The sequence below is a fragment of the Eptesicus fuscus genome, chromosome 2, assembly GCF_027574615.1.
Source record: "Eptesicus fuscus isolate TK198812 chromosome 2, DD_ASM_mEF_20220401, whole genome shotgun sequence".
In the NCBI taxonomy this organism is placed as follows: domain Eukaryota; kingdom Metazoa; phylum Chordata; class Mammalia; order Chiroptera; family Vespertilionidae; genus Eptesicus; species Eptesicus fuscus.
Window position 1 is genome coordinate 108,469,347 of NC_072474.1, and position 262,372 is coordinate 108,731,718.

The 262,372-nt window shown below is 38.8% G+C and overlaps 4 protein-coding genes, 1 long non-coding RNA gene and 1 pseudogene across 16 annotated transcripts; 4 read left to right on the forward strand and 2 right to left on the reverse strand.

Annotated features, from left to right (window-relative positions):
* Window positions 1–6,130: 6,130 nt before the first annotated feature.
* LOC103285003 (eukaryotic translation initiation factor 4E type 2-like) lies at window positions 6,131–13,282 on the reverse strand (annotated as a pseudogene).
* A 14,338-nt stretch (window positions 13,283–27,620) lies between these two features.
* Window positions 27,621–155,390, forward strand: LOC103285001 (ligand-dependent nuclear receptor corepressor-like protein). Of its 11 annotated transcripts, none has more exons than XM_054729893.1 (8): window positions 27,621–28,079; window positions 65,591–65,656; window positions 75,995–76,074; window positions 76,980–77,109; window positions 125,304–125,555; window positions 127,346–127,436; window positions 135,357–136,060; window positions 155,132–155,223. In XM_054729893.1, exons 1-8 carry the CDS (start codon window positions 27,929–27,931, stop codon window positions 155,143–155,145), a joined length of 1,488 nt encoding a protein of 495 aa, XP_054585868.1. In that variant the 5' UTR covers window positions 27,621–27,928; the 3' UTR covers window positions 155,146–155,223. The 11 variants fall into 11 exon arrangements, with proteins under 11 accessions (XP_054585868.1, XP_054585850.1, XP_054585907.1 ...); XM_054729902.1 differs by lacking the exon at window positions 135,357–136,060 and adding an exon at window positions 148,794–148,820 and having other exon boundaries at window positions 27,638–28,079; window positions 155,132–155,390; XM_054729875.1 differs by lacking the exons at window positions 135,357–136,060; window positions 155,132–155,223 and adding an exon at window positions 128,771–129,803.
* Window positions 155,391–156,844: 1,454 nt separating this feature from the next.
* On the reverse strand, window positions 156,845–184,783 carry NCAPG (non-SMC condensin I complex subunit G). Of its 2 annotated transcripts, XM_054729867.1 has the most exons (22): window positions 184,673–184,783; window positions 183,559–183,759; window positions 182,546–182,774; window positions 179,952–180,097; window positions 179,581–179,665; window positions 177,642–177,834; window positions 176,869–177,018; window positions 173,055–173,195; window positions 172,168–172,291; window positions 170,859–170,948; window positions 169,549–169,728; window positions 169,080–169,190; window positions 166,102–166,221; window positions 163,368–163,595; window positions 162,191–162,372; window positions 161,331–161,505; window positions 160,893–161,054; window positions 160,519–160,657; window positions 160,062–160,148; window positions 158,434–158,503; window positions 157,370–157,510; window positions 156,845–157,264 (listed from the first exon to the last, which is right to left on the reverse strand). In XM_054729867.1, exons 1-21 carry the CDS (start codon window positions 184,781–184,783, stop codon window positions 157,387–157,389), a joined length of 3,048 nt encoding a protein of 1,015 aa, XP_054585842.1. In that variant the 3' UTR covers window positions 156,845–157,264; window positions 157,370–157,386. The 2 variants fall into 2 exon arrangements, with proteins under 2 accessions (XP_054585842.1, XP_008138396.2); XM_008140174.3 differs by lacking the exon at window positions 156,845–157,264 and having other exon boundaries at window positions 157,282–157,510.
* Window positions 184,784–185,110: 327 nt separating this feature from the next.
* Window positions 185,111–199,569, forward strand: LOC129152174 (uncharacterized). Its single transcript, XR_008558914.1, has 3 exons — window positions 185,111–185,205; window positions 189,489–189,580; window positions 198,582–199,569. It is a non-coding gene; the product is annotated as an uncharacterized LOC129152174 (long non-coding RNA).
* Window positions 199,570–204,588: 5,019 nt separating this feature from the next.
* On the forward strand, window positions 204,589–234,519 carry LOC129150569 (ligand-dependent nuclear receptor corepressor-like protein). Its single transcript, XM_054722383.1, has 7 exons — window positions 204,589–204,875; window positions 219,049–219,114; window positions 225,102–225,181; window positions 225,898–225,999; window positions 228,170–228,299; window positions 231,972–232,119; window positions 234,384–234,519. The coding sequence occupies exons 1-7, from the start codon at window positions 204,761–204,763 to the stop codon at window positions 234,517–234,519; spliced, it is 777 nt and encodes a 258-aa protein (XP_054578358.1). The 5' UTR covers window positions 204,589–204,760.
* Window positions 234,520–243,006: 8,487 nt separating this feature from the next.
* DCAF16 (DDB1 and CUL4 associated factor 16) lies at window positions 243,007–252,103 on the forward strand. Its single transcript, XM_054729939.1, has 3 exons — window positions 243,007–243,246; window positions 244,730–244,825; window positions 249,137–252,103. The coding sequence occupies exon 3, from the start codon at window positions 249,740–249,742 to the stop codon at window positions 250,388–250,390; it is 651 nt and encodes a 216-aa protein (XP_054585914.1). The 5' UTR covers window positions 243,007–243,246; window positions 244,730–244,825; window positions 249,137–249,739; the 3' UTR covers window positions 250,391–252,103.
* The last annotated feature ends 10,269 nt before the right edge of the window (window positions 252,104–262,372 follow it).

Here is a 262,372-nt window from a genome sequence, read left to right on the forward strand (position 1 = left end):
TATAGATCCCTAAAAGAAGAAAGGAAGAAAGGGCTTCTCTCCTTCCTTTTCATATATTTCCAGGAAGTGATTCATACGTCCAGACTGTCTGAGGGGAAGGTCCATGTGCAGAAGGAAGTCCCTCCCTGGACCCCATCAGAGCATCCCTAGGGTGGGTGCTCTATTTCTAGAAGAACCTGTGTTCTCTTTTTCCTTCAGGGAGGGCCCTTGCATCTCACCTTGCAAAGACACCCATCCAGCAGACCTGTGTCCTCCAGAAATGATTCAAGCTCTGGTGGGAACCTTATCATTTTTAGGATAAACTGAAAACAATACATGCAAAAGCACTTAGCACAGAGATAAGCATGTTGTTAAGTTGTTTTCTTAAGTTCTCTGTTATTATCATGAAATACCTACTATGTGCCAGGCAGAGCAAGAGATACTGAGACTTTGAGGACTATAAAATCCAGTGGAAATGTCAGACATATAAACAATTTCAATACAATGTGGGAATGCAACAGGAGAGCGGGCAGCAGAGAGAGGACTAAGTCCTGCAGCCTACGGGTCAGAAAGCCTATACAGTGGAAACTCTACATGAGCAGGGCTTCCAAGGACCAGCAGTGCCTTCCTGAGCACAAAAGCAGGGAAGGGCACTGCCAACCTAAGGGGCAGAGGCATAGAAGAGCGCAGTGTGCCTAGAGGAGAGCAAAAGGTCCAGAGTGAGTGAAGCATGGGGTATGCGGTGGGCGGAGGAGACGTGGGGGAAGGTAGAGGAGGTGGAGAAGTGGGAGGATGGCAAGAAATGAAGCCATCTGATGGAGACTGATATGGCATGCTAAGGAGTTTGGCCTCTATCCTGGAGGCAGTTGGAGGCAGACTTCCAACTCTGCTTTTGGCCACGGAGCGATTGTACTGTAAATTGATAAAGCAGCATTTGTATTTACTTGTCTACACGCCAGGCATAGCAAATGCACACATCCCCATGGAAATGTTCCTCGCCAGGATCATCAGTAATCAAGGCAGAAGAGGGACAGGGGGATTACACATACCAAAAACAAGTCAACCATGGCGCCCAACCCAGCCCATCACCTTACATCACCACATGGCTGAACTTACAGAGGATTTGGGGAGGAAGAAAACGTTCTGAGCTGAAACAAAGGGACAAATCCCCAAATAGTTCTCTCTCCCCTCTCCCCGCTGTGCACACCAGTTCTGGATTATTTTACGCAGTTGACTCTTCTTCTCTTTTCAACACTTCATTCTCTTGGCTCCTGGGACACTGCATTGTCCTGGTCATCTTCCTACCTCAGATACTCCTCAGGCTCCTTTGTGGGTTTCTCTTCACGCTGGAGCCCCACGTTTTCATCTTTCGACCTCTTCCTCATGTCTGCTCATTCTCGAGGGCTTTCATGCAAACGTATTACTTTAAATACCATCTATGTGCTGACAATTTCCAAATTTATATCTCCAGCTCAGACCTCTCCCTTGGACTCCAGACTCTATATCCAATTTGCCTGCTCAATATTTCTACTGGAGATGTCAGGCATCTCAAACTTAAGATGGATAAAATGAAACTTTTGGCCTTCCAAGCCAGACCTGTTCAGTAAACATAAATCACATGAATCCTTTTAAAACATAAATCATATCACTTCACTCTTCTGCTTGAAATTGCCTAATAGCTCCTCATTTCATTCTCGAAAGAAGTGTAATATTTGTACACTGAGAACTGCAAAATATTGAGGAAGGCATTTAAAGAAGATCCAAACACACAGAAAGACATCTCAGGTTGATGGACTTGAACTTGGTATTGGAATTGGTATTGTTAACATTGTTATATGCCCCATGTTGATCTACAGATTCAGTAAAATCCCTATCAAAATCCCAGCTGCAGTTTTTACAGAATCTGACAAGTTGATTCTAAAGCTCCTTAGGAAATGCAAGGGATACAGAAAAGCCAAATCATCTTGGGGGGAAAAAAAAACACAAAGTTAGAAGTCTTATTTATTTTAAAACTTAATACAAAGCTACAGTAATCAAGACAGTGTGATACTGCCCGGCCGGTGTGGCTCAGTGGTTGAGCATTGACCTATGAACCAGGAGGTCACAGTTCAATCCCTAGTCAGAGCATATGCCCGAGTTGTGGGCTAGATTCCCAGTGTAGGGTGTGCAGGAGGCAGCCGATCAATGATTCTCTCTCAGCATTGATGTTTCTATCTCGCTCTCCCTCTCCTTTCCTCTCTGAAATAAATATATATATATATATAAAAAGACAATGTGATACTGATATAAGAATAGACATATATATCAATGATATAGGATTGAGAGTCCAGAAAGTAACCTTTGCATTTATGGTCCACTAATTTTTAACAAGCGTACAGGATGATTCTATGAGAAAGAATAATCATTTAAACAAATGGTGCTGGAACAACTGGATATTCACATGCAGAAAAAGTGAGGTTGTACCTTATCCCTTTTATGATAAATAAAAGTTAACTCAAAAAAATATACATGCAATTTTCAAAAAAACAACTCAACACATTAACTGAGGAGAATAATGGATGAGACTGAAGACAAATATGTGAGTTGTACATTTAAGCCAATGTGTGCTTCCAGAACGCAGTAAGAAAGGACACGGAGGGAATGTATAAAAGAAACTTAGTTATTTTGACTAGATTCATGAGTTTTGAACTCATTTAACTGGATTTCTGTAAATAATAGCAGAGAGAATAGAGGAAAAGAGATAACAAATGAAATAAAAGCAGAAAATTTGCCAGAACCAAAGAAAGATAGAGATGTTCCAATTCAAAGAATTTAAATACATATGAATTTTCAGTATTCCAAGGAAAATTTTAAAATCCTAACAGCTTCCAACTGGGGGCTGTGGGGAGAGAAAATTACCAGATACATTACAAAGGAATGAAATTTAGATTGGCATCAGAATTGTCATTAATTTTAGATGCCAGAGATAAGGGAGCAGTATCTCTAAGTCCCAAGGGGCAAAGACTGTGAGCCTAACAAACAGGCATTCATATTCTTCTAAAATGTTCACCTTTACAAAGTTAGCATACCACAAACTCCTTAAGAGCATAAAGCAGACTAGGACAATACAATTAGGATTTAAAAATTAAGGGACACTATTTCCATTTATGTAGCATGTATGGATTGAGCAATTACCAGTGACAGAAAGATGACACAAAGGTGAATATGTTGTAGTCGATTCTCCTTACTCATGGATTCTGTATTTACAAATTTGCCTCCTCAGTACAGTTTGTTTGCAACCCTCAAATCCAGTCACAGGGCTTTCATGGTCATCTGTAGGCATGCACCGGTTAGAAACATTTAGTGCACGTTCCCACTGAGGTCAAAAAGGAAGACAGCTCTCATAGTAAACAAATGTCTGTTTCATGATGTAGTTTCCTCATTTTTGTGCTCTTTTTCTTGGGGTGGGGGGTGGGGAAACCGGGCAGGTGATTTCGCTGTTAAAATGGTCCCCACGCATAGTGCTGTAGTGCTGTCTAGTGTTCTTAAGCACAAGAAGTCTGTGATATGTCTTAGGTAAGCTTTGTTCAGGCATGGGTTACAGTGCTGATGACCATGAGGTCAATGTTAATGAATCAACAATATATGTCAAATGAGGTGGCTTTAAACAGAGACTCACATTAAAAACAAGGTTATGTATTGATCAATGCTGGAAATGTGATCAGAGCTTCCAAGGGACCCTAACCCTGCATTTTCCCCAGGAGCAGATAGCTCAGTGTTCATGGTGACTTTACAGAAATAACCACCATAAATCATGAAAAGCAACTGAATATTGTTTTCTCTCAAACACAGCACAATTTTTTTAATATAGAATTTTGCATGAATAAAATATAAACTATCTAAAAGCCTGAAACAAAATCCAGCTAGGTATATTCTTTCAGCTTTACCAGCTGCTTCCTCTCTTCTCTTAATATCAAACAGGTTCTAATCAGAATGTTCTGGCCTCCTTAAATTCCTGAAAAGATGTCAGAGTATTTATGTGATTGCATCAGCCATCTTTCCTGGGTATGAAAGCACATTGTGTTTTCTCTTTATTTAAAAATTATTATAAATAATTTTTTGGATACTTTTGTAATTTCTGTAGGAGTCTCGGTACATCTTCCACTTTCCAGAGGGAACTCTCTGTTATCTTTAGAATAGTCAACCATTTCCATCATTTTCTTATAAATTAGCCAATAACCAGCAACAAGTGGCAACGAACAAACAAATGAAATTAATGGAACAAAAAGTGGAATGCAAAAAGCAGTGAGCTTAATGAAGGAAAACTGGGGAAAGACCTTAACCACTTTGAAACTTTATATTCATATTAATTCTTGCAACAAATTTTAAATTAATTTTTTGCTTCCTTAGAAAATAGAAGACATTTTTAATGGAAATAACCTTTTACTGTAATTATTCTCCTTCATTTGCATGTTTGGCAAGATTTGCTTCTTTCAGCCTCTTATCTGTAGTACTAAAACTTATAAAAGAACAGAGAAGGATAAATAGTGGTATCACTCTAACCTATTTTGAAGGCATTTCTAATCTGAGCATCTCTGAACAATAAAGCAACTAAGCTTGCATACCATTTTGCTATTACAGGGACTCAAAGTTCAAGTATGAGAGAGTGGAAAAGGAATTCTAAAATTTTTCAACTGTTTTAAAATGTACCTTCCAGAAGCCAATTCCTAATTGTTTGTGTCTGTGGTGATAAGCAAGAAGACCATGGTTCCAAGTTTGCTAGGGGGATACTGTCCAGGATATACCAGCATAATTCTTAATAGTGCTTCTTTTCATCTGCAAAGTGTCCTCGCAATGAGGGCCATGTGGCAAATGGGAGTAGAGAGGGGGCTGGTATGATTCTCTTTCCTACTTCACCATTTTTCGGTGTGGTTTTCTTCCCTGTAGTCTGCCATTGTTTTTTTTCTGGCCCCAGATAAGACATATTTTTTAAAACCCCAATTAAAAGCTGCGCCTTTTTTATTGAGGATTTAAATGGAAATATTTTATCATTTTATGTAACAGTAGCAGAACCAGTTATTTGTTTAATCTGATATAACATTATAAGGTGATTTTTGTTGTTGTTGTTTTCTGGATCATCTATTTATAGATACTTACTATCTCACAAGAGCAATTGCAAAGAGAAAGGTAGAAACAGAATTCTGTATCCTGTCTCATCAACAGCTTAGTCAAAAGGAAAATTTGGTCATCTGGGTCAATATGAGAATTCCAGACCTTGGGGTGCAGACTAAAAATAGCGCATTAGACTACAAAGAAACCACAGGCTTCCAAAGCATTAACCAGCTGGAAGTTTCTTTTAAAAATAAAAAATAATAGAAAGAAAGAAAGAAAGAAAGAAAGAAAGAAAGAAAGAAAGAAAGGAAGGAAGGAAGGAAGGAAGGAAGGAAGGAAGGAAGGAAGGAAGGAAGGAAGGAGAAAGAAGAGAGAGAGAGAGAAAGAGAGAGAAAGGAAGAAATAAAGAGAAGAAGCAAACTAGCTTTCTTTGTAGTGTTTTCAGTGGATTGATTTTCATTTTACTTAAAATAATTGATAATTTCCCTTCTGAAGGAGTAGGCAGCAAGGATTCCTTTTCCAATTTAGAAATAATAACAACAATGCCAGGCCGGCGTGGCTCAGTGATTGAGTGTCGACCTATGAACCAGGAGGTCACAGTTCGATTCCCCATCAGGGCATATGCCCAGGTTTTGGACTCGATTCCCAGTGTGGGATGTGCAGGAGGCAGCTGATCAATGATTCTCTCTCATCATTGATGTTTCTATCTCTCTCTCCCTTTCCCTTCCTCTTTGAAATCAATAAGAATATATTTTTTAAAAAAGAAACATTAACAATACTAATAGACTTTCCATATAATGGTTGAAGAAAATGCATAATGACAATGTATGAGTTAATTGCCTTCTTAAAGGAGATTACATATTTATCATAATAGCATCTTCTTTTTTTTTTCTTTTTTTTTTAGTTTAGCACCATTTATTAAGTGATCTCAGCTGTTGTCGTAGCTGCTGTGTGTCAGCCTGTTCTTAAAACATAAAATGCTCTTCCAATTCCTCTTGTCCAGGACAGAACAAGAGAGTCCGATGATGCCAGCTTCAGTGGCGGTGCCATCCAGAGAGGGAGAGGGTCATGGCACATTCAACCGCAGCTTCCAGAGGTTTTGAAAAAGGAGCCTTTGGGGGCCCAGCCTGCCTGGCATTTTGATGCCGTCGGTGTGGGGTTTGTATTCCATAATGGTGTAGGGAGGGAGGTTAAGCACTTGCCGAAGCGTATCCCAGATTCGGGCTGTGGTTGCTTGGTCACTGGCAGCCTTATTCCATATTGAAATAATGTCCTCCTGAAACCGGACAGAGACCCCAGCCCCACAGATCTCCTCCCCAACCATGAACTGTTCCCCCCACATGGTTAGGATGAGATTCTCCCAGCAACGCGATGCCAAGCCCTTCCGCAGCCCATAATCCACTTGCCACCATTTTTATTGGCATCATCCTCCCACATGGGTTTAATTCCTTCTTTGAAGAGATGGAAGTCACTGTGGCCTGTCAGGTCCCCAGGACATACCACGTGGCTGTAAAACCTCAGAATTGCTCCACAGAAGCAAAGGTGCCAATGTGTTGGATATTCTGTTCATAGCTCTGTGAGCTGGTGGGTCGGCCGGGGGTTCTCCTGGAGTACCAGAAAGTGTAGTTGTACTGCAGGGGATGCTCTGCTGGTCCCGGGACAGCAGCCTTCCTCTTGCTGCTGCTCTGACTTTCGTCCCGTTCCGTTTTTTCCTTCTCGCCATCTTTCTGGGTGCTGTTTTCTTCATTCTGATCATGGTCACCACTGTCATCATCTTTCAATTCCTCGAACTTGTTGTTTATCCTCTCACCATCCCAACTGCCTCACGGAGTCTCACAATAGCATCTTAATTGCATGGAGAAATAATAATGAATATATGTGTGAGAATGTATTTCTTTAGACTACCATTCATTTTTAATGTATGTTTGGATTCACTAAACTCTTGCAATAAATTTGTAGCTTTTCTGAGATTCTGAAGCCCAAAAGCTGGGAAACCACAGTCTGGAAGAAAATACACAGGAATTGGAACCAGTAAATTTTGGTTTTATTACCTCAGTAGAGGCCTAGTGCATGAATTCGTGCACAAGTGGGGTCTCTGGGCCTGGCCTGTGGGATCAGGCCAAAACTGGCTCTCTGACATCCCCTGAGGGGTCCTGGATTGAAAGAGGGCACAGGCCAGATTGAGGGACCCCACCAGTGCACATTCTGAGCTGGGGAGAGACGCTGGAGGTTGGCCAGCCAGGGAAGGACCATGGGAGGGCTCCAGGGCATGTCTGGCCCATCCCGCTCAGTCCCGATCAGCTGGACCCCAGCAGCAAGCTAACCTACTGGTCAGAATGTCTGCCCCCTGGTGGTCAGTGCACGTCATAGTGAGCAGTTGAGCAGCCTTAGCATATCATTAGCATATTATGCTTTGATTGGTTGAATGGCCAACCAGTCGACCGGACACTTAGCATATTCGGCTTTTATTATATAGGATTTGCTGAACTTAGGTAAGTCACCCAACGACTTTGTGCTTCACTTTCCTCATCTGTCAAATAGGAGTGCCACATCTTTCTTACCACATCGAACTGTTAGAAGGAATAAATGAGAAAATAGATATGAAAGCAGGTTGAAAGTTAGAAAGTACTATACATTATTCAAATTATTTATTAGTAGAACTAAAATTAACTGTTTAACTAATGACTAATTTTAACAAATAAAAGCAAAACTTGCTAGAAATGCAACCAAAGTGGAGGTAGATAGATGTGATTTTGATATGTTTGACAACAAAATACTTTTTTCTTAAGAAATTGGATTCACAGTGATACAATATTCAGATGCTAGAAAGGCCCTTATTATTTCAAACAATGAAATTTAAATGGAAAACATAGGGTTCAAAGGCCTTATCTCCCATTCAAATCATAAGCTCTTCGAGGACAAAGTTCCTGTTTGTTCCATCTTTGTAACTTCTTCACAGGGCTTTTGCACATAGTTGAGGGCATAATAATTATAAGTCACAGGTACCCAATAAAAAAATTAAGCAGCTTAGTTTCAAATCCAGGTCTATCTAACATTGAAAACATTTCTTTCCTGATGCCACCCTATTACCATAAACTAGTCACTCATTTTGTAAAGCAGTGGTCAGGGTTCTATGGACAGCAGGTCTACAGTTTTATGTAAGATTTAAGTTAGTTGGCCTCAGGTTGGAAGTAATATCAGTTCCCCAACCTCTTGCATCACTGACTCATGTCCTTCTCCTATCCAACCACATTGCTCTCACCATCTCAAACCCTTGCCTCCTTGGTTCTTCTTCACAAAGAAAAGATAACCGGAGTCCTTTAACCCTATGAGCACAGAGTAGTCTACTGGTGGCACCTTCCTACCCCCAGGCAGGAAAAAAGATACTGCACCCCCAGAATCACTGATTAGAATTCAAATTGGTAATCGATATTTTGAAAACTTCCAAATATAAGTATCGTCCATCAGCATCTCTGTTGACATTAAACCATTGAAAGGTTTCACTGCTTCAAGTACTTGTTTCCCATCTTGTCCCTATGCTCCCAGTGCCGGTCTCACCATGGCTTGGTGCACTCAGAGAAGACTAAAGTCTTCAGTTGAATCTGCCTCATTGCTTGCTCATCCTGGCTTTGTTCTCTAGCATCTGGACTTCTAGAGAAATCACTGAGAAAAGTAATATCCAGGGAGTCAATTAATAACTGTAGTCCTGCATTTCCCAAAGCACATTCCTCAGAAAAATAGTCTCCAGAGATGCTACGCTCACACACACACACACACACACACACACACACACACAAAGAAGAAGAAGAAGAAGAAGAAGAAGAAGAAGAAGAAGAAGAAGAAGAAGAAGAAGAAGAAGAAGAAAGGAAGAAAGGAAGAGAGAGAGAGAGAGAGAGAGAGAGAGAGAGAGAGAGAGAGAGAGAGGAGAAAGAAGAAAGGAATGATGGAAGGAAGAGAAAAAGAAAATATTCTTATGGCCAAAAATAAGTATAAGAACTGAATACCAGCCCTTACTTTCCTAAGAGCAGAAATGATGCATCTACTATACCCTAAAGGCCAGTAGTACAGTGTCTAGTCCATAGAAAGTGTTCAAAAAATATTTGTTGATCAAAATTTATATGTATTTTTAATACTAAATACTCTAAGAAAAAGTACAATTTAAACTTTTTTTTCGGTTTTGCTTCCCCCAGAATTACTCAAATATATCTAAACACAGAATTTTTTTCAAAGAAATAGTGTTTGGTGGATAACATTCTGGAAAATGCTGATGGGCAGAGTAAATCAAGCTAAAGAAAACCCAGTTTGCTCTAAAGGTTAAGGAACATTTTGCTTGAATTCTCTAGAATCTTGACTAGCACTGGCAGGCAATCATATTCTTATTCAGTGGTCTGAATAATTCCTATTAGAGAGGAGCATTCAAGAAGGATGAAGAGGCCTTAAAATCTCTTAAATTTTACTTAGTTTCCTGACATTATGGGAAAATTAACCAGCTTGATTGTAGAATATAGCCCAGCTCTGGGTTCTCTAATGGTCTATTTTTCTCAGACTGTGTAAACACCAATTTACCATCTTTATCATATTTTTTGAGATAAAAATACAACTCTTTATCCCAAAGTCAACATAATTTCTTAAAGGTTAACAACCAAAAAAAAATCTGAACATTACTGAGTGACCTAGTTCTACACGCATAAAAAGAACTAAAAATCTCCAACGAATTTTGAATTCAAAAGTCTAAGTTTTATATTTTTTTAAATCTTTTTGAAACCAACGGTTAAAAAGGTGAGTTGCATTCTTTCAAAAATGTTGGTAATGCTCTTCCACCTATATCAGGGGTGTGTGTGTGTGTGTGTGTGTGTGTGTGTTAACTTGACCAAAATTTGGTTAGCTTCAGTTCCTCAAAGTAGACCTAAATACTTTTAGTTTTCAAGTGGATGGGTAGGTAATCAAGATACTTGGTTCCCTGATTTATACAAAAATTATATTTTTTAAAAATACAAAGAAAAGAACAAACAAAATATCAGTCTAATGCCAAGAAATTTATTACTTTCTAGGATGATCATAAATATAAAAGTACAAACTCAAATGTTAAATAAATCTGGCTCAGCTAAAGCAAACTAGTTAGCAGTCTGAGCCTCAGTTGTATCATTGTAAGATGGTCATAATTATACATTTTACTTTATAGATTATTGTAAAACTGTTGGAACAGTGTCTGGCTTACAGAAATCAGTCAATGTTAGCTTTTATTCTTAGCCCAATCCCTATTTTCCTGAAGTTAAAAATGAGACCCAGGCAGCCTAAAGGATTTGTCCAAAGCAACACCACTAGTGAGTATCAGATGAGGCATTATCACTTAAGTTCTCACAACACTAGTCCAGCTATCTTTCCAACCCATCATAACAACAAAAAATAGAAGTGGGAAAAAATAACTTGAGTACACATAAAACTTGATGTACAAAGGAACTATAAGCTGTGAGAAACAATTGACTTAGGAGTTGAGAAAACTCCTGAGTGAATGATATGGTTATATTCATAAGGTTAGTCAGGATTGCCACACAAGAATACTTTTAAATCTTATTGTGAGGAAATGGGAAACATGGAAAGATGGAAAGGAGAAAGCAGCAGGTGGGAGAGAGAGGTGGCTGCAGACATTTGAAGGCTCTAAATAAACTACATACCAAGATTAACAAACAAGTTTTCCTGCAAAGGAGATTGAAGCAACCTGGAATAATGATAACATTGAATGAGGACTCAGTATGTATCAGGCACTATTCTTAGTTCTACCCAACATATCTCTTTAAGTTCTCACAGGAACTCAATAAAGTACAATTATAATCTTCACTCCAGAGAGAAAATGGAGGCTCAAAGTAGTTGAATATTTTGCCCTTAGGCAAACAGTAAGTTATACAGCCAAGAATGTTAAACCCAAGAGGTCTAATATTAGGTCTAAAACTAATTATTATGGAGAGGGGAAATGATGACTTCTGAATGGTTTTTTCTTTTTTTGTAGACTTAAAATGTTGTATTAAAGATAAAGATGTATTTTGCATATATGTAAACATATGTACAGCCACATAAATCATTGCATACATGATTTTTATCAATTTTCTGGTCTATTTTCTGGAAATTGTTGAAAGCAGTGTACAAGTTTGTTTGTTTAAATTGAAACAACCGAATTATGAGGGGAGAGGTTTCCATATTTTACAAAAGTTCTATAAGCTTTCCGGTACTAAGAATCATTCTATTCCAAAGATTCTAAGCATAATCACAGTCCAAACATAAACAGAGCCCTATCTGACTGCATTTGTAAGTGGCAGAGATCCAGTAGCATGAAACTGTAAAATGGTGCAAGGTGCAAATGAATCAATAGCAAAGGGGATGAGAGATTAGTGTGTTATATCAATGGCAAGCTCAGCTTTGAGGTCACCATTCAAACACAGTCATGTTGCCACTCCATTTAGTGGCATGATTAAGGACATGACCTCTGGAATCATACAAACCTGTTTCTATCCTAGATGTGAAACTTGGTCATGGGAACACAGGTATATTACTTCATTTCACTTAGTTTCAGTTTCTTTATACACACAAGGCAGATAATATTATCTATTTCACATACAATAATATACATAGAGTGTTTATCACAGGGCCCACCATATAACATTCAAATAAATGGTAGCACCACATAGGTTATATTTTGCTTTGATATGGATAATTTTTTAAATGCTCCAAATGACTGATGGACTACATTATACATGTTTATCATTCTATTTGAACACTTCATGACCCACTTGACCCTTCAACTTCTCCTTGAACTTCTCTCCTTCCTAAATATATATGATTGAACTGTATTGTCTTTCCACCCACCTCACTGATTACTCTTTTTTATTCCTTTCTTCTATTTTTTCACTGTGGGGTACCTAAAGATTAGCCCTTGGTATTCTTTTTTCTCTTCATACTCGCTTTCTCTCTCTCTCCAGCAAACTCATCCACTGTCATAATTGCCTTAATCACACCTCGGTAGATAACAACCAACTCCACCTCCACCACAGATTCCATGCACGCACTCCTTGCACATATCCAGCTGAGTCCGGATATTTCTATGTGACTATTATGCTATTTGCTTTCACTTGTCATGACTAAAATGACAATCACTGTCAACCCTATTATGGCCTCTGTACATCATCATCCATCTTTCCAAACCAAAGGAACAAACTCTTGGCTTAAGTAGAAAATGAATTGATTGGAAGTCTATGTGGACTAGCTCACAGGATCCATGGAAGGGCTGGAGAACCAGCCTCAGAAAATAGGCAGAAACTAAGGAGATCCAAGTCACAGCCACAGACCCAGAGAGCTAGAGATGCTGTCCCTGCATCATCACCACCAAACACTCTCATCCTTCTGGACTCACAGCTCTGCCACAAAATAATAATCTTTAACCATTCCCTACCCCAATCCATCATTCTTGCAAGAACCAAAGCTCCAGATGGAAGCATCTGATGAGCCCAGCCTAGGTGACATACCTTCGCTTTAGCTACTGTATGTAGAAGTTTGGAGAGAGAGTCTTTAAGTCTCATCACTGCTTGTCTCTCTGGGCTTTATTCTCTGCCACCACAGATAGCTTTTCTCCAAATGGTAGGGCACATGACTTCCTGCACACACTTCTGACTCCCATGGTGGAAGGTGGGATTCCTATTTGGGGTTCTTCCAAAATATAAAGAACGTTTGGGTGCTGGGAAACCAAAAACAACATACATTTCTACACCTTCCTATAAAACCAGTTTACTGCTGGCCATGTCACCACCCTCAAATCACTACGTGCATCCCCCGAATCATCAATCCGTGTATGTTTCCTTATAGTAAGTATCTCCTTCATCCTACTCTAATATCTCTTCGCCCCATATGGTACTTTTGAAATAATCTCCTCACTGGATCCCTTCTCTAGGTTCTCCCCTTACACGTTTGTTGTGGACATTTTCTCTTTTAGTAACAGTGCCCCAATTTTCTTGTACATAATTACCTCTTCTTTGTTGTGTCTGGAACTGTTAATCAAGGTGATCTGAACTCCAACTCCCAATAGCATATCCATGACCCAAGATACACCATCACATGCTTCCTCTTGGAATACAAATATTGACCAAATATAATACGAAGACTGAACATGTTTACTTTTTTCCAAAAAGTTAATATGTTGGTTTTCTATTGCAGCATAATACATTACCGCAAACTTAGCAGCCTAAAACAGTACCCATTTATTAGCTGACTAGAGGCCCGGTGCACAAAATTTGGGCACAGTGCGGGGTCCCTCAGCCCAGCGTGCACCCTCTCACAATCTGGGATCCCTTGGTGGATGTCCAACTGCCAGTTTAGGCCCAATCCCGCAGGGGAGATCATGATGTGATTGAGTTCTTTGCTCAGGATCTGGAATAGCTGAAATCAGGGTATTAGAAGTGCAGCCTTTCTTTCAGGTGGTTCTAGAAAAGAATCTGCTTCCAAGCTCATTCAGATTGTTGGCAGAATTTAGGTCCTTTTGGTAGTAGAACTGAAGTCTACATTTACTGTCAGCTGAGGGCTACTCTTAGCTCCCAGAGGCTGCCCATATTTCTGCAAAATCAGCAAAGGAGAATCTCCCTCAGATAGAATAATCCCTTTCATACTTCAAATCTTCTAGATATTCAATAAATGTTTCAAAATATTTTTTACAAGATTTAAGGATTTCCTGGAAGGTTACTAAAGTAGTCACAGAAATAAATAAATAATAAAATAAGGATTAAAGTAGCTCTGGGGAGCTCAGAGACTAGAACCAGGGGGCTGACGCCTCCAGGACATTGCTGACTTTAAGTCTCATCACTGCTTGTCTCTCTGGGCTTTATTCTCTGCTACCACAGATAGATTTTCTCCAAATGGTAGGGCACATGACTTCCAGAAGACCCAGATTTATTCTTTCAGTTCCAAGACCTAATAGCCAGTAGAATATCTCTCTTGCTTTAATTTTTAGAAATGTCAAGATGGTATCTGAAAGCCCCGGTTTAGTTTGAGCAGTTGACTTTTAGACTAGCTACTCTAACAAGAGAAATGAAATACTACATTTGGCCCAGGCTTGGATATATGCAATCATCTGCATGCCTTCCAAATTTGTATCTACTCTACCCATCCTCTACATGAACATGGTATCTCTATTTATTTAAGTCTTCTTTTTATTATCTCTCAGCAAAGTTTCATAGTTTTCTGGATATTACACTTTCTTGTTAACATTACTCTTAGGTCTATTTCTTATTCTATTTTTCCTTCTCCTTATTTCAGTAATTGTATGGAAAATAAATTGGTTAATTTGAAATTTTTATTGGTTACCTTTCTGAACTCTCTTATTTGGAATGTGATAATGAAAATTCTCCTGTTTCCAATATTACAAAATGATGAATCTGTACCTACTGTTATGATTTTGTAAGGTTTCATCTTCATATACTTAATTTATCCTACCCTCTTACACTCAACTATGAATTATTTGCACATTAACGCTGCCAGAATTCCACAAATTGTAAAGACAAGGTGACTATAAAGAAATTAAACTGGCTTTCTAAAGCAAATACTTAAGAATGTATCATTTTAAATGACCATCTCCCCTAAGATTGTCACCTTGAAAGTCATAGTAAACACGTCTGGTACATATGCCCAGTTCCTGTTCCCCTTCTCTGAGGACATCTCCCATACCCACTTCACCTAATTTATTGGGCCTTTTTACTGAGTCCATTCTGTGGCCTAACCATAATCAATTAGACAAGGGTTAACACTAAACCCAGGTGGACTACTGAACTCTCTCTACTGGGAATGTGTCATTGAGAACCTGGGATAAGGAGCACACATCAGTTATCTGCAGGTGCTGAGCTTGTATACTGAGAACTGGGACTCCATTTTTGGATTAGCCATCTGCTCCCTTATTCTCCCTTGCCTTGTACACAGAGAAGCTGAGCAACTATAGAAGGAGGGGGAATGAGAAATAATGATGCAGATATACAAACTATAATTGACTTTGCAGTTCCAGGGAGAGAAGAGAGAGATAAAGAGTAGATTTGGATCACCGGTCAAATCCTGTTATATTTACAAAACACAATTCTACTTCTGATAGTTGGATTTCCCCAAGATAGCCTTGATTACTTAAAATAAATTGCCCCTTCTGTTAAGCTATTTTGTGTAGGTTTCTGTTACTTGAAAATAAAGAAACTCTGACTAAGAAAAAATTAAAGCCCAGTATAATCATTTTTTCATTACTGCAAGAAGACATTTTTGAGACATAATTAGTCTAGAATTGCCTTCCAAGCTTTGGTCATGGTCCTTCATTGATGACATATCTTAATCCTTTAAAAAAACTTTTAGTAGCCAAAGTCTTTCAAAGATGTACAACTTTAAAAACTGGGGATTTGAAGAACACTCACTGAGTACTTATTATATGTTAAGTAATTGGCTTCATTGTTTTATAGGAGCAACTGGTTGCCTGAACATATATTCCTGGAGTTAATATAGGATTGAGATTAAGGGGATAAATTCAGGAATTAAATTTACTTGGTTCAAATTCTGGCTCTATCACTTATCACCTGAGTAAAATGTAAGCAAATTGTAGTTATTGTGAGATATACATTAAGATGATCTATTTTAAAAATACTTAAAACAGAGTCTATCTATTCTCATTTTATGTCCTCTCCAAACTAACCCTTCATCATGCTATATTTGCCTTTAGTCTCATATTATCTGGCTGGAATGCTCTTTCCTCTTCTAAACTCTATCCCCCTTCCCCTCAACTCATTGCCTTTCATTTGTTTTACTCTCTTATTATCCTTTAGTCCAAGGTTATTGGCTTTAGACAGAGCTCTTTATAGAACTTGGTTTCTCTCTCTCCTTTTGTGAGCTCTGCTTCATAGCATTGGCCTCATTATCAAACCCCATGTAGTTGTCAAATACTTATTTACTGTGAGTTATGTTCTCAGTGCTGTGTGTGGATAAACCTATGAAGAAGACAGACAAGGTCCTGCCTGCATGTACCTTGAGTTTTACTTTATGGAATCAGGCCTTAAACAAATAAATAATTTAACAATTTTAGATACTGTAACAACACCAAAGACCCTGCACTTGGAGCAGTATCTGACTAAAGTTAGGTGCCCAAAATGTTCACTGAATTTTTATGTGTGGGGTATTGTTTTCTGACTAAAAGATATATTTTATGATATGGTAAATATCTTAAATATTGACATTTGAAAATTAAATCACTCAGTTTATACAAATGCAAGTTAAGGTATTTCCATAAAAATGAACAGTATTTTTATAACTGTATATAAATTCTAATGATACTGAATTTGCAAAACAAAATTCTGTCACATTTTTATATATACTGCAGTTTTGTTTAAGTTGAAAATATAATTAAAAATTCACCCCAAAGTAGTTGACATTTTGGAGGGCTTTTTATTCTATTTTATATTTAATCTTTCTTAAAAAGTGCTTGGAAACCAATGCTTTAACAGAAAATGCTGCTTCGGCAATAAATTTTACATAATCCTCAAGGTGCCAAAATAAACTTTTGGATCAAGGGATTCATAACAGAAAAAGAGCCTACTTTTTTAACATACAAGGAAATACATCTGAAGATTTATTCTCTAAAGTGAGTACTGTATGTGCAAAAAAGAACTCTTTTAGGAATGAATGTGTGCTAACAGACATTCTATCTTAGCAATTGAGATTCCCCCAACAGCATGATGCAACTATTTCATTAGCTGCATGTGGGTAACTTGATTCTTCTCACTCTCCCTATTCCTTGTAGAACCTATTTGGGCAGCTATTTAATGCTACCAGGCCAAATTCTTTCTTCACTTTTTTCCTGCCAAATAGTACCATAATTGTCATCAAGATGTGATCATCTGTTTCATATGGCTTTAACTCATGCTGAATGATAGCACCAGTGTGATTTGCCATTTCATTTCAGCTCTTACTCTTGAAAAATAAAAAATATGTGACTTATTCTTATTCCCTTTTCCAAATCATAAGACTGTGAATAAATTAACATTGTCCTGTTTGATGCATTATACTATTTGATTGAAGGAAGAAAGATGACTAGAATGAAAAGAAGGTTTTTAAGACAGGAAATTGGTTGGGAGACTAAACGCTACTTAATCCTCTTATATAATAAAGCGGCAATATGCAAATTGACTGTCACACCCTCACACAAGATGGCCGCCACAAGATGGCTGGCAGGGGAGGGCAGTTAGGGGTGACCAGGCCAACAGGGGAGGGCCACTGGGGGCGACCAGGCCTGCAGGGGAGGGAGGGCAGTTGTGTGGGACCAGGCCTGGAGGGGAGAGCAGTTAGGGGCAACCAGGTTGGCAGGGGAGGGCAGTTGGGGGAGACCAGGCCTGCAGGAGAGGGCAGTTGGGAGCAACCAGGCCTGCAGGGGTGGGCAGTTGGGGGCGATTGAGCTGGCAGGGAGGGCAGTTGGGAGCAATCGGGCCAGCAGGGGAGCAGTTAGGCGTTGATCAGGCTAGCAGGGGAGTGGTTAGGGGGTGATCAGGCTGGCAGGCAGACGTGGTTAGGGGCAATCAGGCAGGCAGGCAGGCGAGCGGTTGGGAGCTAGGAGTCCCAGATTATGAGAGGGATGTTCGACTGCCAATTTAGGCCCATTCTCTGTAGGATCGGGCCTAAACCGGCTGTTGGACATCCCCCAAGGGGTCCCAGATTGGAAAGGGTGCAGGCTGGGCTGAGGGACACCCCCTCCAGTGCACAAATTTTGTGCACCGGGCCTCTAGTAGCATATAAAAGCTTTCATAGTCCAGAAATATTCTGCCAAATTTGTAGCCTCTGTTCACTTGTGACTATGAAATGTGGGTAATCCGAATTGAAATGTGCTGGAAGTGTAAAATACACTTCAAATTTCAAAGATGGTAATGGAAAAAACAATGTAAAATATCTCATTAATAACTTTTATATTGATTATATGTTGATAATGTTTTGGATGTGTAAAAGTATAAAATATATTCTTAAAATTCATTTCACTTTTACGTTTTAAATGCAACTACTAGAAAATTTTAAATGATATAGATAGTTTGTATTTGTGCCTCACATTATATTTCCATTAAACAGAGCTGGTCCACAAGTAACACATCAGAAAGTAAGAATGGTCAGAGATGAGATATATAAGATGTAAAGTTTATGTGACCAGCATTCTCAAATGTTATTTTCTGTTTTGAAAGGCTTATTTGGAGGAATATTCTTCTCTCAAAAAGAGGTCAGGGTAAAGCAGATGATTTTTTTTTTTTTTTTTTCAATAAACGGCTCTTTATTTTGGCCTGTCTGCATATCTATATTCCCTTTTCTGATAATAGTGGCCTGGTGTTCCTTTGAGAAATCATCTCTCTCTCTGATCATCTCTTTCTGTGTGGATAAGAATGACCCATGATTCATGCTCGAGTTGGTCACGTGATCCAGGCTTAACCAATCAAAATATTCCATTCTCCTGGCCAAAATAATTGCCTTAGAAATTGATGAAAGATCTGCTTGAGAAGGATCTCAATATCCTGCTAAAAGGTATAAATCTGGTTATAGGTGTCCTATGAGCAAAGTAAGATAGATTTAGCAAACTCAGTCTGCAAGTTTGGCTCCTCCCTCTACTGTGTTTAGTGTGCTCAAATCCACAATATCTCCAGCCCAATTTCTCTAGAAAATAAACTTCTGCCGATGTGTTGCAAAAGTTGGGATAAACATAAACTGAGGAACAAAAATAGATCCAGAGACTAAGAAACACTGAACAGACAGTCCAACCTCAGAGAGAAGGCAGGGGAGGTGGGGGGTGGGGAGGGAAAGAGGCCAACCAAGGACTTGTATGCATGCATATTAGCATAACCAATGGACAGGGACACTGGGGCAGTAGGGGCTTGTCCTGGAGGGAGGGAGTGACAGGGAGGGTCAATTGGTGAAAAGGGAGACATATGTAATACTTTAAACAATTAAAAAAAAATGTTGGGATAAAAATGCCTGGCTGGAGAGGGAGTCTAGAGGAGAAGGTGGATGGTTCTCACAGCTTCTTACACAATCTTTCAACCAAGCCCTAGGCTTTCAGCCATGCTCTCACCTCTAACTTTTGTCTTGAAATTCTAATTTCTGTGAACAATGGAGAAACAGGGATTGGAGACCAATGATATTCAAAATAGTTGCTGAGTTTTATATTTAGATTTCTTTTTCTTTCAAGTGTTCAATTTAGAGATTAATGACTTTAGTTTATAAGAATATATCAGGTAATTTTGCTTATTAAATTTGAAAGCCTATAATAGGATAATATTAAACTTTTCTTTACCTTTCACTGTTGCATAAGTGATTATTAATTATAATTTAAATTGTATTATTAGTATAAGATTATTATTGTAATTTAAATCTTCAAATATTATATGACCTTGACATATTGACCACTAAGTTAAAAGGTACTAACACTATACCAACGTCATACTAGTAGTTAATTTCTATCTCTTCTATTTTATAAGGCTAAATCATAGTATAATTGAATTGCTTCATTCTTTTCTATCTTTATTTCACCTCTATTCTCTAGGTTGGTATTAATATAGATCCTTATCATACTTCATTGTTTTAATAAACCTTCTTTATGATAATAATTTTAAATGAAGGTATTCAATTCACTGGATTTCACTTCAGAGCTTTATTATTGGGTTTCTTTACCAAATATTGGTATTTTGTACTATTTTCATATCAAAATAAACATTTTCTATATGTTGTAACTGAAGACCAAACCCAAAGATTATCAATAGCATGGAAAACCATTTTAAAATTCATGAATTGTTTATATTTCTTTTCCCTAAAATGTTTTAGTAAGTAAAATGATATGCTTTATTTATATAAGACATTGTGGTTTGTTTTATATTAGGAGTTTCAACAAGTAGAAAGGTCAAATGATGTTAATTTCTGGTTTGGAACATAATTCCTGTAAATTATAAACATGCCATCTATTTTTGTCATTGTCTTAACATCAGGGATGAAAAATAAGTTTAGATTTATGAATAGAATGATGGTGGGTATGTGGGTGAGAGACCTATATCTTTCATATTTTATTGTAAAAATCCCTTTCATTTTAATCCAACAAAAGTGTCTTTGCTACCACATAACTGTAGAATGCAGGCATACAGAAATGATGAATACTCAGGTCTTGACTTCACAATCTTCAAGGTGGGAGAGTGAAACAATAAAATACTTTCACAAATACAGCAATTATAATACATAGAAGACTGTAAGAGCAATGGGGAAATACATAAATAAAATGTTTTAAGAGCACAGAAAGGAGTAATTATCATATAGTTGGGAATTATTGAACAATTTCCATGAGAGTAGAATAGCATGGAAGTATCAGATGGGGAGCAGCAAAAACCCCAGTTTGGCTGGGTGATAGATTGAATACTGTGGGACCATGCTTTTGTGTTTGTGTCATTGTCTTCCCCCCAAATATCACTGTCCCTCAGGAAAATCAGATAAAATCCAAGTTCCTTCATTTCTGATTCCTTTCAAGACAGCTTTGTCACCTTGAAATATGCTTTCTAGTGTACAGAAATAGTTACATTTGGAAAGACAGAAATTTAAAATACAGTTCTACCACAAATTAGCTGCGAGATGTTGGACAAGTTAACTTCTCTGGGCCAATTTGTTAATTCCTTCCCTGTGATATGGGGATACCAATAGTAGTACTTATTGTATATAGTTATGATAAAGATTAAATGAATTAATAATGTATGTCAGTGTTTAACAATGATGGCTTAATTACAGCAAAAAGAGCCAAGATTAGGAATCAGGAAATGTGATCTTTAGTTTGGGTACTACTGGTTATAAACTGTGTAGCCTACATAAATTGCTTATCATGTCTGGGCCTCAATTTCCCTATCTGCAAAAATAGGGCGTTGACCTAGATCAGTGGTCGGCAAACTGCGGCTCGCAAGCCACATGGGGCTCTTTGGCCCCTTGAGTGTGGCTCTTCCACAAAATACCACGGCTTGGGCGAGTCTATTTTGAAGAAGTAGCGTTAGAAGAAGTTTAAGTTTAGAAAATTCAATCGTTGTACTGTTGATATTTGGCTCTGTTGACTAATGAGTTTGCCGACCACTGACCTAGATGATCTGTACTCTCTCTAAAATGTGGTGGTGTGAGTGCTACAGACAACATTTATATTTGACTTTGATACTGAACTATGCAATTGGATTAAATGGAAAAAACCACCAATGTAAGCATATAATACATTGAAATTTTATTAAAAGACTGAAAATGATAATGAGTTAGGCTGGGAGAGTGATTTCAAGTGGACACAAAACAGTAGTGATAGATCAGGTTCTATTATCATCTGCCTGAATGTAAGAGAAAATAGATGGTGAATGGTATTTTTTAAAAAGTCAGATGCCAAGTTCAAAGATGTATAATATTATTTTTAAAAATGCTCACCCTATTAATTGGCTATCTTGACAGTTTAGGACCTGAGTATTCCTAATGCAGTGAAAACTGTAACCAAAACTGTATATCTTTATTGATTTCAGAGAGAAATACAGTGGGAGAGAAAGATAGAAACATCAATGATGAAAGAGTATCATTGATCAGCTGCTTCCTGCAAGCCCACAACTGGGGATTGAACACAGAAACCTGGCATGTGCCCTGATCAGGAATAGAACCATGACCTCCTGGTTCATAAGGTGAGGCTCAACCACCGAGCTGCCCTGGCTGGACTAAAAATATGTTTTTATTGATATTTTTTAAGAGAGAGAGAGAAATATTAATCAGCTGCCTCTTGCACACACCCTGATGGGGGATGGAACCCAGAACCTGGACATGTGCCCTGACTCAGAATCGAACCGGTGACCCTTTGGTGCAAAGAATGACAACCAACTGAGCCACACCAGCCAGAGCCAACTAGAATATATTTAATATGAAGACAGTAATAGGGTGTAATAGTAAGGTTCTAAAAATACCCAATGATTAAAATAAACAAAGGACATAAAAAACAAAAATCTGAGATACCACCCTGAGATGAGGGTCAGTATTAGATCAACTATCTTGCCCATTTTTTGTACTGTAAGGGCAGTCTTGGAATAGAAAATCAGTGGACATTACAGTTTAAGAAATGAAATATATCACCATTACATTTCTGTTTCTTCAATTTTTATTCCCTCCTATGAAACTTTATTTTTGTTCCCTACCAAATGTACAAAAAAGATGATGATGATATTTGGAAATGTATCAAGAAGACAAAATCATTCATATATTTTAGGTATCTCTAAAATTTGACTGCACTGTTGAAATGAAATGCATCAGCATGTACATCTGAGATGATGATGATGTCCTTAGAGTCCCAACTCCCATAAGAAAAATAATACTGAGAAATCTCTGGCTCATAAACATGGAGGAATCTAAGATTTTTGCTATAATTTAACATAATGATAATGTAACTAATCAGAAATTTTCTGGAAGGGGGCTATGTTTCATGTCCTAAATAACTGGTTGATCAAATTTATCTGATTTTTAGAACTGTAGTGCATTACAGTTCAGGACTAAAGAAAATATAGTAAAGTGTGATATTTTTAAAGCAGGTAATAAATTTACTCAAAAATGGCTTTTCAGCATTATGTATCATTTTATAGTTAATTAAGGCATCTAATCATTATGACTTCAATTACAAATATCTAATTCATACAAAATTATTTAGAATATTAAATTAGAAAATGTATATTACTTTTGTTATATGTTGATAATTTGTAATTGAATCGGTATTTTACAACCCTACTAGTATATTGGATTGCTTATTTTTGTTGTAAAGTAAAAGAATAGCTTTTTGACTTCCAAATGGTCAAATAAATTATGAAACTGTTAATTTGCCCAGCAATGTATATCTATACTTAGTACTGTATAAGAGCTCTATAGGTGTGTTTATCGATTTTAGGTAAATAATAGTGAACTTGATGGATATTATTGTGGTGTCTTTGAAGTAATGACCCCAATTTGCTCACACCTTTCTGTATCCATGCCATTGGTTAGTGTCCTCCAGACTCTGGATTTGGTCATCTGATTTGCTTTGGTCAATGGGACAGCAGCAATCACATATAAGGAGGCAAAGACTTGAAAAGCACTTGCACATTAGTGCTTATGCTCTTGCTGTGTTTGACATGTTCCACTATGTAAATAAGCTCTAGCTAGCCTCTGAGTGATGAGACACATGGCTCAGTCATTCCCATTATTTCAGCACATAGGAACCAAACCCCAGACCAGAGTGAAGCCTTCCTAGATCATGCAGTTTCCAGCATTAACAATCCCAGCCAAGATCAGCAGGACCTTGCCAGATCAGCAGAACTGCCCATCTGACCCATAGACTTTCTAGCAATAATCTTTTAAGCCGCTAGGTTATGGATTGGCTTGTTACACAGCAATCCTATATAATAAAAGGATAATATGCAAATAGACCGAACAGCAGAACGACTGGTTGCTGTGACACGCACTGACCACCAGGGGGCAGACACTCAATGCAGGAGCTGCCCCCTCGTGGTCAGTGTGCTCCCACAGGGGAGTGCCGCTCAGCCAGAAGCCCTGAGCTGGGCTCATGCTGGCAAGTGCAGCGGCGGTGGTGGGAACCTCTCCTGCCTCCGCAGCAGCACTAAGGATGTCCGACTGGCTTAGGGGGAGCAGGCCTAAGCCATCAGTTGGACATCCCCCAAGGGCTCCCGAGCTGCGAGAAGGTGCAGGCCCAGCTGAGGGACCCCTCCCGCCCCCGCCCCCCCCCACCCAGTGCACAAATGTCATGCACCAGGCCTCTAGTAAACAAATGATATACTATATATAGGAAATACATTGCAGAACAAAAACATCTTTCCAAAGAACATTAACATTTCCTTTGAGAGTAACTAGGTTTCCAGAGTAGGAGACAATCTTGAATATGACTCTCTTCTATCCTTAGATTTGTGGATATCTGGCCTAGAAATTCTAGAGATACTATATTCATTAATTTTGTTCATTAATATTTCTATTCCCCCTTCTTTTAGGGAACATGGTAATATTACACTTTCCCATCTGCAGTTGATTACAAAAGTGGCCACAGATTATTTTTTTCCCCTCTATCCACACCCTTCTGCAATGTGACTTGCAACTCTTCTTGTTAAAAGGTACTTACCTTCATTAACTCTGGGCTTGGCCATATGATTGCTTTAGCCATTTGGACTGGAGCAAATGTGACCCAAGCCAAAGCTTTAAAAGTGCCTGTGCATTAGGGCTTGCTCTTTTACTGACCTTGAAATCCACGTGAACAAGCCAAGGCTAGCCTCTTGATGATAAGGGACTATTGGCCTGCTTGGTCTGTTGTTCCAGATGACACTCAACTCACCCTCAGAAACAGAGTTGCCTCTCTAACAGGAAGCTAATCACAAACATCTGAGTGAGCACAGCCCAGGTAAGTTGAACTATCCAGCTGAGACCAAACAAATTGCCATTCCATGGAATCATAAGCTAAATCAATTGTTGAAATTTTAAGCTATTAAGTTTGGGGGTGGTTGCTTATACCTGCAAAGCTATCCTATATAATAAAGAGCTAATATGCTAATTAGACTGAACAGCAGAACAACCGTCTGGACGACCTTCCAGATGCAGATGAAGCCGGGGCTGCGAGGGCTGAGGCAGCCAGGACAGCCGGGGCTGCGAGGGCCGAGCCCCTTGCACAAATTTCATGCCTCGGGCCTTTAGTCTATATATATAAAAGCCAAGTGACCAGAACAACCAGAATGACCTAAACGATCAGTCACTATGACACATACTGTGGCAGCCAACCAGCCCAATCAGGGCCCCAATCGCCCCCCCAACCACCTGTGGCCCCTCCCCCCAGCCTGTCCCACCTCTGATCAGCTCCCCCCGACCCCGATCGGGGGTGAGGCTGGCCAACCTCCTGCATCCCTTTCCCCGCACCGGCCCGGCCTGATTGGCCCCCATCGGGGTGGGCCAGCCAGACCCCACCTGTACACAAATTTGTGCACTGGGCTTCTAGTCTGATATATTACTCTCTTAAAGTTAGGCATGACCATATAATTTGCTTTACCCAGTGAAATATGTCACTTCTGGCAGAAGCCTTTAAGAGCTGGACAGTGATTTAACATGTTTTTCTTGTCATGGTGACTGGGGAGGTTCCAGGTGGTGGTGCTCCAGAAACCTGGGTCCCTGAATGGACATGGAACAGTTCTCCCCACCCTCCTTCACACTGATTTTTGGAGGACACAGAGTTTAAGTTAAAACGAAATCTTTGTTCTAAGCTACTGAGGTTTTGAGTCTCTATTACTAGAGAATTAGATAATCTAGCCCATTCTGGCTATGTAGAAAGGAATAGAGTTATGACAATGGAAAACCTAAAATATGTGGCTGTGACTTTAGAGGCTCGATGAGTGGTAGCAAGGAAACTGTTAGAGGCTGGAAAATTAGTAATCCGTGTTAGCTGTGGTAAAATATGTGAGTCTTCCACTCTTCACCTTTACTGTGGTTATCCTGACTCTGTCCCACCACTGTACATTGAGTGTGTGTGTGTGTGTGTGTGTGTGTGTGTGTGTGTGTAAGCAGAGAGGGATGATTCTTTGTCTTTTGAGGTCCCTCTAACAATAGAAGCTTATTCCTGTTCTAATATAGGGACCATCAGCCATCACGCAGAGATGCTAGACTGATAAATGCCATTACTGAATAGAACTTTTGGATTGTCTCACTTGTGATAGGGGTGAATATATTTTGTAGTGTAAAGAGAGTGAACTGTAAATTGGTGACTAGAAAGATGGGTTGCAGTAATCATTGGTGCTCTTCACCAGTAAATTCTGGTTATCTTCCTTCTGGAAAAATAGGAGGATTGCCCTTCTGAGCTCCCTTGAAAAATAGGCATGCCTGTATAATTGGCTTTTATCAAAGAAACGTGAGTGGAATTGACTTGTATCACTTTCAGGAAGAACCAATTTGTCATTCATCTTCCTTGGACCTATCATGCAAGTGGGGAAGTTACAATGATTGGGGCTCTCCTAAATGAGCAGGTTGCTTGGTGACAAAGACTTGCTCTGAAGCTCCACCCCCAACACCCCCAAAATTTTGGACCCTTTGTTAGGGCTTATTGCTGCACCATAAACTAGACCATCCTAACTAATGTCAATTACTGTAAAAGTGATCAGAAAGCTACAAATGCTGATCGCTGGCAATTATAAGTGGGATCAGTAATTGAAACTATCCACTGATAATTCCTAAAGCACCTTCACAAGAGATTTTCTTTACTTCTCCAATCGTGACCATTCTAGAAAGGTGATTTTGAGATTTCAAACTTCGTTTTCTTAATCTGTGAAAATGTAGAACTATATCTTCACTGTTGAGAGGTAGTGATGAGCAATGAAATACTTCCTTGTAGGAAATAAAAAAAGCAAGGAAAGATGAATAAGGATAAACTACAAAACAGGGAGGGTAGTACTGAACTCAGAATTCATAGGAGTTTTCAGGAAGAATTAACACATATTTCCCACATACTTGTGCATAAATTTTCAGTAATACACAGAACTTCTTAGTAAATTTTGGGTTTGGCCCCCTGCACAGATACAGAAACACATGCATAATTGCTGTGATGCAAAAGTCGAAAGTGTCACTGAAGTTTATTTTAAATGAAAAGCTCATTCTGAAGAAGAAAAAATATTTTCTCTACCATAGGGTAGAATTCATTCCATAACATTTGTAAAGTGCTAAATACCATGCCACTCGCTGTAGTAGGGTCAGGCAAGTGAAAGATGTCACGATACAGAAGTCTCAATGGGTCGCTGTCCTCCAGGAGTTTACATTTTGCAGAGGATAAAAAGTTTCCTCTTTTGGGGTTTTTCATCCAGTCACACTCAATGCCCTCCGTAAATAAATTTCGGTGAAAAGCCCTGCATTTTTTCCTTAAGCCTTACACATATTTACAGTTTCCGAAATCTCTTCGCCCTGGAAACGTATGTTAGGGCGGGATCTCTCTGGATATTTCACAGTTATTTGGGATGCGGCCCAATGTCCAGCCTGCTTTTTCCCTGCAATGATGGGATGACAGCGACCCCCCAAAATTTCCAGCACTTAAAGCACTAAGTGTAGCTTGAACCATCAAGGAGCGGTCAACTCTTGCGGTTTTCACCGCCCTTCTATAGTAGAACCTAAAGAAGTTGAGGCTCGATCAGACCGAGCAATGCGAGTAGAGCAGTCCTGGGCGCAGGGCGTTGGAGGCCAAGTCCACCGGAGGCGCAGCGCAAAGAAGTCCAAGGACTAATTTCAAGTGTGCCCGGAGGAGTGAAGAGTGGTCATCCCTGCTGGACTACAAGGACCAGCATGCATGGCGCCGCGGCGTCCAGCTCCGCTCTGGGACTCCGGCGCAACGGAGGCTGGGAAGTGAAGTCTGCGTGCAGCCCAAGTCGCTTTGGGAAGGCTGAAGGGAGGAGTTGTTAGTCCGCTCCATCGCACGCGGGTTCCTGGCCGGGCTCGGAGCCTCTCGCTTTCGCTCAGGGATTTCGCGGGCGGCGGGAGCAGTATGGCTCGCTTGAGTAAACTCCGGGGGGAGGCGGCGTCGGCGAGTGGATGGGGAGGCGGGGTCAGCGGAAGCGGCAGGTTGCTTCCTTCTCCTCGCGCTCCCTCCCTCCCTCCCCACCCCCCCGCCTCTCCCGGAGGGAGCGGTGGGAGGGGGAAGGCAGGGCCGAGGGAAGGTAGTGACACGTGTCAATCAACCCCCCTCCGGGGGGCGCGCGCTGCGGGGCTCGCGCCGAGGGCTCGCGCCCCTGCCTCGTGCCTGCGCCGCTCGTATGTAAATGAGGGCGCGTGACGCGGGACGCAGATGGACAAGGGAAGAGAGAGAATGGCCGCTGCCGCCGCCGCTGCTGCCGCCGCCGCCGCCGCTCAGTGCCGGAGCCCTCGGTGCGCGGCGGAGAGGAGAGGATTCCGGCGGGAACTCGACTCCTGGCGCCACCGCCTCATGCACTGTGTAGGTAAGAGAGACACGGGCTGGGGCCGCGGCTCCGCGCGGCGCCGTCCGCCGCGACCCGAGGAGTTTGGGGCTGAGGGGCTGAGTTGAATCTCCCGTTCGGGTCAGTTCAATGGGGGAGCGAGCTGGGAGCGGCGGCGGCGCGGCGGCCCGGGCTCGCCTTTTGTCTGGGGGCTCCTGGCCCGGCGCGGTCCGCGCCCCTTTCCCCTTCGGAGCTGTTGGGCTCCCCGTGAACTGTTAGTTCGGACCCGCTCGCCCAGCCCCGGGGGGAACCGCTCGCTCGCGCTGTCCCCCAAACTCCTCGGCGCCTCTCGCCGCCCGGCGTCCGCCCTGTCAAGAGGGAGGAAGCGGCCCAGCGGTCGGCGTGCGGGCGGAGGGGAGCCGGCGGGAGAAAGGCGGGCTGGTCCGCGCCCCCACCGGGCGCACACACACCCCCTTCTCGCCGCCGGGGGCCGGGCCGGCCGCCGCCACCGAGTTCCAGAGGAGGGCATCCCGGGCGACCCCCCGCCCGCCTCCTCCAGGCGCTCGCGGGCCGGGGCCTCGGGTGGGCCGGCGGGGGGCTCGGGGCAGCGGGGGCGGCGACCGAGGGGCGGGGGCGCCCTACTCTGCCCTCTCGCGCTCGGCGGCGGCGCTGTGTGTACCCCTTTAAGAAGGAGCCGCTGGAGCGCTGACGGTTGGGATTTGAAGTTCTTCCTCCCTCTTTGGAAGTCTGGACGGCGGGGAGGTGGGGATGGGGCGGGGGGGGGGGGCTGTTGCCATAGAGATGACACCCTCGCCCCCCTTCTCTGTGCGGACGCCCCGGCGACTCTGGTCCTCTTTCACTGTCATGTGACGGACCCGTCCCTGCACTTACCCGCACATCTCCCTCCCCACCTCCCATTCCCGTCCTCCTGACAGCCCGTTGGTGGGGTCGGCTGCGTTCGTGCTTTTCAAACTTCTGGGCTCGGAGCTGTCATTCTGCGGGTTGCCCGGGGCGGCGGGAGGTGGTGGGACCTCCGGACCTTCGCCGCTGTCGCTCGCTTTCTTGTCTGAGTGGGACGTGTGCAGGGAGCTGTTACCCCGCAGGTTGGTTTAGCGGGCAGGAAGGGGGCGACGCGGGTAACGGGAGGAGGTGTGCTGTGCGTGTTTGCCTCGGAAGGGGATTTGGGGTGAGAGAGAGAGAGTAAGGGAAGAAGAGTGGATCGTGGGAGCAGCTGGCTCGGCGGGCGATTAAATCTTGGCACCGGGAGTCGAGGCACTAACCTTCTCTTACCTTGTTTCCATCTGTTCTTGCGCCACCTCGAGCCCACCCCCCCCTCCCCTCCCCTTCCCCCAGGTTTTTTCGTTTCGCGCCTGGATGAAGATCCTTGTTTTTCGCTAGTGAACAGGAGATCCTAGTAGGATGAACTAGTACGACTTCAACTCCGAAGCGTGCACTGCAGAATACGGTGGACATAGGAACTAGGGGCATTTTTATGTTTAAGCAATTGACTGTTTACCCTTATAAAATATTTTTGGTCTTATCTAAGGAGACATTCTGGAAAATAGCTTGAATCGAGTTCTCATAAGTGATTTTAGTTCTTTTAAAAAAAAGTGTAGAAAACCCACACGGCATTCTTTATATAAAATTTTAAAGCTAAGTGTTATTAGTGCTTCCAGAATACAAAATGGACCCGTTTTTATTGTAAAGATCTCTTCTACTGACAACCTGTTTCGAAATTGGGTTCCTTGAATTAGGATCAGGATAAAGGCATTGTAACACTGGCTGGAGACATGATTCTGTCAAGTTTTCCCCGAGGCACGCAGTGATTTTACGATGTTTTTGGTCAATTTTAAGTTTTTGAATCCTTTATGGTTTTTATCCCCTCATCTTTTCGCTTATTTGGGTACATTAAGTAAGCTCTGTATCTAAAAAATATATGTGATTTTGAAAAAAAGTCAAATTTTAGTTAAATACAAAATTAATTGGATTTCATGGGAAAAAGGACTTTCTGCCTTACCTACTTGGATACTGAAGTAGGATTGGGAAACATTGAAAATTGAGTTCATGCTGTTATGTCTAATATGCAATCTCTATATTACATTTTAATTAATATCGTATTTGAAAGGAAATTTTTAACTGCGCTCTAACTATATTGTGAATTTTTCCCCACAGTCCCAGTCCTAGTCAGGAAACCTAGTAAGACCCATCTCATACTTTTGTTTTTGTCCTTGTTATTTTTAAATAAACAATGAAACTCTTTTAAACCGGATATACACTTGTTGATTGGGTTTTGTTTTTTTCCAGTACCCTGTATGTGAAGCATCTATTCATAGTGTGAATTGGGATTACATGTAGTTTGTGTACTTATTTTAATTTATCTTTTGCTATTAATGTGCTTACATTCAATATTTCACTTTGTAAACATTTGCAAACCGACATTCTTTTTCCTTTGCATGTTTGTTTGTGTGTGAATATACTATATGTGTACATATAAATTTTTGTATTGCATATCCAGTGCTCTTACGACTTGAAATCCTTTTTATAAAATATTATCCTTTCTGCCTTTGGGGAAGAATATTATTCAAAAGCATTATTTTTAAATAAGGAAATTTTAAGCAATGTCTTAGGGTTGTGCCACAAGTTAGTATTAACCCAATAGTAATGTTTTAAATCTCAATTCCTAAAGTCTTTAATTTGATTCACTTTTTTATAACATATATAATATTCTACTTTTATGGGGAGAAAGTTCATCATCCTTGTAGTTAGCTAAGATGTATAACTCTTGATAAGAAAAATGATGTTTACTTTTCTCTATTTGTGGAACTCATCTCTTTAGATTTATGATTATGATTTATTCTTTTTTTATAATTTAAGAGTTGTCCTATATATCCTATGTCTCAATACCTCTATTTGCAATGTGGTACTTTTTATAATTTAATTATTTTTCTGTAATCATCATATGCTGTGCTATAATTTTGAGTATGCTCATCTAACAAATGTTTTAGTGCTAATTGGATACAGTAAACAGTATCTTAGTGCTCGGTATAATATTGAGGTATAACATACAGTCCTGAATCTTGTGGCATATATAATATCATTAGTAACTGATAAGTTACAAAATTTAAAACAAATTAAAGTCCAGGAGAAAAGAAATATATTAATATAATTTTAAATATTATCAAAACTTGTATAGTCTGTTAGGATATTTGATCTGGGAGATAGGCCAAGTTTTTTTTGTTTTTGTTGTTTTTATTTTTTTACTTTTAATATTGATATAATTTCAAACTTACACAAAAAGTTGGAAGAATAGTACAAGGAACTCATATATGCTTATCCACATCCACTAATTGTATTATACTTTGCTGCATTTGCTTTATCATTCTTGCTTTATATCCATATCATTCTATCTCTCTACCTCTCTATCCATCCATTCATCCTTCTATCTTCTTTTGAAATAATTCGAGGGTAGTTGGCAGCTATTGTACCTCTTTACTCCTAAATTCTTCAGTGTATATTTTCTAAAATCAAAGGCATTATACTTACCTAACCACAGTGTAGTTATTAAAACCGGGAGATTTAATATTGACATAATACTGTTATCTCAATCATAACCAGATTCAAATTTTATCTATTTCTCTATTTTATCTGTAAACTCTCCTTTCCTTAGTCCGGGATCATGCATTGCATTTTGTTGTCACATCCCTTTGGTCTCTTTTAATCTGCAACACTTTCTCAGCTTCTCTTGTATTTTTTGACCTTGACATTTTTGAAAAGTACAGGATAGTTATTTTGAAGAATGTCTCCCCATTTGAATTTGTCTGTTATTTTCTTATGATGAGATTGGTTATGCTTTTTTTTTTTTTTTTTTTTTGCCAGTAATACCTCTGAAGAGATGTTCTGTGCTTCTTAATACTAGTACATCATATCTTGAGCTTCATGTTGTTTGCTTTGAAAATTTGGTTAAAGCATTATTCCCCATATTTCTCCTTGAAAGTCATCACTTACCCTTTGTAATCAATATGTAATTTGGGGGAAATATATAAGTTAATATGTGTCTGCACATAGCATTCCATAAATTTTGCTATTATTATTATTGATTTACACAGGATATTAGCAGGTTTGAGCTTTACAGTTTTGCCAGTAGATTCTTTCTGGTGGGAATGCTGATGAACAATAAAAAGATTATCAGGCATGTTAGAGGAAAAGATGGTAAGGGCTTGAATGATCTGTTTTCTATGGTGTCAGAGTCATAGTTTAAGAATCACAGTGTTTCACTTAGCCGAACCCTAGCTTTTGGTATATGAGACCAAAAGACATTTGATGCCTTACATTCTAAGTAATTTTCCTGGTAACCTCATAACTGTCTTAGAGATCTGCACTCCACAAGTGTTTGTAGAATGGACTTTCTTCCAAACTACCTGGCCCATCTTTAATCAGCAATATCAATGTCAGAGAATGTTCATTTACCCCCTTTTTTTTTAACCTCTGAAGAAGTTATATAAGAGTACTTCCTAGAGCTGTATACTTAACCATTGAATAGGCCATAAATAAAATTCTAGATAATCAACCTAATACCTCTTTCTGACTGCTTCTGGCTTTCTCCTCTTTTGACTTTCCACTAATGTCTAGCTCATCTGTCACTGTTGCAATATAAATCCCAGAAGCGTGGATTCACTTAGAAATCTGGATTTGGTAAGGACTGGTATGGTGGGCCAACTACCCTAAAACCTTGGCTATACAACTATTTTTTCAAGCACTAGCAAGTTTTTTATCCACTTAAAAAGATGTAATATATGACACTGCCTAATAGCATGCATTAGACAAATGGACTTAGAAGTAGTTGGATGGTTAAGATATATATCCAAATATCTCTGTAAAATAAGTTATCAATGAATTTTGCATGCAAGATTTAAAATTCTGAGTACTCCTGAATTATTTTATACTTGGAAGTGTAAAATTCTGCCACCTGTGTGAATTTTGTGTTTTTGAAGATATTAGATTCGGGCTACAGGCTGGTTGGAGCATAGTATAGCGTGGAGCTGTCTCTTCATGCTCATGCTGCTTTCCTTGGCTGTCTACACGCATGCACACCTTCCTGTTCGGCTTTGCACAGTGACAAGTTGGTGTTTATTGTGTCCTGTATGTTCCCCTGACTTGTATGACTTTGAACCCTGGTGGTTCTATCACAGTGCTGTCCTGGGAGGAGCAACAAAGACATGCTGATATTTGGATATTAATTTCTTTTTCCTTATTATAATAACCTACATTTTTTTATGTGTGGAGTTTCTTTTTTGATAATAATCCTTATCAAATGGCCAGCATTCATGGGTGATAGATAACAGTTGGTTTGAGCACCAAATTCATAGATTCAACATTTTGGAGACCATTTAACTTTTGTATTATGAGAGTCCATACTGGGTTTGAATGTACCGTATTATCAAGTAATTCATTCAAAAGGTTGTTGTTTTTTTCCCACCACAGAATATAGATAGGAGAATGTGAATAGGCTCAGACCAATCTACTGCTTCCATTAGGAAACTAAGGTAACAATATCATATTTGTATTTGAATAATGGCACTTTGTTTTCAATTAAAGCTAAATAAAAATGTTGCTTTCAGATTTTTTGTGTTTTCTAGAAAATAAATACTATGAGAAATCACTTTTTTTAAAAAAAATGTTTTCTTATTGACTTCAGCGAGAGGAAGGGAGAAGGAGAGAGAGAGAGAGAAACATCAGTGATGACAGAGAATCATCAATCAGCTGTCTCCTGCATGTGCCCTGCCCAGGAATGGAACCATAACCTCCTGGTTCATAGGTTGACGCTCAACCACTGAGTCACACTGTCCAGACTGGAATCACTTTTCTAAACATCTCATTTCCTTTCCTTTCCATTCATAGTTTTTCCTAATTGGCAACAACCCTATCCTGCTTACTTATATTTGCTTCTTTTTTTTTTCTTTACCCTAATATTGTTGCCACATTATTTTAAAGAAAGTATTGTTACAAATACAAATATTATTACTTTCTTTAAAATATCTCTTGGATTCAGTTTTTCTAATAGAGTAAGTGCACTTGAGCAGATTCAGGTAAGATTCTGGTGTATATCAGTATCTGCATTGCTGGTTTTACTGTCTTTCAGTCTAGCTTATAACCCTACATTTAATCATTATTTGAAATAGCTGCTTTGATTTTATAGTTTACAAAGCAGTACTATCTCCCATTTGTTCTTTTTCATCAAGTAAGGCTCCTAACCATTTTCAATTAGTTGATCATAGTCTACTCTTCCCTGTTTGTTTTTCTAGTTTTTTCTTTAGACAGCTCAACCATTTGCATCTACTTTTACTTGTCTATTATACCCATGGCCCCAAAATTTGGGTATCTTTTTAGTCATATCTCCTACCCTACATACTCACTTTATAATTCAGTTGTAATCTGGAGTCTTTTCTTAAGTATTTATTAAAAAACAAGTTTGAGATTTTTTTCTCCATTAATTCAAATCCAATTCTTTTCTGATGGATATGTGTATGGTGTGTGTAGATAAGTAACTTTGTCCAATAGACTTCATCCTATATAATAAAAGGCTAATATGCAAATCGACTGAACGTTGGAACGACCAGTTGCTATGACATGCACTGACCACCAGAGGGCAACGCTCAATGCAGGAACTGCCCCCTGGTGGTCAGTGCGTTCCCACAGGGGGAGCACTGCTCAGCCAGAAGCCCTGAGCCGGGCTTACAGCTAGTGAGTGTAGCGGTGGTGGCAGGAGCCTTTCCCACCTCTGCAGCAGCACTAAGGATGTCCGACTGTCGACTTAGGCCTGCCCCCACCTAAGACCGCAGTTGGACATCCCCCAGGGGCTCCCAGGTTGGGCTAAGGGACCCCCCCAACTGCACGAATTTCGTGCACTGGGCCTCTAGTATTTAAATAAACAAGGGGCTAAATTATAGAAAGAAAGAAGAATTGAAAGAGCACAGTTCCTTTCTTAACCTCCGTCATCATAACCTTAGGCACAAGTCATTTCACCTTCCACAGATGGAAATTTGAAACTAGGATAGTATTGGTCCTCATGTGTTCACTACATTATGTTTTTAATGAAAGGAGCTGTAATACTTACATAGTTGTGGTTTCTCTGCTGAACATATAAGTTAGGGAATTATCAACATAAAGATGATGTTTAAATCCATGGAAATAGATGAGATCACACAGGGGTAAAAGACAGTATAATGACAGAAGTAAAGTTCCATGCTTTAAGTAATCTTAACATTTTGGGGGCAAAGGATGAGTAAGGCTGCTGAACTTTTACACTGGAAAATATGCCTGTTGGCTAAGTAGAAAACTACTCAGTAAGGCCGCTGAATTTTTACACTGGAAAATAAGTCTATTGGCTAAATAGAAGAACAGGGGAGAGTAGTATCACCAAATCTAAGAAGAGAGAAGTATCCTATGTAATAAAAGGCTAATATGCAAATAGACAGAACGGCGGAACAACCAAACAACCGGTTGCTATGACGTGCGCTGACCACCAGGGGGCATGCTCTGGGATGGTGGAGCAGGTGAGCAGGAGCGCCAGACCAAGGCAGGGCGCTGGTCACTGTCATCGGGGCGAGCCTCTGGTGGTTCCTGAAAATTCTTTGCTCCCGCGTACCATGATCCCACCCAGTGCTCGCACCCACTGCTGGTACTGTCCCCGCTTGTACCCCCTGTCGGTGCCCAGCGCCAGCCCCAATCGCTCAGTGCCATCAGCAGGTGTGAGCAGTGGCTACTGGCCCTAATGGCCCCTCAGGGCTTTTCCACCTCCCCTTGCTCCTGAGGGGCGATCGGGGCCCGCAGCTGCCTTTCGCACCTGCTGCTGGCGATGGCCCCACTCGCACCCTCTGCCAGCACTGGAGCTGCTGCTCGCACCCACTGCCAGCGCCGGCCCTGCTCACACCCACAGCCGACACTGGAGCCACCACTTGCATCTGCTGCCAGCGCCCGGCACCGGTCCCAATAGCTTGGCGCCATCATGTTGTTGCTGTCAGCGGGTGCGAGTGGCGGCTGCCGGCCCAAATCGCCCCTGCGGACTTCTCCACCTCCCTCTGCTCCTGAAGGGTGATCAGGGCAGCAGCCGCCGCATGCACCCACTGCAGCCACCGGCCCCAATCGCTTCGCGCTGTCAGCCCATCAGTGGGTGCAAGCAGTACTGGTGCCGTCAGCATGTGGGAGCAGCAGCGGTAGGAGCGGGGCTGATAGCAGACAGGGGACGGGAGGGCTGGGGGGAAGCGGGAGGGCCTGAAGATGGGCCAAGACCCGCCCATGTGCCCCCACAGCCTCGCAACCCACAGTTCCTTTCAAGGTGCACGAATTCGTGCACTTAGCCCCTGGTGTTATAATAAGGAGGGATTGTTATATGTTGATGAGATGTCACTTACCATGAAACAGGGAAGTGTATAGCTTTTTTGGCAACATGGAGATTCTAGGTGATCTTGACTACATAAATTTCAGCAGAGTGGTGGGATTATGGAAGCCTTATTGTAATAGGTTAGAAAGTAACTAAGTGTATAAGTAAAGATGACATTTGTAGTAGATTACTCATTTGAGAAGCTACATTTTGAGGAAGACTAGATCAATGGAGTAGTAATTGAAAGGATCTGAGGTCTAGGAATGTTTGTGGGGTTTTTTTTTAGATGCGAGATACCATTTACAATACTACATAATATGAGGAATAGTTTTTTGAGTCAATACTATTCATGATATTTCATGTTTACTTAAGCTGAGACTTGATAGTAACAAAATAATGAGTCAAAAAAATTAGATGCTCCCTGACTGGTTTGGCTCAGTGGATAGAAAGTCGGCCTGCGGACTGAAAGGTCCCAGGTTCGATTCCAGTCAAGGGCATGTACCTTGGTTGCGGGCACATCCCCAGTAGGAGATGTGCAGGAGGCAGCTGATCAATGTTTCTTTCTCATCGATGTTTCTAACTCTCTATCCCTCTCCCTTCCTCTCTGTAAAAAATCAATAAAATATACTTTTTAAGAAAAGAAAAATTAGATGAATAATAGGATGGGGTTAGTTTGAATCACTGAATGTGGACTCTAAGTGTATCTCTTCTTTTTCTTCAAAGAACATTTTCCCAATTAAGTTTATCACTAAGATATGGTGTTTGTGGCATTAGTGGGTTATACATTTTAAAGGAGTGATTTTTTTCAAATAATTTACAGTTGTCAATCATCAGACATTTTGAGTTTACTGTGTTAGCTGATTGGGTGTTTTTCATGAGGACTTTTAATATTTACTCTCTTAGCAACTTTCACTTATGCAATCCAGTATTATTCACTATAGTTACCACACTATACATTACATCCCTGTGACTTATTTATTTTATAATTAGACATTTGTACCTTTTGAACCATTTCACCTGCCCCCCAATTCCCTACATCTGGCAACCACCAATATGTTCTCTGTGTCTGTGAGCTTGATTAAAAAATACTAGTTTTCTAAATGACAAGTTTGTATTGAAGAACTTGACTTGGACTGAGACCAAAATTAGACATTGGACTTTTTTGCTTCCTATCCTCCTGGATTGAATTTACCAGTCTATCAAAGACAGAGCAGCTGAAGCTGTGGGCCTCTTCTGAAATACAGGTAAAATAAGTTCTACCCTGGTGAATTTACCATGTGATTTACTTATTGGTAGGTATAACTAGACAAAGTGAGCAGGAGGTCATGCATGAAAAATGACCTTTAACCCTTTGCACTCGCTTGATTTTTTTCTCGATTCCTTTATTCTACTCGGGATTTAATTTTTTAAATACCCCAGATTTTACAAAGCGCGGCAGTAGAATAAAAAACTGGAGTTTCTTTTCATACAAACTTATTTATTTGGATTTTTTTATATTTCAAATTATTGATACATTCAAAGAGTAATTTTAATCTCTATAATTTTTCATGGTGTGATATTTTTTGAAACATTCACCCACATGAAGACCTGGTTTACATTCACATGTTTCGCAAATATAAATCGTCTCTCTTCTTCCTCCTTTGATGTTTCTGTTAGAACAAACAACACAATCTTTGTGTTTTTTATTAGGGTGAGGTGTGATTATATGGAGCTTTCCATCCAAACGTTGCTCTAAGTTAGTGGATAATAATCTACCCCTGGAAGTTAGTGTTCCATCTCTGAATTCTCCAACAAGATCATGTACTAGTTTCCTAATAAATTTCACATGCGTTATCAGTTTTTCATTTTTTCTTTTTTGGCATCAGTTGAGACGGCATTTACATTTTACTTGTCCTTTCATGCTAATGAAAACAAGAAAAGGTACTGGAAAAATAGACAAAAATTCCCCTTCCCCCCACGGTGAAACTATGTGTCGAGTGTGGCTCGACATACGAGCTGCTACCGATGATAACCGTGTCGAGTCACACTCGACATCCGAGTGCAAAAGGTTAAAACATTAATCTATCCCACTATCAGGATGTTGCCAGTATTAGTCATTCATTTTTCCTTTGGGAGGACTGAATAAGGGGTAGAGAAAAAGGACAGACGTTTCTTCTAAAATACTTATCCCAAGAATGTGGTAAGTGTTGAGAAAGGTGGGAACTGCGGATTGGACAAAAAAAAAAAATTATTGTCTACATTAGGAATAGGGTTTAGACTTTGCTTTTAAAGAGCTTACAATTATTGGGAATGTTAAGCATTAGAGTTGGTATAATATAATGGAAAGGCAGAGGAGGGAGCATTTAATTTTGATTGGAAGGATCTGAAATTACTAGGCTACAAAATCCTGTGTGAAGGTAGGGCTTGGCAAACTTTTTTTGTAAGGGCTGGATAATAAATATTTTAGACTTGAAGGCCACATGGTCTCTATTGTAGCATGTAAGCATTACATAAATGAATGAGCATGGTTGTGTTCCAGTAAAAAACAAAAAATAAAAAATAGGTGGATTTGGCCTACAGTCCACAGTTTGCTGATCCCTAAGTTAATTAAATGATCCAGTAGGAGAGGAGCTTGGAGGGGACAGGCAAAGGGATAGAATAAGCAAAGGTATAGAAGTCTAAATGATGATATATTCTGAATCTATGTGGAGGGGCTGGTGGTGTGAGGGTGTAGAAAGGCATCCACATGCAGGAGGGTAGACTGGTGTGGATATACTGAGGTTCAACTGGGGTGAGGATGGAATCCATGCATGGAAGCATTCTAATACAAGAGCCCAAGGGTGGGAAGAAGAAGGTATCCATTGAAGGGTCAGCTCAGTATGGGATGTTAGAGCTTGAGCAGGATGAGAAGAGTATTTTTGTAGGAGGGGTGCCAAGCATGAGGAATAAAGGCCTGAACAAAGTGAGAGGGTTATACTCATGGAAGAGGTGTGAAAGTGTTGGGCCAGTTAGGGAGGGATAAAGAGAGCATCTCTGTGGGGAGGGGAAGGCAGCCACATGGGAGATTGGTTACAACAGGGAGACTGGTCAAATTAACAAATATTAAGAATAATGGGAACCATGCTTCCACTGTCTGAGAAGTGATATAAATATGGTAATGGAGAAAATTTAAATGCTCTCTATAGTGTTGGGTTAGAAATTGGAGATATTAGTGTGAAATCCTGATTTTCATTTTATCTGTAGAGAAAGATACAGAAATATAGAAGTAAATGTGTGTGCCTATATACAGTTAACCTTTTAATAATTTGGGGGTTAGGAGTGCTGACCCTTTGTGCAGTCAAAAATCCACATAAATTTTGACTCCCCAGAAAGCTAACTACAAATAGCCTGTTGTTGTTCAGAGCCTTACCAATAACAATTAAAACACATTTTCTATGGCCCGGCCTGTGTGGCTCAGTGGTCGAGCGTCTTCCCTTACACCAAGAGGTCACTGGTTTCATTTCGGTCAGGGCATGTGCTGGGGGACATGCAGAAGGCAGCCTATCAGTGTTGATGTTTCTCATCAATGTTTCTGTTTCTCCCATTCCCTTCCTCTTTGTCTAAAATTAATAAAAACATTAAAAAAACACATTTGTATACCTTGGCGGGCGGGGGGAGGGGGGGAGGGAAGGCGGTGGTTAGGGTTAGGGTTAGGTTTTAGATCCCCATAGATTTGACATATGATTCTGTCTTTAAACAAAAACCCAAACACTTCCTTGACCTTTATTTTTTTCTATCTCCTTCCAGTCACTAGCCTATCTCAATATTTGATTTACTTGATCTCTCTCCACTTACTTGTATGTCTTTCAGATATCCTAAATATTAATATATCTAAGAATGAACTCTTGATTTCCTTCTATCAAATAAGTCTGTTCCTATGGTGTTCTTCGTCTCAATACATCTAGTTTCACAAGTCAGAGAACTAGAAGTTACTTTTCATTTACCTTCCTTCTCATCTCTTACACCCAGCCACCAATTATTATTGGTTATGCTTCCACATATATCTTAAGTCCATTCTTTTCCTCCATTTCCACTCCAGTCTGGCTGTCTTTTTTTTTTTTTTTTTTTTTTGCCAGGACGACTGCAAAAATTCTTTATGATTTCCCCTTTTATGCTCTGATTTTTCTTTAGTTTAGTCTTCTGTGCTACAAACAAAAATATGATGACATATTTGCTCCACTCTCAATCCAGCAATGACTTCCTTTTGCATCAGAGACAAAAGCATGAAAATATAACATTGTTTGTGGGGGTTTTTTTTTAATTATTGGCTTAAGGCCAAGTTGTGAAATTTAAAAAAAAAAAATACTGTCCTAAGGAATTAGTCCTTATTCTGGTATTTATTTATTATTTACTTAATTTTTTCTCCATCATCATTTATCCCCCTATACCTTCTTGCACCTCCACCACCCTCCAACAATCACCAGACTGTTTATGTCCATGAGGTCTTTGTGTGTGTTTTTTTGCTCAATCCCACCACCATCACTCTCCACCCACCCCCAGTATCCCCACCAGAGCTGTCTGCCTGCTCTCTACGAATCTGTCTCTATTTTGCTTGTTTGTTCAGTTTTCTCTTTGGCATATTTTACTTAGCATAGTGTTCTTCAGGTCCATCTATGCCATTGAAAAGGGTAAAATTTTCTTCCTTTTCATAGCTGAATAATATTACATTATATAAATGTACTATAGCTGTCTTATTCGCTCATTTACTGATGGATGCTTGGGCTGCTTCCAAATCTTGGCTATCCTATATAATAAAAGGCTAATATGCAAATAGACTGAATGGTGGAATGACCGGTCACTATGACACGCACTGACCACCAGGGGGCAGACGCTCAACACAGGAGCAGCGCTCAGGATGTCTGACTGCCAGCTTAGGCCTGCATCCCCCAAGGGCTCGCGAACTGCGAGAGGGCGCTGCCAGACTGAGGGACCCTCCACCCCCCAGTTTTAAATAATGCTGCAACGAACGTAGGGGTGCATAATATTCTTTTGAATTAGTGTTTTGGGTTTCTTCAGATATCTTCCTCGAAGTGGAATCCCTGGGTCAGATGGGAGTTCTGTTTTTAATTTTTTGAGATAACTCTATACTGCTTCCCACAGTCGCTGCACCAATCTGCATTCCCACCAACATTGCACAAGGGTTCCCTTTTCTTTGCATCCTTGCCAACATTTGTTTGCTGATTTATTGATGATAGCCATTCTAATAGGTGTGAGGTGATATCCCCTTGTGATTTTTAATTTGCATTTCTCTGATGATTAGTGACTTTGAGCATCTTTTTATATACTATGTCCTCTTTGGAGAAGTGTCTTTTCGCGTCCTTTGTCCATTTTTTAATTGGATTGGTTGTTTATTTGGTGTTGAGTTTTATAAGTTCTTTATAAATGTTGGATATTAACCCTTATCAGATGTATCGTTGGCAAATATGTACTCCCATTCAGTGGATTGTCTTTTCATTCCGTTGATGATTTCTTTTGCTGTGCAAAAACTCTTTAGTTTGATGTAGTCCCATTTGTTTATTTTTTTCTTTTGTTTCCCTTGCCCGAGGAGATATATCAGAAAAAAACTTGCTATGAGAAATGTCTGAGATTTTACTGCTTATGTTTTCTTCTAGGATTTTTATGGTTTTAAGTCTACCATTTAAGTCTTTAATCCATTTTGAATTTATTCTTGTGTACATGTAAGAAGATGGACTAGTGTGTTTTTTTATATGTATTTGTCCAGTTTCCCCAACACAATTTATGGAATAGACTGTCTTTAGCTAACAAGAATAAATAAAATGCATCCAAATTGTAAAGGAAGAAGTAAAACTGTCATTATTGTAGATAACATGATGCTATCTATTAGAGAACCCTGAAGATTCCATCAAAAACTACTAGAACTGATAAATGCATTCAGTAAAGTAGCAGGATTCAAAATAAATATCCAGAAACTAGTTGCATTTTTATATACCAGTAATGAACTATCAGAAAGGGAAACTAAAAAATGATCCCATTCACAATTGCTGCAACAAGAATAACATACATACCTAGGAATAAACTTAACCAAGGATGTAAGAGACCTGTACTCTGAAAATTATAAGACATTGAGGAAGGAAACTGAAGAAGATACAAATAAGTTGAAAGCATATTCTGTGTTCATGGACAGGAAGAATTAACATCATTAAAATGTCCATACTACCCAAAGCAATCTATAGATTCAGCACAATTCCTATCAAAATACCAGGGACGTATTTCACAGAACTAGAACACATATTCCAAAATTTTATATGGAACCCTGAATAGCAACAGTGATCTTGAAAAAGAACAAAGTTGGAGGAATTACGCTTACTCTGATGTTTAATTGGGATTCAAGTGACATTTTTGTTCGCTTATTTTTAAGTGGGGAGGTTCATAGGAATGCCTCTTTACACAATGTATCCAGTGAATTTAGTGTTTCAGTTTTCTTCTTTATACCAACCCTATTCAAACCCTGATTACTCTTTGGGGAAATCAAAAGTAGCTTTCCTGAGAGACTGTTTGAAAAACTGGGCGCAATTTGTAAAATCCATTATGGGAAATTTCAAATATGTACAAATGTGGAAGAAAGCATAATGAATCTCCATATTCATGTGATCCAGCTTTAACAGTATTACAAGTTCTGACCTAGTGTTTGATATTAAAGTTTTCAATCGGAACAAAAATTTTATGTTGGTTGTCTGAATGCTATAATCCATTCTATGATCTAGTAACGTGAATGAACCCAGATTACACATTTTGTTGCAGTAGTTGTGGATTTATGCCAGAGTTGTGAAAAATATTATGATGATTGCCCTAGCCGGGTTGGCTCAGTGGATAGAGCATCAGCCTGTGGACCCACGAGTCCCGGGTTCAATTCAAATCAAGGGCACTTACCTTGGTTGCAGGCTCCTCCCTGGTCGGGCGCGTGCAGGAGGCAACCAGTCAATGTGTTTCTCTCACATCGATTTTTCTCTGTCTTTCCCTCTCTCTCCCACTCTCCCTAAAGGGGGAGAAAAAAAAAATATATATATATATATATAATGATCATGATATTTTACTGCTTGCATTTAGGTTTAATATAAGCAATTTTGGGTTGCATATGGTATGGTTTTAAGCCAAAAAAGTTGAGCTCTAGTCTCCAGAAGCCTATTCTTTCTCTCTTTGTTTTTTCGTTTCTTCTCTTCTCCCCCTCTATTCCTCTTTCTCTCCCTTCCCGCCACTCTTATCTTCCTCTCTCCCTTCTTATAACTAATGTGTCAAAATCCCTTAGATCATTCATCTTATTTGATTGCTGTTCATATAACACTAATTTACTAAAAATATTTTCACATTAATCTTATACTGGACAGCACTTATGATAATTTGGTAGTACTTAATGTCTTGGGTGTTTATTAAAAACGCATACCAAATAAATTTATGCCTTGGAAAATCTGAATTTTAGAAAATATAGAATGATAGATATATCTTTATAGATATCTAGATTATATGCAGATACACACACATATGTAAGTTGCCTTTAGTAATAACAATCTTGATAATTCCAGGAGACTTTTAATAAAATAAGTACTTTTAGTTTAATTTTAGTGAAGTTGAAGAGAATGTACTGTTGCCATTTGTGTGCTTAAAGTTACAATTATATAAAATATATTAAATTGAGATTTTATAGTAGATTGTGAATTTTGAGTACCTTATATTCTAGTTTGTCACTTATTAACTGTATAATCTTGAGAAAATTACAAGCTATTCCCTCAAAAGTTGTTACATATTGAATTTTTAAAATTTTGTTTTTCAATTATATTTGACAGTGCAGTGTTATATTAATTTCAGGTATACAACATACTGATTAGACATTTATATGCCTTAACAAAGTAATCACCCTGATAAGTCTAGTACCCATCTGGCATTATACATAGTTATTACAGTACTAGAGGCCCGGTGCACGAAATTCGTGCACGGTTGTCCCTCAGCCCAGCCTGTACCCTCTCCAATCTGGGATCCCTCGAGGGATGTCCGACTTCCCGTTTACGCCCGATCCTGGTAGGAATTAGATAGAATAGAGGCCTGGTAGGATCGGGCCTAAATGGGCAGTCAGACATCCCTCTCAGAATCCAGGACTGCTGGCTCCCAACTGCTTACCTGCCTGCCTTCCTGATTGCCCCTAACCGCTTCTGCCTGCCAGCCTGATCACCACCTAACTACTCCCCTGCCAGCCTGATTGATGCCTAACTGCTCCCTTGCCAGCCTGTTTGCCCCTAACTGCCCTCCCCTGCAGGCCTGGTCACCCCTAACTGCCCTCCCCTGCAGGCCTGGTCACCCCTAACTGCCCTCCCCTGCAGATCTGGTCCCCCCAACTGCTCTCCCCTGCAGGCCTGGGTCCACTCCAACTGCCCTTCCCTGCAGGCCTGGTCACCCCCAACTTCTCTCCTCTGCCGGCCTGGTCCCTCCCAACTGCCCTCCCCTGCTGGCCATCTTGTGATGGCCATCTTGCGTCCACAGGGGGGCAGCCATCTTGTGTGTTGGAGTGATGGTCAATTTGCATATTACTTTTTATTAGATAGAATAGAGGCCTGGTGCACAGGTGGGGGCCAGCTGGTTTGCCCTGAAGGATGTCCTGGATCAGGGTGGGGGTTCCCTTGGGGCATGGGGTGGCCTGGGCGATGGGCCTGTCGTGGTTTGAAGGTGAGCCACACCCCCGGCAACCCAAGCAGACGCGCTGGTATGTGGGATTTATTTATCTTCTATAATTGAAACTTTGTAGCCTTGAGCGGAGCCAAGCCTCCTGCTTGCTCCATGGCCACAGCCATTTTTGTTGGGATTTATTTATCTTCTATAATTGAAACTTTGTAGCCTTGAGTGGAGGCCTGGGCCTGCCAGGGTATGTGGAAAGCTTGGCTTCCTCCATCGCCGGGGAAACCCAAGCCTCCTGCTCACTCTGTGCCTGCAGCCATCTTGGTTGGGTTAATTTGCATACTCGCTCCTGATTGGCTGGTGGGCGTGGCTTGTGGGTGTAGCAGAGTGATGATTAACTTGCATATTACTCTTTTATTAGATAGGATCATTGACTATATTCCCTGTTCTGTACTTTATCCCTGTGACTATTTTTATAACTGATGATTTGTACTTAATCCCTTTCACCTTTTTCACTCAGTCCCCCTCCCCGCCTCCCATCTAACAGCCATCAATTACTTTTCTGTATCTATGAGTTTTTCTGTTTTGTTTATTTGTTTATTTTGATTTTTAGAGTCCACATATGAGTGAAATTATATGGTATTGGTCTTTCTGTGTCTTACTTATTCACTTACCATAATACCCTTGAGGTCTGTCCATGTTGTCATAAATGGCAAGTAGATCAATAAATCCTCCATTATATATATATATATATATATATATATATATGTATCATACACATCTCCTTTATCCATTCTTCTGTTGATGGACACTTAGGTTACTTCTAAATCTTGGCTGTTATAAATAATGCTGCAGTGAATGTAGGAGTACATATATCTTATTTAATTAGTGTTCTGGATTTTTTCAGATAAATACTCAGAAATGGAATTGCTGGGTCATATGCTAGTTCTGTTTTTAAATTTTCAAGGAACCTCCACACTGTTTTCCATAGTGGTTGTACCAGTTTACAATCCCACCAACAGTGTGGTAGGGTTTCTTTTTCTCTACATCCTCGAAACACTGATGTTTGTTTATTGATGATAGCCATTCTGACAGGTCTGAGGTAATATCTCATTGTGGTTTTAATTTACATTGTCCTGATAATTAGTAGGAATTAACATTATTAAAATAGTCGTACTACCCAAAGCAGTCTACAGATTCAGTTTAATCCCTATCAAAATATCAATGGCATTTTTCACAGAACTTGAACAATTCTAAAATTTATGTGGAACCACAAAAGACACTGATTTTCCAAAGCAATTATGAAAAGGAAGAGAAATGTTGGAGGTATCATGCTACCTGATATCAAACTATACTGCAAGGCTGTATTAATCAAAACATCATGGTACTAGCATGAAAACAGATAAAAAGAAAATAGAACAGAATAGAGAGCTCATAAATAAACCCACACCTGTACGGTCAGTTAATCCATGACAAAGGAGGCAAGAATGTACAGTGGGATAAAGACAGTTTCTTCATTAAATGGTATTAGGAAAACTGGACAGATACCTGCAAAAAAAAAAAAAATGAAACTAGACCACTTTCTTATACAATACTTAAGAATAAAGTCAAAAGGGAATAAAGACTTAAATGTAAGACGTGAAACCATAAAACACCTAGAAGAAAATATAGGCAGTAAACTCTTTGACATCATGCATAGCAGTATTTTTTCTTTTGGATATGTCTCCTCAGGCAAGGGGAAACAAAAGAAAAAATGAAATATGACTGTATCAAACTAAAAAGTTTGCACAGTTTACTTTGCAAACTAAATGAAAGACAACTCAGTGGGAGAAGATAGGGGTTAATTGATATCCAAAATATATAAGGAGTTCATATAACTTAACCCCCCCCCCCCAAAAAAAAAAAGAAAAGAAAATACAATCCAATTTAAAAAATGGACAGAGGACCTGAATAGACATTTCCCCAAGGAGCACATACAGATGGCCAACAGATATTTGAAAAGTTGCTCAACATCACTAATCATCTAGATTTTCAAATCAGTGTGTGTGTTTTTCATTCTTCCTTTCTCTATATTGGACTTCTTTATAAGATTTGTTGACAGTTTCTTCTTGACATCTTTCAAAAAAAGCTTTACATTTTTCTTATCTACAATTTTTCTAAACTCAAATGTGATCATATTGTTCTCTGTGTAAAAATCTTCTTTGGTTCCCCACTGATATTAGCATAAAGTCTTAATTCATAATATGGCTTTATCATTCTACCTTGGGCACTACCATCAAGCACCTGCATCAGTGTCACAGTAATAGTAGTATGGTGATAATAGCAGCTAACATTTGCTGAGCATCTATTAGTACTTGTGCTAGGTATGTGCTTTACATGTAGTCTACCTTTTAATCCTCAAAATAATCTTGAGCATAGGTATTGTAGTTAGTATTTTACAGAGGAGTCACAATTAACCCTTTTGGATCCTCAAGCACTGTACCTCTGGGCTTTTCCATATTTGTTTTCTTTTTCTGGATTACCAATAACTGTTCTTTGTTACTTCTTTTTGTAAATATTTTTTAAAAGCATTACTACATAGAAAAAAAGTATGCAGATCATAAACTTCATCCAACAAAATTAACCTGTTCTTATAACCACCACAGATTAAGAAGTCCTCTCTTACCTCTGCCTAGTCAATAAATTCTCCCTCCTCCCCAAATGTGAATAGTATTCTGACTTCTTAATACCTTGGATTATTTTTGCCTATTTTGGGAAAGTTTATTTCAATTGCATTATGTAGCATTTATTCTTTTGTGTCTAGCTTCTTTAACTCAGTATTATATTTGTGAAAATCATTCATGTTGTTGCCTATAGGTATAATTTATTCATTTTCATTGCTTTATAATATTCTAATATGTAAATATGTAATAGCTTTTTTATCTATTATTGTTTTGAAAGATATATGGGTTATTTCCAGTTTACATTATTACAAATAATACAGTTGACATTCTTATACATTATACATTTTTTCTTTTAATTTAACTACTATAATATTTTTCAGCCTTATTTTAGCTAACTAAATTTCACTTTTTGCAGGAAAACTTTCCTAATCTCTCCAGGTTTGGGTTTGGATTCTGTATGCACTGATGTCACTCTCTTCTTCTGTCATAAACTTTTATCCTATATTTTCCACAAAGTTCAGTGTGTGTCTGTGTGTGTGTGTGTGTGTGTGTGTGTAAAGATAAAATCATGTTTTCTCCTTCCTTGTCACCTTGGCACACACTGTGTATTTAAATGTTGAGTGAATGAGTTTTGTAATACATTTACTCTTTCATTGCTAAAAAAAAAAATTATAATTATAGGGGTAGACAAGAGTTAGGTGTATAGTTTTTTGTATGGAAAATAGTACAATAAATAATAATATGAGAGTAAACTCTGTCTCATGTACTCATAACTATAAACCTACTTTTGTCCACCCATGTATAATGGGAATTGGCTAATATACTTAATTGCTCTCTGCCTTTATTTTATTCTCTTTAGTTAGATGTGCAGAGTTAGTTACTTTAAAATGGATTACTGCCCTGTTCAGGTGGCTCAATTGTTTGGACCATTGTCCCATACACCAAAAGGTTGTGGGTTCGATTTCTGATCAGGACACATACCTAGGTTGCAGGTTCCATCCCCTATTAGGGCGCATAAGGAAACCAATCTGTTTCTCTCTCTCATTGATGTTGTTTTCTCTCTCTCTCTCGCTCTCTCTCACTCTCTCTCACTCTCTCTCGCTCTCTCTCTCTCTAAAAATCAATGAACATATCCTCGGGCAAGGATAAAAAAGAGGATTATTATCAAGTTATGTTAACATTTTTAAATATGTCAGGCATCTCTGTTGTCCCTTTTGTAATTTTATTCTACCATGCAGCTATTGTATTAAGTATTTTTGGAATTTTAAAAAATAATTTGTGACACATTTAATACATAACTTTTTTTGTAGCAAAAAATGTTATTTGTCCTTTGAGAGTGGTCTTGAATTTTTGGAAATAGCCAAAAGATTTGGAGCCCAAAAGGGAATTTTATCAATGATAAACTATCAAAAGTGAGATTTCAAGATACATAGATTCTCCTCCTTGCCCCATGCCCTTGTGGCTTTAAAAACTTTCCTTTTATAGAATTAAGTCACTGAATTCAGGTAGAGTTAAGCCACTGAAATAAGCCAGAGTTTATAGTATGCTGTGCTTTAAAAAAAAATTTTATTGATTGATTTTAGAGAGAAGAGAGGGAGGGGAAGGACATCAGTTTGTTATTCTACTTATTTATGTATCCATTGGTTGATTCTTGTATGTGCCCTGACCAAGAATTGAACCCACAACCTTGGTGTATCAGGACAGCCAACTGAGATACCAGGCCAAAGCTTATAGTATATTGTGCTTTTGAGTTTCTTGTGCTTTCCAAACTGGTCACTTTTACAAGTTATTTATGTCATACTTAATTTATACTTGAGATAATTTAATTTATAAGAGTGTTTCCTTTTTTATTATTAGCCTTTTTTATTATGAATTTGTCTTCTCTGAAATTAACATATTCATCTTTGCTTTAACAATATGCCTGTTATTAACATTCATGCCTGCCCCTACCCTCCAATTAAATAATAATAGTGTACCTTCTACCATCTTATTTCTCCCACTGTATCTTAGGCTTGATCTCTCCATTCTTGCTCATCTCAGGCATTCTATATAATATTTCTTGAGCTTGTCTTTCTTCCTCACTAAACTATGACGATCAGGCAGGTGTTTATTAGGAGTTTAACAAAAATGTTTTTGATCGTATAAAGACTTTGTCACCTATTTTAGTCTTTTCTAAAGTATTCTCATTTCCCACAAACGCTCATTTTTACATTAGTCATCTTTCTTATTACTTAAAAATTCTTCTGCCTCTTTATTGGGAAAAGATGGTCCCTCTCTCCCTTTAGCCAAATCCACTGTCAGGCCATGAAATTCAACCACATTTATTAGGAGAATCACTATGACAAGACTTAGGGATAATACAGAAGCAATAATATTCTGTTGTTGAGTACCTTAACATTCTAGCTCCCTTTCCTCAATCAAAAGGGAACAAGAGAAGAGGGGGGGTGGGGGGGAAGGAAGAAAGAAAATGTCTTAAATTAGGATGTAAACATATTTGGAGAATGTGATGCTGATAATAATGAATACTGTCAAATAAGATTGGAAAAGTCTTTTTGATGCCATTCAAATAGTACTTGTTGTATACCAGATCTGTGTATTTTACACATGAACAAACTGCTACTTAATATAGTTAATTACTCAGCTAGTTGGAAAGCTGAAAGAAAATGTTTTAGGTTAGTTTGGAAGATGTGACACTTGACTGTGAACAAAGAAAGCTCAGATGTGTAAACAGTGTAATGAGTTAATTGTTCTTATAAGTGGCTTGCAATTTACTTATGAAGTGATGCAAAATGAGGTTGGAGAATAGGCAGGGGCTAGTTCAGAAAAGGCTGTGTATGCTATCTTAGAACCTCCTATAAGCAGTGGAGACCCATTGGAGAATTTTAAGCAGAATTAATATATTTTTATGCTATTTTAGATAGTGAAAGTTGATTAGAACAATAATTCCAGCCCTAGCTGGTTTGGCTTAGTGGATAGAGCGTTGGCTTATGGGTCAAAGGGCCCCGGGTTTGATTCCCATCAAGGCCATGTACCTTGGTTGCGGGCTCCTCCCCCACCCTGTCCTGGTAAGGGCTCAGGCAGGAGGCATCCAATTAATGTGTTTTCTCTCACATCTGTGTTTCTCTCTGTCTTTCCCTCTCTCTTCCATTTTCCCTAAATATCAATGAAAAAATATCCTCGGGTGAGGATTAACAAATAAGTAAATAAAAATAAATAAAACTTTTAAAAAAAAGAACAATGATTCCAATATCCATTATAAGAGCCTTGGTAATCAGAGAGGTATTCCAGTAAACTTCATATTTTCTGTACTGCTGAAAATAATGTTCAATACAGGTGAATCTTTAAGGTAACAAATTTACAGTTTGGAATTATAAAACTTTTTTTCATTTATGAACTGATTAAATCAAACTTCCAACAAATTTACCAAGTAATATAATGTGCATCTTAACGGAGTAAATCATGACAGATGGAATTGAAATTCTCATCTATCATTTGCCAGTCCCATTCTATAAGTTATTTCAGTGTTAGAGTCAGATATACTTTGTGTACTAGGTGTCTTTCGAAGAAATTGAATATTGCCTTTTTCCGTTTAATTTTAAATGCTTAACAAAGCTTATATTAATACTAGTATGTTTTCTCCCTAAAACATATTAATTACTCCTTCTTTTGTCTTTTTATCCTATATAATAAAAGCGTAGTATGCAAATTGTCCCCTCGACCGGAGTTCTTCCTAGAGTTCGACCAGGAGGTGGGTTGGCTGGGGGAATAGACGGAGGCCCTGGCCAGTGGCAGCGGCAGGCGGCCAGGGAAAGGGAGGGAGTACCCAGCCAGCAGCCGCTAGGGGCCCTATCAGTGCAGGGCCTCTAGTTTGTATATAAATCTAGTTGGTTTATTTATTAGGTTTGCTTAAAAATTAATGCTATAAAATATGAACATTTTCATATTATAACCTTGTAAGAGTAACTTACAAACTTAGTAAAAGATAAAGGGAAATAATGTAAACACAGCCTGGTCATACTCTATTTCCTGAATTTGTGCCTGTGGACTCAGGAGTAAAATCTGATTCAGACACCAGAATTATATATATCTAGTTTCCTGCAGTTACCGAGAAGCATTCAAATACAGTGAAATAATTATCCTACTATCAAATCTATTGTGTTTAGGTTTTGAACAGGGTAACCATTTATCTTACACATGTGCTTTTCCTCAGTAATTCTTTATGACCAATTTGGTTTCCACTTGTTATATAAGTATATATATAGAGAGAAAGGTGTATAATTAAGGTATTCTTTGTGTTTCCTTTTATTTAACACCTATTCAGACATTTGATCTAGTTCCTTAATACTGACTTTTGAACTAATCTGGGCACTATTGACATTTTAGGCTCAGCAGTTCCTTGTTGTGAGGAGTTGTCCTATGCATTATAGGGTGTTTAGCAGCATCCATGATGCCAGTAGATAACCGATAGTTCCATATGTATGCTCATGTGTAGAGATTATGGAGATTACAAAAGCTTGTAGCAGAGACACCTTTCTTAATTGAGGTACTACAACCCTTCAGTCAAAATGGAAAATATATTTGACATATGCTCACAGAAAAGACAGAATAGTAGAAAACACTTAAGAAAGAGACAGTTGTGAGGAGAAACCAAGATGGCGGCATAGGTAAACACCTAAACTGTTGCCTTGCACAACAAATTACAAAACTACAACTAAAAGACAAAACAGACATCATCCAGAACCACAGGAAGGCTGGCTTAGTGGAAATTCTACAACTAGAAGGAAAGAGAAAAGCACACTAAGACTCAGAGGAGCTGCAGAAGGCAGAGGTACGGAGGAGCACGTGCGGAGAGGGCTGGCAACTGAGTACATAGCTGGCTTTCTCAATTGGGAGGAAGGCAAAAGCTCCCAACTGCTCTGAACTCCAGTTCCAGGCAAGACTCTGGGGACCCAGACTCATTCGGGGAGAAACTGGACTGTCTGGCAGCGGGCGAAACTCGAGGGCGGCTTTCTTTCAGAGGTGCTTGCAGCGATTACCGCGGGACACTGAGACCCAAGGGCCTCTTAGGGCAGGGCTGAAGGGAAGACATTGCAGTCTGCTCTTCCTTGAGATGCCGCCCCATCCAAGCTGAGCCCAGAGGCTTTTGCAAGTCTTGTCTCATAAGAGTGTCTCCAGCACAGAAGTTCTCTGTGTAGACACAGATGATCCTCACAGCCAATTGGCCTGAAGGTCAATTCCTCCCAGTGATACATACCAACAACAACAAGACTGTGCACACAGCCCACAAAGAAGTGCACCAAGATTGTCCACCTCAGGTAAATGGAGAGGCTGAGCCACTGGGCCCTATAGGACACCTAGCACACAAAGCCACTCTATCAACTCAGGGAAGCAGCCAAAATGCGAGACAAAGAAACAGGTCACAAATGAAAGAAATGGAGGAAAACAAACGACTGGATATAGAGTTCAAAACCACGGTTATAAGGTTTTTTAAGAATTTTCCAGAAAAGGCCGATAAATTTAGCGAGATTCTCGAGAATATGAAAAAGGACCAACTAGAAATTAAGCATACACTGACTGAAATGAAAAATAATATACAGAGATCCAACAGCAGACTAGAGGAACGCAAGAATCAAGTCAAGGATTTGAAATACAAAGAAGCAAAAAACACCCAACCGGAAAAGCAAAAAGAAAAAAGAATCCAAAAATATGAAAATAGTGTAAGGAGCCTCTGGGACAACTTCAAGAGTACCAACATCTGAATTATGGGGGTGCCAGAAGAAGAGAGAGAGCAAGATACTGAAAACCTATTTAAAGAAATAATGACTGAAAATTTCCCCCGCCTGGTGAATGAAATAGACTTACAAGTCCAGGAAGCGCACAGAACCCCAAATAAAAGGAATCCAAAGAGGACCACACCAAGACACATCATAATTAAAATGCCAAGGGTAAAAGACAAAGAATATTAAAAGCAGCAAGAGAAAAACAGTTAATTACCTACAAGGGAGCACCCATACGATTGTCAGCTGATTTCTCAACAGAAACTATGCAGGCCAGAAGGGAGTGGCAAGAAATATTCAAAGTGATGAATAGCAAGAACCTACAACCAAGATTACCCAGCAAAGCTAGCTTTCAGAATTGAAGGTCAGATAAAGAGCTTCACAGGTAAGAAAAAGCTAAAGGAGTTCATCACTGCTAAGTCACTATTATGTGAAATGCTGAAAGGTATTCTTTAAGAATAGGAAGAAGAAGAAAAAGGTAAAGATAAAAATTATGAACAACAAATACATACCAACAAGTGAATCTAAAAATCAAGTGAATAAAAAATCTGATGAACAGAATAAACTGGTGAATATAATAGAGTCAGGGGCATAGAAAGGGAGTGGACTGACAATTCTCGGGAGGAAATGGGTGTGGGGTGCAGGAAGAGACTGAACAAAAATCGTACACGTATGGATGAGGACAGTGGGGGGAGGTAAGGGCAGAGGGTGGGGTGGGAACCAGGTGGAGGGGAGCTATGGGGGGAGAAAAGAGGAACAATTGTAATAATCGGAACAATAAAGATTTATTTAAAAAAAGAGAAAGAGGCAGTTGTTAGACTAAAACTGAAGTGTTTTAGATTTTAAGAAATAGAAAAAGCACTAAACCAAGCAAGATACTAATGTGGCTTGTTCTTAGAACAAGGTAGGCTGTAAGTGAAGAAATGGCTGTGAATTTCAGAATGATACTCAATGTGAAGAAAGATAATCTATATATATAAAAGGCTAATATGCATATTGTCTGCTCAGGAGTTCGATTTCTAGCTATGACATGCGCTGACCACTAGGGGGCGGCGTGGAAAATGTTGGGCAACCATCGGTGGCAGCAGGGTGCTGAGGGAGTGAGGGAAGGGGGAGGAGGGGAGGCCAGGCCTAGGGACCCTACTTTGCACGAATTTCATGCACCAGGCTTCTAGTTATTAACAGTTTTTAACTTACAAATTGGGATGTACTCTAAAAGTTATTTTGAGAATGAATGTCTTTGCTTTCAAAGTGATATTTTTCCCTCAAACAAATATTTGAGTGCCTAATATGGGCCAGTACTGGGGCTACCATAGTAAGCAAGATGACAGGAAAATGTGGTGGCATTTATTAAGTGAAAATATCAAATAAAAACTTACTTGATTTTTTCCCCCTTATCACTCCTTTTCCCCAGTTTGAGTTGGTGGAAAATTTTTGACTCTTTTTAATCACCAATGTATCCCAGCTTCAAGAACATCTGGTAGACATAAAAATATTTGTTAAATGAATAATTGATTACTTGGGAAGAGAAATTTTACAAATTGCATATGATTAAATGGAACTTTGATAAGTGCTTCAAAGGGAATAATGCAAGGTATTATATAATATACAACATGTAACAATAGGTCTATTCTAGTCTAAATTAAATTAGATGAAACTTTAAGGCAGTGATTCTTTTTCCCACGTTTTATTGATGCATAATTGACAAATAACAGCATGTATATTTAAAGTGTACAGCGTGGTTTGACATATCTATATGTTGTGCAATGATTACAACAAGTTAACACATCTGTCACCTCATAGTTGAGAGAGAGAGAGAGAGAGAGAGAGAGAGAGGAAAGCTAAAAATCTCCCTTAGCAAATTTCAAGTACACAGCACAGTATTACTAACTATAATTTCTAAGCTGTACATTAGATCACCAGAGCTTGTTCATCCTATAATGCAAGGCTTGTATTCTTTTACTAGCATCTCGCCATCTTCTCCAACCCTTAGCCCCTGGTAGCTACCATTCTACTCTTTGTTTCTATGAGTTTGACTCCCCCCGCACCCCCAGATTCCACATACAAGTGAGATCATATGGTATTTGTCTCTGTCTGGCTAATTTCATTTAGCATAGTATCCTCTAGATCAGTGATGGGCAACCTTTTGAGCTTGGCGTGTCAAACTTCGCCAAAAAACTGAGCATAACTCGGGTAGTGTGTCACTTTGAGGAAAAAACATTATTTCGCAAATGTTTCATCCTCAGCATGCGGCCGCGTGTCATCAGAAATGGCTACGTGTGTCGGTGCTGACACGCATGTCATAGGTTCGCCATCACTGCTCTAGATTCATTTATGTTGTTGTAAATAGCAGAATTTCCTTCTTTCTTGTGTCTGAGTACATTGCCTGTACATACCATTGTCTGTACATACCACATCTTTATCCATTCATCCATCAATGGATACTTTAGTAATTTCTATGCCTTGGTTATCGTATATAATAAAGAGGTAATATGCACAATTGACCCTCACACCCTTGCACAAGATGGCTGCCTCCATGTGGTCAAAGATGGCCGCCACAAGATGGCCAGGAGGGGAGGGTAGTTGTGTGTGATCAGGCCAGCAAGGGAGGGCAGTTAGGGGCGACCAGGCCAGCAGGGGAGGACAGTTGGGGGCAACCAGGCCTGCAGGGTAGGGCAGTTGGGGGTGATCAGGACAGCAGAGAGGGCAGTTAGGGGTGACCAGGCCAGAAGAGGAGGGCAGTTGGGGGAGACCAGGCTAGCAAGGGAGGGCAGTTGGGGGGGAACCCAGGCCTGCAGGGGAGGGCAGTTGGGGGGGAACCCAGGCCTGCAGGGGAGGGCAGTTGGGAGCAACCAGGCCTGCAGGGGAGGGCAGTTGGGGGGCGACCGAGCCTGCAGGGGAGGGCAGTTGGGAGCAATTGGGCCATTAGGGGAGCAGTTAGGTGCCAATCAGGCTGGCAGGGGAGTGGTTAGGGAGTGATCATGCAGGAAAGCAGGCAAACGGTTGGAAGCCAGCAGTCCTGGATTGTGAGAGGGATCAGGCCTAAACCAGCAGTTGGACAATCCCCAAGGGGTCCCAGATTGGAGAGGGTGCAGGTTGGGCTGAGGGACACCCCCCCCCCCCCTGCAAGAATTTCGTGCACCGGGCCTCTGGTTGTAAATAATGCTGAAGTGAACATAGGGTTATATCTTTTTGAGATGGTTTTGTTCCTTCAGATGTATACCCACAAGTGGAATTACTGGATTATATGGTAGTTTATGTTTAATTTTTTGAGGAACCTCCACAATGTTTTCCATAGTGGCTACACCAATTTACATTCTCACCTACAGTGCACAAGGGTTCCTTTTTTCTCTACATCCTCACCAACACTTACTCTTTGCTTTTTTATGACAGCTATCCTAATAGGTGTGATATCTCATTGTGATTTTTTATTTGTTTGTTTAATATATTTTTATTGATTTCAGAGAGGAAGGGAGAGGGGGAGAGAGATAAAAACATCAGAAACATCAGTGTTGCGAGAGAATCATTGATTGACTACCTCCTGCAAGTCTCACACTGGGAATCGAGCCCACAATCCGGGCATGTGCCCTGACCAGGAATTGAACCGTGACCTTCTGATTCATAGGTCGACGCTGAACCACTGAGCCACGCTGGCTGAGCTCATTGTGGTTTTTATTTGATTGCCCTGGGCACCTTGTTCAGGAACCTGTTGGCCATTTCTATTTCTTCTTTGTAAAAATGTCTATACAGTTGCTCTGCCATTTTTTAAATCAGATTGTTTGCTTTTTGCTGTATGAGTTCTTTATATATTTTGGATATTAACCTCTTATCAAGTTCAAGGCTGCAAATATTTTCTGTAGGTTGCCTATTTATTTTGTTGCTAGTTTATTTTGCTGTGGAGAAGCTTGTTAGTTTGATGTTGTCCCACATGTTTCTTTTTACTATGTTGCCTGTGCTTTTGATATATACAAAAAAAGCATTGCCAAGACCAGTGTGAATAATCTTTTTTCCTGTACTTTTTCTAGGAATGTTACAGTTTCAGTGATTCTTAAAACCATAATTTTTTTTAAGACTGAGTAGGATTTATCCAGGTATATTTGGGGGTGGGAATAGGGGTTGGAATGTGTGTAGTAGGCTGACAGAACAGCTTTGTGTGGATGCCTGAGGTGGGATACGGTGTGGCGTTTTTTAGGGTCTGAGTATTGGCAAGAGTGGGGGGTAGGAGGTAGCCTGGTGTCTGATGACATAACGAGTTTTCTTCTATACTGCACTACTTAATATTGTAGTTAATGTATGCAATTATCATTTAAGTAGAAAATCTGATAACTTTGACTTACATAACTGGCTGTCTTTCCCTAGAGTCACAATTATTTACTGAAGTGCTTCTTCAGTTAGTATTCAAATGATAAAGTCCATTTAAGTGTGTCTTTACTTCTACGGTGGTGAAGTATTTACTTCTCGCATGCCCACCTTACAATAATGAAACTGTGGTATCATTATTATTCCATTTAATTATATTATATCACTAAAAGTTATCCTATTTCTCTTAAGTAAACTTCTGTCTAAATTTATGTTCTGTTTCTTTTGCTGTATTTCTTCAAGAGTTCTAACCATTCTGTCTTTATTCTTTTCCCATTTTAGTCTGTTTGCACTGCTGCTTGAGTGATCTTTTCTGAATGCAAAACTAATCCTGTCTCTTGGCTTCTTAAAGGCCTACCATTGCTCTGAGGTTAAAAATTAACTGCTTGGCAAAACATACTAGCCCTTTCAAGATCCATATTGTGCACATCTCTTCAGCCTTTTATGCTGCCCTTCCTTCACATCACATTCTTTATTTTCGCCATACTTTTTTATTTTCTTGACATGGCTGTTCAAATTTAAATTGACAAAACTAAATAAAATGTAAAAATAAGTTTTTCAACTCAAAATAGGGAGGGGCAAAAGTAGGTTTACAGTTGTATGTGAAACACTGTTTATTCTTGTATTATTATTTACTAATTATTGTATTATTTTCCATAGAAACAACTATAAACTTACTTTTGCCCCACCCTGTATTGGAGAGCACAGATTCAGATAAATTCCATCATTACACAAAGTTATATTGTGAAGTGCTGTTCTTGAATATATTGAGCTCTCTTTTCCCTATGACTTTATACATGATGTTCTCCTTTTCTAAATGTGTAATGTGATCTTCCATGTTTTGTCTAGCTGACTCTCATTCTTTCACTAAGACTCAGTTTGGATAAAATTATTTCTGGAAAACCTTCCCTGACACTATCTTTTCCTGTCGCCCATCCCAAAAATCTGAACTCTTGCCTTTTGCCTCTGTTGTATTTAAATACAAGAATCAGTTTTTTAATAACAAGATTATAGAAGATACAAAGTATTGAAATTTGTGTACTAATTTTAGTTTCAGTCTGTAAAGTTTTTTATTAAGTACTAGAGGCCCAGTGCACGAATTTTGTGCACTGGGAGGGTGTGTCCCTCAGCCCAGCCTGTACCCTCTCCAATCGGGGACCCCACGAGGGATGTCCAACTGCCCTCTCACAATCCAGGACTGCTGACACCCAACCACTCGCCTGCCTGCCTGCCTGATTGCCCCTAACCGCTTCTGCCTGCCAGCCTGATCACCCCCTAACCACTCCCCTGCCAGCCTGATCGACGCCTAACTGCTCCCCTGCCGGCCCGATTGCCCCTAACTTCCCTCCCTTGCCGGCCTGATTGCCCCTAACTGCCCTCCCCTGCTGGCCTGCTCACCCCCAACTGCCCTCCCTTGCAGGCCTGATCGCCCCCAACTGCCCTCCTGCTGGCCTGGGTCCCCCCAACTGCCCTTCCCTGCAGGACTGGTCATCCCCAACTTCCCTCCTCTGCCGGCCTGGTCACCCCCAACTGCGCTCCCCTGGAGGCTTGATCGCCCCCAACTGCCCTCCCTTGCAGGCCTGGTCTCTCCCAACTGCCCTCCCTTGCAGGCCTGATTGCCCCCAACTGCCCTCCTTTGCAGGCCTGGTCCTCCCAACTGCCCTCCTCTGCCGGCCATCTTGTGGTGGCCATCTTATGGCGGCCATATTGTGTCCACATGGGGGAAGCCATCTTTGGCCACATGGGGGTGGCCATCTTGTGTGTTTAAGTGATGGTCAATTTGCATATTATTCTTTTATTCGATAGGATAGTGCATAGATTCACCACCATAGAAGTAAAGACACATTTAAATGAATTTATCATTTGAATACTAACTGAAGAAGCACTTTAGTAAGTAATTGTGACTGTAGGAAAAGACAGCCAGTTATGTAGGTTAAAGTTACCAGATTTGCTACTTGAATGATAATTGCATACATTTAATCAGATTTTAAAACATAGAATTGAATCTAGCAACTCAAGAATCTATCTGAAGGTAAATTTATACGTAGAAAAGCATTGCATCAGATGTATTTTCATTACAGAAATTTAGCATTTAATTTGTAGCCATCAGTTCAACTTTAATCATTAGCATTATGATAAGCAAAGTGGGGAATGCAGAAAGTATCAGTATGGAAAACTACTCTGGAGTTTATAATATGGATACTTATTATCAACAAGTTTTACCACTGCTTTACTTTATAGTAGTTACCCACTACTGCCTGTATCTCACCATTACCTGGTTTGACCAGGAAAAGGAGAGATTCGATTCAGCATAAGTTTAGGCCTTCAGAAGTTGTATTATTAGTGGGCCAAAGAGAAGATAAAGAAAAAGATGATTTTTTGGTGGTTGTTGGAGAAGACCAAATTTTTGCATAGGGTTGGTCTTTTGTCCTAGGAAAGGGATAAAAGACATTCTTCTTGTTTGGTTGGGGGTTTGTTAATCTACCCAGCTAAATGAGGCTATCATGGGATAGACTTAGATGCCAAATATTAGAATGGCACTTTATGGCTTATGAAAACAATCGATTTCCCAATATATTTCTGATTTCAAATATTCAAATTTGAAATGTATAACTACCAAAACACCACATTTCTGAATTCACTTGAGTTAGCCACACTTGTAGTTGGAAAGGCTTCAGTGATAGAGCTTAAGATACTTCACTTGTGTGGTACAGTACCCCAGGCATTTAAAAACAAATAGATATTAATGCGGAATGGTATTATTACGGGTGCTTTCTTAGAAAACCTAGAATTTTTGAGCCAGGCAAAAGAAGGAATGGAGAAGGACAAGAAGTAGAGGCCTATAGAGGCAAAGAAAAAGGAATGAACAGAGTGTTTTGGGAATAGGGTTGAGACAGGATAAGAACACCTTACTGGAGTAGAGGGTTGACTAGTGGTAAAAGAGGTTTGGCTATGTAAAGTGGAATAACCTCAAAAATTATTTTTTTAGTCTCTCATTTTTACAAATAGCATTTCTTCTGATTTTCTTCTAATTTCTACCTGTACATATAGAAGTTGATTTCCCCTATCAGGGAGGGGATTAAGATCATCTGATAGACTCTTCTATAAATCTCTCTCTCACACACACACACACACACACACACATATATATATATCACATTTTCCTTATATTTGTCTTTTTATCCTTTTAGTCTCAAAAGCTTTTTTTCCCCAAATATAGTTTTTCTGTGTAGTCTGATTTGATTTTCCTTTCAATTCATTTTTCTATCTGATACAAAAAGCTCTTTATTTTTGAGGATCATGGAATTTTTAGTATGCTGTGAGCATGTAGACAGCTAATGACCTTTCTTTTTTTTAAAAAAAAAGAGCTAAATGGTTTTATTTCTTTACTTTTTCTTTATTGATTAAGGTATTACATATTTGTCCTTATCCCCCCATTGTCCCCCTATACCCTACCCCACTCATGCCTTCACCCCCCTGGTGTCTGTGTCTATTGGTTAGGCCCGTGGTCGGCAAACTACAGTTCGCGAGCCACAGGCGGCTTTTTGGCCCCTTGAGTGTGGCTCTTCCACAAAATACCACGGCCTGGGCGAGTCTATTTTGAAGAAGTGTCCTTAGAAGAAGTTTAAGTTTAAAAAATTTGGCTCTCAAATGAAATTTCAATCGTTGTACTGTTGATATTTGACTCTGTTGACTAATGAGTTTGCGGACCACTGGGTTAGGCTTATATGCATGCATACAAGTCCTTTGGTTAATCTCTCCCCCTCTCCGCCCTCCCCTACCTTCCCTCTGAGGTTTGACGGTCTGATCAATGCTTCTCTGTCTCTGATCTGTTTTTGTTCATCAGTTTATGTTGTTCATTATATTCCCCAAACGAGTGAGATCATGTGATATTTATCTTTCTCTGACTGGCTTATTTCGCTTAGCATAATGCTCTTCAGTTCTATCCATGCTGTTGCAAATGGTAAGAATTCCTTCTTTTTTTTTTTACCACAGCATAGTATTCCATTGTGTAGATGTACCACAGTTTTTTAATCCATTCATCTGCTGATGGGCACTTAGGCTGTTTCCAAATCTTAGCTATGGTAAATTGTGCTGCTATGAACATAGGGGTGCATATATCCTTTCTGATCGGTGCTTCTAGTTTCTTGGGATATATTCCTTGAAGTGGGATCACTGAGTCAAATGGGAGTTCCATTTTTAGTTTTTTGAGGAAACTCCATACTGTTCTCCAAGTGGCTGCACCAGCCTGCATTCCCACCAGCAGTGCATGAGGGTTCCTTTTTCTCCACATCCTCACCAGCACTTGTTGTTTGTTGATTTGTTGTTGATAGCCATTCTGACAGGTGTGAGGTGGTGCCGCATTGTCGTTTTGATTTGCATCTCTCGGATGATCAGTGACTTTGAGCATGTTTTCATATGTCTCTAATTACCTTTCCCTATTACATTTACTGATGACTTTGACACCTAAATTTTAGTCTTCCATCTTTACTCTAAACCCTGACCATTATTCATGATTGACTTTAGTTTGCTTGTTTGTTTCTTAAGGATAACCCATCAAGTCATCTACTGACCTTCACCTTTCTCTGCTGCAGAAACCATCTCTTCTGCCTTTCTTTAAAAAAAAAATTATTTTTAGCAAGGTTTATTAAGATATAATTTACAGAATACAGTTCCTTGAGTTTTGACACACAAACAATTGGATAACCAACTCCTCAATATACAAGATATAAAACAGTTCCATTGTCCCTAAAAGTTGTTTTGTGATTCTTCATAGTTATTTCCTTACATAGGTAACCTGGTACTAGCAACCATTGTTCTGCTCTGACACTGTAGTTTTGCTTTTCCTAGAGAATAAGTGAAATCATAAAGTATATGCTTTTGAGTAGGGCTCTTTTTATTTAACAATATGCTTTTGAGATATATTCATGTTGGTGCATGTATCAGTAGTTTGTTCCGTTTGCTATGTAGTATTCTATTGTACCAGTTTGTTTTTTAATTCAGTGGTTGAAGGACATTGGATTGTTTCCAGTTTGGGGTAAATGTGAATGAAACTCTATGAATACTTGTATATTTGTGTAAATGTAGTTTTCATTTCTGTTTGGTAAATATTTAGGAGTGGGATTGTTTGATCATGTGGTAGTGCCTGTTTAAATTAGTAGAGCTTGTCAAACTTTTCTAAAATAGTTGTGCCATTTTGCTTCCCACCAGCAATTTATGAGAAATCTAGTTTAGTAAACTTATATAGGGAGAGGCTATATATTTTGTTCAGTAGAATGACATCCTAAAATAGTTTGTTTGCATGGTTAATTTTTGGAGTCCATTGATCACAGCAAAATAGAATTAGATTATCTTAGTAATAGAAAGAGATTTGGGGCTTGTTCGGTCTGAGGTTTTACCCAGTAGGAAAGTCTTTTCGATAGTGTTCTTGAAAGCACTCTCAGGTTCTAGTTCATTCACTTTTCTGCCTGAAATGTCCACTCATGGGAACTAGTACTGAATCATTTCACAAAGATTTTATTAAGTGCATATTTTCTAAGTTCCATGATAACTACTTTGTCCAATCCAAGACATCATAAGTTACTAGGGGCCCAGTGCACGAATTCGTGCACCTTGAAAGGAACTGTGGGCCTTGAGGCTGTGGTAGGCACAGGGTCAGGTCTCAGCCCATCCTCCACACCCCCACCCGGCCCCTCCCGCCACGGCCCCAGTCACCTGTCTGCCCGCAGCCCCGATCCCACACGCTGAAGGCGCCAGCCCTGCTCACACTTGCTGAAGGTGTGAAGCAATTAGGGCTGGCGCCAGCAGGGGTGTGATTGGCAGCTGCTGCCCCGATCACCCCTCAGGAGCAGGGGGAGGTGGAGAAGCCCTCAGGGGCTTTCAGGGCCAGCAGCCGCCCGTCACACCCACTGATGGCGCCGAGTGATCAGGATTGGCGCCAACTATAGGTACAAGCAGCAGCTCCAGCTGTGGGTGTGAGCGAGGCTGACACTGGCACTGGGTGTGAGCGGGGCCATCGCTGGCAGTGGGTGCGAGAGGTGGCTGCCAACCCTGATCTCCCCTCAGAAGCAGGGGGAGGTGGAGAAGCCCTGAGGGGCGATTGGTGCTGGCAGCTGCTGCTTCCTTCCGCTGATGGCGCCGAGTGATTGGGGCCAGTGCTGGGCGTCGGCAGTGGGTATGAGCGGTAGCTCTGGCGCCAGCAGCAGGTGCAAGTGCCAGGCGGGACCATGGAGGACAGTAGTAAAGAATTTTCAGTAACCACCAGAGGTTCGCCCTGATGACAGCGACCGGTGCCCCACCTTGGTCTGGCACCCCTGCTCACCTGCTCCACCATCCCGCCACGCCCAACACCCGCCATGTTCCACACACGCCCCCTGGTGGTCAGCGCATGTCATAGGGACCAGTTGTTCGGTTGTTCGGTTGTACCAGTTGTTCCACCATTCGGTCTATTTGCATATTAGCCTTTTATTATATAGGAAAAGATGCATCGTTTCTTCATGTTCTATGTGAAAAAATGTTACTTTTTTTTTTAACTATGACACATCATTGACTTGAATATGCATCTTGATTATAGAGATGTTAACATGTCTTTTTAAAGCATGATTTATGGAACATTTCTAGAGTAGTGTTTCTGCGTTTTTGCAATTTAGGAATATCACTGAGAAACTATCCTTTACCTTTCATTTTTCAGATCTACCATTCTACCTTTAATATTTCCCTCGCTTATGTAAGCATTCGTTAAATAGTTCCTCTTCTTAATTTCCCAGTTATTTTGCCATCCTGATCATTTTCCTTTGGATGCCTTGTAGTGTATCATAAAACTGCTTAAAATTTAATATAATACAGATTTCAAAAAGAAAATTGCAAAATGTTAAAATTAGTATATCCAGAAAGTAGAACACTATGTAAGTTTGTGAACGAGGTTTTTAACTTGACAAGGTTTTTAATAATTTTTAAAACAGTCCATACCCATGAATAAATTATTATGTCATGATTTTTACAAGTAGATTAACATTTTATACCTCATATATTTTTTAATCCTCACCCGAGGATATGTTTGTTGATTTTAGAAAGAGAGAGGAAAGGGGAGCGGGGGGAGACAGATGGGGGAACATGGGTGTGAAAGAGAAACATCACTTGATTGCCTCCCGTAGGTGCCACCACAGGGATCAAACCCGCAACCTAGTTATGTGTCCCAACCTGGAATTGAACTGCAGCCTTTTTTGGTGCCCTGGACGGTGCTCCAACCAACTGAGCCACCTGGCCGGGGCCATCATACTTTTCATAGCAAGAATTTCTCCCCATTGACACTCATTTACTCATTCTGGTAATTGAGGTTAAAGATGCTACTTTTTGTAAGCTAACATATGTTGTTACAGATATAAACAGAATTATACATCTTTTCTAGTTATTCTCCTCTCTACAAAATTATTACAAAAGAAATCTGCCTGTAATAATTTAACCTGGGAATATTTCTAAATGACAAAAATGTTTATCTGTTTTAGTAGTGAATATTTACATTTGAATATTTCTTTATAATCATATAATTTCTGATAATTATTTTATGACTGTTATGTTATGTTTTGCCTAGTTCAAATTAATTTAACTATAGGAGAAATTACACCTTATAGTGTTAAATTTGCTGATTCCTGTAGAGTTTATGTTTTTTTTTTGTTGTAAAATTAAGCTTTCTTTCATAGTTAATATTCTTTTCTTTCTTTAATAACACAGGTTTTGAGAGTATTTTAGAAGGGCTTTATGGACCACGGCTACGAAGAGACCTCAGTTTATTTGAAGGTAATGTTTTATTTCAAAATTTTAACCTTCTGTCCCATTTAACAAATGAGAAATGGTTGTTCTGCACTAACTTTATACTAAACGTGAATTTGTGTTATTGTTTAATTAGAAAATATTTTAAATGAATACATAAAGTGTTCCAAATATTCCTATTACTAAATGATGTTATAATCTTTAAAAAATTTAGTACACTGATCAAAATTGAAAATGAAGTTTGTTTTGGCTCAGTGGTAAAATTTAGTTTTTGTCATTTTATACATTACATTCCCTGACTTATTCTTAAAGAGGACTTAAATGGGTTCAGGTTGCCTGTTGCTTATGATACAGGCAGTCTAAAACTCAGATTGTCACTGAGAAATCCTGCCATATGTGTTCAGAGTTTTCTCTTTATGTATAGCCCCCTCTATTTATTATAGCCCTCCCTTCCAAATGTTGTTGCATAAATGCTGCTGTAAGATTCTGATCTGTGATATAATTGCTGTGGTAGCATAGTTTAGCTGTTTTACTGCTTGCTTGGAAACATAGAGCACTAGGAGAGAGCATTTTTGTAGGCATGTGAAATTTTATAGTACAGTTCATTTACAAAATGGGTAGTGCTAGAATAGATTTTCTACTTTGATTTTGATTGAATTATTTCTGTATCTTGTCACTTTTTAATGCTGACTCTTTTACCTTCTGCCCTACTCTGGTACCTTCCATTCTACTAAGACCAAAGTCCTATCTAATAGACTTAAAGGCCCTTCTCTCTGTGTATGTAAGTCTTTTGAGTTGAGGTAGTTACAGTGATAGTTGGAGTAGTCAGAAGTTTTCTGCTCATTCTTTGTTAATGTTGAGGAGGATTATTGAGCTATGAATCATAGAGCTGACAGTATCTATGCAAGATCATTTGTCCCAACCACCCATCTTCAATCAGATGAATGATATCCATGCAGAATATGACAATAAGGACCAAGACTACAAAATATACCCATTCCAATGTTTTATCATTCTTATGGCTAAGATCTTTATCTTCTAGCTTTTAAACTTTCAACATCTCTCACTATGTCACAGCTTAACACTAAATTAAATATTTTTACCTGTTATACTTATAAGCAAAACTGACTAATTATAGTTTCAGCTTTTTTTCTGAGCTTATAAATAAAGGAAAAATCTAAAGAAATAAGAGTTTAACCTATGCTTGGTATTTCTTCAGCCTGCTGTTTTTCATTCATGTCAGAAGGCAGCATTATACCTAATTGCTTTCTGATAACCCAAAGTCCAGCTTGTGATTTTTAGCCTCTTGCTTTCAATTATTTACATATATAGTTATGAATATATGTATTTATGCTCCTTCAGAAATTAGTTATTATGCAAAGAGCAGAATGTTCTAAGGAAATAAATACCCGTATTTTATTTTTTGACTATTATTTCTTTTGTGTACAAGTAACACATGTTTATTTTAGGAAATTATAAAATATAAATGAGCCCAAAAGTAAAAAATTAGTCCATGCCCCACTGATAACCTTTAACATTTTTATATATAAGTTTAAAATATGTTTGTATGTATTTATTGATTTATTAAAGTAGTATATACTGTACATATAGTATATAGTTTTTGTACCTACTGTGTTTGTTCACTAGTATATCATTTGGGTATATAAAGTTCTTGATCATTATTCTAAATGGCTGCACAGTATTACATTGTGGATCAATTATAACAGATTTAACTAATTAGTTAATTTCATACCCCACTGCTGTATATCTTATTCCACTTATTTTTTAATTCCAATAGATTTTTTACTTTATCTCCACTTTTGTACTTTTTTTTTTTTGGTAGGATATTTATAAAATTAGCTAAGCTTTGGAACTCAATCTTTTTCTCTTACATAGGCACATAATTTCATTGCCCTTTCTCATCCCTAATGTTCTAGCTTTTTTCCAAATTTCATAGGAAAATTCTTTTTTCTTTTTTTAATTAAAAAGACTTCTAATTAAAGTTGCTTAAGTATGATTGCACTAATCCCATGTAATAAAAGCCTAACATGCAAATTGTCCCCTCCCTCAGTTGGTCATTCGATCACTCGCTTGCTCGCTATGACATGCGCTGAACCACCAGAGGGCGGGGCAAAACATGGTGGGCATTGGCGATGCACCGTTGGCAGTGGGCACTCAGGTGCCAGTTGCTGGGCGCCTGTGAGGAACCTGCCCCGCACCCGCACAGCCTCCTCTGGGTGAGCTGGGCCGGGACTGCAGGGGCCTGTCAGGCTCCCTGTGGGTTGGCGCAGGAGCTGGTCTGCGAGGCTGGCCAGGAGAGAGCCCGCTGTCCTGGCTTCTGTATAGAAGCCCTGGGCGGCCCCAAGACCCACACTGCGCCCCGGCCCACGGCCTTTTGCCACGCTCACCGCATCTCCACATGGGGACTTGGGCACAGTGACTCAGGCAGAGGGGAGGCACACGAGGCTCAGGGATTGCCCAGGGCCCAGAGGTCAGCTGGGACATGCCCTTCCACGCCACACACTCGCGCTTCGATCACCGGCCAGGCCTAGTGATGACTCACACCCGTGCATGAATTTCATTATTGTAATAAATCTGTATCTTGTAAGGATGAAGACAGCTATGTTTTTAAGGAAAATTAAACCAGTGTTATCAAAGTGTAGAGCCTTTTGAAAAGCCATGTAGATGCTATCTATTATAGCTCCAACTTCTTACCCTCTTTTAAATAAGTGTGCTTTCTTTGTTGTTACCATTGTTGAAAATGGTTTCATATTTAGATGCTAGGACTACAAGTATAGGTATTTCTCACTATACATATCTGTTTGCAGGAATCAAATAGATTAGTGTATGTTTTTAAATCATTGGACATCTGAGCCCGTTTACTTCCAAACTCAGGAACCAAGTAAACTGGATAGCAAAGGATTCTTCTATATTACTCTAAATTTTTTATAAAATTAAATGCATATTATTTAAGTTTTATAATACATTTAAGTTAAATGAACCACATCACAAACCTGCTTCTATTTTCTATGCAAAAAATACTCTAAATTTCATACTGCTACCTTAAAAACCAACTTTGGCAAACAGTGTGTTAATACTTTTGTATCATATATTGGTGTTTTGAGAGATCTATATTTTAATTTGATTCAGATCTACCTTCAGATTAAGTGGTTTTGAAAAAAGCTTTTGAGTACTGCTAATTTTTATTTTTGTTGGAAACAAAATAGCTTTCTCTGTTCTTTGATTTGTTGTCATGACTTTTTGTCCTTTTGAGGAAAACATACCTTTTTTCTTTTTGAAGTAAAGTCTCCAAAGAAAATTTGAATGTCATAAACTTCCCAATTTTATGTACTCCTAGAAAAGTTCTCTGTATTCTGCCTTTCTTTCTCCTCCATCTCCTCAAAACTCACTTTTCCTGCTGTCACTGGAATTTTAGTCAATTCTTTTTCTTATCTTATTGATGGGCCAGCTTATTTCATCCATGGATCATCTCATTTAATTGCCTGACTACGGATATTTTACAAAAATATTAAGACTGCAATAGGCCTATGTAAACTGGCTGTTAAGATCCTTACTGTGTTTTGTTTTGGTGTGTTTTTTTTCTGTGTGTCCACATTTCAAAGGGTGATTATATCAGCTGTCTGCAAGCTATAGCATGTGGGTCAAATCAAGCTCTTTGACTGTTTTTGGAAGACCTCTGAGCTAAGAATGGGTTTTACATTTTTAAATAGTTGAAAAAAATCTAAAGATTAATATTTCACAAGGTGAAAATTATAAAATGTTCAAATTTAATTATCCAGTTAATACTGCTTTATCTGTTGACTGCTTTTGTACTACAGCAGTAGGGTTGAATGGTTGTGACTGCATGGCCTGCAAAATCTAAGATATTTTTATCACGTGCTTTATAGAAAAGGTTTGCTGACTCCTGGCTTATACCACTGACTAAATTTAATCTTTTTGGCTTAATTTTTTTCTAAGTGTTAACACTATGATGATGGAGACATCAAAACTAACTTTTAATAAAATTTATTGTGTGGCCTATTTGAAATGCTTAGTTTGTGTTAGGAACTGTGATAAGCAATGAGGAAAGAAGAATAAATAGGATCTCTTCCTACTAGGAACTCATGGCCTAGTATTGTCAAAATTTGGTAGTTTTCCAATATGAATTGAGAATCTAATACTATTTTAAAGTTATTTATATAAATTATATTATTAGCTCCTGTCAATGTATACAAAAACATGTCTCCAAATGTATTCATCATGATGTTTATAATGCCAAGATTAGAGAAGCAAGCTTAATTAGCCAACAATAGGATGTTGATTAAATAAGTTAAATGCATCTCTTCGATGGACTATATTTATCTTTTAAAAATGATATAGAAGTATATTTGAGATGGAAAGTATTTGTGATAAATAAGCATGCGCATAATATGATTCTCATTTTTAAAATAAATAGTATTTTTGAGAGCAGTTTTAAATTTACAGAAAAATCTAGTAGAAAGTATGAAGAGTTCCCATCTACTCCCTCTTCCCCTTGTCTTAGGTACCCCCATATTAACATCTTTCATTAGTGGTACATTTGTTATAATTGATGAACTAATATTGATGCATTAAATAAAGCCTCCATAATTTTTACTAGGTTACTCTATGTGTGTTGTACATTTGTGTAGGTTTTGCCAAATATACAATGTCATGTATCACCATTAGAGTATCATACACAATAGTTTGACTGCCCTAAAAATCACCTGTATTCACCTTTTCAGTCCTCTCCCTTGTTTCTATACCATGTCAAACACTGATCTTTTCACTGTCTCTATAGCTTTTTCTTTTCCACAATATCATGTACTTGGAATCATACAGTGTGTAGCCTTTTTATACTTCTTTCACTGAGCAATATGCATTTAAGTTTCCTCGCTGTATTTTCATGGCTTCATGGCTCATTTTTTTTTATTGCTAAACAAGAGGCCTGGTGCATGAAAATTCATGCACTAGAGGGGGCGTCCTTCAGCCTGGCCTGCCCCCTCTCACAGTCCAGGAGCCCTCAGGGGCGGGAGGCCACCCGGCAATCAGGGGAAGGCGACACCCCCATCACACCTCTGCTGCTGCCACTGCCGGCAGCACAAGCCTTGGCTGGACCTGGTTACCTGTGCCTCAGGCCAGCCCTGGGTGGCTGGGCAGCCATGATTGGTGGCTTGCCTGCGCCTCAGGCTGGCCCTGGCGGCTGGGCAGTCGCCATCTGAGGCTTGACTGTGCCTTGGGCCGGCCCTGGGCAGCTGGGCAGCCGACATCCAAGGCTTGCCTGTGCCTCCGCTGGCCCTGGGAGGCGGCAGGTGGGGGGGATGAGGGGATTGTGGGACTCTGGAGGCAGGCGCACTGGCGGGGCTGAGGGGACTCGGCACCACCCTCTTGTGGCTGTGGGCACCGCCATCTTTGATGGCATGGCAGTCAATTAGCATATTCCCTCCTTATTGGCTGTGGGCGCTGCCATCTTTGTGAGGGCATGATGGTCAATTAGCATATTCCCTCTTTATTAGATAGGATAATACTGCCTTATATAGATGTCCCGCAATTTGCTTAAATCATTTATCCTTTTGAAAGACATCTTAGTCACTTTCAAGTTTTGGCAATTATGAATAAAGCAGCTATAAAAATTTGTGTTCAGGTTTCTATGTGGACATGTTTTCACCTCATTTGAGAAAATACTAAGGAGCACCATGGCATTGGGAAGACTATGGTTAGCTTTGGAAGAAACTGCCAGACTATCTTCGAAAGTGGTCATAGTATTTTCTGTTCCCACCATTTCTTTTAGTTCTACATCCTCACCAGCATTTTATGTTGTCAGTGTATTGGACTTAAACCATACTGTTAGGTGTGTAGTGGTTTCTTGTCCTAATTTGCAATTCTCTAATGGAATATGATGTTGAGTGCCTTTTCATTTGCTTAATTTGTTCTCTGCATATCTTCTTGGTTGAGGTATCTATTTAGACAGGTTTTGCTATTTGGGTAATGATGGAATCAGAGTAAGTGGAGAAATACTTTTTTTTTCTGGAGCAGATTGTAGAGTAACCATCTGGGCTGGTGCTTTCTGTTTTGGGAGGTTAGTAATTATTGATTTTAAATTTTTAATAGAAATGGCCTGTTGAGCTTCTTTATTTTTTCTTGTGTGCAATTTGGTAGATTGTGTCTCTTAAGTAATTCATCCATTTCATCTAAAGTTATGAAATTTGTGGGCAACTAATGTTGTTCACAATATTCTTTTAATATGCATAGGACCAATAGTGATGGCTCATCATTTATTTTCCATTGTTTTCTCTCTTTTTTTTTTCTTGATTATTCTGGCTAGAGATTTATCCCCAATTTTATTGATCTTCTCAAATAATCAGCTGATTCTAATTTTTAAAAAGGCATAGATAAATTGGAAGGACATATTGTAAGCATTAATCATTATCTCTGGCTGATGGGATTAAGAATAGTTTTTCTTTGAACTTTTCAATATAGTTAATATGTAGTTCCATAATGGAAAATTATTTTATCTTACTATTTTTTACAGGCTAAATTATGTAAATTCTTTTTTTAATTTTTTTATTAATGATAGTATTACAGATATCTCCTATTTACCCCCTTTACAGCCCCCTCCTCCTAACTCCTTGGAAAATTATTTTAAAATTGCCCACTCTTCAGTATCTGACCTTAAAATCAGCATAGTGATAATCACTTTTTCATGACCTTCATGAAAATCTAGTTCAGTATTATTTTTTCACTTTTCATTGGGTTTTGTCTTTGGGAACTCCAGATTTATTTCTTATGGTTAAAGGCTACTGAATAGAATAAAAACATTAAAAATAAGTGTTATTATTTAAAATAAAGTAAAAGTAATATCTTATTAGGGCTTATTAGGTGTTTTGCATATTTTTATTTAATTTTTACTACAGCCTTAAGCTGCAGTTATTTTCATCATTTTACAGAGAGGGAAACTGAAGCACAGAGAAAGTAATTTGCCCAATGCAACATCTGGAATGTGGAAAACCCATGGTTCAGTACCAAGGTTTTCTAATTTCCAAGTCTGTTACCTTTCCAAGATAGATTAGGTTAAATCAGTGGTCGGCAAACTCATTAGTCAACAGAGCCAAATATCAACAGTACAACGCTTGAAATTTCTTTTGAGAGCCAATTTTTTTAAACTTAAACTTCTTCTAACGCCACTTCTTCAAAATAGACTCGCCCAGGCCGTGGTATTTTGTGGAAGAGCCACACTCAAAGGGCCAAAGAGCCGCATATGGCTCATGAGCTGCAGTTTGCCGACCACGGGGTTAAATGATTGGAGGGAAACTGACTACAAGAGTACTTGCCCACAGTGGAAAGGATGGTCATTCATTTAGTATCAGTTTTCATTATGACATTGCCCTTTTTAAAAAATATATATTTTTATTGATTTCCAAGAAAGGAGAAATGAGAGAGAGGTAGAAACATCAATGATGAGAAAGAATCATTGATTGGCTGCCTCCTGCACGCCCCCTACTGGGGATAGAACCCACCCATGTGCCCTTGACTGGAATCCAACCTGGGACCCTTCAGTCCGCAGGCCAACCCTATATCCACTGAGCAAACCGGCTAGGGCATGACATTAATAAGGTTGTTCCTGAAAAGTACACAATTTGACCCTTTTGAACTTATACAATCATGTATTAAAATTTTCAAAATGAGAGACAACTTATTTTAAAGAAGGTATCTGATTCATTGTCAAAGTGTATTTGAGAGAGAAAATGATTATGTTCTGTTTTTATTTAGTTATTTAATTTTTATGACATAAAAAGACAACCTGTACAGAGGGAGAAATTGGGCCTACAGTTGATTTTTCAAAATCTGTTTACACACACACACACACACACACACACACACACGTGTGTGTGTGTGTGTGTGTGTGTGTGTGTGTATAAAATCCTACCATCATTTATTTGGACTCAAAAATCAAAAGTTGCTGGAGAAAGAGTAATTTTTAAATATTTGTAAAGTCATAGATTTTTTGAACCCAGCAAAATTTACTGGCCTTTATGTAATCGTTGATTATTCATTGCTCTTTATTTAACTATGTAGACATTTATTTTAATTAACATTTCCTTGAAGAACTTCTGAAGTAAATGAAGATAATCTCAGCATGCCCAATTTTTTTTACAACTGGTAATGGTTTTAATTAATCCAAAGTTATCCTTAGAATCAACATATTTATCACTGAAACTTCATGAAATTTTACAATGATTTTTCAGATATACCCCTTCCCTAGCCTACCACCTATTTTTCAAAAATCACAATGCTGATTGCTTTCATATTCCCTATTCATGCAGTTATAATAAAAAAGCAGTTTAGATTTCATTGATCTATCAAAATTATCTTCTGGTTAGCACATGAGTCAAGTTTTTGCTACACTAAAGTTGCATAACAAACAGCTCCAAAATCTGTTTCATGCTTATGCGTGATCAGATTCACTGAACTCCAGGCTGTGGATGGGGATCACATCACCTCATGACTACAGGTCATAGACTAAAGGAGTAATGATTATATGAAGCAAGTTCTTCACATGTTGGATGGTGGAAGCTCAGGAGAACTGGGGGAACTCTCCATGCATTTTTATTCTTCTGTTTGGAATGGTAAACTGTCACTTCTCCATATTCATCCCATTGGTCAGAGAGCTCTGGCCCCCTAGTAAGACACCACATGATCCTGCATTCAGGAGTGTGAATGAATGTGTGATTCTGTTCCAGTGACAGAGTGAAAGGTTAAAAAAATTATAAATATATATAACTACACTTCTGGATTTTTAATTGTATAGATTGCATAAACTTTTTGATTTGTCAGGTTGTTTACAAAAGCATGTTTAATATCTTAAGCAGATATTAAATTAAAATGATCTGCCTTTTGCAAACTAACCTTATTAAATATAAGTGTGATAGTACAGGAGTTAAAATAGACTGGTAATTCTACCTTGCTAATAGCTTTTGTATGATGTTTGTAGTTTATAAAGTATTTCACTTTTTTTTTATTTGATCCACAAATAAGTTAAGTGATGGTGGGATCCTTATTTTATAGGTGTAGAAATTAAAAAAAAAAAAACTTTATGGCTAGACTAGTTAGAGCTAGTAAGAGCTAGTAAGTTCAAATCCTAGATTTTCATAGAATTCAAATACAGTTATCTTTCCTTTATTCTGTACTGGATCTTATGTTCCTATTTGCTGCCTTTTCCAAGTCCAGATAAATAGCAGGAATATTTCTGGGCCACTGCCAAAAATCAAAGGAAGCTATCACTACACTTTATATTCCAAAAATTATATTATCTTCTATGTATTATCTTCAAATGTATGTTTGGATTGATGCAAGAGTATCCTAAGGGCTGATTCTAACTAAATTTTACTCATAATCATTTCAAAAACAGATAAGGGTATTTTCTGGGTAGTTTACCAGAAACATATTCAACTTCATTATGTATTTCAAAAGTATGAGAGTAAATTACTATGGTAACCAGTGCTTTTCAAATTAGTTCTAGTGTAACTGCCTCAGATTGATAATAGTTGCTTTATGGTTTGAGGCTCTACATATGAAGTTATTTGGGAAAAGAAATTGGCGGGGATGGGGGGTAGTTCTGTTACTGGGAGTGAGTTTCAAAAATCACTATCTATACCAAGTATAGTTGGGATGACAATGTTATATCTTCAGAAAATCTTTCATTACACAAAGTTTGTTTTCCACAAATACTCTATATTACAGTAGTTGAATTATAAGGAACATTCTTCTGAAAATCATGTTGTGTATTGAATAATATAACTTGTTTACCTGGTTTTTGCTCCAACTCTTGCAACAAAGCCTTTAAACAATGTAATAAAATCTGGTCTGATTTTAAGCTGTGGATTTCTACTTTTTTATTGGACAGCATTCCATGTTCTCAAATCTGCGGGCTTTTCTGGTGTTTTACTTCATTTTTCCGTTTTATGTTGTCTTTCATAATATGCAAAATTTATTCCTTTCCCCTCATATCTCTCTGTTCTGATTAATATCATAGTGAAAATAAAAAATTAATAGGCAATGATAAATTGAGTCTTTCAGAAGGCTAGATGAACCCTATTGTTAGAAAATTAATTTATAACCAGCTCATTGTTCTTGCTACTTTGTCCCATAATAGTGCAAAAATACTCTCCTTACAGCCTTCTCTGTTTCTTTCTTTCTAGATGTCACCATTTAATTTAGGTGTTTTCCCCTTACTGTTAGTAGTTAGTTTTTTTTATTTTTTATATGAGCCATTGCTCTGGAGAGTGGTATTTTTATTTGTTTTAATAAAGTTAGTGTATTTAATGAATATTTTTCCCTCTTTTAAAGACTGTGAACCAGAAGAACTGACTGACTGGTCTATGGATGAAAAATGTTCATTTTGTAACCTACAAAGAGAAGCAGTCAGTGTAAGTTTTAGTGCTATGAAATTATTTCTAAACTATTTGCACAATTGTAACACAATTTTTAAACTTTGTTTTGAAATTTTGTGACTTATAGTAGAATATAAATACTTGATTTTGGTACTGAGAAGAATATTAAAGTCTCATGTTAGAAGTCTAACATTTAGCTTATCTAGTAGGTGGAAATCCCAAACCACTCATCTTTTTTGCTTATTTCACATTTCTTTGTCATAGCTCCCTGACTCATGAAATCAGTTCAGATCTGTTTTGTATTTACATAGACAAGGCTGATGATCTTGGTTTGGTCTAAGACCATCCTACAGGCTGATTTCTTAGGAATCAGTAGTTGGAGGATAATGTGGTACTACGTTTTAACTTTTTTCTTTCTCTTGAAGTCTTTTGGATATCCTAATTTTCTCCTGTGTAAATTAATAAATATTAGTGTCTACTGTAGACAGGGTATAAACTAGACAAGCAGCATCTTCTTGAATGGTGGGATCCTAATTCTTTGTGTACTGTTGTGAGAGGTCTGAGAGGAAATGAGAACTCAAGAACCTGTACCTATTTTGGTTAGATTAGTAGGTAAACATAACTGCTTTGTTGTTAAAATTTTCATTACTGGCATGTTATATAGTGAAATTATTCAGCAATATATCTTACCTGCTCTTCTCTCTTTTTTGATTATAATTTTGCTAAGGAATAAGGCTAATTCGGCCCTCTATCAGAGCTAAATTTCTTTTTTCCTGACTCCTGTTTCAAATTTAATATTCTCTATATAATTTGATATATTTAAAAGATAGAACAAATGAGCATTTAGAGAGTTAATTTTTTTTGCCATTTTTAATGGAATTCCACAGTTAGAAGGTGATTTTTTTTAATGTTGGTGTGTTTTGTTTTATATATAATTTTAGGATTGTATACCATCTCTTGATTCTTCACAGTCAACACCAACAGAGGAACTATCATCTCAGGGCCAGTCCAACACTGAAAAGATTGAATGCCAAGCAGAAAATTACCTAAATGCACTCTTTCGAAAGAAAGGTAATGTTGGTATACATTTTTTATGCTTCTGGTCTTCCTTATTTTGTTGCTGTTCTTAAGACTTCAAATGTTCTTTCATGTTTAATAAGTGATAGATATATTACATTATAAAACTATTAGAATAAGTTAATAGCATTTATCAGCTATTTCTTTGGTAGCATGAGTATGCTTACTTGACATTAAAATGTCAGTGTTCTTTTTAATTCCTATTTCTAGACTATATAAACCAAATGAGGTTTGTTTCATTTATTACTTTACTTGATATATATTATCAGGCAGAAGTAGCTTTTACATCTTTGTTACCTGGGGAAAATATAGAAATATAGGACCTTCCATTTTTTGTTCTTGGCAATTTCTACAGTAGTAGAGTGTCTTAATTTTTACCACATAGTAAGTCATGGTGTGGAGGAATACAGGATGGGAGGGGGATCCTTCTAACCTGCCAACTTCCAGAGATTGAGAACAACATTACTGTCTTCTTATCTAGGTGTTGACCCTCTTTTACTTTTACTCCAGTTTGAAATTAGGTAATATCAAATATTTTCTGTTAAATTGTTAACTTTCAAGTTTTAATCAATAATATTGAAAACAGTCCTCACCTTTAAGAAAGCAGGCTTTTGTTTAATCTTAAATGTAATGAGCTCTTTTATGTGTTGAAATATGAGAATTTTCTGATTAGAAGAATCACTAGTATATTTAAAGGCCTAACATAAGAAATTTTTTTTTTTTTAATGCAGGGGACTGAAAATCTTTTCTGTGTTACTGACATACTGTGTTGAGAAATTGGCATTGTTTTTATTTTTTTTTAATTTAATAAATCTTTATTGTTCAGATTATTACAATTGTTTCTCCTTTTTCCCCCCATAGTTCCCCTCCACCTGGTTCCCACCCCACCCTCTGCCCTTACCTCCCCCCGACTGTCCTCATCCATAGGTGTACGATTTTTGTCCAGTCTCTTCCCGTACCCACCATACCCCTTTCCCCCTGAGAATTATCAATCCACTCCCATTCTATGCCCTGATTCTATTATATTCACCAGTTTATTCTGTTCATCAGATTTTTTATTCACTTGATTTTTAGATTCACTTGTTGATAGATATGTATTTGTTGTTCATACTTTTTATCTTTACTTTTTTCTTCTTCTTCCTCTTCTTAAAGAATACCTTTCAGCATTTCATATAATACTGGTATGGTGGTGATGAACTCCTTTAGCTTTTCTTGTCTGTGAAGCTCTTTATCTGACCTTCAATTCTGAATGATAGCTTTGCTGGGTAGAGTAATCTATGGTTGTAGGTTCTTGCTATTCATCACTTTGAATATTTCTTGCCACTCCCTTCTGGCCTGCATAGTTTCTTTTGATAAATCAGCTGACAATCATATGGGTGCTCCCTTGTAGGTAATTAACTGTTTTTCTCTTGCTGCTTTTAATATTCTCTCTTTGTCTTTTACCCTTGGCATTTTAATTATGATGTGTCTTAGTGTGGTCCTCTTTGGATTCCTTTTGTTTGGGGTTCTGTGCGCTTCCTGGACTTGTAAGTCTATTTCTTTCACCAGGTGGGGGAAGTTTTCAGTCATTATTTCTTCCAGTAGGTTTTCAGTGTCTTGCTCTCTCTCTTCTTCTGGCACTCCCATAATTCTGATGTTGGTACGCTTGAAATTGTCCCAGAGGCTTCTTACACTATCTTCAAATTTTTGGATTCTTTTTTCTTTTTGCTTTCCGGTTGAGTGTTTTTTGCTTCTTTGTATTTCAAATCTTTGACTTGATTCTTGCGTTCCTCTAGTCTGCTGTTGGGTCTCTGTATAATATTTTTTATTTCAGTCAGTGTATGTTTAATTTCTAGTTGGTTCTTTTTCATATCCTCAAGGGTCTCGTTGAATTTATTGGCCTTTTCTAGGAAATTCTTGAAAAACCTTATAACCATGGTTTTGAACTCTATATTCAGTCATTTATTTTCCTCCATTTCTTTCGTTTGTGATCTGTTTCTTTGTCTACGCATTCTCGCTGCTTCCCTGAGTTGTTAGGGTGGCTTTGTATGCTAGGTGTCCTGTATGGGCCAGTGGGTCGGCCTCCCAGTTACCTGAGGTGGACACTCTTGGTGCACCCATTTGTGGGCTGTGTGTACAGCCTTGTTGTAGTTAAGTCTTGATTGTCGTTGGTGTCACTGGGAGGAATTGACCTCCAGGCCAATTGGCTGTGAGGACCCGCTGTGTCTATAATGGAATAACTGCTGTGCTGGAGACACGCTTATGGGGCAGGACTTGCTTCAGTGGGGCTTTGGAGCTCACTGAGTCTGCCTCTTGAATGTGTCACTTATGGATGTGAGTAGTTGAGATCTGGTGTTGTCTCACACTGACCACTAGATACACTAGCTTCCGGATCTCCAATCGAGTGCAGGTCAGCTACTGTCTGAGGCCACCCAGCAGGACCAACCGCGAGAACTACAGTTTTCTCCTCTTTGCTTGGTGTTTGGAGGTTTTGGAGCTGTCTGACCAGAGCTGCAGTTTGTTTGGTTAAGCTGCGATAGGGCAGGCCATTTATATGCAAAAGCTGCTGCGTGGGAGCTTGGGTGGGTTTGTAGATTGTGCGGGCCAGGGTCTCAGGGAGTCACTAGGCTAGGGCGTGGCAAATAGCGATGGCTGCCAGTCATCCGTCTCTTTGTCTCCGCATTTCCAACTCCCTGGGTCCCGCCCCCCAGTGCAGTAAACAATGATTGCTGGGCGCACCTATGCAAGAAAGCCACCCTCACTTTCCAACCCGATGGCAGACAGTCTAGCTTCTCCCCGTAGGAGTTTGGGTCCCCAGCGTCTCCCCAGAAACTGGAGTTCAGAGTAATCGGGAGCTTGTCTCCCTTCAGGTTGAAAGAAGCAGCGCACCCAGACACCCGCCGCCAGCCTGATTCACACGCCTCCGTACCTCAGCTTTTCAGTGCTTGTGCACATCTCAATGCTCTTTTCTCTTCCCTTCTAGTTGTAGAACTTCCACTCAGTCAGCTTTCCCGTGGTTCTGGGTGATATACGTTTTGTCTTTTAGTTTTAGTTTTGAAATTGTTGTGCGAGGCAGCAGTTTAGGTGTTTACCTATGCCGCCCTCTTGGTTTCTCCAGGCATTGTCTTTAAACAACAAATTCTTTTCTCAAATTTCTATCTGAACCAATATGAAAAATAGTTTACATGCTTTCTTAAAAATTTTAAAGCATTAGTTTTAAAAATTTTATTCTGCCAATATATTTACATTTACAAGAATTATATTTTCAGATTTATATCACTAAGAGAACTGGAGGAAATGCACATATTTACACACATGCACACAGTAAGTTTCACTCACCTTGGAACTCATTATTCAGTCTCCTTTTTCTTTGAGTAATTTGTAATTGTAGCTGGAGTTATCAGTAATAATAACCTTTAATTTGGGATAGTATGGAGTTAACTTGTGCTCCATTGCACTATTATAGTAATCAGTAAAAACTTGTTACTATTTTGGTGGATTCAAGCATCTGGATCTAGTGGGTGAGTAGTCACAGATATTTAGTGACCTCTCCATTTGGGAATTTTTGGCTTTCTTCATGGTTTTTGAAGGATCATAGATTTTTTAAATGATTCTTATTAGTATTTATGCTTTACCTTTGGTCTTATATTTGTTAATCTTTTTATTTGTAATCCATCATAACTTTCCAGATTTAATTAAACATAACAGTTTTTCTATTTGTTTACTTGCGTTTTTTGTTGTTTTTGTTTTGTGTTGTTTTTTTAAATATGTTTTTACTAGTATTCATTTCAGAGATAGGAAGGGAGAGGGAGATAGAAATATCAAAGATGAGAGAGAATCATTGATCGGCTGCCTCCTACATGCCCCCTAGTGGGTATTGAGCCCACAGCCCGGGGAATGTGCCCTGGTTGGGAAGCAAACCATGACCTCCTGGTTCATGGGTTGATGCTCAACAACTGAGCCACATGAGCCAGGCAATTGTTTGTTTTTTAATTTTCTTTGAATAAAATCATTTTAGAGATTTCCAGTATGTTCAGAGTAGGATTAGGCTAGAATAATAATATCTTGTAAATAGTCTCAGCATTTTCATTTGTTTAGTTAGTTTGTTCTATTAACTCTACTTTGAAATAAAAGGCCAAAAAATGTGTTTAAAAGACAGTAAGTACTTCTGAGTCTTTGGAGTAGCAAATAATATGTTGATAGCACATCTTACTGGTTAACTTTTTATTTGATTCCTGAAAATTTCCAAAACTTGAACATTTTAGTTACTGGGTATTAATAACATTAGTGTTACTGACGCTTTAAATCTGTTACTTGTTTGAGGAACATATGCATGTTGATCATCTTGCCAAAATATAAGAAATCAGTTAATATCCTATTGTAGCTTGCTTATTATCTTTTCTAACAGTGGTTTTGTGGATGATGATAATGATGATGATAATTATATGCTATTATTATTAAGAACTCACAACTCAGGATAATGATGATTGATGTCATCAATTATGATTGAGCACTAAGCCCATTTTGTACCTTATCTCATTTAGTTAAACAATGTTAAGAGGTAGGTACTGTTATCTTTATTAACAGGCAGAGACAATGAAGTACAGAGAAGTTAAGTGTCTTTTAGTTCTGTATTATGAATATGTGAGTCCTCAAGAATAAATTTTAACAGGTATAAGATGTCCTCTGTGAGGAGCATCTAGATCCTTTTAAGCACTAAGTAGAGAAACCCTATTCTCTGCTACTTAGCAGCCTAGGACTAGAATTCTTTTAATTGAATTAGACTAGAGAGAGGACCTGTGAGAAATACTCTATATTTCTCATGGGTTTCTATTTTTCTTTTATATGAACTGAACAGGTTTAGTGATTAGTTCCCTTAATAGTAATGATTTTCAACCTTTTTCATCTCATAGCACACATAAACTAATGACTAAAATCCTGCAACAAACATTTATATAAAATAAAATATATTTTTGTCAATCTGACAAAAAAAAAATAGGTGTAATTTTGATTCACACCAGACAGCTGTTGTGCTGGCTGTTGTCATTTTATTTTTTTTATAATCTAAGAGAAAAGAGGTCAATGCTGCTGACTAGTCAGGTATTACATATTTTAAAAATTCTTGCAGTAAACAGTTGAAAATCACTACCTTACAGTGTTTAGAGATAAAACTGAGGAAACTTATTTAAGCTACATACAATTTGGATGATCCCTTGTAATTGGGAGCTATTCAAAAATAATCTTACAGGTTGATAAATAGAATCAGGGAGGAAAGGAAAATTTTAGTACAGCAGTAAACTTAACTAGTTTTGCTTCTTCTTTATTTTAGAAATTATTCACAATTGAATTTTCTTCTAGAAGTTAATCCTAAAATTGTCTAGAATGCTAGAGTAGAGTGAAAGTGTCTTGATAGCAAGAACTTTGTTTTATTAATTGCAGAATCCTCAGTATCTAGAACAGTACTTGTCATAATCCTGGATTTCAGTAACTTTCTTGAATGAATAAATGAATGAATGCATGAATGAGTGAGTGAATACTAAGATAAACTGTCTATATATTTTCCAGTTTCTCTACATACTCCAGTTTTATTTGTTCTGTTTAAAGAAGAAAATTATTTATCATGTATATATAGTTTACCTTTCTCTACTTTGTACTTAATTACTGTATATAGTTTAAATATCAGTCATCTTATTTGTTTTATAATGTGATAAACATAAGCATATAGATAGGTCTTTTACAAAGCCATCCCCATGAGGTGTGCACTAAATTATTTTTATTTTAACTTCACATTCTCTGATCAACTGAAGCAGTGTAAGTCACTGGTTTGTTATTCAGGAAAATGTCTCCTCTTGATTTGAAGGCTACTTGATTTGACTAAATTGGACAGACAGTATGCACATAGTAGCTGAATGCATTGTACTGCTAAATATGCAATAAAATGAAACCATCCTTAATCAAAATATAATGTTTTTCCTGCTTTATCTTTTACCCCCAACATATTAGCATTCATGTAACTACTATTCTGGCCTTTTATTTTCTAACCAGTGGCCTGTTGCACGAATTTGTGCACATTGAAAGTAAATTAATTAGAAGAAATATTTTAACATCGCTGTTCGCCCTTTCTCTACAGTAGAAGTGTCAACCAAATTCACAATCGACAATGACAGATGGAAACACACATGTACAATTGGCGCCAGTGAGAGCTTTATATGTATCATGCATGCACGAGTCAACTTAGCCTTTTATAGATATAGAATAAACTTGCTTAATTAGACCTGCTTTCTGGTTTAGCTAAACTTTTTCCAGCCCAGTGAAGCACACCAACTTCTCTTTCAGGTAATTGTCAGCAACACAGCATTAAATATCAACATGAAGCAGATTATTATTGTAGATCACGCAGAGAGAACAAAGGGTAGAACATTTAACTGCAGCAGTGTTTGACTATATTCTGCACAGTGAGAAAACCTGAAATCATTTTCAAGGTCCACCATTTCTTCTTTTCAGTCGAGTCAAGTTTCTAAGCTTTGTAAATCTCTGTTTTCCAGCTAATGAAAACAGGATTCCACTTCTGTGACGATCAAAGAGATGAGGCATGGAAAATGCTTCACAGACATTTGGTTAAAGTGTGAAATGTTTGCACCTGGCTATAAAGCAAGTTGTATTCCTGGGCTGAAGAAACTGCAAGATCGCTAGGCTGGGCTGTGGGCTGCATTTTTGCACCATGGGGTCTCGGCAACGTCAGCTGTGATTTGGTGGGCTGTCGTTCTGGGGTGGTAGCAGGGCCTGTGTCCCATTTGGGGGAAGCCGAGTGTTGCTTTGTGGGCACCAGGTCTGCGGTGCCGTTTCTCTGTGCGTGTCATGGCAGTTCCTGCATTGAACGTCTGCCCCCTGGTGGTCAGTGTACGTCTTAGTGACCAGTCGAATGGAGGGAGGGACACTTAGCATATTATCCTTTTATATATATAGACTAGTGGCCCAGTGCACAGATTCATGCACATTGAAAGGAAATTAATTAGAAGAAATAATTTAATATCACTGGCAGATCGAAACACATGCATGCGATTGGCACCAGCGAGAGCTTTAGATGTATCACGCATGTGTGAGTCAATGTTTATTTTTAAGTTACCAGTGCGCGTCATATGTACCGGTTGGTCGGTCGGACGTACAGTCGGTCACTTAGCCTTTTATATATACTAGTATAGATACTATTTTTTCCAGTTATGTTTTTATTGATTTCAGAGAGAGGAAGGGAGAAGGAGATGGACAAAAATATCAGTGATGAGAGAGAGAATCATTGATCAGCTGCCTGCCACACACCCTGCACTGGGAATTGCCCTGACCAGTAATTAAACGTGACCTCCTGGTTCAATGTTCAACCACTGAGCCATGCTGGCCGGGCCTGGCCTTCTATTTCCAAAGGCTTAATTTTTTTTATTTTTTTTAATGATTTCAGAGAGGAAGGGAGAGGGAGAGATAGAAAAATCGATGATGAGAGAGAATCATCGATTGGCTGCCTCCTGCACGCCCTGCACTGGGGTTCGAGCCCGCAACCCGGGCATGTGCCCCTGACCAGAATCAAACCCAGGACCCTTCAGTTTGCAGGCCAACGCTCTATCCACTGAGCCAAACTGGCCAGGGCTCCAAATGCTTTCTTGTTGCATTTGATGCATTTAGTTGAAAGCTGCTATTAATCCACTCTTCCCCCTTAAATTAATTGATAGCCAGGTTTTATATAGTTTTCCAAGCCTTTTCTGAACACAGACCTTTTGTCTGCTAAACTCTTAATTTTTAAGCTTTATACTATAGCATTGTAATAGATATTAATACTGCTCACCAATCCCTTATGACTGATGATAAAGCATTGTACTTCTTAGAAACAGGAGTATTAATTTTTTAGATTACCTTTCTCTAAATGCAGGCATCCTTGAGTAACTGTAAATTTGACCTGATTCATTCAGGTCCTAAGTGTTTAATGTGCCTTTGTGATACAGTTGTGGTCATATATTGAATTTCTTTTACTGCTTGCCTTTTTGGAACGCTCAGGGAACTGTATGTTAGTGCCATAAAATAATTTACAAAACATTAGGAACTACATTCAGAGGTGTTCATAAAAAGATTTTTCTTCTTTTACCATGTACTTTGAAGACATGAATGAAATTATAAGAACACACCTATAATTAGAACTGAATTTAAGGTTTTTGCATTTTGGGGAAAATCACCTTTCTACTTGCAACACCATCCATAGCAGGAGTTAAAGGCCAACTACCAGGTCATTCATTATCACCTAGATCAGTGATGGCGAACCTATGACACGCGTGTCAGCACTGACACGCGTAGCCATTTCTGATGACACGCGGCCACATGCCGAGGATGAAACATTTGCGACTAGAGTCTTGGAGTTAGTTTTTTCCTCAAAGTGACACACTACCCGAGTTATGCTCAGTTTTTTGGCGAAGTTTGACACACCAAGCTCAAAAGGTTGCTCATCACTAACCTAGATTCTTACCTCCTTTTGTCTTTTTTATTCTTTAATGTGACCCAGTCATCTACCCTTTACAAGCATCCAAATTCTTTTTGTGTCTTCTGGAATTTGTGGTCTTTGATCAGCAAAACCCCCTATGTCCTCAGTCTTTTCTCTTAATTTTCCCTTTGTTTTATTGCTGAACTAAAACCTCTGTATTCATAAAAGATGCTTTTGTAGCCCTCTCTTTTTCTTTCCCTGAGTATGACTGTCCTGAATCAACACTAGTATGTTGGGCTTTATAAAACATATTTTTGGTCCATGATTAAAGAAGTTCATTCAGCCGAAACCGGTTTGGCTCAGTGGATAGAGCATCGGCTTGTGGACTCAAGGGTCCCAGGTTCGATTCCGGTCAAGGGCATGTACCTTGGTTGCGGGCACATCGCCAGTAGGGGGTGTGTAGGAGGCAGCTGACCGATGTTTCTCTCTCATCGATGTTTCTAACTCTCTCTCTCTTCCTCTCTGTAAAAAATCAATAAAATATATTTTTTTTAAAAAAAACAAAAAAAAAAAAGAAGTTCATTCATTCTACAAAGATCCACTAATGGATCTACATGTCAGGAACTATTCCAGGAACAAAAGGTAAAAAACATCCCTGTCCTCATAGGCCTTTATGTTCTAGTGAGGGGAGGCAGACAGTAAACAAGTAAGTTATATTTGTGGTTATATATATGTACACACACCTCTCACACTCTTGCTGGATATTTATGAATACAGGGTGAGGCAGAAGTAGGTTTACATTTGTCAGTATGCAAAACACAGACTTTATTCTTATACTAGAGGCCCGGTGCACGAAATTCGTGCATGGAGGGGGGTTGTCCCTCAGTCTAGCCTGTACCCTCTCCAATCTGGGACCCCTCTCACAATCCAGGACTGCTGGCTCCCAACTGCTTGCCTGCCTGCCTTCCTGATTGCCCCTAACCGCTTCTGCCTGCCAGCCTGATCACCCCTTAACCACTCCACTGCCAGCCTGTTTGCCCCAACTTCCCTCCTCTGCCGGCCTGGTCACCCCTAACTGCCCTCTCCTGCTGGGCCATCTTGTGGTGGCCATATTGTGTCCACATGGGGGCAGGATCTTTGACCACATTGGGGGCAGCTATATTGTGTGTTGCAGTGATGAGCAATCCGCATATTACTCTTTTATTAGATAGGATAGAGGCCTGGTACAGTGGTGGGGGCCAGCTGGTTTGCCCTGAAGGGTGTCCCTGATCAGGGTGGGGTTCCCTTGGAGCGTGGGGTGGCCTGAGCGAGGGGCCTGTGGTGGTTTGCAGGCTGGCCACGCCCCCTGACAACCCAAGCGGATGCCCTGGTATCTGGAATTTATTTTCCTTCTACAATTGAAACTTTGTAGCCTGGAGCGGAGCCAAGCCTGGGGCTCCCTCCGCGGCCGGCAGCCATTTCTGTTGGGGTTATAATTGAAACTTTGTAGCCTTAAGCGGGTGAGCCCAGCCAGGGTGTGCGGAAAGCTTTGCTTCCCCTGTTGCCGGGGACAACTCTGGCCTGCTCTCTCAAGCTCCATTCTGCCGCCATTTCTGTTTGAATTTGTTTACCTTCTATAATTGAAACTTTGTAGCTTGAGTGGAGGCTTAGGCCTGGCAAGGGCAGGCGTAAAGCTTGGCTTCCTCTGTTACCTAGGAAACCTTGCTCTCTGTGGCTGCAGCCATCTTGGTTGGGTTAATTTGCATACTTGCTCTGATTGGATGGTGGGCATGGCTTGTGGGTGTGTCAGAGGTGTGGTCAATTTGCATATTTGTCTATTATTAGGTAGGATTGGTGGCCCGGTGCATGAAATTCGTGCATGGGGGTGAGGGGTGTCCCTCAGCCTGGCCTGCACCCTCTCCAATCTGGGACCAGGATCGGGCCTAAACCAGCAGTCGGACATCCCTCTCACAATCCGGGACCGCTAGCACCTAATCGTTCACCTGCCTGCCTGCCTAATCACCCCTAACCACTCTGCTGCTGGCCTGATCGCCCCCAACTGCCCCCTCCTGCAGGCCTCTCACCCCCAACTGCCCCGCTTTGCTGGCCTGATTGTTCTCAACTGCCCCCGCTGCTGGCCTGCTCGCCCCCAACTGGCCCCCTGCTGGCCTGATTGCCCCCACACTGCCTACCTGCTCACCCCCAACTATCCTCTTTGCCGGCCTGCTTGCCCCCAACTGCCGCCCCCCCCCCCCCGCTGACCTGATCGCTCCCAATTGCCCTCCACTGCCGGCCTTCTGGCCCCCAACTGCCCCCCTCTGCCGGCCTGCTCACCCCCAACTGGCCCCCCCTGCCAGCCTTCTTGCCCCCCAACTGCCCCTCTCACTGGCCTGATTACCCCCAACTGCCCTCTTCTCCTGGCCTGGTCGCCCCTAACCGCCTCTGCCTCGGCCCCACCACCATGGCTTTGTCCAGAACAACGTCTGGAAGGTCTCCTGGTCTAATTAGCATATTACCCTTTTATTAGTATAGATTATTATTTGCTATACTAGAGGCCCGGTGCATGAAATTCGTGCACAGGGGGCGGCGAGGAGGGTGTCCCTCAGCCTGGCCTGCACCCTTTCCAAACTGGGACCCCTCGTGGGATAACCGGCAGTCGGACATTCCTCTCACAATCCAGAACTGCTGGCTCCTAACTCCTTGCCTGCCTGCCTGATTGCCTTTAACTGCTTCTGCTTGCCAGCCTGATCGTCTCTAACTGCTCCCCTGCTGGCTTGATTGCCCCTAACCACCTCTGCCTTGGCCCTGCACCTGGAACCCAGGATTTCCTCCTCCAGCCGACCACAGGCACCCAGGATCTGGGCTTCCCTCCCTCTGGTCAGCCATAGGTGCCCAGGCCAGCTGCAGCCACAGGGGATGGTGGGCAGGTGGCTTCGCCTGTGCTGCAGCCGCAAGTGCTGGCGCCCGGGACCGCGGGGTGGGCGGCTTCTCTGTCTCCCAGGCCACAGCCAGCCGCAGGTGCTGGCGCCCGGGACCGCGGGGTGGGCGGCTTCTCCGTCTACCAGGCTGTAGCCAGCTGCAGGTGCTGGCGCCTGGACCGCAGGCGGGCTGCTTCCCTCAGATGCAGTGGGGGCGGCTTCTCCGGCTGGCTGCGGCCTGGGATCACAGGGCAGGCGGCTTCTTCATCTCCCAGGCTGCAGCCAGCCTCAGGCACTGGCACCCGGTTTCTTGTCTCCCTCAGGACGTGGGGTGGGCAGCTTCTCCAGCTGGCTGAGGCCTGAGGTCACGGGGCAGGCAGCTTCTTCGTCTCCCAGGTCGCATCCAGCTGCAGGCGCTGGGGCCAGGTTTCTTAGTCTCCCCCAGGACGTGGGGCAGGCGGACTTGAGGTTTCTGCTGCTGGCTGCAGCCTGGGATCACAGGGCAGGCGGCTTCTTGGTCTCCCTGGCTGCAGCCAGCCTCAGGCACTGGCACCTGACTTCTCTGACTCCCACAGGCCCTGAGTGGCTGGGGGGCGGGGCTGCCGCCATGTTTTTGTTTAATTTGCATACTCACTCTGATTGGCTGTTGGGTTTAGCGGAGTGATGGTAATTTGCATGTTTCTCTACTATTAGTGTAGATTGTTTTCCATATGAACAACTGTAAAACTACTTTTGCCCCACCTTTATATAAATGCTATGAAAACAAATGGAGAGAGGAGCCTGGGGACTGCCAGAAAAGAGGTGGTGATTGAAATTTTATAAAAATTTATAATAGTGAGATACATTTAAGCAAAGATATATTTTTAAAAAATTAAGATAGCAAACTACAGAAATCCTATGGGAAATACGTTTTAAGAGTTAAAAATATCAGTTTTAAAAAATTATAGATGAGGCATGTGGTAGATGATTGCCACTCTTATTCCTCAGTTTTATAGGTTACTTATATTCCTTTTAAGACCAATCTAAAATTATAAAATTTTAAAGCAGGTAGGGGATTATTTGTCTGTTTCTTTACATACAAAGAAATATTAGTTAAATATAATTTGACCAATGAACATATACTATAATGCAATAAATAATGAAAAAATGTAAGAAAATTAATGATTGCCAGTAGCATATAGTAAAAAAAATTTTTAAAAGGCATTTAAAATTTTTTAATTATGTATAACCCACAGACAAACAGTGTGGTAATGGCCATATGGAAGGGGGGGTGAGGCTGGGTGGAGGTTGGCAAAGCAGGTGGGAAATGGGGACATCTGTAATAGTGTAAACAATAAAAATAAAGTTTAAAAAATGTTTAATAGGTTATAGAGTTGCCCACCTCAAGAATGATGTTAAGAGATGGAGGCTTTAGTTTCTGTTGCTCTTTGGTGGTTAGTAATGCTAAACCAAAGGAGGGTCATAAAATAGTGAATGGGAGTCTTAAATATTTAAGGTTCATCCATGTTACTAGTTCTGAACCATCAGCTAAAGTTATAAAAAAGACAGTGGGATTTAAAAAATAATAAAATGAAACTAGCAAATGGATGAACTATTTAAGTTCCTTTTACTTGCAGTTTTTCAGCTCCTGGTCACCCATATTTTGCTTGCAGCTTCATTTTTTTAATGTGAGGAGACTTCTCATTCCATAACCAAACTTACTTGTAACAACATATTCAGACACATGTTCTGAAATTTCCTTTAAAGATATGATATCAAGTACTTGTGAATCATCACTATGTGATGTTAGCAGTTCTTTAATTTTTTCAACTTTCACTTCATTAAATCCTTAGCAAGGCTCCCTTAGCAAGTTGTAAGACTTTTTACTTTACAGTCAACATTTCCTTCATACTCTATTCATTGTTTTTTTGTGATCCTTTTACCCAAGCCTGAGTGAATTACAATATCCTCCTATATAATAAAGAGTTAATATGCAAATTAACCCTCACGCTCTCACAAGATGGCTGCCTACAACCAGGCCGGCAGGGGGGTTAGTGAGGTACAACCGAACGACTGAACAAGCAGGCTGCGTGGGCCGACCAGGCTGGCAGGGGGGTTAGTGAGGAACGACCAAACGACTGAACAAGCTGGCTGTGTGGGGTGACCAGGCCAGCAGGGGAGGCAGTTGGGGACGACCAGGCCAGCGGGGGTTGGGGGCAGTTGGGGACAACCAGGCCGGCAGGGGGGTAGTAAGAGGCTACCAGGCCAGTGGGGGGGGGGGGGCAGTTAGGGGTGATCAGGCCGGCATGCAGAGGCAGTGAGGGGCAGCCAGGCCAGCGGGGGGGGTGGGGGCGGGCAGTTAGGAATGACCAAGCAGTCATGCAGGTGAGCAGTTAGGACCCAGTGGTCCCGGATTGTGAGAGGTTAGCAGCCAGCAGTCCCGGATTGGTTAGGAGCCAGCAGTCCCTGATATTGGGCCTAAACCAGCAGTCAGACATCACTCAAGGGGTCCTGGATTGGAGAGGGTGCAGGCCGGGCTGAGGGGATTCCACCAACCGTGCACGAATTTTGTGTAGCGGTCCTCTAGTCTTTTTATAAAAATGATTTCATAAATCCTACATCTACAAGTGTCAAATGCATAAGCATACCATAGCAGAAGATATTTCACATTGAGTGTGAAAAATAATCTGAATCATGTGGGTATATCTATCCAATCTTCTACTTAGTCAAAATACACCCCCTAGGGACCATAAGATGGGAAATAAATGAATTTACTATCTTTCCAGTAGCTCTTAGTTTCTACATGCCTCCTGTGCTTTAAAGCAGCTCTGCAAATAGAGTGTGATTCTCTTGTTTAAATGTTGTTTTATAATAAACTAGGGGCCCAGTGCACGAATTTGTGCATCTTGAAAGGAACTATGGACTGTAAGGCTTGGTTGGGCACAGGGGCAGGTCTCGGCCCATCCTCCGTGCCCCTACCTGGCCCTTCTGGCTGCAGCCCCCCTGGTCCGCTCTCTGCTGGTAGCCCTGCTCCCACCACCGCTACTCCCATGCACTGATAGCACTGGCCTTGCTTGCATCTGCTGACAGTGCAGAGCGATTGGGGCCAGCGCCAGCAGCGGGTTTGAGCGGTGCCAGTGCCATCAGAGGGTGCAAGTGGTGGCTGCTTCCCCGATTGCCCCTCAGGAGCAGGTGTGGTGGAGAAGCCCTCAGGGGCGATTGGGGCTGGCAGCTGCTGCTCGCACCCACTGACGGTGCTGAGCGATTGGGACTGGCACTGGGAATTGGCAGTGTGTGTAAGCAGCGGCTCCAGCTGTGGGTGCGAGCGCCAGGTGGGACCGCAGCACGCAGGAGCAAAGAATTTTCAGTAGCCACCAGAGGCTCACCTCCATGACAGTGACTGGCACCCTTCCTTGGTCTGGCGCCCTCACTCACCTGCTCTACCATCCCGCCGTGGCCGACGCCCATCATGTTCCGCGCACACCCCTGGTGGTCATAGCGACCAGTTGTTCGGTTGTTTTGCCATTCGGTCTATTTGCATACTAGGGTTTTATATATACACTAATAAAAGAGAAAGATGCAAATTGACCATCCCTTCGTGATTCCCACCAGCCAATCAGGAGTGAGTATGCAAATTAACCCAACAAATATGGGGGGTTAATTTGCATACACAGGCGCCAAGCGGCTGGGGACTGGACGCAGGCGTTCCGCACCGCCCCAGCCGCTCCAGGCCTCTGGGCAGCATGGGAAGGTGAAAAGGCAGCTCCAGGCCGGAGCGAAGGCAGAAAGGCGACTCCAGGCTGGAGCAAAGGCGGTGCCAACAGTCAAGGGAAGAAGGCCTATTCTTGCACGAATCTTCGTGCATCGGGCCTCTAGTATATAAATAATAATAATAATATGGTCTGCAGACCATAACTGATGTATATACTGCACTTATGGGTTATTTAACACATTTTTAAGAATAATTTTGATTCTACAAAATGATTTTACCTTTATCTGTTTTAAATAAAATTTTATCATATGCCCTCAGGAGTATTGATTTTAGTAGATTTTGGACTCCTCGGAGACAAAGAATATCTTAACTTTTATCTTTTCAGTTCCTTGAATAGAGTTTTGGTCAAAGATGTAAAACAAAACAAAACATAGAAGACATTCTTCAACATATGGTTGATATTTGACACTCAGTTTAGGAAATATTCATTTTAGATATAAAGTAATGAAAAATGGAATCTTTAAAAAATGCATGTTCATGCACACTGCATGCATGTGTGGTGGAATAATATGTCTCAGTTGCCTAACACGTTTTAGGATGTCATACAGCAATGTGGTTCAGGAGTTTTGCCAAGAGGCTAAGCAATTACACGAAGAGCCTACTCCAAAATGAACAAATAAACTGACGAACAAAATAGATCCAGAGAAAATGGAAGCATGAAACAGACTGACAAATCTCAGAGGAAAGGGGGGCGGAGGGGAGCAGGGGTGGGAAGAGATTAATCAAAGAATTTAAATGCACATATGCACAACCCATGGACACAGACAGTAGTGTGGTGAAGACCTGGGGTGGGAAGCTGGGTGGAGAGCTGGTCAATGGGGGAAATAATGAGACATCTATAATCCTTTCAACAATAAAGAGAGAAAAAAATTGATGCAAAAGCAGTTTTCTGGTAAGCATTCACCTTCTCGGTTGCAATATATTCAGGTGTCCTAAAATTTTGTTCTATAAAATAATGTTTTAAGATGGGTTAAAGGACCTAAATATTTGATGCTTCCCCAATGTGGATATACAGATGGCCAAGAGACATGAAAAAATGCTCAAAGTAACTAATCAGAGAGATGCAAATTAAAATGACAAGGAGGTATCACATCACACCTGTCAGCTATCATGCACAAATCAACAAATGACAAGTGCTGGCGAGGATGTGGAGCGGAGGGAACCCTAGTAGACTGCTGTTGAAAATGCAGACTGATATAGCCACTATGGAAAACAGTATGGAGTTTCCTCAAAAAATTAAATATGAAACTGCCATTTGACCCAGTGATTCCACTTCTAGGAATGTATCCTAAGAAACCCGAAACATCAGTCAGAAATAATATATGCACTCCTATGCTCATAGCAGTGCAATTTGCAATAGCTAAGATCTGGAAATAGCCCAAGTGCCCTTAGGTAGATAAGTGGGTAAAGTAAAAGCTGTGGTACATTTACACCATGGAATACTATACTGCAGTGAAAAAGAAGGCTCTCTTACCCTTTGAGACAGCATGGAGGAACCTGGAGAGTATTATGCTAAGTGAAATAAGCCAGTCAGAGAAAGACAAGTATCACATGATATCAGTCATATGTGGAATCTAATGCACAAAATAAACTGATGAGACAGAAGCATGTAACAGACTGGGAAATCTCAGAAGGAAGGCTGGGGTGGGTGACTGGGAAGATATCAAAGAATTTGTATACATCTATGCATAACCCATCAACACAGCCAATAGTGTGGTGAAGGCAGGGGGCAGGAGTGGGCTAGAAAGGGTCAGTGGTGGGTGGTGGGGGGAGAAGTGGGACATATGTAATACTTTCAACAATATTTTTTTAAACTATGGGTTTTGTTTTTATTTTTATGAGAACTGGTGTTTACACATTCATTCAGTTCCCCTGCCACAGATTTTGTGTTCATTAGATGCTGTGAAAATAAGGCTTTGGTGTTTTTAAAACTTCTTGGAAAACCTACATGCCTTAGAGGAGATTTTCTCTGATTTTTTTTTTTCTTTTTAAATTCTGCATCAGGTTTTCAAATTCATGGTATTTTAAATTTTTAAAATTAAACCACAACATTTATTAGTTTGTAAACTTTAAAAACAGTGTTATCTGTTATTCTGTACCTAAAAGATCAGGTTGTTAGATGACTTTAGACAATTAATTTGCCTACTTTTCCCAAAGATTTACTAGTTTACTATTTGCTATTGGCTAATTGTACATTATAAAGCATAAATACACAAAACTTTCATTGCCCTTGTAAGTAATACATGTGCAACTCTTAACCTATTTTTTATGTTTTCTGTCACTATCTCTGTGCCCTCTTCCATCTACACCCATCCCCCACAAGTCTAATTTAGAATTCTTAAAAGTATTTCTTCTTAGTTTTCAGCTATAAAACTTTAAACCTGATTGTAGTCTGCCTGCAAAATTAAGACAGCCTAACATATTAAATTGGATAATATTAATACTCTGGTTTCTCTTCAGATCGCATAAATCTTTCACCTTTTAAATTGGGTAATATTAGAATCTCAGGATCAAGGCCTTATAAGGAAAAAAAGAGAACTTTTAATGGTCAAGGATGGAAGTATTTCATGTGTAATAAAATAAAAAGGGAGAGGGAGAGATGTTTCTGGTCACCTATTTTTCCCCAGATAATTTTTTTCATATATTTTAGTTTTATGAATGATAAATTACAGTGTAAAAACAAAACAAAAAAGCACCTGAGTTATAAACCAGCTACGTCTCAACTCTTTTATAAAAGGTTTTGTCTTACAATTTTATTTCTTGTTCTCACAAAAAAAGATCATTTTTAAAAATCCACTTTTTATAGAAATAGCTGTTTGTTAAATATACTCTAACACACATGCTTTCCTTTTTGATTTAATATGATATAGTTAAAGTTGTTTTAAAGAATTACCTATTCTCTGTTACTTTGGAACCCCAGTGGCTGATGAATTCTTAATGTCACTTACTGAGATATAAGACTCTAGCAGAGGATGTAAAATGTGATAAATTAGTTTTATAAATTATCATCTCACTATTTTTAGTTTACGTATAATTATGAACTGTCAGCTACAGTTGACTATTTGCTATTAGTTAATTACATTATATCCAAGCCTGTACAGATGATTTTATAAAGTTTATTTATTGATTAGAATTCATTGATTTGTTAGTACTAAGTAGCAACCATGCCTTTCTCCATAGGAACTTACATTTTTATGTGTCTTTTTCTCCTTAAAGTGTTTTGAGTGAAGTCTTATAAAATGTTTATATTCTCTGTAGAACGGGCAAAGCATAAGCTTTGCCATTGAACAAATGTGGACTCAAATCGTGCTCCACCATATATTAGATGTGATTCTGACAAACTGTTTACCCTTTTTGTGACTTAGTTTTCTCAGATAGAGAAGAGGCATTATACTCTGTTGTCTATAGTTACCCACCAAAAAAAATAGTTTTATTAAAACAAGATATTAGTTAGATTTCAGTGTTTTAATCATTGATAGGTATACCGTGTTCTATAGTAGCTTCTGGTGGAAAAAAGAATATAGGCTACTAGAGTCAAAACTAGATGTGTTGCTAGCTTTTTTTTTTTTTTTAATTAAATAGCTGTTATGTTGATCAGGTTACTGAGTGATATATCACTGTGAAGATTAATGTAAATGAAACATTAGCTTAGTGCCATATTTCTAATAGGCTCATTCTTTGGTTTGTGTTCTGAGTGTTGTGATATATTGTAATTTACATGGCGAAAGTAACATGGATATACATATTCTACTTTGTAGTTACTGAATTAAGTCTGAAAAATAGGGTTTAGAAGGTACTATCAATGACAAACCTCGTCCAAGTATATGCTGTGCCTTGAAATATGTTCATAATAAGAATGTCTATGTAATCTATACTAATAATAGCCTAGGTGGTGTCATGCCCTCATGTCATCACAAGATGGCTGCATGCACAGTGGAGGTGGGGCCTGGTGGCCACTCCGCAGGGTGAGGCTTGGGGGTCCCACAGCCTTGCGCAGTGCGGAGGAGGCTGGTCCTGGTGGAGGAGGTGGGTTGCAGCAGGGGAGGGCATTTGTGGGCAATCATGCCGGCAGAGGAGGGCAGTTGGGGGCAATCAGGACGGCAAGGGAGCTGTTAGGTGTCAGTCAGGCCGTCAGGGGAGTGTTAGGGGGCGATCAGGCTGGCAGGCAGAAGCGGTTAGGGGCAATCAGGCAGGTGAGCGGTTAGGAGCCAGCGGTCCCGGATTGTGAGAGGGATGGCCAAAGGGTCCCAGATTGGAGTGGGTGCAGGCCGGGCTGAGGTATACCACCTCCCCCTGCCCCCTGCACGAATGTTGTGCACTGGGCCTCTAGTTTATATATAATATACATATTTTAAGGTACATTATCAATTTTGTTAATTGATGAGATGAATGTTCAACAAAATTTGAAGAACTACTCTGAAGATTTTAGAGACTGACTGATTCTTCAGAGTTCAGAATCGGTGAGCTGATTTACAAAGAATATTTAATTGCTAAAGGTCTAATAGGAAAAGTTGTAGTCACAGGAGTTGACTAATACAGTGGTTGATCATGGCTTTACAGAGACAAAAAGCATAGGGAGCATGAAGGGTGAGGAGGGGCAAAATGATTTAGGTCTAAAAGAGAATATCATGTTCATATTCTTTTTTTTTTTTTTTTAAGGAAAACCATATAGATAGTTACATTAAGCTTTTATTAAAACCTCAAGTAGGCTGTAAGAAATGAAACATGGAAGTATAACTGGGGTGCAGCAAGAGTTTTCTTTTATAATAATTGTATGAATTCTTATGATAATGTGGTTCTATCTCCCTAACCATCAGCCCTTTCCCCCCCAAAAAAAACCACAATTCTAAAATGTTATAAAGGCAGAGATCCTATGGTTCTGTGTTCTCTTTGTTTCTCTCACCTGGTCAGTTGAGTATTAAGCCTCATTCCTCAGTTTATCTTTCTGCCCATTACTGTGGCAATTAGAGATTCTAAATGATTTTGTCATGCCCAGAGAATAGTACATTTAAATCCTATAGTAGTTCATGGTAGTTTTTATCAAACTTAACTTGTTTAGAATAGATTTTTTAACATTATTTGGGTTTTACTCTATTGTATTAGATTTTCTTTGGTAGGGAGTCTCCTTTTAACACTTCTACTTTGTTTTCCAATTATTCCCAGGAATGCCCCAGCTTTAGCAGATCTAAATGCTTGTCTGGAGATACTAGTATCTATCTTAGTGCCACATTGGTTACAGTGGGTATGTTCTACAAGTGGGTGTGTTCTACAAACACTTGTGTCCCTGCCAGCCATAATTCCCCACAATATCCTCTGACCGATACTTCTAAGCTCTGTTGAAGATGGCTGTGGTATAAGAAAGGCTTTATCTAAACAACTACTTTGTTGGGTCAGAGATTGATCCTACTTAATAGCAAGTGTCATAGCCACTGAGGAGGCAGAAAGAAAGCCTGTCATGGGAAATGTCTCAGCATTCCAAATTCTAGTCAAATTTTTACTATAACACAGACTATCGTATAGAGAAATAAATATGAGCATACAGATAGTGTATCTAGAGTAACTTGCCTGACTGCATCCCTGTAAGAGGAAAATGGTTCACCCCTCCTATTCAGTATCCTGTTAGATTGTTTCCTATCTCTAGGGTGGCAGTTAGGCCAAATGAAAGACTTGTGCCATTATTATTCATCTGTTCTGACCCTGGCTTGCATGGCAGAATATAAAAGTAGATTGTATAAAAAACAGAAGGTGGATGAAGCAGATTGGAAGTAGAATGTCTGGTACATAGAATGATCATTGTATTGACAGTCTGTGGTGGTGATTCCTAATGGGGATACATTTTTATAAGTCTAAATACAATTGTGATTTATTTTTCTGAAAATATTCAGAAACTTGCTTAACGTGCTATTCTCTGACTTCTCATTCTATTTCACAGTGGTAAGAAATGAAGCAGTGGGTATAGTATTTTATCATGGCTGTTTAAAAATAGCATTCCATTTTGCTGCCATAATTTCCAAGATACTGTTTTGTCAAGTTTTTCTTTCTCTTTAATTTTACTTCCTCGCTCAGGGGTTCTAACCTAGAATACTTCCCAACAAGTTCATATGTAGGCTTTTCTTGGGTCCATGAAATTAAATGGGGAAAAAAATAATACCTTTATTTTCATTAACACTTAGCTGAAATTTAACATTTTCTTCAAATATAAATATTGACAACAAGCAGTAGTAACATTAGTAATACCTGGTCTAGCAGTAAATAATCAGATATTTTCATGCCATATTATATCTTAAGTTATTACTTACATTCTCACTGCTTTGAAATTATGGTACATAGTAAACTTAAACTCTACTAGATTTTATATTTTAATTATTAAGAAAATTAAAGCACATAAGAAAAAAGCACATATCCCTGTATCTCAATTAAAAAAATATTTTTACAATTATATTTTAATATACTTGGGGTTTTTTCCTAATCCTATATATTTGAGCATTGAAAACATAAGTCATGGTTTTCTCCATACTATCAAAGGAGCCATTTCACAAAAAGGGGTAAGAATCCTATCCACCTCCTTTACTGTTTGGTCGTTATGCTGTCCCCAGAATGTTATACCTTAAGGACTGTGTCCTTAGAATTTATGTACACATATATATGTATATTTATGTACATATATGCATTCTCCACTCCCATCTCATTCCCTCTTTTGGCTTCAACATTTAACCTCTCTCCAAGTTCCATGCTATTTTCTAGACATCTCCATATATATGTTGGGGGAGGAACTTTAAATAAGTTCAATGAGTCTACGCTAAACCTATTTTACTTTTAAAGATATTCTTTTTCCTCCTGCATTTCTTATTAATCAGTGCCATTGACACCTTTGCACTCACAGAGGATTAAAGTGCAAGAATCATTTTTTTATCTGGAAGGGGTTATTAATAAGTCACCAGAGGTTATTAATAAGTCACCAGAAATTATTAATAAGGCTGCTATGAACATTCTGATACTTTTTTGGATACTGTTTTTTTATTTTTAGGAAAATCCATAGGACATAGTGTTAATGTATATTTAAAATATATTAGAAACTGCCAAAACTCATTAGAAATGCATGAGAGTTCTAGTTGCTCCAGATTCCTGTCAGCAACTACTGTTACCAGTTTTTGTTACTAGCTAATTCTATTATGTTTGAAATGCTATCTCATTTTGCTTTAAATAGCATTTCCCTGGTAACATATATTGAGCACTTTTTCACGTTCTTATAGGTGATTTCTATATTTTTTTAAAGAATCTGTTCAGGCCCTGGCTGGTTTGGCTCAGTGGATAGAGTGTCAGCCTGCGGACTGGGGGGTCGCGGGTTCACTTCCAGTCAAGGGCACATGCCTTGGTTGTGGGCTCAATCCCCAGTGGGGGGCATGCAGGAGGCAGCCGATCCATGATTCTCTCTTATCGTTAATGTTTCTGTCCCTCTCTCCCTCTCCCTTCCTCTGTGAAATCAATAAAAACATTTTTTAAAAGAATCTGTTCAAGTCATTTGCCCATTTTAAATCATTTATTGCTTTTCACTTACAGTTGACATACAATATTATATTAGTTTATGATGTACACCCCAATGATTAGACATTATATAACTTGCTATGTGATCATCTTTATAAATCTTATACCCATCTGACACCATACATAGTTATTCGAGTACTAGAGGCCCGGTGCATGAATTCATGCATGAGTGGGGTCCCTTGGCCTGGCTGGCAATCGGGGTGATGGGGCCCATCAGGGCCAGCCAGCCTTGGGGAGGGACCGCGGGAGGTTGGCCAGTCACAGGAGGATGACTGTGGGAGTGCACTGACCACCAGGGGGCAGCTCCTGCATTGAGCATCTGCCCCCTGGTGGTCAGTACATCATCATAGTACCGGTAATTCAGGGTCGGTCGTTCAGGGTCGTTCAGTTGACTGGTCTTAAAGGTCACTTAGGCTTTTATATATATAGACATTATTGATACATTTTTAATTGGGTTGTTTGCCTTCAATTATTGATATGTATGTAATTTTTGTAAATTTTGTATGCACGTACTTTATTAGATCATTAGTAATGTTTTGTATTTTTGTTGAATAGTGCTTTAATCTTGTTGAAGTGCTTTGTGAAGTTGAAAATAAAGTTCCAATATCCTCCATGTGGTAGCTAAAGAAACTAGACACATGGACGAAACTAAGCTAATACCTAAGAAAATAAAAAGGGGATCTCTGAAAAGTTGAGAATCTTGGCAAGTTTATATTTTTTAAGATGGGCTTTAAAACTGATGTATATTTTAAATGTTTTCTATAACAAATTAACTTTAAACACATTTACAAATTGAAATAAAATTGTATTTACGAGATCATTATTAGATCTATCCAGGTAGTCCAGTAGGTGGCTGTAAATTTGAAATTGTAAGGTTATAGCCTTTTCTCAATCCTGCATAAAATATAATATTATTCTAAATATGTGGCATATTTTTAAATGTGAGGCCCAGATCAAAGGATTCCTGGCTACTTTTATGCTAGATATAAAACTAGACCAGATTTGTTCCTCTTTATTGTTCTTGAGTTCTTTTTATTTGAGAAACTAGAGGCCCAGCACAGGAAATTTATGTGTGGGTATGGTCGCTAGGCCTGGCCTGTGATCAGGGCCACCTTTCCAGGCTGCCGACAGCCAGCCCCACCCCCTGCCACCACCCACCCTCGGTTCCCCATCTGCCATCAGGAGATCGGAGCCTGCCGGCTTGCGGGAGGGACCAGGAGGTAGTCAGTGTGCCTCATAGCGACTGGTCAAGCGGTCATTCCACCATTCTGTTGATTTGCATATTACTCTTTTATATATATAGATATGTAGGTAGGCTTTTCAGTGGATAAATTGATAATTAATATGATGTAAGAACTTCCTTTTGCCCTAGCCGGCTTGGCTAAGTGGATAGAGCATGGGCCTGTGGACTCAGGGGTCCTGGGTTCAATTCAGGTCAAGGGCACATGCCTGGGTTGTGGGCTTGATCCCCAGTAGCGGGGGTATGTGGGAGGCAGCCAATCAATGATTCTCTCTCATCATTGATATTTCTATCTCTTCTTCTCCCTTCCTGTCTGAAATCAATAAAAATATATTTGAGAAAAAATAAAGAAGAACCTCCTTTTATATGGCTTAGCTATACCTCTTAATTTTGGGGGCAAGAGTATTCCTGCTGGGACACTGAAAAAAGAGATAGAGGAAGACATAAACAGATGGAAGAACATACCGTGTTCATGGATTGATAGAATCAACATCATCAAATTGTCCATACTACCCAAAGCAATCTATAGATTCAATGCACTCCCCATTAAAATACCAACAGCATATTTCACAGAGCTAGAATAAACTCTCCAAAAATTCATCTGGAATAAAAATGACCCTGAATAGCTGTAGCAATCCTGAGAAAGAAGAACAAAGTAGGTGGGATCTCAATAACAGATATCAAGCTGTATTACAAAGCCACTGTTCCCAAACAGCCTGGTACTGGCATAAGAACAGACATATAGATCAATGGAATAGAATAGAGAACCCAGAAATCGACCCAAACCACTATGCTCAATATTTGACAAAGGAAGCATGAACATACAATGGAGTCAAGACAGCCTCTTCAATAAATGGTGTAGGGAAAATTGGACTGATACATGGAAAAAAATGAAACTAGATCACCAACTTACACCATACAGAAAAATAAACGCAAAATGGATAAAGGACTTAAACATAAGACAGGAAAACATAAAAATACCAGAGCAGTGGTCGGCAAACTCATTAGTCAACAGAGCCAAATATCAACAGTAAAACGATTGATATTTCTTTTGAGAGCCAAATTTTTTAAACTTAAACTTCTTCTAACACCATTTCAAAATAGACTTGCCCAGGCCGTGGTATTTTGTGGAAGAGCCACACTCAAGGGGCCAAAGAGCCGCATGTGCCTCTCGAGCCGCAGTTTGCCAACCACGGTACTAGAATCCACAGGTAGCAAAATGTCAGACATATGCCGAAGCAGTTTCTTCACCGATACTGCTCCTAGGACAATGGAAACTAAAGAGAAAATAAACAAATGGGACTACATCAAAATAAAAAGCTTTTTGCACAGCAAAAGAACCCATCAACAAAACAAGAAAGCCCATCAACAAAACATGGGAGAACATATTAGCCAGTGTTATCACCGATAAGGGTTTAATCTCCAACATTTACAGGGAACTCCTACAACTTAACAAAAGGAAGATAACCCAATCAAAAAATGGGCAATGGACCTAAATAGATACTTGAACCCTCATGCACTGCTGGTGGGAATGCAGACTGGTGCAGCCACTATGGAGAACAGTATGGAGTTTCCTCAAAAAACTAAAAATGGAACTCCCATTTGACCCAGTGATCCCATTTCTAGGAATATATCCCAATAAACTAGAAACACCAATTAGAAAGGATATATGCACCCCTATGTTCATAGCAGCACAATTCACCATAGCTAAGATATGGAAACAGCCTAAGTGCCCATCAGCAGATGAGTGGATTAAAAAACAGTGGTACATCTACACAATAGAATACTATGCTGCGGTAAAAAAGGAGTTCTTACCATTTGCAACAGCATAGATGGAACTGGAGAGCATTATGCTAAGTGAAATAAGCCAGTCAGAGAAAGATAAGTATCACATGATCTCACTCATTTGTGGAATATAATGAACAACATAAACTGGTGAACAAAAACAGATCCATAGACAGAGAAACATCGATCAGACAGTCAAATCTCAGAGGGAAGGTGGGGGGGGGGGCGCGGGTAAGAGGGAGAGATCAACCAAAGGACTTGTATGCATGCATATAGGCCAAACCAATGGACACAGACAACGGGGGGTGAGGGCATGAGTGGGGGTGATGGGGGAGTAATGGGATAAGGACACATATGTAATAACTTAATCAATAAAGAAATTTTTTTGAAAAGAATATTCCTGGTGTAATTTATTTCATTTCTATTGTTCTACAACTACAGTTTAACTATGTTCCAAAAATTTATTAATTTGTTTGGAACTCTAAGTAGTATTTTTTTCGAGGAAATAAATGGAATAGTAATTCACGAGTATACAGAAGTCTATAATGGTAATCAAAGGTTAATGTACTTGTTTATATTACTAACTTAGATAATTTGTTTTTTGAGAATTGAAGTATAAACTTGGAAAAGTAAAAATACATTTTACTTTTTCCCCCAAATACTTCTTTGATTCCTTCTTTCTTCTACCTTTTTCTCTTCTATCCCCACCAAAGTGGCAGTTTATAGTGTTTGGTTTCCATTAATGGATAACGTACAGAAAATCTGGATACCTGTATAATAGTATCACTTTATTATTTTTTTGTAACTTCTTTTTTCTTTTTGTTAAAATTTAATAAATCCTTATTGTTCAGATTATTACAATTGTTTCTCCTTTTTCCCCCCATAACTCCCCTCCACCCAGTTCCCACCCTACCCTCTGCCCTTACCTCCCCACCACTGTCCTCATCCATAGGTGTACGATTTTTGTCCAGTCTCTTCCTGCACCCCCACACCCCTTTATCCCCTGAGAATTATCAATCCACTCCCTTTCTATGCCCCTGACTCTATTATATTCACCAGTTTATTCTGTTCATCAGATTTTTTATTCACTTGATTTTTAGATTCACTTGTTGATAGATATGTATTTGTTGTTCATAATTTTTATCTTTACTTTTTTCTTCTTCCTCTTCTTAAAGAATACCTTTCAGCATTTTATATAATACTGGTTTGGTGGTGATGAACTCCTTTAGCTTTTTCTTATCTGTGAAGCTCTTTATCTGACCTTCAATTCTGAGTGGTAATAACTTTGCTGGGTAGAGTAATCTATGGTTGTAGGTTCTTGCTATTCATCACTTTGAATATTTCTTGCCACTCCCATCTGGCCTGCATAGTTTCTTTTGAGAAATCAGCTGAAAATTGTATGGGTGCTCCTTGTAGGTAATTAACTGTTTTTCTCTTGCTGATTTTAAAATTCTCTCTTTGTCTTTTGCCCTTGACATTTTAATTATTATGTGTCTTGGTGTGGTCCTCTTTGAATTCCTTTTGTTTTGGGGTTCTGTGTGCTTCCTGGACTTGTAAGTCTATTTCTCTCACCGGGTGGGGGAAGTTTTCAGTCATTATTTCTTCAAATAGGTTTTCAGTATCTTGCTCTCTCTCTTCTTCTGGCACCCCCATAATTTGGATGTTGGTACCCTTGAAGTTGTCCCACAGGTTTCTTACACTATCTTCAAATTTTTGGATTCTTTTTTCTTTTTGCTTTCTGGTTGAGTGTTTTTTGCTTCTTTGTATTTCACATCTTTGACTTGATTTTTGCATTCCTCTAGTCAGTTGTTGGGTCTCTGTATAATATTTTTTATTTCAGTCAGTGTATGTTTAATTTCTAATTGGTCCTTTTTCATATTCTCGAGGGTCTCATTAAATTTATCGGCCTTTTCTAGGAAATTCTTGAAAAACCTTATAACCATGGTTTTGAACTCTATATCCAGTCGTTTGTTTTCCTCCATTTCTTTCGTTTGTGATCTGTTTCTTTGTCTCCACATTTTCGCTGCTTCCCTGAGTTGTTAGGGTGGCTTTGTGTGCTAGGTGTCCTATATGGGCCAGTGGGTCAGCCTCCCAGTTACCTGAGGTGGACACTCTTGGTGCACCCCTTTGTAGACTATGTGTATAGCCTTGTTGTCGTTAAGTCTGTTGTTGGTGTAACTCGGAGGAATTGACCTCCAGGCCAATTGGCTGTGAGGACCTGCTGTGTCTATAATGGAATAACTGCTGTGCTGGAGACACACTTATGGGGCAGGACTTGCTTCAGTGGGGCTTTGGAGCACACTGAGTCTGTCTCTTGAATGTGTCACTTATGGATGTGAGTAGTTGAGATCTGGTGTTGTCTCACAGTGACCACTAGGTACACTAGCTTCTGGATCTCCAATGGGGTGCAGGTCAGCTACTGTCTGAGGCCACCCAGCAGGAGCTACAACGAGAACTACAGTTTTCCCCTCTTTGCTTAGGGTTTGGAGGTTATGGAACTGTCTTACCAGAGCTGCACTTTGTTACGTTAAGCTGCAATAGGGTAGGCCATTTATATGTAAAAGCCACTGCATGGAGCTTGGGTGGGTTTGTAGATTATGTGGAGCAGGGTCTCAGGGAGTCGCTAGGCTAGGGCGCGGCAAACAGCAATGGCTGCCAGTCAGCCGTCTCTGTGTCTCCGCGTTTCCAACTCCCCGCATCCCACGCCCCAGTGCAGTAAACAATGATTGCTGCACGCACCTCTGCAAGAAAGTCACCCTCACTTTTCGACCCGATGGCAGACAGTCCAGCTTCTCTCCGTAGGAGTTTGGGTCCTCAGCGTCTCCCCAGAAACTGGAGTTCAGAGTAATTGGGAGCTTGTCTCCCTTCGGGTTGAAAAAAGCAACTCAGCCAGTCGCCCACCGCCAGCTCAATTCACGCGCCTCCGTACCTCAGCTTTCAGTGCTTGTGCACGTCTCAATGCTTCTTTCTCTTTCCTTCTAGTTGTAGAACTTCCACTCAGCCAGCTTTCCCGTGGTGATAGACGTTTTGTCTGTTAGTTGTAGTTTTGAAATTGTGCAAGGCAGCAGTTTAGGTGTTTATCTATGCCGCCATTTTGGTTTCTCAGTAGTATCACTTTAAAGGGAAATAAATTAAAGATATGGGGAAAGAAATAATTTTTGTAAGTCAAGGCTACCTCATTTGTTCTCTATAAAACTGTATATTTGCTTTGTCAGTCTAAAAGTTAGTGGGTGGATAAGCAGTGGTTGCTTGGTGGGTATGTTTTTACCCTCTGCTTTTTAGAAAGATAATACTTTTTCTATCCTAGCCTGAATATAAAAAGAATTTTTAAATTCCCTGATGCCACATTTAGTGAATGCTTTTAGCCTGTGAAGAAAGACAATTTACTAATAAGATACTTGCTCACTAGTAGTCAAGAAGTGTCAGATGGATATGTTATGTAGTTGTCAAAATGTGAGTTAGGATTTGGTTTTTAAATAGCTTCATAGTGTACCTTTTTTATTTACTAGAGGCCTGGTGCACGAATTGGGTCCCTCAGCCTGGTCGGTAATCAAGGCCTATTTGGGGGCTGGCCAGCTGGGGGGAGGAGCCCCAGGAGGTTGGCTAGCCAGCCCCTGATCAGGGCCTATCGGGGGGGCCGGCCAGCAGGGGGGAGTGGCCACGGGAGGTTGGCCGGCTGACTCCCCTGATTGGGGCTGATTCTGGGGGCGACCAGCCAGTGGGGCTGTGGGAGGTTGGTCAGCTGCGCCCCTCCCCCCCCCCGATTGGGGCTGAATGGGGTGGGCTGGCTGGCTGCGGGGGAAGGCCACAGGAGGTTGGCCAGCTGCAGGAGATTGGCTGTGGGAGTGCACTGACCATCAGGGGGCAGCACCTGCATTGAGCGTCTGCCCCCTGGTGGTCAGTGCACGTCATAGTGACTGGTCTACCAGTCATTCCCATCATGCCAGTTATTCAGTCACAATGGTCACTTAGGCTTTTATATATATATATATATTAGAGGCCTGGTGCACAAAATTCATGCACAGGGGGGGGTGTCCCTCAGCCCAGCCTGCACCCTCTCCAATATGGGACCCCTCGAGGGATGTCCGACTGCCCATTTAGGCCCGATCCCTCCTTATCGGACTGTCGGACATCCCTCTCACAATCCATAACTGCTGGCTCCCAACTGCTCGCCTGCCTGCCTTCCTGATTGCCCCTAACCACTTCTGCCTGCCAGCCTGATCACTCCCTAACTACTCCCCTGCCAGCCTGATTGATGCCTAACTGCTCCCCTGCCAGGCTGATCGCCCCTAATTGCCCTCCCTTGCAGACCTGGTCCCTCTCACCTGCCCTCCCCTGCTGGCCATCTTGTGGTGGCCATCTTGTGTCCACATGGGGGCAGTCATATTTGACCACATGGGGGAAGCCAGCTTGTTGGTTGGAGTGATGGTCAATTTGCATATTATCCTTTTATTAGATAGGATTATATAGGATAGTGGCCTGGTGCACGGGTGGGGGCCAGCTGGTTTGCCCTGAAGGGTGTCCTGGATTAGGGTAGGGGTTCCCTTGGGGCGTGGGGCGGCCTGGGCGAGGGTTATGTGGTGGTTTGCAGGCCGGCCACTCCCCCTCATGACCCAACCAGAGGCCCTGGGATCTGGGATTTATTTATCTTCTATAATTGAAACTTAGTAGCCTTGAGCAGAGCCAAGCCACCTGCTTGCTCTGTGGCCACAGCCATTTTTGTTGGGATTTATTTATCTTCTGTAATTGAAACTTTGAAGCCTTGAGCAGAGGCCTGGGCCCGGCAGGGCAGGCGGAAAGCTTGGCTTCCTCCATTGCCGGGCGCAACTTAAGCCTCTTGCTCTCTCCGTGACTGCAGCCATCTTGATTGGGTTAATTTGCATACTTGCTCCTGATTGGCTGGTGGGCATGGCTTGTGGATGTACAGTCAATTTGCATATTACTCTTTTATTAGATAGGATTGATAATGTACAGTCACTCTTGCGATGTAATTCTTCAGATCTGCTTTCCTAGAGTTCCATGATTATTTACCATCTTCTGGAATTATATAATTGACATCTAAATTTAGTCTGTAACACATCATTTTTTTTTTTCAAAAGTGGTGACTATAATATTTTTAATGACTCAATACAGTCTCAAAGCATGTATCAACATCAAAACTAGTCTTTATGAATTGTGCAATGCTATCTTGTAATTTCTTATTCTAAAGGTTCTCTGGTGCCATCTACTGAATAGTTTTCAAAGGAAGAAAAGTATCTGAAATCAGATGAATTTTTCACTTAATCCAGTTTTATGTTTTGTTTTTTAGATTAATAGAGATTATTTTTTAGAGCACTTTTAGATGTACAGAAAAATGGAGCAGAAAGTGTGGAAAATTCATCTTCCCCCCTCAGTGTTCCCTGTTATTAACAATCTTTCATTAGTGTGTTGCATTTCTTTTTTAAAAATAAATTTATTGGGGTGACATTGGTTAACATGAACATACAGGTTTCAGTATAATATACAGATCCTGACTATGTTACTGGATCTGTATACTGTGTGCCCACCACCTAAAGTCAAATCTCCCATTACCATATATTCGAGTTCCCTCCTACCCCCTACATTTCTTACAGTTGATTAATTACTATTGATACATTATTATTAAATGGAGCTTGTACTTTACCTTAGGTTCACCCTGTGTCTTGTACAGTTGTGTGAGTTTTGCCAGATGTACAATTTCATGTATCCACCATTACAGCGTCATACACAATAGTTTCACTGCCTTAAAAATTTCCTCTACTCCACCTATTTGTCCCTCCACCTCTTGCCCCCAACCTGTGTCAAACACTGATATTACTGTCTCCATGGTTTTGCTTTTTTCCAAAATGTTATATAATTGGTATGCTATAGTATGTAGCCTTTTTAGGTTCCTTTTTTTTTGCTTGGTGTGGCTTGATAGCTTATTTCTTTTCATTACTGAATAATATTCCATGCTATGCATATACCACAGTTTACTTATCCATTCACCTATTAAAGGACATTTTGGCTTTTTCTAAATTTAGCAATTATAAATATTTACTAGTCTATGTGTAGCTATATTTTCAGTTCATTTGCATAAATATCTTTAGGGTACAATTCCTGTGTCCTATGATAAGACTATTGGGCTTTGTAAGAAACTGCCATATTATCTTCCACTGTGGCTGTACCATTTTGCATTCCCACCAGCAATGAAAGAGAATTCTTATAGCTCCCCATCCTTGTCAGAATTTGTTGTTGTCAATGTTTTGGATTTTAGACATTCTAATAGGTGTATCTCAGTATTGTTTTAATTTTCAATTTCTTTATGACATATGATATTGAGCACCTTTTCATATGCTTATTTGCTATATGCATGTCTTTTTGGGTGAGTTACTTATTCAGATCTTTTGCACATTTATAACCCATTTGCATTGGGTTATTCATTTTCTCATTGTTGATTTTAAGAGTTCTTTGTGTATTTTGGACATAAGACCCCTTTATCAGATTATGCAAATATTTTCTTTCAGTCTTTGGCTTGCATTTTCATTCTCTTAACAGTCTTTCACAAACCAGAAATTCTTAAATTTTAATGTAGTCTTAATATTTTTAATGCATTATGTTTTGTTTTCTAAAAAGTCATTGTCGCCCTGACCGGTGTGGCTCAGTGGATAGAGCATTGGCCTGCAGACTGAAGGGTCCCAGGTTCGATTCCGGTCAAGGGCATGTACCTTGGTTGCGGGCACATCCCCAGTAGGGGGTGTGCAGGAGGCAGCTGATCAATGTTTCTCTCTCATTGGTGTTTCTAACTCTCTCTTCCTCTCCCTTCCTCTCTGTAAAAAAATCAATAAAATATATTTAAAAAATATTTCCATAAAAAAATAATAATAGAATAAAAATAAAAAGTCATTGTCAAACTCACGTCACCAAGATTTTCTCCTGTGTTATCTTCTATTGACTTTATAGTTGTACTTTACATTTAGGTGTATTACCTATTTTGAGTTAATTTTTGTGAAAGATGTATTATCATATTGATAATACAGCACATGGGAAAAAAGTGTGTGTGGCATTTATAAGATTTGCCTGCCATAAGATTCTATAAGCAGTGACACTAAAGTAACAAGGACCACACTTAACGCCTAAATAGAATCCCTACCAAATGAAGGAAAAGTTGGATATTTGAAATACTGGTGATTCTAACTACATTAGGGACAGGAAAGTAGAAAGTGGATATAGAATATTTTTATATGTCCCAAAATAAGGAAGTTTTCAAAAACAAGACACTGGCTGATTGGTTTTTATTTGTTGAACTAACCTTGTATTCTTTATGTTGCTGGATTCTGTTTGATAGTATTTTGTTTAGACTTTTTTTATTCATAAAGGATATTTTTTATTTGGTTGGGTAATTTTCTTTTCATGCACTTTTTTTGGTGTTTTTCTTGTGGTTTTTTGTTGTTGTTTTTTTTGTCTATTTTTAATATCAGGCTACTTATTGGCCTCATAGAATGAGTTGGAAAGTGTTTCTTCGAATTTTTGAAGGATCAGTGTCAATTCTTCATTAAGTCTAACAGTGTACACCAGTTAATCTGTCTGTCCCTGGGCTTTTCGTTGCGGCAAGTTTTTGGTTATTGATTCAAGCTCTTGTTACGGAGGGGGCGGGGGGGGGGAGAGAAACATCAATGATGAGAGAGAATCATTGATCAGCTGCATCCTGCACACCCCCTACTGGGGATTGAGCATGAAACCTGGACATGTACCCTGATTAGAAATCAAGCCATGACCTCCTGGTTCATAGGTCGACGCTCAACCATTGAGCAGTGCTGGCCGGGCTACATTTTATATTACTTCTTGAATCAGTTTGGTTTGTCTTTCTAGAAATTTTTCCATTTCATCTAGAAGATCTAATTAGTTAATGTATTTTTAATGGTATTTATCTTTTGTGTTTCTTTAATGATAATGGTGATGTGTTTTCCATCATTCATGATTTTCACAATTTAAATCTTCTCTAGTGTTTTTTTTCTGATAGTCTAAAGTTTTATAAATTTTCAATCTTTTCAAAGAATCATCTTTTGGTTTCATTGATCTTCTCTGTTGTTTTTCCATTCTCTATTTTTTCTTTTCTAATTTTTTATTTCTTTATACTTGCTTTGGGTTTAGTTTTTAATTCATTTTCTCATAAGTTGAAAGGTTAGATTATTGGGTCATTAAATGTGAAAAAAATTTTAACTATACGTGTTTACAGCTATCAATTGTCCTCTAAGCACTGCTTTATTAGCTGTATCTAATATGTAGTGTTAGTATGTAGTGTTTTCCTGTTCATTCAACTTTTAGTGTATTCTAATAACTCTTGTGACTCCATGTTTTATCTATTAGATATTTAGGTATGTTTTTCTATTTTCACATTTGTTATTTTCCCAAATTTCATTTTGTTACTGATTTTTCTCATTTCTTTAATTTTGAAAAACATTTTGTATTTTTTTTAATTTTTTTTAATTTGATCGAGACTTATTTTGTGATATAACATGGTCTGTCTTGGAGAATTTTCATGTGTACTTTACAAAATAATATATTCTATTGTTTGGTGTAGAGTGCTATATATATGTCTGTTAGGTATAGTTGGTTTATATATATGGTCTTCTGCTTGTTGATCTTTTGTCTACTTTTTTATTCATTATTAGAAGTAGTTTACTGAAGTGTCCAACTATTACTATTGAATATTCTGTTTCTTCCTTTAAATCTGTTAGTTTCTTCTTCTATTTTGGATTTTTCATTATAAAATGACCTTTTTCTAATGGCAGTTTTGTCTTAGAATAGATTTTGTCTGATATTGTATAACCACCCTAGCATTCTTTTTTAATTCTTTATTGTTTAAAGTATTACATATAGTATTACATATATTTCCTCCCCCCGCCCATTGACCTCTCCCAGGCCACCCCCGCCCCCCAGCACATACCCTCACTCTCCCTAATGTCTTTGTGCATTGATTATGCTTATATGCATGCATACAAGTCCTTTGATTGATCTCTCCCCACACACACACACTCCACCCCCTCCCCACCTTCCCTCTGAAGTTTGATGGTCTGATCTATGCTTCTCTATCTCTGGATCTATTTTTGTTCATCAGTTTATGTTGTTCATTATATTCCACAAATGAGTGAGATCATGTGATATTTATCTTTCTCCGACTGGTTTATTTCGCTTAGCATAATGCTCTCCATGTCCATCCATGCTGTTGCAAATGGTAAGAGTTCTTTCTTTTTTACAGAAGCATAGTATTCCATTGTGTAGATACACCAATGTTTTTTAATCCACTCATCTGCCAATGGGCACTTAGGCTGTTTCCAAATCTTAGCTATTGTAAATTGTGCTGCTATGAACATAGGGGTGCATATGTCCTTTCTGATTTCTTGGGATATATTCCTAGAAATGGGATCACTGGGTCAAATGGGAGTTCCATTTTTAATTTTTTGAGGAAACTCCATATTGTTTTCCACAATGGGTGCACCAGTCTACATTCCCACCAGCAGTCACGAGGGTTCCTTTTTCTCAGCATCCTCATCAGCACTTGTCATTTGTTGACGATAGCCATTCTGACAGGTGTGAGATGGTATCTCATTGTAGTTTTGATTTGCATCTCTCAGGTGATTAGTGACTTTGAGCATGTTTTCATATGTCTCTTGATCTTCTGTATGTCCACTTTCAAAAAGTGTATCTTTAAGTCCTTTAACCATTTTTGATTGGATTGTTTATCTCCCTTTTAAGATGTTTGAGTTCCCTATAAATTTTAGAGATTAGGCCCTTATTAGATATAACATCGGCAAATATGTTCTCCCATGCAGTGGGCTTTCTTGTTTTGTTGATGGTTTCTTTTGCTGTGAAGAAGCTTTTTATTTTTGATGTAGTCCCATTTGTTTATTTTCTCCTTAGTTTCCATTGCCCTAGGAGTTGTAGTGGTAAAGATATTGATATGACATATGTCTGATATTTTGCTGCCTATGGATTCTTCTTCGATTTTTATGGTTTCCCATCTTACGTTTAAGTCCTTTATCCATTTTGAGTTTATTTTTGTGTATGGTGTGAGTTGGTGGTCTAGTTTCATTTTTTTGCATGTATCTGTTCACTTTTCCCAGCACCATTTATTGAAGAGACTGTCTTGACTCCATTGTATGCTCTTGCCTCCTTTGTCAAATATTAATTGAGCATAATGGCTTGGGTCAATTTCTGGGTTTTCTGTTCTGTTCCATTCGTCTATATGTCTGTTCTTGTGCCAGTACCAGGCAGTTTTGAGAACAGTGGCTTTGTAATACAGCTTGATATCTGGTATTGTGATCCCTCCAACTTTGTTCTTCTTTCTTAAGATAGCTGCAGGTATTCAGGTTCTTTTTTTATTCCATATGAATTTTTGGAGAGTTTGTTCTAGGTCTGTGAAATATGCCGTTGGTGTTTTAATGGAGATTGCATTGAATCTATAGATTGTTTTGGGTAGTATGGACATTTTAATGATGTTGATTCTACCAATCCATGACCACGGTATATTCTTCCATTTGTTTATGTCTTCCTCTATCTCTTTTTTCAATGTCCTGTAGTTTTTCGAGTACAGGTCTTTTACCTCCTTAGTTAAGTTTATTCCTAGGTATCTTAATTTTTTTGTTGTAATGGTAAATGGGATTGTTTGTTTGTTTGTTTCTCTTTCTGTGAGTTCATTATTGGTTTATAAAAAACCCATAGATTTCTGAGTGTTAATTTTGTATCCTGCTACATTGCCAAATTCATGTAATAAATCTAGTAGTTTTTTGATGGAGTCTTTAGGGTTTTCTATGTACAATATCATGGCATCTACGAATAATGACATCTTTACTACTTCTTTTCCAATTAGGATGCCTTTTATTTCTTCTTGTCTGATCACTATGGCTAGCACCTCCAGTACTGTGTCAAACAGGAGTGGTGAAAGTGGGTATCCCTGTCTTGTTCTTGTTCTTAGGGGAAATGGTTTTAGTTTTTGCCCATTAAGTATGAAGTTGGCTGTAGGTTTGTCATATAAGGCTTTTATTATGTTGAGGTATGATCCCTCTATTTCCACTTTGCTGAGAGTTTTTATCAAGAGAGAATGTTGGATTTTGTCAGATGCTTTTTCTGCATCAATTAATATGATTGTGATTTTTACCTCTCAATTTGTTTATGTGATGTATCACGTTTATTGATATGTAGATATTATACCATTTTTGCATCCCTGGAATAAATCCCACTTGGTCATGGTGTATGATCTTTCTAATGTAATGATGGCTCTGATTTCCTAGGATTTTGTTGAGGATTTTAGCATCTTTGTTCATCAGAGATATTGGCCTGTAATTCTCTTCGTAGTGTCTTTATCTGGTTTTGGGATTAGGGTAATGCTGGCTTCAGAAAAAGCTTGGAAGTGTTCCTCCCTATTGAATTTTGTGGAATAGTCTGAGGAAGATAGGTTTTAGTTCTTCTTTGAATGTTTGGCAAAACTCCCCTATGAAGCCGTCTGGCCCCGGGCTTTTCTTTGCTGGAAGTTTTTTAATTACTGCTTCAATTTCACCCATAGTTATTGGCCTATTCAGATTTTTTTATTCTTCCTGATTGAGTTTTGGAAGGTCGTATTTTTCTAGGAATGTGTCCATGTCTTCTAGGTTGACCAGTTTGTTGGAATAGAGTTGTTTATAGTATTTTTTTTACAATCCTTTGTATTTCTGTCACCCTAGCATTCTTTTGGTTACTATTTACATGCTACATCTGGACAATGCAATATTATTCAGCATTAAAAAGAAATGAGTAATCAAGACATGAAAAGACACGGACGAACCTTAAATGCATATTAGTAACTGAAAGAAGTCAATCTGAGAAGGCTATTACTAAGTGATTACCATTAGAAATAATGTAAATTTAATCTGTTCCAGACCCCCCACATACACTAAATGATTCCCTGTTAACCTTTCTTATATACAGTGCATCTCTAATATATACTGTTTAACCTATAAATAAACACTTTTTTTCTTAAATTTATCAAACTACCTCCTACTAGCCTTAAAGGAACCACTTTTGGCAATCGTTCCAGGGGAGTCTTTCAGGTTAGCATGCATAACTACATACATCACTACCTCCGAAATGCTGTCACTGGCTTACTGCTTTTTGTTTATCCAAATCAACAATTCCCTGTGATCATTGCTTCTTTCAGACCCTTAGCAACGTTAGCACTCTTGATGGCCTCTTTATGTTTTAAAATTATGCTATCATTGATTTCACTAGCAACAAAAGCATTCTCTCCTTTGGTTGTTGCCTGAGAGAAGCTTTGTGTCATGCTGAGGTATTAGCATGAAAGGGTTGTCAGCTCAAAAACCAGAGTTTGGTTCTACAACCCAGACATTTTTTCTGTGAACAACTTGGTCGAGAACCAAATCATTCTAGATGAGAGATGTTCAAGATATGAGATTTGACTGTATTTTCATCCTTTCTTTTAATATGATTGTGTCTTTAAATTTAAAGTGTCTCTTTTGGCAGCATATGGTTAGATTATTCTTTTAATCCATTTTGCCAATCTTTTCCTTTTTATTTACATTTAATGTAATTACTGATAAGGTAGGATTTCCATTTGTCATTTTGCTGTTTATTTTTAGTGTTTTATATATTTTTTGTTTTCTCTACCTCTCCATTATTACTTCCTTTTGTGTTAAATAACAATTTTCTAGTGTACCATTTTAATTGTTTGTTTCTTTTACTATATGGTTTTCAGTTACTTTCTTAGTGATTGCCTTGGAATTATAATTAACATCTTAATAAACAGCAATCTAGTTCAGCTTCATACCTACTTAATATCAGTAGTATACAAAAACCTTGATTCTCCATGTGTCCATTCCATTTCTCCTCCTTTATGTTGTATTGTCCTTTCTGTTACATCTTTAGGTATTCTTTGTCCACCAAGACAGATTCGTAATTATTGGTTTGTGCAGTTATCATCTAAATTAAATAGGGAAAACATTACAAACAAAAAATACATTTATAGCCCTAGCCCGTTTGGCTCAGTGGTTAGAGTGTTGGCCCATGGACTGAAGGGTTGTGATTCAGTTCTGGTCAAGGGCACATACCTTGGTTGCAGGCTCAACCCCTTGCCCTTGGAGGCAACCAATCGATGTGTCTCTCTCACATTGATGTTTTTCTATCTTTCCCCCTCCCTCCCACTCTCTACAAATCAATGGAAAAAATGTCCTCTGGTGAGGATTAACCAAAAAAATACATTTATAATTTACAAATACATTTATACTATATTTTACCTGTGCAGTTACTTTACTGGTGCTTATTATTTCTTTGTGTGAATTTGCTTTACTATCTAGTGTTCTTTCATGAGATCAAGTCTGCTAGCCAAAAAAAAAAATCTGTTTTGAGAATGTCTAAATTTCTCTTTTTTTAAAATGAAGGATAGTTTTTCTGAAAATAGAATTCTTGATTGACAGTCTTTTTCAATTCCTTGAATATGTCATCCCACTGTGACATCTGGACTTCATGACTTCTGATGTGATATTGGCTGTAATCTCATTGAGGGTCCCTTGTTTGTGATGAATTGATATTTTTTCTTGTTGCTTTCAAGATTGACTCTGTCTTTGTTTTTTGATCGATTAATGCATCTAAATGTGTCTAGGTACATCCAAATGTGACTTCTCTTTCATTGCTCTTGGAGTTCATTGGGCTTTTCGGATATGTTAATACATGTTTTTCATAAAATTTGGGACATTTTTTCTAATATTTTGCCTCTTTTATCTCCTTCTGGGACTACCATTTGTGTATGTTGGTATACTTTACAGATCTCTGAGGCTCTGTTTAGTTTTCTTTCTTTTTTAAAAGAGAACTTGGCTGTTGTCTTTTTTTTTTTTTTCCTCCTTCCTTCTCCTCCCTTCTTCTTTTCTACCTATCTTCCTGCCTGCCTGATTTTCTTCCTTTATTCCCTTCTTCTTTCTTCTTTCCTTTCTCCCCTGAGAGTGGGTAAACTCAGTTGGCCTGCTTTCAAGTTCACTGATTATTTTTTTGTCAATTGAAATCTGCTCTTATATCCATCTAATGAATTTTGCATTTTAGTTAGTTTACTTTTCAACTCCAGAATTTCTGTGTGGTTCTTTTCAAAAACTTGTGTTTGTTTATATTTTTTATTTAGTGAGACGTTCTTCTGATGCTTTCCTTTATTCCTTTACACATGGTTTCTTTTAGTTCTTTGGACATATTTAAAATGGCTAATTTAAACTTTTTATCCAGTAGGTCCAATATCTCCACTTCCTCAGAGACATTTTCTATTGACTTTTTTCTTCCTAGGTATAGGCCATACTTCTTACTTTGCATTTCTCATAATGTTTTGTTTCCAAAACTGGGTGTTTTAAATAATACAATGTGACAGCCATGGAAATCAGGTTATCCCCCACCTCAGAGTTTGTTGTTGTTGCTGTGTGTTATTGTCATTTATTTGTTTAGTGACTCTCTTGGACTGATTTGTGAAGTCACTTTTTTTTTTTTTTTTTTGTGGCCACTGACATTTCTTAGGTAGTTATCAACTGATTGAACAGAGATTTCCTTAGATTTCTAGAACCATGAGATTTTGTCTTTGCTTAGGAACTGTGAGTGTGTTGGGGAAGGCTACCTCAGAACTATAATGGGAGGATGGGAATAGGGCAATTGGAAATGCTATATAGCTTGTTGTTTTTACAGAGATTTAACCAGTGTTCTTGAATAGACACTTTCTCAAAAGATTTTGATTACTTCCAGAGTTCTTTGTTTAGAAGAGTGGAGTGAAATTCCTCCCATTAAAAAAAAATGAAAATGAAAAATTCAAATGATACCCACAACATTATTAAGAAGGTCAAATTTGGAGAAAACCAATCAGCTTTCTGAAGCATATTTTCCTGGTTGTTCCCCTGGTTTAGCCTTTGCGCAACCATTCTTTTTTATTAATTGTCACCTGTGGATATTTTTTCATTGATTTTTCAGAGAGTGGAGGTGGAGAGACAGAGAGAGAGAAACATCAATGTGAGAGAGACACATCGATTAATTGCCTCCTGCATGGGGATTGAGCCTGCAACCAAGGTAGATGCCCTTGACTAGAATCGAACCCAGGACCCTTCAATCTGCAGCCCGATGTTCTATCCACTGAGCCAAACCAGCTAGGGCTCTCAACCTGTCTTAATTTTAGATTCATTTAGACTATCTGCATTGACTGAAAATTTTCAAAACAATCAAGACCTGTTTTTTTGTTTGTTTAATCGGTATATCTTTCTCCTTATATTTTACTATTAGAGGCCCGGTGCACGAAATTAGTGCACGGCGGCAGGCAGGGAGGCAGTGTCCCTCATCCCGGCCTGCACCCTCTCTAATCTGGGACGCCCCGGAGGATGTCCAACTGCTGGTTTAGGCTGATCACCCCCAACTGCCCTCCCCTGCTGGCCTGATCACCCCCAACTGACCTCCCCTGACAGCCTGATCACCCCCAACTGCCCTCCCCTGACAGCCTGATCGCCCACAACTGCCCTCCCCTGGCAGCCCAATCGCCCACAACTGCCCTCCCCTGCCACAACCCGTTTCCGTTTCCTCCGCCAGGACCATGGAGACATCGGGGCTGGCCTCCTCTGCGCCACATGGAGCCACGGGACCCCTAGGCCTCACCATGTGGAATGGCCACGAGGCCCCACCTCTGCTGTGCGTACAGCCATCTTGTGGCAGCCATCTTTGTGGTGGCATTGCACGCAAGGGCGCGAGGAACACCTAGGCTTTAATCCTTTGTACTCGCTTTTTTCTCGATTCCTTTATTCTACTCGGAATTTAATTTTTTAAATACCCCAGATTTTACAAAGCGCGGCAGTAGAATAAAAACTGGAGTTTCTTTTCATACAAAGTTATTTATTTGGATTTATATTTCAAATTATTGATACATTCAATAATTTAGCTACCGATGCTAACTGTGTCGAGTCACACTCGACATCTGAGTGCAAAAGGTTAATTAGTATAGATAATTAGCAAGAGGAAATCAAAAGGCATGTCAACACTTTGCTTAGAAATTTCCCTAGACAGATGACCCAACTCATTAGGCACATGTTTTACTTTCCAACTTACTGCAAACAAGTGTTGTCTTTCTGCCACTACATAAGTATATTATTTCCTTCACTTTCTAGTAACATTTACCTCATTTTTCTACAAGTCTTCACACTCCAGCTTTATCAAAGACCAGGAGGCTTCTATTCACAATTTCTTCAATGTACGTCAGGCTTATATTTAACACTCTCCTTAAAGTCCACTGTCTAGTTTTAAAGCGACATGTACATTTTAGGTTTTAATACAGCAACATCCCACCAATGTATACCATAATATTATTATTTTTTTACTATTTAACAAATTACCTCCAAAATTTAGCAGCTTAAAATAGCAAACATCATCTCACATCTCCTTTGAGCCAGAAATCTGAGAGAGGCTCAGCTGGATGTTTCTGGTACAGCCCTTCATTTGGCAATAATCAAGGGGTCAGATAGGTTTGCAATCATATGGCATTTGATTGATATGGAGTACCTTCTTTCAGTTTCATTCATATGGCTCAAGAACATCAAACTCTTTTTTTTTAATCTTTATTGCTCAGATTATTACAGTTGTTCCTCTTTTTTCCCCACATAGCTCCCCTCCACCGGGTTCCCACCCCACTTCATGCCCTTACCCTCCCCCCCCCCACTGTCCTCATCCATAGGTGTACAATTTTTGTCCAGTCTCTTCCCGCATCCCTCACACCACTTTCCCCCCAAGGATTGTCAGTCCACTCCCTTTCTATATCCCTGATTCTATTATATTCACCAGGTTATTCTGTTCATCAGATTTTTTATTCACTTGATTTTTAGATTCACTTGTTGATATGTATTTGTTGTTCATAATTTTTATCTTTACCTTGTTCTTCTTCTTCCTTTTCTTAAAGAATACCTTTCAGCATTTCATATAATACTGTTTTGGCAGTGATGAACTCCTTTAGCTTTTTCTTATCTGTGAAGCTCTTTATCTGACTTCAGTTCTGAATGATAGCTTTGCTGCATAGTTTCTGTTGAGAAATCAGCTGACAATCGTATGACAATCAGCTCCCTTGTAGGTAACAGTTTTTCTCTTGCTGCTTTTAATATTCTTTGTCTTTTGCTCTTGGCATTTTAATTATGATGTGTCTTGGTGTGGTCCTCTTTGGATTCCTTTTGTTTGGGGTTCTCTGCACTTCCTGGACTTGGAAGTCTATTTCTTTCACCAAGTGGGAGAAGTTTTCAGTCATTATTTCTTCAAATAGGTTTTCAGTATCTTGCTCTCTCTCTTCTTCTGGCACCCCCATAATTCGGATGTTGGTACCCTTGAAGTTGTCCCAGAGGTTCCTTACTCTATCTTCATATTTTTGGATTCTTTTTGCTTTTTGCTTTTCTGGTTGGGTGTTTTTTGCTTCTTTGTATTTCAAATCTTTGACTTGATTCTTGCGATCCTCTAGTCTGCTGTTGGATCTCTGTATATTATTTTTTATTTCAGTCAGTGTATGCTTAATTTCTAGTTGGTCCTTTTTCATATTCTCGAGGGTCTCGCTAAATTTATCGGCCTCTTCTAGAAAATTCTTGAAAAACCGTATAACCGTGGTTTTGAAGTCTATATCCAGTCGTGTGTTTTCCTCCATTTCTTTCATTTGTGACCTGTTTCTTGGTCTCCGCATTTTGGCTGCTTCCCTGAGCTGATAGAGTGGCTTTGTGTGCTAGGTGTCCTATAGGGCCCAGTGACTCAGCATCTCCATTTAACTGAGGTGGACACTCTTGGTGCACTTCTTTGTGGGCTGCGTGCACAGTCTTGTTGTAGTTAAGCCTTGATTGTTGTTGGTATGTATCACTGGGAGGAATTGACCTCCAGGCCAATTGGCTGTGAGGATCAGCTGTGTCTACGATGGGAGAACTTCTGTGCTGGAGACAGCCTTATGAGGCAAGACTTGCTTCAGTGGGGCTTTGGTGCTCACTGAGTCTGCCCCCTGAGCGTGTCCCTTATGGATCTGAGGAGTTGTTATCTGGATGGTCCTACTCTGACCCCTGGGTACACTGGCTCTTGGATCTCCAAGGAGGTGCTAATTTAGCCTCCGCCTGAGGCCACCCAGTAGGAGCTATGGAGAGATCTACAGATTCCTCTTCTTTGTTTGTGTTTTGGAGGTGCCCAGAGTGGCCCAGCTGTGAAGCAATTCAAGTTGCTGTGGGGCCTTGGGCCTTCTTTTGGATGTTCTGGGTCTCTCTGACTCAGCTGCAGTTTGTTAGGTAAGTTTAGATTTCAAAGGACCAGGCCATTCATATGCAAAAGCCTCTGCACACAGCTTGGGTGGGGTGGGGTCTCAGGGCAGAGCAAACAGTAATGGCTTCCTGTCAGCCCTGCCTTTAAGAGGCCCCCGGGTCTCAGTGTCCTGCGGTAATCGTTGCAAACACCTCTGAGAGAAAGCCGCCCTCGAGTTTCGCCCGCTGCCAGACAGTCCAGTTTCTCCCCGTATGAGTCTGAGTCCCCAGAGTCTCGCCCGGAACTGGAGTTCAGAGTAGTCGGGAGCTTGTGTCTCCCTCCCGCTTGAAAAAGACAGCTGCGTACTCAGTTGCCAGCCCTCTCCGCGCACGCTCCTTCGTACCTCTGCACTTTACATCCGCAGCTCCTGTGAATCTGAGTGTGCTTTTCTCTTCCCTTCTAGTTGTAGAATTTCCACTTAGCCAGCCTTCCTGTGGTTCTGGATGATGTCCAATTTATCTTTTAGTTGTAGTTTTAAAGTGGTTGTGCGAGGCAGCAAGTTCAGGTGTTTACCTATGCCGCCATCTTGATTTCTCCAAGAACGTCAAACTCTTATGAGCCTCACTATAGGGTTGTTTACAGTATGGCTTCCTCTAGAATAGGTAGTGAAAGAGAAAGAGATGCAAGGATCAAGTAGGGGTGGGAGCATAGAAGAGGCAGCGAACATCAATATTCAGGAGTATCCAAGATAGAAACCACATACCTATATAACCTAATATCAGAAATGAGGTACATTTCTGTGCTATGCTATTAATCACACATACCACCCCTGATACAGTGTGGAAGGAACTACACAGCAGTAGGAAACCAAGATGTGGAAATCATTGAGGACGATCTTTATACTAGCTACTACAAATAGCATGTTAAACTTTGAATTAGTTAAATTTGAGAAATGAAAAGATAGGGCAAAAATAAATTTCTTCTGTCTTTTTTTTTTAAATATATTTTGTATTGATTTCAGAGAGGAAGGGAGAGAGATAGAAACATCAATGATGAGAGAGAATCATTGATCGACTGCCTCCTGCACAACCTCTCCTGGGGATTTGAGCCCATAACCCGGACATGTGCCCTGCCTGGGAATCAAATCGTGATGTCTTCTATCTTCTTAAGGCCAGACACCATTTCCAAGTGGCAACGTTTTATCTTCTAGCCAAATATTTATTATTTGCCTGATCTTTCAAAACACTTGAGTTGAATCCCTGGCATAGATCTTTAATCAGCTTATTTGCTTTTTGTAATTATAAGAACTTGTACATGTAATTCAGAAGATTCATTAGCTAATTAGCAACTGAGCAGCATTTTTATTGTCTCTCTTTTTCTCTTTTTTATCTTATTTTTTAATTTATTTTTTGCCAAGTCCTTTGGTTTCACACATAGACTTATTCCCCAATATAAAGGGACAAAATCTGAGTAGGTTAATTGAATAGAGAAGTGATACCTATTCTGCTTTAAACTTAGCTCTAAACTCAATCATAAAGTGTTTTTGCTCTTTTTGGAAAATTTAATTATCTTAAATTTATAAGGTGATATTGGTCAATAAATTACAGAACAGTTAACCAAAATACCTAGAAGTACATTCAGTATTTCCTTTTAACACATAATGTAAAGTAAAATTAGGTTTGAAAAAAGGTGAAGAAGATTGTTAACAGAAACCTTCAAAGATTCCTGGAGGTAATAATTGAGAAATGGTATAAACTGGAATCCTTATGGGCAACATGAAACTTTTTTGTTTTGATAAATCACTTTATTTAGGTTACATGTGCTAATGTGCTATACCAAAAAATGGGCTTAGATATTATGTCCTTTTCCCCCCCCCAGTTAATAATTTTATATTTGCCTTAATATTTTTACTTATTTGTGATTTAAATAAAATATAATTGATTAGCTTGCATCTTTTTATCTTGTTATTTCCACTATAATTAAGCACTAATGTTTACCACAGTGTAAACATGTCGAGTATTTGATCTGCAATCTCATATAACCTTAAAATATGCTAGGAGCAAGTCCTATTATGATTTTCAAGGTTCTGTTATCATTTCCATTTTTGTGAACAAAGAAACTATAAAATAGAGGAGATAAGCAAAGTCTATTTTTTTCCAGTACCCCCAAACCAATACTGTCTCTCTTTCCTACTGGGTCAAAGAATAAATGTAGCCGAAACTGGTTTGGCTCAGTGGATAGAGCTTCGGCCTGCGGACTCAAGGGTCCCAGGTTCGATTCCGGTCAAGGGCATGTACCTTGGTTGTGGGCACATCCCCAGTAGGGGGTGTGCAAGAGACAGCTGATCGATGTTTCTCTCTCATCGATGTTTCTAACTCCTCTTCCTGTCTGTAAAAAAATCAATAAAATATATTTTTTTAAAAAGAATAAATATAAAGGCTAAAATGTTACTTTTTAAAATAGGCCCACAGTCCCTTTTCTCAGATGTTTCTTCTGAACTTAAAATATTTTTTAAAGATTTAATATAATGAAAATGTTTATTATGTAACATCTCCAGCTGGTTCAAAACAGCACCATATGATCAAATATATTTATATTTCTGCAAGGACCATAAATAGATTCATGCTATCATAGGTCACCTTTTGCTACCAGATATGGGATTGATCATAGTGGAGGTGTTTGTTGCCTCTTCTCACCTCCAAATAGTGTGTTTTCAAGCCTTCTTGCATTTTAGAATCAGGGATCTGTAACAATAAATGCTAGTTAAAAGACTTTCCTTCACGTGTCTTAGGCAAGTTCTCCAGCTAATATTGAACCCTCAAACTAAAGAGAGTTGACCCTTCTGTCTCAAACAGCCCTGGACCAATGCAGACCTATTAACATAATACTGATCTGCCTGGGTAAGAGTTGAGGCATTTAAGGAGCATTGAACTAGTCTCTCAAGAAGTAGGACCACTTCTGTGGAGCCTAACCAAGTATGATTACTCATCCTTTCCAATTTACCAGCCATTCTACCTTCAAAGGAACAGAGTAAATTTATAAAAGCATTGGATTGAGGCCGGAAGTTATGTGAAAAGCCACCAACAACCCCCACTCCCTAATACCAAAACTTTATCACTGTTATATGCTGCGTTCATAACTGGTCTGTCCTTATTCTGTACCTCTCACTGTAAAATCATTCAAATGTTTTGACCTCTTCTACAAGTTTCAAGTAGAACTGAATATCAATTGCTGATCATTATAGTTGTAGCTGATCAATATGTTTGGGGATCAAGGATTAATTAAGGCACTTTATAATGATACTGCCATTTTTATAGGAGAATCTTAGTAGATGTTTGCTGAAACATGTAGGAGTGAAATGTCATAATTATGAAATTTACTTTTAGTAGTTCTGCAAACCAAAAAAAGTTAAAAGAAAGTGAGTGTGGCAGAATACTAACAATTCTTGAATCTTGGTCGAAGCTGTCTGTGTGATTATACTGTTCTTTATTTTATTGTTTCTGATTTAAATTTCTAAATATAAAAATTTGAAGAAAGAAAAAAAATCCAGCCCTAACCAGCTTGGCTCAGTGGATAGAGCGTTGGCCTGCAGACTGAAGGGTCCCAGGTTCGATTTCAGTCAAGCACACATGCTGCTGGGGTTGTGGGCTCGATCCCCAGAAGAGTGCATGCAGGAGGCAGCTGATTAATGATTCTCTCTCATCATTGATGTTTTTCTCTCTCCCTTCCTCTCTGAAATCAATAAAAATATATTTAAAAAGAGAAAAAAGAAAAAATCCTTGATGATGACGTTTAAACTGTTATAGGAAATGCATATTTGACATAATTGAAGAATTAAATGGTAATTAACAATCATGAAAGTTGAGATGTTTTCTTTAATAGTTAATGCATGCACTTAGTATATTAAGTTAAAATTTGTTTGGCTATATATAGTTTATATTCACATACTAAAGTGTTTTAATATCTAGTAGAACACATTTAAAACTCTAAAAATTAGACATAGTACTGAGCTTCCTATGTCTTAATTTCTTACCTATATTTTAGTTTGTGAACAAAAATGTTATTTTGAAGAAATGGTTAAATGTGCCATTTTTGAGGTTGATATCATAATACTAATTAAATCTACAGGGTTTCTATTGCAAAGTCCTAGGAACCATTGGCAATTACAGACTGACACTAAAAAGACTTCTGAAATTATTAATTTGTAATAAAAATATGATAAGTTTAAATATGGGTATTTTGCATTTCAGTTTTTAATGCTTATTATACTTATTTCTTCTCTAGATCTTCCTCAGAACTGTGATCCTAACATTCCCCTAGTTGCTCAGGAATTAATGAAAAAGATGATACGTCAGTTTGCAATTGAGTATATTTCAAAAAGTGGTAAAATTCAAGAGAATAGAAATGGTTCAATTGGACCAAGTCTAATATGTAAAAGTATCCAAATGAATCAAGCAGAAAACTCCCTTCAGGAAGAACAGGAAGGCCCCTTAGACCTCACTGTGAATCGAATGCAAGAACAAAATACTCAGCAAGGTAAGATTTTTTTTGTGTTTGTGTAATATGTAGTTTTATGTTTTAATATTCTTAAATATATGTAATGTTATATTTATAGATAAACTTTAGAAGTAATATTACTTGTGATTAGCCTATGTAATATGGACTAGCAAGAAGGGCTAAATTTGAGCTTTTGTATTGCATTGGACTTTTGTTTATAAAAAAAGAAATTTTAGTTGCTCTCAATCTCTTTTCACAATGAAGTATATGGTAAGAGAATCCTAAAAAGCAACTTAAAAGCAAAGTATACAAATAAAGAGATGTATATGATAAAAATTATTTTTTTAAATATTCAGCTGAAAACATTTAGTAAACACTTCCTGTTCAGTTTTTTACACTTAGTTGAAAAATAAAAAGAAATTGATTTATCTTCAATTGTTGATGTAACTGGGGAAAAAGAAAAGGTAATATATGTTAAAAAAAATGTGATAAATATAATGTAATCTTGTACTGTACTATATAGAAATCTGTTTTTCATAAGAGCCTGAATGATGAGAGCTATATTGGATTTATCTAATAGTTTATTGAAAGAAGAGCCATAATTTACAGAGGAAAGGGGGCAAGGGCCTTTTAAATGCTTGTAGAGGATGCCAAATAAGTGTTTGACTCAAAAAGATAGAACAAGTAGCTTTTGTTAACACAAGTTAGGGAAATTATTATCAATCCTTGAAGCCAGAACAATATCAGCTTACTCTTCTTTGTTCGTTTGTTTTTAAGGAGCCCTTATCCTCAATCTAAAATATGTTGGGTGGTGATGGTGGTGGTGTATGTATGTATGACTATCTCACTAGGTCCTAAGAACCATGAGAATAGGTACTTTGTATGCCACTTTTACAGCTGCTCTCCAAATTCTTAAAATAGTGCTTTGCACATACTAAGCACTCAATAAAATTATTGTTGAATTATGCATAGTATGTTATGGGTGGGATATGTTATTTTTTTCATCTTTGTGTCTTGCTAGGGCATGTAAGTATTAAGTAGATTTGTATGATAATAGTAAAACCCACTTGATTGTTTTTTAAAAACCCAGCAGTATTTTTGAGTATATTAAGCATGTTTTTTATAATGACTCCTTTCTTACAGTTTAAATTTTTAATTTTTAGCTGTCAGTAAAGATATAGTAATATTAACAGTATTGTTTATTGATGTGTTATAAATTCTTAGTTTATTTTTATTCTCCTTGATCCTGAAGTTGTCCTATTAACAATATGTCTGAATCGTTGAAATCTTATTTATGTAAATTCACTATTATAACAGTCATAAAAATAACTATCTTTTAATAACAAATACTTGGGCAGTGTTTTCTAAGTGCTATTTTTCCTAAAGTGTTATATTGTTATAAGTTATATCTTCATTCAATCACGTATATAACCATAGGCACTGACTCAACTGTTGTTCATTTCAGTTGTTTAAAACAGTAAAAATTTTACACTGTAATTTCTGAAAACACAATGGTTATGCAGAGTCACAGTTTACCTAAAGTATATGTTCCACATATTGTTAGTTCTAATAAATGCTAATTATTGTTCTTACTTATTATTATATTTTCTATGCTCTCTTTTGTGCAATTGACATCATTCCTACTTTCCCAAAGCATCATCTGGGCAGCCTTGAATAGAAACAGTCATGGATGAGCAGTCAGATGGCTGTGCACTGCAAACAGTGGGAAAGGTGACCAAGGGTTGATTTTAAACAGGTTTTATATCATAGCCTGTTTGTTTTATTAATCTGTTACAAATATAAAGTTTTTTCTCTTGCAAAACTTATAGGGGATGGAGTGTTAGATCTCTCTACAAAGAAAATCAGCATAAAATCTGAAGAGTCATCCATATGTGATCCTTCTGAAAATTCAATGGCTGGGTAAGCAATATCCAGGAAATATAACTTAATATTAATATAAAATTATCTCTTCAGAGAACTCGTAATGCTACTCTGAGTAGATTGACATATATAGTTTCCTCCAGAGGCTTTGTCACTCATAAGTGTTTGTCTCTCATACCTTCCATTTTGTCCTTCCTCTTTCTTTTTTATTCTTTCTGTTAAAGAAAAGTTATCAGAACAATCACCAAACTTTAGTTCATGTTACTAAAATGAACTACCAACTTAAACATAGAATACAAACTAAGAAGCAGGACAAGTAAAGAGAATTTTAATTCAGATTCAGGAGTCAAATTTAAGGGAAATATGTAATGTCACTATTTAATTTTTTAAAACAATAAATTTTAAAAGTACTGTACTTACTAATTTTTATAGTTAGTTTATAGTGTTTGTGTGTTTTTCCATTATGCTTTAGGCATGGTGGCAGACTATGTAATATATCTAGTAATCACCACAAAAAGTCCTTCTATGCTTTGATTAAAATCTGTTACTAAATTAATAGGTAATTAGCGAAATGCTGTTCTGTTGGATTTTTTTATCTTTTTTGTAACTTGCATCTTCCCATTAACAAACTACACAGAAAGCTTTTTTGTCACATTTAAATCTTAGATGTAGCGTGTAATTTGTTTAAACTAAAGCTGTAGTAGGTTTTGAATCATGAAGTAAATTAAGCTTTCTGTTTGAGAAACTTTGAAATTACAATGATACATTGGAAATAGAAAAAACATTTATAAAATCTAAAATTATTTTACCCAAATATAACTTACCTACTTGTTTCCAATTTTAAGTTTTTGTCTAGAGAAAAATGGGTCTTGTGGAAATATGAGATATTGTGTTTGGAAATATTCTTACTGCTACAAATTTCCTTTAAAGGGGTTGACTCTTTTATTACTTGTTTAGTGGTAACGTCACGTTTCTACTAACAAAAACTCCTTTAGGATTTGAGTTGGGTTTTTTTGTTTTTTTTTTTTAATAATGGAACTCTAATTGTACAAGTAAAATATCTAAGTGTTGCTCTGCAAGCATCTGTCAGGAATAGCAACATCATGAGAATATTTTTACAAATACTGAATTAGGATTTTATGTTCTTGGAAGGTCTGCCTGTTGAGGCCACCGTATGATTGACACATTGTCCTACCAGGACTGTAGCGTTTGCTTTGATAAGGAGTAACTACTACATCTCACAGACTTAAAAGTGTATAAGCAGTGATGTTACCTAAGCAAGGAGTATAATAAAGGAGTGGACCCTCCCCTTCCATAGCTGTGTGAGAGTCTCTCATGCATCAGTTTACCATCGTTTCATTCCATCCATCCAGGAGACTACACAGAAACAGAGAGGACTATGTGGAAAGAAGTGCTGAGTTTGCAGATGGTTTGCTCTCAAAAGCTTTGAAAGACATTCAGTCTGGAGCACTGGACATAAATAAAGCAGGCATACTTTATGGCATACCTCAAAAAACTTTACTTCTCCACTTAGAAGCCTTACCAGCAGGGAAGCCTGCATCTTTTAAAAACAAAACTCGAGATTTCAATGATAGTTATTCATATAAAGACAGTAAAGAAACTTGTGCAGTGCTGCAGAAAGTAGCCTTGTGGGCAAGAGCTCAAGCAGAGCGCACAGAAAAAAGTAAACTCAATCTACTTGAAACCTCAGAATTAAAATTCCCAACAGCTTCCAGTTACCTCCATCAGTTAACTCTACAGAAAATGGTTACTCAATTTAAAGAAAAAAATGAAAGCCTACAATATGAAACTTCACATCCTACTGTACAGTTAAAAATTCCTCAGCTACGAGTAAGCTCTGTTTCAAAACCACAACCTGATGGTCCTGGTCTGCTGGATGTTGTGTATCAAGTTTCCAAAACCTCTCCAGTCCTTGAAGGATCAGCTCTCCAAAAACTGAAAAATATACTCCCTAAACAGAACAAAATAGAATGTTCTGGGTCCATAACTCACTCAAGTGTTGACTCTTATTTTATACATGGGGACCTCTCTCCTTTGTGTCTTAATTCTAAAAATGGAACAGTTGATGGAACCTCTGAAAATACTGAAGATGGATTGGATCGAAAAGATAATAAGCAACCCAGGAAAAAACGTGGCCGTTATCGGCAATATGATCATGAAATAATGGAAGAGGCTATTGCAATGGTAATGAGTGGAAAAATGAGTGTTTCCAAAGCACAAGGAATTTATGGGGTACCTCACAGCACTTTAGAATACAAGGTAAAAGAAAGATCTGGAACACTGAAGACTCCTCCGAAGAAGAAACTCCGATTACCAGACACTGGGTTATATAATATGACAGATTCAGGGACTGGCAGCTGCAAAAACAGCAGCAAGCCTGTGTAGATTACTTGTTAGGAAAATGTGTGTGCGTGTGTGTGTGGGTGTGTGTGTTTGCGTGTGTGTATGTGCACAGGTGTGTATTTGTATGTCTATATACACACACGTGGGAATTACAGATGCTCACTCTGACAGGAGACATGAAATTTTACAGTTCAAAAACCACTTACATGCCTTTTGAAAAAAAGTTTTATTCAGGGTTTTCACTGTGGACAGATTATATAGTTGCTTACTTCTGATAGTTTGTATTTAATCCTTGTATAAATAGGTGAAAAAGATTCAGGTTTTCTTTAGTAGTCAATAGCATAAAGCGTTGTGGGAAAACAAGTAATTGTCAAGTGAAACATTTTTATTGGTGAAAGACCACTCCAGCCATTCAGTTGAACCATCTTATAATGGAAAGATGATACTAATCGTTTGTAAACGTTTTAATATAACATACTTACAGTTATTGTAAGTATGTCAAACAACCAATCAAAGTTTAAATAGACAGCTATCTCCATGCTAAGAAAAATTAATATATACAGTATTAGTACACTGTAGTGCATTCTATGAAATACGAAATGCACTCAAGTGCATCCACCAGGAATTGAAAAGAAAACCTTAAATTATATATATAATGAAATTCAATATTTATCATTTAATAGTTGATTTAGCAGGACGCTGGGGTTTATAAGATATATGCTTTTTTTTAAAAACTGACACATGGTTAACCCCAGCAGCTATAGAATTCTTTAATATAAGGTGGAATACTAAGAACAAAAAGTAATTTAAATTTAATTATTAAAATAATTTAATTTTGTGTTTTATTTGAAAAATAAGCTAATTTGTAAGGTTAGAAAAGAAAGTTGGAATGCAGCTTAGAGCATGTTTATAATATGCACAGAAAAAGCTTGAGAATGATAATTTTGGTTTAAATGTGCTGGTTAGTTGATGTTATGACTACTTTAAATTTTAAGGATTGTGACACACTCCTACTATTGAAAAACCTCAGTGTAACTTTAATATATTTGCTGCTGTGACATTTCAAAACATTTTCAGTTTATCAAAATGAATTACAGATTTCATTTTGGTGGGCGAAACATTATCATTTTGCTAATAACCAAATTTGCAGTTTGTTCAGGGTTTTGAGTAGATTTACAAATATTTAACACTGAAGCTGTTTTGAACTTTCAGTAATGTAAACTCTACTAATTGGGTAGTTAGAAGCTGGGCAGTGCATTTTAACTTTTACCAGACTCATAGAGAGACCAGTAATTTTTATATAGCAGTTTTAAAATGTGGTTCAGAGTATCCATGTTGGTTTGATGGAGTATGCCGTTTTAGTAGTAAAATATTATAAAGCATGTGCCTCCATTTAAAGAATGGGGATTTGCTTCATATATTCAAAATTCTCTGAGTGCCCCTTTTCTCTGTTAAAATTCAGGTTTTAATCATTTCCCTAAGCCACTTTTCGTAAATCCAAAAGCTGAATTAAAAAAAAAAAAGTGCACCTTGTCAAATACTTGTGTTTTTACACTTGTGTTTGTGTGTATCTAATAATCACATATACATGTAATACTAAAGAGATTTTCAGCTATTACATTTAAAAACTGCTTATATATGTTTAAAGAAACTGAAGAGTGGGAACTAAACAAGTAGCTATTTGGTCTCTTAGATCTATATTGAACACTCTTTAGCTATTAATGTTACCTGCATAGTAGGGTATGATGAATCCTCTTGCTCTTTTCTTTTCCAAGAAAGTATACATAATAGATTGCAAAACAGCAGATGTCAGGGTCATCTTTCTTTTTAAAGAATTAAGCCATATTTTGTGAGGGCCAGAACTTGGATTATTTAATCTATTACCCCACTCCCTACTAAAAAACAAAGTTAAAGTAATGTTTCAACACAATTTTATTGACCTCTTTATACAGAATTTTACTTGCAAAAATTTGGGGGCTTGAATGCATTACATAATATTTGTATTGTATTGAGCTTTTTTATTCCTCACAGTATATTTACATTAACAAATTGATTGAGAAGTTTATAGTAAACGGATACTTAACAGAACTCTTTTATATCATTTAAAAGATGACCTGACCAAAAACTTTACAGGATTCATAAAATCAGGGATCATTTTGCTATTGACTTCACAGTGATCAGTAGTTTTATAGGTAATATTATAGTTAATTTGCAGCATTTTAGTACTTGTATTATTTATTTTTGGTCAGAAATAGTAAATTAAATATTTTTTGATAGTTTATAGGTAATAACCCATGACTTTTAAAAGAAACAAAGTGTTTCTAATTATTGAGTTAACTTTTGATTATACAAACTAGGAAAGGCAGGGAAATTTATGGGTTCCCCTTCTCCCCAGTGATTCTATTAAAATGTTCTTTATGTTAAACTTTCAAAGTACTTTATGAATTTAGTTACCAGTTACTATTTATCAATCAACAATTTTCTGAAATATCCAGTTTCAGCAGACTTTTAATGAAGGTGAAAGCAAACCTTATGTGCTTTCTACTTATTTGAATGTTCCTCAAGTATTTTATATTTAAAAAAAAAAGAAGGAAAAGAAAAAAACAGTGCCTCTGTTTTTAGAAAACTACTGTTCAGTAAAGTTGTTTAAACCACTTCTGGTAGCTAATGACAATTTTATATTAAATTGTATACTAACTTTAGTGAGACTGATTTTTTTTAGTTGTTTACAGTACAAATACTTGTATTTGTTTTTTAATTGCAGTATTTTCATTGTCGCAGTAATTTAGTAAAACTCTGTGCTGCCTTGATTTTGACAGATTTTGTTAATATAAACTGATTGTTAGGCAATTAGTTATATTTATGCATAAATCAATTGCACTATAATTCATGAATTATTTATTACAATATTTTCTAATGAATTCATGTATCTGTCTTGTGTTGTAATGTACTGTAATTCTGTTCTACTTTGTGTTGTTATATATCTAAATCTGATTGTATGAATTTTAATTGTTCAGTTAACGTGTTTCTAGGTTGTAATTTGTAGTAAAGCACTTCAATGCTTTTGCACTTAAATTTACAACACTGTTTGTGTGTGATTGATTTACTCATTCAGTAAAAGAAAAAAAAAAGAAAAGCAAAGAAAAAGACTGACTACACTGACTTCTTTAATTCATTTTAGGAAGCAGTTTTATTAATATTAAATATTAGAAATTGACTTTCTCCAAAGCTATCTCAACAACAAAACTTGTAATGGGCAAAACGGATAGTAACATACAAAGAATAGGCAGGGTATTTTGGTTTCTAACTCAGATAGGAAAAGGTTAAAAACTTCTTTAGCATTCACAAAAAGGCATCTATGAGAGGTACAATCTTAGAACCTTTATGTAATCATTTGGGAATAAATTCTAGATTGTAGACTTACGTGTATTCAACTATTTTTTATATTAGGTTTCATATATTAGGTTTTTCTTTGAGATTTTAACATGCATTAAATATGAAAAGGAATTTTGAAGACAAGTTATCATATTGTGTAGTTTTATGATTTGAGAACCGAGTTATCTAATAACTGAATCTAATCTAATATCTGAATAATTAGGAACTTTATGAAGCTATTCTTCATATAGCATTAGGTGGAAATTACTAGCCACTGTGGTATTTTTTTAATGTCATTAATAGAAGTAATAAACTGAATAAGAAACTCTTTTCAAAGATAGATTTCCTTAGAATGTCAGAAGAGAAATACAAAAATCTTGTGGTGGTTTTCAGAATAGTTAACACTAGTCATTAGTTTTTATTATTTCTACGTTTTACTTGACTTTACTAATAGAAAAAATCACTTAAGCATTTCAGGAACTGTTAGGCAAGCATATTAATCTTTAAAATACAGTGTAATATATTTTCTTTAGAACCATATAAAATCTGTTTAGTCACAGATATGTTTAATAGGCCGTAACATAACTAAAGAAACTGTTGAAGTGTGCCTATCAGAACTTCTGTGGGGTTTTTTTTGTTGTTTTTTTTTTGCTTATGTGAAAATTATAATTTTTAATTTGCTGAAAAAGATCATAATTTTATTTATATTTGATAGCTAACATTTTCTCCTGCCTTTATTCCCTACATATATTTTTTTAAAGGATCTAATATTGAATCTTGGGAGTTGGTTGCATCATTTTACACTCCCAACCATGATAAAACTTATGAAAATTTATTTTCAGAAAGGAAAAGTTACAGGGGTCATGTCCTGTTTTCATCTGTCTAGAGGTGGCAGTGTATTTAAGAAGTTTTATTGTAATTTCATATCTATTCTCACTTTGATAACTACTTTATGTTAAATCATATGCTAGTTTTAGTGAAATATTGGTTGAATCTAATAAAGTGTTGTCGTTTTTCCTTGAAAAAATTGATCAAATGTTCAAAATTTGCTTTGGTATTTTTCCTATTTGAATAACAATTTTTATAAAATTGTTGATAAAATATTGCATACTTAACTGAAACAAATTAAGTGATATTTAGGGAACAAAATAAAAAATGTCACTTTTTATTTTAAAAGAAAAATTCTCTAATTTGTAATATACATGAACATAACCTTTTATTAAATAAAGTACATTCTTCTGTAGCAATTCATAATCAGCATATTCCAATTCCAACCCTAAATTTTTACAAACCAGGAGCTACTAGCAATAACAAATATAAGAAGTCAGGAGTGGGAGGCTATTTTCATGTACAGAGTTTGGTGATATGTTTAATTTAAGTGGATACTTTTCTGAAACAGAATTCTTTTATATATTTTATCTTCTTACTGCTGGTAGTTGAATTTTAAAAAAATTTTTAGACTTATACATTGGTTTCTAAGTAATAATGAGTCTTAGCTAAAATTAGATGTATATTAGTTTCTGAAGTGGACATTTTCCATTTGAAATTAAATAATTAGGTAAGTAATGCCTTTAGTTTCAATGTAATTACTTTAGTATTTAAAATCAATTAAAAATAGATTTCATTTTTAAATAGCTTAAATTATTTATTTTCTTAATAGGTTAAAATGCCTGCAGCTTAAACTTAGAAAAGATATTTTGTTATTTATGAAATCTAAATCCCTTAATTTTTCTTGTGGCAAAGCTTTTATTAATAATTTTATTTTCACTACCTTGAAAAAATATATATTTAAATAAAGATAAGCTTTTACTCGTACATCTTATTTTTCTTATTTGCAGTAATACAGACTGATAATTATAAAAATAACAAAATGTTTACAAAAAATTGAACTCCTGGTGAAGCACTTTCCATTAAATATTCTTAATATATTCAAAGAACTAAACATTAGCAATCTGTAAATATAATCATATCTATAATCATCAGCTTTTATATCACAAAATTTGGGCTTTGTTTTGACTCATATTTGTCGTAGGAAATTATCATCAGTGCTTCATTATATTTTTGCTATACAGTAATCAAGATGCCATTATTGCAGCTCTATAGGAATTAGGAGTCCAGCAATATCAAAATATCTTTTGTTCAAACTCTGTTAAAATTATAACTCCTTATAATATTGATATTTTTACTGTAATTCATTTTTTGTTTGATTTTTATTTTTAGTTCAACTGTTGATGCAAAATCAGAGGAAGCTACTAAAATGGAAAAAGGAAAATCAGCATTAAGCAAAGTTTTGGAATCTTTGTGCATACATCACCAGCAACAAGTTTTGGCTATGTTGAAATTTTTAGTCCAAGAGCAGAATGCTGCTTCTCTTTGCTGTTGTAATACATCTTATACTGTGTCTTCAGAATCTCAAAAGCCTCTAATTGAAGATGATATACATGGTCTATTCTGTCATTGTGAATATAGGCTGGCAGAAAGAGGGTATTTACAAAATGAAAGACAAAGCCCTGGTTTTGTGCCTCTGCCAGTCTGTATTAAAGATTTACATTGTTTGTCTTGCCAAACTGTAACTATTGAACACATTAAGACAGTAGTGAATAGAGGAATTGCAAACAGTTATACTTCTCACAGGTGCTGTTCTGGACTGTTTCCAAACATTCACTCTACAAAATCGGCCTTTCATACTCCTTTTTCATCAAGGGAAGTACTCAGTGATGTTTCAGTCAGTCTTGAAGATATTTGTAGATCTCGAAGTCCCTCACCCCCACCATTATCACCTGTACAGACTGAAGGATTTGAAAAATTGAAAGATGTCATCTCAGAGCTTTCAGCCTTAGAAAATAACAGACTTGAAACAAATATTAACCAACCTCCATTCCTCACACCAGCAGAAATAAGTAATGACAAAGATGATCATGAAGGTAAAATACATAAAACCAAACTATCCAGTAACTCTGATTCTTTGCTCTTGGAAGGCAACAATAATTGTACTACAAATTATGAAAAAGGTGAGACTACTGTAATTTTTCAAGATTTAATGGACCGTATTAATGAAAAATTAAAATCAATAGAAACTACAGATACAACAAACCTTATAAAATTGTCTAGCAGTGATTGTAATACAGATAATGATTTAAAATTTAGAGATTTAATAACCTCCCTCTTGCATAATGCAAAGGCCAGTGATTACAGTTTTATGGAATTACTGAGTCAACATGATAAAAAGCTAGAAAATAAAATTATTCAGACAAGATTTCGAAAGCGTCAAGAAACATTATTTGCAATGCACCACTCTCCTGATTCACCCATGTTTAGAAGGCAGGCTTTACAGATAAAAAGAGAACTTGCTAGTCTTGATGAAAACTTCGTAAGAAAAAAATGCAGTGAAAAATTTTCAAGGAAATTGGTATGCAATAATGTGATACTTTCAACAGACAAAGAAGAATTCTATAATTGCCAAGGACCTTCTTTACAAAATTCTAAAAGCCTTCAAGACAGCAATCATGCAGAAATATCATTTTCACAAGATTATGCATTGCAATCCTTGCAACTACCCCTTCATAATTTAGATACTAACTTGGCTTTTGACACATTTTCAGAAAGCTTCAAAACAACTACCCCTGAGAAAATGGGCAAAAGAAATTCACAGGAGAAATCTGCAGCTGGAAAAAATTTTTTGCAAAATCATGAGAATTCAAAACTAGAAAATACTGAAACTCCTTTGAAATGTGATGTTCCTGGACTTTTGAACAGAACTAAACGAAATATTGTGCCTCCAGGATGGTATTCTATATATGTAACAAATAATTATGTTCTCAAAAAATCCCCTAAGGCCAAAAAGGTTTCTGAATCTACAAAAAAAAAAGATCAGGTGAAAAATATTCAAACTGAAAGCTCACACAGTATAGATCTAAGTAAAATTGCAATGAATTCTAATTTACAAGTTATTGTGGAGCGTTTGGAAGATACAATAAATATGGCCAAGAAGTCTTGGAATAATCAGTCATTATTGGAAGGATACAAAGCATCCAAAAAATTGAGAGAAGTTGATGGTAAAGATCCAAATGCTGGTGGAAATATAACTCTTACTGTAAGTAGAATGACATGCAAAGAGCAGAGTTTATCAAAATCTGTGGCAGTATCCAATAATATCCAAAGCAGTCATATACCGCCAATAGATTTGAATAACAAAAGACTTGATAATCTGAAAAAGTCATCTATTTTAGAGACAGGTAGCTTGATTTCCTCTGTTGAGAATATACCAACAAAATATGAAGCCACCAAAAGCACTTCTTTTTCCAATTATTCTAGTCCTATCAAACTCATGTTTTTATCTGAGGTTAAAAGCAGTGAAGGAGTCAAATATACTTTAACTTCAGTCAATAATTCTGAATCAAACATTGATTTTCCTTCTTCTGAAAAACAGCCAAACCATAATATAATTGAAAAAATAACAGAAACAAATGAGGACATTCCAAATGCTAACTTGGAAAATGTTAGTTCTAATCTTAATGATAGTGACACCCTTCAAAAAGAACTAAACAAATTAAATTGTGCAAAAGAAACAGCAGAATTTTCTGAAATGTTTATCGATGATACAAATAGTGATAAGCCACAGGAAGAACCTATGGAAAATTCAAACAGTGCAATTGATTCATCTTTTAAAAGAAAACCAGGTAGACCTAAAAAAATAGGTCCCCAGGTTGTGAAACAGGTTAAGCGACCAATTGGAAGACCACCCAAACCGAAAACTGACCAAACAGACATTACCATTTGTCAAAATGAGTCCTTTAGTGCTGGAAAGAAAAGCCCAGAATCTCCCCTATCTGAAGAAAAGGAAGGTATTTATAAAAAGACTATTACTGTAACTGTTATTTATGGAAGGTCAAGAAGAACTAAAAGGCATGTTTCTGAAGGAAGTGTAAGCATAAGCAATGTTACATCTTTAAACAGTAAGGTTACTGACTTTCCGACTGAATGTAATAGTCTCAGAAATATTAGAGAATTTGAACTTGACTCGAGTGAAAGAATAAGTGCCATTTCAAGTTTGACAACTGAAAGTGAGATCTTGGGCTTTGAATATGTTAGACCTATCAAGAACAAGTCTGTGATACCTCAACCTTCTAAGAACATTGTTCGACCAAATCAGAAGCCTTTGGCAATAATTAGGAAGCCTGGTAGACCTGCAAAAGTGAAAATCTCTGGTATATCTGTAACTATTAATAGAATTTCACCTCAGGAGAGAGCAGTGAGTATTAGCAGCTGTTTACCTCCTTTAGAACAAGAGACTATGTTAGAAAAAAGTTTGCCTGAAGAAAAACATGCTTCTCAATGCAATAAAATGGATACAACGCACGCTGAAGCTGACATATTCAAGAATGGATCAAAAAGTATGGTTGCTGCTATACCTTTGAGACATTCCATTAGGGACAGAAAACCATCTCTGCATTTCTTACATTCATTAGCATCTTCTAGCTCACTTATTTATAGAAATACTCTGCTTCATAAATCATATAAACTCCATTTGCAGAAAGGCAAAAGTCAGAAGGAAAAAAATAGGCAGTCAAGGTTAAAAATAGCTCCCAAAGGTACACCAGGAACTAGGAATTTAAGGAATGCAAAAAAATGTTTGGAAGATAAATTAATACCCATTTCTGAAGTATCTTTGGACCCTATAATTTCATCAAACCCTTTGCTCAGGTGGTGGGCTGCTTCTGCTTCAAACGATTCCTTATTAGAGGCGTTAAACAATAGATTTGAGCAAATTACAAATGCTTGGGTGCAAGTCAGTGGAGATGAAGCTGAAAATTATGTTCATACAAAAAGGGAAGACACTAAAAGTAATTTCAAAATAGCAAACCCTTTGGAAACCTGTCTTGTAGAACTTGAAGTTTCACCTGTAAAAATGCTTTTTCGGAAAAAATATGATTTGAATGAACTCTGTACCTGGTTTATGCAAACGACAGAAACACAGTCTCTTTCACTAGTTAGAAAAGCAAATGCTCGAAACCCTTTGGAAGTAATAAATACCAAAGGAATTAAATTAGGGACCAAATACTCTGATTTTAATACCAGCCCCTTCAGAAAGCACTTTAAAAAATTTGCACTATCTTCTCCTTCAAAATCAGGGAAGTTGCATATACTGCATAAAATGGTTAGCTCTCCACTCTTAAATGTGAAAAATAATTTAACACTAGGTAGATTCAAAAGAACTGAGTTTAAGAGATTGCGACATGAAAGGTGGAGAAGAGAGGGAAAGCTGCACAACCACGGAAAGGTTAATTGGATCTCTAAAAGGAGGAACCTGAGATTTTTCTGCCAGAACCAATTTTTAAGTAAGAGTGAGGGAGGACCAAATGCTGACATCCCACTCCAAGGAAAAAATGCAGTAGATAACCAGTTTATTTTGCCACCTGAGATCAGGGATGACTTTTTGCAACAGAGGGTGGCAGTGTCTGATGTTAAAACACATGCTAGTTTAGAGAATAAATATAAGTCAGAAGCAAAGGAAAATGGAACAAATTGCAGCCAAAAAGATTTTGAAAAGGGACCAAGACTAGGGAATGTATGTCCAAGTAATTGGAGGTCAAAAACCTTAAAAGATTGTAGAATATTTTTGAGAAAGATCAACTACCTTGAACACAGAAATACTTTTAAGCTAAATACAATCATTTACTCTCCTGAATCTGTTAACAGTGGAAATAATCATCAGACTCATATGGAAGAATCAAAGCGCTTTACCTTAAGATCCCATTCTGCTAAGCAAAATTCTTTTAAAAAGCAATCTAAAGAATTAGAAAATGCTAAGGCAAATAGTCCTGCAGCTGATCAATTTCCTGGCCAACTTGACAGTAGTAAATTAAATAAATGTGTTAATTATGACAAGACTCCTTCTGATGGTTCTGAAGTTCTTAGCAAATTGAAGAAAAGAAAAAGACCACCATGGAAGACCACAGAAATTTCAACAAAAAGACATAAACGACAGTCTTGCAACAGTGGACAAATGGCAAACTATTATTCAAAATCCCAACTAGGTAAGTTTTTCTCTACTTAATTTTAAAGTTTCATTGTAGGTGCCTTGAGTAAAGTATAAGATAATGGGTAGAAAAGAAACAGCTGATTGAGTTTTCATTTATTTCCAAAATATTTGGACAACCTAATTTCTTGGCACCTAGTATGAAACTCGTGAAATTAGGTGCTGCTAAATGTACCAGTGCACTTCCCCACATATAATGTGTCCAGTATTTCAAGCACATTAAAATACATTTAGTAGAGACAGAAAGCCTCTAAACATGTACCATTAATATGAAAGTTATATTATCTACTTTTGCATTTTATCTAATATAATCTAAAATACAGAAAACAATTCGATAAATATGCCCAAGTAACAATCTAAAACTTGACTATACTACAGACTAATATATGTTTATCATCTGATAATGGCTTTGAGACCAGACGTGTGGAAAAGAAGTAAAGACTCTGTCTCATTACTAAATTAATAAAGGCTATAACATATATAATAATTCTAGGATATCAGTCTCACATTCACCCTGAAGTCATTTTGCCCTTTGGTACTGCTTCGCGAACCACTTTAATACTCAGCTTATTTAAATAGTGTCAAGGAACAAAAATTTTTTTCAACAAATCAAAATAGATTTATTTCTATTAGACTCTGAACTAGATTGCATGGATATAAAGATAAGGATTTCTTTCCAAAGATAATCCATAGCCTATCTAGGAAGAAAGTCGTATATAGATAATTTTAAGGTAATGCAAACTGAAATTACTTTGTCAAGCAGTTGTATGCTTTCCTCTGTTATACTAACCTGACATTGGTGCCTCAGGGAAACTGTTATAGCAGAAATAGGCTATGAACACTGTCGCTGCCAATGTAGCCATTTCTAACTCTGCTTATTGATAAGATAAGTAGAAGTATGGTAGTGCTTGTAGATTTCTTTCCTGACACAAAAGAGTGCCAGATTACACTGGAAATTTAAGGATTTTTTTCATATAATTGCATTGTTACATTGTATATTTTAGGGGACTTTTCTGGGGTTAGGGAGGTATTGGTGGCTTTATTTTTACCTTTTAAAACATTTTTTGTAAGTTGAAAAAGTACTATCAGATCTTACATTAAAATATTAAAAGCAGTAATTAAACTGGAGTTTTCTGGCCCCCTATATTCTATTATTTAACTAAAGAGGTAACTTTAAAATACCTGTTTCAATAATATCTAACATGCAGTGATTAAAAATGTTAACAAAATTCAATGATTAAAATTTTTAAATTATTTCCCATTCTGAAACAAGGATCAAATCTAAAATTATACTCTTTGTTTTCTACCTTCAGGATAACTAAAAATAACATTATAACAAATAGTATGTCAGGAAAAAAAGGGAAGCTTGATAGTGATTTAAAAAAAACAACACAAGTCACCTAAAAATATACACACATCTTTTTAAAAGACTGTCATGGTGGAGAATAAAGTGTAGTCTTTCATTTTTAATTCTTCATAACATCCTCATTTCATGCTTTTTGAGTTTACCAAAGGTAGTTTGCATTAATTCATTTTACAACAGAACTGTATTTTGTCTTATCAGCTTCTTAGCCATTGTATCTTCCTAAGGTTTAAATATAAAACTTATTTTAATATGATTCTTCATCGCACTAAATATTAGGTTACCCTAGAAAAATAAGATGGAAGATGCCTAATTATTACTTTTCAAATTAAGTTCAAAATCATTTTGTGTTATGTAAAAGAAAAAAAATTAGTATCAGAGCAAGATTTGTTTTTACATTTTAAAAATTATTAGTACTATTTTCCTGTTCTGCTTAAAGTTTTATTTATCTTTTACTGATAACTTTCCTTCTTTATTTTTTAACATTCTTTTTTTTAATCAAGGACATTTTTGTAAAGTTGTATTTGAAACAATATTATATTTGTCTAATTTTTAAATGTTTCTTGAGGTGTTATTTTTTTTTTCTCATGATACTTGGTATTTCATATTTCTTTTTGCCTTTTTGGAAATGACACTAAAATTCATTATTAGTTTTATATGTGTTCTTATTTTCATAGAATAATTAGTGAGTGGAGACTTGAGAGACTTTTAACAATAGGATTTTCTAGAAAGATTCTAGTTCACTGTATATAATGTAGTACAGAATATTTCTATTGATGGAAAGTTTTGCTTCTACCATGAATGAATGTCTTATTTTTGTACATTTTTAAAATTAGCTGTTCAGATATAGTTTAATACATAGGAGTTTTAAGATTTATACTTTACTACATTTGTATTGCTATATATCTGTAGTTATGGGAAGGAGGAAGAAGAAATACAATTCCATTCTATTCTTAGTTCAACAAATATTTAATGAATGCCTACACTATGCTCTTAGGCATGTAGAAGGTTCAAAAAGTTCTCTTTCTACTTAAGTAAATAAACAAGACCTACATCATTTATTTATCCAACAAATACAGTGTATTTTATGTTTTAAGAGGGATAGTATATGTTTTAATGGCTAAAGGGTTAAAGCCATGGTTTGTGCTTTCACGGAGCTCATCATCTCTTGGGGGACAGAGAATAGGCAGCTCCAGTGGAAAGATGAGTGCTATGGGGAGGTGAATTGTAGGAGCAATGGGAAGGAAATTGAACCCAGGTTTGGAGAATTGGGCAAGGATTCCTATATGGTTACATCTAAGCTGAGATTGGAAGGGTGCTGAAAGAAGTTGGGAGAGTATTTCAAGCAGAGCAAATTGCATGTGGAAAATCAGGGTGACAAAAAGAAGGCTTGTTAGGAACACTAAGTAATTTTGTCCAAATAGCTGAGTCATAAAATAGGGATTAAGGATTGGGCAGGGAGTGAATGGAGAAATGGCAAAGATAAAGCTACCTAGGGAAACTTTGCTTAAATTGTATGTTCATGAAAAAAAAAATGGTTTGAGCCCTAAAGTGACATTAATGGAGAAGAATAGATATATTTGAGAGAAAATTCTGTGAAGTAGAATCAGTACATCGTAGAGAGTAGAGGAATTAAAGGATGACATCCAGGTTTTTGGCTTAAGTATCTGGGCAAATGGTAGTAATATGCACTGAGGTATAAGAACACTCTGGGTATTCGGTTTTAGACATAAGGAATTTGAGGTATTCAGTGAGATATCCAAGAAAGAGTGTTTAGGAAGCAATTAGTTAATAGGGCCTTTTTGCTCAGGAGAGAGGTCTGAGCTAGAGATAAAGATTTGGGTATCAGCAAGTCATTGAAGCCATGAGAGTGAAAGAGATCATTCAGGTGAAATGGGAAGAGCCTAGCACCTCAGAGCCCCAAAATATGGAGAAAAGAAAAGATGTGTACAATAGGAGACTGATGAGATTAGTCAGGAGGTGAAAGGGAGCAGGGGAGGGTAGTGAAAAGGAAATGTGTCACAACAGTGGGGAAAATAGCAGTGTGAACTGTAGATAACAGATCAATTATAGTTGGTTTGGGAAAGAGCAGTTTTGGTGGGCTAACAGAGCAAGGAACCTAATGATTGAATACATGCAGGAAGAAGAAATGAAGGAAATTAGCACAGAAAACTATAAATGGCTATGATTGGAGAAGAGATAAAGAGGTAATGAAAGGGAAGCCCTGGGACACACACAACAGGGGGGTGAGGGCATGACTGGAGGGTGGGGGCGGGCAATGGGGCGATAAGGACACATATGTAATACCTTAATCAATAAAGAAAAATATATATTTAGAAAAAAAGAAAGGGAAGCCCTGTTTAAGGCAGGTTTTTTTTTTAAATGTTAGATGCTAATAGGAAGATCAGTGGAAAATGAAAGATTGAAGATACAAAAATGAGATGGCAAGCAGTGAAAGTTGGGGTGAAGCCCCTGAGTTGATGATTAGATATTATGAGGCATCATTAGCAAGATTAGCCTTGGCCATAAGAAGAGTGGGGTATATATGAGGACACAAATCACTTTATAAATTCACTAGAGTCCCGGTGCACAAATTTGTGCACCAGTGGGGTCCCTCAGCTTGGCTGGCGAGATCAGGCCAAAACTGGCTCTCCAAAATCCCCCAAGGGGTCCCAGATTGTGAGAGGGCACAGGCCAGGCCGAGGGACCCTACCAGTGCATGATCGGGGCCAGGGAGGGACCACGGGAGGGCTCCAGGGCGTGTCCAGCCCTGTCTCACCTAGTCCCGATTGGGGCTGATCAGGGCTGGCCAGCCGGGGAGGGACACGGGAAGTTGGCCACCCGGGGAGGGACCACGGGGGGGCTCCAAGGCATGTCTGGCCCATCTTGCTCAGTCCCGATTGGCCAGACCCCAGCAGCAAGCTAACCTACCGGTTGGAGCGTCTTCCCTGGTGGTCAGTGCACGTCATAACGTCTGGTCGACCGGTCGACTGTCTGCCCCCCCTCGGTGGTCAGTGCACATCATAGCGAGCAGTTGGGCGGCCTTAGCATATTACTCTTTGATTGGTTGAATGGATAACCGGACGACCAGACACTTAGCATATTAGGCTTTTATTATATAGGATAGGCAAAATGTTGAGGTTATTAGAGTCTATTTTCTATAAATCAAGAGTTCTATAGCGAATGTTGATAATGTGGTTAAGATTTAAAAATACTGTCTCAAGAAATAACAGGATTGAACAGTTTTGTGATTTTATCTCTGCAGCCAGAGTGTAAGCATGGAGAAAGATGGGACCTTAGGTTTTATAGTTATTGGAATCACCAAGTGGGTGTAATAGAAGGACAAAGAGATCAAGCCAAGAACTCATTCAGTGAATAATGAGAAACTATATGATCAAGATGTAATTCTACAGAGTATTTTCGAATAGTAGCAGTATAGATTTGAGGGGTACCACAAAATGGGGTATGTGAAGGGCTAGTTACAAGACATGATTTTTTATGTGATAATGGAGTATGACTATTGGAAATAATAATGTAGGCTTTTTAAATATCAATTACTTTCTTTTGAGTTCCCAAAGCAAATGTGTTGCCTTTTCCTAATTGATAGATATGTGGATATAAATAAACTGACTTTGGACACCTTTGAGGAAATTTTAAAACTAGAATAACCTGATGTGGACTTGAAGCTACTAAATTAATGGTTCTCATTCTAAAACGTTGAATTTTCCCATAAAAGTTCAGAATTCAAGGTGGCACTTTGAATTGCATTCTGAGATGACTGAAAAATGTTCAGTTTGTCAGCTTCTCCTGTTTTGTCATCTATCCTTAAAAATGACTGAATATATACATTTTTCTTTTCAAATGCTGGTTTTCACACAGGTATATAACTGATAGGTGTTTTTAATTAACAGTATATTCTTCAACAAGCTGAAACCCAGACTAATGAACCATACATCCTCTGGTCTTGCTTTTGAATATTTTACCACATCTTTTGAATCCTAACTCAAGATTTTCTTTTAAATTTGTGTGATTGAGGCAACCCTTGACACAGAATATTCTTAAACATTTTTAATACAATTTAAAGTTCAGAGTTTCTTCATGTGCCATTATTCAGCATCATTATTATCATTTAATGGGAAAACTATGAAGCTAGAATAGATGATTTTCTAAATCTCATTTTGATCAGAAAATACAGTTTTCAAATGGTTCACAGTCACCCTAATCTAGTTGGCTCCACAAGCATTCCAAAGATGTATTTCAAGAAATACTAGTCTTCCAAGGTGTTCTGTGTGCAAAGGATCCCATGGTATAACAACACTGAGGATGCTCTGTTCTCTTTCCTGTGCTTCTCAAATCACAGTGAGTGCCCCATTAGCTTGTTAGACTGTATTCTGCAATCTTTATGTTTATGCAAATTTTTATATCCTATTGCGGAACAAAAATTGGAAAATGTTGCTCTACATAGTTTCCTAATAGGGTTTCCTAATAGGGTTTCTCTTTATTTATTGTGATATTTCCAGAAAGAATGTAATGACTATAAAAATGTAACTTAGTTTACAAACTAGATTTATTCTTGTATATAAATTAAGTTAGAGTCATCAAAATTGCAAGTGCCTTATTAAGATTCACTATTAAAAGGACTCTGGTAAATACCTATAAGCCAGAGATGATCACATTCTGGTCAATCTATTTTGTAAGTTTCATTTTTATATACTAGATTTTATTTCATGCTGAGTTAAAGGCAAAGTGTGGTAGCAGTGCATTCAGGTGGCTTTACTATCAGTATTGCAAATCATGAGAAAATTTGTGAATTTAAATACAAGATCAGCCCTAGCCGGCTAGGCTCAGTGGATAGAGCGTCAGCCTGCGGCCTGAAGAGCCCCAGGTTCGATTCCGGCTAAGGTCACATGCCTGGGTTGCGGGCTTGATCCCCAGTAGGGGGTGTGCAGGAGGCAGCTGATCAGTGATTCTCTCTCATCATTGATGTTTCTATCTCTCCTTCTCCCTTCCTCTCTGAAATCAATAAAGAAATATATATATATTTAAAAAAATAAATACGAGATCAGTGTCTCTTCAACTCAATCCACAATTTTAATTTAGTCAGAACTAGATGAAAGGAAGATAGATATTTTAATGTAAAAATTAGTAAATTCATTGACATTCATTTTTATATGGGCTTCATATTACCACTTTGCTAATGGCCAGTGCCTTAGGTAAAACTATTTAAAGTTTTATAATGAAATCAGGAATTTTTAAGAAGTTATTCTCTTTACAATTTAATTTTGTCCCTATTGTCATTTTCATAGGAACTGAGTAAAGAATTTTAGGTCTTGAAAAGCCTCTGATTTTTACCATAATACTTATTAAACTACTAGAGGCCCAGTACACAAATTCGTGCATGGGTGGGGTCCCTCAGCCTGGCCGGCAATCAGGCCATCTCGGCCAGATCCCATAGGGGCCGATCGGGGATGGCAGGGGGGAGGATCCGCGGGAAGTTAGCTGGCCGCAGGAGATTGGCTATAGGAGTGCACTGACCACCAGGAGGCAGCTCCTGCATTGAGCTTCTGCCCCCTGGTGGTCAGTGTGCATCATAGTGTTTGGTCAAGCGGTTGTAACAATCACTTAGGCTTTTATATATAGATTAGAGGCCCAGTGCACGAAATTTGTGCACGGGGGGAGGGGGGGGTGTCCCTCAGCCCAACCTGCACCCTCTCCAATCTAGGACCCCTCAATGGATGTCCAATTGCCCGTTCGACATCCCTCTCACAATCCATAACTGCTGGCTCCCAACTGCTTGCCTGCCTGCCTTCCTGATTGCCCCTAACCGCTTCTGCCTGCCAGCCTGATCATCCCCTAACTACTCCCCTGCTAGCCTGTTTGCCCCTAACTTCCCTCCCCTGCAGGCCTGGTCACCCCTAACCGCCCTCCCCTGCAGGCTTGATCGCCCCCAACTGCCCTCACTTGCAGGCCTGGTCCCTCCCAACTGCCCTCCCCTGCTGGCCATCTTGTGTCCGCATGGGGGCAACCATCTTTGACCACATGGGGGTAGCCATCTTGTGTGTTGAAGTGATGGTCAATCATATTACTCTTTTATTAGATAGGATAGAGGCCTGGTGCATGGGTGGGGGCCAGCTGGTTTGCCCCGAAGGGTGTCCCGGATCAGGGTGGGGGTTCCCTTGGGGCATGGGGCGGCCTGGGCGAGGGGCCTGTGGTGGTTTGCAGGCTGGTCACGGCCCCCGGCGACCCAAGCAGAGGCCCTGGTATCTGGGATTTATTTATCTTCTACAATTGAAACTTTGTAGCCTATAGTGGAGGCCTGGGGCAGCCAGGGTGTGTGGAAAGTTTGACTTCCTCCATCACCGGGGAAACCCAAGCCTCCCTCCTGCTCTCTCCTTGGCTGCAGCCTTCTTGGTTGGGTTAATTTGCATACTCACTCCTGATTGACTGGTGGGCGTGGCTTGTGGGTGTAATGGAGTGATGGTTAGTTTGCATATTACTCTTTTATTAGATAGGATAAATCGGCTACTTTGAGAATCCCTTGTCTTGATGTTTTTTCTAGACTTCTTTAATATTTTATATCCCATTACTTTGTCAACCATTATTGAGTTTTTTTAGGATATCCTGCTTCACTAATTGCCCATGTCTTTCACGGAAAACCATTCCCTTTAATCAACAAATATTTCAAATTGTTTTTACTTTGGCAACATAATTAAGTATAAATTGAACAAAGATAATTTGGCTGATTTTCCATACCAGTGGGTATGGAGTATAAAATTATTTTTAAAGATAATATTAATTCCCTAAATCAGGAGGCTAGCTCATGGCGCACTTGTAAGTGAAGCTCTGTTGGAGCACCACCGTGCCCTTTCATGGACATGTCTTCTGTTGCTGGTGTTGTGCCACAGGAGCTGAGCTGAGTAATTGTAACAGAGATCATATAGAGCCCCCAAAGCCTAAAATATTCACCTGGCCCTTTGCAGGAAAAGTGTGCTCACCCCTTTTCATATCAATAGAATTTTTATATGGAGTGGCTAGAAAAAAAGTCATTGGATTTTTTTTTTAGTAGATTAATACTATTGCATCCAGTTCATACCCAACACCCTCCACTCCCTCCCGTTGTCCATTCCCTCCTCCCATACAGGTAGTGTTGTCTTCTCTCTGTGGGACAAGACTTGTCTGCATCCAGCAGAGTGATGCTGGGGGAGCCACGAGTGCCAATTTTATTGTTTTGTAAATCTTTATTCTCTCCCTGCAGCCTCCAGTCCTGCTTTGTCTATATGAGGTAAGTTCAAGGGTCATCCTTCTTTTCCTTAACCAGGCCCTACCACCTGTTGGAAAGAGATTGATCTTGGTGATTCACACCTTATGTTCCTGCCCCAAGTGTTCTCTCTTTTTCTACCCCCCCTCCCCATTTTTTTTTTTTCTATTTCTTCACATAGGAATTCAAAATTTTAGTTCAGCTCTACTGGCTATCATCCCTCCCCACTTCATTTTCCTAGGCATTATACAGTTTTCTTTGTAGTGGAGCTGAGCATTCTGTGATTACTATGTTAAGTCTGCTGAATGTGCCTGTCATTTAATTACAACAATAAAAGCAGAGTAGGTATCTGAATAATTTCATCCTGCCAGGTTTTATCTTGTTTTTCTGTTCGTTTGTTTAATTTTAAACAAACCCTTGGCTTCTCCCTCCCCCCAATTCCAATTCCAGGCAACCTAGAAAATTTGTTTCTAACTTTGTTTTTATGTTATATAAATATAGAAATTTAGACCCCATTAACTTATTCTTTCAAAAATGTCTCCTGATTTATAATTTAATTCAGTTACAGTTGTTAAATATGCTTTGTACAATTTTTTTGTTTTACTTTGGATTATACTATTTCTACGTTTTTAAGTTTATTAACCTTTTCTCTAGCATTGTCTAATCTGCTGTTGATAAATTCCAGGGTACTTTTCATTTCATACATTTGTATTTTCACCTCCAGAAATTTAGATTTAGTATTCTTTGTATCTGCCATATACATCCTCCTCATATTTGTGCTTTCCTCAATTTCTTGCTGTGTGGAGTCTATTTAAAATAACCTGCATTAACTTCCTTGTGTGCTGATTTTACAATATGTGTTGTCAGTTTCTAGTGATTGACTTTTCTCCTCATTATAGACTATGTTTTCCTGTTTTTTTGCATGCCTAGAAATTTTGGATTAGATGCTAAACCATTGTCACTTTTACATTGTATGCTGGATTTATTTTTATTTTTATTTTTATTTTTTTGCAAGGCCTTCAAGATATTTGGGCTCTATTCTGGGCATCATTAACTTTTGAGAAACATTTTTATTCTTTCAAATGTTGCTTTTGAGCATTCTTAGACAGAGCCAGAATAGCCTTTAGTCTAGTACAGTGTTTCTCAACTGGCGATGATTTTGCCCTGCAGAGGATATTTGACAATGTATGCAAACATTTTTTATTGCCACACCTAAAGGGTAGAAGCCAGGGTTGCTGCTGAACATTCTACAATGTATAATAAAATAGCCCCCACAATAAAGAATCATCTGACTCCAAATATAAGTAGTTCCAATGTTGAGAAACCCTGTCCTAGGACTAATTTTACACCAGTAGGTAGGCAATACCAATACCTGAAGACTGTATCCTGCCCATGTATTAGGTCTTTCCATTCTTGCTGGTGGGAACACAAATTATGTCTAATCCTATACGGTCTCTATCTAGGGATTTTCTGCCTGGTCCTTTTCAGTAGCCTTTTTCAAAGCCTTGGGAAACAATCATGCACTGATCGGTATCTACAGGAGCCAGGGGAACCCTACACAGATCTCTGAAGCTCTCTGTGCAGCTCTCTCCTGTACTCTGCCCCACAAAATGTAGCTGATGTGGACTCCCTCACCTCCAAAGTTTGTCTTCTCATTTCAGGAAGATTTCCAAGCTAAGCTATTTTGGGTTCCTCTCCCTAGACTGGGGCCTGGAAACTCGCCAAACAGTAGCCAGAGAAAATTCAGCACTTACATCCTTAGCGTCCCTTCTTTCAGGGATCACTGTCATCTTGCCATTTCTGTCACCCAGTCTTAAAAAAAGAACAGTGTTTTCTATATTGTGTCTGTTTTTGTAAGTTGCTTAAATAAAATTCAGTTCTTCTTCGTGGCTGGAAGTCCCAGATTTATTTTTTAATAAATATCCAGTTTCTATATGCTAGGTACTGAAAATAATATGACCAGCAAGAATCTTTACTTTCACCAAATTTCTATTTTAGTGGGAAGAAAAAATAAAATAGAAAACACAAGACAGTGGTAAATTCTGGTAATGAAATTAGAAGATATAAGGAATTTCTTGGGGGAGCTATTTAGGTTGAGTGCTCAGGAAAATGCTTTCTGAGGAAGTATTGCATAGCGGTGGTGGAGTGGAATAAGAAAAAAAGAAGGCCTGGGAGTCAGCCTTGAGAAATTCCAACATTCATTAGCCAGAGGGAGCAGGACACGCAGTAGAAAGAAGAGGCAGAGGAGAGCCAATAATTGTGTTTTGTCTCAAAAGGGGAAAAAAAATGTTTTAAGAAAGAGGATGTCTTATTCTGCTTGGGGTGCCATAAAAAAATAGTAAGTTATTTAATAAATAAAACAATCTATTGTATGGCAAGCAACAGAAATTTATTTTCTCACAGTTTGGGAGGCTGGAAAATCCAAGATCAAGGTCTGGAGGGTTCCGTTTCTAGTAAGAGCGCTCATCCTGGCTTGCAGATGACCACCTTTCTGTTCTTTAGTGTCTCCTCTACTTAGAGACACACCAGTACCATCAGATCAGTGACCCACCCTCTGACCTCAGTTCACCTTAAATACCTCCTAAAGGCCCTGTATTTTTTCATATAGGGAGTTAGGGCTTCAACATATAAACACAGTTAAGTCCATAGTAGAAGAAATGGTCAACTGTGTTTAATGTTTTTAGGAAGGCAAAAAAGTTGAAAATTAAACATCATACCTTAGACATCATTGGTGACTTTAGTAAGTGCTATTTCTATGGAGTGAAAGACCTAGAAGCCAGATTGGAGTGGGTTAGGAATAAGAGAGAAGAAAATGGTGATAGCAAAAGTATAGAGTAACTCATCAAAGTAACCTAACTCCAGAATTTGAAGTTAAAATGGATGAGTTCAAATTCAATGGTTTCAGTTACTTTAGAGTAGCTATTGCAATTCCAAATCCCAACACAAAATTCAGTTTCTCCTCCCATACAGCTGACTTCTTTCTCCCTTTGAAAAGATCAATATGTTTGTGAACCCCAATCTAAATGGTAGCTCTCAAAAATATCAGTTTATGCCTTAACACTTTCTTTCTGTGCTTTGAGAAATTGAAAGATATGACTAGCAGCTCCTTATTTAGTTAAATATGAGGAAACTTCATGCTCTAAATATACAGCTCTCCTAGATAGTTATTGCTGTAGCCCTTTGAGATACCTTTCTGTCTAAAATCTGCAGATCAGACACATCGGATTTTAAGTATTGTATAAATGGATATTGACATGGAGAATCATGACAAAATTACAACCCAAGAGTTAGGTTAGTATGCAGGGTACAGTCATAGATCATAGGCCCTGAGGACTTCTACTTTATGTTCTGTGACCTGGATAAGTCATTTTACTTCTTTGAGCCTCAATGTGTTGTTGTTAGAATTGAATGAGGTAATGTAAAAAAGACTTTTAGCATAGTGCCTGACATATAGCAACTGCTCCATAATTATTTTCAGACCTTAATCACACTAAATTTTATTGTTTCCTACAGTTGCTAGCTTGCATTAAAGTGTGTTGTCTGTATGACAGAAATGAACCATAACATTTTTCCAGTAATAAAGCAAGTTTAAGTTATGAGCTGGATTTTTAAAACATTATTTTTGTTAGAATTACCAGTAACCATTAAGTCACAAATGATAACTGTATTTCTATGACCCACAAAAGATTTTCATCTCATACTTCGCAAATGCATATCTATATATGTAAAAGCCTAAGCAACCGTCTGACTGGTAACTATGATGCACAATGAGCACCAGGGGGCAGACGCTCCGACCAGTAGCTATGACATGCACTGACCACCAGGGGGAACACACTCAATGCAGGAGCTGCTGAGCTGCGGTGACTTGGCAGCTGCTGTTTCCAGGTGCTGCACCTGGAACAAGAAAGGAGGGAGCCCGATTCTGGGGTACATCACCCGAGAACCGCCCTCTCGCAATCTGGGACCCCTCAGGGAATATTGGAGAGCCGTTTGGGCCCCAATCCCCACAGGCCAGGCCGAGAGACCCCACCAGTGCATGAATCCATGCACCGGGCCTTAGTATTCTATAAGCTTCCATTCAAATGGTATAGAAGCTGTCATTTAGGGTAGATTAAAGCCCTGAAATATTAAAAATAGATGTTGAGATAATCATTTCACCCCTTGCCCTTGTTCAGTTTTCACCTACCATCTAGTTTACAGTAAAAGCCTCTCTTCCAGCTTCTTCCTCCTTTCACCAAAATAAGAAGTGTTAACTAACCCTTTGCATTTCTCTATAGCTCTGTGTGGTTTTTAGAGCATGTTAATGGGCTCTCATTAGATCATCAGGAATATAGAAGGTAAGCAAGGAAGTTGTCATTTTCTTTCCTTACAGATAAGGAAAATTAAACTGAAGGGGACTAAGGTTACTTGTCCAAGGTCAATAAGGCTGATTATTATTAGTGTCAGAATTAGAATCCAGGTCTTTACATTCTTTCCCCTAAATCTTTACTCTCAAGAATGCTACTGTATACACTATTGCTGAGCTTTTGATAGAATCCTAGGTTTGAGTGTATATTTGTTAATTATACATGTTAATCTGTATTAGTGCCAACATTTATTTTTTGTTTTTTTCCTATGCATGTGTAGTTTTGTGCCTCCCTGGAGTTTGTGTGCCCAAATTTAGACTATACTCTCTAGAAAAGTTTTCTTTAAAAAACTGTCTTTACAGTATTCCGAAGAATCATGTGGTTATTTTATTAAAGTATTCTTCTGTAATGAATACACCTTTGTCAATCGATTAACTTATGGAAAACAAGTTTTTTATGACCATGATTTGTTGGATACTTGATGTACTTATCTACCACAATTAATATAATTGTATTTTCATGGCCTGCCTTAGAGTTTCTCAAAGAAGTGTACATCAGATTTGTTTTGTAAACACAAAAACTTGAAGACTAGAGTCCTTGGAGGAAAGGAAAACATTACTGCTTTATCTGAGCTTTGCCAACTTGAAAAATAAAAGAATTTGAGATCCATGCGGACACACCAGTCTAATAGTAACCAATGTAAATATTATCAAAAATCAGTTAAAATTTCTAATATGAATCAAAATGTTGTTTTGGATCTCTGATTTGTCACATATCAGGCCATGATTTACTTTAAATAGAATCCTATTATTCACATCTGTTTTGGCTTAAGTTATTTACTATTTGTTTTTATTTTTATTAAGGATAGTACAGATGCCCCCCATTTTCTCCCTTTCCTCCCCCTCCACCAGGCTCTCACCCCACCTGACTTTCACCAACACTGATTTACTATTTTTAAATGAGTAATCTTTTAAGCTAGTTTACAGTTTGTTTCATATACATAGAAACCATATCATTCACTGGAACTGGGACTGTTTGCCTGGGGAGAACTCAGAACACAATGTCTGTTAAATTATGGTATAACAGGTTAATCTCTGGCTTATTATTGAATGGCAAATGAGACATTTCGTTGAGGATGCAAGGATCAGGAAATGCTACTGAAGTCTGGATGCTGCTGCCATTTACCAACTCCAAGTCACTTAATTCTAGTTACACAGTTCATTTTCCTCTTTACTAATGGGATCATAGACCTTTGTGGTTACATAAAGCTTAGGAAATATCAACTGAGCTAATGTATAGCGAGCTGTTAGTTTATAAACAATGGTCACATCTGAAGATGTGAACTGACTCTCATTAAGGGTCAGGATTACATGTGCATTGCATGTCAAGTGGACGCTCAAGTTTCTGAGTCTAAAGATTTTCATCAGAGAGCTAATAGGCAGGCATAAGGGCAAGAGCAGGGACTGTAGTCCAATTCCAGCCCAGTGACTATAACCTCAGGCATATTTGTACGTAAGTCTCCAAGACTCATTTTTATCATTTCTCGTAAGGATAAATATACTAACCTTGCTTGTTATGAAATTTAGATGAGATAATACATGTGAATGTGCCTAGTAGGCATTCAACAAAGGTTAATTCCTTCTTGTCTCAAAGTGGCTCTGATTATTGGTAGGCTGAAGGACAAGTTCAAAGGGACGAACCCTGCCAAGTGCAGTTCTGAGATATACTGATGAAATCTGTAAATGCAGTGCTCTTTATCCAGTGGTATTTGAGTGACTGACTGCTCAAGTGCCTGGCTTATTGTGTATTCAGTTCAGTAAGGAGGCAGGAGTTATAAACAAAAAAATACTTATACTTTCAGGATAATACATGCTCTATCCACTCTAATGTTTAGAGGTCCCAATAATAAAACTAAATTTTCTTTTACAAGGTTGATAATTTCTTTGAAACTGAAGGAAAACTGAAATGCTTTACACTTTTTTTTTCCAGCATGCTACAAATGAAAAATGATGAGAAACTGAATTTGTCTGATGGGAATACAGCAAGTAGCCCTTTGAGTCCCATTAAGATGTGCCTTAATCATCCCACTGAATGGAATCTGAATTTGACAGCATCTCTAGCAAGCTGTACAGTTCAAAACCAAAATCTCACAAGTGAAGAGAAATAGATTGCAGTTCTTCTTGCACTATCCTTATTTTGTACGTCAATATTCTGCTGAACAATAAGCATTTACCAGTTGATCTTGAAATATTTCTAGTCCTGTGATTTGTCTTTATATCATTAGCATTAATCACTTTGATTATATTCTTTGTATGTTTTTTACATGTTTTACATCAGACCATTGTGGAATTTTGCAGTACAATGGATTTTGATGTTTCTCTCTTTAATGGTATTTTGTGAAATTTGTATGCCCTACATTTAAATACATAGTTGTCCCCAATTTTATTTCTGTGCACAAAGTTTTAATATATGACATACTGCGTGATTTGGAAGTGTAAAGATTTGTGATGATGACCTGACCCATGAACAGTTTTAAGCTGGTGGATACCAACTACCTCGAATTGGTGAAAGGCAAAGGTATCTCTTAGAAGTATATTTGGTTTCTGTAAGTTACCAGTTTTGAAAAAAAAAAAAAACGGTAAATGGATTTACATCTACTGATTTTATTGTATTTTAGCCATTTATTTTAAAGTGTAAAGGGATTTTTTTTTTAAATCAAGATATTCCTTACCTTTAACTCTTAACAGTGCAAAAGCATAATTTCAGCAATGGCTTATGTGATCGTGTCTAAAACTTGGAACAGTAAGAATACTAAAGGTTTGGTGCTTAATTTGTTTTTCCCAGACAGATAAAGAAAGCTTTGATATGGTGGTCCATGTAAGTATGGTAGTCTCTTTGGATAGCCTGGCTATGAGGTAAATGGAATTTAGTTTGTGGACATTTTAAGTCCTTATTTCTCCCTACTCCACCCCCCCCCCCTCAAATTTTTTTTAAACAGGGATTTAACAAAAGAAGACTTAAAGAATTTGAAGCACAGAAAAAGACAGATCCAACAGAATGGAACTCACCTATTTTTCATTGCTTATATCACCACCATATCTGCCTTTTCTTTTTGCTTAATAAGCATTCTTATTGTGTAACTTTCAGGCTCCTTTTATATTTTTGAGTTTTATAAAGTGCATTTATATGTATGTAATATAGCAGTTTGGTTCTAAAAAGCACAACAATCTTTAGCTCCATCTTAGAACATCACTAAGTAAATGGCCTCTGTTAAATAAAGCACAATTATTAAAACAGATCCAAAGTTAGGGCATTTCTATTCTGAATAATAAAGAGAAAAGGCAATTATCAGATGGATAAGAAAAGGTGTTTTGTTGGGTGTTGCCTGAGGAAAGGGGACTGATTTCATACAGTACATGTTTCATAAGTCAGGCAAATGCCAATTTCAGAGAATAAGTGAAGTTGATAATGAAAAAATAGTGCCCATAAATTAGTATATAGAGAACTTCCTGTCACATTATTTTCCCACTAGTATTTTTTATCCACCATAAGTATTTTATTATGCCAAAAAATAGAAAGCAAGTCCATGATTAATATGTACATATGAACATCTCCCCAGCCCAGGGAACAGCATCATTTTAGGAAAAAAAATTACCATTCAGATAGCATATCAAAAATGTTTTTAATATAAGAAATGCAAAACAAAATCAAAATGAGAACTGTTTAACTTGGACGCTGAGTACTCTGGTTCATTTTACTAGTCTGCTCTGAAAGTGAGCTCATTTCTAGCAAGTTTGTGGTACTTCACTTGCCCTTGGGGTGTTGTTTTTTAAATGTGTTCTGAGATTGGAAATGTGTCCATTTGTGTTTGATCTGCCATATGCTTCTCAAATGCAAACTACTATCTAGTTACACTTAAAAGTTGCCCACAATGCCGTGATTTAAGCATAGAGCTCATAGGCATCATCTGGAAAGCCAGTTTAAAAACCAGGTTCCTGGGCCCACTTTAGATTCTGATGCAATCCCTGTGACTGATGCAGATGGCTTGCGGAGCGCATTGACAGACGTGTCCTGATGCTTTCATACAGGCCAAAGTCACGTGGAACCACTTGGCAGAAAGTCCTATAAGACAACAGGCAAAATTTTTCTAATGTTGACACAAGGGTTAAGTTTATTAAGGCAAAGAACTAAAAATAATTGTAAAAGGCATTTGTAAAAGGACTCCACCTCCATCATCTCTTCCCCTAATTTATTTCTTCATTGAGAAGTTGCTCCAAGTTCAGTTTACTTTTTGCTAGTGCTGCTGTTTTGGCTCGTCTTGGTAATCTCATCTTCATTTCTGATTCTGGCTCTGGAATTTCATGATCACTAAACAGATTTTGAAAATACATCAATTTAAATACAAGCTTTAAAACCACAGTTTATTTATAAATAAAACGTTTTTTGTTTCTGATAGTGTGTAATTGATAACCTGATTCCACTAAACTTAAAACTAAAATCTCAACCAAAACCAAAACACTTTGACTGGCTATCCAGCAAATTGAAAGCATGGGAAACCTAGCTAATTTCTTTTTATATCTATGTGGAACCTAGTGTTATACATAAGAAAGAAAAAAAACTTTTGTAATGAAGGTTGTCATTAAACAGGGACCATAACAACTGCCCAAAAGAGTTTTTTTGGAGAATTTTAAGAAATGGAAGGAAAAAGGCAATAAAATCCTAAAACACTATAAACAGCATGTTTCCCCAAAAGATTTTTTAGATAATTTAGTCAAAACTTAATCTAAAGGTATGTGCTGAAAGTATACATTTTTAACAACGAAAATGAATGCAAGGAGCTACAACTGTCAGCTTCTAACAGTGCCTATTGGCAGAAACCAAATACAAACACTATACCACTAATATACCCTAATTATAGGCAGAATTATTCTGTAACTATAAATGTAGAGAACCCAAACCTAAATCTCAAGAGTTGCTAATTCAAAATTAGAGGAGCCATACACACACGACCATGTAATTAGAAGAATACCTGGAAATATAAATTGAAGGAACATACTAAAGATGACTACCTAATAGTAAAGGCCATGCCAACTAATGGGAAAAGCAAATAAGCCATAGGAAGTCAAATGCTCTTTACAGTGGAATCCAAGACATAGCCATGTATGGTTTTCACTGCTTATCTTGTTATATATTGAGTTTTTCTGTCCCAGTAGAAGCACCATACAATTTTTTCTACTTCTAGACCAAAAAAAAAAGTAGACCTCCACATACACTATACATGCATAACATACCTTTCCGAGTCAGCCTCAGAAGTCTGTCGTCTCCTGCTAATCCTGGCTGAAGCTGTCACTTTTCTCCGTCCTTAAAGATAGTTTGTTATCAAAATTATCAATTGCTTATTGTTTTTAATCTATTTCTGGGCTACCTAAGTTCTTTATTTTCCCTCTTTAACACATTTCCTCCTTGATACCAATTTCAATACCACAGAGAAAAGGAACTTAAGCAGATTAAAAATTTATTAATTTCTTTTGTAAGCTCTGATAATAGGCAAGGGAAAATAGGGATATTAAGTTATAAATAGGCAAATTTCACTTAAATATTAGGAAAGAAGCATGTGAAAAACATGCTATGTAAAGTGGTTATAGTACAGTGTATGGAGAAGCTAATGAAAATTAAAGCAGAAAGGTAGGTAGGTTAAGCCCATAAACAGATCCTAAAGAAACAGAACTTGAATCAAGAAAGTAATGGCTTCTTAGGAAATATTCAAACATATACATGGCCAATCCAAATATGTTCTAAAACATATTTCAGTATAAAAATTAGTCTTTATATGTTGTTTTTGGAAGTTGCAAAAATTCTACTTGCTAGAAATTTACAAGGTTAAAAAGACAGTTTAGCCTGGGATGCTCCCCATTTACGGTAACAAATAAAACAAAATAGATTTTAAAAGATTGAGCTATCAAAAAAAAAGGTGGTAGTCTAATGGATAGTATCTAACTAAAAGCTATCTTATCAAAACTATATTGTTCATATGATCACTTGGTTGAAATTTGTAAACACAACTTTTTCATGTGAGACTTGTTCGTTATTCACCAATAGTCCTTACATATTTACTTTTAAACTTCTAATGTAACTATCCCCAAGAAAATACCCAACATTATGGGACTAATTTGGGACATCCAGCAATTAGCACTTAATTAACTGACTAGCTACAAAATATTATGGGTAGATTTTATTTACAAAAACATAAAATGCATAAGAAAAAGACCTCAAAAACATTTTCAAGGATTAAAATAATTGTTGGCTCATGGATGGTATTATTAGTGTTCTTTATATTGGTATGCTTGGATGTATTTCCTGATTTTCTGTAATAAGCATGCATTTCTTTTGTAATAAGAAAATAAAACAATAAAAAAGTCTTGAATTACAGATTTTTTCCCAAGTGATCCCCTAATAGTCAACATTTACATTATTCCAACAAGTCCCCTATTGGTATCCCTTGGGAAATAAATTATGTTGGGGAAATACGAAATAAAATGGAAAAAAAGGAAAACAGAAACCCAGGAAAATACTAGGCAAATAAAAGGGATAAAATTGCTTAACCATAGAAAGACTACAACATAACTAATAATATAAAATCATCACTGATCATTTGCTGATAAAAATCCATTTAACCCAAATAATCCTTTGCAATATGATCTTTTGCATCATATTTCAAACCAAAGCACTTGGAGCAACACCGACCATCTTTTAGAAAACACAGCAAAACCTAATTATCAGCTGAAAGAATTAAAAAGTAAAGAATACCTAAGACATTTTTCCCTATGGAAACAAAGATAAGGAAACTTGCAAAGTAAGTAGTTCACTGGAAAACAAACTTGGAAAGTTGTATTATAAAACTAGTCAATCCAAGCACTACCTCTGACAGGCTTTCGCTGAGTGGATTTTGACGCTCCGGTTGCTTTTACATCCTTGAGAGGAGTTACACATACTTCTTTATTCTTTTCTATTACAGGAAATAATGCAACAATGTAAATAAAAAATAGCCTCACGAAATATTTTAAATGGTCTAAGTCAATTTTTCATAATCACAACTAGTCCCATTAGCAGCTATTGAAAATTTATCATAAATCAGTGTTCCAAAAATGTGAATACTGGCAAGTAAGTAAGCAAAACTCACAGTCCTATGGTGAGAAATGTACACCAAAAAATTGTAAAATTAGAATAAACACTTAGCAGTTATATGCTTTCCCAAAGGGATTAATTAGAAAAATTTCCTTTTCATTTCTGAAACCCAACCACATATTACAGGAGAAAAAATGTGTCTCAGTAAAGATGAGAAGGAACTAATTTTATTCAGGTTAGTTTGCTGTTACCCTCTTCGTTTTCACACACAGTCGTGGTCGTGCTGGCATCCTGTGCTGCCACAGCTTGCTCACCACAGTCTTTACTTCCTTTTTCTAACTGCATCTTGATTTTCTCCAAAGCTCTCAGACATATCCTATCTTTTACTTGCTATAATAGAAAACATTAACATTTTTTAAATACAGGATTTTCTAATTTTGCAAAAGAGCTGTACTCTGATATCAAGTTGTTTAAAGATTCTAAAATTTTATTAGACTTATGAAGGAAATATTTACTTAAAATGAGCAAAGTCACAGTATGCTAAGATGTATAACTTAATACAGCCATGTGAATTCTACTTTGATAAGAATATATACATAATAAGAGTAATTAGAAACTACTTTACCTCCAGAATCTCATTCAACAGAACCAAAAGATCTTTAGCAAGACTGGTACTGAGTTCTAAAGAACTCAAGGCTTTTGTATAGACCCGAATTTCTGGTGAACATGGACATCTTAAGATCTCATTGCAAATTTTTATAGCCAAATTGTCATGAACTGTTAAGGCCTGGAAAAGCAAGAGAAAAATCTTTGAAAATTGAAAATGGTATGATTATACTACAGTCCTACACATCTAATAAACATTTCCAACTAATTATCTGCCTTCATCCCAAATGCAAAATGTCTAAAACCTATTAACGTATTTCTTCCCAGAAATCTCAAAATCAAAATGTATCTTTTATTTCAAGGAATCTCTCAGAGGGATTATTTTTAAAAAACAAAGAAACAGTGACCTGCATCCTAATCAGCCCTGCCATCCATAGGCTGACATATTCACACCCACCTGAAAATCTTGGGAATTCTTGGCCTTAGGATGCAATCCACTTGGTCTTGTCAAATCTACCAGTAACTCAGTAACATTAGTGACATCTATTTCAGCTAAAGGAGAAGATGCAGGGGCATTGGCCAGTGTTTGCAGAGTTGGGAAAAAGGCTTCTTCAAAACATTCCTGATTAGTCCTATTGAAAAACAATTTGAAAGTATACTGTCAAAGAAAAAGCACATGATTCTTAAAAATGTGTCTATATAAAAGCCTAAGCGAAACACAGGAGCTGCCCCCTGGTGGTCGCGCTCCCATAGGGGGAGCGCCCCTCAGCCAGAAGCCAGGCTCAGGGCTGATGAGCGCAGCTGCCACGGGGTCGGGGTCGGGAGCCTCTCCCGACACAGCAGCAGCACTACTGAGCAGTGGCAGCAGGTGCAGCAGGCCGAGATGAGCACAAGCAGTGCAGCGCCTGACCCCGGCTCAGCTCGGCTCGGGCTCCTCCCTAGCAACCTGACACTTGGTGCACTGCTACATCCCCTGGGGGATGTCCAACTGCCAGTTTAGGCCTGCGGGGATGGGGCCTAAACCAGCAGTCGGGTATCCCCCCGAGGGTTCCCAGATTGTGAGAGGGGGCAGGCCAGGCTGAAGGCCTCCCCGCACCGTGCACTAGGCCTCTAGTATGTATAAAATTCATCCCATCAAGACACAGTACATTTTCATCTGGGAAAAAAATAATTCAGGTAGATAAACTCTAATTTCTTATTTCACCACTTAACACTGAAGAAAAAGAATAAACAAAACAATACTACAGATATGATCCTGGGGAGTGTGAATTTAACTTCAAATCAGATTCTGATTCATTGATATGGCTAAATAAATACCTGCTTGCATAAGCAAACATGGGGAAGAACACGCCTAGACAATGTCGAAGTCGAACATCCTCTTCCGTCACAGGATTGTACCATAACAAGATAAGACGAGACAAAATCCTGCTGCTGACCAGCAGCCCAGAGAACATCAGCTTGGCTAGTCCTTCTGCAGCTCCTGTCCTGAGTTCAGACACCTAATGAAAATGACTTTCATTAAAAGAAATGTTTTATTTGTATTTCCTTTTTAAGCCTTAAAATGTAGCCTGTCCTACAATATTTTTATATGAACTATCCAAGATCATTCATGTTATTATGAATTTGTTAAAGGCAGAACTATCAAATCACAATAACCAAAAGGTAGTGAACAGCTAAACACATGGTGGTATGTATATAAAGTGGAATATTGTTCTGCTATAAGAAGAAATAAAGTACTGATGCAAGCTACTACATGGATGATACTCAAAAGACAAGCTAAGTGAAAGACACCAAGTCACACACTGTATATAATTCCATTTATATGAAATATCTAGAATAGTTACATCTGTAGAGACAAAATGCAGATTCATGGTTGTCAGGGGCTGGCGGGAAGGGAAATAGACTAACTGCTTAATGGGTTAACTTTCCTTTTGGGATAATGTAAACATTTTTTAAAATTAGAGGTGATGCTTGTACTATATTGTGAATGTACTAAATGCCAATAAATAGTTCAATTTAAAATTGCTAGTTCATGTTATGTCAATTTTACCTTAGTAAAAAAAATCAATATTAAAAAATTTAATTAAATGTTTACATATGCTGGAAAATGTAGTTCAAGAATACCTTAAGAAAAAACATGCAACTCCATACCATATCTTACATCTTCCACCCACCCAATGTAAAATTATTTCTTAAGACTCTTGGGGGAAAAGTATTTTAAGTCATAAATCACAAAGACAGGGAAAAAGATGAAAATATGATAGGAACCCCTTCCAATAGTCATTTCATTTTTGTTACACTGGATTCTCGGAACATAAAATTTGATAGCAAGGAACTAGGTATACTGGAAGTGAAAGTAGAATTTAATTATGATAGTCAAAAGGCAAAATGTTTAAATGTCAGCCAAGTTTAAACTGTAGCCTAAATATTATAAGGAACATAAACATACATGCTAAAAAGGACATTTCGGAATAGCAGGGCTGTGATTTCCTACCTCACTATCTAAGAAATCAGAGAGAAGTTTCAGAACATTCTTGGCTGTAGCAGTCACTTCTTCAGCTTCTTTGGACTCTTGCTCTTCATCAGTGTTTACTTCTGCACCTTCACTTTGAACGGCTTTCATGTTCTTAGTTGTAAATGGTTCAATCCCAAATGTCATCAGTTGGTCAAAGATTGCCTTTAAAGCACTCATTTTTATTGTCACATCATCAATTTGCAAAACCTAAATTAAAACATCCCCAACAAAAAAAGGGAATTCAGTAAACTTTGGTTATGCTGCATAAAATTAACATGTATCTTATTTTCTCAGTCTAATTTCATAACAGTGTCAAGCCTACATAAAACATTTTTCAAAACCAACTGAAATTTCTATTTTTTAGTTATTGTTTTTATTTATTTGTACCATAACAGTTATATTTCCTTCAGAAGAAGTTCATCTTCAATCAAAAAGTCTGGAAGTAGTGTCAGGCTGAATTATATTACTTGTTCTTTTTTATTTAAAAAAAAATGTTCAACTCTGATTTTCTCTTCTTAGCTAAATTCAGATTTCATTAACAGTGAATTCCGTTTTCAGTGAACTGGACTGGAGGTGATCTGGAAAGCCCAGCAATTTGTGTGATCTATCCTCATATAAGAAAACTGAATTCCTGCACAGCAAACCTCACAACCATGAAAAAAATAGAGCTGAATATTTCTATTATAGAGATTTACTATAATCTTTAATGACTTAAGTTTTGGTGAGTGATAAACTACTAGACTATATTGATTACTTTTAGAGTGCACAAAATTCCACATGTAACTAACTCACTTTATTTCATTTGAATCTAGCATTCACAAACATTTTTAATTTTAAAAAATAGTTATTTTATTCAAGCAAATATTAATAGCAAATGCCTGAAAAAAGTAAGTTTAGAGATCAAAGTTGTTTAAACTAAAAAAATAAATAAACATAATTCTTTATAACTTTAATTCCATGACTAGGCTGCTCTTGACTGGTTTGATTTCAAAGAAGGTAAAATTGTGGAATAGTCTTGATAAGAAATATTTGTTTATCTTCCACATCAACTTGACTTTGACAAGTCCTTAGGAACGAACAGTACCAAGGCTCCCACAGGGCATCTCTCTCTCTCTCTCTCTCTCTCTCTCTCTCTCTCTCTCTCTCATAGGGGTGACTTAGTATTATGTCACTTCAAAATGCTCCAGGACACTCTTGAGCATTAAATTCATATTGCATTTCTTCTGTCTGAAATGACCAAACCACATTATTATTACTGATATTATGTCAGCAAAAGTTAAAAGGATTAAAATTCACATTTCCTCTATAAAGGTCAAGTGAACATAAATATTTTTAAAAGAATTCAATGGTATTGCCTTTGCTGCCGTACTAGAAACTTGACATAACTGTCAATCTCCTCTGTCAGAGTTCCAGCTTGACTACAACAACTTATAATTTTTCAGCAGCATTCACAACGGTATATAGGAATTTTAAAGAATATTTTACCTCAGTTTTAGAGCCAAAAAGAACTATTTAGTAAGCTAGACATAAATGAACCCTTCACTATCAAATATTCTACTAAGATTTTTTTTTCTTACACTTAAAAAAAAAGAAAATGCAGCCCCTCTTCTGGGTATCTATCCGAAAAATTTGAAAACATTCATTTCCAAAGTACATGTAGCCATTTGTTCACTCTAGCACTATTCACAGTGGCCAAGACATGGAAACAACCCAAGTGTCCTTCAATAGACAACTGGATAAAGAAAATGTGGTACATATATACAATAGAATACTACTTAGCCATAAGAAGAGATGAAACACTGCCATTTGCAACAACGTGAATGGATCTTGAGAACATCATGCTTAAGTGAAATAACTCAGAAAAAGTAAAAAACCATGATTTCACTCAATTGTGGGATATAAAACTGAAAGCAACAAATGAACACAAGAAAAACAAACAAAAATTTATAGACACAGACAACAGTGTAGTTGTTACCAGAGGAAAAGGGGTTGGGGAGCTTAGGTAATGGGTAAATGGGGTCAAATATCTGGTGACAAAAGATGTGACTTCGGGTGGTGGGCACACAATGCAATATACAGATGCTATATCATAGAACTGCACACCTGAAACCTATATAATTTTATTAATCAATGTCACCCCAATAAATTTTTTTTAAATTATTAAAAATAAAAGTAATAACCAGGGTCAGTCTGACACTTCAAGACCTTAAACTTCTAGAAATACAGGAAACAGAAGTCAAGAACTTTCTGTTCTAATTTTTTAGCAAAATCTCTTTGAAAATGGAGGATTTTATTTCCTGATCACCTAAAAGCCATTACATTTCACAACAGTAAACAAGAACTTCCTTTAGAATTACTAGCAGAATCACTGATGCCTACCATACTATATATTGTTTATTTTTCATTGTACTTTCTCTTCTAAAATGTACCGTCCTATCTTATTTTTTTCTAAGCCTAGAATAATGCTGGGCATATAATATGCACTCAATAAATATTTACTGTATGATTAACTTTAAAAATCCTTAAATAACTGACATTTCACCCCTTTTCTACAGAGATGTTTGAATAAGAAAAGTCAAAAAATAAAAATTGTCTCAAAGTCATGATAATCATCATTTTCAATAATATTAAATTTAGAGTACTAGCATTATCATCACAGCTTCTGAGTATATTAGAAAAAACAATCAAGATTTTGTCACAAGATAAATCATACCTGTAAGAGCAATACGAAGTGTTTACTTGCAAAATTCTGATTCTGTAGTCCACAGCATCCCAAACATAAAACAGCCAGATTTCTTACTACAGGATGAACACTTATTATTCCAGGAAGAATCTAAAATGAATTAGAGGTTATAATTTTTACCAGGAAAGAAGTTTACAATATTATATTAAAAATATGTTCAAAATAATTTTTGTATGATTTTTGTATACCAGCATTTCCATATTATCTATTAACTCAAATAATTCCATTTTCAATTGAAAAGGTAAGTATTAAATTGCTAAACAGAAGAATACAGCCCGAGTGAAATAATCTGATCATGAGACTCCTCCTCTTCCACCTGCGGAAACTTTCTCAATGGCTTCCCAATGCTCATAGAACAAAGAGAAAACGCCTTCATATGACATAAATTTCTCACTGTGAACTCCTTCCCAGTATCATCCCATATTATGCTACCCCTTGTTCTCGCTTAATTGGCCTGATTGTGATGCCTCCCACTCAGTGCTGTCCAGTAGAACATGCAGGCCACGTATGTCATTTTTAACTTTCTAATAGTCATATTAAAGTGAAACTAATCTTAGTATATTTTAGTCAATATAACCCAAATATCATAAATCATGTAATCAATACTTAAAATTTAAGGTAATTTACAGTCTTCAAAACCCAATATTTTTATACTAATAGCACATCTCAGTTTAAACTAGTTTTTAATAACCACATGTAGCTGGTGGTTACTGTACTGGAGAGCAGATCTAGAACATTCTTCCTCCCTCATGCACATAGTTAATGTCTATTCAAATATCAGACCAAAGTCACCTTCCATGAACACATCAAATTCTACTACTGTAAGTTTACATATGCTCATATAGCTCTTATTCATAGCCATTATCAACAGTATAAGCTTCTACTTTCTTATTTGATTGATGTTTCCATGAGGGCAGTCTACATATGCTTCGTATACCATGTATACTCTATCCCCAGTATTTAGTACACAGTGGAGGTTCACTAAATATTTGCTCAATTAATTTATTTTATGTAAAAAATAGTAATTTCATAAAAATATTCTAAATTTTGTATCTAAATATCTTACTCATTTACATCCTTCTATAGTCTCTTTCAATCTTTAGACAGTTTTTAGATAGTTTTTATATACTTAAAATCATTATGACCATTCAATTTTGTGTTCTTTCTTCCCTCAACATTGTATGTATTTACTACTTGAATTACTACTAGACATGAAGTATGCAAACAGAACTTTAAAAGCATCTCTTTTCACTGATTACATCTGCTTCACTCAAAATAATACTACATTCTGCCCTAACCGGTTTGGCTCAGTGGATAGAGTGACCCTGCTAGCGGTTCTCAACCTGTGGGTCCCGACCCACAGGTTGAGAACCGCTACTGTAGAGCCTAAGACCATCGGAAAACACAGATATTTACATTACGATTCATCAACAGTAGCAAAATTACAGTTATGAAGTAGCAACGAAAATAATTTTATGGTTGGGGGTCACCACAACATGAGGAACTGTATTAAAGGGTCGTGGCATTAGAAAGGTTGAGAACCAATGGTTTAATAGAATCTAGTTTTAATCAAAAGCTCTAAGCTGTTATAAACAACTAGAGGCCCAGTGCATGAAATTCATGCACTGGGCGGGGGGGAGTGGGGGTCTCTCAGCCTGGCCTTCGCCCTCTAGCAGTCTTGGAGCCCTTGGAGGATGTCCACCTGCCGGCTTAGGCCCGCTCTCCACGGGGATCAGCCCTAAGCCAACATTTGGACATTCCTCTCGCAATCTGGGACCCCTCGTTCCTTACTGCTTGGCTCACTTCTCCTTACCACTGCCATGGAGGTGGGAGAGGCTCCCGCCACCACCACTGCACTCGCCAGCTGTGAGCCCGGTTTCTGGCTGACCAGCTCTCCCCCTGTGGGAGCACAATGACCATCAGGGGGCAGCTCCTGTGTTGAGCATCTGCCCCCTGGTGGTCAGTGCTCATCATAGCGACTGGTCATTCCACCATTCAGTCAATTTGCCTATTAGGCTTTTATTATATAGGATAATTGGTCTTCTTTACTGAATTAAGAAACTCACGACAACCCAAAATGTAAATTTTAGATCACATTCATTAGCTGTTTTTCAGTAATCCCAAGTAAAAACAATTTTGGGAGAATCCTGGAAGAACGTAAACACATTCAAAATTTGCTTTGGATGAGTACACAACTAAAAAAGAAGACTCCACAGCTGCAATGTCTAAGACTGTAGCCACTAACCACATTATGACTACTGAACACTTGAAATGTCTCTAGTTTGGACTGAGATGTGCTCTTAGACTTGGTATGTCAGAACAGAATTTAAACTATCTCAATAGTTTTAATATTGAGTAAATGATGAAGTTATAATATTTTGGGTAAATCGGGTTAAAGATATTAAAATTAATTTCACCTGTTCCTTTTTTATTTTTTAAATGTGGCTACTAGAAAATTTAAAGTCACATGAGGTTTGTATGATATTTCTATCAGACAATGCTGCTCTGGAGTCTTGCAGTATTTATGTCCCTAAGCTCAGTAAAATGGAGATTACCTATGAAGGGCTACTTTAGTAAAAAGTCTCTTAAATATACAGTAATATATATATATATATATATACAGGGCTCACCATGTATCTTTTCCTACTCTTACTATATAGCAAGATTCCAGTACTTAAAGGAATGAAAATATTCAATATCTCTTTCCAGCATAAATTAATTTTTTCACAATGTTTAAAGGAATAACTACTATATACCAGGTCCTTTACATGCATTATTATCAATTTAATCTTCATAATATGATTGTAGCCATTGCATTTTTTTACCATTTATATTTACCAGATATTTAAAATGGTCATCTTTTCATTCTTTTGAATCCCAGAGAAAATTTTACTTATAAAGTGAGGAAGGAGTGCACTAAAATAAAGCTTCAAAGGCCACCAACATACCAAAGACTCAATGATGCCGTTCATGGTTGCACTTATCCCTGTTGAAGTGGACATCTGTTTCAACAGTTCATAACACAAAATAAGACACTTCTGTAGTGTCTCAGCATCATTCTAAAAATGAAACACAAACCATTCAGCATTAGTATGTGCCATGACCGGGAACAGAACCCACAACCTTTCAGTGTACGAGACAACGCTCCAACCAACTGAGCCACACCAGCCAGGGCGGAAGACTTTAGCACATAAGGGGGCAAATAAAATCCTAGCTACAATAATTAAAGTTAATTAAGGCCTCTCAAAGTCCAATATAGAAAGGAAGTGGAGAGGAAAAATATTTTCATATTAATTCATGGTACTATGAAAAAGCCCTCCAAAGTAAATATATTTTGGCAGCTTTCTGGGTTTAAAAACACCAGATTTAGTTGAGATAAATATCAGCTGAAATTTTGTATAAAGAAGTTATCTATACCTTTTCTACATGGACTTCTTTAATTTCAAGCTGCTCTGTCTCTTTCAATAGGTTTACTCTGGCATCTTCTAATGTTTTTATTTCTTCTTTTAACTCTGATGCTCGCTTAAAATCCTGTAGGGTAATGCAATTTTCCAAAGCTTCTTTTGTCTCAATAAGTTTAACTTTTATCTCAGCCATCTAGGAAAGATATCAATTGATTGTGTAAATACCAAACAAAAACTATTAATATGAAAATCTGTAGCAAACTGAAGAGTACAATATAACATCTCAATGTCCCAGAAGTTAATCAGCCAGGCATATACAAAGTTGTAGTCTTCCTGAAAAAGAGACCTGCAAAAATCTTTCTCATTGACATAATCTGACATTTTAGATACTTTTATAGCTTAACTAGAGGCCCGATGCACAAAATTCGTGCACTCATTGGCAGGGGGGATCCCTCAGCCCAGCCTGCGCCCTCTTGCAGTCTAGGACCCCTTGGGGGATGTCCAACTGATGGCTTAGCTCTGCCACAGAGGAAAGAGAGGCTCCCGCCACCACCACTGTGTTTGCCAGCCATGTGCCCGGCGCTTCTGGCTGAGTGGCATTCCCCCATGGGAGCACACTGACCACCAGGGGCATCTCCTGCATTGAACGTCTGGCCCCTGGTGGTCAGTGCACGTCATAGCAACTGGTCGTTCCGCCGTTCAGTCGATTTGCATGTTAGTCTTTTATTATATAGGACTAGAGGCCTGGTGCACAAAATTCTTGCACGGGTGGCGGGGGGTCCCTCAGCCCAGCCTGCACCCTCTCCAATCTGGGACATCCCTCTTGCAATCCAGGACCGCTAGCTTCTAACCACTCACCTGCCTGCCTGCTTGATCACCCCTAACCACCTCTGCCTGCCTGCCTGAGTGCCCCCAATTTGCTCTTCACCTGCTGGCCCGATTGCCCCTAACAGCTACCCTGCTGGCCTGATCCCCGTAACTGCTCTCCCCTGCCAACCTGATCACCCCTAACTGCCTCTGCCTTGGCCCCTCTACCGTGGCTTTGTCCAGAAGGATGACCAGAAGGATGTCACGAAGATGTCCGGTCTAACTAGCATATTACCCTTTTATTAGTATAGATAGTTAACATGTTAAGCCCCATGTCAGTCACCAGTGACTGACACTATACTTTCCATCCGGAAGACAGAACAGGCTGGGTGCTTCACTCAGTAATCAATAATTTAACCTGGTGAGAACGATTCTGAAAATGTACAGCAAGGGGGAATAAAAGACTTGCAGAACTACATTATATTCAAGTATTTCTTTAATTCAGAAGAGATTTACCTTGAGTTCTTTCTTTCTTGCATCAGCTGGATCAATTTTAACACCAACAGTAACAATGGGTGCCCGAATCTCTGAGATAATTTCTGTAACCTGGTAAGTAAAGTTATAATTCAGCAAACATGCTGTCATATATGCTTTATTTCAGAAAATGACATTAAACTGCTATATACAACTCATTAGTATCCAGAATCTCTTGAAAAATAAAGCAAAATATACAAGTAAAAATGGTACACATTCTATTTGCTAGACAAGTTTAGAAAAAAATTACCAAATACATCTGACAAAAACTAATATTATGGAAGATAACAGGCACATAGATACTGAAGATAAGTTCTCAAATATTGCTTGAGAAACAGAAAAAATGAATATAGTGCTTAACCTCAGGTACCATAAAACTAAAATTATCTGCTTAAAATTTTCACCTCCCTCCCTTATTCAGCTCCATGGGAGCTAAATTTAAGAAATAGAATATTCTTTATTGTTCTTCTGGATATACAATGCATAAATAATAAAAGCATAACTAAAGACTTTCCTTTCAGAGCTACTGGAGTTAGCCAATTCAGGAAAAGGCTACATCCTAAATGAGGGTACTTAAGCAGACACTGGATAGCCACTAACTAGGAATGTCATAGAATTGGACTTATGTATAAGTATGTATTTATAAGGAGGGGTTGGAAAAGACAACCTGCGAATTAACTTATGATTTTATGAAAAGCAATGATAAAGGTCTGTCTTTTTTGGCTACCCCAGAGAAAATAACACTTGGCAACAGTAATATTATACTAACATTTATTTCTGTATTTACAAAGCAGTTCATGAACATTATTTCATTAAATAATGAAAGGTAGATTTTATTGTTATTCTATTTTGCAGACAAGTAAAACATCTTAATTAAATAACTTGCTCAAAATCACAAAGCCAGAAAATGTCAGAGGGGGTTTGAACTCAGGTATGTATAACTTGAGCCAGCTCTCAAATACTCTAGTGATCATGCCCAATGTCACCTCTTCCCTAACCAGCTCCATTTCAAATTGATACAACACAATGGTAAGTATCTAAGAGGAGGAGATATTTTTTTTAAGTAAGTGTGTGTGTGTGTGTGTGTGTGTGTGTGTGTGTGTGTGTGTGATAAGAGAGAGAGAGAGAGAGAGAGAGAGAGAGAGAGAGAGAGATTTGGTTTTAAATTTAAAAACTTGATAGAGACTAAATTAAAAGTTAAAGACAAAGCAAAAGTATTGAAAAAAAGAGACAATCCTCAGTCATTGACCAAAACCTCTTAACTTTATCAACAATGAAGAAAATTACTTACAATTTGTGTTCTCTTATTATCATCTATAATGATGTGGAGCAGTCTTTCAACAAGAAAAGAAATTAGGGACATTGGGGTTGTGGGTATAGTAAGAATCTCCTGTAAAATAGCCAGCAGTCGTTTCCTGCATTCAAAAAGAACTATTTTAATTTAAATATGACAGCAGAAACACATTTTATCTCTAACATTTCTCCTCTTCTGCAGACTTAAATCACATTTATCTCAGTTCTTTGTTATATTTATCACTATAGGCAAAAAAATATATGAAGAGATTTTAGGTCAAAAATTTATGTTCTGCAAAAAAAAATTATAAATGGCCTTATAATCTTTTATAAATCAACATAATGAAATGACAAAATACCAGAAGTGAATAAAACCTTTTAGATAGAATTACTAGCCCTGTCATGAAGACAAATATATTTTTATGCATAAACCTGCAATTTCATTGATTTATTCTAAAGAAATTGAATTAAGACCTCATAAAATTTAAAAGTAAACAAAAAATAAAGAAAAATAAAGAATCCTCATGAAAAAAAAGACCTCATATATTTTATATGCACACACACTCCGGGGGAGGGGGGGAAGGGAGGAAGGGAAGGGTATGTTTCCTTTTAAATATTACATATATATGAGGAGAGAGAATACTTTTTATAACATGTTAGAGAACTAGGTTAAATACAGGGGTGGATAAAAGTAGGTTTACAATTTTGAGTACATGAAATAGTTTATTCTTGTGTTTTTACTAATTATTCTATTACTTTCCATAGGAACAACTGTAAACCTACTTTTGCCCACTCTGTATATTTAATTGCCCACTCTATATAACAAGACTATATTTCAATATAGAATTAGAACTAATTAGAACTAGGGTTAGCATTTAGACATACCTTCCTCCTTCTTCATTAGTATCCAAAGACTTGATTATTAGAATCAATTGTTGACCTATGAACTCTTTTGTCATCAAATGTTCAATGTAAGAAAAATCATTTCTGCGTTCATCATCAACAACTGGAATGCTCTGAATATAACTAAAACAAGAAAATGAATAAATATAGGATGTTTTAAGAAACATTAAACAGCTCCCCATTAGGTGACAAAAGAGTCTTTTTTCAGTTCACAGTAATACAAATATATAGATGTTTATACCATGTGGCACTAATTTGATTTACAGAGTAAATTCTACGCTATCATCCTGAACTTTTTTGCACAGAAATTTATTGACTTGAATCAAAAAAATTTGAAAAACATTTTCATTGAAGATTCAAATTTACTATGGGAAATTTTCAAGAGGTACATATTTAGTGCTCTCAAACTGATAACTATTTCAATGTCAATAGTATTCTCCTATTTTTAATCTTTTTATTTTTCTATTACACTTGATATTCAGTATTTTATATTTGTTTCAGGTATATGTCACTAGTATTCTCAATTTTAAAGTTCTGAATCCATTTTCCAAAATCCAGTTTCATAAAGAGCTAGTCATCATCATTTCTAATTAACCACTATTTTGTTTAAAAGAAAAGTAGTAATAATAATAGTGATTACACAAGTAATCCATGAATACAATGACCTTTTAAAAATCAGGAAAATAGATAGCTTCATTAATTTGTATTATCTTTGCTTAGGAGCTCTATTAATCTCTGTATTGTCCTTATTTTAGTGTAGGTGCTATTGAGTAGCACCATCAACTACCCTTGAGTAATTAACTCTTCTTGCTACAAAATGCCTGAAAATATATTCCTGAGAGTATCATGAAACAATTTTCCACTTAATTTTGTTTCTTTACTTGAGTATATTAATCCTACCTAGTAATTTTGCTCCAAAAAGAAAAGCATTCTATTTCTTAAGTATTCTTTCAATAATAATTAAAATACAATTTTTAAAGTTTTCTTCTCTGTAGGTATAAAAAAACAAGTTGACTAAAGTTATTATAAAACTCACAGATTAAATGACAAAGGAAATATAAGCATAAGTAACCACGTTCTATACATGTCAATATTAACTAAGAATCAATTTGTGAAGCAGTCTTTGATAAGAGGTTTCCCCTCTATGTTATTTAAATATTTAACATTTCCTCATATTTTTAATATTTTCTCTATCTTTTATAAGCATTTATTACTTCTATATTAATATATATTACTAAGCATTACATCAAACCCATTTCTTTTGGAAACATTTCAATATGACCCAAACAGCATTATAATGAACTAGAGGCACTATGAACGAAATTCATGCACAAGGGGCGGGGGGTGGGGTGGTCCCTGCGCCCAGCCTGCACCCTCTCCAATCTGGGATCCCTCTCACAATCCGGAACCACTGGCTCCTAACCGCTCAGCTGCCTGCCTGCCTGATGCCCCTAACCGCCTAACTGCTCTCCCCTCCTGGCCTGATTGCCCTAACTGCCTAACTGCTCTCTGCTGCCGGCCTGATCCCCCTAACTGCCTATCTGCTCTCCTCTCCTGTCCTGATCCCCCTAAATGCTTATCTGCGCTCCCCTCCTGGCCTGATCCCCTTAACTGCCCATCTGCTCTCCCCTCCTTGCCTGATCACCCTAAATGTCTATCTGCTCTCCCCTCCTGGCCTGATCGCCCTAACTGCCTATCTGCTCTCCCTTCTTCTCCATGCCCTTTGGACCCCTGGCACAGGCATGTTGAGAGCTCTCCGCCGCGGCCCCACCCCTGTCCTGATTGGTCATTACGTGGTGTTCCGGCCAATTTGCAAATTCCTCTATTATTAGTATTAGACTAGAGGCCCGGTGCATAAAATTCATGAATGGGGGGATGGGGGAGGCGTGTCCCTCAGCCCAGCCTGCACCCTCTCCAATCTGGGTCATCCCTCTCACAATCTGGGACTGCTGGCTCCTAACTACTCACCTGCCTGCCTGCCTGCCTTATTTCCCCTAACCACTCTAACCGCTCCCCTGCCAGCATGATCGTCCCCAACTGCCCTCCCCTGCTGGCCCGATTGCTCCCAACTGCCTTCCCCTGCAGGGCTGAGGAGACTGGAGGACTGAGGCTGGATGAGGTGGGGATGAGGGGACCAGGCACCGCCATCTTTGTGAAGGTGTGGCAGCAATTAGCATATTCCCTCTTTATTGGCTTGGGTGTCACCATCTTGTGAGGGCATGGCGGTCAATTAGCATATTCCCTCTTTATTAGCAAGGATATTCTAACTAAATGTTAAAGCCTGAAATAATTACCATTAAAACACTTAGTAAATTTACACATGTTTTTCATGATGTTATTATGAGCTCAAACTGTTCAGTTTTCATATTGGCTCACATTTAAGATATCTATCCTGTATTTAATATTTTCCATGTGAAATTCAAATTCATTTAGAGCTTTGTTCCCTAATTTATATGTGAGACCTTTATAAGCAAAAGCAGAATAGTATGTTTTTATGCAAAGAAAATTCAGGCCTATAATCCATATTATATAGAAGCTTTTATAAATGAATCAAAAACATAAAGTTAAAAATCTACACATCAATATCTCTGAAAATATATATAATCTTTGGCACAGCAATTCCACCCTGGGAATCAACCCCACAAAATCTCAAACATACATAAAAATGTACAAGGAAGTTTAACACACTTATAACATCAGTGAAAATCGTAAACACCTAAAATGTCCATCAACAAAGGAGTAAATTCAAACAACACTACCACACTATGGAATGATAAACTGTTAAGACTGTGATATATTTATATGCACCAACATATAATGATCTCAGACACCAGTAGTTAAAAAAAAATAAACAATTATGTATAGTGCACTATATTTTAAAAAAGCATTTCTGCATTTAGTATACATGTATGTAAATGTAGAGAAAGGTTTGAAAGTATACACCCCAAATTGTTTAGTTGTTAACCCAAGGAAATCACTAATTGAGGAATTAGCAGATAAAAGAGGAAATTCCACATTGTTATTTTATATATCTCTGTATTGGAATTTTGACAAGAATTAATTCATATTTTATTTGTATAATTTTAAAGCAAAATAAGTAAAAATTAGAGTAATTCAAATAACTTAAGAAAATAAATTGAAAATAAAAAGCCAAACAGTAACAGTTTTAAGTACTGGCCACAAATGTCTACCCTGTCAGTTGGAAAACAATGGCCCATGCACCAGATACAGCCTACTGGCTGTTTTTCTATAGCTTGCAAGCTAAGATTTTTACATTTTTAAATAGCAGTTTAAAATATATACGTGAAAATATATACATGTGTAAATATATACATGTGAAAATCACATGAAATTCAAATTTCAGCATCCATAAAATCGATGAAAGTGTTATCAAAAACAGTCACACTTATTCATTACATCTTGTCTTTGCCTGCTTCAGCGCTGCCACAGTGAATTGAGTCATTGTGACAGAGACAGGACAGCCCACAGACTCTCACATATTTGCTATCTGGCACTTAGAACTAAGATTTCTAACCAATTTCAGAATAACATCATCATCATCAATTTCATGGAGAAATGTACATAATCACATCTTAAGTTTTCAGGAAATATCCCTAAACATATTGACTTTACTCTTTCTTCAGAAAGACTCAATGTGCATACCTATTTATCTCTGTCTATCCAAAAATATGGTTTTCAACTTATTCCCAATCAAGCCTGTCTTTGAGGGAGGGAGCTGAAAGACTAACATGGATGGCAACACAAGTACATTCCAAACCAAAGGAAAAAATTTTACCTCAGTAAATACTCTGCAAATATCACAGGCTCTGGCAAAATCTGCTCTAAAAATTCTTCACCTTCATCTCCTTTTGACCTCAAATATTCACAAAGGACACGCCAATACAAAGCATTTTCAGGAGTTAATGTTTCCATTGGAATCAATTTCCTTCATTTGAAAGGGAGAAAATAAAAGGAAGCATGATCTTAATTCTCAATTAAAATTTTGAACTAAATATAAAAATAAGAAGCAAACTTGATTTAAAACCACCATCCTTTTAAACTGCAAAATCATTAAGTTATCACAAAAAAAGAATGAAAATATTTAGACAAAAATAAATAAGTAAATAAAAATAAATTGAGCAAACTATAGGATGCATGTTGTTCAACTTTCCATGGTAGGTTAATGCAAAAATCAAGTAACAAAATAAAACAATAAAAAATGCAGCTAAAATGCATATGAGCCTATCCAATGGACACAGACACCAGGGGGTTGAGGGCATGAGTGGGGGTGTGGAGAGCAATGGGGGGATAAGGACACATATGTAATACCTTAATCAATAAAGGGGGGAAAAATTTTAAATGCAGCTAAAGTAGTCTATGAAAAAGTAGTGAGTTCTTACCAAGGGAGGAAAAAGGGGAGGGGGGGATGTCCACCAGAGTAAAAAATAAATAAATAAATAAGAGGGATAAAAAGTATTGATGCAATTTGAAGTAATGGGGGAGAGAGGACTAATTTTTATTATAGAAGTTTATCAGTCTCACATTTCAAACAATGAATACTTTATATACCTGTCATCGTTATTTTTACAGATTTCTGCCAGTTCATTAAGAGGAGTCACTGAAAATAAGGCATTGAGAACAGAGACTGCCACTTCAGAAGAGTTTTCCACATCCAACCGATGAAGCAACTCTAATATATTTCCTTCACTGAAACGCAGCCAGCCTTGGAGAAGATGCTTTTGTGTTGCTTGTTTCACAGCCTCTGTTAAGTCATTTGAAACACAGGTGAACAGAGGCTCCCTCTAGCTTCCATTTCCTGTATTTTGTCTATTTTAATTAATTTACCAGATCAGTGTTAACATAAAGTTGACATTTACAATAAAAATAGAAAGAAACTAAGAGGCAGAATAAAGCATGCCAATGAAAAAAACACAAGTACAATGATATTGCGATAAACACTATGATGCTCATTTCTGAGTAAAATGAAAAAGGTTAGAATCAAATACACAACCACTATCACAATCTTGTATTCTTTCTTCCCTGGGTTCAGTGAACTTCAGGTCTTAGTCTAGCCTACATAATACTACCTATTATTTCACTTGTTGACTGACTTATCTATTACACATGCTGCTATTTGCAGTAGTGAATCATACAAGCATATATCACTGAACAAACCTATTTATTTTTAAAGTCATCCTAATCATTAGTCCTGTGACATAAATGTTTTCAAACTCAGATTTTCTTGCTAGAGCAAAATTAAGCTACCTTAGCCTTCTCATACAGATTGGAAATTTAAACTAGATTATTCCTCATCATTCCTATAAACAGATTCTCTAGTTTTAAGAGGAAGAGAAAAAAACAAACAAAAAAAAAAAACTAAGAAAATTATACTAGTACTAGAGGCCCAGTACATGGATTCATGTACCAGTGGGGTCCCTCGGCCTGGCCTGCAGGGATAGGGCCAAAACGAGCTCTCCGACATCCCCCAAGGGGTCCCGGATTGCAAGAGAGTGCAGGCCAGGCCGAGGGACCCCACCGGTGCATGACTGGGGTCAGGAAGGGACTGCAGGAGGGCTCCAGGGCATGTTCGGCCTGTCTTGCCCAGCCCCAATCTGGGCTGGCCGCCCGGGGAGGACTGTAGGAGGACTCCAGGATGTGTCCAGCCCGTCTCGCCCAATCCCGATCGGGGCCAAATGGGGCCAGAGAGGGACCCGAGAAGGGCTCCAGGGTGTGTCCAGCCAGTCTAGCCCAATCCCAAATGGCCGGACCCCAGCAGCAAGCTAACCTACTGGTTGGAGCATCTGCCCCCTGGTGGTCAGTGCACATCACAGCGACTGGTTGAATGGTCAAACAGTCGAACAGTCGGAAACTTAGCATATTAGGCTTTTATTATATAGGATGACCATTCCTGACTATTGTTTCTAAAGCACAGAAAACATTCATATCAAGATACACACAAAGGGGATAAATAGCATTTTTACTTTATCCTCACCCCAGGATATGATTTTATTAGGTTTTTAGAGGAAGGGAGGGAAGGAGGGAGGGAGACAGACAGACAGACAGAGAGATATCAATTGGTTGCTTCCCCACCTCAACCCCCCACTCCCTGGAGAACTCACAACCTAGATATGTGCCCTGACTGGGAATCCAATGACAACCCTTTTTGTGTATAGGAGGACGCTCCAACCAACTGAGCCACCAGGCCAGGGCAAGATAGCATTTTAATAAAGGAGAGTTGAAAAAGAGATCATGCCCTATTTCTGATGTAAATTAGCTCTATAACCTTCCCATCTGTAAAACACAGAAAGATTGAAACCAACTCTGTTCCTTTTAAGTATCAAGAGCTCTAACTTTAGAAAACGTTTTCTATACAATACACCAAGATGAATTTTTACAGGCTGTGGAATAATAGGCTTATTTGACTTAATTTAGGACACCTGTTTCCTAAATTTTTTAAGTCTGAACTCAAAATCTACAAAAGTTTTGTATATGAAGATGTCTATCTTACCTGCTCTGTCATTAAGACCTTGTTGAAGGAGCATTACTCTCTGAGCAATGGACATGGCTCTCATATGAACCTTTTCACCTAAAACCTTAAAGAGATAATATTAAAATGGTCATTAAACTCAACATAGTTTACAATTCATAACTAGCAATAACACCTTCATCTAAGAAAATGACCCAAAATCTCCAAAAAAATTAATATTTGGTAACACAGTTAATGCAATAAGATTCTACTTAAATTACCTATGCTCTCTGAACAAAAAAATCTCAATTAAAGAAATCATTATTATTTGCCAAATATTTTTCAAAGCATTTTAAAATTATGGCTTTTTGTCTTTTAAGAATATGCCTACACAAGATACTGAACTTATTTACCTGATAAGCCAGCTTTCTAACAGCCTCTTTCACATCCTTGGTGCGTCCTACAATTTTTGACAAAGTCTTTCCTGATGGTATAATACATGATAGCACTGCCCTCCTAACTTCTGGATTTGAATCATTTTCAATCAAAGTAACATATGCTAAAAATAGAACAATATATTTTAGTACATTAAATAAATATTTCTTTAACCATAGTCATAAGATCACACATTATGATATTTAATAGTATCTTTAAAATGATAAAAATATCACCTTTTAGTCTGACATATTTATTCTAGCTGAAGATTTTCTTCTGTCAACTTCCCTTAGTAAGGACAGAATAGGAAATTACTCAATGGATTGAGCATGAAGGCTAAAGCAAAAACAAACAGCCTTAAAGATCATGGAAAATCCACCATCAGGATTATGAAGCTGCTACTCTTCAAGATTTAGAAGAATGTCTAGTATAGCAGGCAGTTTACTTTTAAACTGATATGGCTTTATGAAGAGCCATTACTATTTTGATTTTTAATGAGTTCTAAAAAGAAATAACTTCTGGTTTTACTCACCTAAACAAAATCCATTCCTGAGTTTAAATATCTATTTACCTCTACATCTCAAATTTTCCCCAGGTTCATAATCAAGTACATGTTTATTAAACACTAGAGGCCCGGGGCCTCTAGTGTTTAATAAACATGTACTTGAAATTAATGCAGAGGGGGGGATCCCTCAGCCCACCTGCATGCACCCTCTCCAATATGGGACCCCTCAAGGGATGTCCGACTGCCCGTTTAGGCCCGATCACGGGCCTAAACGGGCAGTCGGACATCACTCTCACAATCAAGGACTGCTGGCTCTCAACTGCTCGCCTGCCTGCCTTCCTCATTGCCCCTAACTGCTTCTGCCTGCCAACCTGATCACCCCCTAACCACTCCCCTGCCAACCTGATTGATGCCTAACTGCTCCCCTGCCAGCCTGATTGCCCCTAACTGTCCTCCCCTGCAGGCCTGGGTCCCCCACAACTGCCCTTCCCTGCAGGCCCAGTTGCCCCCAACTTCCCTCCTCTGCCAGCCTGGTCAGCTGTAACTGCCCTCCCCTGCAGGCTTGATCCCTCCCAACTGCCCTCCCCTGCTGACCTGATCGCCCACAAATGCCCTCCCTTGCAGGCCTGGTCCCTCCCAACTGCCCTCCCCTGCTGGCCATCTTGTGGTGGCAGCCATCTTGTGTGTTGGAGTGATAGTCAATTTGCATATTACTCTTTTATTAGATAGGATGTGTTATACACTATTATTATGTGTACCATTTAACACCAAAAAAGATCAACTACCACTGGTTATCAAAATTGATTATAAAGCTAGTAACAGGGACAAAGAGAAAAATGAACAGAAGAGTGCCCAAAATATACCTAGGCTATCTTAATGAGCCCAAAAGTAGAGAAAGATTTCTTAAAGATAAAAAGTGCAAAACATTAAAAGAGTGATAATTTTGACATTAGGAATTCTGTCCAACAAAAGACATCCCCAAAAGAGCGAAACAATAAGCCATCTAAAGTACGAAGAGAACTACAATTCACAGTATAAAGAATTCCAATAAATCAATAAAACAAACCAACAGAAAAATAGGCAGAACACATTTACAGGAATTATTTAATAGAATAATGGTTGTTAATTTCCAAAAAGATGCATAACAATGACATACTAGTATATCATACACCCAGATAAATAAAACATTTAAAATCTGACAATACTAAACATTGGAGAGAATATAGACCAATGAAGACTTTTGTTAGGACTATTAATTGGTAAACTATTTTACAGAACACTTGTATCTTATCTAGTAAAGCTGAATGCCATATATAGCCTAGAAAAATTCTAATCTGTCTACTAAAAACCACGTGTAAGTTCATAGAAACAGTTTTTTTAAAGCAAAATAACCAAAAACCAGAAGGTCCATTAGTATTAGAAATAATAAATTGTGTTATGTTCATATCACAGAATTCTATAAAACAGTAAATATATAGCTCAACATGAATGAATGTTACAATTAAAAATAATGTTGAAAGCACATAAAAATATACTTATGACACAAATAACATACAAAACGATAGGCAAAGTTTAACACTATTTAGATATGCACATATAGTTAATTGTTTAAACAAAAAGACAGGAAAATTAACAAAAATTTCAGGATAATCATTATCTCTGAGAGAGTGATGTAAGTGGGTGTGATGTAAGTTAGGTTCCAAAGTTATTGATAATGCTCTATTTTTTTAAGTTGGGTGGTATCTCCTTTTTTTTTTTTTTAATATATTTTTATTGATTTTAGAGAGGGAGAGGGATAGAAAGATAAAAACATTAATGATGAGAATCATTGATTGGCTGCCTCCTGCACGCCCCCTACTGGGGATCCGCAACCCAGGCATGTGTCTTGGTCAGAATCAAACCTGGGACCCTTCAGTCCCCTGAGCCAAACCGGCGAGGACAGGTTTCTTTTTTTAATCATTTACATATATACTTCCACATATATATATAGTTCATAATAAAAAATTCATCTACTGATAATTTAACAAAGTCAACAAAACTGAAAAAGGATTTAGTAGCAACACATACCATTAGCCACTGGGCATTCATCATCTTTGGGATCCTGAAGTCTTGAAAGAGCCAGAACTGCCTGTATCCTCACATTTGGAATTTTATCTTTCAATCTAATAAGCATGGCTTCATTAATCTTATCAAACAAATCATCATCAATCTGGGCATTTTCTGGCATATTTCCCAAGAGTTTGTTTATGAGCTGGCATACTCTAAATCTAACAGCATTGCTGTTGGCTTCATGAGACTGAAATGGATACAAACCAAAATCTAGTCACATTCCATTACTAAATAATTACATATCATTCAATTCTGTATGTTTAGAATTTAAAAAATTACAACAGTAATTCAATACTTACAGAAAAACTATGTTCCCTTGATCTTGCGCACTGCCAAGCCAACCTCCTTAAACCACCCGACGTGCCCCCTCCCCACCCAACACCGGTGCCAGGTCGCCTCGGTTCCCCTAAACACTTCTCTCCCAAGTTCACCGCCTACAAAGGATACATGCATACTAAAAATATATCACATAAGTTCTCAAACAGTCTGAAGTATTTTTTAACTTACAAGAGCATATTCCTCTTTATAGGAACTCTTTACTTCTAAAGTAGAGAACTCATTTAAATATATGGAAAAACTGGTTTAGAGAGGTCATTAAAAATTTAATGCTGCTGTTATTTTAAACGTCCACCTTTTACAGGGCATGGGGGGGATGATGACGGATGGATACATGATTTGGGGTGTGAACACATAATGCAGTGTACAGATTTTGTGTTGCACAACTGTGCACCTGAAACCTGTATAATTTTGTTAACCAGTATCACCCAACATAATAAAATAAAAATTTTAAAATGATCCACCTTTTTATCTTAACGACAGTTTCAATGTTTCCTATAAAAAGCAGATTCATTCACAGACATTTTGTCATTTACCAGGTATTTCAATCTCTAAAATATACAAACTCCCCTGGCCCTTTTAATATAGTAAAATGTTCTGCAATTACTTCCCCCAAATTCTAGTTTTCATCATACCTTTAACAGAAAAGTACACAAATAATTTAAAAGTCCGCCGTCTTCCTCTTCATTGTCTCCCACATCTGATTGGTGAAATGAAGTAACAAACTTTGCTGCAAATTCTATTACCCTCTCCACGACAGGTTCACGTTTATAGACCACCATCGCATATTTAAGGTAATGAACGAACTCCTCATGAAAAATTGCTTTATCCTCCACCTGAAACACAAACGAAACCTTCACAAACTGCACAGATAAAATCCTTGTTTTACCAACATTACTCTAAGAATGCTGAATGCATTAGCCATAACGAAGACAAACTAAAGTCATTTAGAAAACTGAATTATCCAAACCATCAAAAGGGAAATAAAATTTGCATAAATTTCTCTCCTGAGATATTAATTTCTCCTGGGGGGGGGGGGGGACGGGACATGAATTTTGACAAGGAAAGCCTTCTTTTTTTTTTTTCCCTCAACATCCTTTCATTCTCAATATGCCTGGGTACCAGTATAGTAAAAGTATGCTTCATGAACTCAAGATCACCAGTGGCTTTAATACTTCGTCATACTTAGCCATTCTGTTGCACAGAAACTTCCTTTTGCTAAAACTTTCACATCTGTCTCCTATCTTCAACTCGTATTTTACGGACTTACAATGTTGCTTGGACCCCAGAATACTTTATTTCCCCGAAATTCATGGCCCTAGTCTTCTCACGGCTCCATTCAAAACAAACAGTGTTTACGTTTACAGGAAGAGCCAGGTCCTGATAATTAACTTGCTCTTTGGTGATTTGATTCCATTTAACCTTGGGGAGGGGTGAGAACGGGTGGGCTGACGGCCGGCGGTGTGAACCACAGCTCGGATCCACCCAACACTGTGCCAGGTCGCCTCGGTGCCCATAAACGTTTCTCTCCCAAGTTCAGCGCCTACAAAGGATAACGGTCCGCACGGGAGGCCGCTGGGGGGAGAGGGGTGAGGGGGAGAGAGGTGAGGGGGAGGAGGGGGAGGGCGGCGACCTCCCGCAGGTCGGGAGGTTTGAGGAGGCTGGGTTGGAAGTGCGCCGAGTCCGGAGGCTTACGGGAGGGCTAGGGGCAGCGGCCGCCAGGGGGGCCTCGGGGTCGGGCGCGCTTACCGTGCGGTAGGTGCGGCTCAGCGCCACCACCAGCTTCGCCTGGTTCTGGTGCGGCTGCTGCGCCAGCTGGAAGGCCTCCTTAATGGGCAGCAGCCTCTTCTCGGCCCCCATGGTGGCGGATTCCGCGAGGACAAGTCCTGTCAGCGCTCGGCTGCAGCTCGACCCGCGTAACACAAGCCAAATTCGCAGACGCCTCTCTGACTCCCTTCGGCGGGCCTCGGAGCTCGCAGGGCGTGATTAGCGCCCGAGCGTTTAAATAACTCCCGCGGGAGAGGCAATTATCGCGAGACTGCCGAGACCAAGGCGGGAGGCGGGAGGCGGGAAGACCACCCACCTCCAACGTTGCGGTTTGGGCGCATGCGCCAAGGGTTTAGCCAATCGTTGTCGGGTAGGAAGTGGCGTTTCTAAGAAGAGGAGGGGCGAAGGCTCGCCCGGAAGTAGTACCGGACGGAGAGGGCGAGTCGAGTGGCGGCGCTGGGCTTAGCCAGATCGTGCGGCAGGGCGTGAGGCGAAGAAAAGAAACTTCTCCTTGGGTGAGAACGGGGAATCTGCTGAGGGGAATCCAGCGGAAGGGGAGCCTGGGAGGAGGGGTTCGTTTGGAGCTCGTCGAGAAGGGAAAGAGAGCGGGTGCTGAGGGCAGGGCCGCGGCCTGGCTTCTGCCGCGGAGGGAGACGTCCCGGGTCGGCCGAGGGCACCGTCCCGAGGTCTCCAGATGGAGGCGGCCGCTGTCTTTGTCAGCCTGGGCCCTGGGCTGGTGGAAGGTCTGCGAAGGAGGGGAGCAGGCGGGGCCCCTCCGCGCAGAGGCACTCTTCAGTGTGGATACAGCCTGCTCTAGACGTGCCTCCTTTCGAGGCCTCGTTAACAACGGTGCGGGACGACCGTGTGCCCAACGGAGAACCGACTGGCACCAAAGTTCACAGGGGAGTTAAGGTGAAGAAATGTGAAGTGCTGCCTTCAGGGGGAACTAAGCCTTTCAACTTTTTTTTTTTAATGGAATTAATTATATCAGACCAGAGTGAGCATCTCAGTACTCACAGCCATCTGAAGAAATAGATTACAGCCCGGCCTCGACCTATGAACCAGGAGATCAGGGTTCGATTTGGGTCAGGGCACATGCCCAGGTTGCAGGCTCAATCCACCGTAGGGGGCGTGAAGGAAACAGCCAGTCAGTGATTCTCTCTCTCCCCTCCCTCCCTCTCTGAAATCAATGAAAAATGTATATATAAAGACAGAAGTAGATTACAGAGCTGCCCGTATATCTTTTTTCCTATTGAATCACCTTCCCTCCCTAGCAGTAACGGATTTTCTGAATTCACTTAATTTTTATGTATTAATAATAGATAATACATCTCTGAATAAATATACTCGATTGTTTTGTGTTCTAATATGAAAAATCAAGTTTTTGATTTCCTTTTTTCAATCAGGTTTATTCATGTTGGTATTTTCATAATAATAACTTACATCTGTGGACCTTTATGTGCCAGACACTGGTTTGAGCACTTTATGTCAGAGCCAGTTGTAATGAATTTTCTGAATTCACTGTTAATTTTTATATATTAATAATTTATATAAATTACAGGGGGAAAGTTAGGGAGAGGTGGGGGAGATAAGAAATCAAACGAAGGACTTGTATGCATGCATATAAGCATAAACAATGGACACAAAACTCTGGGGGGTGAGGGCATGTATGGGTGTGGGGTGGGGGGGGCAATGGTAAGATATGTACACATATAATACCTCAATAAAAAAATGTCAGAAAAAAAATAGAATAATATAAAATAAAAAATAATTTATAAATACATCTCTGAATAAGTATACTCGATTGTTCCCATGTTCTAATATGAATATTCAAATACACAATTTCCCTTTTTTAACCAGTACCGTTTTTTGAGGTTTACTCATATTGATATTTTCCTAATAACTTACATCTGTGGACACTTAGGTGCCAGGCACGGGTGTGAGCACTTTACTTCATTTAATCTTTACAAACAACCCCTGTGAAGTAACTTATCTTCTTTTAAGATGAGGAAACTGAGGCACAGGTTGCTATAGTATTGCTATAGTTATATAAATATGCCATAATTTATTCATCCATTCTCTTCATATTCCTAATTCCTTAAACATTCTAGGTATTCAAAGTAATTAATGTGAAAGCCTTTGGGTTGCCCATAATTTCAAAATGATCAAGATGTCTACGTTCTGACAAAGTATTCTTAATAAGTTAGAGGAAACGTGTGGAGGCCTAAGAATGCATGGAAGACACTGATAACATTATAAACTCAACTGTAGCTTAAATGTAGACTGCCCAGAAAGTTGTGGTGAAAGAAGCCTAGAAAGGGCATTCACTTTTTAACCAAATATACCTACAACATTTCAACATGTTAACATAAATAATTAATGAGATAATTTATTTTTTTTTCTGCTAAGTCTGAAATTGGGCATTATTTTACACTAACCACATTTCAGATGCTCAGTAGACACCTAAAGGGAGTGAATACAGTATCGGATAGTACAGAACTATTCTTACTTTGAGAACCTCTATATGTACCATTTGTTTTTTATGTAAAGTCAATCAACTGGTAAACTAACTAGAACAAACTAATATTTGGAGGCATTTTCTTCTTTTATGGCCTTTACTTGCTCAGCTCTCTTCATGCTTTGATGCCTACTACCTTCGTAGCTTTGTTTCAAGTTTCTAACAATATTATTTCCTTTACTGTATCCTCACTCGAGGATATTTTTCCATTGATTTTTAAAGATAGTGGGAGGGAGGAGGCGAGACAGAGAGAAACATCAGTGTGCAAGAGACATCAATGGCTTGTCTCCCAACCAGGGCTGGGATCAAGCCTGCAACCAAGGTACTTGTCCTTGACCGGAATTGAACCTGGGACCATTCAGTCCGCAGGTGTACACTTATCCACTGAGCCAAACTAGCCAGGGCAACTTCATACAGTTTTGTCAGTTACCAAAGGATGAGGCATCTGGCCACCAGAGGTCAGCCTAACTATATATTAATTTTTTTTTCTTTTTTAGGATTAATAACATTTTTGGTGCTTTTTGAACATTATAATCTGGAAAAGTTTTTAAAAGACAATATACTGCAAAATGAAATGGTAACCTTTGCAGTGGGACAAAATATTTGCAAACCATTTATTTCAAAGGGGGTTAATACCCAAAATATATAAAGAACTCATACAACTCAATATTAAAAAAAAAAAAAATTGCCCTAGCTGGTTTGGCTCAGTGGATAGTGTCGACCTGCGGACTCAAGGGTCGAAGGTTCGATTCTAGTCAAGGGCATGTACCTTGATTGCAGGCATATCCCCAGTGGGGAGTGTGCAGGATGCAACTGATGGATGTTTCTCTCATTGATGTTTCTAACTCTCTATCCCTCTTCCTTTCTATAAAAAAATCAATAAAATATATTTTAAAAAATTAAAAACGGGAGCAAAAGATCTGAATAGACATTTTTCCAAAGAATATGTATTAATGGCCAACAGGTATTTGAAAGGTGTTCAACATCACTATCAGGGAAATGCAAATCAAAATTACAATAGGATAAAACCTGGCACCTGTTAGGATGGCTATTATCAAAAAGTCAAAGAAAACTGTTGGCAAAGATGTGGGGGAAAAGGAAACTTTATACCTGTTGGTGGGAATGTAAATTGGTACAGCCGTTATAGAAAACGGTATGAAAGTTCCTCTAAATTAACAATAGAACAACCATGTGATCCAGCAATCTCACGTGTGGGTATATGTTCAAAGGAAATATAGTCACTATCTCAAAGATATACTTGCACTCCCACATTTATTGCAGCATTATTCACAGTAGCTAATATGTGGGAACAGCCTAAGTGTCCTTCAATTAATGAATGGATAAAGATGTGAGATACAATGGAATATGCAGTCTTTTAAAAAGAAGGAAATCGTGCAATTTGCAACACATGGGTCAATTGGGAGTACATTCTGCTAAGTGAAATAATGCAAACACAAAAAGACAAATACTGCATGATCCTACTACATGTGGAGTCTAAAAAAGTCAAACTCTAACAGTAGAATGGAAGTTACCAGTAGCTGAAAGGTGGACCGAATGTAGAGATCCTGGTCAGAGGGCACAAACTTTCAGTGATGAGTAAGTTCTGGAGATTTAATGTACAGCATGGTAACTATAGTTAATAATTAGTATGTATACTTGAAACTTGAGAAGGGTAGATCTCAAGTGTTCTCACCACCCACAAAAAATGGTAACTGAGATGATAATGTTAATTAGTTTGTGGTAATTGTAGTGAATACATATATCAAAATATCACATCATACATGCTAAAATATCTAATTTGTCAATTATACTTGAATAAAGCTGGTAAACCAAAAATAAAAATAAAAAAGGCTACATTACAATCTAAACACCATAGTTTCACTGTCTTGAAGCTCAGCCTATTTCTTGAATTTTACTTTTAGTGCTATGGGGGAAAGAATAAATAATAGCAACTTGGGGAATAAATTTTTTCCTGTCCTTGGGAAACTTAGTTGAAAAATAACAGAACTAAAGAATTTGTATGGTAAGGCTGTTTAGTTCCGAAATTACAGAAAACGCATTGTTTAAAGGTAAATTATACATGAGCATATATAAAATAGGTGTGGTAATTCAGTTTTGATATGGGAAAACTTCACATGGGATATAAAGAAAAAAACAGTAATGGGTTCATTCTAGAATTTACATATGCCTGCAAAACGACTTTGTCTTATTTCTACTTGAGTGAGCCTTTTACAGCATGTTTTGAGTAATACAATAACTGAAATGTACTCGATCTTGCAGATGGAATTTGGTTGAAAGAAAAATAATAAAAATGTACGAGGACAGAAGAATTAAAAGCCAACAGCTTCTCCTGTCTCAATAAAATACTTACGGTATGTTTTGAATTTTCTTTTTCAGATTGAACTAGGTAATAATATTATAAACTTAAAACTATTTGCTTTGTTTCTCTTAAAGATGAAATTATAAGCAGTTCCATTTATATTGCTTTAGTAGCATTATCTTTATTGATCTTGCTTTTTGTTTAATGTGTCTTTGTCCAACATATTACCAAGTCAGTTAAGTATAATTTGGGAATTTTTGGCTCCCTCAAATAAAAATAGAACACATTTGTATAATTACAGCAGGCCTTCATCATTCCCTCATCAATTTTTTCAAAAAGCTTGCTAAGTCCCTAATATGTGCCAGACACTGATGGGTTCTAAATTAGATAAATAGAATGTATAGAAGACAGAATTATTTTTTAGAGGACTTATACTGACATGAAGCCATACTATATGACCTATTACTACTACTCAATGTGTATTTGAAACTAGAGATGCTTGCTGACTCATTTTTAAAATCACTCCTACAGAATGGCATAAATGGGATTAGCTATTTTGGATTTTGCTTTTCCCATTTAGAGCTATGTTTTTAGTCTAGTCATTTGCAATGGATACTTCTAATGTGCTTTCACCACATTTTACCTAGCCACTCCTCCAGTGATGGAAACCTAGAACGCTTCTAATTCTTTACCATCAAAGATGTAGCATCAGAATGCATGTTGGTCTTAAGAGAATTCCTTTGCTTTATTTACCCTAGAGTAGAATTGCTAGATCGGGAGGTGTGCAAATAGTTTGGCTAAGTAGTGCTGCCAATTGCTCTTCAGAAAGGTTCTCCCAGTCTATAATTGTTGGTTTCTGAAGGGGTTCCTTTGGTCTCCTCACTAACACTGACATTGTCCAGCTTTCTAATTTTTTGCCAAACTAATGGAATAATGTGGTATCCCTTTACTCATATGGCTAATAGCTTGTGGCTTTTCCCTTCTGTAAATTGGATATTTTTGTCCTTTGCCCATTTCTTTACTGAGGCTGCTCCTTCTTATTGTTGATTTGTAAACTTTGTTCTTAATGTCTTTAGTTCAGTCAAGAAATAATTAATTTTGATGTGATCGAATTCATCATGTTTTTTACCTTGTAATTTACCTTGTGAAAGGTATTTCTGTAATGCATTTTCTAGTTAGTATTACTGGTATAGAAGTTAAGAGTGCCCTGGGTTCAAATTCTGACTATCAGTGGATATGTGACCTTGGCCAAGTAGCTTAAGCCTTGTGTAAATGGGGACAATAAAAGTACCTATCTTATAGGGTTTGTAGGAGATTTTAAAATGAGTTAACATTTCAGCAGTTTCTAGAATAGTACCTAGCAAATAATAAGTGCTATATAAATAAATTAATGACTATTCAATACCTGGTTAATCTCAGAACCAGAAACTTAGTTGAGCTCTTTATTCGCTTTAATTGTTTACATGTTAGTCTTTTTTTTTTTTTTTTTTTTTTTTTAGTTATAACATTGTTTAGAACTTTTGGTGCTTTGTCATTATCAATCATCATCCTTATCTAATTTCATTATTTTTAACCCTACCAGACCGCTGTATCGATTTTTTGGTATTTTCCGAATCTGCCGCTATACCGCTGTACCTAATTTCTGGTACTTTGCCTAGTACGTGAAAAAAATGCGTCACAAACTAAAAATAACCAATCGTGGTCAAACCTCAAGGTTAGCCATTGCAAATGTCTGCCCCCATGTGTTTGAATTGACTTTGTGTGGTTTGACGTGAAAAATTTCCGAAAATTCACAATGAAACGAGCGGCTGATGAACCAAGCACTTCAACAGGAAAGCGAAGTAGGTCTAGGCTTATCACAGTCCAACAGGTGATCGATACTTTGGTTGATTCAGACTCTGAGTAGTCAGAATTTCATCAAGAATATGTTTCCAGTTCAAGTGACACAGATAGTGAGAGCCCCAGTGATGAGGAGAATCTTGAAGCTTATAGATCTAGAGCTAGATCGATAGTAAGAGAAGGGGGGTGTGTCCCTCAAACAGCTGATGGGGGAGATCTAGGTGGTGATGAAGGTTGGACAAGGAAATTTTGTATCACCAAATACAGATCTGAATTTCAATGAGGATGGAAAAGGCCCAGTGAACATTCCTGGATCTATCACAGAGGAGAATGAACCGATTGACTTTTTATCCTTGTTTTTGGATGATACTTTCTGGCAAAATTTGACAGAGAAAACCAACCTCCGGGCCCACCAATTGCATATAGCAAAGCCCAACTCCTACAATGCCGAAAATTTCAAGGATGCCACAGTGGAAGAAATGAAGGCTTTTCTTGGACTGAGGATCTATGTGGAATACTTATGTGTAAAGCCCAGCTATCGGGATTATTGGACAAATGAGGGCTCTGACTTTGTTGGGCTTACTCCCGGATTTTGAAATGTTATGACTCAAGGCTGATTCTTGGCCCTTTGGAGTTTTTTACACATAATTGATGAGGAAGACACAGATATCGACAAGACAGAATATATAAAGTTAGGCCTTTCTTGGAAAGTCTGCTCCCCAAGTTTCTCCACTTCTATCTGCCATAGCAACATTTGAGCCTAGATGAGGGGATGATCCTGACAATAAACCGCTTGGCCATCAATCAGTATATCAAGGATAAGCCCACAAAGTAGGGCATCAAGTCTTTCCTTCTCTGTGAAGGGGAGACTGGCTACATTTTGAATGCAGAAATCTACACTGGTGCTGCACCAATGCCTAGAAAAGACTTGGGCGCAGTAGGAAATACAGTCATTCGTCTCCTGACCTCATGTGCAATGGAAAATAAATCTCATGTGCTTGTCATGGACCGGTTCTACAACTCTGTAACCCTTGCTAAATATGCACTGTCAGAATTACACACAGGAATTTGGGGAAGCAGGTTCCTAAGTCGCTGAAAAGTGTAAAAAAACTTGCTAGGGGTGACAGTCGCCATCTATGTCAAGAAAGTGTAACATGTTTAGTTTGGCAGGATAGAAAGCCCATCATGTTTATTTCGAACTACCACGATCCAGCCCAAAATGTAGTAATAAACAGAAGAAATAAAGATGGCAGTGTGCAAGAAATACAGATGCCACAGCTGGTGAAGGACTATAATAAATATATGGGTGGCTGTGACAAAAATGATCAGATGACCCGCCTTCACTGGTCTCGTCATCATTACCGCTGACCCTGGCAGCTTTTCATAAAATTTTTTATGTGGGCCAGTTATAATTCTTCTATCTTGTATGCTTTAAAGCAGCAAGCTGCTTCAAAACCAGTTTATTTCACCAGATATATTCAGAAACTGTGCCTGCAACTTATTGGTGGATACAGGACATCAGCCCACTGCCACCCACAAAAGGAACCCTGCCCTCAACGGATGACCCCAGGCAATCATTTTCCAGAGATTCCCCCTGGGACATCATCTAATCATATCTGTGTTGTGTGCATGGAAAAGCACTCCAGGTACAAAAGCAAAATCCTGGAGTGTCTTACAAAGACAATCCATGCAAAAAGGTGAAGAGCAACATCTGGTGCTCACTTTGCAAGAAGTACCTCTGTGTGAAACAAGGCTCATCCTGCTGCGTGGATTGGCACACAAAGGTGGAATATTGGCGCTAGATGAAAGGTAGACCTATTTTCTATAATGTCTCCTAGTTCCATCTTATTCTAACGACTTGTTTGCATGTAACTAACATTTTTCTATTTCATGTTGATTTTTTCTCTTTAATGCTCAGGAGCCCAGGTTTAGGGGACAGTTAGGTTCAGGCCTTAGGCCTGGTAGGATTAAGGGAATATATCTAAAGTTTATCATTTAGGATAATATTTGCTGAAAGATTTTGGTAAATAACCTTTACCAAGTTGAGAAAGTAACTTTCTTTTGCTAGTTTGGTAAGAATGTTTTACTTTGTTTTTTAAAGCATAAATAGGTGTTGATCAGGAACTAACAAAGGTTAAATATCCACAGTTGATAAATTTATCTTTTGTTGTTTGTTTGTTTTATTGACTTATTTTAGAAATTTTTCCAAGCTGGTATATTCTTTTCTGGGATAGGCTATCTGATTCTAACTTATTTTTCATTTCTTTAATACACTTTTAGTCTTGTTGGTAATATTTGGAATTTTTGCAAGTGAAACGAGCCTACACTTTTCTTATTTGGTTTATATCTAGATTTGGAATTAATATTTTATTATCCTCATTAAAGGAGTTTATTACACATTTTTCTTTTTTTATGGAACAACTTAATGTAAAATAGATATGAATCTTCTAGGAATTAGTGGGACTCAGTTATAAAACCATAGGGACTTCATATGTTTAATACGTAGTGTTTACTTTTTTTAATACTTACTAATTTATTCTATTGAAGTTATCTGTTTCTTTATGAATTTCAATATTTTATATTCTTCTAGAATTTAGCATAACTCGGGTAGTGTGTCACTTATAGGAAAAAAACATTATTTCGCAATATTTATAGTTTAAATAACATAAATGTTTCCTCCTCGGCATGCAGCCGCCTGTCATCAGAAATGGCTATGCGTATCAGTGCTGACACGCGTGTCATAGGTTCGCCATCACTGCCATAGGATTATTTTTTCTTTTTAATTTATCTTTATTATTGAAAGTATTATTGATGACCCTTTGGTGGTGGTTTTTTCCCATTGACCTCTACCCCAAACCCGCCCTTCCCAGGGGATTACTTTTAAGTAACACTTAATACCTACTTTTATTGCATTGTGGTCAGAGATTTAGTCTCAATGAAATACCCCTAGTTATACTTTATAATCTTATGCATGATCTCTTTGTGTGTGTACATAGATCCCTACATAAGGTTTCCTGGATAAAGAAATAGGACTATTGTAATACATGTGAAGAACGAAAGAATGCCACGTAATCATTTTGAAAGAGGGAAGATGCAAAGCACATTAAAAGCACATTTAAAAATGAATAAAAGATAAAATAAGGACGTTTTGGATAAGAAAAAAAAAAAATTTGAATCATAACCGTTCCTGTCTTTCTTCTTTGTTTGAAGCTATAGAACAGAATTTAAATACTTGAACCCTGCAATCAACTGGATTTGAAATATAAGTTATATAACCTTCATCGAGTTTATAATCACTTTGAACCTCACTTTTTCATCTATCATGTGGGGAAAATAGGGAACCTTATCTTTTTTAGGATAAACTGAAAAAAAATACATGCAAAAGCACTTAGCACAGAGATAAGCATGTTGTTAAGTTGTTTTCTTAAGTTCGCTATTTTTTTCATGAAATACCTACTACGTGCCAGACAGGGCAAGAGATACTGAGAAAAGTAAGATCCTTGACTTTGAGGACTATAAAATCCAGTGGAAATGTCAGACATATAAACAATTTCAGTACAATGTGGGAATGCAACAGGAGAGCAGGCAGCAGAGAGAGGACTAAGTCCTGCAGCCTATGGGTCAGAAAGCCTATACAGTGGAAACTACATGAGCAGGGCTTCCAAGGACCAGCAGTGCCTTCCTGAGCACAAAAGCAGGGAAGGGCACTGCCAGCCTAAGGGGCAGAGGCATAGAAGAGCACAGTGTGCCTAGAGGAGAGCAAGAGGTCCAGAGTGAGTGGAGCATGGGGGTATTCGGTGGGCAGAGGAGACGGGGGAAGGTAAAGGAAGTGGAGAAGTAGGAGGATGGCAAGAAATGAAGCCATCTGATGGAGACTGATATGGCATGCTAAGGAGTTTGCCTCTATCCTGAAGGCAGTTGGAGGCAGACTTCCAACTCTGCTTTTGGTCGAGGAGCAATTGTACTGCAAATTGATAAAGCAGCATTTGTATTTACTTGTCTACATGCCAGGCATAGCAAATGCACACATCCCCATGGAAATGTTCCTCGCCAGGATCATCAGTAATCAAGGTGGAAGAGGGACAGGGGGATTACACATACCAAAAACAAGTCAACCATGGCCTCCAACCCAGCCCATCACCTTACATCACCACATGGCTGAACTCACAGAGGGTTTGGGGCGGAAGAAAGTGTTCTGAGCTTAAACAAACAGACAAATCCCCAAATAGTTCTCTCTCCCCTCTCCCCCCTGTGCACACCAGTTCTGGATTATTTTATGCAGTTGACTCTTCTCTTTTCAACACTTCATTCTCTTGGCTCCTGGGACATTGCATTGTCCTGGTCATCTTCCTACCTCAGATACTCATTCTCAGGCTCCTTTGTGGGTTTCTCTTTACACTGGAGAGCCACGTTTTCATCTTTCGACCTCATCCTCATGTCTGCTCATTCTCGAGGGCTTTCATGCAAACGTATTACTTTAAATACCATCTATGTGCTGACAATTTCCAAATTTATATCTCCAGTTCAGACCTCTCCCTTGGACTCCAGACTATATCCAACTTGCCTGCTGAATATTTCTACTGGCGATATCAGGCATCTCAAACTTAAGATAGATAAAAATAAAACTTTTGGCCTTCCAAGCCAGACCTGTTCAGTAAACATAAATCACATGAATCCTTTTAAAACATAAATCATATCACCTCACTCTTCTGCTTGAAATTGCATAATAGCTCCTCATTTCATTCTGGAAAGAAGTGTAATATTTGTACACTGAGAACTGGAAAATTTTGCTAAAGGCATTTAAAGAAGATTTAAAGACACAGAAAGACATCTCACGTTGATGGACTTGAAGTTGGTATTGGAATTGGTATTGTTAACATTGTTATATGCCCCACATTGATCTACAGATTCAGTACAATCCCTATCAAAATCCCAACTGCAGTTTTCACAGAATCTGACAAGTTGATTCTGAAGCTCCTTAGGAAATGCAAGGGATACAGAAAAGCCAAATCATCTTGGGAGGGGGGGATGGGAGACCCACAAAGTTAGAAGTCTTATTTTTTAAAAAACGTAATACAAAGCTACAGTAATCAAGACAGTGTGATACTGCCCAGCCAGTGTGGCTCAGTGGTTGAACGTTGACCTATAAACCAGGAGGTCACAGTTTGATCCCAGTCAGCATATACCCAGGTTGTGGGCTAGGTTCCCAGTGTAGGGTGTGCAGGAAGCAGTCAATGATTCTCTCTCAGCATTGATGTTTCTATCTCGCTCTCTCTTTCGTCTCTGAAATAAATAAAAATACAAATTTTTAAAAGACAGTATGATACTAATACAAGAATAGACATATATATCAATGATACAGGATTGAGAGTCCAGAAAGTAACCTCTGCATTTATGGTCAACTAATTTTTAACAAGCGTACAGGATGATTCTATGAGAAAGAATAATCAAAAAAATAATTTTAACAAATGATGCTTGAATAACTGGATAGCCACATGCTGGAAAAGTGAGTTTGTACCTTACCACTTTTATGATAAATAAAAGTTAACTCAAAAAAGAGAAACCAAGATGTTGGCATAGCTAAACACCTAAACTGCTGCCTAGCACAACAATTTCAAAATTACAACTAAAAGGCAAAACGGACATCATCCAGAACCACAGGAAGGCTGGCTGAGTGGAAATTCTACAACTAGAAGGAAAGAGAAGCGCACTGAGGTTCAGAGGAGCTGCTGGAGGCAGAGATGCTGAAATGTGCGCACAGAGAGGATTGTCAACTGGTGCGCGGCTGGCTTTCTCAATCAGGAGGAATACAAAAGCTCCCAGCTGCACTGGACTCCTGTTCCGGGCTAGACCCTGGGGTCCCGGACTCATATGGGGTGAAACTGGACTGTCAGGAAAGAGAAAAGCACACTGAGACTCAGAGGAATTCTAGAAGGCAGAGGTACCAGGCGCGCGTGCGAGGAGAGCGGGCAGCTGGGTGCGCGGTGGGCTTTCTTAAGCAGGAGGGAGACAAAGGCTCCCAACTGCACTGAACTCCAGTTCCAGGCGGGACTCTGGGGGCCCAGGCTCATTCGGGGAGAAACTGGACTTTCTGGTAACGGGTGGAACTCAAGGGTGGCTTTATCTCAGAGGTGTTTTCAGCGATTACTGCAGGACACTGAGACACAGGGGTCTATTAGGGAAGGGCTGAGGAAAAACCAATGCTGTCTACTCCAACCTGAGACTCCGCCCCATCCAAGCTGAGCACAGAGGTTTTGCAAGTCTTGTCTCATAAGGGTGTCTCCAGCACAAAAGTTCTCCAAGTGTAGACACAGCTGATTTTCACGGGCCAATTGGCCTGGAAGTCAATTTCTCCCCGTAATACCAACAACAATTAAGGCTTAACTACAACAAGACTGTGTACACAGTCCACAAAGGGGTGCACAAAGAGTGTCCACCTCAGGTAAATGGGGAGGCTGAGCCACTGGGCCCTATAGGACACCTAGCACACAAAGCCACCCTATCAACTCAGGGAAGCAACAAAAATGCGGAGACAAACACATCACAAATGAAAGAAATGGAGGAAAGCAAACGACTAGATATAGACTTCAAAACCACAGTTATAAGGTTTCTCGAAAACTTTCTAGGAAAGAGAGAAAGAGAAGAAGCAAACTAGCTTTCTTTGTAGTGTTTTCAGTGGATTGATTTGTATTTTACTTAAAATAATTGATAATTTCCCTTCTGAAGGAGTAGGCAGCAAAGATTCCTTTTCCAATTTAGAAATAATAACAATGCCAGGTCGGCGTGGCTCAGTGGTTGAGCGTTGACCTATGAAGCAGGAAGTCACATCCCAGTCAAGGCATATGCCCAGGTTTTGGACTTGACCCCCAGTGTGGAGTGTGCAGGAGGAGGCAGCTGATCAATGATTCTCTCTCATCTTTGATATTTCTGTCTCTCCCTCACCCTTTTTGAAATCAGTAAGAATATATTCTTTTAAAATGAAACAATAATAATAATAGACATTCCATATGATGGTTGAAGAAAATGCATAACAACAGACAAGGTATGAGTTAATTACCTTCTTAAATGAGATTACATTATATTTATCAAAATAGCATCTTTTTTTTTTTTCATAGTTTAGCACCATTTATTAAGTGATCTAAGCTGTTGTCGTAGCTGCTATGTGTCAGCCTGTTCTTAAAACATAAAATGCTCTTCCAATTCCTCTTGTCCAGGACAGAAGAATCTTCCAGGTAGCACGCCAGCAGAACAAGAGACTCCAATGATGCCAGCTTCAATGATAGTGCCATCCAGAGACGAGAGGGTCATGGCACATTCAACCGTGGCTTCCAGAGGTTTTGGAAAAGGAGCCTTTGGGGGCCCAACCTGCCTGGCATTTTGATGCTGTCGGTGTGGGGTTTGTATTCCTTAACGGTGTGGGGAAGTAGGTTAAGCGCTTGCCGAAGCGTATCCCAGACTCGGGATGTGGTTGTTTGTTTGCTAGCAGTCTTATTCCATCTTACATAATAATAGAGAAACATGTAAATTGACCGTACCTTCGCTATGCCCACAGCCAATCAGAGTGCGTATGCAGATTAACCAAACAAAGATGGAGGTTAATTTGCAGACATTCCTGGTAACCACCTCAGCACCTAGGTCACTCCCAGCCGGCCATGAAGGAAGGGGCCAAGCCTGCGATTGGAGGGGCGGAGGGGGGGGCGGGGGGCACTTCCCAAGCCTAAAGCCTGGGGCTTGGGAAGGGGCCAAGCCTGCAACCAAACACAGACCATCCGGTCTAGCCTGTCAACCCAGCACTGACTGCCCAGGTGGCTGAGACCCCAAAAGTGAGTCAGGGTCTGATCTGCAGCCTCAGTGGAAGCTGTTGATCAGTGTACTTACCTCTCTCTTTCTCTCCCTGCCTCGGAGAGGGCTGCGGTAAAACCTGCCTCTTTGATCTGGCCCAGAATAGGCCTGAAGATGCTGACTGGCATAGGAACTGACCAATGAGAAAAAAAGGTGGGTTCTGTGGGGAGCCAATGGCTGCCTAGGAGGCAGAGCTTTTGACGTTGACTGGCATAGGAACTGACCAATGAGAAAAAAAGGTGGCTGCTGTGGGGAGCCAATGGCTGCCTAGGAGGCAGAGCTTTTGACGCTGACTGGCATAGGAACCGACCAATCAGAGCCAAATCTTGGTGCTATGGGGGGGGCCAATGGCTGTCTAGGAGATGGAGCTTTTGACGCTGACTGGCATAGGAACCAACCAATGAGAAACAAAGGTGGGTGCTGTGTTTCTCATTGGTCGGTTCCTATGCCAGTCAGAAGCTCTGCCTCCTAGGCAGCCATTGGTTCCCCACAGCACCCACCTTTGGTTCTGATTGATCAGTTCCTATGCCTGTCAGCACCTCCAGGCCTATCTCTTTAATTTCTCACAGGAACTCAATAAAGTACAATTATAATCTTCACTGCAGAGAGAAAATGGGGGCTCAAAGTAGTTGAATATTTTGCCTAAGGCCAAACAATAAGTAATACAGCCAAGAATGTTAGACCCAAGAGGTCTAACAGGTCCAAAACTAATTATTATGGAGAGGGGAAATGATGACTTCTGAATGGTTTTTTTTCTTTTTTGTAGACTTAACCTTTTGCACTCGGATGTCGAGTGTGACTTGACACTGTTAGCATTAGAATAAAGGAATCAAGTACAAAGGGTTAAAATGTATTAAAGCCAAAACCGGTTTGGCTTAGAGGATAGAGCGTCTGCCTGTGGACTGAAAGGGTCCCAGGTTCGATTCCGGTCAAGGGCGTGTACCTGGTTGCGGGCACATCCCCAGTAGGGGGTGTGCAGGAGGCAGCTGATGGATATTTCTCATCGATGTTTCTAACTATCTCCCTTCCTCTCTGTAAAAAATCAATAAAATATATTTTTTTAAAAATGCATTAAAGATAAAGATGTATTTTGCATATATGTAAACATGTACAGCCACATAAATCATTGCATACATGATTTTTATCAATTTTCTGGTCTAGTTTCTGGAAATTTGTTGAAAGCAGTGTACTAGTTTGTTTAAATTGAAACAACCGAATTATGAGGGGAGAGGTTTCCATATTTTACAAAAGTTCTATAAACTTTCTGGTACTAAGAATCATTCTATTCCAAAGAGTCTAAACATAATCACAGTCCAAACATAAAAGAGCCCTATCTGACTGCATTTGTAAGTGGCAGAGATCCAGTAGCATGAAACTGTAAAATGGTGCAAGGTGCGAATGATTCAATAGCAAATGGATGAGAGATTAGTGTGTTATATCAATGGCAAGCTCAGCTTTGAGGTCACCATTCAAACAGTCATGTTGCCACTCCACTTAGTGGCATGATTAAGGACATGACCTCTGGAATCATACAAACCTGTTTCTATCCCAGGTGTGAAACTTGGTCATGGGAACACAGGTATATTACTTCATTTCACTTAGTTTCAGTTTCTTTATACACACAAAGCAGAAAATATCTATTTCACATACAATAATATACATAGAGTGTTTATCACAGGGCCCACCATATAACATTCAAATAAATGTTAGCACCACATAGGTTATATTTTGCTTTGAAATGTATAATTTTTTAAACGCTTCAAATGACTGGTGGACTACATTATGTGTATTTATCATTCTCTTTGAACACTTTATGACCAAACCCAGAGATTATCAATAGCATGGAAAACCATTTTAAAATTCATGAATTGTTTATATTTCTTTTCCCTAAAATGTTTAAGTAAGTAAAATCATGTGCTTTATTTATATAAGACATTGTGGTTTGTTTTATATTAGGAGTTTCAACAAGTAGAAAGGCCAAATAATGTTAATTTCTGGTTTGGAACATAATTCCTATAAATTATAAACGTGCCATCTATTTTTCTCTTTGTCTTAACATCAGGAATGAAAAATAAGTTTAGATTTATGAATAGAATGATGGTGGGTATGTGAGTGAGAGACCTATTTCTTTCTTATTTTATTGTAAAAATCCCTTTCATTTTAATCCAACAAAAGTGTCTTTGCTACCACATAACCGTAGAATGCAGGCATACAGAAATGATGAATCCTCAGGCCTTGACTTCACAATCTTCAAGGTGGGAGAATGAAACAATAAAGTACATTCACAAAGACAGCAATTATAATACATAGAAGACTGGAAGCGCAATGGGGAAATATATAAATAAAATGTCTTAAGAGCACAGAAAGCAGTAATTACCATATAGTTGGGAATTATTGAACTGCAACAAGACTTGTTTGAGTTGTCTTGTACCCATGGTGTGGAAAAGTGGGTTTTTGATATCTAAATATAACCTAGTACCAGGAATGCTCAGGGCCTACTCAAGAAGGCAAATAATCCTTTTCACTAATAATTACAGGGTAAAATAAGATTATTGTTAGAGTATTAAACTTAGAGTAAAATAGTAGTCAAGTTTTCAGACTAATTTAAGCTGGACAGTGATTTCACATGTTTTTCTTGTCATGGTGACTGGGGAGGTTCCAGGTGGTGGTGCTCCAGAAACCTGGGTCCCTGAATGGACATGGAACAGTTCTCCCCACCCTCCTTCACACTGATTTTTGGAGGACACAGAGTTTAAGTTAAAACGAAATCTTTGTTTTAAGCTACTGAGGTTTTGAGTCTCCGTTATTAGAGAATAATGTAGTCCAGTCGGCAAACTGCAGATCGCGAGCCACATGCAGCTCTTTGGCCCCTTTAGTGTGGCTCTTCCATAAAATACCACGGCCTGGGCGAGTCTATTTTGAAGAAGTGGCATTAGAAGAAGTTTAAGTTTAAAACATTTGGCTCTCAAAATAAATTTGAAGCGTTATACTGTTGATATTTGGCTCTGTTGACTAATGAGTTTGCCAACCACTGATCTAGCCCATTCTGACTATGTAGAAAGGAGTAGAGTTATGACAATGGAAAACCTAAACTATTTGGCTGTGACTTAGAGGCTCAATGGGTGGTGACAAGGAAACTGTTAGAGGATGGAAAGTTAGTAATCCGTGTTAGCTGTGGTAAAATATGTGAGTCTTCCATTCTTCACCTTTACTGTGGTTATCCTGACTCTGTCCCCCCACTGTACATTGAGTGCGTGTCTGTGTGTGTGTGTGCGCGCACGCGCGCGCAAGCAGAGAGGGATGATTCTTTGTCTTTTGAGGTCCCTCTAACAATAGAAGCTTATGCCTGTTCTAATATAAGGACCATCAGCAATCACCCGGAGATGCTAGACTGAAATAAATGCCATTACTGAATAGAACTTTTGGATTGTCTCACTTGTGATAGGGGTGAATATATTTTGTAGTGTAAAGAGAGTGAACTGTAAATTGGTGACTAGAAAGATGGGTTGCAGTAATCATTGGTGCTCTTCACCAGTAAATTCTGGTTATCTTCCTTCTGGAAAAATAGGAGGATTGCCCTTCTGAGCTCCCTTGAAAAATAGGCATGCCTGTATAATTTGCTTTTATCAAAGAAACGTGAGTGGAATTGACTTGTATCACTTTCAGGAAGAACCAATTTGTCATTCATCTTCCTTGGACCTGTCATGCAAGTGGGGAAGTTACAAAGATTGGGGCTTTCCTAAATGATCAGGTTGCTTGGTGACAAGGACCTGCTCTGAAGCTCCACCCCCAACACCCCCAAAATTTTGGACCCTTTGTTAGGGCTTATTGCTGCACCATAAACTAGACCATCCTAACTAATGTCAATTACTGTAAAAGTGATCAGAAAGCTACAAATGCTGATCGCTGGCAATTATAAGTGGGATCAGTAATTGAAACTATCCACTGATAATTCCTAAAGCACCTTCACATGAGATTTTATTTCTCCAATTGTGACCATTCTAGAAAGGTGATTTTGAGATTTCAAACTTCGTTTTCTTAATCTGTGAAAATGTAGAACTATGTCTTCACTGTTGAGAGGTAGTGATGAGCAATGAAATACTTCCTTGTAGGAAATAAAAAAAGCAAGGAAAGATGGATAAGGATAAACTACAAAACAGGGAGGGTAGTACTGAACTCAGAATTCATAGGAGTTTCCAGGAAGAATTAACACATATTTCCCACATACTTGTGCATAAATTTTCAGTAATACACAGAACTTCTTAGTAAATTTTGTGTTTGGCCCCCTGCACAGATACAGAAACACATGCACAATTGCTGTGATGCAAAAGTCGAAAGTGTCACTGAAGTTTATTTTAAATTAAAAGCTCATTCTGAAGAAAAATAATTTATCTAGCATAGCGTAGAATTCATTCCATAACATAAAAGTGCCACGCCACTCGCTGTAGTAGGGTCAGGTAAGTGAAAGATGTCACGATACAGAAGTCTCAATGGGTCGCTGTCCTCAAGGAGTTTACATTTTGCAGAGGATAAAAAGTTTCCTCTTTTGGGGTTTTTCATCCAGTCACACTCAATGCCCTCCGTAAATAAATTTCGGTGAAAAGCCCTGCATTTTTTCCTTAAGCCTTACACATATTTACAGTTAACGAAATCTCTTCGCCCAGGAAACGTATGTTAGGGCGGGATCTCTCTGGATATTTCGCAGTTATTTGAGATGCGGCCCAATGTCCAGCCTGCTTTTTCCCTGCAGTGGTGGGATGACAGCGACCCCCCAAAATTTCCAGCACTTAAAGCACTAAGTGTAGCTTGAACCATCAAGGAGCGGTCAACTCTTGCGGTTTTCACCGCCCTTCTATAGTAGAACCTAAAGAAGTTGAGGAGGCTCGATCAGACCGAGCAATGCGAGTAGAGCAGTCCTGGGCGCAGGGCGTTGGAGGCCAAGTCCACCGGAGGCGCAGCGCAAAGAAGTCCAAGGACTGTCTAGAAGCTCAAGTGTGCAAGGAGGACTGAAGAGTGGCCATCCCTGCTGGACTACAAGGACCAGCATGCATGGCGCCGCGGCGTCCAGCTCCGCTCTGGGACTCCGGCGCAACGGAGGCTGGGAAGTGAAGTCTGCGTGCAGCCCAAGTCGCTTTGGGAAGGCTGAAGGGAGGAGTTGTTAGTCCGCTCCATCGCCCGCGGGTTCCTGGCCGGGCTCGGAGCCTCTCGCTTTCGCTCAGGGATTTCGCGGGCGGCGGGAGCAGTATGGCTCGCTTGAGTAAACTCCGGGGGCCGGTGGCGTCGGCGAGTGGATGGGGAGGCGGGGTCAGCGGAAGCGGCAGGTTGCTTCCTTCTTCTCGCGCTCCCTCCCTCCCCCCCTCCCCCCCCGCGTCTCCTGGAGGGAGCGGTGGGAGGGGGAAGGCAGGGCCGAGGGAAGGTAAGGAGGGAAGGTATTGACACGCGTCAATCAACCCCACTCCGGTGGGCGCGCGCCCCTGCGTGGTGTTCGCGACGCTCGTATGTAAATGAGGGCGCGTGACGCGGGACGCAGATGGAGTAGGGAAGAGAGGGAATGGCCGCTGCCGCCGCCGTCGCCGCTCAGTGCCGGAGCCCTCGGTGCGCGGCGGAGAGGAGAGGATTCCGGCGGGAACTCGACTCCTGGCGCCACCGCCTCATGCACTGTGTAGGTAAGAGAGACACGGGCTGGGGCCGCGGCTCCGCGCGGCGCCGTCCGCCGCGACCCGAGGAGTTTGGGGCTGAGGGGCTGAGTTGAATCTCCCGTTCGGGTCAGTTCAATGGGGGAGCGAGCTGGGAGCGGCGGCGGCGCGGCGGCCCGGGCTCGCCTTTTGTCTGGGGGCTCCTGGCCCGGCGCGGTCCGCGCCCCTTCCCCTTCGGAGCTGTTGGGCTCCCCGTGAACTGTTAGTTCGGACCCGCTCGCCCAGCCCCGGGGGGAACCGCTCGCTCGCGCTGTCCCCCAAACTCCTCGGCGCCTCTCGCCGCCCGGCGTCCGCCCTGTCAAGAGGGAGGAAGCGGCCCAGCGGTCGGCGTGCGGGCGGAGGGGAGCCGGCGGGAGAAAGGCGGGCTGGTCCGCGCCCCCACCGGGCGCACACACACCCCCTTCTCGCCGCCGGGGGCCGGGCCGGCCGCCGCCACCGAGTTCCAGAGGAGGGCATCCCGGGCGACCCCCTTCCCCCTCCCCCCGGCGCTCGCGGGCCGGGGCCTCGGGGCAGCGGGGGCGGCGCCCTACTCTGCCTTCTCGCGCTCGGCGGCATCGCTGTGTGTACCCCTTTAAGGAGGAGCCGCTGGAGCGCAGACGGCTGGGATTTGAAGTTCTTCCTCCCTCTTTGGAAGTCTGGACCCCGGGGAGGCACTAACTATATTGTGAATTTCCCCCCACAGTCCCAGTCCTAGTCAGGAGACCTAGTAAGAACCATCTCATACTTTTGTTTTTGTCCTTATTTTTAAATAAACAATGAAACTCTTTTAAACCGGATATACATTTGTTGATTGGGTTTTGTTTTTTTTCCAGTACCCTGTATGTGAAGCATCCATTCATAGTGTGAATTGGGATTACATGTAGTTTGTGTACTTCTTTTCATTTATCTTTTGCTGTTAATGTGCTTACATTCAATATTTCACTTTGTAAACATTTGCAAACCGACATTCTTTTTCCTTTGCATGTTTGTATGTGAATATACTACATGCGTATATATAAATTTTTGTATTGCATATCCAATGCTATTACGACTTGAAATCGTTTTTATAAAATATTATCCTTTCTGCCTTTGGGGAAGAAAATTATTCAAAAGCATTATTTTTAAATAAGGAAATTGTAAGCAATGTCTTAGGGTTGTGCCACAAGTTAGTATTAACCCAGTAGTAATGTTTTAAATCTCAATTCCTAAAGTCTTTAATTTGATTCAGTTTTTTATAACATATATAATCTACTTTTATGAGGAGAAAGTTCATCATCCTTGCAGTTACCTAAGATGTATAACTCTTGATAAGGAAAATGATGTTTACTTTTCTCTATTTGTGGAACTCATCTTTTTAGATTTATGATTATGATTTATTCTTTTTTTATAATTTAAGAGTTGTCCTATATATCCTATGTCTCAATACTTCTATTTGCAGTGTGGTACTTTTTATAATTTAATTATTTTTCTATAATCATCATATGCTGTGCTATAATTTTGAGTATGCTCATCTAACAAATGTTTTAGTGCTAATTGGATACAGTAAACAGTATCTTAGTGCTCGGTATAGTATCGAGGCATAACATATAGTCCTGAATCTTGTAGCATATATATCATTAGTAACTGATAAGTTACAAAATTGTAAAGACCAGGAGAAAAGAAATGCATTAATATAATTTTAAATATTATCAGAATTTGTATAGTCTGTTAGGATATTTGATCTGGGAGATAGGCCAAGTTTTTTTATTTTTATTGTTTTTATTTTTTTACTTTTAATTTTGATATAATTTCAAACTTACACAAAAATTTGGAAGAATAGTACAAAGAACTCATATATGTTTATCCACATTCACTAATTATATTATACTTTGCTGCATTTGCTTTATCATTCTTGCTTTATATCCATATCATTCTGTCTACCTCTCTATCTATCCATCCATTCATCCTTCTATCTTCTTTTGAAATAATTTGAGGGTAGTTGGCAGCTATTGTACCTCTTTACTCCTAAATTCTTCAGTGTATATTTTCTAAAATCAAAGGCATTGTGCTTTCCTAACCACAGTGTAGTTATTAAAACCAGGGTATTTTTTTTTTTTTTTTTTTTTTTTTATATATTTTTTTTTTTATTGATTTTTTACAGAGAGGAAGAGAGAGGGACAGAGAGTCAGAAACATCGACGAGAGAGAAACATCGATCAGCTGCCTCCTGCACACCCCCCACTGGGGATGTGCCCGCAACCAAGGCACATGCCCTTGACCGGAATCGAACCCGGGACCCCTCAGTCCGCAGGCCGACGCTCTATCCACTGAGCCAAACCGGTCTCGGCAAAACCAGGGTATTTAATATTGACATAATACTGTTATCTCAATCATAACCATATTCAAATTTTATCTATTTCTCTATTTTATCTGTAAATCCTCCTTTCCTTAGTCTGGGATCATGCATTGCATTTTGTTGTCACATCCCTTTGGTCTCTTTTAATCTGCAACACTTTCTCAGCTTCTCTTGTATTTTTTGACCTTGACATTTTTGAAAAGTTCAGGATAGTTATTTTGTAGAATGTCTCCCCATTTGAATTTGTCTGTTATTTTCTCATGATTAGGTTGGTTATGCTTTTTTTTTTTTTTTTTGCCAGTAATACCTCTGAAGAGATGTTCTGTGCTTCTTAATACTAATACATCATATCTTGAGCTTCATGTTGGTAGCTTTGAAAATTTGGTTAAGTATTATTCCTCATATTTCTCCTTGAAAGTTATCACTTATCCCTTTGTAATCAATATGTAATTTTGGGGAAAATATATGTTAATGTGTGTCTACACATAGCAGTCCATAAATTTTGCTATTATTATTATTGATTTACACAGGATATTAGCAGGTTTGAGCTTTACAGTTTTGCCAGTAGATTCTTTCTGGTGGGAATGCTGATGAACAATAAAAAGATCATGAGGCATGTTAGAGGAAAAGATGGTAAGGGCTTGAATGATCTGTTTTCTATGGTGTCAGAGTCATAGTTTAAGAATCACAGTGTTTCACTTAGTCGAACCCTAGCTTTTGGTATATGAGACCAAAAGACATTTGATGCCTTACATTCTAAGTAATTTTCCTGGTAACCTCATAACTGTCTTAGAGATCTGCACTCCACAAGTGTTTGTAGAATGGACTTTCTTCCAAACTACCTGGCCCATCTTTAATCAGCAATATCAATGTCAGAGAATGTTCATTTCCTTTTTTTTTTTTTTTTCCAACCTCTGAAGAAGTTATATAAGAGTACTTCCTAGAGCTGTATACTTAAAAATTGAATAAGCCATAAATAAAATTCTAGATAATCAACCTAATACCTCTTTCTGACTGCTTCTGGCTTTCTCCTCTTTTGACTTTCCACTAATGTCTAGCTCATCTGTCACTGTTGCAATATAAATCCCAGAAGCGTGGATTCACTTAGAAATCTGGATTTGGTAAGGACTGGTATGGTGGGCCAACTACCCTAAAACCTTGGCTATACAACTATTTTTCAAGCACTAGCAAGTTTTTTATCCACTTAAAAAGATGTAATATATGACACTGCCTAATAGCATGCATTAGACAAATGGACTTAGAAGTAGTTGGATGGTTAAGATATACATCCAAATATTTCTGTAAAATAAGTTATCAATGAATTTTGCATGCAAGATTTAAAATTCTGAGTACTCCTGAATTATTTTATACTTGGAAGTGTAAAATTCTGCCACCTGTGTGAATTTTGTGTTTTTGAAGATATTAGATTCGGGCTACAGGCTGGTTGGAGCATAGTATAGCGTGGAGCTGTCTCTTCATGCTCATGCTGCTTTCCTTGGCTGTCTACACGCATGCACACCTTCCTGTTCGGCTTTGCACAGTGACAAGTTGGTGTTTATTGTGTCCTGTATGTTCCCCTGACTTGTATGACTTTGAACCCTGGTGGTTCTATCACAGTGCTGTCCTGGGAGGAGCAACAAAGACATGCTGATATTTGGATATTAATTTCTTTTTTCTTATTAGTATATCCAGTCTTTCAATAATAATGACCTACATTTTTTTATGTGTGGAGTTTCTTTTTTGATAATAATCCTTATCAAATGGCCAGCATTCATAGGTGATAGATAACAGTTGGTTTGAGCACCAAATTCATAGATTCAACATTTTGGAGACCATTTAACTTTTGTATTATGAGAGTCCATACTGGGTTTGAATGTACCGTATTATTAAGTAATTCATTCAAAAGGTTGTTGTTTTTTTCCCACCACAGAATATAGATAGGAGAATGTGAATAGGCTCAGACCAACCTACTGCTTCCATTAGGAAACTAAGGTAACAATATCATATTTGTATTTGAATAATGGCACTTTGTTTTCAATTAAAGCTAAGTAAAAACGTTGCTTTCAGATTTTTTTGTGTTTTCTAGAAAATAAAACTTATGAGGAATCACTTTTTTTTAAAAAAAAATGTTTTCTTATTGACTTCAGCGAGAGGAAGGGAGAAGGAGAGAGAGAGAGAGAAACATCAGTGATGACAGAGAATCATCAATCAGCTGTCTCCTGCATGTGCCCTGCCCAGGAATGGAACCATAACCTCCTGGTTCATAGGTTGACGCTCAACCACTGAGTCACACTGTCCAGACTGGAATCACTTTTCTAAACATCTCATTTCCTTTCCTTTCCATTCATAGTTTTTCCTAATTGGCAACAACCCTATCCTGCTTACTTATATTTGCTTCTTTTTTTTTTCTTTACCCTAATATTGTTGCCACATTATTTTAAAGAAAGTATTGTTACAAATACAAATATTATTACTTTCTTTAAAATATCTCTTGGATTCAGTTTTTCTAATAGAGTAAGTGCACTTGAGCAGATTCAGGTAAGATTCTGGTGTATATCAGTATCTGCATTGCTGGTTTTACTGTCTTTCAGTCTAGCTTATAACCCTACATTAAATCATTATTTGGAATAACTGCTTTGATAGTTTACAAAGCAGTACTATCTCCCATTTGTTCTTTTTCATCAAGTAAGGCTCCTAACCATTTTCAATTAGTTGATCATAGTCCACTCTTCCCTATTTGTTTTTCTAGTTTCTTCTTTAGACAGCCCAACCATTTGCATCTACTTTTACTTCTCTATTACACCCATTGCCCCAAAATTTTGAGTATCTTTTTAGTCATATCTCCTACCCTACATACTCACCTTTATAATTCAGTTGTAATCTGGAGTCCTGAGTATTTATTGAAAAACAAGTTTGAGATTTTTTCTCCAATAATTCAAATCCAATTCTTTTCTGATGGATATGTGTATGGTGTGTGTAGATAAGAAGTAACTTTTTGCAATAGACTTCATCCTATATAATAAAAGCTAATATGCAAATCGACTGAACAGTGGAACAACCATTTGCTATGACACGCACTGACCACCAGGGGGCAACGCTCAATGTAGGAGCTGCCCCCTGTGGTCAGTGCACTCCCACAGGGGGAGCGCTGCTCAGCTAGAAGCCCTGAGCCGGGCTTACGGCTAGTGAGTGCAGTGGTGGTGGCAGGAGCCTTTCCCGCCTCTGAGGCAGCACTAAGGATGTCTGACTGCCGACTTAGGCCTGCCCCCACCTAAGACCGCAGTTGGACATCCCCAGGGGGCTCCCAGGCAGGGTTAAGGGACCCCCCCAAACTGCATGAATTTTGTGCACTGGGCCTCTAGTATTTAAATAAACAAGGGACTAAATGATAGAATAAAGAATTGAAAGAGTATAGTTCCTTTCTTACGCTCCATCATCATAACCTTAGGCACAAGTCATTTCACCTTCCACAGATGGAAATCTGAACCTAGGATAATATTGGTCCTCATGTGTTCACTACATTATGTTTTTAATGAAAGGAGCTGTAATACTTACATAGTTGTGGTTTCTCTGCTGAATATATAAGTTAGGAAATTATCAACATAAAGATGATGTTTAAATCCATGGAAATAGATGAGATCACACAGGGGTAAAAGACAGTATAATGACAGAAGTAAAGTTCCATGCTTTAAGTAATCTTAACATTTTGGGGGCAAAGGATGAGTAAGGCTGCTGAACTTTTACACTGGAAAATAAGTCTATTGGCTAAGTAGAAAACTACTCAGTAAGGCCACTGAATTTTTACACTGGAAAATAAGTCTATTGGCTAAATAGAAGAACAGGGGAGAGTAGTATCACCAAATCTAAGAAGAGAGAAGAATCCTATGTAATAAAAGGCTAATATGCAAATAGACCTAACGGTGGAACAACCAGTCGCTATGACGTGCGCTGACCACCAGGGGGCACGAGATGAGCACGGTGGGCGTTGGCAGCAGGTGGCAGAGCGCAGATATGGCAGGCGTTGCCTGCACTGGGATGGTGGAGCAGGTGAGCAGGAGTACCAGACGAAGGAAAGGCGCTGGTCACTGTCATTGGGGCGAGCCTCTGGTGATTCCTGAAAATTCTTTGCTCCTGTGTGCCATGATCCCACCCAGTGCTTGCACTGTCCCCGCTCACACCCACAGCTGGCACTGGAGCCGTCGCTCGCATCTGCTGCCAGCACCCGGCACCGGTCCCAATAGCTTGGTGCCGTCAGCGGTTGCAAGCGGGAACTGCCGGCCCTAATCGCCCCTGCGGGTTTCTCCACCTCCCGCTGCTCCTGAGAGGCATTCGGGGCAGCAGCCGCTGCTAGCACCCACTGCAGCCACCGGCCCCAATATCTCCACACCATCAGCCCATCAGTGGGTGCAAGCGGTACTGATGCCGTCAGCGTGTGGGAGCGGCAGTGGTGGAAGCGGGGCTTCCAGCAGACAGGGGCTGGGGGCGTGGGGGCCGGAGGGCTGACGATGGGCCAAGACCCACCCCTGTGTCGCCAGAGCCTCCCAGCTCACAGTTCCTTTCAAGGTGCACGAATTCGTGCACTGGGCCCCTAGTGTTATAATAAGGAGGGATTGTTATATGTTGATGAGATGTCACTTAGTATGAAACAGGGAAGTGTATAGTTTTTTTGGCAACATGAGATTCTAGGTGATCTTGACTACATAAATTTCAGCAGAGTGGTGGAAATATGGAAGCCTTATTGTAATAGGTTAGAAAGTAACTAAGTGTATAAGTAAAGATGACATTTGAAGTAGATTACTCATTTGAGAATCTACATTTTGAGGAAGAATAGATTAATGGAGTAGTAATTGAAAGGTTCTTGGGTCTAGGAATGTTTGTGGGTGTTTTTTTTTAGATGGGAGATACCATTTACAATGCTAGGTAATATGAGGAATCGTTTTTTGACTCAATACTATTCATGATATTTCATGTTTACTTAAACTGAGACTTGATAGTAAAAAAATATTGAGTCAAAAAAATTAGATGCTCCCTGACCAGTTTGGCTCAGGGGATAGAACGTTGGCCTGCGGACTGAAAGGTCTCAGGTTCGATTCCGGTCAAGGGCATGTACCTTGGTTGTGGGCACATCCCCAGTAGGGGGTGTGCAGGAGGCAACTGATCGAGGTTTCTAACTCTATCCCTCTCCCTTCCTCTCTGTAAAAAATCAATAAAATATATTTTAAAAATAATATAAAAAATAAAAATTTGTCTTGGAAAATCTGAATTTTAGAAAACAGAATGATAGATATATCTTCATAGATATCTAGATTGTATGCGGATACACACACTTGTGTAAGTTGCCTTTAGTAATAACAATTTTGATAATTCCAGGAGACTTTTAAAAAAATAAGTACTTTTAGTTTAATTTTAGTGAAGTTGAAGGGAATGTACTGTTGCCATTTGTGTGCTTAAAGTTACAATTATATAAAATATATTGAATTGAGATTTTGTAGTGGATTGTGAATTTGAGTACCTTATATTATAGTTGTCACTTATTAACTGTGTAACCTTGAGAAAATTACAAGTTATTCCCTCAAAAGTTGTCACACATTGAATTTTTAAAATTTTGTTTTTCAATTATAGTTGATAGTGCAGTGTTATATTAATTTCAGGTATACAGCATATTGATTAGACATTTATATGCCTTAACACAGTGATCACCCTGATAAGTCTGGTACCCATCTGGCATTATACATAGTTATTACAGTACTAGAGGCCTGGTGCACGAATTTCGTACGGGGGGGCGGGTAGGGAGGCAGGGGGCTTGTTCCTCAGCCCAGCCTGCACCCTCTCCAATATGGGACCCCTCAAGGGATGTCCGACTTTCCGTTTAGGCCCAATCCTGGTAGGAATTAGATAGAATAGAGGCCTGGTAGGATCAGGCTTTATCAGGCAGTCAGACATCCCTCTCACAACCCAGGACTGCTGGCTCTCAACTGCTCGCCTGCCTGCCTTCCTGATTGCCCCTAACCACTTCTGCTTGCCAGCCTGACCACCTGCTAACTGCTCCCCTGCCAGCCTGTTTGCCCCTAACTGCCCTCCCCTCCCTGCAGGCCTAGTTTCCCCCTGCCAACTGCCCTTCCCTGCAGGCCCGGTCGCCCCCAACTTCCCTCCTCTGTTGGCCCAGGCCCTCTCAACTGCCCTCCCCTGCTGGCCTGATCGCCCACAACTGCCCTTCCTTGCAGGCCTGTTCCCTCCCAACTGCCCTCCCCTGCTCGCCATCTTGTGGCGGCCATCTTGTATCCACATGGGGGCAGCCATCTTGTGAGTTGGAGTGATGGTAAATTTGCATATTACTCCTTTATTAGATAGTATGCTGAAAGGTATTCTTTAAAAAGAGGAAGAAGAAGAAAAAGGTAAAGATAAAAATTATGAACAACAAATACATATCTATCAACAAGTAAATCTAAAAATCAAGTGAATAAAATATCCGATGAACAGAATAAACTGGTGAATATAATAGAATCAGGGGCATAGAAAGGGAGTAGACTGATAATTCTCGGGGGGAAAGGGGTGTGGGAGGTGCGGGAAGAGACTGGACAAAAATGGTCCACCTGTGGATGAGGACAGTCAGCGGGGGTAAGGGCAGAGGGTGGAGTGAGGTGGGAACCGGGTGGAGAGGAACTATGGGGGGAAAAAACAGGAACAATTGTTATAATCTGAACAATAAAGACTTATTAAAGAAAGAAAAAAAAAGAAAGGAAGTTAGACTAAAAGTAAAGTGTTTTAGATTTTAAGAAATAGAAAAAGCACTAAACTAACCAAGACACAAATATGGGTTGTTCTTAGAACAAGGTAGAGCATTGACTAGTGGTAAAAGAGGCTTGGCTATGTAAAGTGGAATAACCTCAAAAATTATTTTTTTAGTCTTTCATTTTTACAAATAGTATTTCTTCTGATTTTCTTCTAATTTCTACCTGTACATATAGAAGTTGATTTCCCCTATCAGGGAGGGGATTAAGATCATCTCATAAACTCTTCTATAAATCTCACACACACACACACATATATATATATATATATATATATATATATATATGAACATATATCACATTTTCCTTATGTTTGTGTTTTTATCCTTTTAGTCTCAAAAGCTTTTTTTTTCCAAATAGAGTTTTTCTGTGTAATCTGTATCATGATTTTGCTTTCAAATCATTGTTCTATCCGATACAAAAAGCTCTTTTTTTATTCTTTTAAATATATTTTATTGATTTTTTTACAGAGAGAAAGGGAGAGAGAGAGTTAGAAACATCGATCAGCTGCCTCCTGCACACCCCCTTTGGGGATATGCCCGCAATCAAGGCACACACCCTTGACCGGAATCGAACCTGGGAACCCTCTAGTCCGCAGGCCGACGCTCCATCCAACAAGCCAAACCGGTTTCGGCTCTTTTTTATTTTTTTTTAAAAAGCTCTTTATTTTTGAGGATCATGGAATTTTTAGTATGCTGTGAGCATATAGACAGCTAATTACCTTTTTTTTTATATAGAGCTAAATGGTTTCATATTTTTTACTTTTTATTTCTTTATTGATTAGAATTACTAATTTGTTCTTATTCCCCCATTGCCCCCCCACACCTCACCCCACTCATGCCCTCACCCCCCTGGTGTCTGTGTCCATTGGTTAGGCTTATATGCATGCATACAAGTCCTTTGGTTAATCTCTCCCCCTCTCCGCCCTCCCCTACCTTCCCTCTGAGGTTTGATGGTCTGATCAATGCTTCTCTGTCTCTGGATCTGTTTTTGTTCATCAGTTTATGTTGTTCATTATATTCCACAAATGAGTGAGATCATGTGATATTTATCTTTCTCTGGCTTATTTCACTTAGCATAATACTCTCCAGTTCTATCCATGCTGTTGCAAATGGTAAGAATTCCTTTTTTTTTTTTTTTTACCACAGCATAGTATTCCATTGTGTAGATGTACCACAGTGTTTTAATCCATTCATCTGCTGATGGGCACTTAGGCTGTTTCCAAATCTTAGCTATGGTAAATTGTGCTGCTATGAACATAGGGGTGCATATATCCTTTCTGATCGGTGTTTCTAGTTTCTTGGGATATATTCCTAGAAGTGGGATCACTGAGTCAAATGGGAGTTCCATTTTTTGTTTTTTGAGGAAACGCCATACTGTTCTCCAGTGGCTGCACCAGCCTGCATTCCCACCAGCAGTGCATGAGGGTTCCTTTTTCTCCACATCCTCGCCAGCACTTGTCATTTGTTGATTTGTTGATGATAGCCATTCTGACAGGTGTGAGGTGGTACCGCGTTGTCGTTTTGATTTGCATCTCTTGGATAATTAGTGGCTTTGAGCATGTTTTCATGTGTCTGTAATTACCTTTCCCTATTACATTTACTGATGACTTTGACACCTAAATTTTAGTCTTCCATCTTTACTCTAAACTCTATTATTCATGACTGACTTTAGTTTGCTTGTTTGTTTCTTAAGGATAACCCATCAAGTCATCTACTGACCTTCACCTTTCTCTGCTGCAGAAACCATCTCTTCCACCTTTCTTTAAAAAAATTATTTTTAGCAAGGTTTATTAAGATAAAATTTACAGAATACAGTTCCATGAGTTTTGACACACAAACAATTGGATAACCAACTCCTCAATATACAAGATATAAAACAGTTCCATTGTCCCTAAAAGTTGTTTTGTGATTCTTCATAGTTATTTCCTTACATAGGTAACCTGGTACTAGCAACCATTGGTCTGCTCTGACACTGTAGTTTTGCTTTTCCTAGAGAATAATAAGTGAAATCATGAAGTATATGCTTTTGAGTAGGGCTTTTTTCATTTAACAATATGCTTTTGAGATATATCCATGTTGCTGCATGTATCAGTAGTTTGTTCCGTTTGCTATGTAGTATTCTATTGTACCAGTTTGTTTTTTCATTCAATGGTTTAAGGATATTGGATTGTTTCCAGTTTGGGGTAAATGTGAATGAAACTCTATGAATACTTGTGTATTTGTGTAAATGTAGTTTTCATTTCTGTTTGGTAAATATTGGTAAATATTTAGGAGTGGGATTGTTTGATCATGTGGTAGTGCCTGTTTAAATTAGTAGAGCTTGTCAAACTTTTCTGAATGGTTGTGCCAACCCTAACCGATTTGGCTCAGTAGATAGAGCATCGGTCTGCGGACTGAAAGGTCCTAGGTTTGATTCCGGCACAGGGCATGTACCTTGGTTTCGGGCACATCCCCAGTAGGAGATATGCAGGAGGCCGCTGATCGATGTTTCTCTCTCATTGATGTTTCTAACTCTCTATCCCTCTCCCTTCCTCTCTGTAAAAAACAAATAAAATATATTTTAAAAATAAAATGGTTGTGCCTTTTTGCATCCCACCAGCAATTTATGAGAAATCCAGTTTAGGAAACATATAGGGAGAGGCTATATATTTTGTTCAATAGAATGACATCCTAAAATAGTTTGTTTGCATGGTTAATTTTTGGAGACCATTATCATAGGAAAATAGAATTAGATTATCTTAGTAATAGAAAGAGATTTGGGGCTTGTTCGGTCTGAGGTTTTACCCAGTAGGAAAGTCTTTTCGATGGTGTTCTTGAAAGCACTCTCAGGTTCTAGTTCATTCACTTTTCTGCCTGAAACGTCCACTCATGGGAACTAGTACTGAATCATTTCACAAAGATTTTATTAAGTGCATATTTTCTAAGTTCCATGATAACTACTTTGTCAAATCCAAGACATCATAAGTTACTAGGGACCCAGTGCACAAAATCATGCACCTTGAAAGGAACTGTGGGCCTCAAGGCTGCGGTAGGCACAAGGTCGGGTCTCGGCCCATCCTCCACACCCCCTCCCGCCGCGGCCCCAGTCAACTGTCTGCCCGAAGCCCCGCTCCCACACACTGATGGCGCCAGCCTTGCTCACACCTTAAGGCACGAAGCAATTGGGGCTGGAGCCAGCAGCAGGTGCAAGCGGCAGCTGCTGGCCCGATCACCCCTCAGGAGCAGGGGGAGGTGGAGAAGCCCTCAGGGGCTTTGGGGGCCAGCAGCCGCCCTTCGCACCCACTGATGGTGCTGAGTGATCAGGACCGGCGCCAGCAATGGGTGCAAGGAGCAGCTCCAGCTGTGGGTGTGAGTGGGGCCAGCGCTGGCAGCGGGTGCGAGAGGTGGCTGCCAACCCTGATCTCCCCTCAGAAGGAGGGGGAAGGTGGAGAAGCCCTGAGGGGCGATTGGTGCTGGCAGCTGCTCCTTGCTTCCGCTGATGGTGCCGAATGATTGGGGCCAGTGATGGGCGCCGGCAGCAGGTGCAAATGCCGGGCGGCACCATGGAGGACAGGAGTAAAGAATCTTCGGGAACCACCAGAGGTTCGCCCTGACGACAGCGACCGATGTCCCTCCTTTGTCGGCACCCCTGCTCACCTGCTCCACCATCCCACCCAGGGCCAACACCCGCCATGTTCCACGCACGCCCCCTGGTGGTCAGCGCATGTCATAGGGACCAGTTGTTTGGTTGTTCGGTTGTACCACTTGTTCCACCATTCGGTCTATTTGCATATTAGCCTTTATTATATAGGAAAAGATGCATCATTTCTTCATGTTCTATGTGAAAAAATGTTACTTTTTTTTTTTACTATGACACATCATTGACTTGAATATGCATCTTGATTATAGAGATGTTAACATGTCTTTTTAAAGCATGATTTATGGAACATTTCTAGAGTAGTGTTTCTGCATTTTTACAATTCAGGAATATCACTGAGAAACTATCCTTTACCTTTCATTTTTCAGATCTACCATTCTACCTTAAATATTTTCCCTCCCTTATGTAAGCATTTGTTAAATAATTCCTTTTCTTAATTTCCCAGTTATTTTGCCATTCTGATCATTTTCCCTTGGATGCCTTGTAGTTTATCAAAAATCTGCTTAAAATTTAATATAATACAGATTTCAAAAAGAAAATTGCAAAATGTTGAAATTAGTATATCCAGAAAGTAGAACACTATGTAAATTTGTGAACGAGGTTTTTAACTTGGCAAGGTTTTTTCATTATTTTTTAAAACAGTCCATACCCATGAATAAATTATTATGTCATGATTTTTACAAGTAGATTAACATTTTATACCTCATATTTTTTTTTAGTCCTCACCCGAGGATATGTTTGTTGATTTTAGAAAGAGAGAGGAAAGGGGACGGGGGGAGACAGATGGGGGAACATGGGTGTGAAAGAGAAACATCACTTGATTGCCTCTCATAGGTGCCACCACAGGGATCAAACCCGCAACCTAGTTATGTGTCCCAACCTGGAATTGAACTGCAGCCTTTTTTGGTGCCCTGGACGGTGCTCCAACCAACTGAGCCACCTGGCCGGGGCCATCATACTTTTCATAGCAAGAATTTCTCCCCATTGACACTCATTCTGGTAATTGAGGTTAAAGATGCTACTTTTTGTAAGCTAACATATGTTGTTACAGATATAAACAGAATTATACATCTTTTCTAGTTATTCTCTTCTCTACAAAATTATTACAAAAGAAATCTGCCCGTAATAATTTAACCTGGGGATATTTCTAAATGACAAAAATGTTTATCTCTCTTAGTAGTGAATATTTACATTTGAATATTTCTTTATAATCATATAATTTCTGATAATTATAGTATGACTTACGTTACGTATTGCCTAGTTCAAATTAATTTAACTATAGGAGAAATTACACCTTATAGTGTTAAATTTGCTGATTCCTATAGAGTTTATGGGGTTTTTTTTGTTGTAAAATTAAGCTTTGTTTCATAGTTAATATTTTTTTTTCTTTAATAACACAGGTTTTGAGAGTATTTTAGAAGGGCTTTATGGACCACGGCTACGAAGAGACCTCAGTTTATTTGAAGGTAATGTTTTATTTCAAAATTTTAACCTTCTGTCCCATTTAACAAATGAGAAATGGTTGTTCTGCACTAACTTTATACTAAACATGAATTTGTGTTATTGTTTAATTAGAAAATATTTTAAATGAATACATAAAGTGATCCAAATATTCCTATTACTAAATGATGTTATAATCTTTAAAAAATTTAGTACACTGATCAAAATTGAAAATGAAGTTTGTTTTGGCTCAGTGGTAAAATTTGGTTTTTGTCATTTTATACATTACATTCCCTGACTTATTCTTAAAGAGAACTTAAATGGGTTCAGGTTGCCTGTTGCTTATGATACAGGCAGTCTAAAACTCAGATTGTCACTGAGAAATCCTGCCATATGTGTTCAGAGTTTTCTCTTTATGTATAGCCCCCTCTATTTATTATAGCCCACCCTTCCAAATGTTGTTGCATAAATGCTGCTGTAAGATTCTGATCTGTGATATAATTGCTGTGGTAGCATAGTTTAGCTGTTTTACTGCTTGCTTGGAAACATAGAGCACTAGGAGAGAGCATTTTTGTAGGCATGTGAAATTTTATAGTACAGTTCATTTACAAAATGGGTAATGCTAGAATAGATTTTCTACTTTGATTTTGATTGAATTATTTCTGTATCTTGTCACTTTTTAATGCTGACTCTTTTACCTTCTGCCCTACTCTGGTACCTTCCATTCTACTAAGACCAAAGTCCTATCTAATAGACTTAAAGGCCCTTCTCTCTGTGTATGTAAGTCTTTTGAGTTGAGGTAGTTACGGTGATAGTTGGAGTAGTCAGAAGTTTCCTGCTCATTCTTTGTTAATGTTGAGGAGGATTATTGAGCTATGAATCATAGAGCTGACAGTATCTATGCAAGATCATTTGTCCCAACCACCCATCTTCAATCAGATGAATGATATCCATGCAGAATATGACAATAAGGATCAAGACTCCAAAATATATCCATTCCAATGTTTTATCATTGTTATGACTAAGATCTTTATCTTCTATCTTTTAAACTTTCAACATCTCTCATTGTGTCATAGCTTAACACTAAATTAAATATTTTTACCTGTTATACTTTTAAGCAAAACTAATTATAGTTTCACCTTTTTTTCTGAGCTTATAAATAAAGGAAAAATCTAAAGAAATAAGGGTTTAACCTATGCTTGGTATTTCTTCAGCCTGCTGTTTTTCATTCATGTCAGAAGGCAGCATTATACTTAATTGCTTTCTGATAACCCAAAGTCCAGCTTGTGATTTGTAGTCTCTTGCTTTCAATTATCCTATCTAATAAAAGAGTAATATTCAAATTGACCATCACTCCAATACACAAGATGGCTGCCCCATGTGGACACAAGATGGCCGCCACAAGATGGCCAGCAGGGGAGGGCAGTTGGGAGGGACCAGGCCTACAAGGGAGGGCAGGTGGGGGTGATCAAGCCTGCAGGGGAGGGCAGTTAGGGGTGACCAGGCTGGCAGAGTGGCAGAGGGGGGAAGTTGGGGGCAATCAGGCTTACAGGGAAGGGCACTTGGGGGGGACCCAGGCCTGCAGGGGAGAGCAGTTGGGCGGGACCAGACCTACAGGGGAGGACAGTTAGGTGTGACCAGGCCTGCAGGGGAGGGCATTTAGGGGCAATCAGGCTGGCAGGGGAGCAGTTAGGCATCAATTAGGCTGGCAGGGGAGTGGTTAGCAGGTGATCAAGCTGGCAGGCAGAAGTGGTTAGAGGCAATCAGGAAGGCAGGCAGGTGAGCAGTTGGGACCAGCAGTCCTGGATTGTGAGAGGGATGTCCAGCTGCCCGTTTAGGCCCGATCCTACTGGGCAGCCGGACATTCCTCAAGGGTTCCTAGATTGGAGAGGGTGCAGGCTGGGCTGAAGGACACCACCACCACCACCACCCCATGCACGAATTTCATGCACCAGGCCTCTAGTTTACATATATAGTTATGAATATATGTATGTATTTATGCTCCTTCAGAAATTAGTTATTATACAAAGAGCAGAATGTTCTAAGGAAATAAATACCCATATTTTATTTTTTGACTATTATTTCTCTTGTGTACAAGTAACACATGTTTATTTTAGGAAATGATAAAAGATAAATGAGCCCAAAAGTAAAAAATTAATCCATGCCCCACAGATAACCTTTAACATTTTTATATATGTTTAAAATATGTTTGTATTTAAAGTAGTATATACTACATATATAGTATATAGTTTTTATACCTACTATGTTTGTTCACTAGTATATCATTTGGGTATATAAAGTTCTTGATCATTATTCTAAATGGCTGCACAGTATTACATTGTGGATCTATTATAACAGATTTAACTTACTAGTTAATTTCATACTCACTGCTATATATCTTATTACATTTATTTTTTAATTCCAATAGATTTCGTACTTTATCTCCACTTTTGTATTTGTTTTTTTTTGTTTTTGGTAGGGTATTTATAAAATGAGCTAAGCTTTAGAACTCAATCTTTTTCTCTTATATAGGCACATAATTTCGTTGCCCTTTTTCATCCCTAATATTCTAGCTTTTTTCCAAGTTTAATTGGAAAATTCTTTTTTCTTTTTTTTTCATTAAAAAGACTTCTAATTAAAGTTGCTTAAGTATGATTGCACTAATCCCATGTAATAAAACTCTAATATGCAAATTGTCCCCAACTCAGGTTCCAGTTGCCGGGCGCCTGTGAGGAGCCTGCCCCGCACCCGCACAGCCTCCTCTGGGTGAGCTGGGCCGGGACTGCAGGGGCCTGTCAGGCTCCCTGTGGGTTCGCGCAGGAGCTGGTCTGTGAGGCTGGCCAGGAGAGAGCCCGCTGCCCGCCTGGCTTCTGTGTAGCATCGCTGGGCAGCCCCAAGGCCCACACTGCGCCCCGGCCCACGGCCTTTTGCCACGCTCACCGCATCTCCACATGGGGACTTGGGCACAGTGACTCAGGCAGAGTCACCATGGGCCGGGGGGGGGGGTGGGGGGGGGGGGAGACACGAGGACCAGGGACTGCCCAGGGCCCAGAGGTCAGCTGGGACATGCCCTTCCACGCCACACACTCGCGCTTCGATCGCCGGCCAGGCCTAGGGACCACACCGTGCGTGCATGAATTTCATTATTGTAATAAATCTGTATCTTGTAAGGATGAAGACATGAAGACAGCTATGTTTTTAAGGAAAATTAAACCAGTGTTATCAAAGTGTAGAGCCTTTTGAAAAGCCATGTACATGCTATCTATTATAGCTCCAACTTTTTACCCTCTTTTAAATAAGTGTGCTTTCTTTGTTGTTACCATTGTTAAAAATGGTTTCATATTTAGATGCTAGGACTACAAGTATAGGTATTTCTCACTATACATATCTGTTTGCAGGAATCTAATAGATTAGTGTATATTTTTAAATCATTGGACATCTGAACCCGTTTACTTCCAAACTCAGGAACCAAGTAAACTGGATAGCAAAGGATTCTTCTATATTACTCTAAATTGTTTATAAAATTAAATGCATATTATTTAAGTTTTATAATACTTTTAAGTTAAATGAACCACATCACAAACCTGCTTCTATTTTCTATGCAAAAAATACTCTAAATTTCATACTGCTACCTTAAAAACCAACTTTGGCAAACAGTGTGTTAATACTTTTGTATCATATATTGGTGTTTTGAGAGATCTATATTTTAATTTGATTCAGATCTACCTTCAGATTAAATGGTTTTGAAAAAAGCTTTTGAGTACTGCTAATTTTTATTTTTGTTGGAAACAAAATAGCTTTCTCTGTTCTTTGATTTGTTGTCATGACTTTTTGTCCTTTTGAGGAAAACATACCTTTTTTCTTTTTGAAGTAAAGTCTCCAAAGAAAATTTGAATGTCATAAACGTCCCAATTTTATGTACTCCTAGAAAAGTTCTCTGTATTCTGCCTTTCTTTCTCCTCCATCTCCTCAAAACTCACTTTTCCTGCTGTCACTGGAATTTTAGTCAATTCTTTTTCTTATCTTATTGATGGGCCAGCTTATTTCATCCATGGATCATCTCATTTAATTGCCTGACTATGGATATTTTACAAAAATATTAAGACTGCAATAGGCCTATGTAAACTGGCTGTTAAGATCCTTACTGTGTTTTGTTTTGGTGTGTTTTTTTTCTGTGTGTCCACATTTCAAAGGGTGATTATATCAGCTGTCTGCAAGCTATAGCATGTGGGTCAAATCAAGCTCTTTGACTGTTTTTGGAAGACCTCTGAGCTAAGAATGGGTTTTACATTTTTAAATAGTTGAAAAAAAATCTAAAGATTAATATTTCACAAGGTGAAAATTATAAAATGTTCAAATTTAATTATCCAGTTAATACTGCTTTATCTGTTGACTGCTTTTGTACTACAGCAGTAGGGTTGAATGGTTGTGACTGCATGGCCTGCAAAATCTAAGATATTTTCTGACTCGTGGTTTGTAGAAAAGGTTTGCTGACTCCTGGCTTATACCACTGACTGAAATTTAATCTTTTTGGCTTAATTTTTTTCCAAGTGTTAACACTATGATGATGTAGACATCAAAACCAACTTTTAATAAAATTTATTGTGTGGACTATTTGAAATGCTTAATTTGTGTTAGGAACTGTGATAAGCAATGAGGAAAGAAGAATAAATAGGATCTCTTCCTACTAGGAACTCATGGCCTAGTATTGTCAAAATTTGGCAGTTTTCTAATATGAATTGAGAATCTAATACTATTTTAAAGTTACTTATATAAATTATATTATTAGCTCCTATCAATGTGTACAAAAACATGTCTTCAAATGTATTCATCATGGTGTTTATAATGCCAAGATTAGAGAAGCAAGCTTAATTAGCCAATAATAGGATGTTGATTATATAAGTTAAATGCATCTCTTCGATGGACTATATTTATCTTTTAAAAATGATATAGAAGTATATTTGAGATGGAAAGTATTTGTGATAAATAAGCATGTGCATAATATGATTCTCATTTTTAAAATAAATAGTATTTTTGAGAGCAGTTTTAAATTTACAGAAAAATCTAGTAGAAAGTATGAAGAGTTCCCATCTACTCCCTCTTCCCCTTGTCTTAGGTACCCCATATTAACATCTTTCATTAGTGTAACATTTGTTAAAATTGATGAACTAATATTGATGCATTAACTAAAGCCTCCATAATTTTTACTAGGTTACTCTATGTGTGTTATACATTTGTGTGGGTTTTGCCAAACATACAATGTCATGTATTCACCATTAGAGTATCATACACAATAGTTTGACTGCCCTAAAAATCACCTGTATTCACCTTTTCAGTCCTCTCCCTTGTTCCTATACCATGTCAAACACTGATCTTTTCACTGTCTCTATAGTTTTTTCTTTTCCAAAATGTCATATACTTGGAATCATACAGTGTGTAGCCTTTTTATACTTCTTTCAATGAGCAATATGCATTTAAGTTTCCTCGCTGTATTTTCATGGCCTCATAGCTCTTTTTTTTTTTTTTATTGCTAAACAAGAGGCCTGGTGCATGAAAATTCATGCACTAGAGGGGGGTTTCTCAGCTGTGGATTTCTACTTTTTTCTTGGACAGCATTCCATGTTCTCAAATCTGTTGGCTTTTCTGGTGCTTTACTTCATTTCTCCATTTTATGTTGTCTTTCATAATATGCAAAATTTATTCCTTTCTTCCCATATCTCTCTGTTCTGATTTATTTCATAGTGAAAATAAAAAATTAATAGGCAATGATAGAGTCTTTCAGAAGGCCAGATGAACTCTGTAGTTAGAAAATTAATTTATAACCAGCTCATTTTTCTTGCTACTTTGTCCCATAATAGTGCAAAAATACTCTCCTTACAGCCTTCTCTGTTTCTAGGTGTTTTCCCTGTTAGTTTTTTTTTATATATATATGAGCCATTGCTCTGTAGAGTGATATTTTTATTTGTTTTAATAAAGTTAGTGTATTTAATGAATATGTTTCCCTTTTTTAAAGACTGTGAACCAGAAGAACTGACTGACTGGTCTATGGATGAAAAATGTTCATTTTGTAACCTACAAAGAGAAGCAGTCAGTGTAAGTTTTAGTGCTATGAAATTATTTGTAAACTGTTTGCACAATTGTAACACAATTTTTAAACTTAATTTGTTCTGAAGTTTTGTGACTTACAGTAGAATATAAATACTTGATTTTGGTACTGAGTAGAATTTTAAAGTCTCATGTTAGAAGTCTAACATTTAGCTTATCTAGTAGGTGGAAATCCTAAACCACTCATCTTTTTTGCTTATTTCACATTTCTTTCTCATAGCTCCCTGACTCATGAAATCAGTTCAGATCTGTTTTGTATTTACATAGAGAGGGCTGATGATCTTGGAGGCCTGGTTTGGTCTAAGACCATCCTACAGGCTGATTTCTTAGGAATCAGTAGTTGGAGGATAATGTGGTACTACGTTTTAACTTTTTTCCTTCTCTTGAAGTCTTTGATATCGTAATTTTCTCCTGTGTAAATTAATAAATATTAGTGTCTACTGTAGACAGGGTATAAACTAGACAAGCAGCATCTTCTTGTATGGTGGGATCCTAATTCTTTGTGTACTGTTGTGAGAGGTCTGAGAGGAAATGAGAACTCAAGAACCTGTACCTATTTTGGTTAGATTAGTAGGTAAACATAACTGCTTTGTTGTTAAAATTTTCATTACTGGCATGTTATATAGTGAAATTATTCAGCAATATATCTTATCTGCTCTTATAGTTGTTTTTTTTCTTAAATATATTTTATTGATTTTTTACAGAGAGGAAGGGAGAGGGACAGAGAGCTAGAAACATCGATGAGAAAGAAACATCGACCAGCTGCTTCCTGCACACCCCCCACCGGGGATGTGCCCACAACCAAGGTACATGCCCTTGACCGGAATCGAACCTGGGACCCCTCAGTCTGCATACCGACGCTCTATCCACTGAGCCAAACCGGCCTCAGCTGCTCTTCCAGTTTTGCTAAAGAATAAGGCTAATTTGGCCCTCTATCAGAGCTAAATTTCTTTTTTCCTGACTCCTGTTTCAAATGTAATATTCTCTGTATAATTTGATATATTTAAAAGATAGAACAAATGAGCATTTAGAGAGTTAATTTTTTTTTTTTTTTTGCCATTTTTAATGGAATCCCACAGTTAGAAAGGGATTTTTTTTTTTTATTGAGGTATTATATGTGTACATATCTTACTATTACCCCCCCACCCCACACCCACACATGCCCTCCCCCCCCCAGAGTTTTGCGTCCATTGTTTATGCTTATATGCATGCATACAAGTCCTTCGTTTGATTTCATAACTCCCCCACCTTTCCCAAACTTTCCCCCTGTAATTTGAAAGTCTGTTTGATGCGTTACTGTCTCTGTATCTATCTTTTTGTTCACCACTTTATAGTGTTCTTTACTATCCCTAAATGAGTGAGATCATGTGGTATTGTTCTTTCATTGACTGGCTTATTTCACTTAGCATAATGTTCTCCAATTCCATCCAGGTTGCTGCAAATGATGAGAATTCCTTCTTTTTTATGGCAGCATAGTATTCCATTGTGTAGATGTACCACAGTTTTCTGATCCAGTCATCTGCTGATGGGCACCTAGGCTGTTTCCAAATCTTAGCTATTGTAAATTGTGCTGCTATGAACATAGTGGTGCATATATCCTTTCTGATTGGTGTTTCTAGTTTCTTCGGATATATTCCCAGGAGTGGGATTACTGGGTCAAATGGGAGTTCCATTTTCAGTTTTTTGAGGACACTCCATACTGTTCTCCACAGTGGCTGCACCAGTCTGCATTCCCACCAGCAGTGCACGAGGGTTCCTTTTTCTCCACATCCTCGCCAACACTTGTCGTTTGTTGAGTTGTTGATGATAGCCATTCTGACAGGTGTGAGATGGTACCTCATTGTTGTTTTGATTTGCATCTCTCGGATAATAAGTGACTTTGAACATGTTTTCATGTGTCTCTTGGCCTTTCTTCTGTCTTCTTTTGAAAATATTCTGTTTAGGTCTGTTGCCCATTTTTTTATTGGATCATTTATCTTCCTCTTATTAAGTTGCATAAGCTGCCTGTAGATGTTGGAGATTAAACCTTTATCAGTGATAGCATTTGCAAATATGTTTTCCCATGCAGTGGGCTTTCTTGTTGCTTTGTTGATGGTTTCTTTTGCTGTAAAAAAGCTTTTTATTTTGATGTAGTCCCATTTGTTAATTTTCTCTTTAGCTTCCATTGCCCTAGGGGCAGTGTCAGTGAAGAAGTTCTTGTGGCATAAGTCTGAGATTTTGTTGCCTGTGGATTCCTCTAGTATTTTTATGGTTTCCCGTCTTATGTTTAAGTCCTGTATCCATTTTGAGTTTATTTTTGTGTATGGTGTAAGTTGGTGATCTAGTTTCATTTTTTTGCATGTATCTGTCCAGTTTTCCCAACACCATTTATTGAAGAGACTGTCTTGACTCCATTGTATGTTCTTGCCTCCTTTGTCAAATATTAATTGAGCATAGTGGTTTGGGTCGATATCTGGGTTCTCTATTCTGTTCCATTGATCAATATGTCTGTTCTTGTGCCAGTACCAGGCTGTTTTGAGAACAGTGGCTTTGTAATACAGCTTGAAATCTGGTATTGAGATCCCACCTACTTTATTCTTCTTTCTGAGGATTGCTGAGGCTAGTCGGGGTCTTTTTTTATTCCAGATGAATTTTTGGAGAGTTCTTTCTAGGTCTGTGAAATATGCTGTTGGTATTTTGATGGGGAGTGCATTGAATCTGTAGATTGCTTTGGGTACTATGGACATTTTAATGATGTTGATTCTACCAATCCAGGAACATGGTATGTTCTTCCATCTGTTTACGTCTTCCTCTATCTCTTTTTTCAGTGTCCTGTAGTTTTCTGCGAATAGGTCTTTTACCTCCTTAGTTAAGTTTATTCCTAGGTATCTTAATTTTTTTGGTGCGATGGTAAATGGGATTGCTTTTTTAGTCTCTCAGAAAGGGATTTTTTTAATGTTGGTGTTTTGTTTTGTTTTGTTTTATATATAATTTTAGGATTGTATACCATCTCTTGATTCTTCACAGCCAACCCCAACAGAGGAATTATCATCTCAGGGCCAGTCCAACACTGAAAAGATTGAATGCCAAGCAGAAAATTACCTAAATGCACTCTTTCGAAAGAAAGGTAATGTTGGTATACATTTTTTATGCTTCTGGTCTTCCTTATTTTGTTGCTGTTTCAAGACTTCAAATGTTCTTTCATGTTAAGTAAGTGATAGACATATTACATTGTAACACTATCCTTAGAATAAGTTAATAGCATTTATCAGCTATTTCTTTGGTAGCATGAGTATGCTTACTTGACATTAAAATGTCAGTGTTCTTTTTAATTCCTGTTTATCTAGTCCAGTGGTCGGCAAACCAAGGCACGGGAGCCACATGCGGCTCTTTGGCCCCTTGAATGTGGCTCTTCGACAAAATACCACGTGCAGGCACGCACATACAGTGCGATTGAAACTTCGTGGCCCATGCGCAGAAGTCAGTTTTCAGTCTGGTCGAGTCTATTTTGAAGAAGTGGTGTTAAAATAAGTGGGGGTGTCGGTCGGTTGGGCGACGGGAGACGCAGAGCTGGCAGGCCGCGGGAGACGCAGAGCGGGGGAGGCTGGCGCGATTCATGCACGAATTCAGTGAGCTGGTCAGCCAGCAGTCTCATTGTGCAGTGGTTAGTGCTGGTCGCGTCCGCAAATCGCACACGAGTGACAAAAGTAGCTACTTGAAGCATAAAGTTACCTTTATTTTTCCAACCATCTGCAAATCCTACAGGTATTTTTGTCATCAATTTAAGAATTGTAATTATTTTGTGTTGGTGGCTTTATTATTATAAAATGAAACTTCTTTTTAGGTGCCCTGTTTGACATGGCTACAAAGAAGAAGCAAAGAAAAACGGAAGACGAAAACCGTGAATTTAAAGTTGAATGGACCGAGACTTTCGCGTTTATTCAAAACTTAAATGGCCTTCCGACCTGTCTTATTTGTCAGGAAAAATTGGCACATAACAAGAAATCAAATTTGGAGAGACACTTTACAACCAAACACGTGTCATTTAGTACTAAATATCCTGTCGGTGATGCAAGGAAGAAGGCAGTTGAGGAACTTCAGAAGAGTCGAGAAAAATCAAGTTCTGTATTTAATTACGGGATTCAATCTTCCAACAATGTTAATATTGCAAGTTTTGTGGTTAGTCAAGAGATTGCTAAGAGAGGAAAACCATATACAGACGGCGAATACATAAAAAGTTGTTTTATAAATGTATCCGAAAAGCTATTTCGGGACTTTAAGAACAAAGGAGATATTCTAAAAAAAATTAAAGAGTTACCATTGTCTGCTAAAACAGTGAAAGATAGAACAGTCAAAATGTCTTCCAATATAACCGACCAGCAGGTTGAAGATCTTAAATTGGTTTCAGCTTTATCAATAGCAGTTGACGAGTCTTGTGACATAAATGATACAGCGCAAGTTTCACTTTTTGTACGATTTATTTCATCTACAGGTCCTAAAGAAGAACTTTTAGGATTATTGCCACTCAAAGGTCACACACGTGGAGAGGATATAGCTAATGCTGTAATAGAGTGCATTGAAAAACATCATATTCCACTCGATAAAATTGTCTCAATTTCAACAGATGGGGCGAAAAGTATGACCGGTGTAAGAAACGGGTTTGTTGCTATTTTGAAAGAAAAAATTAATCATGAGATACTTACTTACCATTGCATGATTCATCAAGAAGCGCTTTGTGTGCAGACATTTCCAGAAGAAATTTGCAAAGTTATGGAATTGGTGATTAACATTATCAACTCCATTATAGCTAAAGCTTTTAATCATCACCAATTTAAAGAATTTTTAGTTGAAATGGAGAGTGAGTACGCAGATCTTCTGCTGCATAACAAGGTTCGTTGGTTGTCAAGAGGAAACGTTTTGAAACATTTCGCTTCCTTATTAACAGAAATTAAAGCATTTCTCCTTGAGAAGGGTGTTCACTATCCAGAACTAACGAATGATCAATGGATCCAAAAATTTTATTTCATGGTAGACTTTACATCTCATCTAAATCAGCTTAATCGTAAACTACAGGGGAAAGGAAACACAATTTTTTCGATGTTAGAAGAAGTTATTTCATTTGAAAATAAATTATCTCTTTTTGCTAAAGATTTTGAAAGAGAAACTTTGATTCACTTTCCAAGCCTGTTGAAACATCGCCAAGAAAATAATTCTGATATTGACATTTGCTATTTCAAAACAACACTTTTAAATATGAGGGAAGCTTTTCTCAACAGGTTTCAGGAATTAAGAAACAGCAAAGCGACGTTAGCCTTTGTTAAAAAACCTCTTAATGCTACTGTAACAGAATTAAATTTTTCTCCCTTTAATATTGACATTGGCAACTTTGAAATGCAACTGCTGGATTTAAAAAACAAAGAATTGTGGAGCTCGAAATTTGAACGTCTTTGTGCTGATATAGAAATATTGGAGAAAAACAAATGTGAACTTAGTTCACAGCACAAGTGGTCTGCTTTGAAAGACCTGGAGAAGGAAGATATGTTGATTTTTAACACCTGGAATAGTATTCCTGACTCATATAATCAACTGAAAAAACTAGCGTTTGCTGTTCTTTCCTTATTTGGGTCTACATATTTATGCGAACAATCATTTTCAAGCATGAACCTTATCAAGAGTAAATTGAGAAGTCGTCTTATTGATGAGAACCTGGAATCGCGTGTAAAATTAAAAACAACAACATACAAACCTGACTTACCCAAACTTTCCAAGGAGATGCAAGGCCATTGTTCACATTAGTGTTTGTCAGTTATTGTCATGATTTAATGTTATGTATATTGTAAGGTAAATTGTAAGGAATTTAATTTTAATAAATAATATCGTTATTAAGTATGATGTCAAGTTTTATTCAACGTACCTATAGTTTAAGACTTAAAATTTTAAGTAAAGTTTATTAAGTTAATTTTAGGAACGTTGTGGAGTGAAAAAAGATGGAGTGTCGAGGATTGAGACAGGTATGTTGAGATGGTTTGGACATATAGAGAGGATGAACGACAGGAGATAGACGAAACAAGTACACAAGACAAGTGTGGATGGGATAGTTGGAAGGGGTCGACCTCAGCGAACGTACCTCACTCAGATTGAGGACGTTTTTAGCAAAGGCCAGCTTAGGGATTCACTAATTGAATTAATAACAATGTATCTACCTATACAGTATAAGTTTAAAAAATTTGGCTCTCAAAAGAAATTTCAATCGTTGTACTGTTGATATTTGGCTCTGTTGACGGATGAGTTTGCCGACCACTGTCATAGACCAAGAGGAGGACAGGGAATTATCAATGACCAGTGGCCTCTTCTGGGGTTGCAAGTCTCCAAGTCTGAAATTTTGACATTTATGCCAACACTTAAGGGGACAGAACATGGGTTCCCCTTCCTCTGGGTGTGAGGTCTTGGCTGGAATGTGGGGGCAAGAGATGGCACATTATCCCAACAGAACCAAGTAAAACCAGAATCACCCGAAGAAACAGACATGCCCGCCTCCACTCAGGGCAGGCACAGCCAGAAACTCACATGTCTCCCCTGAGAGGGGCCAGAGCCCTCCTGGAACCTGAGGCAGCTGACTGAGTGCCGCAGCGCCTGGCTTTGCCCATCCCCAGCAAATGGGGAGACTCGGTCCTCTGGGGTGAGTTTACTGAGTAAGGCAGCAAAGGCTCCCACTATTCCAACTCCGATTGTATCTCCTCCTCTTGCTGCAAGACTCACAGGACTCCAACTGGTGACATTCCCATCCCCTTTGAAACAGGAATGGAGAGGTGGAAGCAAAGCTTTGCAAAAGACCTTGTTGGAGAAGCTGATGACGGCAGCTCGCTGGTCGAGTCCATCTCTGGGCTGTGTGAGCCAGAGCTGGTCCCCAGTTACTGGAGAAGCAGGAAGAAGCCTCCACAGTACAGGTGAGCCCCGGGCGGGTGGTGGGAAAAGCTCCGGCCAGCGTGGCTTTCGGGTTCAAAGGCTTGGAGAGAGAAAGAGCTGACGTGCAAATTGACACACAAGACAAGAAAAATTAATTTTGAAATGATGGGGGAAAGCCAGGGAAAAGCTTAACTGTAGTAGTTAAGTTCCACTGAGTCTCTGTTCCCATCTGCCTTTTATTTACTAGAAGACACAATTGCCTTTTAGGAATGCAAACAGACATATCAATGGTAATGTTTAGTCAACAGTAAGATTATCAGGTTAGGGGGGAGTTTGCTTTAGGCCAGTGGTCAGCAAACTCATTAGTCAACAAAGCGGCAAACCACTGCAGCCCGCTGGCAAACCACTGGGGCTAGTGAGCCTCAGTTTGCCGACCACTGCTTTAGGCCATTGAGTCAGCAGTAGGGAATAAAATGCAAATTCACCCTATGAATATCAAAGGAGTCCAAACTCAGCCTTCTGGTGGACTTCTCACATGTATATTCATTACTGTTGATCTTGGTTTCCAGCAGGGTGGTGCTCAGAGAGCACGGAGCACCCATGCAGGTGTGAGGGCTGGAGGGTGTGCTATCATCAGAGACCTCCAGAAGGTAGTCATTGAGTTTGGGCCAGGACTCTGAGGTCACCGTGAGGTCACCGAGGCAGAATATACCCTTGGTGTCACACATCACTGTGCAGCAGAAGCCAGAACCAAAGCAAAAGGTAGCCGCCAGAACCAGGAAGAGAAGCCTCCTTCCTCCCGCAAGGTGCCCCCAGCCCTCTCCTGACAAAGCTTACCCCTGTGCTCTTTGCAAAGGAGAAATGCTTCAGGGTCCAGATCGTGATTGCAGGACAGGCGCTGAAGGGTGAGTGGGGTCTGAGAGGCAGTAAATTGAGAACAGAAGGCAAATCTTCTGGTATTGGATATGTCTGATGACTTTTACTTCCTAGTATTTGATGTCTGATGACTTTAATTCTCACACCATGTTGGCACGATCACCTGCTGCCAGAATCAAGGCCTCGCTGGGTGTGATTTCACACCGTGTTGTTACAAACGTGCTGCTGAGAAGCATGTACACAACCAACACTCAAAGCCAACCTGAGAGATGAAGGCTGTTTGCCATGTCACCAGGGAGGTGGACTCAGGAATCCCGTTTCTATTCACTTGTTTCCAGCCGCCAGCACACCAGAGACAGGGCATTCTTCTCAAAGGAGACGAATCCCCTCTCCCCAAAGTAGTTAGGGACCCCAGTGTTCTTCCTCCAGCCAAAGCACACTTTTGAAGGAGTTCCTCATCTAACCTTGTAACCAACAGAACTCAGAAGGGTGTCTCCGTCTATTTGTGCAGCTGTCATGTCAAGTATCAGTTTATGTACATGAGGAAGTGCTAAACATAACCACATGCAGGCATGTGAGGGGCAGGAAGGATAAAGATTAACAACAAAAGTTCTTTATGAACTTTTGGCACCTTATGGTTCAGTATGGGAGACCAACAGGCCACATAAATGACAAAACCATCCCCCTCCTCTCCTACACATTGTTTACCTGGCCTTTAGGACCAAAGCACATCATTCAAAAGGAGCTGGGTGCTATTTAAATATTTCACAATGGCCCTAGTCAGTTTGCCTCAATGGATAGAGCATTGGCCTGCGGACTGAAAGGTCCCAGGTTCGATTCCAGTCAAGCACATGCCCGGGTTTTGGGCTCAGTCCCCAGTAGAGGGTGTGCAGGAGGCAGCCGATCAATGATCCTCATCACTGATGTTTCCATCTCTCTCTCCCTGCCACTCTGAAATCAATAATATATATATTTAAAAAGAAATAAATAAGTAAATGCTTCACAAACAGGCTTGACCATGGAGATGAAGAGTTGGCTAAAAGGCTTTCAAGCCCATCAATCCTTATTTCAAATGTGCGCTCCGCTCTGAATTCCAAATGAACAGTCCGTCTAGCTGCTCCTTTTCTGGTCATTTGCCTGGGACCCTCCCAGTGAACTCCCGCCCCATCCTCCCCAGGGCCAACCCTAGGTGTCTTCTGAGTTACCCACCCCTAATCCACACTCTTGGGTCCCCTCCCTCCATCCCCACCCCAGGCATTTTCTCAGGTTCCGCTCAGTGCTGGTAAAATGACCTGGGTGTAAACTGCACAGAAAAATACAGAGTGCTGCTTCTACTCCAGCCACCCACTGCAAAAGCCTCCTCCCTGCTCCTCCTGAGCAAAGGGCGGGTTATTTTCAACCTGTGTTCGCATTGGTCTTCCTCTTCCAGGCAGTTCACCTCTTCCGATTGCTTCTATTTTAAAAGAACGCCCACACCCAGGAAATCCCTGGAAGGGAGCATTCAAAGTCATTCTCAAGGGCAGCTGACCACCTTTCAAAGGTGCATGATGTACATCTTAAAATAGAACACCTAATGCACTGGGGTTTGGCTGAGAGGATTACAGGGGACTGTAATAGATACTATAAAGTCACATTTATAGAATGTTTAATAGTTTTGAGAAGTGCCTTCACATGCTTTCTTCAGTTGTCTGTGGGGTGTGGAAGGCGGGGATTATCGCCGTTACTTTCCTAAGGAGAAGTAGTGTAGTTTAAGGAGAAGTAGTGTAGTTCCGTAGCATAAGCAATGGGCCCTGGGGCTGCTCTTTGTGGCCGTTTCCCTATATGTAAATCAAGGGTAATGATAACACTTGCCTGATAGGATTGTTGTGGGATTTGGGTAAAGCACAGTGGCCTGGCTTGCCGTCAGGACCTTATGTGCGATGCCCCGGGAGTCAAGGGGAAACTGCTCTGAGAGGTGTTTGGGCCTGAGGTCCCCACGCAGGAGGGATCCATGTCCTCTCTCTGAGCGGTGCTGTGGCCCTTCCTGGGCTCCAGCCTGGAATCTCCCCAAGGAATGCATCTCCAGGGCAGCCTACCATGTTCCCTGCTGGATGGGACCGGACCCCTCAGGTCACACCTGAGAGAGGGTAGCAGTCCCGTGTGGTCTAGGGACACTCAGGGTGTCAGTGGTTAAGGGCTCAGTGATCATTTGTCTGTTGACTCCCAGGACACTGACACCCTCGATTCATATGATCCTGTAGGTGTGGTTCAGGGTCTTCCCGTGAGCAGGGGGCGTTTCTCAGGCCTGGGGGAGTTTTGGGGAGCCCTTGGCTTCTCAATGGCCTCAGGGTTTTCGCCTCGGGACCTTTCACTGTGTCCTCCCCTTCCTTGTCCCTTCCTGGTGAAGTCAAATGCTCCCTCAGTGTCCAGGCAGGTGGCAGCAGATGTCACTGAGACTCCTGGACTCCCTGGGCAGAACCTCCCTCTCCCTCTCCCACTCCAGCCACACAGCATCTTCCTGTCAGTATTAAGCATCTGTCACACAGGTTATTAAGGACACCCATTCCCCCACTTGACATCGAGCTCTCCAAGGACCAGGCCCAGGCCTCATTCCCCCGGCATCCAGCCCCTGCCTCGCAGAATAGCAGCTCACACCCGTGCCCAAGTGAAATGGGGTGAATGATCATTAGCACAAACGACTCCCCTTTTCCTCTGGAGCCGGGGCAAGCAGGGGGATCTAGGAAAACATCCACCTCCTTTGCCCCGAGTTCAGTGTGACCAGGCACCCGAGGAGTCCTCCAGAAAAAAGTTTCCCTTCAGAATTACCAAGGCTGGACCAGCTTTCTGGGAACCAGTGAATAAAACGATGACCCCAAGAGAATCAAGGAGATGAGACAGCAGAGACCAGGACAAAAGGCTCAGGGAAGTCGCCGCTGACTCTGGTGGGACAGAGACACTCCTCAGCCTGCCCTGGGCGTGTGCTGAGAGCCGAGAGAGAAGTCTGCTCTCAGTTGGCGTCATTAGTTAAATCCTTTTTGACTCTCGGAAATGCTGTGACAGAACAGCTGAGGGCCTCAACGCAAACTCCCGAGTCTTGAGGAAGCTTTAATGTCATGGCGCCCGATCCAGCAAGACTGTCACTGGGAAGCTGTCCTTTTACACCCTGTTCTGATGTCCCTGTTTCCACCCCCAGATCAGCCAAACCAGCGAGGGCAGGTTTTTTTAAAAATCATTGTATATACTTCCGCATATATATAGTTCATAATAAAAAAGACATCTGATAATTTAACAAAGTCAACAAAACTGAAATGGGATTTAGGTAGCAACACATACCATTAGCCACTGGGCATTTATCATCTTTGGGATCCTGAAGTCTTGAAAGAGCCAGAACTGCCTGTATCCTCACATTTGGAATTTTATCTTTCAATCTAATAAGCATGGCTCCATTAATCTTATCAAACAAATCATCATCAACCTGGGCATTTTCTGGCATATTTCCCAAGAGTTTGTTTATGAGCTGGCATACTCTAAATCTAACAGCATTGCTGTTGGCTTCATGAGACTGAAATGGATACAAACCAAAATGTAGTCACATTCCATTACTAAATAATTACATGTCATTCAATTCTGTATGTTTAGAATTCAAAAAATTACAACAGTAATTCAATACTTACAGAAAAACTATGTTCCCTTGATCCTGCGCACTGCCAAGCCAACCTCCTTAAACCACCCAACGTGCCCCCTCCCCACCCAACACCGGTGCCAGGTCGCCTCGGTTCCCCTAAACACTTCTCTCCCAAGTTCACCGCCTACAAAGGATACATGCATACTAAAAGTATATCACATAAGTTCTCAAACAGTCTGAGGTATTTTTTAACTTACAAGAGCATATTCCTCTTTATAGGAACTCTCACTTCTAAAGTAAAGAACTCATTTAACCTTTTGTACTCGGATATCGAGTGTAACTCGACACGGTTAGCATCAGTAGCAGCTGTATGTATGTCGAGCCACACTAGACAAGTAGTTTCACCGCGGGGGGGAGGGGAATTTTTGTCTATTTTTCCAGTATCTTTTCTTGTTTTCATTAGCATGAATGGACAAGTAAAATGTAAATGCCGTCTCAACTGATGCCACCACCTAAGCTTATCTTTTGCATGGGCAGCAATCTTGAGTAGGAGGGTCTAAGGCATGAGTCCTTGCATCATCTTCCCTTGGTAAAGAACCTTCCTTATCTTCTCGACTCCTAGGTTTGTTTAGGTTTCTATTAGCATATCACAGATGTTGTCACGACACAGGGTTTAGTTGGATGATTGGTTTGCCCCCTAGCAGTCGCACGTTCTGAGTGAATTTCCCCTCCTCAGGATGGATAAGTTTTCCAAAGACATAGAAAGCAGCGATGATGAATTTTACTTCGAAAATGAAGAAAAAAGTGAAAAATGTAATGGTGATGAAAGTGAGTTCTCCAAGGATGCGAGTGGAGATGATGAACAAATCGCTGGTCCTAGTGGAACTACAGAAAGGAAAAAGTTCCTTGCTTTGCCCAAAGATCTGGCTGAAAGTACTGACAGTGACACTGAATTCATAAAGGCAAAACGAAGACGCACAATTGTTTATTCGAATGAGAGTGATGGAGATATTGGTGATATCATTGAGAAATCGAGTATAAGACCCAGTGAAAGTTACGTTTCTAGGGGAAAACTGGAAAAAGAAAAGTGGACATCTACATCTGTGAATGACAAAGAGCCTAGCAGAATCCCTTTCTCCACTGGTCAGTTACATGTTGGACCTCAAGTTCCTTCTGGATGTGCCACACCAATAGACTTTTTTCAGTTGTTTTTTACTGAGACGTTGATAAAAAATATAACGGATGAGACAAATGAGTATGCTAGGCATAAAATTAGCCAGAAAGAACTATCCCAGCGATCCACTTGGAATAATTGGAAAGATGTGACGATAGAGGAAATGAAGGCTTTTCTTGGTGTAATACTAAATATGGGTGTTTTGAATCACCCCAACTTGCAGAGTTATTGGTCCATGGATTTTGAGTCTCATATACCATTTTTTCGATCTGTTTTCAAAAGAGAAAGGTTCTTGCAAATATTTTGGATGTTACACTTGAAACATGACCAAAAGTCAAGTAAAGATTTGAGAACAAGAACCGAGAAGGTAAACTGCTTCTTGTCATACCTTGAAATGAAATTTAGGGAGAGATTCTGTCCTGGAAGAGAGATTGCTGTTAATGAGGCTGTTGTTGGTTTCAAGGGAAAGATACACTTCATCACATATAATCCTAAAAAGCCAACAAAATGGGGTATTCATTTATATGTCCTCTCAGATTCAAAATGTGGTTACGTACATTCATTTGTCCCTTATTATGGAGGAATAACATCTGAAACGTTGGTGAGACCTGATCTCCCTTTTACTAGCAGAATAGTTTTAGAGCTTCATGAAAGATTGAAGAACTCAGTACCTGGTTCTCAAGGTTATCATTTCTTCACTGACAGGTATTACACTAGTGTCACTCTTGCAAAGGAATTGTTCAAGGAAAAAACACACTTGACAGGGACAATAATGCCCAATAGGAAAGATAATCCACCTGTTATCAAACATCCAAAGCTAATGAAAGGAGAGATCGTGGCTTTCAGGGATGAAAATGTAGTGCTTCTTGCGTGGAAAGACAAGAGGATAGTCACAATGCTCAGTACATGGGACACTTCAGAGACTGAGTGTGTGGAAAGGAGAGTGCGTGGTGGTGGGAAGGAAATAGTTCTCAAACCCAAGGTCGTGACCAACTATACAAAGTTTATGGGGGGTGTTGATATAGCTGATCACTACACAGGCACATACTGTTTTATGAGGAAGACTCTAAAATGGTGGCGTAAATTGTTTTTCTGGGGGCTTGATGTCAGTGTTGTAAATTCCTATATATTGTACAAAGAATGCCAAAAAAGAAAAAATGAAAAACCGGTAACGCATGTGAAATTTATTAGGGAATTAGTACATGATCTTGTTGGAGAATTCAGAGATGGTACACTAACTTCCAGGGGTAGATTATTATCCACTAACTCAGAGCAACGTTTAGATGGAAAGCTCCATATAATCACACCTCACCCTAACAAAAAACACAAAGATTGTGTTGTTTGTTCTAACAGAAAAATCAAAGGAGGAAGAAGAGAGACGATTTATATTTGCGAAACATGTGAATGTAAACCAGGTCTTCATGTGGGTGAATGTTTCAAAAAATATCACACCATGAAAAATTATAGAGATTAAAATTACTCTTTGAATGTATCAATAATTTGAAATATAAAAAAATCCAAATAAATAAGTTTGTATGAAAAGAAACTCCAGTTTTTTATTCTACTGCCGCGCTTTGTAAAATCTGGGGTATTTAAAAAATTAAATCCCGAGTAGAATAAAGGAATCGAGAAAAAAGCAAGCAAGTGCAAAGGGTTAAATATATGGAAGAACTGGTTTAGAGAAGTCATTAAAAATTTAAATCTGATGTTATTTTAAAAGTCTACCTTTTATAGGGCATGGGGAGGGATGATGATGGATGGGGACATGATTTGGGGTGGCGAACACATAATGCAGTGTACAGATTTTTAAAAAATATATATATATTATTGATTTTTTACAGAGAGGAATGGAGAGGGATAGAGTTAGAAACATCCATGAGAGAGAAACATTGATCAGCTGCCTCCTGCACACTCCCCACTGGGCATGCGCCCGCAACCAAGGTGCATGCTCCTGACCGGAATGGAACCTGGGACCCTTAAGTCCGCAGGCCAAAGCTCTACCCACCGAGCCAAACTGGTTAGGGCGCAGTGTACAGATTTTGTGTTGCACAACTGTGCACCTGAAACCTGTATAATTTTGTTAACCAGTATCACCCCAACATAATAAAATAAAAATTTTAAAAAGATCCACCTTTTAATCTTAATGACAGTTTCAATGTTTCCTATAAAAAGCAGATTCATTCACAGACATTTTGTCATTTACCAAGTATTTCAATCTCTAAAATATACAAACTCCCCTGGCCCTTTTATTATAGTAAAATGTGCCGAAACCGGTTTGGCTCAGTGGATAGAGCGTAGGCCTTCGGACTGAAAGGTCCCAGGTTCGATTCCGGTCAAGGGCATGTACCTTGGTTGCGGGCACATCTCCAGTGGGGGGTGTGCAGGAGGCAGCTGATGGATGTTTCTCTCTCATCAATGTTTCTAACTCTATCCCTCTCTCTTCCTCTCTGTAAAAAATCAATAAAATATGTTTTTTTAAAAAACACAAGCCAAACTCGCAGACACCTCTCTGACAGCCTTCTGCGGGCCTCGGAGCTCGCAGGCCGTGATTACCGCCCGAGCGTTTAAATAACTCCCGCGGGAGAGGCAATTATCGCGAGACTGCCGAGACCAAGGCGGGAGGCGGGAGGCGAAAGCGGGAAGACCACCCACCTCCAACATTGCGGTTTGGGCGCATGCGCCAAGGGTTTGTCCAGCCATTGTCGGGTAGGAAGTGGCGTTTCTAAGAAGAGGAGGGGCGAAGGCTCGCCCGGAAGTAGTACCGGACGTAGAGGGCGAGTCGAGTGGCGGCGCTGGGCTTAGCCAGATCGTGAGGCGAAGAAAAGAAACTTCTTGGGTGAGAACGGGGAATCTGCTGAGGGGAATCCAGCGGAAGGGGAGCAGGGGAGCCTGGGAGGAGGGGTTCGTTTGGAGCTCGTCGAGAAGGGAAAGAGAGCGGGTGCTGAGGGCAGGGCCGCGGCCTGGCTTCTGCCGCCGAGGCCACCGTCCCGAGGTCTCCAGATGGAGGCGGCCGCTGTCTTTGTCAGCCTGGGCCCTGGGCTGGTGGAAGGTCTGCGAAGGAGGGGAGCAGGCGGGCCTCCTGTATCAGTTTAGGTACAGCCTGCTCTAGACGTGCCTCCTTTCGAGGCCTCGTTAACAACGGTGCGGGACGACCGTGTGCTCAACGGAGAACCGACTGGCACCAAAGTTCACAGGGGAGTTAAGGTGAAGAAATGTGGAGTGCTGCCTTCAGGGGGAACTAAGCCTTTCAACTTTTTTTTTAATGGAATTAATTATATCAGACCAGAGTGAGCATCTTAGTACTCACAGCCATCTAAAGAAATAGATTACAGCCCGGCCTCGACCTATGAACCAGCAGATCAGGGTTCGATTTGGGTCAGGGCACATGCCCAGGTTGCAGGCTCAATCCACAGTAGGGGGCGTGAAGGAAACAGCCAGTCAGTGATTCTCTCTCTCCCCTCCCTCCCTCTCTGAAATCAATGAAAAAAAAAATATGTGTGTGTGTATATATACATATATATATATACACATATATATGTATGTGTGTGTGTGTATGTGTATGTGTACATATATATATATATATAAGTAGATTACAGGCTCGTATATCTTTTTTCCTATTGAATCACCTTCCCTCCCTAGCGTAACGGATTTTCTGAATTCACTTAATTTTTATGTATTAATAATAGATAATACATCTCTGAATAAATATACTCGATTGTTTTCTAATATGAAAAGTCAAGTTGTTAATTTCCTTTTTTCAATCAGTATTGTTTTTGAGGGAGGATTATTCATGTTGGTATTTTCATAATAATAACTTACATCTGTGGACCTTTATGTGCCAGACACTGGTTTGAGCACTTTATGTCAGAGCCAGTTGTAATGAATTTTCTGAATTCACTGTTAATTTTTATATATTAATAATTTATAAATACATCTCTGAATAAGTATACTCGATTGTTCCCATGTTCTAATATGAATATTCAAATATACAATTTCCCTTTTTTAATCAGTACCGTTTTTTGAGGTTTACTCATATTGATATTTTCCTAATAACTTACATCTGTGGACACTTAGGTGCCAGACACGGGTGTGAGCACTTTACTTCATTTAATCTTTACAAACAACCCCTGTGAAGTAACTTATCTTCTTTTAAGATGAGGAAACTGAGGCACAGGTTGCTATAGTATTGCTATAGTTATATAAATATGCCATAATTTATTCATCCATTCTCTTCATATTCCTAATTCCTTAAACATTCTAGGTATTCAAAGTAATTAATGTGAAAGCCTTTGGGTTGCCCATAATTTCAAAATGATCAAGATGTCTACGTTCTGACAAAGCATTTTTAATAAGTTAGAGGAAACGTGTGGAGGCCTAAGAATGCATGGAAGATACTGATAACATTATAAACTCACTATAGCTTAAATGTAGACTGCCCAGACAGCTGTCGTGAAAGAAGCCTAGAAAGGGCATTCACTTTTTAACCAAATATACCTACAACATTTCAACATGTTAACATAAATAATGAGATAATTTTTTTTTTTCTGCTAAGTCTGAAATTGGGCATTATTTTACACTAACCACATTTCAGATGCTCAGTAGACACCTAAAGGGAGTGAATACAGTATCGGATAGTACAGAACTATTCTTACTTTGAGAACCTCTATATGTACCATTTGTTTTTTATGTTAAGTCAATCAACTGGTTAACTAGAACAAACTAATATTTGGAGGCATTTTCTTCTTTTATGGCCTTTACTTGCTCAGCTCTCTTCATGCTTTGGATGCCTGCTACCTTCATAGCTTTGTTTCAAGTTTCTAACAATATTATTTCCTTTACTGTATTTTAGTTGGCTATCTCGCCACAAATGAGAAATGACTTTATTTGTTGTTAATCCTCACCCGAGGATATTTTTCCATTGATTTTTAAAGAGAGTGGGAGGGAGGAGGCGAGACCGAGAGAAACATCAGTGTGCGAGAGACACATCAATGGCTTGTCTCCCGACCAGGGCTAGGATCAAGCCTGCAACCAAGGTACTTGTCCTTGACCGGAATTGAACCTGGGACCATTCAGTCCGCTGGTGTACACTTATCCACTGAGCCAAACTAGCCAGGGCAACTTCATACAATTTTGTCAGTTACCAAAGGATGAGGCATCTGGCCACCAGACGTCCGCCTAACTGTATTTTATTTTATTTTTAGGATTAATAATATTTTCAGTACTTTTTGAACATTATAATCTGGAAAAGTTTTTTTTTTTTAAATATATTTTATTGATTTTTTTACAGAGAGGAAGGGAGAGGGATAGAGAGCTAGAAACATTGATGAGAGAGAAACATCGACCCGCTGCCTCCTACACACCCCCTACTGGGGATGTGCCTGCAACCAATGTACGTGCCCTTGACCGGAATCGAACCTGGGACCTTTCAGTCCGCAGACCGACGCTCTATCCACTGAGCCAAACCGGTTTCGGCTGGAAAAGTTTTTAAAAGATAGTATACTGCAAAATGAAAAGGTAACCTTTGCAGTGGGACAAAATATTTGCAAACCATTTCTTTCAAAGGGGGTTAACATCCAAAATATATAAGGAACTCATACAACTCAATATTAAAAAAAAAATTATAATGGGAGCAAAAGATCTGAATAGACATTTTTCAAAAAAAGATGTATTAATGGCCAGCAGGTATTTGAAAGATGTTCAGCAACACTATCAGGCAAATGCAAATTAAAACTACAATAGGATAACACCTGGCACCTGTTAGGATGGCTATTATCAAAAAGTCAAAGAAAACTGTTGGCAAAGATGTGGGGGGAAAGGAAACTTTATACCTGTTGGTGGGAATGTAAATTGGTACAGCCGTTATAGAAAACGGTATGAAAGTTCCTCAAAATTAACAATAGAACAACCATGTGATCCAGCAATCTCACGTGTGGGTATATGTTCAAAGGAAATATAGTCACTATCTCAAAGATATATTTGCACTCCCACATTTATTGCAGCATTAGTCACAGTAGCTAATATGTGGGAACAGCCTAAGTGTCCATCAATGGATGCATGGATAAAGATGTGACATACATGCAATGGAATATGCAGTCTTTTAAAAAGAAAGAAATCCTGCAATTTGCAAAAACATGGGTCATTTGGGAGTACATTCTGCTAAATGAAATAATGCAAACACAAAAAGACAAATACTGCATGATCCCACTACATGTGGAATCTAAAAAGTCAAAGTCTAACAGTAGAATGGAAGTTACCAGTAGCTGGAAGGTGGAGGGAATGTAGAGATCCTGGTCAGAGGGCACAGACTTTCAGTGATAAGTAAGTTCTGGAGATTTAATGTACAGCATGGTAACTATAGTTAATAGTATGTATACTTAAAACTTGAGAAGGGTAGATCTCAAGTGTTCTCACCATCCACAAAAAATGGTAACTGAGGTGATAATGTTAATTCGTTTTTGGTAATTGTAGTGAATACATATATCAAAATATCACATCATACATGTTCAAATATCTAATTTGTCAATTATACTTGAATAAAGCTGGAAAACCAAAAAAAAAAAAAGATGCTGCATTACAATTTAAACACCATAGTTTCACTGTCTTGAAGTTTAGCCTGTTTCTTGAATTTTACTTTTTTGCTATGGGGGAAAAGAACAAATAATAGCAACTTTGGGAATAAATCTTTTCCTGTCCTTGGGAAACTTAGTTGAAGAAATAACAGAACTAAAGAATTTGTATGGTAAGGCTGTTTAGTTCCAAAATTACAGAAAACGCATTCTTCAAAGGTAAATTATACATGAGCATATATAAAATAGGTGTGGTAATTCAGTTTTGATATGGGAAAACTTCACATGGGATATAAAGAAAAAAACAGTAATGGGTTCATTCTAGAATTTACGTATGCCTGCAAAACGACTTTGTCTTATTTCTACTTGAGTGAGCCTTTTACAGCATGTTTTGAGTAATACAATAACTGAAATGTACTCTTATCTTGCAGGTGGAATTTGGTTGAAAGAAAAATAATAAAAATGTAAGAGGACAGAAGAATTAAAAGCCAACAGCTTCTCCTGTCTCAATAAAATAAAGACTTACGGTATGTTTTGAATTTTCTTTTTCAGATTGAACTAGGTAATATTATAAACTTAAAACTATTTGCTTTGTTTCTCTTAAAGATGAAATTATAAGCAGTTCCTTTTATATTGCTTTAGTAGCATCATCTTTATTGACCTTGCTTTAAAAAACTGTTTAATGTGTCTTTGTCCAACATATTACCAAGTCAGTTAAGTATAATTTGGGAATTTTTAGCTCCCTCAAATAAAAATAGAACACGTTTGTATAATTACAGCAGGCCTTCATCATTCCCTCATCAATTTTTTCAAAAAGCTTGCTAAGTCCCTAATATGTGCCAGACACTGATGGGTTCTGAATTAGATAAATAGAATGTATAGAAGACAGAGAAATATTTTTTAGAGGACTAATACTGACATGAAGCCACACTATATGACCTTATTACTACAACTCAGTGTGTATTTGAAACTAGAGATGCTTGCTGACTCATTTTTAAAATCACTCCTACAGAATGGCATAAATGGGATTTGCTATTTTGGATTTTGCTTTTTCCATTTAGAGCTATGTTTTTAGTCTAGTCATTTGCAATGGATACTTCTAATGTGCTTTCACCACATTTTACCTAGTCACTCCTCCAGTGATGGAAACCTAGAACGCTTCTAATTCTTTACCATCAAAGATGTAGCATCAGAATGCATGTTGGTCTTAAGAGAATTCCTTTGCTTTATTTACCCAAGAGTAGAATTGCTAGATCGGGAGGTGTGCAAATAGTTTGGCTAAGTAGTGCTGCCAATTGCTCTTCAGAAAGGTTCTCCCAGTCTATAATTGTTGGTTTCTGAAGGGGTTCCTTTGGTCTCCTCACTAACACTGACATTGTCCAGCTTTCTAATTTTTTGCCAAGCTAATGGAATAATGTGGTATCCCTTTACTCATATGGCTAATAGCTTGTGGCTTTTCCCTTCTGTAAATTGGATATTTTTGTCCTTTGCCCATTTCTTTACTGAGGCTGCTACTTCTTATTGTTGATTTGTGAACTTTCTTCTTAATGTCTTTAGTTCAGTCAAGAAATAATTAATTTTGATGTGATCGAATTCATCTTTTTTTTTGACATTGTAATTTACCTTGTGAAAGGTATTTCTGTAATGCATTTTCTAGTTAGTATTACTGGTATAGAAGTTAAGAGTGCCCTGGGTTCAAATTCTGACTATCAGTAGATGTGTGACCTTGGCCAAGTAGCTTAAGCCTTGTGTAAATGGGGACAATGAAAGTACCTATCTTATAGGGTTTGTAGGAGATTTTAAAACGAGTTAACATTTAAGCAGTTTCTAGAATAGTACCTAGCAAATAATAAGTGCTATATAAATAAATTAATGACTATTCAATACCTGGTTAATCTCAGATCCAGAAACTTTGTTGAGCTCTTAATTAGCTTTAATTATTTACATGTTAGTCTTTTTTATAACTTATTATAACATTAGAGGCCCAGTGCATGAGTGTAGGGTCCCCTAGGCCTAACCTGCCATCCAGGCCATATCTACTGCCCCGCAAAGCCTAGCACGCTCCGTGGACACTGCTAGCAGCCTGCTCCCCGCTTTTGATGGCAGGGGGTCCGCTGGTGCCAGAGCGGGCACACAGCTCCCTGCTTTCGATCACAGGGGAGCTGGGTGTCTGTCCTCTGGTGCACCAGGCCTTCCAGAAGCGGCAGAGGCTTCTGAAAGGCCTGGTGCCGGAGCGGACAGGCACCCAGCTCCCCCGCCTTTGATGGTCCGCAGCGGGACGTGGGCTCGCTGCCCCAGAGGCCCCTTCTGTGCCGCAGCACAGCCATGGTGCAAGCGCTGAGCTCGCACCGCCACTGGTGACACGAGCTCAGCGTCCCGACGGCCCAATCGGCCACCCCGAGTCCCACCCCTCCGCACCTCCTGGCCAATCGTGGGCATAGCGAATGTACGGTCAATTTGCATATTTGTCTATTATTAGGTAGGATTGTTTAGAACTTTTGGTTCTTAGTCATTATCAATCATCATCCTTATCTAATTTCATTTTTTTTAACAGAATATATCTAAAGTTTCTCATTTAGGATATTTGCTGGGAGATTTTGGTAAATAACCTTTACCAAGTTGAGAAAGTAACTTTTGCTAGTTTGGTAAGAATGTTTACTTTGTTTTTTAAAGCATAAATAGGTGTTGATCAGGAACTAACAAAGATTAAATATCCACAGTTGATAAATTCATCTGTTGTTGTTTGTTTGCTTTATTGACTCATTTTGGAAATTTTTCTAAGCTGGTATATTCTTTTCCTGGGATAAGCTGATTATAACATATTTTTCTTTTCTTTAATACACTTTTAGTCTTGTTGGGTGATATTTGGAATTTTTGCAAGTGAAACGAGCCTATACTTATTTGGTTTATATCTAGATTTGGAATTAATATTTTATTATCCTCATTAAAGGAGTTAGTCATTTTATTACACATTTTTCTTTTTTTATGGAACAACTTATGTAAAATAGATATGAATCTTCTAGGAAGTAGTAGGACTCAGTTATAAAACCTTGGTCTTGATATTTTAATAGGTAGTGTTTACCTTTTTTTAATGCTTACTAATTTATCCTATTGAAGTTATCTGTTTCTTCCTGTATGAATTTCAATGTTTTATGTTATTGTAGAATTTAGCCATTTCATCTAGAATTTTCTACTTTAGCATGTTTGTCCTGTGGGTTTTTTTAGTCTTTGTTATTTTTAAACCTTTTTGATAAGTCTCACCAGTTTTGTTTTTATTTCATATTTTCAGAAAATATTTTAGTTTTATCAGTCTTCATTACTATTTTATATACTAATTTCATTCTTGCCTTTATTATTTCTTTCCTGCCTTATTTTGCTATTGCTCTTTTGCATTATCTTGAATTGAATTCTTAACTTGTGTGTCTTTATTTTATTTTTTAAGCTTGTGGATATTTAAATTTCCTTGTTTTCTCATCAGTGTATTCAAAGCTATGCATTTCTTTTATGTACTGGTTTGGCCATGTCCCATAAATTATGCCTTGCAGGAAGTCTAATATTATTATTCGGTGTTAATATTTTTAATAATCCATTTTAATCCCTGAATCATTTTCCATCATACTTTCCATTTTAATCCCTGAATCATTTATGTCTCAGCATAGGATTATTTTTTCTTTTTAATTTATCTTTGTTATTGAAAGTATACAGATGTCCCTTTTGTGGTGGTTTTTTCCCATTGACTTCTACCCCGAACCCGCCCTTCCCAGGGGATTACTTTTAAGTAACACTTAATACCTACTTTTATTGCATTGTGGTCAGAGATTTAGTCTGAATGAAATGGCCCTAGTTATACTTTATAACCTTATTTGTGATCTCTTTGTGTGTGTGGTATTGTTCTGTTTACTCATGTAATACTCAAAGTATATTAATATTTTAACTGTTTTTCATGCTTTTTGTATCCCTGCTTATATTTTCCCCTTCAGTTCTATCAGTGGTTATTTGAGAAAATTTGAGTATGTGTTTTCAGGTGAATATATGATAAGAACAGCAAATCCTCAAATAACATCGAATAACATTGTTTCATTCAGGGTCACTTCCATCTCTGTCCCTTATAATTTTTGGCTTAAAATCTTTTTGTTGTTGTATGTTAAAATTGCTATCTTTTTTCATCGTTTTTTTTTTCAACCTTTCTATGTTGTTTTTTGTTGTTTTTGTTTGCTTTAAGATGTCTTTTGTTAACGACATATTATTGAATCTTGTTTTGTTTTTTTAATTCAGTCTGAGTATCTGCCTTTTATTTGTGAGCTTAACCTTTTTACATTCAGTGTAATTCCTATTGTATTAAGATTTATACCTGACATCTTCAACTACCTGCAGAGTGGGGTCATATGACCACCACCTCTGGGTCCCACCAAAAGTCCTAATATCTAGCAGCTCTACAAGCAGGACACAAGTCTCTTAAAACTAATCCCACCAAGCATATCTAAGGTAAAAAAAGATATAAATAAAATGGTTTTTATAGCTCTCTACTTGGAGTTTGGGACATAAAGGGATCTGCTTTGTGGAAGTAATTTTCTGGGCTAGAACTGCATATGTAAAAACAAACTGGCCCAGATATGTACCAACAAAGGATTAAAATGGGCCCAGGCTCTCCTTCCCAATTTTATGATTTTAGGAGCCATTCCCAATAGGAAAATTTGCCTAAGCCTATGAAATAGAGATGGGAAAGTCAAGAAGATTTCTTGTTTAGCATCCATGTTCTTGGATATTCATAGATAGACAATAATGTTACCTAGTGCTTTCAGGCTTTAGTATCATGTGTCTAGTCTTCTCATTTACAGGTTAAGGCTACCTTTCCAGATAGTCCAACAGCTAAGTCACCATTTTCCAAGGGCATTTGCACCACTTATGGAAAACGTCGGATCCGTGCACACCAGATGTCCTTGACAACTCATCCCACCATCCCCTGCACAACATTTGCTGCACCAGCAGACTATGAAGCCAACCACTGAGCTTCTTTTCATTACCAAGTAGATATAATATCCCTGACAACAAACAGAGGACACAAGTGTCTCTTCACAGCATCACGGCCAGTTGAGACCACGCTAAGAAAATCAGCTTGCCTATATGAAGACTCCTTCTCTTCTTGGGTAGCCAGGATTTAAAGGAGAGACTCTGACCTGTGCCGCTGGTAAGTGACTAATTTTACACACTGAACTGGTCCTGAGAACCAACATGTCTTCTTTGTAAGTGAAGACTATACAACATAATCTCGAAGAACTGCGTAGTGGTGCAAGCCAGAGGCATACTGTGTGTGTAATGGACTCAGAAACAGGCAAGTTAATCTTGTTGAAAGGATTTTTCATCTTTTGTTCTATTTGCCAGTGTTAGTGTTTTGCTGTCTTCAATTGTTACCTTTTTCTGGTTCCTTCTTTTCTATTCTTATGGGTCCCAGAAACCCCTCTCCTGGTCCCTTATCAGAATCAGAAAGTGAGGAAGAAGAAAACGCTAACTATCTAAATGAGAGTTCTGGGGAAGAGTGGGATTCCTCTGAAGAAGAGGACCCTGTGGTGCCCAACCTGACACCTCTGGAGAGTCTTGCCTGGCAGGTTAAGTGCCTTTTAAAATATTCAACTACTTGGAGACCTTTAAATCCTAATTCCTGGTTATATCATGCTAAACTCTTAGATCCAAGCACACCGGTCCATATACTTCGAGAGATAGGTCTAAGACTCTCCCATTGCTCCCATTGTGTACCCAAACTGGAACCAATTCCTGAGTGGCCACCTCTGGCTTCTTGTGGAGTCCCACCTTTTCAAAAGCCACTGACAAGTCCCAGCCGGCTTTCCAGAGATCACGCCACTCTAAATGGAGCACTGCAATTTGCCACCAAACAGTTAAGCCGAACCTTGAGTAGAGCCACTCCCATCCCTGAATTCCTAAAACAGATCCCTAATTCATGTGTTTCTGGTTGTTGCTGTGGCTGGTTAACTAAAACAGTTAAGGAAACAACCCGCACTGAACCTATCAACACCACTTACTCTTACACTGACTTCCAAAAGGCAGTTAACAAACTCCTAACTGCATCACTGTAAAGATTCACCATTTGCTCTGGTATCTCCTATGTTTCTGATTGAGAAAGTAATACAAGTTACACAGCCCAGAGCTGAGAAAGGAAAGCCTTCTCAACCAAACTGCCCTGTCCTGACAAGCTGAATATCTAAGAGGCCCATCAATCAACTGCAGAAAACATGCTTTGTGAGCACTCACTTTGATAGACCCTGTGGATAAAACAAGAACTTCAATAGAGAATTCGTCAAAAGGAACAGTGTTGCAAAAAATAAATTGGCTATTCTACACCTTCAGTTCTCCCCCGCAACTTACTCTGCCTAACTGAATAGACTCTAACTCTAGGTATCTAATGACTAATGGGAAGGACAGGGCAGGCAACTCTTTTCTTACCCAGCCTTCACAGCAGCCATTGTGGAAAGGGGGAGGTTAGCTACTCCCAATAGTACCTTCCTAAGCATGCTCTTCTCTGACATTCATTTTTAGGGAGGTAGTTAAAATTGAATAATTTGACAAAAAAGAAAATGGTGGGAATATGATTTATCTCACAGCTTTTATATGGATAGGGCTGCATATGGCATTAAACAGGCACCTGTTCTATAAGGAATATATTTCCTGCATCTTGGCACCCAGACTTTAGTCAAGAGGAAATGAAATACATTCCAAAAGACCAAAGAGAAAGGATTATTAAGAGAGCATTTATGTTTTCTATACTAACTGCTAGTGGATTAAAGTATTTCAGTCTGTATGTTTCCTGGTACAGCACTTAATGCACTTTCCCATCCATTGCAAACTTTCCAGGATCGCTTCTAAATGTAAAGAACCTTAGTATGGAAAGTCTCAGCCTAATATAACCTGAAGTTAGAGTTTTTTAGTATCATTGTTTTCCTACATAGATTAGCTTTAGATCTATCTGAACAAGGAAGTATATGTACTCTTGTAAATGGGTCTTGCAGTGTTTATTTAGATGAGTCAAAATGTAGAAGTCAGCATAAATAAAATGCATGAGACTGTTAGATCTTTTCACACCATAAAGACTGAAACCTGTCTATGATCCTGGTTGACGGCATCTAAAGGATTCAGAAAATAGATTGTTAAAGATTTATCTTATACCCCCTTATTTTAGTTTTGCTTTTTCCTATTCTCCATAACTAAGTGCTGTCTACAATGTGGCATCAAAACCTTAAAGCATTAATAGAATCACAAATTCTATAAATGTGTAGCAACTTTAGGAGAGAGAAGGATGGTTATAACCTATTAAAGCATTAATAGAATCACAAATTCTATAAATGTGTAGCAACTTTAGGAGAGAGAAGGATGGTTATAACCTAATGGGTATTTCTGCTGAGCCTTAGTTGTCTTAAAGAAAAAAAGGATGGGATTGTAATTGGTAGAAAAAACGTTTGTTGGTAGAAAATGATTGAACTGAAACCGTATCACACTGTTAGTGTAACTGAATGTATCAGAAACTGTTCCTATGTAGATGTTTTCTGTGAAACTGATTTTTTAAATGTTCCAACCTGTTTTTTTAAGGGGAGATGGGAAAGATAGGGAAATCAAAAAATTAAAATATGTTGTTTATGTAACTATAATATGTTTCTTTTTCTCTGTGTGTGTTGTGTGTGTGCGTGTATGTGTAAAAATGGCTTGCTCATAAACACATTTTTGCTATTCACTCCTAAGGGAAGCCTTTCCCCAACTTTGCAGCTGAATAAACCAACAGCTTTGTACATGCTGAACAGAGTATGGTCATTTATTCTCAACAAATGCAATAGATCCTGCTGTGCTTAAGGCATATTCAACATTCACCAAGTGCTAAGTAAAATCAGTAGATGTAGTGTCTATGTCTATACAGTGTCTCTTAAAGAGGTGACTTGGCACCTCTAGGAAAGAAACATACTTGAAGATAATGTGAGATGTCAAGACCCACGTTTGAACCCATTTGTTTACACATTAAGTAATCCCAGGTTGCACAAAAGGATAGGCACCTGAATAAGCCTTAATCCTTCACTTCTTTGTGTGTGTCATGGATGTGGGGGTAGGGGTGAATTTACCACTTTCATACTTAACCTACATGGGCCTTTGGTCAAGTACAGTCACCATAATTAGGACAAAGAAGGGCACATTTATTCTCTATAGAAATACTTATCAAAGGACTAAGGAAACAGGATTTCTAAACAACCAGTGGACATTAATGTTAAAGGTATTCTCTCACAGAACAGATAAGCCACCTCCTTTTTGTTGACGTCCAGATACCTTGAGCCCAGAAGACCACATCATGTATTTTAAACCCATCAGCTTCCTAAGAAAAAAACATCAATGCATTGCAGGAGGAGGACAGATGTTAGGTCAGCTTCGGGGGGTTATCCTCCAGAGTTCCTATCACAGCTATTTACCTAAAAAACTGCTCTGATGAAAACAGTGTTAATATTAGAGTAGGTTGTTAGAGCAATTTATGGACCTTAGAAGTCACTTGGGTTTTTTATTGATACATAAATACTTTATTATTTTTTATTGTCTTTATTGTTGAAAGTATTACATATGTCTCCTTTTTCCCCCATTGACTCCTTCTAGCCCACCCCAGGCCTTCACCACACTTGTCTGTGTCCATGGGTTATACATATATGCATAATGTATATGGGGCAGCCTGTTAGTTTTAAATATTTCTAGTTAGAAATTTAGTCATTTATCTAATAATGTTAGGGATTATAATCCAGATACTGGGAGTGCAAAATTAAATAAGATACTATATACATAAAAGATTAATTTTAAAATATATTGACCCAAGATAAATTACCCCAAATCTTTTGTCTATTGATACTATTTCTGTTCTCTGATCATATTAAACTAGAGGCCCAGTGCACGAAATTCGTGCACGGAGGGGGGGGGTGTCCCTCAACCCAGCCTGCACCCTCTCCAATCTGGGACCCCTTGAGGGATGTCCAACTGCCCGTTTAGGCCTGATCCCCGGGACAGGCCTAAACGGGCATTCGGACATCCCTTTCACAATCCAGGACTGCTGGCTCCCAACTGCTTGCCTGCCTGCCTTCCTGATTTCCCCTAACCGCTTCTGCCTGCCAGCCTGATCACCCTCTAACCACTCCACTGCCAGCCTGATTGATGTCTAACTGCTCCCCTGCCAGCCTGTTTGCCCCCAACTTTCCTCCTCTGCCAGCCTGGTCACCCCTAACTGCCCTCCCCTGCAGGGTTGATCACCTCCAACTGCCCTCCCTTGCAGGCCTGGTCCCTCCCAACTGCCCTCCCCTGCTTGGCCATCTTGTGGTGGCCATCTTGTGTCCACATGGGGGCAGGATCTTTGACCACATGGGGGCAACCATATTGTGTGTTGGAGTCATGGTCAATCTGCATATTACTCTTTTATTAGATAGGATAGAGGCCTGGTGCACAGGGTGGGGCCAGCTGGTTTGCCCTGAAGGGTGTCCCGGATCAGGGTGGGGGTTCCCTTGGGGTGTGGGGCGGCCTGGGTGAAGGGCCTGTGGTGGTTAGCATGCCGGCCACGCCCCCTGGCGACCCAAGTGGAGGCCCTGGTATCTGGGATTTATGTATCTTCTACAATTGAAACTTTGTAGCCTGGAGCGGAGCCAAGCCTCCTGCTCGCTCCGTGGCCGGCAGCCATTTCTCTTGGGATTGATGTACCTTCTATAATTGAAACTTTGTAGCCTAGAGCAGAGGCCTAGGCCAGCCAGGGCTGCAGAAACTTTGCTTCCTCCATTACCGGGGGAAACCCTTGCCTCCTACTCTTTCCAGCTCCATAGCTGCCGCCATTTCTGTTTGGATTTGTTTACCTTCTATAATTGAAACTTTGTAGCCTTGAGTGGAGGCTTAGGCCAGTAAGGGCAGGCAGAAAGCTTAGCTTCCTCTGTTGCCGGGGAAACCCAAGCCTCCTTCCTGCTCTCTGTGGCTGTAGCCATCGTGGTTGGGTTTATTTGCATATTTGCTCCTGATTGGCTGATGGGTGTGGCTTGTTGGTGGTTAGGGTCAATTTGCATATTACTCTTTTATTAGGCAGGATAAGCTTAATCTGGCCCTTAAATATCTTAGTGTAGGGCAGCCATACAAATGTATAAATTCATGTGGAAGGTACACTCCCAACAATTAAGCCCCACAAGGGAAAATCAGCAAGGATATAAAGTAAATAGATATTTTACACAAATTTAAGTTGTGTATGCTAAGTTCACAAGACAATGGCATAAAAAGGACAGGCCAGAAGTATTTTGCTCATATGGCTGGGATATCTATATATAAAAAGAGATCCAGAAAGTGGGTAACTTCTGACTTCATGAGACAACTTTGTGCAAGCCACCAGCATATGAGTCCACCAATGAGCAATATCCATTAGCCTGAGGGAAGATTGAGGGAGCTATACCAGGTGATAAACTACTAGGTATTTCTTCTGTGTCGACTTGCTGTTATCAAAAGGGAAATCTGTGTTATTTCTGCCATTTTAAACAAAGTTAGTTAATGGCTTTGTGTATGAGTCATCATTGTATACAGTCTCCCATGTTCTTTTGACTGGTGGCAGCTGTGGGATTATATAAAAGTTTTTGAAGTGAACCAAGAAAATGGAAGGAAAAGGGTACCACAATGACCTGACACTTGCTAGCTACTCAGCACCTGTGCTGTGAGAGTGGTGACAAATTCTTTGCAGTGAGACATGGGAAAGGATTGCCTGATTTTTAAAGTGGTGTGGTAGGCAGATGGTACAGAGTTGGTGCTTACAAAAAGAGTCAGGTGTTAAAATGTTATCAACAGTTGAGGGTTGAATTATAAAACAGTTGACTAGCGTTTGGGCAATTTACCAGTATTTGAGAAGACATAGATGACCCCAATACATGACATGAAAATCCCTGGGATCATTTGGAAAGTGATGCCCTATTCCCTGGAGTAGGACATAGCAATCATCTAGGACAGTGGTCGGCAAACTCATTAGTCAACAGAGCCAAATATCAACAGTACAACGATTGAAATTTCTTTTGAGAGCCAAGTTTTTAAAACTTAAACTTCTTCTAACGCCACTTCTTCAAAATAGACTTGCCCAGGCCGTGGTATTTTGTGGAAGAGCCACACTCAAAGGGCCAAAGAGCCGCATGTGGCTCGCAAGCCGCGGTTTGCCGACCTCTGATCTAGGAGACTCGGGATCCTGATCAGCCAAGCAAGATTAAAACTGAGTTTTCTAGTATACACAGAAAATCCAAACTGGCATCGTGTCCAATTAGATTTCAACAGAAACCAGATGGAAGAGTCCTACAGTTTGTAAATTAAGGATCTGGTAATGTCTTCTTATGTGAGGGAAATTAGGTTAGCTGCTAAACCCTTGATCAATGTTATCTTTACAGACATAGCTTCAGCTGTGGAACCTGATGCTCCAATATATCAACTAGTGTTTTACAATGTATTAATTAGGCAATGGTCCATTAGGGAGGGGCAACCTCCTTTGGAAGGTCCCCAGACAATTGGAACACTCCAGGGGTATGGCCATGTTCCATCAAAAAAGACCCTGGATTGGCTTTATGATTGCACCCTGAGCAAGCAGAATGACTTGGTAAGGTGGCAAGAGTTCTGATGACACCATTTAGAGGCTAATCACAAGCCAGAGAATTAAATTTCTGTATTAACTGAAAGCATTAATGCACAGCCTATGCATTCTGTGAGTACTTAACCGCAAAGTGGGTTATATGGTGTTGGCCCTGGCTACCTGCCTGGAAGTAATGTGGAATTTCCCAGTGACTTGAATGCTTTGGTTCAGATCCCAATTTCCTTCTGTGAATACGGGCTTTTCTTCTTCTTTTTTAATGTTGGTCATGCCTGGTTATGACACGTTATTTCTTTAAATGTGTTGGGTTGACAGGTTTAGCAAATAAAAATGCAAGACACCCAAATAAATTTCAATTTTAGATAAACAGTGAAATATGGGATATACTAGAAAAAAAGTGATTTTTCTGAAATTTAAATTTAACTAGCAGCCCTATACATGTACTCATAGCCTTGATACAGCTTGGGTTGTAGTCATGTAGCTGTTCCCACAGAACAGAATGGTTCTGCCCAAGTATTACTTTTTAATTCTATTGATAAGTAGCACAGTTCTGGCAGCTCTTCTTCATTTCAGGAAAGGTCCACAAATTTGGATCACCTATCTCTTCCTTCCAGAGCCCCCAAAAGACAAGGATTTGAAGCACAAAGTACCCTGGAAGGTGAGTTTGAGGAGCAGAGTTGGAAGCAAGGGGATTATTTGAAAAGTTTATTTGTGCCCTCCTTTTGTAGCCAGGTGACTATACCTCTTTCTAGCCAAAGGCTGGAGGCTTATTTCTGGAGAAACTGAACTAAAGTTCCAGTAAGACTAAGAACTGGGACCTGGGGGAGAGTGGTAGTGAGATACTATCCTGAAAACAGGATGAGAGAATGTCTGTATTCTGAACATTATGAGCCATCAGTCCCTTTTGTCCACCAGCTACATAATCTGGCAGCCAGGCTTATACCCAGCCCTGTCCACCCAATCCAGAAAGATGAACAATTAAAAAAAAAAAAGCCACACCCAGCTGGCCACTTGATTATTTGTTGCAGTGAAATCCTGCTCATTCAGACACGGCTTTCAGTCACTTGAACTCACCATGAACTGATAGCTAAGAATCATTAGACATTTGAGGATACCTTCAACAATGAAAGATGAGAACCAAAACAAAAGAACCTGGGGGGGAAAACGGGAAATAGTGCAGGGAACATAAAACTCCCAAAGAAGCTATAATATTCTCAGAAACTTAGGAGAATATATTGCATCCATGAAATAACAGGATGTTATTAAAAAAAAAATGAAGAATCAGAAAATAAAAGTATTGGGAAAAATAAGGAAGCCAAAATTAAACATTCAGTAGATGTGTTGGAAGATAAGTTGAAGAAATTTCTGAAAGTAGAATAAAAAGACATGAAAAATAAGATCGGAATGGGATGCATCATCTGATTAATAAGAGCCTCAAAATGAGAGAACAGAGAAAGGAAGTGAAGAGAGAAAAAAAGATTTCCCAAAACAGGACATGAATCTCCTAAACTAACAGGATCTACTGATTGCCCATCACAATGAACTAAAAAATACAAAAGCACATCATGATATTTCAGGATCCCAGGGTTAAAAGATCCTAAAGGTTTCCCAAGGGGGAAAACAAGGTTTACAGAAAAGGGTATTTTCAGAATGGCATTTGGACTTTTTGGTAGCAACACTGGATGTTAGACGACTATGAAAGCAAGGCCTTCAAATTTAAAAATTCTGATCTAGAATTCTGTCTCCAGCCAATCCAACCAAGTATGGGGCTAAAATAAAGGTCAGACTTGCATGGTCTCAAAATTTTACCTTACCATGTACCCTTTCTTAGGAGGCTACTGGAGGATGTGCTTCACCAAAACAAAGGAGTAATCTAAGTAAGAAGGCGTGGGATCCTGAAAACATACAATCTCACAAAGGAATACAACGAAGGAAAAATCCCAGGATGACTACTGTGTCAAGTAAGTAGGATAGGGGTTTCAGGAAGTAGGTCTCTAGAAAACTTGGGACAAAGTGAGTATATGGAAAATGTAGAAAAGAATGAGACAGATATTGGGAAATTAGGGGAAAAGAAGATAATTACATAGAAAACTAGGTTAGTAATAAAATGAGACAATTAGAAGTATACCAAATACACATTTTTGGATGAGTGTCACTGTATCACAAAAGTAAGTCTGAAATTTTTATTTTTTAAATGTAATTATTACAGTTTTAGTAGTAAGATTTAGTAGACACTTTAAAATACAGATGTAGTGTTGTGAGCAAATTGATCCTCAGGCATCATACAACACAATTGCAAAAGGTCCTCACTTTCCAATAAGGTGTGCACTGCAGAAATTTTTTTCAGAAAATATTATTTAATAATTTATTTTGTAAAAGAAACTGTCCCTTGCTTAGGCAAGTCTCAAAATTTTTTATTTATAAAAATGATCCAGCCCTAACCGGTTTGGCTCAGTGGATAGAGCGTCGGCTTGCGGACTGAAGGGTCCCAGGTTTGATTCCAGTCAAGGGCGTGTACCTTGGAGGCAGCTGATTGATGTTTCTCTCCCATTGATGTTTCTAACTCTCTATCCCTCTCCCTTCCTCTCTGTAAAAAATCAATAAAATATATTTTTTTAAAAAGATCTATAATCTACAGCAGTCATTTCAACACGTTTTTCATTTCAATTTTACCTTTGTGGGCTCAAAAGCATAATGAATTATCTCTGACTTTAAAAATAATAATTTGAAATTTTGTGATTTTTTATCTTCCATACTATTTTTGCCATCAAAATATAGTTAAATTCAGTGACAGATTCATAATATATTCCTATGTAGCACTTTAGATATTTTTCCTGTGAGTTTTATGTTTGAGGGTTTTTTTCTATACTTTGTTTATATTATTACTAGAGGCCCAGTGCACGAAATTCATGCACTCGGGGAGAGGGACCTCATGGGTGCATGAGCAGGGCTGGGGAGGGATGTGGGAGATTGGCCAGCCAGGGAGGGACCACAGGAGGGCTCCAGGGCGTGTCCAGCCTGTCTCGCTCAGTCCCAATCAGCCAGACCCAGCAGCAAGCTAACCTACTGGTTGGAGCATCTGCCCCTGGTGCTCAGTGCACGTCATAGCGAGTGGTTGTGCAGTCTTAGCATATCATTAGCATATTATGCCTTGATTTGTTGAACAAACAACCGGATACTTAGCATATTAGGCTTTTATTATATACTAGAGGCCCGATGCACGAAAATTCATGCAAGAGTAGGCCTTCCTTCCCCCGGCTGCCGAGACCCAGGCTGCTGGCACCGGCTTTCCTCCGGCACCTGGGATCTGGGCTTCCCTCCTCTGGCCACCAGCAGGCACATGGGACCCAGGCTTGCTTCCCCAGGCTACCCGCAGGCATCCGGGACTGGGGCTGGGTTTCCCCTGGCCCTGGCTTCATCAGGAAGGACATCCGGAATGATGTCCAGAAGACAGCTGGTCTAATTAGCATATTACCCTTTTATTACTACAGAGGCTTATGTATTCTTGGAATAAATTTTTATTTAATTGCACATGATTGTGTGGTGATGTTTTTTTCTTTGTCATCAAATCCATTAAGGAGCCCTAGATGGTTGGCTCAGTGAATAGAGCGTCAGCCCGCAGACTGAAGAGTCCCGGGTTTGATTTCGATCAAGGACATGTACCTCTGTTGCAGATTCCCTGGCCCTGGTTGGGGTGGGTGCAGGAGGCAACTAATCTTTCTCACATCGATGTTTCTCTCTTCTCTCTCTCTCCCTTCTACTCTCTCTAAAAAAAATCAATGGAAAAATATCCTCGGGTGAGAATTAACAACAACAAAAATCCATTAAGGAAACCATGCCAGACCAATTTGTCCATCTGCCCTTTTTTTAAAGTAAGGAATAATAAATCTACAGTGAAGTACATAAAGTACGCTAATCCTAAGTGCACATGATGGCTTTTAACATATGGATACACTCATATCATGATGTATACACTGAAATCAAAGAACAAAAAGTTTCTTTTTTACTAGCGCCCTTTCCCAATCTGTACCTCCCCCAGAAATAGCCACTCTTCTCTTAAATAGCAATCAGTTGTGCTTGTTCTCAACTTTATATGAATGAGATCATTATTGTTTTATGCTTAGCTTTTCATCAATGTAACATATGTGATTCTCCAGGTGTTTGCATGTATCAGTGGTCCATATGTTCATTGCTGTTGACTATTCCATTGTGTGAATATGCCGTAATTCATTTATTCACCTGTTGATAGCATTCGGGTTCTTTCCAAATTTGGGCTATTATACATAAAGCTGCAATAAGTATTCTTATACCTGTGTTTTTGGTGGGTGTGTGTACTCATTCCTCTTGGGTATAATACCTAGGAGTCAAATTGCCGTGTCATAACGTAGATTATAAAGCAAAAATACATAGAGGGACATGACAAAGCTTGGTTGCACTATTAAAGCAATTCTCAAGGTGGGGTCTGGTACCATCCACAACAGCATCACTGAAGCGATTGTTTAAAATGCCTTACCCAGATGCACTAAATCAAAATGTCTGATGTGGTGAGTCATAAATATTTTTGACAAGCTCCTGATAATTTTTATGTTTAGCAAAATTTGAGAAGTTCTAGCTCCGTGGACAATACTTAAATTTGTATTGCATGAGCACCGTAAGTGATTTAAAATTTTAAAAAAGAGAGCAGTGGTCAATTCCAGAAAGGGAAATTGAGAAATGGCTTTGTTGAAATATTCAACCATACATAGGTCATCCATATTACCAAACTTGATTCAGTTAAAACCATTTGAGGTTACTACTAAGTACAGAATACTCTTGCTTTGTAATAAACAGAATTTAAAAGCTTTGTTCCATTCGTGTTTGAATGTTGGAGAATTCTATGATTTATCACCTCTGAACTCTAGAAAAAGCCCTGAGGGACAACAGTATTGAGCTGCCAGATTCATCCCCTGCCTGTTTACCCCAAGTTGCAATCTAACGTCCTGTGCAAATTGGTTATTAAATGTTTCAGGTATTGGAAAGACTGCTTGTGCCATGGCTCTCAGCCATGTACTCCCCCTTCATCCCTGTGTTTCTCACCTTTGTTACCACTAACAATTTTAGGTAGGAATATGAAAGGAAAAAAAAACACTGTCAATGCTAGAGTTCTTAGACTCGCATTATGGAGCTCATGGTGATTATATTAATGTTTACTATAATCTGGCTATAATTTTCCACAAAACATTGTATTCCAAAATGTCATGTTCCATGGTATCATGTCGATACACTATAACCTCAGTGCCCATGCTGGGATGTTTCATGTTTATTTTCCTCCTTGGAGATGAGATGGAAGGCCTGATATACCATTACTGCAACCCCAGCACTAGTTCATGTGTGTTAGGATTACAGTAAAGGCATAGTGTCTATTTAAACTGTGTATTCATTTCTTGAATTGTTCACTCAAAAAAAGAGATGTTTAACAGAAAACTGTAGTTTTCAGAAATAAAATTATATAGATGTTTCACCGAAATGCAAAGCCATGGGGTTGTGGTTTCTGAGACTCTGAAGCTTGCTTGCTTTGTCGAGATTAAAACTCTTGGTCTAAGGCAGTTTGTAAAAGGAACTATATTAACCATGCTAATTGCTTATTATGATGATGACGCTATTATTCACACTTTCGGAGAATCTGGATGGGGTGTTGTGGCTTCCCTAAAAGCCCACGGTTTGAAACCAGAGAACGCGAGCCACTGGCCCCCTCCCCTCTCCACTCACCAAACAAATGCGTAATCCAGGATCAAGGATCAGGACGAGTCACTTCACTCTCGCTGGGCTTGATTTACTTGGGCTTTCAGCTCCATCTGTTACGCAGTTCCTCCATTCCTCTTCTCCTCCTTTCCCACCGCCCTTCCTACCTTCCCGTGTACTTTCTCTGCGCTCCGCCCGCCTCCCGCACTGTGCGTCCCCGTTTCAGTCACTAGCTCCTCCGCCGCCCCTTTGTTTGGTGATCCCTGGCCATCCTCCCGCAACGCCCGGGCTCCTCCCCAAGATGGGGGAGGTGGGGACTCCCATCTGCATCCCCTGTGGGGGCCACACTGTGCACCCCGGTCCCCCGCGTCTCCTCTCGTCCCAGATATTCGCTCTCACCTCCCTGCCCCTCTCTGGGCATCCCGCCCCCCACCTCCGCCCGCAGACGAGGTCCAAGGCCCCAAAGCCGCCGGCTGAGTAAGCTGGGGAAGGTACCGGGGTCCCCGTCACCCCGTTCACCCAGCAGCACATCGTCAGGGGCTCCTCGCTAACCGTGCGCACCGGCTGCCCGAGGCTGAGGCCGGCTCTTCTCCCTTCGTGGCCAGGGATGCCCACCACGGGCGGGGTCTAGAGCCGGGCACCACCCACGTGTCCGAGAGCGCCGCGCCCCGCCAGCGCAAACCTCTCCAAGGCCAGTGTCTCCCGGTGGCGTCAGCTCTACCATTGCCAGCAA

What these genes read in the sequence shown, in the direction of transcription:
- LOC103285001 (XM_054729875.1), top strand. Translation starts at nt 27,929, where the DNA reads ATGGACAAGGGAAGAGAGAGAATGGCCGCTGCCGCCGCCGCTGCTGCC. An exon ending in AGACCTCAGTTTATTTGAAG is followed by an intron (nt 65,657 to 75,994) that starts GTAATGTTTTAT and finishes CCTCTTTTAAAG; the next exon opens with ACTGTGAACCAGAAGAACTG. An exon ending in TGCACTCTTTCGAAAGAAAG is followed by an intron (nt 77,110 to 125,303) that starts GTAATGTTGGTA and finishes TTTCTTCTCTAG; the next exon opens with ATCTTCCTCAGAACTGTGAT.
- NCAPG (XM_054729867.1), bottom strand. Translation starts at nt 184,783, where the DNA reads ATGGGGGCCGAGAAGAGGCTGCTGCCCATTAAGGAGGCCTTCCAGCTG. An exon ending in TTTGCAGAGTATTTACTGAG is followed by an intron (nt 173,196 to 176,868) that starts GTAAAATTTTTT and finishes TTCTTGTTTTAG; the next exon opens with TTATATTCAGAGCATTCCAG. An exon ending in TCAGCGAAAGCCTGTCAGAG is followed by an intron (nt 158,504 to 160,061) that starts GTAGTGCTTGGA and finishes ACTATCTTTAAG; the next exon opens with GACGGAGAAAAGTGACAGCT.
- LOC129150569 (XM_054722383.1), top strand. Translation starts at nt 204,761, where the DNA reads ATGGCCGCTGCCGCCGCCGTCGCCGCTCAGTGCCGGAGCCCTCGGTGC. An exon ending in CCGCCTCATGCACTGTGTAG is followed by an intron (nt 204,876 to 219,048) that starts GTAAGAGAGACA and finishes TTAATAACACAG; the next exon opens with GTTTTGAGAGTATTTTAGAA. An exon ending in GGGATGTGCCCACAACCAAG is followed by an intron (nt 226,000 to 228,169) that starts GTACATGCCCTT and finishes ATATAATTTTAG; the next exon opens with GATTGTATACCATCTCTTGA.
- DCAF16 (XM_054729939.1), top strand. Translation starts at nt 249,740, where the DNA reads ATGGGTCCCAGAAACCCCTCTCCTGGTCCCTTATCAGAATCAGAAAGT.